This window comes from Anomaloglossus baeobatrachus, chromosome 1 (genome assembly GCF_048569485.1).
Source record: "Anomaloglossus baeobatrachus isolate aAnoBae1 chromosome 1, aAnoBae1.hap1, whole genome shotgun sequence".
Taxonomy (NCBI): Eukaryota; Metazoa; Chordata; class Amphibia; order Anura; family Aromobatidae; genus Anomaloglossus; species Anomaloglossus baeobatrachus.
In genome coordinates, this window is record NC_134353.1 from 604,997,340 (window position 1) to 605,285,697 (window position 288,358).

The 288,358-nt window shown below is 46.3% G+C and overlaps 1 protein-coding gene across 1 annotated transcript; it reads right to left on the reverse strand.

The window, feature by feature from the left end:
* Positions 1-112,682: 112,682 nt before the first annotated feature.
* On the reverse strand, positions 112,683-241,661 carry RASEF (RAS and EF-hand domain containing). Its single transcript, XM_075340344.1, has 17 exons — positions 241,067-241,661; positions 199,058-199,204; positions 196,792-196,882; positions 180,397-180,492; positions 167,377-167,454; positions 166,931-167,046; positions 166,779-166,847; positions 162,358-162,442; positions 156,592-156,671; positions 147,902-148,136; positions 141,638-141,784; positions 138,471-138,621; positions 136,324-136,405; positions 132,697-132,811; positions 127,711-127,830; positions 114,517-114,593; positions 112,683-114,221 (listed from the first exon to the last, which is right to left on the reverse strand). The coding sequence occupies exons 1-17, from the start codon at positions 241,432-241,434 to the stop codon at positions 114,113-114,115; spliced, it is 2,166 nt and encodes a 721-aa protein (XP_075196459.1). The 5' UTR covers positions 241,435-241,661; the 3' UTR covers positions 112,683-114,112.
* Positions 241,662-288,358: the final 46,697 nt, after the last annotated feature.

The following is a 288,358-nucleotide window of genomic DNA, read 5'->3' on the forward strand; positions in this document are numbered from 1 at the left end:
ATCGAACCTCAGGTTCACTTATCTCTAGTGATAATTACTTGCTAACAAAACAGTGATTTGTTTTTTTTCAAAGCTACAGCAAGCAGCCCAGTAAGTGACACACCACTGGAATTAGGGTCCATGTGTGGCGCCCCTGAGCCTTCAGTCGCCACAGAGGTACTGTACCTCATCCAGAGGTGTGGTATTCCATCCTGGTATGGAGGAGGTCATCCACCAATTCACACAAAGCACAACACTCTCAAGGATACTTTACATGCTGCGACATCGCTAGCGATCTGGTTAGCGATGTGAAATTCTAGATCGCAAGTGCGATCTTTTGAGATCGCACATGCGTATAATAACCTATGTGCGATCTCAAAAGATCGCACTTGCGATCTAGAATTTCACATCGCTAACCAGATTGCTAGCGATGTCGCAGCATGTAAAGTACCCTTCACTCAGCAATACCTCATCAGACATGGCAAGGACGTGTTATACCCAAAGCCAGGCCGGGGGGGTGGAGTCTTATGATTGGGGAGACAGACAGTAGTGGAGTGTGGAGGGAGAGAAAGGAGGAAGGAGCAGTGGAGGAGTGAAGACCTGTGGCCTGGAGCTGGTACCGCTCGGCACAAGACAGAAAGGGTCCTAGAGACCACGGGAAGTGCAAAAAACTCCCGTGGCCTTGTTCCACATATAATCTACTAGTTGAAGGACTTGGCCCTAGGCTAGAGGAGAAGAACCTATGTACTCTACTAGTAAAACCAGCGGCTGAGGTGATTGCAAGCACCGAAGTCACAACCGCACACAAATTCACTGGAAGGTGACACCAAAGAGCCAAGGGATAGTGTGACGCCGTGGCCTATCAGGTCGTGACAGGGTATTGTGCAATCTGCCCTCCTGTACAATATCCATCTCCTCCTTGGTTACAGGTCCCTGACCTTTGGTGTTGCCAAGAACAAGCTAATCAAAATCCTAGGAACACTCTGCACCACACCCACGAGACACACCAATGGCTGACCTGAAGGGAATAGGGTTACCGACTTGGGGGGTTGGTTAAGGGGAGGTCAAGAGTGTCAGGAGAATGTTAGTTAAGCTGTGACTCTCAAGAGGAGAGGTCAGGAGCTGGGCTCCTTGAGACTAATAGGTGGCAGACGTTGGTCTGGGCCTGGTAGGAGCTGGACCCCGGTTGCAGGGGATCGTGAAAAGGGGCATGGACTGTTGAGGAGGACAGCCGGCGGCCTTGTGCCATCCCCGGGCTGGGGCCAGGGCACAATGAAGTACGTGGACCCTTTGTCAGGAAGGAGCTTCAGGCGTCCTGGCAATTTACCCAACGAGGACGGAGCCTTCAAGATCCGTTCTCCAACCGCTCCAAAATCAGAGTACTAGCACAACGAGGGGGATAGGACTTTCCCAATACATAGTCCAGAAAATACCAAGCGTGAACCCTGAGAGCAAGCTCATCCAGTTAGCCACATTGGTGAGCAGGACCCGATTAGTTCTATGCTAAAGGTACCAAATAGAAGAAAGGTGCCATGGAAAAGGCCACAGGCTAACAGGCAACACCAACCGGCACAGGATCCATGCATGCTCCCTCCCTGCGATATCAAGAACTTTGGTTTACCACGGTTGTCGGTGTCAGCGTTATTGGACTGAGTGAGTACTTAAGTGATCCCTTACCGTCCCAACGGCACCTCCTTGTCACCTACACCGAGTCCCGGGGCATCCCCCCTACCCATGGAGGGGTTAAACATCTGCCCACACCATCACCACCGTATAATCCCCATTGCAGTGGTGGTACCCCATCTTACCACGCACCACGGGTGGCATCACAAACTGTCCATATCATCCCCTGTAAATAACCCCCTTTTATTCTTAGTGGCCGCGCGACCCCGACCCCCGGGTCCGGAGACCCCTTGAGCCACCACGGATCCAAATCCAAGCAGCTGCGGCAGGCTGCTGACGCGGGGGTGGCACAATAGAGCTTCACGCCACCTAAATGGGTCCGCGGACACCGACACAGGGTTCTGTGTGTGAGGGCGCAAAGCAGGAGGGAGAAGCAAGCGCAGGAAGATGACCAGGGAAGTTACACATAAGAAAGGTGCACCTGACTCTACCTCCGAACTACCCGGGATCGGCTGGAGCCCATCACAGTGAAACCCCAGCACTCCAAAGGCGGTCACTGGCATGTCTTGTTACCTTGGAACCTGAGTAAAATCCATGAGACTGCATCCCTGTGTCGTTCCTTTATTCACCTGCGCCTCCTTCCCAGCAACCCCGCCATTGAATACTACTACCCCCATCCGCCCTGGGGCTTAGCTCTACCTGTGGAGAGCTACACCAACCAAACTGCATCACCATCTGGCTCAGAGGTCCCCATCCCGCAGTGGCGGCACCTAACTTGCCGCATACCACAGGTGGGTCACGAATAAACTGTCATCATCCCCTTCCTATTTACTAAACGACACCGCCGGGGTCACGGAACCGGAACTGAACCGCGGCCTGGTAACAAGTCATGCCAGGCCCCGGTGCGGGCGTGTTATATGTGTTTACATCTCAGATAAGATGGCAAAAACGTGGTGACAGATTCTCTTTAAACCCTACTGTTTTAATATTAGCGCTTCACAAGATGTTTTCCTATTTTTTCCATATTATCTGATGCATTTGGGCGGATTTTTGATGTGCCATACTGGAGCACATTTTACTTGACCTACTAAACAGAAAACTGTCATTGTAACGTATTCTGAGAGTAAAGTACATCATCATCTGTCTGAGCTACATAGTTAAGTCGCACTACCTTTGTGTCAGACAGTAAACCTGTCTAAGCCATCTGGTGCAGCTTCAACATCTTTCATAGGGAGACAACTGAAATTACTCAGCAAATGGTACAGTACAGGCAGTGACAGAAGACAAAAAATACTTTCAAAGAGAATAGAGTTCCCCTGAAAAATAATAACTAAAGATGTAACAAGCCAGACGTCTGGGAATTCTATGTAGCCCCACTTATTCCCGTCTTCCGGAATCAATATGTAAATGGATATATGTAAGTTTGTCTATGAGATAATAGGAGACTTTGAACAATATGACTGATGGGGACCAAAGATTTGGTATATACTTAAGTGATATGCTTTGGATAGTGGCTACTTTTTAGACTTTGTCATGGACTAAAGGCTACTTTACACACTGCGATATCGGTCCCGATATCACTAGTGTGGGTACCCGCCCCCATCTGTTGCGCGACACGGGCAAATCGCTGCCCGTGCCGCACAACATCGCCCAGACCCGTCAGACATACTTACCTGCCCGGCGACGTCGCTGTGACCGGCGAACCGCCTCCTTTCTAAGGGGGCGGTCCGTGTGGCGTCACAGCGACGTCACTGAGCGGCCGCCCAATAGCAGCGGAGGGGCGGAGATGAGCGGGACGTAACATCCCGCCCACCTCCTTCCTTCCTCATAGCGGCCGGGAGGCAGGTAAGGAGAGCTTCCTCGTTCCTGCGGCGTCACACATAGCGATGTGTGCTGCCGCAGGAGCGACGAACTACATCGTTACTGCTGCAGTAACGATAATCGAGAATGGACCCCCATGTCACCGATGAGCGATTTTGCACGTTTTTGCAACGATGCAAAATCGTTCATCGGTATCACACGCAGCAACATCGCTAATGCGGCCGGATGTGCGTCACAAATTCCGTGACCCCAACAACTCCGCATTAGCGATGTCGCAGCGTGTAAAGCCCCCTTAAGTCCATGTTCACATATCCAGTGGTTTTTTTTCTGTTTTTGGATCCATTTTGATATGACTAAAATGGAAATAAAGTGATCCAGTGCAGAATCTATTCATTTAAAAGGGGATGGAAAAGTGTCAAAAATGTCTCCAATTTGACTGAATCTAGGCACAATCCGTTCTTTTACATGGATCAAAAAAGAGTATTAGCAAATTATTTTTTTGTTGCATTGAAATCTATGAAAAATGGAGCATGACACATAGACATCTGTTATTAATTACATTTTTAAGCCTTGGATACTAAAGTTATTAACCGTCCGACTTTGCGCTTTCCATTTTTTTTTTCGCCATTCTTCTTCAGAGAGACGTAACTTTTTTATTTTTCAGTCAATATGGTCATGTGAGGGCTCGTTTTTTGCGGAACGAGCTGTACTTTTAAATGAACCCATGAGTTTTACTATATTGTGTACTGGAAAACGGAAAAAAAATTCCAAATGCTGGAAACTTGCAAAAAAGTGTGATTGCACTATTGTTTTTGATATAATTTATTCACTGTGTTCCCTATATGGTAAAACTGAGGTGTCACTGTGATGCCTAAGGTCAGTGCAAGTTTGTAGACACTAAACATGTATAGGTTTACTTTTATCTAAGGGGTTAAAAAAAATGAGAAGTTTGTCCAAAAAAAAGTGGCGTTTTGCGCCATTTTCGACGACCCGTAACGTTCTCATTTTTCGTGATCTATTGCTCAGTGATGGCTTATGTTTTGTGCCTTGAGCTGACGTTTTTAACTACACTATTTTTGATCGCCTGTTATTGCATTTTGCAAAAAAAATTTGTGGCGACCAAAAAACGTAATTTTGGTGCTTGGAATTTTTTTGCCGCTACGCCATTTACCGATCAGATTGATTGACTTTACATTTTCATAGATCGGGCATTTCTGAACTCGGCGATACCAAATGTGTGTATCTTTTTTATTTTTTTTAACACTTTAATTTTCAATGGGACAAAACGGTAGTGATTTGAACTTTTAGGGGTTTTTTTATTTTTTGTAAACTTTTTTTTTTATTTTACTAGGTCCCCTAGGGGACTATAACGTTCAGCCGTCTGATCGCTCATTCTTTTCTCCCGATCTGAGCTGCACCGCTCAGACCGGGAGAAATGATCATCTCTTGTAAACAAGCAGCTGTTTCTTACAGGATCTGAGTCATGTGAGCACAGGAGTCATCACATGACCCTGTGCTATCATGACAACCACCGGATCCATTTGATCACGTCATGTGACTTCAAGTATCGGGCGGCAAGTACGGAGCTATCACTAGCAACGTTATTATGGCACTGTCACATCTTGACAGCGCCATTTAAGGGGTTAAAAGGCACAGACGGATAGTGATTCTGCTCATGCCTAGCAGGCACACGTCAGCTGTATAAATCAGCTGAGATGTGCGTGGATCCCCGACTGCAGCCCGCAGCAGCAGATGGGGGTTAGCACTATGATTGCTAGGACGTAACTTTACTTAGGCAACTTTCCATAGGTGTGATTGCTCTCTCTAAAGCTCTTTAGCTACCACCCTCCTCCAGCCTTGCATCCAATGAATTATATAGTAATAGTAAGGGTACGTTCACTTGAGCGTATGAATCGGACGAATGCAATGTGAGAAAATCTCACATTGCACTTGGCCCCATGTTAGACATTGCTGCAGCTCAGATCAGTCATTTTTTTTCTCAGCCCTAAACGGACTGAGGAAAAAATCACAGCATGCTACGATTTTCTGCTATAGCAGTATCACTCGCACCCATTCAAGTGTATGGGTGCGAGAAAAACATCGATTGCACTCGGATGTTATCCCAGTGCAGTGCGATATACGCACAGGCTGACAATGGAGGAGATGGGATTAACCCTTCCCTGTCCTCCGCAGCGCCCGCCCTCAGCTTCGTAGCTGTAACCCGATCACAAGATCCGGTCACAGTCGCATGACACTCGGCTCACGCTCGCAGCAGAGTCTTAATCGGGGGTCATTATCATATTGCATCTGATGCTCTCACATCACATGCCATACACTAGTGTGACTCCAGCCTAAACCTAATTCTCATATATGATATCACCCAAATCAATGTGTATATCTTTTAAGTAAGATCAGTTCTCTAAAAATAGTAAACTAAACTATTTTCGCACCCCAGTAATCACAAATTTTCAGCATATAAAACAGTTTTCCAGAGATATACTGGGCAGCGTCCATATGCTGCTTCTGTCCAGACACACAGTATATTTGGCTAGTTTATATCTGCCTTTTTTTTACACCACTGAAAAGGATAAACTGCCTTACGGTAAAAACAGAATCAATACTCGCGCTCACTTAAAGCACCCTCAATCGTTTTGAATTTTTTTCAGTGCTGAAGTGGTTCTTTTACTCTAAGGTCCCTGCACTTACTCTGAGGGTACGCTCACACGAGCGTGAAAATCGGACGAGTGCAATGCGAGAAATTCTCGCATTGCACTCTGACCAATGTTAGGCAATGAGGTTGAGCTGTTGGTCAGCTTTTCTCGCATCCAGATTCTGGATGCGAGAAAAGCGGCAGCATGCTGCGTTTTGCTGCTACCGCCGTATCTCTCGCACCCATTCAAGTGAATGGATGCGAGAGATACATCGGACTGCACTCGGATGTTATCCCAGTGCAGTGCGATCTACGCACAGGCTGACAGTGGAGGAGATGGGAGGATTAACCCCTCCCTCTCCTCCGCAGCGCCTGCACTCAGCTTCACAGCTGTGACCCGATCGCAAGATCGGGTTACAGTCGCATGACACCCGGCTCACGCTCGCAGCAGAGCCTGAGCCGGGGGACATTAGCATATCGCATCCGAGGCTCTCGCATCGGATGCCATACGCTCGTGTGAGTCCAGCCTAATTCTCACCTTCTGGTGTTTTCTCCTTTTACCAACTCCACTCTGGTCCCACAGCACCATCTTGTGACCTCAACTTCTGACTTGTTGGAAGTCAGTTACTTCTCAAGATCTCAATGCAAATCTATGAGAGCAAAACCAGGCTCTCATAGACTTTCATTGAAGAGTGACCTCCAACTTGCTCCATGAAACACTGTAGCAGCCAGCAGGCCGCAAAGTGCAGAAGACTGATGGGAGCGGCAGTGATACAAGATGAAGACAGTAGCAGGTAGGTATAGCTGTAGGGTCAGGGAACTTAGACTAGAAGCACCACTCCAGATGTGAAGTTAAAATAATTGCTGTAGTGGTGCTTTAACATCTTTGTCAATAACTGGTCACAGCGGAGACCCAATTAGAAGGAGTTTGGCTGAACATACATTTACAGCCATTTCCAGTGCATACAAGATGAGAACAGGAAAACTGCTGAGTGGGATCCAAGTAAAACCTGAAACAGGACATGTTGGGTATGTAAGGCCGGTTTAACATTTGCGTTGTTTTGACGGAAACGGAATCCAGCGCAGATGCAGTACAGTTCATTTATTTACAGTGGAAGCGCGACACCATGTGGACACCATGTGGTGTTGCGCTTCCATGTGAAAACAAACAAATGTGAAACCGGCCTTCGAGAATGAGTTTTCTTTTTTTTAAGCAGTCTGCAATGCTCTCAAATTCTGGTACATCACTTTTAATTCATATATTGTTTTTCAATGAAAGTCAACAGCACATCTATGAAACTGTATTACCATAGCGTTACATTTGTTTATATCCCTTTCTACATGGGTAGACCTAGGCACTAAGCAGACAGTAATACCCAAGGGCCTGGCAGCTGAGGATACCCACAGGTGCCCCAGAGGTGGACCTCCGGCTGCAGCTGTTAATGGAACAGATTACTTTCCACCTCACTGACAGTCTTTATGCTGGGTTTAATTGTTGTTAAGTGATTTACCACTGTATATTGAAGTCAGCGGTCCATCCATGGCGAGCTCACTTCTCCCATCATATAAAGTATACTAACACAGTGTAACGAGAAAGGAAAGAGATTTTAGTCCTGTATGAGAGAAAAGGGTGTAATAGTTTATTAGTTTATATATTTATTGACTGCATGTTAACAAATAAATGATGAATGTTGAAGAAATAGTGCAATTCTTGTATAAATAGGAAGGGCAATGTTCCCATCCGATAAATACAATTAAATAAATAAATAAATAAATAAATTGATTTATTAGAGGAGAGTAACGAGATTTTCATCCATAAAGAAACATATTGAATATTTAAAGCACAGCCCACCCTTTACTGCTTCACTTGTCTACTTTTGTTTACACGCCTTTGCCATTCTTCTTTGTGAATTGAATGCTAAACCCTCTCTGGGGAGACATTACACCGCTCACAGAATGCCTCGGCAGATGGTGCTTTCTCTTACAACAGAAGGCTGTGATTACACCTGAACTCTTTAAGAACCTAAAGTTGAGCAGAGGAAAAAAATGAAGTCTTCAGAACTTCTACCTAATGTTATATTCTTCGTGTCAGGGAGAAAGTAATGCTGTGGGCTGGTGTCACAGAGCGTTGTGCAGAAAGTATGCACTTTTTACAAATTTTCCATGGTGCAATTGAGCATAGTGACCAAAAACACCGATGTTAGTTGTTACAATAAAGTCACTGAAAATGCTTGAAAATAAAAACTAAGTGCATGACAAAGACTTTATAAAAAATAAACAGTGAAAATTCTTTACATAGTGTATAATTTTCAAAGTCTAAAGCAAAATGCACATTCATCACACGTATAGATTAAAAACTAGTGATGAGCGAGTACTAAAAAGCTCGGGTGCTCGAAGCTCGGGCCGAGCCTCCCAAGATACTCGTGTACTCGGGCCGAGCAACGAGCCCAATGTTATCCTATGGGAGACCCGAGTATTTTTGTGAAATGACCCCCCGGCAGCATGGAGAAACCCTAAAAATGGCACAAAAGTCTCAGAAGAGTGCTCAAATGACATGGCAACAGCATGGGGAAGACCCCTTGAAGCATTTATCACTGAAAAGTCACAGCTGTGAACAATTTTGTCCGCGTTTTACGCCATTTTTACGGACTCACCAGAAAACCTTCCAAAATGACCCCAAAATGATTTTTCATGGCGGAAATGTTAAGGGCACATACCCAATAGTGAGATAGAGCTGGTGTATGTTACTTTTTGAGATTAATACATGAAAGATTTTACGTGAAAACATTGTGTGGCACTCCGATGTCCCTGAGAAGAGACGTACATGAAGGCCTCTTGAGTCTAATGTGCCCATTTTGAGGAAGTGAGTCTTTGTAGTATTTTCCTTTGCCAGGGCAGTCCAAAATTGTGAGGTTCACCAATGCCCCTGCATACAGACGTGCATGAGGGCCTCAAAACATTAAGTGTCCATTGTCAGGAAGTGGGTGTATTATAGTATAGCCCTTAGGCAGGGCAGCCAAAAATTGGGAGGCTCCACATTGTCCCTGGATAGAGACGTGCATGAGGGCCTGTAAACCTGAAGTGCCCATTGTAAGGAAGTGGGTGTATTATAGTATAGCCCTTAGGCAGGGCAGCCAAAAATTGGGAGGCTCCACGTTGTCCCTGGATAGAGACGTGCATGATGGCCTGTAAACCTGAAGTGCCCATTGTAAGGAAGTGGGTCTATTGTAGTATAGCCCTTAGGCAGGGCAGCCAAAAATTGGGAGGCTCCACGTTGTCCCTGGATAGAGACGTGCATGATGGCCTGTAAACCTGAAGTGGCCATTGTAAGGAAGTGGGTCTATTGTAGTATAGCCCTTAGGCAGGGCAGCCAAAAATTGGGAGGCTCCACGTTGTCCCTGGATAGAGACGTGCATGAGGGCCTGTAAACCTGAAGTGCCCATTGTAAGGAAGTGGGTCTATTGTAGTATAGCCCTTAGGCAGGGCAGCCAAAAATTGGGAGGCTCCACGTTGTCCCTGGATAGAGACGTGCATGATGGCCTGTAAACCTGAAGTGCCCATTGTAAGGAAGTGGGTCTATTGTAGTATAGCCCTTAGGCAGGGCAGCCAAAAATTGGGAGGCTCCACGTTGTCCCTGGATAGAGACGTGCATGAGGGCCTGTAAACCTGAAGTGCCCATTGTAAGGAAGTGGGTCTATTGTAGTATAGCCCTTAGGCAGGGCAGCCAAAAATTGGGAGGCTCCACGTTGTCCCTGGATAGAGACCTGTTAGGTTCTTAGTGCCTCCGTGCTTGCATTTAAAAACCGCACGTGTGTGCCTGTTGGTGGCAGCTTTCCGCTGCATTTGTGTGAGTTTTGCAAAAACTTTGATATAACGCACAAGTCTAGTGAATACACATCAGCACAGCATTGCAAAATGCGCAAGGGCGTTGTCAACGAACAAGGAAGTGGACGTGATGGTGGTGCAGGCAGAGACCGAGGTTGTGTGCAAGCTCTAATTTCGCCACAACAAAGGGCCACATCTAGTCGCTCGCACGTCCTGTCCCAAATTCTTGGGGACCGCAGCAGTACACCGCTCTTGAACCAAGACCAGTGTCAACAGGTTGTTAGTTGGATAGCGGATAATGCTTCCAGTCAGATTGGCACCACCACAAACACTCTGTCTTCCACACGGTCAAGTGTCAGTAGCCGTGATACTGCACCGCACATTTCAGAACCTGATCCTCCTTCCTACCACCAGGCCGAGTACACGTCCACGGACATTACTGATCCCACACTTGGACACTCGGAAGAGCTGTTCGTTCACGTTTCCATTCACAAATTCTGGCCTCTCGCCAGCTCCTGTTGAAGTGGGCCATGACGAGATTGTATGTACAGATGCCCAAATATTTGAGCAGCCACGTTCTCACGAAGTTGGCAACGTGTCTCAACAAGGGGTGGACGATGATGAGACACAATTGTCAGGAAGTCAGGAGGAGGAGCAGGGTGCGGAAGAGGAAGACGACGTGGTGGATGATCCAGTAAATGACCCAACCTGGCAGGAGGATATGCAGAGCGAGGACAGCAGTGCACAGGGGGAGGGAGGCGTAGCATCACAACAGGCAGTAAGAAGCAGAGTGATGGCCCCAGGCAGACGTCAGGCAACTGTTCCCCGGAACAACACGACACAAGGTGCCTGTACAAATGTTAGGTCTTCCCGAGTCTGGCTGTAATACTATTGTATGTATTGAGGATTTCGATTGCGTTAGGGCAATGACAACCAGAGACGTGTTCTTGGTGCAAGACGTTTATAATATGCAACCAGCAAATATGTACATAAACGGAACAAAAACACAGTAGAACATAAATACAGGAAATACCTTCCAGGGACGGAGCGAAAGGGAATTCCCGGGACCGCGCACCGGACTCCCCCAGGGAGACCACCAAGAGCGAACCCCTATACAGGGACTGTCTGGCAATCACCCCAGAAGCCCTAAATGCGCAGCAGCCGGGACACAAAAGGGCAATAGGTAAGTCCAAAAATGTCCGTACGTGATGTGAGTCCAGAGTGGTATTAAACGGAAGGAACCGGGCAGAAGTGCCGACCAAAGACGGCAAACGGAGTCCGGGCACAGCTAGATGATACCAGATGAAGTCCAGAGTCGGTGTCGGTTGTTTTCCAAGAGGATCCGAATAACAATCAGGAACCAAAAGCAGCAGGGCAGGAGCACACAGGAAGCAGTATACTCAGGCACTGGACTAAGCTTTAGGGGCGGCTTTTAAACAGATGGACAGGAAGTAGGGCAACAGAACAGAAAACTCCATGTTAACAAAGGGCAAGCTCTTTCAAAAGAAAACTGGAAAACCCGGAACTCTGACACTGGCAGTTTTTTAAGTTGGCTCCAGATGATTCTAAAAAGGCCATTTGCAACACCTGCCATGCCAGCATCAGCAGGGGTACCAAAACTAGCAGCCTGACCACCACCAGCATGATCAGGCACATGTCAGCCAAGCACCCGACTTTGTGGGAAGTACAACAGAGTCGAGGAGCAGTGCTTGCTGATGTCACTGCTACGTCTTCGCTGGTTGTGCATGCGAGCCAATCCCCTGTCCATGCTGCCTGCGAACAAGCCTCCTCCACTCCTGCACCTGCAGTTGCCTACGCAGAAAGAACACCATCATCAAGCACGTCCTTGTCCCAGCGCAACGTTCAGTTATCCATTCAGCAAACCTTTGAACGCAGGCGCAAATACACTGCCAACACCCCACATGCCACAGTTCTAAATGCTAACATTTCGCGACTGCTTGCGCTGGAAATGTTGCCTTTTAGGCTAGTTGAGACAGAAGCATTCCGCGACCTGATGGTGGCAGCTGTCCCACGTTACTCGGTCCACAGCCGCCACTATTTCTCCCGGTGTGCCGTCCCCGCATTGCATAACCACGTGTCACAAAACATCACACGTGCCCTGAACAACGCTGTTTCAGCCAAAGTCCACCTAACCACAGACACGTGGACAAGTGCATGTGGGCAAGGTCGCTACATCTCGTTGACGTCACACTGGGTTAATATTGTGCAAGCTGGGACCCAGTCTGAGCGAGGGACGGAACACGTCCTTCACACACCAAGTTTTGCAGGCCCTACCTCAGTCAGGGTTTCACACACACTCTACAGCTCCGGAATGTCATGCTCCTCAGCCTCCTCCTCCTCCTGCGCATCCTGATCCACTTTACCCTCCACACCAGTCCCAAGCTGGAAGTGTCGCGGGCGGAGGAGGGGACGGTGCGCTCTCCCACTGCTCGGGTCCGGCTGACGCTGCTCTACGGCTGCTGCTGCTCGTTGGCTCGAGCGATGGCCGGATCCCGGGGACTCGAGTGGCGCTACTCGCCCGTGAGTGAAAAGGGGTGGTTTGGGTTTTGCGGATATTGTCCGTGACGCCACCCACGGTTGTGGTGATTGTGTGGACACCACCGCTGCTCTGGACGGGGATCCCGGGAGCCTGTGACAGGGAGCAGCTTTGTTGTTATTTCTCCCCTCCGTGGGTAGGGGGGTTGGTTGTCCCGGGGCCTGGTGATGGGGTAGACATGGATGACAGGCGGGTTGCGGGGCCTGATGAGGTGCAGGGTCGCAGGGGCAGCGCTGTGCCGCATGGCACGGAGGTACTCACCCAGCCCAATGATGATGACACAGTTCACGGTTAAACAAGTGGCTGGATGGACGGGTCACTCGGACGGCTGCGGTTGTTCCTCCCTGCAGGTTAGTGATGACTGTCTCTCCCTGCACCTAAGTTAAGTTTTGGTAGTGATGGTTTCCCAACGGTAACCCGCTCCCCGACCTGGATATGGGCCGGAGGAGCCCCTTTTGCCCACAGGCGCTGGCCCTGGGAGACGGTTGCCCTTGGCGGTGGCTGTGTCTCCCCTTCACGGTTGTACGGTTGCCTTCTATCTGGACTTGGCTGTTTGGAAACCCTGAGGTTCCCTTCACTAACGGATTTGGCAAATTCACGGCGACACCAAGCCTTGCCGGGATCCGAAAGTCCTCTGCCAATGGTGCTGGCTTCTCTTTGTATACCGGTCCGGTACGGCCGGGTCACCACCCGTCCACGGTCCTTACGGCAGACTCCAATCGGCCTCCACTGCAGACGGTCACCACATCCTGCCAACCTTGCTGTCCTGTCCGGGCCACACACCCGGACCAACTTCAGGCTCTTTGCTGTCACTTTTCTCCTCTCTACTACTTTCCTCCTTCCACTTCCTTAGCTTAACTCTCACTGCCTGTGTTTTCCCTCCTCCTCGGTGGGTGGAGACCAACCGCCTGGCTCCACACCCTGGTGTGGACAACAGCCCCTGGGGAAGGCAACAAGGATTTTGTGTTTTGACTATGATATGCCTGCAGGGAGTGTGGGGTGTTTAAGTGTTGTGCTCTGTGGCCCCTGGCTTGTCCAGGGCGACACAGAAGCACTGCAGCACTGCCTCGGCGAAGCGGCAACAGGCAGTGCTGAAGCTAATCTGCATAGGTGACAAACCCCACAATGCAGAAGAGGTGTGGACAGCTCTGAAACAGCAGGCAGATCACTGGCTCACAACTCTGAACCTAAAGCCAGGAAAGGTCGTGTGTGACAATGGCCGGAACCTGGTGGCGGCTTTGAGGCGAGGCCAGCTGACACATGTTCCATGCGTGGCCCATGTGCTCAACCTCGTGGTTCAGCGGTTTCTAAAGTCATACTCAGAGCTGTCTGATCTGCTGGTAAAAGTTCGCCGCCTGTCTGCACATTTTCGAAAGTCACCTACTGCTTCAGCCGGCCTTGCCGGCTTTCAGCGCCGTTTGCATCTTCCGGCACACAGACTGGTGTGTGATGTCCCCACGCGTTGGAATTCAACTCTGCACAAGTTGGTCAGGATATGTGAGCAGAAGAGGGCAGTTGTTGAGTACCTGCATCACCTAAGCCGTCGGGAAATGGGTCAAACTCCACACATAACACCTGAGGAGTGGAGATGGATGTCCGACCTATGCACTATCCGCCAAAACTTTGAGGACTCCACCAAGATGGTGAGCGGCGATGACGACATTATTAGCGTCACCATACCGCTTCTCTGCCTTCTAAAATGGTCTCTGCTCAAAAAACAACCATGATGCATTGCAGGCGGAGCGCGATGAGTTTGAGCAAGAAACAGTAGTGGGTGTGGGTGATGATAACACACAGCCCAGCCTCGTCTCATCACAACGTGCAGTGGAGGACTATGACGAGGAGGAGGATGAAGACATGGAGCAACTCTCTGGCCAAATTGAGGATATGACATGCAGTCATATCCTCGGTTCAGCGTGGCTGGCCAGAGGACAGGGTAGATGATGAGGAGGAGGAGGAGGAGGACAGCATGTTCAGTCATCGTGTTGGTCAGGATACTGAAGTGATGGCTGTTAAGAGTCTGGCACACATGGCTGACTTTATGGTAAGCTGCCTGTCTCGTGACCCTCGCGTTAAGAACATCTTGGCCGACAATCATTACTGGTTGGTAACACTGTTAGACCCACGCTAAAAGGAGAACTTTATGTCTCTTATTCCCGAGGCGGAGAGGTCAGGCAAAATGCAGCAGTTCCAGAAGGCCATAGTCACGGAAGTAGGCAAAGCATTCCCCTCACAAAACGCTAGCGGCATAGGTCATGAATCAGTGGACAACCGAGGCGTACAGCCGAGAGAGGCACAAGTCCAATCCGCCAGAGGTAGGGGAACAGTCTTTAAGATGTGGGACAGTTTTCTCAGCCCCTCACGTACCACAGCCCCTGAGGTGCGGGGTAGTGCCACAAGAAATCCTAAGTTTGCCCAGATGCTGAAGGAGTACCTTGCAGATCGAACAACTGTACTCCGACATTCCTCTGTGCCTTACAATTATTGGGTATCCAAGCTGGACACGTGACATGAATTGGCTCTCTACGCCTTGGAAGTCCTGGCCTGCCCTGCTGCTAGCGTTTTGTCAGAGCGTGTTTTTAGTGCCGCAGGTGGAATCATTACAGATAAACGCACCCGCCTGTCAACTGAAAATGCTGACAGGCTGACTCTGATCAAGATGAACAAGGGTTGGATTGGGCCAGACTTCACCACACCACCAGCAAATGAGAGCGGAATTTAAAGTTTGCCATGTACCTCCACTCACCCATGGGTACACACTTCTGGACTTTGGATAATCGCTGGACTGCTCCTCCTTCTCCTCAGGCGCCACCATGATGATGACCGTTACAAATTGCAATACTTAGGCCTTTGTTTCAGGTATACCCCCAGTGGTAAATTTTTTCGCCCATTCTTTGCAGAATGGACATTACAACGACAGGAGACCCGCTCCTTTGCAATGGGAACAATGTTTTGAGGCCCTCATGCACGTCTCTACCCAGGGACAACGTGGAGCCTCCCAATTTTTGGCTGCCCTGCCTAAGGGCTATACTACAATAGACCCACTTCCTTCCAATGGGCACTTCAGGTTTACAGGCCCTCATGCACGTCTCTACCCAGGGACAACGTGGAGCCTCCCAATTTTTGGCTGCCCTGCCTAAGGGCTATACTACAATAGACCCACTTCCTTCCAATGGGCACTTCAGGTTTACAGGCCCTCATGCACGTCTCTATCCAGGGACAACGTGGAGCCTCCCAATTTTTGGCTGCTCTGCCTAAGGCCCCCTTCACACGTCCGTGAAAAACACGCACGTGTGTTACGGGCCGTTTTTCGGGTCCGTGTCCCGTTTTTGTGTCCATTTTTATGGTCCGTGTGGCACCTGTGTGAATTGCGTATGTTAGCCGTGTTTGTGTGCAGAACGTCCGTGTGTGCGTGTGGAATTAACGTGTATGTGTACGTGTAATGTCCGTGTGTAATGTCCGTGTGTGTGATGCACAATGTCGTTTATAAATGTCGGCTGACAGCAGACAGAGTTGCGCGATGAGAATGAACTCGGGTGAACTTCACCCGACTTCATCCTCATACCGCGGCTCTGTCTGTGTCGAGTACTGATTAGCGGTCACCTGTGAAGGATTCACCGGTGACCGCTAATCCCCCGAGTGACTGAAGTGTCCCCCCCTCTCTCATACTCACCGATCCCGGATCACCGGCGCTGCACGGCATTCACACTGCTGCGGCGGCTTTTACTATTTTGAAAAAGCCGGCCGCTCATTAAACAATCTCCTATTCCCTGCTTTCCCCGCCCACCGGTGCCTATGATTGGTTACAGTGAGAAACGCCCCCACGCTGAGTGACAGGTGTCACACTGCACCCAATCACAGCAGCTGGTGGGCGTGTCTATACTGTGCAGTAAAATAAATAAATAAATAATTAAAAAAAAACGGCGTGCGGTTCCCCCCAATTTTAATGCCAGCCAGATAAAGCCATACGGCTGAAGGCTGGTATTCTCAGGATGGGGAGCTCCACGTTATGGGGAGCCCCCCACCCTAACAATATCAGTCAGCAGCCGCCCAGAATTGCCGCATACATTATATGCGACAGTTCTGGGGCTGTACCCGGCTCTTCCCGATTTGCCCTGGTGCTTTGGCAAATCGGGGTAATAAGGAGTTATTGGCAGCCCATAGCTGCCAATAAGTCCTAGATTAATCATGTCAGGCGTCTATGAGACACCCTCCATGATTAATCTGTAAGTTACAGTAAATAAACACACACACACCAGAAAAAATCCTTTATTAGAAATAAAAACACACACACATATACCCTGGTTCACCACTTTAATCATCCCCGAAAAAGCCCTCCATGTCCGACGTCATCCAGGATGCTCCAGCGTCGCATCCAGCGCTGCTGCATGGAGGTGACCGGAGCTGCAGCACACACAGCCGCTCCGGTCACCTCCATGCAGCAAATGAAGACAGCCGTGCGATCAGCTGATCTGTCACTGAGGTTACCCGCTGTCACTGGATCCAGTGACAGCGGGTAACCTCTGTGACAGCTCAGCTGATCGCACGGCTGTCTTCATTTGCTGCATGGAGGTGACAGGAGCGGCGGTGTCTTCTGCAGCTCCTGTCACCTCCATGCAGCAGCGCTGGATGCGACGCTGGAGCATCCTGGATGACGCCGGACATGGAGGGCTTTTTTGGGCTGATTAAAGTGGTGAACCAGGGTATATGTGTGTGTTTTTATTTCTAATAAAGGATTTTTTCTGGTGTGTGTGTGTTTATTTACTGTAACTTACAGATTAATCATGGAAGGTGTCTCATAGACGCCTGACATGATTAATCTAGGACTTATTGGCAGCTATGGGCTGCCAATAACTCCTTATTACCCCGATTTGCCAAAGCACCAGGGCAAATCGGGAAGAGCCGGGTACAGCCCCAGAACTGTCGCATATAATGTATGCGGCAATTCTTGGCGGCTGCTGACTGATATTGTTAGGGTGGGGGGCTCCCCATAACGTGGAGCTCCCCATCCTGAGAATACCAGCCTTCAGCCGTATGGCTTTATCTGGCTGGCATTAAAATTGGGGGGAACCGCACGCCGTTTTTTTTTAATTATTTATTTATTTTACTGCACAGTATAGACACGCCCACCGGCTGCTGTGATTGGGTGCAGTGTGACACCTGTCACTCAGCGTGGGGGCGTGTCTCACTGTAACCAATCATAGGCGCCAGTGGGCGGGGAAAGCAGGGAATAGGAGATTGTTTAATGGGCGGCCGGCTTTTTCAAAATAGTAAAAGCCGCCGCAGCAGTGTGAATGCCGTGCAGCGCTGCGCCGGAGATCGGGGAACGGTAAGTATGAGAGAGGGGGGGGAAACTGACCGACAGACTGTGAGAGAGGGACAGACAGACAGAGAGACCGACAGAGAGACTGACCGACGGACTCAGGGAGATTGACGGACATACACAGAAATAGAAAGAATAGCCGACATCACTAGAAATAAAAACACCAAACGGACACGGACTATAGGTAGATGCATACGTGTTTACTAACGTGTGTGCACATACCCATAGACTTTCATTGTGTCCACGTGTGCGTGCTCCGTGCAGATAACGGACATGCATCCATGCCAAACGCAAACACATACGGATCACGGACACGCACACACGGACATAATGAAATAACGGACGTGTGACCACAATCATAGATTAACATTGGTGCACGTTTGGCCGTGTCTCCGGTATATACGGAAACGGACCAAACACGCACGTGTATCACGGACGTGTGAAGGGGGCCTAAGGGCTATACTACAATAGACCCACTTCCTTACAATGGGCACTTCATGTTTACAGGCCATCATGCACGTCTCTATCCAGGGACAATATGGAGCCTGACGCTGCCACCGACTGCCACACACATGCTGTTTTTAAATGCAAGCACGGACGCAATAAGAACCTAACTGGTTTTTAGGAGCGACAATTACTGAGAAGTCTGACACTATCAGACACTGCTGACTGACGTGTATTATACACTAGACTTGTGCGTTATATAATAGTTTGTGCAAAACGCGCACCTGTACGCTGCCACCGACTGCCACACACGTGCTGTTTTTAAATGCAAGCACGGACGCACTAAGAACCTAACTGGTTTTTAGGAGCGACAATTACTGAGAAGTCTGACACTATCAGACACTGCTGACTGATGTGTATTATACACTAGACTTGTGCGTTAGATAATAGTTTGTGCAAAACGCGCACCTGTCCCCTGCCACCGACTGCCACACACGTGCTGTTTTTAAATGCAACCACGGACGCAATAAGAACCTAACTGGTTTTTAGGAGCGACAATTACTGAGAAGTCTGACACTATCAGACACTGCTGACTGACGTGTATTATACACTAGACTTGTGCGTTAGATAATAGTTTGTGCAAAACGCGCACCTGTCCCCTGCCACCGACTGCCACACACGTGCTGTTTTTAAATGCAACCACGGACGCAATAAGAACCTAACTGGTTTTTAGGAGTGACAATTACTGAGAAGTCTGACACTATCTGGACTGTTTTACACTGTGTACACCAGCCCCAGATATGATAAAGGCTGGTATACGGTCACCACTACCCTGCCTGCCTGCCTGTATACTGCTACAATAGTCCTGACAAGGACTCTTCTGGTCACTAGCCTGTATTCCGACCTGGCTATACCCTGCCTGTATATAGCAACAATAGTCCTGAGAAGGACTCTGCTACTGTACTCCGACCTGGCTATACCCTGCCTGCCTGTATACAACTAGAATAGTCCTGAGAAGGACTTCTGGTCACACTGTTTGCAGCCCTGCTCCGGAACTAACTATAAAGGGCCGCAAAGCTTTCCCTGAATCAGCGACACTCTCCCTGCACTGACTGTCTGGATAGTTGTGAGCAGAGCACAGCGCGCCGGCCGATATAAAGGCTCGGTCACGCTGTGCAGGCCGGCCAATCACTGCAATTCCACAACTAGCAGGGCTGTGGCATTGCAGTGGTCTGCCAGCCAATCCCTGCATGAGGGCTGGCTCTCAAAAGAGCGCCAACATGCAGAAATGAAGACCACGAGTACAGCACGAGTATCGCGAGATTACTCGGTCCCCGCCGAGCAGCCCGAGTACAGCGATACTCGTGCGAGTACCGAGTAGTGACAAGCATGCTCGCTCATCACTATTAAAAACTGCAAATGTGCCGCCCCGGTGTTAGTCGGGCTGCTCGGATCCGGGATTGTCGTGGCTCAAGGGGTCCAGACCCGGCTTGACGGACACTTTGATCCTTAAAGGGAGGATATTTACAGTTCGTGACGCCACCTGCGGGTTGCGGTAATGGGAGTAACGCCGCTGCTGGAACGAGGAGCGGGGCAGATAGTGTGAAGCAGCAAGGTGTCAGTCCCTCCGCAGGTAGGGAAGGCCCCGGGCACAGGGGTACATTTGGGAGGACAGGGTGCAGGGACCAGCATACTCACTGCGGGTAGTCCTGGTGCTGGATGAGGTTTAGAATGGAAACACACACACACTGTAGGTAAACCAAAGTCTCTGTGTACAGCTACCGCTGCCAGGAGCCCGTCCAGATACCCGGTCCTACCGGCGTCACTTAGTGATTCAGAGCTTGCCTCCATGCACAATTTGTTGTCTGTTGATGGTCCCCTTGGCTTAAAGCTGCTGAGGGCCCTGCTCACTATGTGTAGTGTAGCCGTGCTCTTAAGGGCTGGCACTTGGCACCTCAGTGGGTTGCTGTGTCTGGAAAAACCCTGTCCCCCTCGTTGTGCTGATACCCTCAATCTCTGAGCATTTAGGGAAGTCCTTGAAGAACCTCCCCCTTTCAGATGAATTGTCAGGACGTTGAATCGGCTCCTAACCTAGGGTCCTGTACCCTGTTGGGCTCAGTACCGGTCAGTTCTGTTGGGCCCTTCTGGTGCCGACAGTCCCTCCAAGACTACGTCCGTCACACCCCTGTGCAACGTCCCTGTCACTGAGCCCCGACTCATCTGGACCCAGATCACTGTTTGTGACACAACCAGTTTTCCTTAGCTCCCCAGGAGCTCACTATCCCAGCTCCTCACTCTCTGGAGCTTACTTCTCTCTCTCTGTCTCCCTCTTACAGTCTGCTTAGTCCCTCATAGGCTGGCCCATTTTCCACCTAGTCCAACCCCCCTGGTGTGTCTAGCAGTGACTGCTGTGAGGTGATTGGGTTTTGGTGCAGATGGGAGTGACATCGGTTTCTTAGGTACCTGGAACCATGGGGTAAGGATGCAGTCCCCTGTGGCACCCTGATGTATTCAGGGGTTCCACACAAATACTTTAAATATAGAATAAATAACTTGAGATTTTCAGCATGTTGGCTCAGTGGTTAGCATTAGCTTCAAATCCGACCAAGGACAATATCTACAAGGAATTTGTATGTTCTCCCCATGCTTGTGTAGATTTCCTCCAACAGACATACTGATTAGTAATTTAGGTGGTGATTATGACTTAGGACAATGATGATTTTTGTAAAATGCCGTGGAATTAATGATGGTATATAAGTATGTTGCGGACAGGGGCCGGGCCGCTGCAGGGGCTGCTCGGATCCGAGTTGTTACTGCGGCTCGAGTGGTGGCTGGACCCGGGCACATACGGCCATCTGTCCTCACAACCGTAGAAAGGGAATATTTACAGGGGATTGAGTTGTGGGTGACGCCACCCGTGGTTTGCGGTGAGGGATGGAGACACCGCCGCTGCCTGGTGATGGGACGCCCGGGGCTGATGGAGCAAGGCAGCAGGATGGAATCCATTCAACGGGTAGAGGAGGTGTAGTCCCGGGGCTCAGGTGTACGGGAGCAATGCCTGTTGAAGGTGACATGCAGGGTTGGATCGGGGGTAAATGGTCTACTCACAGTTCACAAGAATTACACGCAGAGTCCAGTGGTAAACCAAATTGCTAGTGACCGGTCGCCTCTGGCTGGTGTATTCACGTCCCACACCCAGGTGTAGCAAACAGGGGTCCCTTCCTCCTGCACTCAATGTTTGTGTCTTCACTGGGACAACTCCGCTTGGAACGGGGAAGTCCACTCCCGGTACTGTGTATGTTGGGAGCTGTGGCCCACGAAATATAACCCTTGGGATCTCTGTGGGTTCTGATCAATTAACAAGGGGGCTTGCAACCTTCCTCGTCTTAGGGTCCAGGCACCCCAACTGTGCACGGCCTCTGGACCGGCTTCCTGCTGTCGGCACCGGCGGGCTACAACCCTGCCCCTGTCCACTTAAGGTCTCCCGCGACCGGATCTCCATCGCCTGTGGTCCTGCTTGCCGTCTTCCACCAAGTCCGGTAGTCCAGGGGCTACCCCTGACTCCACTGCACTGCCACACTCCTCCACTGTTAACTGTCAACTTCAACTTCCACTTCAAATTCAACTACTGTGTTCCTGCCCCTGACACCTCAGGACCCCTAGGTGGGCACACCTGTCCACCTGGTCCCGCCCACTGGTGTGTCCCTATTGTCATGAGGGGGTGACTAGGCTTTACTGGAGGTGTGTTGTACATGGGTATAGGTTTTGTGTTTGTATCCAAGGAGGGTAGAGTATAATACAACCTCTGTGGCTACCTGGTTTTGCCAGGGCGTCACACTCCCCCTTGGTTGAATACAGCCCGTCCTCAGGCTGTCCGGCCACTGACGTTTATTGTTCCGCTCCTAAAATTAGAAAAGGAAGGAACATATAAAAACATTTAAAACATTTCAACACTTTTCATCCCATTAGGGAGGCACATCTCTTAAACGTTGCAAAACATTATCTCCTTCTTCCCTTTCACCCTCCACCCAAAACACCTGAACCCACCCTCGGTGCCACCACTAGCACAGGTGTCACACCGCCCCAAGTTCCTGTGGGTGTCCATAGTGTCCGGGTAAAAGTTCCTTACCCACCAGTCCACCCCAAGAGTTCCACGGTCCGGAACCCTTGGCCTGGAGGTTAGACACTGGGCCTCGGCCAACTCTACCGCAGGCCCTTCTTCCAACAAATCTCTCCAGAGGCGTTACAGACCTGGTGGTGGGGCAACAAGAAGGTGGATAGGGGTTATGTACAAGGCCCAAGAAAGTTTTTGGGTGGCCTCTTCCAGTCCAGAGGCCATGGTCCATATAACGTTAAACAGGGGAAGCAGGTTAACTGGGAAAAGGGTAGCTGGAATCGGCTACTTTACTCCATTCTCCACCAAGGGTCTCCAGTACCACCTCCACGTGGCACACTGCTCCGGACCCTGATGGCCTCTTCACCTTCAACAGGCGAGATGAAGAAGTTCAACAAGAATGGGAGTCTTTACTGGGACAACTCCGCTTGGAACGAGGAAGTCCACTCCCGGTACTGTGTATGTTCTTACAGTTTCCTTCTCTTTCTCTGTGTCTCAAGATTCCTTTTTCTGTCTTCACACCTTTGCTGTCAACTCTCTCTTTCTTACTACTGCTCACTTCAGACTGCTCTCAACAACAACAACCTTTTCCCTTCTCTCTCCTCTTTTTCACTCCCCCAGGCCACTCACTCCTCCCCAAGGTCTGATCTCTCCCTCCCCAGTTGGCTGCCTGTTAGCTCACAGTGCCCAGCCCTGTCACCTGGTTCTATGGGAGTCTCCCACCCTGGTTTTTGGAGTGAATGTGTCCTGGTGTGCTGATGTGTGTAAGGCTGGCACAGTTATGCAGGACCCGAGCTGTTGCGGTGGTGTTACCTTGTTTTGTGACACCTGGTTACCGCAGGGGCATCACAAGAGCTAAGTACTAGAGATGAGCGAGCCTCTCGATGCTCGAGTTCGGTTCGGTTCGTCGAACGGAGGCCGCGTTCGAGTTCGGTTCGGCGAACGGCTCGACGAACCTCTCGAGCCCCATTGAAACCAATGGCAGGCAAACACAAACAAATAAAAACACATTATAAATTTACACATACAGTTAAATAAACATTGCCATAACACTTACCTGTCAGTGAGCATCTTTCTCCCATGCAGTGCAGCCTGATGTAGCAGAGCTGCATGGGTTGAAGGAGAAAGAAGACAGAAGACCATGGATCGTGGTGGGATAAGAGGGAGTAATAAACATGGAGTCTCTAAGTCTGTCTGTGTATTTATTTCTATTAAAGTATATTTTCTCTGTGTGGTGTCTTTTTTTTAACCCTTTATTGGAGATTCTTAATGGCCGGATGAAACTTGCCTGACATTAAGAATCTCTGGCTTTATACTAGCTAGTAAAACAAAGCTAGTATTAACTCATTATTACCCAAAGAGCCACCGTCACCAGGGCAGCTGGAAGAGTTGGATACAGCACCAGATGATGGCGCTTCTATGAAAGCGCCATTTTCTGGGGTGGCTGCGGACTGCAATTCACTGCAGGGTTGCCCAGAAAGCTCAGGCTAACCTGTGCTGCGGATTCCAATCCCCAGCTACCTAGTTGTACCTGGCTGGACACAAAAATGGGGCGAAGCTCATGTCGAATTATTTCATGAAATTTACGAAAAAAATAAAAAAAGAGCTTCCCTATTTTTTTTGTTCCCAGCCGGGTACAAATAGGCAGCTGGGGGTTGGGGACAGCCGTACCTGCCTGCTGTAGCTTGCTAGCATACAAAAATATGGCGAAGCCCACGTCATTTGTTTTTTAATTATTTCATGAAATTCGTGAAATAATTAAAAAAAACAGACTTCCCTATATTTTTGGTTCCCAGCCAGGTACAAATAGGCAGCTGGGGGTTGGGGACAGCTGTACCTGCCTGCTGTACCTGGCTAGTATACAAAAATATGGCGAAGCCCATGTCATTTTTTGGGTGGGCAAATAACTCCTGCATACAATCCTGGATGGAGTATGCTGAGCCTTGTAGTTCTGCAGCTGCTGTCTGCTCTCCTCCATACTGACAGACAGCAGCTGCAGAACTACAAGTCTCAGCATACTCCATCCAGGACTGTATGCAGGAGTATTTTGCCCCCCAAAAAAATTACGTGGGCTTCGCCCAATTTTTGTGTCCAGCCAGGTACAACTAGGCAGCTGGGGTTTGGAATCCGCAGCTCAGGGTGCCCAAGCTTTCTGGGAACTCCTGCTGCGAATTGCAGTCCGCAGCCGCCCCAGAAAATGGCGCTTTCATAGAAGCGCCATCTTCTGGCGCTGTATCCAACTCTTCCAGCTGCCCTGGTGACGGGTGGCTCGCTGGGTAATAATGGAGTTAGGGCTAGTTGTATATTATCAACTGGCCCTAAGCCCGAAATTCATGGTGTCATGCCAATATTAGACATGGCCACCATGAATTTCTAGTACAGATAAATAAAAAGACAACACACAGAAAAATATTTTTATTACAAATAAAACACAACTCAATTAGTGACTCCATCTTTATTGAAATAAAGAACCCACCTCCGCAGTAATCCTGGGTGAAGGGTCCCGCGCCGTCCAATCCGGATCCAATATCATCTGATTGGTTTGCTGGATGGCAAAGCGATCAGATGATGTGTCAGGTTCAAAAGCCTGAATCACATGACACAGCAGCTGATTGTATAAACGGCTTTTATACAATCAGCTGATGCATCAGTGCAAAAAAAACCCCAACAAACTACACACTTCAGTGCAGACTCCTGTCCTACAGCAGCAGCTAATAGTTTGACTTATAGTGTCAGTTGATTCCGTCAGGTGACTGCATCAGCTGATCATCGCCAGGTCTGAGAGAGAAAAGAGAGAGAGAAAAAAGAGAGAGAGAAAAGAGAGAGAGAGAAAAGAGAGAGAGAGAATAGAGAGAGAGAGAATAGAGAGAGAAGAGAGAGAGAGGAGAGAGAGAGAGGAGGGAGGTAAGAGAGAGAGAAGAGAGGGAGAAGAGAGAGAAGAGAGGGAGAAGAGAGAGAAGAAAAAAAAAGAAAAAGAGAGAGAGAAAAAGAGAGAGAAAAAAAAGAGAGAGAAAAAAAGAAAGAGAAAGAGAAAAAAGAGAGAGAGAAAAGAGAGAGAGGAGAGAAAGAGAGAGGAGAGAAGAGAGAGAGAGAGAAGAGAGAGAGAGGAGAGAGAAGAGGAGAGAAGAGATAGAGACAGGAGAGAGAGAGAAGAGAAAGAGGAGAGAGAGGAGAGAGGAGAGAGAGAGAAAGAGAGAGAGAGAGGGAAAAAGAGAAAAAGAGAGACTGAGACAAAGAGAGAGAGAAAAAGAGAGAAAAAGAGAGAGGAGAGAGAGGAGAGAGAAAGAGAGAGAGAAAGAGAGAGAGAGAGGGAGAGAGAGAAGAGAGAAGAGAGAGAGGAGAGAGAGAGAAGAGAGAGAGAGAGAGAAGAGAGAGAGGAGAGAGCAATGCAGCCTCATTCCGTGAACTGCTCCGATTTTAGAGGTGTGTCCCGAGGCTCACAGCTGATGTCCGGCTCCTCCCCTCAGTGCATAATTAAATAAAATTATAATTTAAATATCTAATAACTATAATTTAAAATTAAAAATTAAACAAAAAAAAAAATGAAATTCTTTACTGGGGTCAGGATTAGAACTCGCGACCTAATGCTTCTAAGGCGAGTGCTCTATCTACTGAGCTACTGACTCCATTGGTAAAGGTAGGCACATTTGGTCATCTTGAAGTCTGCATTGCTGAAGTCGCTGCTGACCGCGCGATTCACTTCATTGCTACGTGGAGCTGATACAGAGCACTCGTGTTCTGTAGCAGAGCTGACAGTGTCATGTGGATTACGTCGGACCTGGAGGGGTATTTGGGGATTAATAAAGGGGTGAAACAGGGTGTTTTTTTATCTTTTATTCCAAATAAAGGATTTTTCGCTGTGTGTGTTTATTTACTTTCACTTTCAGTTTAATCATGGACATACCGGGGAGATGCCTGGCATGATTAACTCATTATTACCTCGATTGCCAACGCACCAGGGCAATTCGGGATGAGCTGGGTAGAGTCCCCGGGACTGTCACATCTAATGGATGCGGCAATTCCGGGCTGGCTGCTGGGTGATATTGTTAGGGTGGTGGGCTATCGAAAACGTGGTGCTCCCCATCCTGACAATACCAGCCCCCAGCCATGTGGCTTTATCCTGGTTGGTATCAAATATGGGGGGAACCGCATTTTATTTTATTTTTTTATTATTTATTTATTTATTTTACTGCAGGATATAGACCCACCCGCCGGCGGCTGTGATTGGTTGCAGTGAGACAGCTGTCACTGAGCTTGGGGACGTGTCTGACTGTAATCATGGGTGCCGGTGGGCAGGCAAAGCACGGAATAACTAATTGACTAATGAAGCGGCAGCCATTTTCTAAAGAGGAAAAGACACCGCAGATCTGTGACAGACGTGGAGCGAGGCGCCCGTGATCGGTGAGTAGGAAAGAGAGAGGAATTGTGCTGGGGACGCAGGACACATGCAGATAGCAACATGTGCACATAGCCTTACTGTGAAAAGCCACGTTTATGGTGATCGAACCATTCTCGAACGTAACTCGAACTGTCGAGCTTTTAGCAAAGAGCTCAAGTTCAAGTTCGATCTCGAGCACCCCCCAAAATCACTCGAACATGAAATTGGCGAACCTCGAACCACAAACATCGCTCAACTCTACTTAGTACATAAAAGTTCTCTGAGTCAGGTCCAGATTATGCAGTGTGACATTGGTTGTACAGTTACAGGAGGAACCCTGAGATTGCCCAGTGCCATATCACTGCATCACAGCTTATGTTAGAGACAATATAATTGGTGGAATTGCATCCGAAAGTTGATTTGCACCAGCTTTAGTGCTCTGCCAAAGAATGACAGTGCCACAGACTGGAGCTAGTGTCTTGTGACCGGTGGAAATGTCTGCCTTTGTCAACGATATATTCTGATTACACTCAAACTCTAAATATTCTTTACTATCCTTGAATGCCAAAGGTGTTGTGTTGCTTGCAAGATGTTCAAGTGAGAGTCCACTATGCTGCTGTATCCTTACCTGTATACTTACGCATTTGGTGGTGATGTACCGTCTACTTTGAGAAATGCCATAATCATCATGTAGCACCCCTGAACCCATCAGGGCACTACTAGATACTGCATCCTGTCAAAGATGCAGGGCCTACCCCCAGGGACCTGGAAGACCAGTGCCGGTAACATAAAAACACATAAACATTCCCAGTTTCCCTCTCCCAATCATGGGTGACTGACTAGTCCGGGACCCAATGGATGGCCGTCTAGGGGTGGAGCCAGTCAAGTCCACTAGACGACAAGCAGGTGGGAGGGGACAGACAGAAAGACACGAGAGTCCGGTAGCGACAGTTGAAGGGGACGAACGTGTCTCCAGACGAGGTCATAGAGCAGTGACCTAGGTGGCGTAGGAGAGTGGTTGCCACAGAGAGTACAGCCAGGTACCCCTGGAACCAGTGCACCGACAGGGCACAGGGCCCTAGGTCAGGTGTACGCTTCAGGCTACCTGACAAATACCTGCACAGTGAGGGGACCATCACAGACCTCACTGACCCAAGAATCCGGGGGCACTAGCAGTAAAGATAGAGCCAGGGATTGGAACAGAACACTGACCCTACATCATTCACACTGCCCGCCGTACGGACCAGAGACTGCCGACAGACAGTATGGGACCCCACAGACACTCCAAGCCACAGGGTTCCACCAACCAGTGTGAGCTGCCGAGGAGAGAAGCCACCAGGTTACCACTGCGGCACTGGAACAAAAGGGACCAGGGGTTGAAACCAGCCATCCTCAGTGCATCTGCCTCCACATCGCTGTGAGTAAACAAGAGTTGCACTGCATCCCCATTGTGTGGTCTCCCTTCTTTCTGCGGCGGATTCCCTCATCCACTCCCTAGGGCTACTGGCGGAGGGCCTACCACCCAGGCTGCCATCACCATCAGCCCCAGTGGTAAAAGACTGTGCAGCAGCGGTTCCATTACCATAAACCGCAACCCGCAAGTGGCATCACGATATAAACTCTTTAATCTCCACTGTATATAACCCCTTTAAAAAGCGACCCCCACCCCCCAGGGTCACGCAACCTGACATCAGGCATTACACAACCGTGACTCAGCATCCTCGTACATATACGGCCCGGGACCGAGTACCCCATAGTCCTGGGGTGTCACAATCACAACAGTTGAGAAGTAAACAAAACATTGAGGCAAAAAGTGTTAATTTGTTTTGTGCTATTTTGGTTATTAGGACGAGTGGACCTGACCCCATGTTAGGTTGCCATTTCATAGCACCTTATAGTCTGATAAAAGTTCCATTTTAATGGATCCTAAAGGGATAACTATAGTCTTTTAAAGAATTTAGTAGCAACACTGAAAACCTGAGGGTTCTATATTTAATACATATCTTATAGATTGACAAACATGGGAACACACATTATGTAAAGTGACCAATTTATCAAAATTGGTGATAGATAGCAAAGTGCAGTAATACAAAGAAAGAATCTCATTATATCGAAACATGTGATTTATCACTTGTGGCAACACAGACTGATGAGACAGCCACTGTCCTAACCTATTGACTCATTAAATATATAGTATGTGGTTACTCATTTTGTGATCACATTTTTCTGTAAATAGCTTTTTAAAACTGGAAGCATGCTAAGAGTCAGTGATGAATAATTGGCATACTGCATCCCATTTATCTCTGTATCTCAGCGGGGTCACACTGTGCTCATTATTTTTATTTACTGATTTTTTTTACATTCTCTATACACATAGAAGGCTACAATGCCCATGGTAATCGCATGTGTACTTAAAACCAGTATTGGCAATAAATATTCGGGATGGCAGAAATGTGAGCTCCGCTGTATTGAGTGAAACAATCATTATATTCAGCATAATGCATTATTTAAACAGTGTTTCTGATGGGGTCAGCTATAAAATGGCTATAATGTTATAAAGAAGTAAAGAGAATCTTAAACTCATACACTGCTGTTTTACAAATGTTCTGTACAATACATATATAACAGAGAAAGACAGATAGATAGATAGATAGATAGATAGATAGTTAATAAAAAAAATTCTGTGATTAAACATTACACCCATAAATTTTATCTTCTTACTCTAAAGCAGTCCGAAATCCAATTCCTAGAAAATTATGGAACTGAGCTGCATTTTGACTGATGTAAAAAAATAAATAAATAAGAACACCAGTAAGTGTACGTTCATTTTTATTTTACTTAACATAAAACAGAACCGTCCCTGTATACGCTAGCATAGATAAAGAGATCTTTAGAAAAAGTATTTCTAAAGATCCTTTATGATATGCTAATGAGCGAGGGCATTAGTCCCGTGGGCGTTAGTTCCCTGAGCAGGCGCCGCTATTAGCATCTTAGTACGCCCCTGTGGGCGTGCTAACATGCTAATGAAAGTGCAGCGTCAGAGGATGATCTCACTCACCTCTCCGCTGCCATCACGACCAACGCTGGATTTCGGCTCAGTGTGCATGACCCCGAAGGTTTGGTTATGTGCACTACTTCAGTTTGATGCCAGGACGTATAAACCCGGCTTCATACTGCGCATGACCCAAACTCCAGGGTCATGCACACTGAGCCAAAATCCAGCGGTAGATGTGTAGCGCCCCTGAGACTGGTCGCTACAGGGTATCTCATTATATCCTTCCCTGAAAGGTCAAGATGTTAATCTAGTAAGTTCTACACACACCTTACACCAGCATACATCTGGGAGAAGCAGTCACTAGGAAAGAGTTAACAATGTTTCTACAGACACAGGAAGTGACTCAGCCAGTTCTTAGCAGACCCAGGTTGGCATAGCAACTTGCAAAAGTGGTGGGGGCATGAGCAGTTAGGAGTAGAAAACAGTTTCACTTTACCTCAGAATAAACTTGGACACGAGACAGAGCAGATGCACAGTGGTGTAGTCCCTGAAGGGGAGGCTGTCAGGCCTTCAGGGAGGTAGAACAGAGCTGTCTAGATGTAACACCAAACAGACAGCTCCACCAAGCTGGGGCGAGTAACATCTAGAGAGACGGGACCCGATATCTGTAATCGTGGACCAGAAGGGAGTAGTCACCAGAGAATTGGACTGAGCACAAGAGAGAGGTACAGAGCCCTAGTCAAGGTGGCCGCAGCGCGACAGCAGAGAGGGAGCCTTGGGAAAGGGATAGGAGTCCGACCCACGAGAGGCTCAGGCTGCCGGCCGTTCGTACCAGGACGGGGGGAGAGTACAGAGTTGTGCATGGAGGAGAAAGGTCACAGATTATCAAACCGGATCCAGCCTCTGACCTGCCCGGGAAGCGAGCGGAGTCTCTGATGGACCAGCACCCGGGGTATAATACCACCTGAGCCAGCAAATTAAGTGACTGGAACCTGCACCTGGTGACTCTGTGAGTAACTGCCGCTGCCCTGCGCTCCGGCGCTCCCGTGGACTGCCGCCCCCATTCTAACCAACCTCCTGGGGAACCCTGCTCTGCCCGTGGGGAGCGATACCATCCCGGCTGCACATAACACCTGCCCCGGAGAGAGACTGTGCAGCGGGGCTGGCCACATACCGTGGGTGGCGCTGCGAAGCATCCCCATTCCCCATCCAGTACTGCCCCTGGGAAAGGACTAGTCACAGGAAGGGTCAGCAGCATCCCCATTCCCCATCCAATACTGCCCCTGGGAAAGGACTAGTCGCAGGAAGGGTCAGCAGAGGAGGCCGAGACCCCAGTCACCGTTGCACCCGGTGACACACTTCCCAGGAGCCCGTCACCCTCCTTCCATCCCCATCTGTATGGGACACATGTCCGTTTGCTGTTCATATTTAAAATGTAGCCAACAAGGTAACAAAACCAGGTCAGGTCAGTCACAGCTACCCCAAGGAACCACTGGCCCATTGACGAGTACCCTAAGGCCCCATGGACACTACAGATGCGATGACGATGGAGAGGTGAGTGAGATCATCCTCTGATGCTGCACATTCATTAGCATGTTAGCACACCCATAGGGGCGTACTAACTTGCTAATGATGCCGACCAGCAAGTGAACTAATGCTCAGGGGACTAGTCCCCTTGCTCATTAGCATACAATAAAATATCTTTAGAAATACTTTTTCTAAAGATCTCTTTATCTATCCTAGTGTATACAGGGATGGTTAGGCAGGGATTAGCAATATGCACCCATAACTGCCTGTGGTTCTGGGTGCATATTGCACCTGACAGGTTCCCTTTAAAAAGAAATGACTTTGTAAAAATACCAGCCAACATGTACAGGCTAAGCCATCACAACAAGTCTAAAGGCCGCTTTACACGCTCCGATCTCACTAGCGAGATCACTAGTGTGCGTACCCGCCCCCATCGGTTGTGCGTCACGGGTAAATCGCTGCCCATGGCGCACAACATCGCTCTGACCCGTCACACTACTTACCTGCCTACCAACGTCGCTGTGACCGGCGAACCGCCTCCTTTCTAAAGGGGCGGTTTGTTCGACGTCACTAAGCGGCCGCCCAATAGAAACGGAGGGGCGGAGATGAGCGGGACGTAACATCCCGCCCACCTCCTTCCTTCCTCATTGCCGGCGGCCGCAGGTAAGGTGAGGTTCCTCGTTCCTGCGGTGTCACACATAGTGATGTGTGCTGCCACAGGAACGACGAACAACATCGTACCTGCAGCAGCAACGATATTTGGGAACTGGACAACGTGTTAATGAGCAACGATAAGGTATTTTTGCTCGTTAGCGGTCGCTCCTACGTGTCACCTGTAATGACGTCGCTAACGAGGCCGAATGTGCGTCACGAATTCCGTTAGTGATGTCGTTGCGTGTAAAGCGGCCTTTAGATGAAAGCAGTATGTAACATGCTGAATGAAGTCTATAAAAATGTCATTTGTAACAAGAGATCATCCAGCAAAAATATCCTTGAGTCCAGGAATCTTTAAAATATTACGCGTTTCGTCCTGTATCTTTACTGTTAATGCCACTGCCAATATCTATGTGGAATTTTATGGAAAAATACAAGTTATATTTTAAAGATTTCTGGACCCTAGGATATTTTTGCTGGATGATCCTCTTGTTACAAATCTTTAAAGGTAAGGTGTCGTGTTTTTTAAATTTTGTATTAATGATAGTGATTATGGAATCAATTATTCTTAATACAAAATTAAATTGGTTATTTAGTTTTTATTTAATTCTATTTTTACTGAAACACTGGGAGCTGCCATCTTGGAGTAACGACAGTTACTCACCTCACATCTGGCAGCTACCAGTGGCAGCTAACACTGAGAGCTCCCTGCTGTGAGCTGGACACGCACACGCCCCCTGGACTGTTCAGATCACAGAAGAGGAAGAAGATCGCCGCCATCTTTGTGGGGCCCACAGCATATGCTGCATGCTGGACTTTCCCCCTGTCATCCTCTCAGAATTGGGTGAGTACCGGACCCGGGCAGTGGTGATTGCACCCTAACTGATCGTAGTGTCCTGCTCCCCCCCACTCTGCCGCTCACCCTTCCTCCCCCACGTGTGCTCACCTTGGGCCTCCGCTTCTAGCAGCTCCTCACTGCTCTGTGCTGTGATCACTGATGGGAGCAACAGACACCAGGCTGACAGGACAGGCTGCTGGGGGCACAGGTCTCAGGTGAGTGTGTATCGCACCAGTAGCGGTTGAACCGCTCAGATCCGGGTGTCGCTACTCATGGCTCTAGGGTCTCCGGACACGGGGGCTCAGGGTCACTCTAAAATGTAATGGGGGATTATTTACAGGGGATTAGTTTGTGATGCCACCCGTGGTGTGCAGTAACGGGGAGTACCGCCGCTGCCAGTGGGAGTATCCGGGGTGATAGAATGGGGCAGCCAGATGTAGGGAAGTCCCCGGGACTCTGGATTATGGGGGGATTGCGGGGGAGCGTAGGCTCGCTGGGAGTTTTCAGTTATTAATATGGGGGAGTGCAGAACCCTATGTGATGGGGGAGTGCAGAGCCCTATGTGGTGGGGGTGCAGAGCCCTATGTGGTGGGGGTGCAGAGCCCTATGTGGTGGGGGTGCAGAGCCCTATGTGGTGGGGGTGCAGAGCCCTATGTGGTGGGGGTGCAGAGCCCTATGTGGTGGGGGTGCAGAGCCCTATGTGGTGGGGGTGCAGAGCCCTATGTGGTGGAGTCTGCAGAGCCCTGTGTGGTGGAGTCTGCAGAGCGCTGTGTGGTGGAGTCTGCAGAGCGCTGTGTGGTGGAGTCTGCAGAGCGCTGTGTGGTGGAGTCTGCAGAGCGCTGTGTGGTGGAGTCTGCAGAGCGCTGTGTGGTGGAGTCTGCAGAGCGCTGTGGGGTGGAGTCTGCAGAGCGCTGTGGGGTGGAGTCTGCAGAGCGCTGTGCGGTGGAGTCTGCAGAGCGCTGTGCGGTGGAGTCTGCAGAGCGCTGTGCGGTGGAGTCTGCAGAGCGCTGTGCGGTGGAGTCTGCAGAGCGCTGTGCGGTGGGGTCTGCAGAGCCCTGTGCGGTGGGGTCTGCAGAGCCCTGTGCGGTGGGGTCTGCAGAGCCCTGTGCGGTGGGGTCTGCAGAGCCCTGTGCGGTGGGGTCTGCAGAGCCCTGTGCGGTGGGGTCTGCAGAGCCCTGTGCGGTGGGGTCTGCAGAGCCCTGTGCGGTGGGGTCTGCAGAGCCCTGTGAGGTGGGGTCTGCAGAGCCCTGTGCGGTAGGGTCTGCAGAGCCCTGTGCGGTGGGGTCTGCAGAGCCCTGTGTGGTGGGGCCTGCAGAGTACTATGTGAGGCTATTATTTCCAATGTTGGAGTGATGAGAGGTCAGTGCTGGGGTAGCATACTGACAGTTAATGAGTGTCTGGACAGTGAGGCCGGGCGGTGCCAGTGTGGCGCCCCTGACCTGGTCAGGCACCACTGAGTACTGCACCCATGCTGGGGGCAGTACAACACAGGTAATCCAAAAGGCTGACCGGGGTGTGGACACACAGGCACATAGTAACCAGGTCTCCCACATTGACCTTTGAAGGGACCCCTGGGGAATCCAGGAGGGGGCGTGGCCTCCATCTCCACTCAAGGGGTGGGGTAGAGAGTCTGGTTGCTAAGTTGCGGAAGCAGGCACAGAGGGGAGGAAATAGTGAGCCAGTCAGTTAGTGAAGCTCAGGGAGAGAGAGCAGTCGCAAAGAGGAAACCTGGAGGCTGTCACTAGTCAGACACCGCAGGTGCAGTGGTTGCTGGCAGAGGAAAAAGGGCTACCTGGTAGTGCCACCCGAAAAACACCTGAGGCTGGAGTGCAGAGAGGTGGCTGAGTAGAGCAGGGCCCCATTCAGTTGGCTGCTCAACCTGCACGTGAGGGCACTTCATGCCCTTCACCAAACCACCACAGAGTCCGCAGCCACATAGCAACGAGAGGGCCCATAGGAACAAGAGGCAAGCCACCGAAGTTACCTGGTCCAGGCTACAATCAAACGGGCCGAAAAGGGGAGAACAGGCGGAGGCAACTTCCCTGGGTGACCCCGTAGGACTACAAGTCTGGGTCACCACAAAAACAAGAGGGCTAGGAAGGCGAGTCAGTAGCCACCCCCTAAGTCAGCCTTAAGGAGCCTGGATCCCTACTTGGAGCATCACAGCATCACCCGGGCTACTCACCCCTGCCACCTGAAGTGAGTAAAAACCCTGAAAGACATTCCTACTGTGCGTGTGAGTTCTTCTGCGACCTGTGGTACTACACACCTACACCGGGCCCTGGGGCCAGCCTCACTCTCGGGAGGCCACCACATCTAACTGCACTCAACATCAGCCCCAGGCGTCCCCTAATCTGCAGTGGCGGTCACCCTGACCGCAATACCGAGAGTGGTGTCATGAATCCTATAGAAGTCAACCTACCTGTGACCAGAAGGACCCAGGACGCGCCGTCCCTGAAGACCCTGAGATGACCTGAAGGTAATGGGGCAACGGGGCCGCACACCAGCTTTGACTGTAAGGTTTAGCCTAGGAAGATGTCATGTTTGGTTGAGCTGCAGGTAAACAAAGAGTGTGCAGAGAATAAAGAGATAATTCAAGAGGAATAAAATTTAGAAAATAAAAAAAAATGTAGGGGTGTTTTATATGACAATACATCACAGATTAGCTTACAATAATTTTTGAGTTTATTTCGGACAACTCCTTTTAATGTTTCTTTTAGACAACCACAATCATCCACGCACAGGTCCGGATCAGGTACATGTCTACAGTCAGCTGTACATTTATACTTAGAACCCATGTCACGCAATGCTGCTGAACCCTGTTCCATGTACACGATAACGCTGAGACCTTCCAGCCGGGGCAGTTTCTGCACTGCCCCTGGCTGGTTAATCCCCTAAATGTTACGATCAATAGCTATCACAGCATTTAGGAGGCTGGAGAAGGACTAAATTGCATATGTTCAAACATTTTAGAGTTTATTTAGTGCTTTTTCAGGTGGGTTACAGAGCAAACCCACCTGAAACTGACATTGTCTGCCCATACCCTAAGGCTATGTGCGCACGTTGCGTAATTACATGCAGTTCCGCTGCGCTTTGTAGCGCAGCGTAACTGCATGCGTCCTGCGTCCCCTGCATAATCTATGGAGATTGTGCAGGGGCCGTGCGCACGTGGCGTCTTAGAGCGCAGCGCTTCGGCTGCTGCCCGAAGCGCGCGTTCTAAGAAGTGACATGTCACTTCTTCCGTGCGCTTTGCCGGCAGCCCCTGCTCTGTCTATGGCAGGAGCTGCATGCAGAGCGCACGTTCTCTGCCGGCACCATGCGCTTCAGAACGGAGCTTTTCAGCTGCGCTCTGAAGCGCACCTTTTAGGTGCAGTGCAGAGCGCACACGTGCGCACATAGCCTAATTGTGGATGTAAAGTATATATTAAGTAATGGCCTTAAAATGATAACGACATTTGCAGTTCTAGAGAAAAGTAAATATGTGCTTTGCTGAGTATGCACAGTAATATATTAATGAAACAAAATCAGATTACAGTTACACAGACAAAATAAGATTCTATTTTACGGTTCTTATTATTTTCTGAACACCTGGATCTACTGACCATAGCAACCCAAAAATGGCTTTGACAATCAGTTTATTACTTGATAGGTTCCAATCATATCTTATTGTTTAGAAGGATGCACATATGAAGCTACTTTTTTTCCAGTTTAGAAATAACAGGAAAAATGTTAATGATGAAATGTGAACTTCACACGTGTGGTAGACTTCATTTAGACAATACAACCCAGCGGTCTATCTTTTTCTAAGCTCCAAAAAAGTGTTTTTCAGAGGCTTAAAGCAGAGTGATAAATGGCTTACATAGGGTGAATTCAGACAACCTTATACAAGCACCAGTTCACATCCTCTATGCATGGTTTTGAATACTTATGAAGTATTAGCAGCTGAGAGAGAAGCGGAGGTTGAAAGTGTCAAACTGAATTTTTAAGTAATATTTATTCTAGGGGCACCAGGAATGTTACGGGCATAGAAAATGTAGTAGAAAAAGAAAAAAAGCCGTCAAATACATAGGAAAAAAAAGGTGTAAGTGTACCGCCCCGTGCCAGCAGCCGGGCTGCTCAGATCCGGATCCGCGGTGGCTCGAGGGGGTCTCCAGATTCGGGGGTCGTGCGGCAACTCAATGACAGGGGGACTATGTACAGGGGATGTGTAGTTTCGTGACGCCACCCTCGGTGCGTGGTAAGGTGGTGTACCACTGCTGCTGTTGGTGGGGGAGCCCGGTGGCGATGGTATGGCAGCAAAGTGTTTAACCCCTCCGTGGATAGGGGGTTTGTGCTCCGGGGCCCAGTGATGGTGGTGAAGGGGAGCCGTCGGCTATAAGCCTGGGAGAAAGGGAGCAGAGAAACTTACAGTGGTTGTCGTGGCGATGGATGAGGCTGTGCTGATTCGTCAGGTAAATGAATACACAGGCTGTGATTTAACCAAACGTCCTGCAGTACCGCTGCCGCTGAGGGGGAGCTCGTCCAGGTGACCGCTCCCAGTGATGTTACTAGTGTGCTTTAGTCTAGTTCGACCCTCTGGGAGCCTCCACTTCCACAGCCCCTAACTCTCTGAGGATGCTCTCTCACGCTGTCTGGGAGCGCCAACTCCCCAGCCTGCTCTCCCACTGAGAGCTACTTGAGAGCCCACTGCTCTCCTTGCTCCTCTGCCAACGACTGCCCAGTTCACTTCCCACCCAGTCTGCCTGACTCTAAGGTGGGTGGCCCCTTCTCTCTTGGACCTCCCCACTGGTGTGTGTCTGACTGAGATTTGCATGCTGGTCTTAGCACATCACTGGGTGACACCTGAAACCAAGGGAGAGATGGATGCTGCACGGAAAACAAATTGTGCAACACCCTGTGACAACCTGATAGGCCAGGGCGTCACATTCCCCCTTGGTTAAACGTAGCTCGTCCCCGAGCTACAGGACACATCAGAGTTTATTTAAAACTGCTCCTGTAAGGAGAAAAAAAGGGATAACATGGTATAAACAGTTTCCATCCCTCACAGGGGAGGCACACTTCCCAACACTTCAAGAATACTCAGAGTCCACACTCCCAATGTCCCAGATCCCATTTACCCACCACCGAAACAACCTGATCCTCTGCATACCTGTGGTGTGTCCGTGACCAGGTTAAGATCCCGGGTGCTGTAACAGACGACTCCAATAACTATCCTGAGCAACCTGGTAGCCGTTGCCCCTTTGTGCCAACCCCCACCGAGGCCTCCTGGTGCCGTCTACCAGCACAGCACCGTCCAAGGCCCTGGCAGTCTTTCTCCTGTAACAATGGGTTGAAAAAGGTTCAACAAGGAGGATGCAGTCTACTTGTAAAAGAACTTCTCTGTCACCTTCCATTAGGAACCCTTTAGCCGGTCCCTGACAGACTCCTCCATTTTAACACTGGAGAATGTTCAACAAAAGTGACAGTCCATATACAACTTTTAAAACTTTTTATGAACTTGCAGGTAGATGTACCCACTGCTCCGCAGCTGGGGTTGCAGAATCCGGGTGCTCCGCCTCTGAGGAAGGGCCCAGTGAGGAGGCCGGTTCTGGTCTGGCCGGTGTCTGGATGACCGCTGCCTTGACTGGAATGAGGGTCGTGAACTGGATCTCTGCAGCTGGAGCTTCTTATAGATGCACTGAAGGTTCCGCTGCCGGAGTTAGAGTGGGCAGCTCGGCGTCCGCCAAGGACAGGGTAGTTGATGGTGGCGCGCTCATCTCGAGCGGGGACGGTCCGGATCCCTCAGCCGCTGTGGCCGGATTTGGGCAATTAGTAGGGACTGGGTAACCGCTTACCCTGTCTTCACGTGGGATTTCAATCTCACAGGCTCACAACCCCACCACCAGGCTCCTCATCTCTTTCCTCCAGTGATTCAGAATAAACAGGAACTGCATCCGCATTCTCCTGCACAGCTGCTCTGTTTCCTCCTCTATCCATGTCGCGGTCCCAGGTACAGCACGTTCTGGGGACCAGTCTCGCTCCGCCATCTTGCCACTGCATCAGAACACATTCTGGCTCGCCCCCTCGGTCTTTTCGCAGCACTCTCTCGCTGACCGTGGCCGTTTGGGAATTTCCGGTTCCGGCCTCACAAGGAAGACGAAGGGCGGGGCTTAGGCTTTGCGCGCTTTGTTGATGAAGATAGCATTTTGACGCGAAAAGATGGCGGACAATGGCAGAATTGGTGGGAAAAGGACTCTGGACCTGCAGTCTTCGGCTTTCAAGGCGCACGTCACCAAGGTAAGTGGGTCCTGCTCATATCCTGTTTGTGACGCCAGAAATTGAGGTGTGCCGCCCCCATGCCAGCAACCGGGCTGCTCGGATCCAGATCCACGGTGGCTCGAGGGGTCTCCGGACCCGGGGGCCATGCAGCCACTCAATGAAAGGGGGACTATGTACAAGGGATGTGTAAGTTCGTGACAACACCCACAGTGCGTGGTAAGATGGTGTACCACTGCTGCTGTTGGTGGGGGAGCCCGGTGGCGATGGCATGGCAGCAAGGTGTTTAACCCCTCCGTGGGTAGGGGGTTTGTGCCCCCGGTGATGGTGGTGTAGGGGATCCGTGGGCTGTAGGCCTGAGAGACAGGGAACAGAAAAACTTACAGTGGTTGTCGTGGTGTTGGATGAGGCTGTGCTGATTTGTGAGGTCAATGAACACACAGGCTGTGATTCAACCAAACGTCCTGGAGTACCGCTGCTGCTGCAGGGAAGCACGTCCAGGTGACCATTCCCAGTGATGTTACTATTGTGCTTTGGTCTAGTCCGACCCTCCAGGTGCCTCCCCTTCCACAGCCCCTCACTCTCTGAGGCTGCTCTCTCACGCTGTCTGGGAGCTCCAACTCCCCAGCCTGCTCTCCCACTGAGAGCTACTTGAGAGCCCACTGCTCTCCTTGCTCCTATGCCGACGAATGCCCAGTTCACTTCCCACCCAGTCTGCCTGACTCTAACTGACTGGTGTGTGTGTGACTGAGATTTGCATGCTTGCCTTAGCACATCACTGGGTGACACCTGGAACCAAGGGAGAGATGGATGGTGCACGGAAAGGAAAAATTGTGCAACACCCTGTGATGACCTGATAGGCCAGGGTGTCACATAAGGCCTTATTCTTTATTTTTAGTTAATATTAAAGGGACCTGTCAGGTTTCCTCTCCCCTTTAACCCAGCAGCATTGACACCTGTATGCCCAAATTCCCTGTAGTGACGCCGACTCGTGGAAATCATGTTATCACACCCACAGGGGTGTCATAACAAGTAAAAAGGGCCGACTAGTCTGGGAACTATCGCCACTTCAACTAGTCAAGACTCAAGACCCTAATTAGTATAGGAAAAGCAAGGTTTACTGTAAAAGTGTTTTTTAAAAAACATTCAGAAAAGGGAGTAGCATTATACAGGGCTGGTTAGGCAGGGAATTTAGGAACATGGGTAACAAATCAATGCTGCTGGGTTGGAGGGCATAGGGGACCTGGCAGGTTCCCATTAAGTATCTGCTTAAAGGGAATCTGTCACCAGGTTTTTGATCCCCCATCTGAGAACAGCATAATGTAGGGCCAGAGATCCTAATTCCAGCGATGTGTCACTTACTGAACTGTTTGCTGTAATTTTGATAGAATCAATGTTTTCTCTGCTGCAGATCTAGCAGTTATACAGAGCTCATGAATATGTTGGTGACTACCTGGCAGCAGAGGAAGTAGTCCTCTAATTATAATCTACTGCTGATAAAAGTGATTTTATCAACACTACACTAAGCAGTCCAGTAAGTGACGCATTGCTGGAATCAGGATCTCTGCCCCTACGTTATGTTGCTCTCACATTTGGTGGTAAAAACCTGGTGACAGATTCCCTTTAATGCTGATATTCTTTTACACTATATCATAAAGTTAAAGAATATGGACACCTTCAGGGGTATTTGTTTCCTCCTTAAATGCATCTATTTGTTTGTTAAAAATGTATATTTTTTTAATAGGGTTGTTTTGAACCCTTAGGCTATGTGCCCAAGGGCGCTCGTACCTGCGGATGTATCCGCAGGTACGAGCGCATGTTTCCCGCAGCTGCCCGCCGGCGTCCGCAGCTATTTTTAGCTGCGAGATTACAGCGGAATAGCTGCGGGAAACATGCGGACATTCATGCGGCCTTACCTGCGGACGTCCCGGCCTCTATCTCCATAGCGGAGGGCCGGGACATCCGCAGGTAATTCCGCAGGAATAATTGACATGCAATTATACCTGCGGATGCGGACATCCGCAGCATGTTCGGCAGCTGCACTTTCTGCAGCGTGGACACAGCACTCCCCATGTCCCTTAGGATAACATGGGGAGTGACTGTACATGCTAAAACCTGCGGATTTATCTGGAAAATCCAGAAAAATCCGCAGGTTTTCCACGGCAAAATCCGCGCAATCAAATAGAATAAATTAACAGTCAAATTCATCAGGCAGAGTGTCTTCATAGCATAACCATTATCGCTCCAGTCATGATTTAGCTTCTAAGATGAATTATGACAGTCTTAAGGCCACTTTACATGCAACAACATCAATAATGAGATATCGTTGGGGGTCACGGAATTCGTAACGCACATCCGGCCTCGTTAGCGATGTCGTTGCGTGTGACACCTACGAGCGACCACTAACGATCCGAAAAAACGGCAAAAATCGGTGATTGTTGACACGTCGTTCCTTTCCCAAATATCGTTGCTCGTTCTGGACGCAGGTTGTTTGTTGTTCCTGAGTCAGCACACATCGCTACGTGTGACACCCTGGGAACGACGAACAATACCGTACCTGCGTCCTCTGGCAACGAGGTGGGAGTGACGTTAATGCGGCTGCTCTCCACCCCTCCGCTTCTATTGCTGGCCCACTGTGTGACGTCGCTGTGAGGCCGCACGAACCGCCCCCTTAAAAAAGAATTTGTTAGCTGGCCACAGCGACGTCGTTAGGAAGGTAAGTATGTGTGACGTGTACTAGTGATATTGTTCGCCACAAGCAGCGATTTGCCCGTGACGCACAAACGACGGGGGCAGATGCGATCGCTAGCGATGTCATAGCGTGTAAAGCGGCCTTTAGGGTAAATTCACAGTGCAAGGTTATAATGAATGAGCTTTCTGAGAAACGTTTGTTTCGCTATAAGCTTGTAGTCTAAACAGGCTGCCGATCACTAGATGAAGAGATCTTTTGTTTTTTACAAATAATGATCGTCCTTGGTAGAGCATTGTACTGTGTAAAGAGGACTGCTGAACACAATAGCAGGCTACGCTTACTGAAAAATCTATTACGGATTCTAGGTAAATATTTACTGATTGGCGGTCTTTTAACACTGCCAAATCAGGTATCATAAAGCCACTTTAAGGCCGTTTGCATACTGTGCGTTTTTGCGACATCTTTTGTCGTGTTTTTTCTTGCAGATGTTCAGAAATCTGCATGTAAAATCATTGCAAAAACGCACTTTTTTTCCTCAGTTTTTTTTCCAGCCAGAACCTGCAGATTTGGGTGCAGATTGCCTGAAACCAAATTTGCAACTTGTGCACATACAGCCTTACAGTTAGTAAATCATACAGCTATACAAGTAAATAATATACCAGCACATTTGATCTGAAGAAAACCCCCAATATAATAAACAATGCAACTAATAAAATCCTTCTATAGAAGGAACAAATAATATCACCTCACTATGACCGTATTTTATGACCACAGAGCAATACCACCATATTGATAATTAATAAAAAACAACTCTACAAATAGTGCCATCATATAGTAACTGTTTAGTGGTAAATTGAGATGAGCGGTTCCATGGAGGTCCGGCAGCAAATGAGCCGAGCTTTCACTGCATCGAGCTTGACCCGAACACTACAGCAAGCCACTGCCATAAGCATATCACTTCCGAGGGAGAGTGGGCGGCTTTTTAAAAAATGTTTGGGGTTGCACGCTACATCTAATCATGCTGATGTTACCCCCAGTGCGAGCCGTGTACAGCGGCTCGCACAGGGTTGAGCACCAAGCGTACCTGAGCACCGCGTTGCTCACGCGAGTGAAGTTCACATGTAAGGCTCTGTGCGCACTATACCGTTTTACCCGCGGATTTACCCACGGATTTGCCGCGGAAATTTCTTGAGAAATGTCTGGAATCTTTGTGCAGACATTTCCCAGCAAATTCTATGAGAAAAAAAAATAGCTGTGCGCACTGGTGCGGATTTTTCTCAAGAAATGTCCTTGAGAAGAATTTCTCGAGAAAATTTCTTGAGAAAATGAGCATGTCAATTCTTTTCCGCAGGTACCCTGCGGATTTCGGCAGTACAGCCTGCAAAATCCGCAGGGAACCACCCTCTGGAAAATCGCGGCAAATTCGCGGCTATTCCGCGGCTAATCCGTGGCAAATCCGCATGCGGATTTGGTGCGGATTTTTTCCAGAGGTCCGGAAATCTTTCACTCCCAGAAGTTTCTCAAGAAATTTTCTTGAGAAACTTCACATTTCTAGTGCGCACATAGCCTAAAGCATCTGAACCTTGATCTTTTAAGTTAGTGTTCGGTTCGAAAACTGAACCTCAGGTTCACTCATCTCTAGTGGTAGATACCAGTTGTACACAGGTGCTGTTTACTACCTATATGTAAACACTGTAAAAATATCACAAAGTTCGGAACTTGGAATGTATGAACCATGAACCAAGACAAACCCGACATCATCAAAGCTGAAATGGACAAAACAGGTTTCGAGTTACTCAGAATTAGTGAATTAAGTTGCACATAATATAGATATTTCCAGTCAAACAAACATAGAGTCTGCTATTATGGCAATGATAACCAAAAATTGGCTTGCACTCCACTGAAATACAATGTAGTCAGTGATAGTCATCTCGATATGAATACAAGGAGCACCAATACTGTCAATACAATAATGTCACAGTTATTCAAGTCTACGCACCAACAATAGATGCTGAAGAAGAGGATGTTGAACTATTCTACGATTAAGTTCAAGAAGAAATTGAAAAGACTCTAAAACAAGACTTACTCATTATTATGGGAGACTTGAATGCCAAAGAGGACCATGGCAAACATGGAATAGTTGTTGGCAACTTTGGACTTTGTGAACGAGATAAGGTTGGAGGAAGATTAATTGACAAGCTGTGCAAAAAGACTAGACAACAGGTTGTATCCAACTTTGATTTGACCAACATACCTGCGGTATTTTGAAAAGGTCTGCACCACAGATTTATATCTCTGGACGTGGATAAAACAAAGCCTACGGAATTATGGACACAAATAAAAGCTATTATTACGGTTGAAGCTAGAAACCCAATTATCAAGAGGCAGAAGAGACCCTGTCGCGGGCGGGGAGGAGGGTGTCAGCACCGCGCTCACCCCTCTGCTCGGGTCCGGCTGCGGCTGCTCAGTGGTGGCTCGAGCGGTGGGCCGGATCCCGGGGGTTCTCGAGCGGCGCTCCTCGCCCGTGAGTGAAAGGGGATTGGGTTTTGGGATAAAGTCTATTGTCCGTGACGCCACCCACGGTTGTGGTGATTTGTTAGCACCACCGCTGCTCGGTGTGGGGATCCCGGGAGTGATGGTGTGAAGCAGCAAGTTGTTGTGTTGCCCCTCCGTGGGTAGGGGTTGGTGATCCCGGGGCCCAGTGATGAGGTGGGAGATGCAGGGCTTGGTGGGTGCAGGGACGCGGGGGCAGCGCTGTGCCTTGCGGCACTGTGGTACTCACTCAGCCTGAGACGATGACACAGTTCTCGGTAAAACACACGGCTGGAAAGACGGTTCCCACGGACGGCTGCACTTGCTTTCCCCAGTAGGTGACGGTGATGTCCCTTTGTCCTGCACCTATGTTGTTGATGGTTGCGATGGGTTCCCACCGGTAACCCGCTCCCCGGCTTCAAGCTGGACCGGAGGAGCTCTACTCTTTGCCCGCAGGCGCTGGCCCTCAGAAACTGGTGCCCTGGCGGTGGCGGTGTCTCCGCTTTAATGGTTGGGCTGTTGCCTTCAATCGGGACTTGGTTGTTGGGAGACAGCCGTCCCCTTCACTGACGGATTTGGCAAATTGTGGCGACTCCTAGCCTTGCCGGGGTCCGAGAGGCCCCTGCCCTGGTGCTGACTGTTCTTTGTACACTGCTCCAGACCGCCGGGTCACCACCCGTCCGCGGTCCTTCCAGGAACCTCCGAGCAGTCACCCCTGCGGACAATCACCGCCGTCTGCTGACCTTGCTGTCTCGGTCCGGGCACACAGCCGGACCAACTTCAGGCTTTTCAAACTCTTTCTTTTCTGTCACCACTCTTACTGTCCTCCTTTACCACTTTACTTCCTTCACTTCACTACTTGTTTACTCCTTCACGTCCCTAGCTGGACTCAAGCTCTTCCCTGAGCTGACTGCCTGGTTCCTCCCGCCTCCAGGGCTGTGAACTCCTCGGTGGGCGGAGCCAACCGCCTGGCCCACCCCCTGGTGTGAACACCAGCTCCTGGAGGAAGGCAACAAGGATTTTGGTAGCTTTGGTGTGCCTAGCTGGGGTGTAGGGTGTGGTGGTATGATGACCTTTGACCCCTGGCTTGCCCAGGGCATCACAACCCCAACAGCCATGGTTAATAGAAGAAACCCAGAAGATCATTGATGAAAGACGAATGACAGAAGTAAAAAGTAACAAGCAGGATACAAACAACATCAGTGTTACATTCGTGCAGCAACTCATAAAGGGAAATGGTAACACATTATAAAACTGCAACTAACCCTGCTGATTCCTGTACAGACTAGACATCCCAACACTACAGTCTCTAGTGGTTCCTGCAAGAGTAGGAATAGCCCTGACCACAGACTAAACTATGACAACTCAGGCCTTTGCTGCCTGATCAGCCATCGAGCACTTCACATTCTTTATAAAGAACTGAAGGGCAGCAGAAAGTGCAAATTACCTACAGAAGGGAAGGTGTGCTGAAGTAGACATTGATCCCACTGATTTATAATAAGTAAAATACTAAAGAGAGCCATTCAAGTGGAAAAAAGAACTTTCTTGCGAAAAGATATGTACAGAGATAGAAAATGAACTTCTGAAGGGCAAAACCAGGAAGGCATACCAAAAGTTCAAAGAGCTATAATGAAAGTTTCAACCAAGAGGGGAAAGTTAGTTTGATCCCATTGGCATCTTTTAACTGAGCAAGAACAAGATTAAGGAAAGATAGAATGAATACATACAATACCTCTACTAGAATGTCTCATTGATACGGGAATAAACGGAGACTGGAAATCATAGCAAACTGAACACCTCAAAAGACAAAGTCGTTGCTGCAATTAAGGTTCTGTCAAAAAATAAAGCCCCTGGATGTGACAATATTCTAACAGAAATAATAAAATCTGCTGAAACAGCAGTTGATGTCATCACACACCTGTGTCAACAGATATAGACAACTGGTAAATGGCCCAACACCTGGACAAGATTGGTGTTTATTCCTATTGAGAAGAAGGGAGATGCTATCAACTTTGGAAACTATTGGACTATTGCGCTCATACCACATGCCAGCAAAATACTACTGAAGATCCTACAAAGATGGATACAGCCTTACTTTGACAATGAAAGAGCTGCTACAGGAACAAGTAGAATTCAGAAAAGGCAAAGAAACAAGGGATGTAATTGCTAACATTAGATGGATAATGGAAAAGGACCAAAAATATTACAAGGAGCTCTAATTTTGCTCATCAACCACAGCAAAGCCTTTCACTGTGTCGACCACCAGAAACTTTGGAATACCATGAAGGATATGGATGTGCCAAACCATCTGATCAGCCTCATCAGCAACCTTACATCGACTAAGAGGCAACAAGTATAACAGAACACAGTGATATGGCATGATTCAAATTAGAAAAAGGCATCAGAAAAGACTGCATCCTGTCTTGATTTTTTTTTCAATTTATATGCAGAAGCTATTTTCAGGAAGGCTGGACTTGCTGCAAAAAAAAGGAATCAAAATTTCCTGACAAATCATCAACAATCTTCGCAGACGATACAGCATTGAGAGCAGGAATCATAGATGGAATGAAGGACTTATTACAGAGTGTCAAAATGGGAAGCTCAAACATGGGACTTCTACTTAATACAAAGAAGACAAAGATATTGACTACTGCCAGGTACCACTGGTACACATTTGAGATGAATGGCGACAAACTGGTAGTTGTCAAGTTGCAGTGATGACATCTAAAGATAAAAGTAAAAAAGCTATGGGCAAATCAACAATGAAGTCACTGGACAAGGTTCTCTAATCCAGGAACATTTCACTTGTGACAAAGACATGTCTTTCAAATAGTCTGGTCTTTTCCGTAGTAACACATGGATGTGAAACCCGGACCTTAAATAAACAACTCAGAAGAAGAATCAGCAGCTTCGAAATGTGGTGCTGGAGAAGGATGTTATCAATACCAAAGAAGAACAAACAAATCAATTTTGGAACAAATCAAGCCAGACATATCACTCAAAGCAAGGATCACCAAGCTACGATTTGTATACTTTGGACACATCACACAAAGAGAGCAATCACTGGAGAAGGACATCATGGTCAGAAGAAAAGTGGGAATAAGGCAAAGAGGAAGACTAGCAACCTGATGGCTTGATACAATGGCAGAGAAGAACCTGGTGGACCTATCTAGGTTTCCATAAGATCGATCTTCCTAAAGAGCATTCATCCATCAAGTCGCCATGCCTCAAGTTCAAGCTGAAGGCCATTACAAAATAAAGTATGATCTACAGATAAATCCAGTAATTAACTGCTAATGTTCTCTGTTATTGAAGTAATTAATTCCCCTAGTTCGTCTCCATCCAGCCCAGAACACCATCACAACTTCTTCTATCATTATTTTGTTTCTGTAGATCGTAACACACAGAATTTTTTGGTTCATTATGTTCCTTTCAAAATAAACAAATTACACAGTAATAATTCTATCACCATTGACATACCCCAGTTTTGTGCCCCAACAACTGTCACTATACTCTCTCTACCTCAACACAGTTCTAGTGCCATCTTTGTGTCTCCATGCAGGAGTCATGTCTGCTTTGCAATGTCCCTCTCCATGCCTCATAAAATTATATCCCCTTTTGTAGCCCCACACAATAAATATTTTTCCCTTAGCGGATCCATACAAAAATAATGTCCCTTTTTGCACAAAATAGAATAAATAGGTTCTCCTTTGTGACCCTATACAACAATAATAATTGACCATTTACCCCCATCAAACTATAGATGTTCAAGTTTCTACACCCTAATTTTCAATAATAAAAAAATCTAAATCACCAAATTCCCACAATGAACAAGATCCTTATTCTTCTTTTCCTTGCAGAGAGCGACCACTGACACAGACGGTGAGATGCTGTGATGTCTTTGCACTGCCTGACCTGTGCACTCGCAAGCTCTGGTGGGCTCCAGGCATCCTGTGACTTACCAAAGCTACTGACAGAGAATGCAACCAAAGCCTCTCTCCTCCACCACAGTTGTATTAACATGAAGAAAATGTGTATATAGTTAAAAGCAGTGTCTACCCAGACAGGCCCCCTTTGCCTCCAGGATCAGTCGCAGTCACAACTGCTGAAACCATGATCATTATTGCAGAGAATAAAAAAAAGCACAGAGTTTTTATAAAGATGCTTCAGAATGTTTTTTTCATTCAGATGTAAGGCCCTTTTTAAAACCGCTTGGTTTTCTTCAGATTGTGTGAATACAAATTGGCCTCAAGAAAGCATCATATAAGAGATGCAAAATTAGATGTCACCTACTTAGCACATATATTATCTCTTTCTAGTTTCTATTTTACTTTTTTAACCGAATTAAAAAATAGATTATGCCCTGAACAGAGGCTTATCTAGGGGAAGTCTGGTGGGGCATCTACCCTGGGCGAAACTGTCATGAGAGCGCTGTTGGGCCGTCTGATGCGGCGCTGAGAAAGTCTCCCCGGGAGCTGCATTTGTCGCCCCTGTAGTGGGAGTCGGCTATTCTGAGGCCAGTTGTCAAGCTGACATTCGTGACTAAGAAACTGCAGCACGTGGCTCCCACTGATCAATTGTCCTTATATCTTTCAGACACAAGGACAATTGAAGTGGTGACCACCGGCACTGACTTCCGGGTCAGAGCGATGTCTGTAGTGTGATCAGGTTAGCTGATCACACTGCTGACCCGGAAGTCAGGGCCGCAGAAAAGAGGCGGCAGAGAGCACTGATGATAAGTGCTCCAGTGGAGCTGATGACAGTGACACCTAAGAGGAACAGTATGGGGTGAGGGGGGAGGTGTGGCGCCCCTGAGGCTACTATCGCCACCGAGGTACTGCACCTCAGTCAGAGGTGGGGCACCCCATCCTGGGTAAGAAAGAGGCCATCTGCTAGTTCACGTACCAAAAACCTGCAGACACCCAATTGTTAGCTCACACACTAGATAAGGGCCGGGGCAGGTCCCATTAATGCTCGTCGACCAGTAGTCTGGTTATGGCACTTAAGCTCCATACACTGTCTCTGGAACCAGCCTGGGGTGGAGCTTGGTCAATAAGGTGTCTGAGGTGAGTAGGCGGAGCTAAGTTTGACAGTTGACAGGGTCAGTTGAGAGCTGGGAGGAGACCGACTGGGGGTGAAGACCCTAGGGGTCTTGCTCGACCCTGGTGATGCTGAAGGGAGAATCCCAGAGACAGGGGAAGTGTGCCAGACTCCCCTATAGTCTTGTTCCACAAGCAACATCTCAAGGTGGAAGGATTTGGTCGCAAACGGGGTCCCGGTCCCTAGATTAGGAAAAGATTTCAGGACTTTCTAGTAACTCCAGAGGCCAGGGTGGCTGTACGCACCTTTGGTGGGCCACAAGCAGCACACGAATCCGCTGGAAGGGGGTGTAAGCGTTTGCCTGCCCACGTGATGGGGGACATTCACTTGGCTGCGTTTTTGAGATAACACAGGAACACAAAGTCTTAAAAAGTCCAAACGGTTTAGTAAATTAAAAAATCCAGCATAAACCGCTTCTTCAAACAAAATCACAAGCAATACACAGTTAACCCTGATACCAGTCTAACTCCAGAGAGGTTTCTGTGCCTTTTTCTCTGAGTCCAACAGCCCCTTTACCTCTTGCCGGCTGTTTCCCCAGGAACACAGATTTCTGGTCCGCCTTTGTCGCGGACCGCCCGCTCAGGTTTGGACTCTACCAGTGTCAGAGTGGAGCTCCCTCAGCCTCCACTCACTCAGTTCCAGATGGTTGAAGGAAATCCACGCTTCCTTAGGTGAGTTCCTTCCAGAGGCCAGCCTCTCTGAGAATAGCAGACTCTTTACCTGCCAGAGGCTGCTCCTCATGTAGTGCTGTTCCACACACTGCTTCACACTCCCTGACTCCATGTGCCAAACAAGCTAATTAAGACCTGTGTCAGACACACCCATAGACAGTGGATGGCCAGTCCCACCCATCGCTTAGCCATCCGTAATCCTGGCCCATTCAATACTAGAGGAAAAAGTGGTACTACATGTACCAGAAAGAACTCCCAGGATCACACTACTTCCGTGGTACATACCTGTCCTTCACAATATAATCGGTCACCTTTTCACAGGTGGCTCAGGGCACTTTGTGTGGAGGCACAGTACCGGCGGGTGATAGTCAGCGCAGTCGAGACTACCAGGAAAGGTAAATGAGGGGTGTACCGGTACTGGCCTCGGACTTACTAGGGATTGGCCGATGCCCATCACTGGGGATCCCAACATACCATGGTGGACTAAGCTGGTACAGTGAGTAAAAGACTGTTGTTGTAAAGCCCCAGTGTCGTCTCCATTCCTCCTGCGTCACAACCTGCCATCAAAGACTTTTCATATTTTCAATGGTTGTCTCGGGGTCCTGCTCCACCTGTGGAGAGCAAGAATACCTCAGCTGCGCCATCACCACCTGCCCCGGGAACATGCAGTGCAGTGGCTGCCCACATAGCCGCAAAACCGCAGGTAGCATCACAAACTTTATTTCATTGTAAATACAACTCCCATCATCATCCCCTTTATTAGAAAAGACACTGCCAGGGTCATGGAGCCGGACCCCAGCACCGCTGACATCCCTGGACTAGTCCGGTCTGGTTCTGAGTACCCCCGGCCTTGGAGCTGGGCGTGTAAGAGGCATCTATGGACACAGAATGGTTGGACAGAGGGTGGGGTGGGGGCAGTATCTATAGATACAGAATGGGGGAGAGCGGGTGGGGAGAGGGAACTTATCTGTGGACACAGTATTGTGGGAAGAGAGGATGGGGAAAAACCTTTGGACACAGTATGGGGAGAGAGAAGATGAGGCATGATGTATGGGGAGAAAGAGGATGAGGGGTGATGTATGGGGAGAGAGAAGATGAGGGGTGATGTACGGGGAGAAAGAGGATGAGGGGTGATGTATACAGACATAGTATAGGGAGCGAGGGTCATGGCATGTGGAGAGACTGGGGGAATGTATACGGACATAGTATGGGGAGCAAACAGGACACAAATTTGAGGACACAGAATATGAGGAGCAAGTGGGTAGGATGGGGAGTGAGGGGGAAAAGTATATGGACACACAGGATGTAGTGAGGAGACAGTAAGGGATGAGGAAAAATGTGAAGGGGCACAGAATAGAAACTGGGTAGTGGAGGGGGGGTGGTATGGAGAGGGGGCAGTATGGGAGGACAGTGTGAGGCCATAGCAAGGAGGGGGGAGAGAGATGAGAGGGCACAGTATAAAGACTGGGCAGTATAAGTGGACTCAGTGTAAATGACAGTGCGAAGGGTAGGTTCAGTATGGAAAGGAGAGGGAGTGTGGGGGGCATGTACCATAAGAGGGACAGTGTGTGGGTCATATTTTGTGCAAAGAACACAATGAAGGGCCATTATTTATTCTGGGGCACAGTGTAGGGCAGACATTTTTAAATATAAGTATTATAATTATTATGCTATTTTTAGGGGCATTGTGCCGGGATGTGTGCAGAAGACCGGAGAAGATGGAAATCTGTAAAGACGAGATGTGAATGTGAAAAATCATCAAGGTGTCAGGACAAGAAGAAGAATACAAAGAAAGGACTCAGAGACAACATCGTCTACAAGGTACCTGAATGTAAATGTTTGTTTGTGATACTGACTAACGTCGATCAATGTGGAGGCCCTCTACAGCAGTATTGTATATGCTAAGGGCCTTAGGGTTGTTGAGTGTTATCTAGCAGGGAGGGCCACACATTTTTATCGACACAGTGAGTTTGTCATTGATCTACTGTCATTTATCCTGCACCACAACTATTTTTTGTTCAACGGTAAGTACTTCCACCAGCTCAGGGGGACCGCTATGGGCTGTTCTTGTGCACCAAGTTATGCAAATCTCCTCCTGGGCTGGTGGGAGGAAACCGTTGTCTTCTCGGATGAGAGGAAGTGGTGGCAGGATAAAATAGGAGTAGGGTATAGGTATATCGATGATATCCTAGTTATTTGTACGGGCACTAAGGCAAAATGATGGATGAGTTAAGTATTAATGACTTTAACTGAAAATTTACATCAGAGATTGATCAGCGTAGTATCCCATTTCTGGACTTAGAGATATGCATTGGGGAGGGGTGCACCATATTGATGAGCGTTTACAGAAAACCCACGGCGGCAAACAGCCTCCTTCGGTGGGAGAGTCATCACCCATTGCCCCTTCGGAGAGGTATTCCGAAGGGGCAATATTTGAGAATGAGCCGAAATTGCTCAGATACTCATTCCTTCCGGGTAGAAGCTCCAAAATTACGACACAGATTTAGAGAAAGAGAATATCCTGATGATGCACTCCAGGGGGCATTTCATAATGCTCTATGAAGTGAGAGAAATACGTTGCTCATCCCCAGACATAGAGAGGATGCCTTTGGAGAAATGAGAATCATAGGAACCTATATAGAACAAACTGACCAAATCTTTGGGGTCCTTAAAAGGTTCTGGGGCATACTTAGGGCAGACGAAACTTTTGCTGAATTTATTCCGCCAAGCCCTTTGGTTAACTTTAGGAAAGGTTGATCCATCTCGGATCGTTTGGTGCATAGCCATTATAAGAAACCAACACCGGATGGATCTTGGCTAAATAGAAGAATGTGTGGGACCTTTAAGTGTGGGAGGTGTTCCTTTTGTAGTTGGGTAACCCAATCCAGGTCATGTGGTAGTGCTTCTTCCGGAAAGAATTTTTTTGCGAGGGAATTTGCAAACTGCGTGACCAGAGGTGTGGTATATTTGGCCAAATGTACGTGCCCCCTTAACTACGTCGGGAAAACCCGAAGAGAACTCAGACAGTGTATTGGCGACCATTTGGGAGATATATGTCATGGAGAGATACGTCCATCTCCCGTCACGTAAGGGAGGTGCATGAAGGTAGAGAAAATGCGGTCTCTTTCTATGTACTGGAGGTTGTTAAACAAAATGATAGGGGTGGCGATTGGAATAAGAGAATCCTTCGCAAAGAGGCCGAATGGATCTTTCGTATAGACTCTGTAAGCCCTAAAGACCTAAATGAGGTATTATCCTTTGGATGTTTTCTGGACTAATAGAATAATTTGGGGTTGTTGTAGGGACCTATCCTGAGTGGGAGGTATTTATTTCTGTTTCACTGTCAGAGGTGTATTTGGCCGTCTTATATATTTTTCCTAGCCTGCGTAGACCCTATTAGATGGTTCATGCTTTTTAGGTGACCCGTCTTTGTATTGAGGGTCATATCTTGAAATATATATTGTGTCTGGTAAATTTGTTTCGGGGTAAAATAAAGGGGTTAACTTTTTATGTTTATAGGTTTTTGTATTCCCCTTTTTTTTGGGATTTAGAACTTGTAGGTTTTTCATTGTGGTTGGTATTTAAAATGGAGTAACTATCCCCTGTCCCTCCATCATTGTTGGATGGATATATTGCTGCTGGCCTGTTTATAAGCTACAGAATTCTTGCCTGTGTGGGGTTTGTCTTTTAAACAGGAGTTGTGGATTCTTGTAATGTCCACTTTATTGAAATAATTCCTGCCCTGCATTTTGGCCGTCTGTGGTTCCAGCTGAATGTGTTGATGAGTCTAATCAGCACTGAAATTACTGTGGACCTCCTCTGGGGCCAGCAGAGAGCTGAGAACTCTTTCCATGCTCCTGTTTGAGATCGGGCTTGTGTATCTCCTTCTCTTAATAGCGCGGTTTGCGCAAAGTATGAAAAATGACACATGCGCAGAGAACAGATGGGCGGTCACAATGATACCGGATGCAGGGTGGATTTTATCATTTAAAAAGATGGCGGCAAGCATACAAACCAGGTACGTGGTCGTGATATTGCTCCTTCTGCATGATGAGGGCCAGCTGTCCTGTGCAGAGAGGGAGACGGGGGGACTGTGCCGAGGGGCCGCTAAACCGTTTTTGAGCAGGGAAGGGGGACGTTTTCATGTATATTCTGGTGAGTTACTCTCTGGCCTTGCATCCTATACCACAAAGGTGTATTCTATTGGTGTGTCTAAACACTGTGTGTGGATTAGGTGCAATTTTTGATTGCTTGGCACCTTTTTTGGAAACATGAATTGTTTGTATAGGCAATCGTGGGACCTATTTCTTCTATCTCTTTTTCCCCAGACTCATCTGGTGTATGCTGATGTATAGGATGATAAAAAGCCTCCTGATGAACCCCTTTACTGAGAGTGGGGGAAACGCGTCGAGGTGGATAAATCTCAGGATTATATGAAGTGGAAGAATTGATATTCTCCCTATACATTATCTCTATCTGGTGACCAGCCTATATCACAGTACATTTTGCAGCATGGACTAACAAGTACTAATCATAGCTATGGCGGAGGATCCTTCTAGCACTGCAAACTGCATATGTGCCGCCCCTGTGCCAGCAGCCGCCGCTGCTCGGATCCGGACCCGCTGTGAGTGTCTGTGGCTCGAGGGATCCTCCGGACCCGGGGTCACGCGGACACGCCGAATAAAAGTGGAGACGTATTTGTACGGGCTTAGCCGTATTAAGTTCGTGACACCACCCACGGTGTGTTGTGAAGTGGAACACCACCACTGCTGTTGTGTGGCACCTGGGGGGATGTAGTGGCAGCTGGATGTTAACCCCTCCGTGGTTAGGGATGGTTGCCCCAGGACCCAGTGTCTCTGTGCAGGGTAAAGCGATGGCAAGGGCTGGTGCGCCCGGACGTGTGAGGGGATGTTTGGTTACTCACAGCAAATGAATCACACAAGTCTTTTGGTAAACCTAGGTGCTGGTGGCCGGCTGCCGCGGCCCGTTGCATTCAGGTCCCCCACCCGGGCTGCTGGTCGCTGTCCTTGTCCCTCTGCACTTGTTTGTGTATGGTGGACTGCTTGGTCTGGAACTCAGGAGTCCGCTCCCGGCTGGCTGTGGCCTAAGAAGTAGAGATGAGCCACCCCCCCCTAGTGTTCGAGTTCGGTTCGGTCCGTCGAACGGAGGCTCTGTTCAACGAACGTTCAACGAATGTTCGATGAACTCCTTCGAACCCCATTGAAAACAATGGCAGGCAAACACAAACACATAAAAACACATTATATATGTACACATATAGTTAATAAACATTGCCATTATACTTCCAGGTCCCCGCGACGCGTCCTGCACTCTGTCTCCCGTCGCTATTCCTTCCGATAATCGCTGCGTCCTCCCGGTAACCAGCACTGATGATAGGACCTTCCGTGACATCAAAATAGCATGTGACAAGTCACGTGTATATTATCTCATTGGCTACAGATTGGTCACATGGCTAGACGTCATGCTAGGTCCTGTCAGTGCATTTCTCCGGTACGCGGTGCTCATTTGTGCATCTCCGTGTACCGGCGAGATGCTCTGGCACATGGTCGGCTTCCCCGTTAATGCATGTGGGCGCTCTTTACACAGTCAGCCCACATGCAAGGACTGGCTGCCACAGCCAATGAATTGCGGCACCGGGAATCACGTGATCGGAGCACCGTTGCTATAGTAACCCGCCTGTCAGATTACTTTAGCAACGGTGGCAGCGGTGATGTCACCGCTTGTAGCCCGCAGCCTCTGCTCACTCTCACTGAGTGATTAGACTGCACGGGGAGCAGCAGCGTCTTCGTCCCATGCAGTGCTGTCTGATGTAGCAGAGCTGCATGGGTTGAAGGAGAAAGAAGACAGAAGACCAGGATCGTGGAGGGTTGAGAGAGGGAGTAATAAACATGGAGTCTCTAAGTGTGTCTGTGTATTGATTTCTATTAAAGTATTTTTTCTCTGTGTGGTGTCTTTTTTTTTAACCCTTTATTGGAGATTCTTAATGGCCGGGTCAAACTTGCCTGACATTAAGAATCTCTGGCTTAATGCTAGCTAGTAAAACAAAGCTAGTATTAACTCATTATTACCCAGCAAGCCACCCAGCTTCAGGGCTGCTGGAAGAGTTGGATACAGCGCCAGATGATGGCGCTTCTATGAAAGTGCCATTTTCTGGGGCGGCTGCAGACTGCAATTTGCAGCAGAGGGGCCCAGAAAGCTCAGGCCAACCTGTGCTGAAGATTCCAATCCCCAGCTGCCTAGTTGTACTTGGCTGGATACAAAAATGGGGTGAAGCCCATGTCGATTTTTTTTTTTTAATTATTTCATGAAATTCATGAAATAATTAAAAAAAGGGCTTCCCTATTTTTTTAGTTCCCAGCCGGGTATAAATAACCAGCTGGGGGTTGGGGGCAGCCCGTAGCTGCCTGCTGTACCTGGCTAGCATACAAAAATATGGCAAATGAAATTTAGCAGAAAACGGCACTCACCAGATTGTTGCTGTGCAAAGGATCGGTTTATTCAGGTGTGGAGGTTACATGTGTGGGAGCCGGCGGGGAGGGAGTACACGCCGGACACGTGTAACCTCCACACCTGAATAAACCGATCCTTTGCACAGCAACAACCTGGTGAGTGCCGTTTTCTGCTAAATTTCATATGGAATATTGTCTCCCCTGTGAGCATGCACCCCAGAGAAGCACCGATTCTTACCTGTGCGTGATGAACTTCACAACCAGCTGTGCCAAGTAGTGCCCTGCATCCCTCTTTTACCTTGGAAAAATATGGCAAAGACCACATCATTTTTTTGGGGGGGGCAAAAAACTCCTGCATACAGTCCTGGATGGAGTATGCTGAGCCTTGTAGTTCTGCAGCTGCTGTCTGCTCTCCTGCATACACTAGTGAATGGAGCATGCTGAGCCTTGTAGTTCTGCAGCTGCTGTCTGCTCTCCTGCATACACTAGTGAATGGAGCATGCTGAGCCTTGTAGTTCTGCAGCTGCTGTTTGCTCTCCTGCATATACTAGTGAATTGAGCATGCTGAGCCTTGTAGTTCTGCAGCTGCTGTCTGCTCTCCTGCATACACTAGTGAATTGAGCATGCTGAGCCTTGTATGGTATGATCCAGAACCATGGAAGACCACCATAAATCATTGGTAAAAGGTGACAAGAGCATTGGCAACTAATCTGGCCGCCATCCCCTTACTCACCATCAACACTAGAAGTAGCCGAGGGGTGAACTAACATCCTGTGCACCGCGAACCCAGCCGGACAACTAGCTATCCTAAAGGAAGGAAAGATGAATAACTCTCTGTCTCAGAAAATAGATGAAGAATAGCAAGCCCCCCACATTCAAAGACTGCGGTGATATAGGAAAACACAATACACATATAGATGATAGGATTAGCAAAAGGTGAGGCCCTACTGACTACATAGGACAGGATAGGAAAGGGACTGATGGTGGCCAGAGAAAAACCCTGCAAAAATCCAAATACCTGATAGTACAAAAAGCCCTCAGATTGCTAGATCAAAACTCCGTCCTATACCAGGCGCTCTTGTCATACCAACGAACAGAAAGCAGGAATCATTACACATTCAAGAAGCAACAAACACATGGACTAATAGGAGCAATACTCCAAACATAGCTGAAGGGAGCTTCCCAGCTAAGGGGTGCTTCACACATAGCGAGATCGCTACCGAAATCGCTGCTACGGCACGGTTTTGGTGACGCAACAGTGACCTCATTAGCGATATCGCTGTGTGTGACACTGAGCAGCGATCTGGCCCCTGCTGCGAGATCGCTGCTCGTTACACACAGCCCTGGTTCGTTTTCTTCAAAGGCGCTCTCCCGCTGTGACACACAGATCGCTGTGTGTGACAGCGAGAGAGCGACGAAATGAAGCGAGCAGGGAGCAGGAGCTGGCATCTGGCAGCTGCGGTAAGCTGTAACCAGGGTAAACATCAGGTAACCAAGGTGGTTACCCGATATTTACCTTAGTTACCAGCCTCCGCAGCTCTCACGCTGCCTGTGCTGCCGGCTCCGGCTCTCTGCACATGTAGCTGCTGTACACATCGGGTTAATTAACCCGATGTGTACTGTAGCTAGGAGAGCAAGGAGCCAGCGCTAAGCAGTGTGCGCGGCTCCCTGCTCTCTGCACATGTAGCTGCAGTACACATCGGGTTAATTACCCCGATGTGTACTGTAGCTAGGAGAGCAAGGAGCCAGCGCTAAGCAGTGTGCACATGTAGCGATGTTATGATCGCTGCTGCGTCGCTGTGTTTGACAGCTAAGCAGCGATCATAACAGTGACTTACCAGGTCGCTGTTACGTCACAGAAAATGGTGACGTAACAGCGACGTCATTGTCGCTGTCGCTATGTGTGAAGCACCCCTAAGCAACTGAGAGGGAAGATCCCTGCATGCAAATAAACTGAAAACAACCACAGCAAATGACAAACTCAGCTAAGAGCAAAAAGAACAAAACAACAAATAAAGAGCCAAGAACTTATCTGGGGTAGATGTGGTCTGGAGCAGGATGAAGCAGGCTGGTGAACAAAGAACAACTGACATCCGGCATAGCCTGCTAGCAGACCAGGGTTTAAATAGACAGAGAGTTAGCAATGGAGACGCCCATTGCTCAACACACCTGGTCTCTGTCCAAACCATTCCTGGCCACAAGAGGGAGCCTCACAGCAGCAAAAGCATAACTGACATTCACAACACTTGTAGTTCTGCAGCTACTGTCTGCTCTCCTCCATACAGACAGACAGCAGACAGCAGCTGCAGAACTACAAGGCTCAGCATACTCCATCCAGGACAGTTTTTCACCTGTTTCACCTATGCAGGCTACACACTCTGTGCAAGCCCCTACTCTCATTCATGCACCTCCTGCCACGGATGCACTTATCCAAGTCCTTGAATCTGTATGCCAAGCCTTAAAGGAGCTAAAAGGCCAACCCCCTGCATCATGTGAATCATCTGTAAACCTGACATTGTCCCCAGAGCCACGTTCTAGTAGGCCAATAGGTGATAGGCCCCGTTCTGGAAGGCCTCCATCTGGTGATTGTGTGTACTTTTACTTATTGTGAGCGTCTTGGACACTACAAGCATCAATGTTATAAGTTAAACGGGCCACCCTCGAGGCCAAGGGCCGCCCCTCGGGAGGTGAATCCAAGGGCCCAAAGGGAAAATCACAATGGTTTTCCCGGTTCATCTCCAAATGCCCGTATATAACCATATGGATCGATGGTGTACCTCTAGAAGCTTTAGTGGACACTGGTTCACAAGTCACCACAATTGACCGACAAGCCTTTGAAAAGAATTGGGACTTTGATCTCCTGAATCCAGTGGCTAAAGCAAAGTTAGACTTAATTGCAAGTAATGGTCAACCTATTTCCCAGCTAGGCTACTGGGAACCCACAATCCAAATTGGTGATCACAAGTTACCAGGTCAAGGTGTAATTGTTACTGAGGCTGAGGGAGATACAACAGCAGTAGTGTTAGGCATGAATGTCATTCGCCATGTGTTTACTGAATTGCTCGCTGCCTTGCATGCTTCTTTCCCTTTTGCTTCTTCCCCTTACAGGCAAGCTGTTCAGCGGACTATCAAAGTGCTCTGCGCCCAACAGAAGTTTGCCAACAGTAAAGGTGAGATCTGCCGTGTGCGTATCACCGACACACGACCAGTTGCCCTGTCAGCCAACAGCAAGGACTATGTAGCTCTTCTTGATTCCATCCAGATAGAAGGACAGCCCTTGGTAAAAGCTGCCAGAAGTATTGTCACTGTCTCAAACGGTAGAGTACCAGTACGGCTAATCAACCTTAGTGCTATCGAGCTATACAAGTTTAATTCAGTTGCTCAACTGTATAGCCTTGATCTAGAAGACATCCTAGATGAAGAGACTCTTGCTCATCAAAAGTCGTTAAAAGCCACTCCCAAAGGCTCTAATACACCCACTACCTTCTGGTGGAATGAACTTAATGTTGGAGATGCTAACACTCCTATTGAATACATCAATGGCTTAACTAAACTTGCTAAGTGACACAGCCAAGCTTTCAGCAAGCACCCTCTTGACTTCGGCAAGACTACTCTGATCCAGCACAAGATCTACACCGGTGATCACCCTCCTATCAAAGAAAGACACCATCTAGTACCTCCTGCTAACTATCAACAAGTAAAGAAGCTGTTAAAGGAGATGAAAGATTCTGAAGTCATCCAAGAAAGTCAAAGCTCGTGAGATGCACCCATCGTTCTGGTGAAGAAGAAGGATGGTAACATCAGATTTTGTGTCGACTACCGAAAGTCAAATAACGTTACACACAAAGATGCCTATCCTCTTCCACGGATTGAAGAATCCATCACCGCTCTTGGCTCAGCTGCATACTTCTCCACTCTCGACTTAACCAGCAGTTACTGGCAAGTACTCGTGTCTCCTGATGATAGAGAGAAGACAGCTTTCACCACCCCTATGGGACTCTTTAAGGTTAACAGTATGACGTTTGGGTTATGCAACACCCCTGCTACATTTCAGCGTCTCATGGAAAGATGTCTTGGTCACCTCAACTTCCAGGGCGTTCTGTTATATCTTGATGATGTTGTCGTATACTCTCGCACTTATGAAGACCACCTATGCCACCTTGCAGAAGTATTCCAGGTACTCATTGAACATGGCCTGAAACTAAAACCGTCAAAATGCCATCTGCTCAAGCCGAAGGTCAACTACCTTGGTCATGTTGTAAGTGCCGAAGGTATCCAGCCTGATCCTGAAAAGATCTCAGCTGTGAACAAGTGGGACACCCCAAGAACTGTCAAAGAAGTCAGAAGTTTTCTAGGTTTTGCGGGCTACTACCGCCGCTTCATACCTCATTTTGCGCAAATAGCAGAACCCCTTACAGAGCTGCTACGGGGTTGCCCTAGAGTAAAGTACGACAGAAGACTTCCAATTAATTGGTCTGAGCGACAAGAAACTGCCTTTCAGATGTTGAAAAGTCTATTGACTTCACCTCCAATTCTGGCGTACCCTGACTACTTCCATTCTTTCCATCTCTACACGGATGCTAGCTCCCAAGGCCTCGGAGCGGTACTATCACAAGTCCAGGATGACAAAGAGAGAGTCATTGCATATGCCAGCCGAAGCTTGAGAGGTGCAGAGAAAAACGATAGCAATTACAGTTCGTTCAAGTTAGAGCTGCTAGCTCTTGTGTGGGCAGTCACCGAGAAGTTCAAAGATTACTTCGCTGCTACACCCTTCACAGTTTACACGGACAATAATCCTCTCGCTCATCTTAATACTGCACGGCTAGGTGCTCTTGAACAGAGATGGGCTTCAAGACTGGCGAACTTCTGCTTTGATATTAAGTATCGCAGTGGCAAGATCAACATCAATGCCGTTGTGTTATCCCGTTTGCCCGAAGGAAAAGAGCCTCCTGAGGAAGATCTGTGGGAAGATGTTGAGATGCCTCCCTTCTATCAAAGGTTTGCTACACAGAATGCTGTTGCTGCTACACAAACTGATGAAGTTCCTCAACAGAAACCTGTCCTATTCCAAGATCTATCGAGATGGCAAACTCTTCAAAATGAGTCTCGTGTCCTAGGTGAGATCTATGATTACCTGACTACTGGGAGAATACCTGTCAGACGACGCAGAAGATGTCCTGATGTTGAGCTTAATCGTCTCTGGAGACAGCGCAAAAGACTCTTCATTCAAAAGGGCTTGATCCTGCGCAATACCCTAGACCCGGTTTCAGGTGAAAGGCTACATCAGATTCTAATCCCACGGCGAGATGCCAGAATTGTTCTTGATGCCTACCACGATCAGTCTGGGCACTTTGGCGTGCACAAAACTGAAGCCACCATACGCCAACGCTTCTATGGAATTGGGATTAAGTCAGACATAGAAAATTGGTGTAGTGAATGTCCAGCATGCAACCTCACCAAAGTCGGTAAGAAAGATGCCAGAGCTCCTCTTCATCCAATCCATTCTCAGAAACCAAACAAGCTAGTCACTCTTGATCATGTGAAGCTAGCACCAACTCGTTCAGGCTATGTCTTAACCATAGTGGATCACTATACTAAGTGGGTTGCTGTTGTGCCAGTAAAAGACCTTACAGCTCGGACTACAGCTATCACCTTCTACCGTGAATATGTGAGACATTACGGTTGCCCTGAAGCAGTCCTCACAGATCGTGGATCTGCCTTTGAGTCACAATTATTTCAAGAACTCTGCCAATTCCATAAGTGCAAAAAGCTGAGAACAACCGCCTATCATTCCCAAGGGAATGGCCTCTGTGAGAAAGTCAACCAGACCTTCATCAATATTCTGCAAACAGCATCTGTTACCAAACAGGCTGAATGGCCTCAATTGCTTGACGAGTTAGTGGAAATCTACAACAATACTTTCCACTGTTCTACAGGCTACTCGCCATATTATCTGATGTTTGGAAAACAAGGTCAGCTCCCAAAAGATCGTTCTCTTGGAATCCAAGTCCCTGACGTGATCAATCCCCTGCCAAAAACTGATTGGGTCTCAGAGCATCAGCGAAGAATACACGAAGCCCAACAGATTGTTGATTACCGCATGGGTGAAGCTCACCGTCAACAAGAAGAGAGCTACAATCAAAGAGCTAATGCTTCCCCACTTCAAGGTGGAGACAAGGTATGGCTAAAGATGTACCACCGTACAGGAAAACTCGATTTACTCTGGGAAACAGAGCCATACACAGCTACAGCCATCCCATATCCTGAGTCAGATGTCTATGAAGTGAAGAAACCCGGAATGTCCTCTCAGACAGTGCACATGAACCGCATGAAGTTATGCACCAAAGAGGATCTACTGGTGATGTCATCACCTTCTCCACAAATCATACTGGTCTACACACCAATTCCTGGAATGGAAACACCAGCTAGACAACCTACTGTGTGAAGAGTCCCTCTATGAGACTCCATTTATCCTTCCATGCTATCAATATATCCCCGTCTCGGTTCCTGCTCCAGTTGCTGCTCCTCTGCCAACTTCACCTGAGCCAGCAAAAAATATCATTCCTGCTCAAGAGGAAGATAAAGTGTTGAGGCGTTCAGAGCGAAGCACAAAAAGGAAAACTTCCAGCCCGCTAAAGAGACTAAAAGGTCTTATCCTTTTTCATGAGTATATAATCTTGTGTTTATTTATTTAGCTGGATAGTCAGTTTAGTAATGTTTAAGCCTCTGCACCTGGGTAATACCAAGCACCTTGTTTATTATTTGCACAATTTTATGTATACAGCCATGGACTTATGGACTATTTGTTGCCACTAAAGTGCCTTTCCAGAGCCTTTCATATGGATGATAGTATATTGCGGAAAGAGACTCTAACTCAAATTGGCACTACCACATTCATGTTTTGCACAGACAATCAGAATAATACCTAGACCCCACATTTTTAGGCATGGTCTGAAAACATATCATTTTAGACAGGCCCATCACTTATTAACTCACTAATTTAACTTGTTTACCTTTCTAATTTTTCCTCAGAAACCGTTCCCTCCAAGTAATTTGTCTACACATCCTCTATGCATCTATTAGCACTTGGTAACTATACTTAGCCACATTTTAGCTGATGACTAGCTCATGCAGCTTTAACACTAGAAGTCCCAGAAATTTCGAGCTCCCCCCTGAAGTCCCGAAATAGGGTTAAATGACAATACTATAAACTGAATAGAACTAACTAGAAACTAAATGGCTAAACTCAATGGAAAACAACAACCTCCTGTGGTGCGACAGTAATGGCCTTAATTACAGAACAAAAGACGGTGATTATAGGATGTTAGCTAAAATCCTTCAGGCCATTCGACCCGTCTCTGGGTTCCAAAGGTAGAAATGTTAAATGACCCCTCTCTGGGATTTCTAGTGTTAAAAGGCCACCCCTATTTATTATACTGATGGCTGTGTGAGAGGATGTCTAATGCCCTGCTGCCCTCGAAGAATGTTATGTATGATAAGTATGTGATGATAAATTGATGTGTTTTAGGGAAATGTGATAGTAAGTAATGCATTGTATGTGATGTGTATTCCCCTGTGTTATGTAGCCAGCCACCACCAGGTGTCACTGGGTCACTGGTCCCTCAGCGTAAGGGAGTGTAGAGGGAGTGACAGGATGGCAGGGGGAGCATAGTCCCCAGCACAGAGGAGATATAGGGATGAAGCTTCCTGGTACAAGGCAGTTAGAGAGACACAGGGAGTAGTGACAAAAAGAAGAGAAAGGACCTGCAGGGTAATATGTAGCCGAGTGGAGTTGGGTGGTAGTGTGGAGAAGACAGGCACATAAAGAAGGCAAAAGAAAGGAGTAAAGGAGACTGAAGTGGAGTGTGAGCCCCTCAGCTATTGTGCGTAATTCCAGTAAGAAGGAATAAAGGAGGAGGATGTCCCTTTCCTAGGCTGGCAGCTGTAAGTACCTGTGGGAACATTAGTCTTTCCATTGTAAAAGAGCCGAGCCGTCAGACCAGCAATCATGCTCAGTGTTTGGGTCAGGAAGGAAAGGATATATCGCCCCATGGTGGCCGTAGCTGAGCTGGGTACTGCAATGAAAGAAATGCCTTTAAAAGATCTGGATGTAAAAACTGCCTTTAAGAAATGGAAGCTGTGTGCCAAATGAATGTTCAGTAAAGTTGTTACAGTTTTAATCGGTGGTGTACTTGTTACTGAGAGGGCGGAGTGCGATGCCGATGGAAGTGAACGGGGTCTTGAGAAGCTGGATGGAGACCCAGAAGCACAGCTGCAGGCATGTACCACCTCCACACCCATCCCTCACACCACTCTCTCCCTGTGTCTGTATTGTGCCAGGGTGGGTCGAGGACCACAACCCTCGCCCATGACTGCCCCTCTCTGACACTTTACAGGTGGAACATATGTGGCATCCCTGAGGCTTCAGTTGCCAGAGGTTACTGTATCTCGCTTAAGGTGCAGTGCTTAACCCGGATCCAAAGGAGGTCGGTACCGGTTTCACCACTTACACAAATCATATACACAACCAGGTTGCCCTCCCAATGGGAACCAGGCTAAGGTCGGGTCTTACGGCAGTCACCAAACATGGGGGGCAGCTACCCATTAGTGACAGAGAACTGGGAAAGGAGCAGCCACCAGGGGGAGTTAGGAGCCATTGTGTCGCCCAGGGCTATGGGGTACTCGGTCTCGGGCGGTGTATTGCTGGGGAGATGTAACTGGGTGGCCGTTGCCCGGTTCCGTGACCCTGGGGACGCTTTTTAAAAGGGGTATATTTACAGAGGAGATTATTTAAAAGTTTATATCGTGACGCCACTTGCGAGTTGCGGCTATTTAGTGGAGCCGCCGCTGCACAGTTCTCACTACTGGGGTTGGTGTTAGTGGCAGCCTGGATGTTGAGCCCTCCGCAAGTAGGGCCAGGCCCCAGAGGATAGATGATGTTGATGGGTGCAGAAAGAAGGTAGGCCACACAATGGGTTGCAGTGTAACTGGTTCCTTTACTCACAGTAAGATGGAAACTGGTAACCCAAGGAAGGCTGGTCTTGTCTGCTGGTCCCATTAGTTCCAGTGCAAATGTAGTGACCTGGTTGCTTTTTTCCCCTCCACCTGTCTTTGGTTGGTGGGTCCCCGTGGCTTGGAGCATCTGGGGTTCCTCTCTCAACTTTAGTCCGTATAACGGTAGCGTGAACCCTGTGGGGTCGGTTTATCTGGTCCGGTTCCCCGGTTCTCCCGTTGCTACGGTGTCCCGAACTTCAAGGTCAGTGAGGTCCTGGATGATCCACTCACTGTGCAGCTTTTATCAGGTCTGCCTGGAGCATTTGCGTGACCTAGGATTCTGTACCCCGTCAGTGCAATGGTTCCGGGAGTACTCCACCGTACTCCACCACCAACCATACGCCTGGGTCCTCAGGTCACGTTACACTCCTGACTCTCCACACTCTCTCGCTGTCACTGGTCGACTAGTGGACTGGATCAGCTCCACCCCTAGGTGGCCATCCATTGGGTCCAATCCTAGTCCGTCACCAGTCTTTGGGGAAATAGGGGAAAACAGGGATTAACTGGAATGTTTTGTTGTTATCAGCACTGGTCTTCTGGGTCCCTGGGGTAGGCCCTGCATCCTGGTGGGGATGCAGTACCTTGTAGCTCCCTGATGGCTTCAGGGGTCGCTACACCAACACAACAGTTAGTGAGTTCTCCAGCAGGAGAGGAAGGAAGCAGACGGTCTCACCAGTGGCTCTGGTGGGACACAGGAGTTCATATGGTCGCCGAGGTGAGAGCTTGATTGCTCCCTCGGGACCAGCGCAGTACAGGATGCAGAACCCTAGGGGAGATCATACTTCAAGTTGGTCTTCCAGAATCTGCCGGACAGGGGGATTGCACGTCCCTCTGGCCAACACAGTGCCCGGAGCACAGTGCCACATAGGATCTGGGACCTAGATCGGAGTCAGGCCCCATTGCGGAACCGTGGCACCTGAAAATGGGACAGGCATTTCACTCAACACGGACTGGGGTCCCCAAGTAGCTTTAAGCCAAGGGATCTACCTTACACGGCGCTGAAAGGAAGGGTCCACCGACCACCGCACAGGACTGATGTCCAAAGGGATCTGGGTCCGATGAGGCCCGTCACAGTGGGTGACTGGTACTTCCTGGGTGAGTGGCATAACAGTGAGTAAAGCTACCTGGAACCGCAGAGACTGTGTGAGCTTGTTATTGCCGGCGCTGCCGCCCCACGCTTCGGCGCCAACGGCCAAATACTACTACACTTATCATCCTCCCCAGGGCCCGCTCCACCTGTGGGGAGCAGAACTCATCTTTGCTGCTATTACCATCAGCCCCGGAGGACAGCGACAGCAGCGGCGGCAAATCCCTGGCCGCGTACCGCAGGTGGCATCACAAAATCATCCTCATCTCTATTCCCCCTTTCCGTGGACACCTCGGGGTCACGAAACAGGGCAGGCCACCCGTGACATACTCCTGACCCTTCTCCGGCCCGGCGACGAGTATCCCCCCAGGCCCCGTGGGGTGCTCCACATACATGAAAATCACTTTCTACATACTATGGCCCCCCATTTCCTTATAGTTTGTAAGCCTGCGAGCAGGCCTTTCAATTCTCCTGTAACTGTTGAACTATGTATTACTCTGTAATGTCTTTATTGTCTGTTCATGCCCCTGCTCAATTGGAGAATATGATGGTGCTATATAAAGAAAACTAATATTATTATTCCTGCATACCATTATTAAGACTGACATCTAAAACATTAGTCTCAATAATTCGGGGTGCTAAGATTCTTGACAAAACTGTGGACAGCTAGTTTAAGAAACTCTGCTTCAGAAGTTTACTCTTCCTACCTCATTAGACACTTTCAGCAAGTACTGTCACCTTGTACTACATTCAATTCTTAACCTCTTGAAACTTGGCCTCTTTACAGCTAAAATTCAGCTATGTGTAAGTCAATTACCCTGTCTGCATGAGGTCTACTGCTCCCAAAGATGCTGTACCTGAATGGCACAATTTGGACATCCACTGTTAAGTTTTATCAGCCTCTTCCCTTTCTTACTGACTACATTCAGCAATAAAGCAGATCTCTTGGCAGAACCAGGCTAGGAGCTGAGAAAAGTTCTTAATGTTAGCAGGTTCAGACAATAGAGTGCGGAATCAGGCTTTCATTTCTTACTTTCTAGAGAAGAACCACTCGTAAGTAATCTTGGACCTATAATGGCAGCTTTACACCTGCAGTTTGCAACCAGTTAATCTGTAAAAGACACAAAGAAAATCCATCACTTACATGAATAGAGCCTTATAAACAAGAAGTGATATGAGGCAGGTATGATGGCCACAATGGCTGTAAGTAATAGTCCCGTCCCTGACACCAACTATTAGGAGGACACGTGAGGCTGGATTTGGCCTTCATAATTGTTTCCTCTGGATTATTTTCTTTCTGCTTTGTGTACTTCAATCCAACCTGAACCAAAATGGATTTCTCCCAGGATTTAGCTGTTTCAGAACCATACACCCATCTCCTGACCTGCAGGCAAATTAAGCCATCCAAATATTTGCTTATCATGTCATCTGTTCTCATCAGACCTTGCAATTCCTGTCATGCCCCACATGTCAGTTTAAGGCATAACGTCATTAATACCTCCAGTACTCTAATGGATGCTTCACACATGAATGCATTAATGAAATGTGTTATTGTTTCCCTTCACAGGACATTAACAATCTCACTCACGCTGAGCCCCTGAAACCCTGCAGTGCAGCTAGAAACCGCTAGCTATCAAATGAACCCTCAGTTCCGCCTCAGTAAATTTAAGTTCAAGTTTATCACTGAATTGTCATTCATGTGAGGAGAAGATACAAGCCTCAGAGGCCTTTTGGGCCCAGCTTCAATTACCATAAAGAGTAACGAGAGGCAATCGCTGCAGGGAAAAAAAACACCACGCTATAAACGAATTCCTGTCAAGATAAAATAAGAGAGGTCTCGGCGTCATTGTAATGATTTGTTTTCTGCTTCTTTCCTTGTTGCCTACTGACTTACAGCTTGAATTCTGAAGTCTCTATCGGTTTTTGCTCGGTTCGCCAGCATGGGTGGCCTAATTTCCTGACGGTGGACTCGTAGGTTAAATGGGGCTTACATATTGCCACAGGGTCTATGATTATATCAGTTCTGTGAAATCAAAGGTAAATAGTCTCCGCGCATTTTCTAAATTGTTTTTAACCAAATAGTAGTGAATAGCGGGCGGCCTACGACTGAATTCAGGGATGTTAGTTTTGCTTACAGATCTTGTTAAACACATTGATTTAATACAGCAGTTTCCTACCTAATTAATATATTCGGTGATTTAGAAATTATTAACTTTAGATATACCAGTCACAATGTGCAGGATTGATTATCTATATACCGTATTTTTAGTTTTATAAGATGCACTGGTTTATAAGACGCACCCCAAATTAAGAGAAAAAAAGGTAAAAAAAAATATGGGATCTGTCTTATAATCCGTTGGTGTCTCGGGGGCAGTGGTGGATTGGGTGATGCTGCAGGCAGTGCAGAGGGTGTCCCGGATGCTCGCTGCGGGCGCTGTAACGCAGGAACATTCAGAAACTCTCGGCGGTGCAGGCTTAAAAAAAATAACGCCCGGATTCTGCGCATGCACAGAATGAGCTATCGGCTCAATGACAAGCCAAGATCTAATCTGCCCACGCGCCACCTCCGGGTGCCATTTTCCTTAAGTTTGCTGTTGGGAGATCAATGGTCCAGAGGCCGTGAGTGTGCAGATGAGCTCTTTAGCTAAGAGCTCAATCTGCACATTAACCAACTCCGGGTGCCATGATTTGAAGCCTGTGACTTGCCCAAGGGCTATGGCATACTCGGCCCCGTGCCTGGTTACGTTGGGACAGTTCACTGGTTGGCCGTTACATGGTTCCATGACTGGGAGTCGCTTTAAAAAGGGGGTTATTTATATGGGTATTGTAATAAAAGTTTTTGTCGTGACACCACTTGCGAGTTGCGGCTATTTTAGTGGAGCCGCCGCTACATAGTTCTCACTACTGGGGCTGGTGTTAGTAGCAGCCTGGATGTTGGGCCCTCCGCAAGTAGAGCCAGGCCCTAGGGGATAGATGATGTTGTTGGGCGCGGAAAGAATGTAGGCCACACAAGGAATTGCAGTGTAACTGGTTCCTTTGACTTACAGTGTTGTTAAGGCTGGCAACCCGTTGAAGGCTGGTCCTCACCAGTGCCGGTGTGATGACCTGGTGGCTGTCTTCCCCTGCACCTGTCTCTGGTTGATGGGTACCCGTGGCTTGGAGCATCTGGGTGTCCCCTCCCGGTAGTCTCTCAGTCTTAGTCCGTTTAACAGGTAGCTTGAACCCAGTGGGGTCAGTTTCTCTGGTTCTGTTTCCCGGTTCTCCCGTAGCTACTGTATCCCGAACTTTAAGGTCAAGGAGGTCCTGGATGGTCTCCTCGCTGTGCAGATTTTATCAGGTCTGTCTGGAGCATTTGCCTGACCTAGGACTCTATACCCCGTCGGTGCTATGGATCCGGGAGTACTCCACCGTACTCCACCGGCAACCACACGCCTGGGCCCTCAGGTTCACTGTTACACTCTCCTGTCAGTACGGTGCATCTCCTCTCACTTTCACTTATCGACTGTCTGACTTCTCCCCCCTGGTTATCTTCTAGTGGACTGAATCGGCTCCACCCCTAGGTGGCCATCCATTGGTTCCAAGCCTAGTCTGTTACCAGTCGTTGGGATGGTGAAAAACAGGGATTAGACTGAATGTTTTGGTGTTACCGGCACTGGTCTTCTGGGTCCTTGGTGTAGGCCCTGCATCCTGGCTAGGATGCAGTTCCCAGTAGCTCCTGATGGCTTCAGGGGCGCTACACCTGCACCACCTACATTTTCAGGGTGGCCCCTGCCTCACCTTCTGCAGCAAGTAACAGCACCATCCACAGCACTAGCACTGTCCACAGCATTGCCTCTGCCTCCTGTGACCATTCTCCACCACCCTCCGGTAAGCTATATAAGGCTTATAAGACACACCCCTCATTTTTCTCTCAAATATTTGGGATGAAAAGTGCATCTTATAGTCCAAAAAATACAGTACATACAGCAGAAAATCTGTGTTGTAGCCCATGGCATACAAAACCACAGTTTTCACCCAATTTCAGTGAAATATTTCACGGTCCGGCTTTAACATTACACTAAAAATACTGCTTATAAAATTTGGCTCCCCAAATTTAGGCTCTATAGAAATAAAGAAAATGAGTGTCTGTTTGTTGAATTCAAAACCACAGTTTTTTGCCCAAAGGTTCATAAAGAATTAAAGTGACTGTACCCAAAGGGTCATTTTTAAAGGGGCAACAACCATATACTTGGTGAGTTAACCTGAAAACTCGCTCTAAAGTCTGTAACTATAGCAATGGCTGTCAACAACCAGTGCACATGTAACTGGGGCTTTTTTTATGAGAATTGCCTCAGAGTAAGATCATTCTGGTTGCCTATAGCCACTGCAGAAGTAATTAGAGCCTCATTTATGAAGATTGTCTTACAGTAAGATCATTCTGGTTTCTATAGACACTGCAGAAGTAACTGCGGCCTCATTTATGAGAATTGTCTCACAGTAGGATCACAGTAAGATCATTCGGGTTGCCTAGAGCCAGTGTAGCAGTAACTGGTGCCTCATTAATGAAGGTTGCCTCACAGTAAGGCCTGCGCCACACATCCGTGCCTCCGGCACGTGTTTGTCATTTTTTACACGTACCGGCGGCACGGAGACACTTTAACCAATGCTACCCTATTGTAGCAGGCACACACACGTAAAACCACACGGAACGTGTGTCCGTGTGCGTTTGTACGTGTGTGCGTTTTTGAAAGCGCTGACATGTCCGTTTTTTCACCGGCAGCACGGGTGTCACACGGCCCGCACCCGCACCACACGGGTGTAGTGTGGATGCGGTCCCGTGTGACACGCGCCGGAGAAAACACACATGTCATTGAAAAAAAACAAAACATTAACTCACCTTCTCCAGCCCTCCTGTCTCCGCCGCTGCTGCCTCTTGCTGCCGACCGCCGCTCATTATTCTCATTGAATATTCACTTCACTGCCTGGCAGCAGCAGCAGCGGGGAGACGGGAGGGCTGGAAACCGAAGATCAGCACCACGGACAGCAGCGCGGACAGCAGGAAGCACCAGGTGAGTATAATAATTACCGATTCTACGTGTGCTATCGCGGATAGCACACGTAGAACACACGTGTCACGCACGTACCAGAGACACGTACTTACCTGCACGCAACACGCAGGGAAAATACGTGTCTCTCGGCACGTGCGTGAATTTCACGTGAGTGTGGCAGAGGCCTAAGATTGTTCTGGTTGCCTATAGCAACTAGAGTGCAGCTCTCAGCATTGAAGCTGCTGACACAGTTTTTCCCTAAAGGGTGTTAAAGAATTAAAGCCATGTCGCCCAAACCTCTTAACCCCTTCATGACCTTCAGCATACTTATATATCATGGGAGGGAAGTTGTTTCCATATAGGTACTTTGTGGCGATCACAGTGGCACAGGAAGCTGTACCCCCACAATCGCTGCCAGGGACTTTGCTTTCTCGAAAGCCAAGACCTGGCTCTCACAGCCAGAGACAGTCCCTGCACCCTCCCTGGCTGATTAACCCCCTAAATGCTGCATTCAATATCAATCGAGGCACTTAGGGTTTTGGGTGAGGGATTGCGCTCCCCATTCCCTAAAATCATAGTCCCCGTGATGTGATCGCGAGGGCCCAATCACCGTCATGATGACCCGAGGTCACCATGATGACCTCTGATTCACCAGACTTTGAGAAGCCTCAGGAATCATGCCTGCAGCATGATCACTGCAGTTTCGGACTGCAGCTCTTACAGCTACACTGTACTGCAATTATCGATCATTGCAGTACAGTGCAGCTGAGATCAGAGCAGCAATAGATAATGTCCCAAGTGGAGTAAGTAAAAAAGTTTTTAAAATAAGTTAAAATATTTTAGAAAATTAAGAACAAAAGAAAAAAATATTACAATAAATAGCTATTTTTATATAAAAAAAAAGTATGCATATTTGGTATTGCCACATCCATAACAACGTGATCTATAAAACTGTAACACTAATTAACCCCTTCAGTGAACACCATCAACAAGAAAAACAGCAAATAATATATCTTTCTACCATAAAGCTGAAAAGGTGGAATAAAACATGATCAAAAAGACATAAAGTACAAACCTAAAGTTTGGACACACCTTCTCATTCAAAGAGTTTTCTTTATTTTCAGGACTCTGAAAATTGTAGATTCACATTGAAGGCATCAAAACTATGAATTAAAACATGTGGAATGAAATACTTAAAAAAGTGTGAAACAACTGAAAATATGTCTTATATTCTAGGTTCTTCAAAGTAGCCACCTTTTGCTTTTCATTACTACTTTGCACACTCTTGACATTCTCTTGATGAGCTTCAAGAGGTAGTCGCCGGAAATGGTTTTCCAACAGTCTTGAAGGAGTTCCCAGAGATGCTTAGCACTTGTTGGCCCTTTTGCCTTCATCTGCGGTTCAGCTCACCCCAAACAATCTCGATTGGGTTCAGGTTTGGTGACTGTGGAGGCCAGGTCATCTGGCGTAGCACCCCTTCACTCTCCTTCTTAGTCAAATAGCCCTTACACAGCCTGGAGGTGTGTTTGGGGTCATTGTCCTGTTGAAAAATAAATGATGGTCCAACTAAACGCAAACCAGATGGAATAGCACACCGCTGCAAGATGCCTTCAATTTTGAATAAATCCCCAACAGTGTCACCAACAAAGCACCCCCACACCATGACACCTCCTCCTCCATGCTTCACGGTGGGAACCAGGCATGTAGAGTCCATCCGTTCACCTTTTCTACAAAGACAAAGACATGGTTGGATCCAAAGATCTCAAATTTGGACTCATCAGACCAAAGCACAGATTTCCACTGGTCTAATGTCCATTCCCTGTGTTCTTTAGCCCAAACAAGTCTCTTCTACTTGTTGCCTGTCCTAGCAGCTATTTTACCATGAAGGCCTGCTGCACAAAGTCTCCTCTTAACAGTTGTTCTATAGATGAGAAGGTGTGTCCAAACTTTTGGTCAGTACTGTATATACTGTAAATAAAAATGGTACTACTGAAAACGTCATCTTGTCCCACAAAAACAAAAAAAACAAGCTCCATGAGTAAAAACATAAAGAATCTACAGCTCTCAGAATACAGCAATGCAAAATATATTTTTTTTTCAATGAAATAGTTTTTATGGTGTAAAAGAGTCAAAACATAAAAAAGCCTTTATAAATGTGGTATCACTGTAATCGTACAGATTTGAATATTAAAGTTGTTTCATCATTTTTATAGCAAGGTGAATGACGTAAAAAAAAAATCCTGAATTGCTGTTTCTTCTTGATTCTGTCTCACAAAAAGCAAAATAGAAACCAATCAAAAAATATTAGGTGGCCCAAAGGATACCAATAAAACCTCCAACTCATCTCACAAAAAAAACAAGCCCTCAGATGACTCTGTCAGCAGAAAAATAAAAAATCTATAGCCTTCAAAATTCAGTGATGCGAAAAAACTTTTATTTTGTTAATAATGCATGATAGTAGCCAAACCTAAAAGAAAAATATAAACCTGGTATTGCTGTAATTGTACTGACCGGAGGAATAATCACCTATACCACATGATGTACAGCGTAAAAAATATATGAATAAAGCCACTGCTGTTCATTTGTTCATTCTGCCTTCCAAAGATTGCACTATGGTGGTTCAAATTTATTACGTGTAGGGATGGGCGAACCCGAACTGTAAAGTTCGGGGTCTGTACCGAACACATGGTGTTCGTGCACACGACCCCGATCACGAGCTTTCCTGGGAAGCTTGTGTTACAGTTTGGGTCCAGGGGGCTGTAAGAAAAAGCACGTTATTAAAAAACATTATGATCATACTTACAGGTCCCGCAACGCATCCTGCAGACTCTATCTCCCAGCGCTTTTGCTTCCGCGTCCATTCAATCATGATAGATGCTAGAGTGTACGGACTGCTGACAGAAATGATGTAACTTGTCATGTGATGGGGCATGTTCAAAATGCAGCTTGATTTTGCCAGTCCGACTTTTCCAGACAGAAAAACAATGTTTATTCTAAGTCCACGTGGGCATAGAGTTGATTATAATAGAAGCAAGGGCATGAGGGTAAGACCCCCAGATGGGGGGTGCAGGGGCCTTGCATGATTATAGTGGACAATAAAAAAAATCGCCACACCCCCAACCCAACCAGTCACGCCCATCAAGCATGCCGGTCACGTCCATGACCTGACTGCAGTGTTTATATTCTAGACTCAACCGTCCGATCATTGCTGTGCCACCCGGTAAGCACCTCTGGCTAAAAGGACCTTCTGTGACGTCATACCCATGTGACTAGTCACGTGTGAATGTTGTATTACCTCATTGGCTACAGACTGGTCATGTGAGTATGACGTCATTAAAGATCCTGGTGCGCCATGATGCGAGTGTCGCATTGCATCACGGTTGAGCCTAGAATGTACGTCAGGTCATGGGCGTGACCGGCTTGGCTGGTGGTCTTGGCAGGCTTGCATTGTATCACGGCGCACAATCTCTTTAAAGCAGCAGGTCAGCTGGGTTTATTTCCATGGCAACTGTGGCGCTGCTGTAAGGATAGTTTGTTGATTCAATGCGAGACGTAAGTGCAAACATCCCCTTCCTGTCAGCCTGCTTCATGGCTCTGTGCAGAGTGATGTAGCAGAGCTGATATGGGTTTCTTTGCTTCTCACTCTGTATAGACACTGTCTGTGCACAGTGATGAAGCAGAGTTGACATTGCTGTCCCAGTGGATTACGTCGAACTAAGTATTTTTTTCTAATAAAAATGGAGTCTCTAAATGTTTTTTTATTTTATTTCTAATAAAAAAAATTCTCTGTGTTGTGTTTTTTACTGTTTACTAGAAATTCATGGTGGTCATGTCTTGATGTGACACAATGAATTTCGGGCTTAGTGCCATCTGAGAATACAAAGCTGGTATTAACCCCTTTATTACCCAGTGTGCCACTGCCATCAGGGCCGCTGGACGAGTCGGGTAACATGCCTGGAAATGGCGCTAAGAAACAATGTGCCATTTCTAGGGGTGGCTTCAGGCTACCGAGATTCCCAGCCCCCAGCTGCTTGGCTTTACCTGACTGGTGATCAAAATACGGCGGGGAGCCCACGCATTTTTTTTTTAAATTATTTTTTTTAAATAAATAAAAATGAATGGGCTTCCCTGTATTTTGATCGCCAGTCAAGGTAAAGCCAGGCAGATGGAGGTGGAGATGGCAGCCCATAGCCGTCCACTTTATCTGTGCTGAGAATAAAAAATACCGCGGAATGCTATGTCATTTTTTTAATGATTTATTTATGTTTACAGTACTGTGATGTCAGGCAATCACAAACCCAACAGAGAGAATGCGTGGGCTCCCACTGCATTTTCTATTGCTAGCTAAGAGTAATCCAAGCAGCTACTGGCTGCTAACCCCCCACTGCTTGGTGTTACTTTCACTGGTAATGGAAAATCCAGGAAAGCCCTTTTTTTAAGTTTTTTGCCAAAAAACAGAAAAAAAATTACGTGGGCTTCGCCATATTTTTGTATGCTAGCCAGGTACAGCAGACAGGTATGGGCTGCCCCCAAACCCCAGCTGCCTATTTGTACCCAGCTGGGAACCAAAAATATAGGGAAGCCCTTTTTTAATTATTTCATGAATTTCATAAAATAATTAAAAAAAAAAAACACATGGGCTTCGCCCAATTTTTGTGTCCAGCCAGGTACAAGTAGGCAGCTGGGGATTGGAATCTGCTGTGCAGGTTGGCCCAAGCTTTCTGGGCCCCCTCCCCACTGCGAATTGTAGTCCGCAGCCGCCTTATAAAATGGTGCTTTCATAGAAGCGCCATTTTCTGGCGCTGTATCCAACTCTTCCCGCAGCCCTGGAGCTGGGTGGCATGCTGGGTAATAAGGGGTTAATACCAGCTTTGTTTTACCAGCTAGTATTAAGTCAGAGATTTTTAATTCCAGGCCAAGTTTGACCCAGCCATTAAGAATCTCCAATAAAGGGTTAAAAAATGACACCACACAGAGAAAAAATACTTTATTAGAAATAAATACATAGACACACTAAAGGACTCCATCTTTATTACTCACTCTCACCCCTCCACGATCCTGGACTAAAATGGTATTTCTTCCTTTCTGATCCCTGCCATGCACCCAAACAGTAGATTTCCATAACATATGGAGTATCAGCATACTCAGGAGAAATTGCACAACAATTTGTCTTTAGCATTTTCTTCTGTTACCCTTGTAAAAATAAAAGATTTGGAATTAAAGCAACATTTTTGTGGTAAACATTTTTTTTTTTTAAACGGCTTAGTGTTATAAAACTCTGTGGACCGCTTGGGGGGTCAAGGTGCTCATCAAACATCTAGATAAATTCCTTGAGAGGTCTAGTTAGCAAAATGGGGTCACTTGTGGTGGATCTCCACTGTTTAAGCATATCATTGGCTCGCCATATGCAACATGCCTTCACTAACGATTGCAGACAATTTTGCATTAAAAAGTCAAATGGCGCTCCTTCCCTTCTGAGCCCTGCCATGTGCATTAATGGTAGATTTCCACCACATATGGGATTTAAGGTGCTCAGCAAACATCTTGATAAATTCCTTGACAGTTCTACTTTCCAAAATGGGGTCACTTGTTGGGGAGCTTCACTGTTTAGGTACATCAGGGGTTCTCCAAACATGACATGGCATCTACTATCTCTTCCAGACAATTTCGCACTCAAAAGTCAAATAGCGCTCCTTTCCTTCTGTATCCTGCTGTGCTGCAAAACAGTAGATTACCACCTATTATGGGATATCAGCATACTCAGGGAAATTGCACTACAAATTCTACAGTGCATTTTTGCCTGTTACCCTTGTGAAAATGAAACATTTGGGGTTAAAGTAATATTTTTTGTGGGAAAAAGGAAACCTTTTATTTTTTCCTTCCACATTGCTTTTGTTCCTGTGAAACATCTAAAGGGTTAATAAACTTCTTGGATGTGGTTTTGAGCACTTTGAGCTGTGCAGTTTTTGGAATGGTGTCACTTTTGGGTATTGTTTGTCACATAGGCCTCTCAAAATCACGTTAAATGTGATGTCGCTAAAATATGGTTTTGTAAATTTAGTTGGAAAAATGAGAAATTGCTGATAAACTTTGAACTCTTCTAAAGTACCTAAAAATAAAAAAAAAAAGTTTCAATTGTGCTGATGTAAAGTAGACATATGGTAAATGTTATTTATTAACTATTTTGTGTGAAATAACTGTCTGGTTTTGTAACACCCCGGGTCGAGGAGTTTTCACCCGACACGTTGCCGGGCCGGGGAGCAGATCCTCTGCGTTGTCACGGGCTGGCCTGGCCCAGTTTCGTGGCCCTGAGATGTACAGAAGGGAGGAAAGGCGGTGGATGGGAGGAAGAATGGAGGATGGAGGTGGTAGTGACGGTGAGGACAGTATTTTAAGATCGTGACACCACCTGTGGTCTGTGACCAGGGATGGGCTGCCGCTGTGGTTGTTGCTCTCCGGGGCTCATGGTGAAGGTTGCAGCCGGGATAGTGTCACTCCCCACAGGCAGAGCGGGGTTACCCCGAGAAGTTTGATGGAGGACGGATATAGGGGGTTTTGGTAGTCCCCGTTAGCACCGCAGCGCTGGGCGATGGCGACGGCAAATGAGAGGCAGAGGCAGGGGCTGTGGTTCCAGGTCCTTTACTCCAAGGTAGTTCAGGCGCTGCCCTGGAGTACCGATCTCTGCCACAATAGCTCCAGTCGATCCCGGATAGTCGGTGGTCACCGTCGGTGCCTGTGAAAGTCTTTCTAGTGAAGTGTTTCTCAGAAAAGTATTTTAACCCCAAATTTATAAAACACGACCTTTATTATAACAAAGCTAAAATTGACTCACAGACATAAATACATTCAATGTCTCACTGGGTTCAATCCATTAGGGGATAAATATATAGGAATGCACAATATTTGCTTTTCCTTTTGACAATCCAACAAACACAGCAAAAATGTATCCTCCTCCAAAAATTATGAAGTAAATGTCTCAGAAGGATAAGAAGGAAAAATGCAGATATTATATCCATCAAGCGGTTTGTGTATAACTCATACTGATACTCATAGTATTAACCCTCCAAACCCCTACTATATTCACTGCCAATTTTTGGTAGAAGAGCTGACCATGGAAACAAAAAATTATTTCGTCTCCATGTCCAGTTTCAAACCCCTACCCAGGTATTGACCAATAGTTATGACCCCTAATAGCCAGATATCACCCCCAATACCATGGAGTGCAAGAAAGGGGTCACTCCCTACAGAACAGTGACTTAGTATCAGCAAAAAACATCATCTGAACTGTTACTTTAGAAACATTTCCATAGCAAAACAATCCAACACATATATGTCATAAATGATATAAATGATATAAGGTAAGGAGTCCAATAACTATAACTTATTCCTTAATAGGAATTCTTGATAGATGAATTAGTTATCACATATCCACTGGAGATTATCCTGAAGAGAAGTACTTTATAAATGTCCTTCTTCACAAAGGCAGTTGCTTTCAAAAGTGTGATATGTCCAAGGTTCCTTTTGGTAATGGTTAGACACACTGTGCTTGATTGATAGCTTCACAATAAAGTGTTTCTCAGTTGCTATCCGGAACCTGGGTCAAGCCTCCAGCTCCAAGCCACGGGCCCACAAAGACAGAGGAACGCTAATCTCCTGTTGTCTGTGCTAGATGTTATCCCAAGCTGTGCCTGGGAAAGTCTGCTCTAGTGTGATGTTTGCACCTACTTCTTACCCCAAGTGGTACCCGCCCCAGTGGTTGTCCTAGCGACTGGGGAAGTGCCATCCTTCGTGATGGCTCACCACCCTGCCTGCCCTAATCCACCCCCCTGTGCGAAAGCACCTTACTGTTGTATGTGTGTGTTTTGTGAATGTACCGGCAATTAACCCCCTCCTAACCCAAGATGAATATTACCGCTTAAAGTGGTGTAATACCCTGTGGCCCCTGAAGCCCATGGGCACAACATTCCCAGTGGCAAATGGGAGTCCTCAAAGGCTGCAACATTTTACAGGAATCACCATATTTTGTCATTCATTTAACCAAACAACATTTCTTCCCTTTTTGGGAGACACAGCAAATAAAGCATTTCAAACATTTCAACTTTTTCAAATAGGTCAACAGGTCATATCAATTTTTCAAAGTGCAGCATAGTAAATCAACATTAACTTTAACTTTTATACGAAAAAACATTTACTAACACTCTTTCTTTACTGCTGCTTCTGGAGATGGCTGTATCAGGGAACCAATCCCGGCTCCCTGGTTCTGGGCACTTAGGGGAAAGCCTCTTGCAAAATGTCCTTACCACAACGGCGACAGATGGGCTGCCCGTCGGCAGTATACCGATCAGGAACTTGGGACAACGGATCCTTGCCATGTCATCGCCAGGGAAGGTGATCAGCACTGGAAGCCAGTTCAATGGATACCAGTTGCTGTTTCACCTGCTTGGACTGTACTGCATGGGATAAGGCAGACACACTCTTGATCAGTTCCTTGTTGTGAATCCGTTTTCCAGTTTGGGGCTCCCTCTTGTGGTCAGTGCTGGCGGTGCAGTTGATGTGTGGAATGAAAGCCACACACCTGTGGAGGATTGGCAATCAGGGTCAGATTGGGCTATTTAACTGAGTAGTTTTCTCTTGTTACTTGGCGGTGGTCAATGTCTCCTGTGTGTTAAGGACATTCTGTAACCAGCTCTGCTCACTACCAGAACTCCTCTCAGATAAGTGGTCTTTGTACCTCTGCTGTGTGTTTTCCACTTTCTTGTTGTTTTTTTCTGCTTTAATACTAAGGCTTGATACCTATTTTGTCTGTGTGGAGTTCTTGGTGGAATGGGATCATTCCCTGCTGGGAGTGTCTGTATACTTAGCTCCATGATTCTGCAAGGTATTGGGTTTGTCATTCTTGGTATTATTATTCAGTCCCTCATCTGTATTAGTGTTTTTGGATCCCAGTAACATCAGAGTGCTGATACAGTGGAGGAGAGGTTGTGTGACCTCAGGATTTTTCCATATCAGAAGTGCTGGTATATATTAGGGTTTTTACGGCTGCAGACAGTTGCTCTTTCCTATCCTTTCCTATAAAGATAGTTTGGGCCTCACCTTTGCTAATATCTGTCTTTTCTGGCTTTGTAGTGTGTTTTTCTATATCACTGTAGCCTTTACATGTGGGGGGGCTATCTATCTATCTTTGGGGACTGCTCCGAGGCAGATTAGCTTTCTTAAATTTCTATCTGTGAGATTATTTAGTTCTCAGGCTTTGTTGAGGCGTCCAGGTCATTGTAGGCACGCCCCACGGCTACTTCTAGTTGTGTGTCAGGATTAGGTCTGCAGTCCGTTAAGTTTCCAGCCACTCTGTTACCTTTTTGGGATTCCACATTTTTTTGATCCTCCTCGGTCCCTGAATCATAACAGTTCCTAAATCTGGAGTCGCCAATCATCGGGGAGATCCTTTTCCATGGCTTGTTCTTTAGCATCCAACTTTAGCTTGGTAGTTGACACAGGATTGGGCCAAGACGGTTCACGCAGCACTCGGATTGCCCGGTCTTTGAATTCGGCAAAGCTGATGTCTGGGTGTTGCATGGCCATAATGCGCAGCTGGGTCCAGTGGGCATCAGACAGCAGCCCCTCCAGAAACTGGCAATTTTCATCCCCCACCTCTGCTGGTTCCACATTCTTGACTGCTCTCATTGCCTCCTGCAGATTTAAGGCATAATCTCGTATGCTCTCCTGAGCCTTCTGCTTGCATCCATAAAACTGCATTTTTATCTCAGACGGTGTACAGATATCAACGATTACATTCAACTTAGCTAAAATCTCCTTTGCCACCCTTTTGTCAGCCTTTGGCTAGGACTTGACCTCTTGCCTGGCTGCTTAACAGAGCAATGAGGACGTTGGCTTTCTGGCTCTCTGTTAAAGTGTAGATACAGAGCAAGCCATTTAGTCGCTTCTTGAAGTCAGACAAGGTGTAGGCTTCTCCTGAATACTGTGGCAGCCATTTCGCTCCTGGAAGCTAGGGCATGGTAAATGGGATTACCGGAGTGGTGGCTACTGCAACAGGGACAGCCTCTGCTTCCTCCTCAGCAGACATATTACTTGTGCTATTTGCTCTCTGACTGGTTCTGCAGCGGGACTCCTCTTGGCGCCCTTTTTGGTGGGCACCGCCCACGACGGCACGCCCCCTCTGTTCCCGCTCTTTGCATTTAATGGCGTCTGCTGATTTTGTTAATACGCCACACACAGTTCATAAACAGAAAGTTCAATAGGCGCACAGTACCCGGTTGTCGCGGGCACAAATATCCTGTTTGTGACATCAAATGTAACACCCCGGGTCGAGGGGTTTTCATCCAACACATCACCGGGCCGGGGGTGCAGATCCTCTGCATCATCACAGGCCTGGCCCGGTTTCGTGACTCCGAGACGTACAGGAGGGAGGAAAGGCGGTAGACGGGAGGAAGGATGGAGGATGGGGGTGGAAGTGATGGTGAGGAAAGTCTTTTTAAATTGTGACGCCACCAATGGTCTGCATCCAGAGATGGGCCGCTGCTGCGGGTGCTGCTCTCCGGGGCTGATGGTGAAGGTTGCAGCCGGGATGGTGTCGCTCCCCACAGGCGGAGCAGGGTTACGCCGGGGATGATGATGAAGGATAGATGGAGGTGGTGGTAGTCCCCGTTGGCGCCGCAGCGCTGGACGACAGCGACGGAAAATGAGAGGCAGAGGCAGGGGCTGCGGTTCCAGGTCTTTTACTCACAGGTAGTTCAGGCGCTGCCCCAGAGTACCGATCTCTGCCACGATGGGCTCCAGCCGATCCCGGATAGTCGGCGGTCACCACCGGTGCCCGTGAAAGTCTTTCCAGTGAAGTGTCCCTCGGTTGCTATCTGGAACTCCTGTTGTCTGTGCCAGATGTTATCCCAAGCTGTGCCTGGGAAACTCTGCTCTAGTGTGATGGTTATGCCTACTTTATACCCCATGTGGTGCCTGCCCCCAGTGGTTGTCCTAGCGACTGAGGAAGTCCCATGCTTCGTGATGGCTCACCACCCTGTCTGTCCTAGTCCACCCCTCTGTGCGAAAGCACCTTACTGTTGTATGTGTGTTTTGTGAAGGTACCCTCAGTTAATCCCCTCCTAACCCGAGATGGATATTTCCCCTTAAAAGTGGTGTAATACCCTGTGGTGCCTGAAGCCCAGAGGCATCACAGTTTAATTTTATAAAAATTAAAAGTTTGAAAATTGCAAAATTTCCCATAGTTTAAAAAATAAATGCAACAATTATTGTCCTAAATTTACAACTACAATGAAGTACAATATGTTACAAAAAAACAGTCTCAGAATCACTGGGATCCATTGAACATTCTAAAGATATCCCCAAATAGTAATGTGTAGCAGGCTTAATGAAAAAGGAAAATCTCAGACCCAAGAAAAAATCATTAATTAGCCAAAGAGTAATAAAATCTCAATTTATTGAATATATTAAAAAATAAAAAATAACAATGATCACATAGGAAGAAAAGCACCTCAGACCAGTGGAAAGGGGGACATAAATATAACAGATCACTTAGTAAGTTGGTGGTCCATATAGCTATATTTTGAATAGTATTACCATGAGATCAAGAAGATATATACAAGTGTGCAACAAAGAACCAACCTGTCTGCATTTTCCCCAGCCACTGGAATGGCGCTAGGGACCCGACACGCGCATTTTGGAGTGGAAACCTTCATCAGGGGTGAAGATTATATGGCCCTGATAGCATCCTCCCTACCCCACAATTCATTTAGACTCTGATAACATCAGCTCCTGCCTCCCAATTAATTACGAAGCTAGCAGGAATGAATTGTAGGGAGAGGACACAGGACTGGAACTAAAGGCCGCTTTACACACTTCGATTTATCTGACGATACGTCGTTGGAGTCATGGTTTTTGTCACGCACTTCCATCATCGTTAGCGACGTCGTTGCGTGTGACACCTACATGTGACTCTGAACGATCGCAAATAGGGTGAAAATCGTTGATCGTTGACACGTCGTTCAGTTTCAAAATATTGTTCGTCGTTTGGAACGCAGCAGACATATTGCTACGTTTGACACCCTGCCAACGACAAACAACATGCACACGACCGCCTTGGTCAAACAATATATTGCTGAATGATGTAGCGTCATTTGTGAGATGTGTACGTGTGACCACTACAAAACGACCTATGAGCGATCTCGGCAAATCGTACCAACAATCTGGGTGTGTCACATCGCTAACGAGATCGCTAGCGATATCGTTGTGTGTAAAGCAGCCTTAAGGCTCTGTGCACATGTTCAGGATTTGCAGCAGAAAATTCTGCTGCAAATCTTGATGTGTTCGCAGGAAGAATACTGCATAAAAAATGCGTTTTTGCATATTCATTTGTTGCATATTTTTCCCCAGTCATTAGTATAAGTGAAATACGCTGCAAAAATCTTGCAAGAATTAACATGCTGCTTATCTAAATCTGCTGTAAATCTGCAAGGAAAATTATAAGCAACATGCGCATGAGATTTGCTTGTAGTGTAAAATGCTGTGTATTTTCCGTGCCAATAATTGAACGTGTGCACATAGCCTTAATAAATTGAGGGAGAGTCACAGAGATTGATTACTTTATATTTATTGGGCGGTATAGATTATTGTTAGGCTGTGTGTGCACGTGTCCGTGTTGCATTCTTTTACGCTGCATTAAGAACTGCAGCGTAACTGCATGTGTCCTGCGTCCTCAGCACAATCTATGAAGATTGTGCATAATCCAACCTCATGTTGCATTTGAGAGCGCAGCGTTTCGGATGCTGAAATTTTGATCCAAAGCGCTGGGTTCTAAAAAGCAACGTCACTTCTTTTGTGCGTTCCGGATGCTTTTCCTACTCTGTCTATGGCAGAGTAAGCATCCAGAACGCATGAATTCTGCATCCATTCTGCATTCAACAATGCATCCAGAACGCAGCTTTTCGGCTGTGTTCTGAAACGCATGAACGCTGTGGAAGATTTGGCACGGCAGAACGCAGACGTGCGCACATACCCTTAATGAGGGGAACAGTGTCGGCTTATTTATCACTTCATATTGTGAATGGTGCATTGCTAATTGTATAATAATGCAGGGGTACATATTTCTAGTCAGGGACCCAGGGTGGGGGATTTTTTTATTCAGGAGGCAAATGTATGTATACAATATAAGTGACTTTGTTATTTTCAGGGCTGTGATGATCAGTGTGATAAAATGAGTCGTGGCTGGAAGATGTCGGCATGAAGGCTCGACCAGATAGAGAAATAGTAACAGAAAACGTATCAGATAAGACATCAGCAGTAAGTAACTTTATGAAAATATTTATTCTGTACTGTATGACTTGAAGTAATGTTGTTATTTCTTAAATCCCTTAGGCCACATTCTCACATTCGTGTGATATGTCCATGTGCTGCAAGATTTTTTTATCGGACGTCACACAGACTCATAAAGTTTCATAGATCCATTCAAATAGCCGTGATCCGAGAATGAGATCTGCGAGACTCAGAGCATGTGCTGTTCTGATCCATTTATGAGAAATAGGGCATGCAAAATAGGTCTGTGAGTTGTCCGAGAAAAAAAATCAGGCAGCACACTGGCAATTCACAAGGTTGCAGGAATGTAGCCTTATTGTATATAGCACTGTCGATTAGCATATAGCATACTCACTATGTAAAGCGTAATCCTTAATTTCATAGTTTCCTCTTTTAATATGTATAACATGGTCCCTTATTAGCATCCTCTCTAGTTATGTATGGCACTGTCCCTTATGTATAGCACCGTCTCTTACAAAGCGTATGCTTGTTATTTTTGTTATTCACAGCACCCTCTCTTTATTATGTAGTCCTCTCTTGTTAGATATAAAATGACTGCTGATGGAGCAGAATCTGACCAGAAGACCAGTCCATCAGTACTTCCATCATAAAAGAAGCTTTACCATGTTCCAACAGCAGTCATGTCATTTTATATCTAACAAGAGAAGACACTATGAAATAAAGATAGGATGCTATAAATAATGAAAACAACAAAAGAATCTGATATTTAAGGGATGGTGCTGTACATACCAAGCAAGGGCCCTATGTAATTACATATATATGTATATACATACTGTATATACCTATATTTGTAGCTTAGTCACCATAAGAGGAGGGGGGCCCAGGCAAGATGTCTTGCTCAGGGGCCCCAAGCTGTCAGTGTCTGCCCCTGAAATACTTTATATGTTAAAATAATTATTTCTAGTGAGAAGTTTATTGACTACTTCATTTATAAATATTTCATACTTAGAATAGACCGTAATATTTTGACTGTATCGTATCAGGAAATCAGTGAAGCGTGAGGGCTGTATAATCAGTGAAGCAGAAGGCCATGCTATTACATGGATAAATGCTCTGGAGTTACTGAAGCAACACAAAACAATCATATGAACATGACTTTCTAAAGCAGACTTTAAAAAACTAATTCTTTCAGAAGGACCATAAAGCAGACAAAAACATTAAGGACACAGCGCTTTTCTTATCGAATCCGAACATACATGCTGCACATATATCACGCATGGAAGCTCATTTCATAATGTGGTGAAAATTACCTAAATGTGCTGTCTCCTAGCAACCAACAAGGTAGCGAATATAGGTTTTATGCAAATTAGGCGACTGAATGTAAATATCTGATTGGCTGTCGGGAGTTGGCGTGCATCGTCTTTTACAGTAAAATGTGGCCATTATAAACTAATAACCAAAAAGATAGATTATGGTCATATAATACAGGAGCAGGGAGCACACATGGACATGCAGTGGAGGGGATTACAGTCTTGTCATTAACAAGGAGATCCATTTAGAAGCGCATATAAGAAAATCATTCCCAAAGGAAAGTGTCAATTACGGAAGAAGATGCATATAATTACCATCCGCTGTGTAATCATTTATTTACAATTAGGATCATAGCTCACAATCTCTTGTCAGTGATAAACAAGAATCAACTGCATCAGCAAATTCAGTAAAAAAAAATAATAATGACAATGTCTGTCATTGTTTTACCATCTAGGTCCAGAAATATTTGGACAGTGACACAAGTTTTGTTATTTTAGCTGTTTGCCATACATATCCAACATACAATTATATAATCAATAGGTGGGCGGCACGGTGGCTCAGTGGTTAGCAGTGCAGTCTTGCAGCACTGGGGTCCTGGGTTCAAATCCCACCAAGGACAACATCTGCAAGAAGTTTGTAAGTTCTCCCCATGTCTGCGTGGGTTTTCATCGGTTTCCTCCCACACTCCAAAGACATACTGATAGGGATCTTAGATTGTGACCCCCCCCCCCCCAATGGGCACAGTGTTGCCAATGTATGTAAAGTGCTGTGGAATTAATAGCACTATAGAAATTAATAAATATTATTATTATTATAATTATTAGCTTAAAGTGCAGACTCTCAGGTTTAATATGAGGGCATTAACATCCTAATTGGAGTAAGGGTTTAGAAATTACAGCTGTCTCTTTTTCAAGGGACCTAAGGTAAGAGAACAATTATCTCAAAAGCTGTTTAATGGGCTGAATAGGCTAAGCCCTCATTAATCCATCATCAACTAAGCAGGTAAAAGGTCTGAAGCTGATTTCAGGTGTGGCATTTGCCTTTGGAAGCTGTGGCTGTGAACCCACAGCAAGCGGTCAAAGTACTTCTCAATAGAAGAAAAATAGGCCATCATTAGGCTGGAAAAAAAAGAGATCCAACAGATAGACAACAGAAATGTTAGGAGTGGCCAAATCAACATTTTGGAACATTTTGGAACATTCTGGGGGAAAAAAAGAGTGCAGTGGTGAGCTTGGGAACACAAAAAGGCCTGGACATCCATGGAAGACAACAGTGGTGGATGATCACAGAATCCTTTCCATGGTGAAGAAAATCCCCTTCACAACATCCACCCAAGTGCAGAACACTCTTCAGGATATAGGTGTTTCAACATCAAAGTCTACAAAAAAGAAAAGACTTCATGAGCACAAATACTGAGGGTTCACCACAAGGTGCAAATCATTTCTCTGCCTTAAAAATAGAGAAAACAGATTCAACTTTGCCAAAAGCATCTAAAGAAACCAGCCCAGTTCTGGAAAAGCATTCTTTGGACAGAGGTAACTAAGGTCAACCTGCAGTGGAATAATATGAAGAAGAAAGTATGGGGAAGGCTTTGAACAGCTTATGATCTAAAGCACACCACATCCTCTGAAAAACATGGTGGAGGCAGTGTGATGGCTGGGCACGCATGACTTTCAATGGCACTGGGTCACTTGTGTTTATTGATGATATGACTGAAGACAGAAGCAGGCGGATGCATTCTGAAGTGTACAGGGCTATACTTTCTGCTCAGATTCAGCCAAAAGTATCAAGTTTGGTTGGACGGTGCTTCACAGCATAGATGGACAATGACTAAAACATACTGTGAAAGCAAAAAAGTTAAATATTTTTTAATGGCTGAGTCAATCACCAGATTTTAACCCCATTGAGCATGCTTAAGACAAAACGTAAGGCAGAAAGGCCCACAAACAAGCAACAACTGAAGTCAGTTGTAGTAAAGGCCTGGCAAAGCTTCACAAAGGAGGAAACTAGTGATGAGCGAGCATGCTTGTCACTACTCGGTACTCGCACGAGTATCACTGTACTCGGGCTGCTCGGCGGGGACCGAGTAATCTCGCGATACTCGTGCTTTACTCGTGGTCTTCATTTCTGCATGTTGGCGCTCTTTTGAGAGCCAGCCCTCATGCAGGGATTGGCTGGCAGACCACTGCAATGCCACAGCCCTGTTAGTTGTGGAATTGCAGTGATTGGCCGGCCTGCACAGCGTCACCGAGCCTTTATATCGGCCGGCGCGCTGTGCTCTGCTCACAGCTATTCTGACAGTGAGTGTAGGGAGAGTGTCGCTGATTCAGGGAAAGCTTTGCGGCCCTTTATAGCTTTTTCAGTTGCAGGGCTGCAAACAGTGTGACCAAAAGTCCTTCTCAGGACTATTCTAGTTGTATACAGGCAGGCAGGGTATAGCCAGGTCGGAGTACAGTAGCAGAGTCCTTCTCAGGACTATTGTTGCTATATACAGGCAGGGTATAGCCAGGTCTGAATACAGGCTAGTGACCAAAAGAGTCCTTGTCAGGACTATTGTAGCAGTATACAGGCAGGCAGGCAGGCAGGGTAGTGGTGACCGTATACCAGCCTTCATATCTGGGGCTGGTGTACACAGTGTAAAACAGTCCAGATAGTGTCTGACTTGTCTGTACTGTAATTGTCGCTCCCCAAAAAAACCTGTTAGTAGGTTATTATTGCGTCCGTGCTTGGTTTTTAAAACCGCACGTGTGTGCCTGTTGGTGGCAGCGTACAGGTGCACTGGTGTGCGTTTACCAAACTATTATATAACGCACAAGTGTAGTGTATAATACACGTCAGTCAGCAGTGGCTGATAGTGTCAGAGTTCTTAATTTTTGCTCCTAAAACCTGTGTTAGGTTATTATTGCGTCCGTGCTTGGTTTTTAAAACCGCACGTGTGTGCCTGTTGGTGGCAGCGTACAGGTGCACTGGTGTGCGTTTACCAAACTATTATATAACGCACAAGTGTAGTGTATAATACACGTCAGTCAGCAGTGGCTGATAGTGTCAGAGTTCTTAATTTTTGCTCCTAAAACCTGTGTTAGGTTATTATTGCGTCCGTGCTTGGTTTTTAAAACCGCACGTGTGTGCCTGTTGGTGGCAGCGTACAGGTGCACTGGTGTGCGTTTACCAAACTATTATATAACGCACAAGTGTAGTGTATAATACACGTCAGTCAGCAGTGGCTGATAGTGTCAGAGTTCTTAATTTTTGCTCCTAAAACCTGTGTTAGGTTATTATTGCGTCCGTGCTTGGTTTTTAAAACCGCACGTGTGTGCCTGTTGGTGGCAGCGTACAGGTGCACTGGTGTGCGTTTACCAAACTATTATATAACGCACAAGTGTAGTGTATAATACACGTCAGTCAGCAGTGGCTGATAGTGTCAGAGTTCTTAATTTTTGCTCCTAAAACCTGTGTTAGGTTATTATTGCGTCCGTGCTTGGTTTTTAAAACCGCACGTGTGTGCCTGTTGGTGGCAGCGTACAGGTGCACTGGTGTGCGTTTACCAAACTATTATATAACGCACAAGTGTAGTGTATAATACACGTCAGTCAGCAGTGGCTGATAGTGTCAGAGTTCTTAATTTTTGCTCCTAAAACCTGTGTTAGGTTATTATTGCGTCCGTGCTTGGTTTTTAAAACCGCACGTGTGTGCCTGTTGGTGGCAGCGTACAGGTGCACTGGTGTGCGTTTACCAAACTATTATATAACGCACAAGTGTAGTGTATAATACACGTCAGTCAGCAGTGGCTGATAGTGTCAGAGTTCTTAATTTTTGCTCCTAAAACCTGTGTTAGGTTATTATTGCGTCCGTGCTTGGTTTTTAAAACCGCACGTGTGTGCCTGTTGGTGGCAGCGTACAGGTGCACTGGTGTGCGTTTACCAAACTATTATATAACGCACAAGTGTAGTGTATAATACACGTCAGTCAGCAGTGGCTGATAGTGTCAGAGTTCTTAATTTTTGCTCCTAAAACCTGTGTTAGGTTATTATTGCGTCCGTGCTTGGTTTTTAAAACCGCACGTGTGTGCCTGTTGGTGGCAGCGTACAGGTGCACTGGTGTGCGTTTACCAAACTATTATATAACGCACAAGTGTAGTGTATAATACACGTCAGTCAGCAGTGGCTGATAGTGTCAGAGTTCTTAATTTTTGCTCCTAAAACCTGTGTTAGGTTATTATTGCGTCCGTGCTTGGTTTTTAAAACCGCACGTGTGTGCCTGTTGGTGGCAGCGTACAGGTGCACTGGTGTGCGTTTACCAAACTATTATATAACGCACAAGTGTAGTGTATAATACACGTCAGTCAGCAGTGGCTGATAGTGTCAGAGTTCTTAATTTTTGCTCCTAAAACCTGTGTTAGGTTATTATTGCGTCCGTGCTTGGTTTTTAAAACCGCACGTGTGTGCCTGTTGGTGGCAGCGTACAGGTGCACTGGTGTGCGTTTACCAAACTATTATATAACGCACAAGTGTAGTGTATAATACACGTCAGTCAGCAGTGGCTGATAGTGTCAGAGTTCTTAATTTTTGCTCCTAAAACCTGTGTTAGGTTATTATTGCGTCCGTGCTTGGTTTTTAAAACCGCACGTGTGTGCCTGTTGGTGGCAGCGTACAGGTGCACTGGTGTGCGTTTACCAAACTATTATATAACGCACAAGTGTAGTGTATAATACACGTCAGTCAGCAGTGGCTGATAGTGTCAGAGTTCTTAATTTTTGCTCCTAAAACCTGTGTTAGGTTATTATTGCGTCCGTGCTTGGTTTTTAAAACCGCACGTGTGTGCCTGTTGGTGGCAGCGTACAGGTGCACTGGTGTGCGTTTACCAAACTATTATATAACGCACAAGTGTAGTGTATAATACACGTCAGTCAGCAGTGGCTGATAGTGTCAGAGTTCTTAATTTTTGCTCCTAAAACCTGTGTTAGGTTATTATTGCGTCCGTGCTTGGTTTTTAAAACCGCACGTGTGTGCCTGTTGGTGGCAGCGTACAGGTGCACTGGTGTGCAATTTCCAGAAACTTTGATATAACGCACAAGTAGTGAATATACACGTCAGCAGTGCACAGCATTGCAAAATGCGCAAGGGCATTGGCAAGGAACAAGGAAGTGGACGTGATGGTGGTGCAGGCAGAGGCCGAGGTCGTGGGCAAGCTCTAATTTCGCCACAACAAAGGGCCACATCTAGTCGCTCGCACGTCCTGTCCCAAATTCTTGGGGACCGCAGCAGTACACCGCTCTTGAACCAAGACCAGTGTCAACAGGTTGTTAGTTGGATAGCGGATAATGCTTCCAGTCAGATTGGCACCACCACAAACACTCTGTCTTCCACACGGTCAAGTGTCAGTAGCCGTGATACTGCACCGCACATTTCTGAACCTGATCCTCCTTCCTACCACCAGGCTGAGTACACGTCCTCCTCGGACATTAATGATCCCACACTTGGACACTCGGAAGAGCTGTTCACGTTTCCATTCACACATTCTGGCCTCTCGCCAGCTCATATTGAAGTGGGTCATGAGGAGATCGTCTGTACAGATAGCCAAATATTTGAGCAGCCACGTTCTCACGAAGTTGGCAACGTGTCTCAACAAGTGGTGGACGATGATGAGACACAATTGTCAGCAAGTCAGGAGGAGGAGCAGGGTGCGGAAGAGGAAGACGACGTGGTGGATGATCCAGTAACTGACCCAACCTGGCAGGAGGATATGCAGAGCGAGGACAGCAGTGCACAGGGGGAGGGAGGCGTAGCATCACAACAGGCAGTAAGAAGCAGGGTGGTGGTCCCAGGCAGAAGTCAGGCAACCGTTCCCCGTAACAACACGACGACACAAGGTGCCTGTACAAATGTTAGGTCTTCACGAGTCTGGCAGTTTTTTAAGTTGGATCCAGATGATTCAAAAAAGGCCATTTGCAACACCTGCCGTGCCAGCATCAGCAGGGGTACCAAAACTAGCAGCCTGACCACCACCAGCATGATCAGGCACATGTCAGCCAAGCACCCGACTTTGTGGGAAGTACAACAGAGTCGAGGAGCAGTGCTTGCTGATGTCACTGCTACGTCTTCGCTGGTTGTGCATGCGAGCCAATCCTCTGTCCATGCTGCCTGCGAACAAGCCTCCTCCACTCCTGCACCTGCAGTTGCCTACGCAGAAAGAACACCATCATCAAGCACGTCCTTGTCCCAGCGCAGCGTTCAGTTATCCATTCAGCAAACCTTTGAACGCAGGCGCAAATACACTGCCAACACCCCACATGCCACAGTTCTAAATGCTAACATTTCGCGACTGCTTGCGCTGGAAATGTTGCCTTTTAGGCTGGTGGAGACAGAAGCATTCCGTGACCTGATGGCGGCAGCTGTCCCACGTTACTCGGTCCCCAGCCGCCACTATTTCTCCCGGTGTGCCGTCCCCGCGTTGCATAACCACGTGTCACAAAACATCACACGTGCCCTGAACAACGCTGTTTCACCCAAAGTCCACCTAACCACAGACACGTGGACAAGTGCTTGTGGGCAAGGCCGCTACATCTCGTTGACGGCACACTGGGTTAATATTGTGGAAGCTGGGACCCAGTCTGAGCGAGGGACGGAACACGTCCTTCCCACACCAAGGTTTGCAGGCCCTACCTCAGTCAGTGTTTCACCCACACTCTACAGCTCCGGAATGTCATGCTCTTCAGCCTCCTCCTCCTCCTGCGCATCCTCATCCACTGTGCCCTCCACACCAGTCACAAGCTGGAAGCACTGCAGCACTGCCTCGGCGAAGCGGCAACAGGCTGTGCTGAAGCTAATCTGCATAGGTGACAAACCCCACAATGCAGAAGAGCTGTGGACAGCTCTGAAACAGCAGGCAGATCACTGGCTCACACCTCTGAACCTAAAGCCAGGAAAGGTCGTTTGTGACAATGGCCGGAACCTGGTGGCGGCTTTGAGGCGAGGCCAGCTGACACATGTTCCATGCGTGGCCCATGTGCTCAACCTCGTGGTTCAGCGGTTTATAAAGTCATACCCAGAGCTGTCTGATCTGCTGGTAAAAGTTCGCCGCCTGTCTGCACATTTTCGAAAGTCACCTACTGCTTCAGCCGGCCTTGCCGGCTTTCAGCGCCGTTTGCATCTTCCGGCTCACAGACTGGTGTGTGATGTCCCCACGCGTTGGAATTCAACTCTGCACATGTTGGTCAGGATATGTGAGCAGAAGAGGGCAGTTGTTGAGTACCTGCATCACCTAAGCCGTCGGGAAATGGGTCAAACTCCACACATAACACCTGAGGAGTGGAGATGGATGTCAGACCTATGTACCATCCTCCAAAACTTTGAGGACTCCACCAAGATGGTGAGTGGTGATGACGCCATTATTAGCGTCACCATACCGCTACTCTGCCTTCTAAAACGGTCCCTTTTGAAAAACAAACATGATGCATTGCAGGCGGAGCGCGATGAGTTGCAGCAAGAAACAGTAGTGGGTGTGGGTGATAACACACAGCCCAGCCTCGTCTCATCACAACGTGCAGTGGAGGACTATGACGAGGAGGAGGATGAAGACATGGAGCAACTCTCCGGCCAAATTGAGGATATGACATGCACACCAGTCATATCCTCGATTCAGCGTGGCTGGCCAGAGGACAGGGTAGATGAGGAGGAGGAGGAGGAGGAGGAGGAGGAGGACAGCATGTTCAGTCATCTTGTTGGTCAGGCTACTGAAGTCCTGGCTGTTAAGAGTCTGGCGCACATGGCTGACTTTATGGTAAGCTGCCTGTCTCGTGACCCTCGCGTTAAGAACATCTTGGCCGACAATCATTACTGGTTGGTAACACTGTTAGACCCACGCTACAAGGAGAACTTTTTGTCTCTTATTCCCGTGGATGAGAGGTCAACCAAAATGCAGCAGTTTCGGAAGGCCATACTCACGGAAGTAGGCAAAGCATTCCCCTCACAAAACGCTAGCGGCATAGGTCAGGAATCAGTGGACAACCGAGGCGTACAGCCGAGAGAGGCACAAGTCCAATCCGCCAGAGGTAGGGGAACAGTCTTTAAGATGTGGGACAGTTTTCTCAGCCCCTCACGTACCACAGCCCCTGAGGTGCGGGGTAGTGCCACAAGAAATCCTAAGTTTGCCCAGATGCTGAAGGAGTACCTTGCAGATCGAACAACTGTACTCCGACATTCCTCTGTGCCTTACAATTATTGGGTATCCAAGCTGGACACGTGGCATGAATTGGCTCTCTACGCCTTGGAAGTCCTGGCCTGCCCTGCTGCTAGCGTTTTGTCAGAGCGTGTTTTTAGTGCCGCAGGTGGAATCATTACAGATAAACGCACCCGCCTGTCAACTGAAAATGCTGACAGGCTGACTCTGATAAAGATGAACAAGGGTTGGATTGGGCCAGACTTCACCACACCACCAGCAAATGAGAGCGGAATTTAAAGTTTGCCATGTACCTCCACTCACCCATGGGTACACTTCTCGACTTTGGATAATCGCTGGACTGCTCCTCCTTCTCCTCATGCGCCATCATGATGACCGTTACAATAGTTAGGTCTTTGTTTCAGGTATACCCCCAGTGGTAAATTTTTTCGCCCATTCTTTGCAGAATGGACATTACAACGACAGGAGACCCGCTCCTTTGCAATGGGAACAATGTTTTGAGGCCCTCATGCACGTCTCTACCCAGGGACAACGTGTAGCCTCCCAATTTTTGGCTGCCCTGCCTAAGGGCTATACTGAAATACACCCACTTCCTTAAAATGGACACTTAATGTTTTGAGGCCCTCATGCACGTCTCTACCCAGGGACAATGTGGAGCCTCCCAATTTTTGGCTGCCCTGCCTAAGGGCTATACTGAAATACACCCACTTCCTTAAAATGGACACTTAATGTTTTGAGGCCCTCATGCACGTCTCTACCCAGGGACAATGTGGAGCCTCCCAATTTTTGGCTGCCCTGGCAAAGGGCTATACTGAAATAGACCCACTTCCTTACAATGGGCACTTCAGGTTTAAAGGCCATCATGCACGTCTCTACCCAGGGACAATGTGGAGCCTCCCAATTTTTGGCTGCCCTGCCTAAGGGCTATACTATAATACACCCACTTCCTGACAATGGACACTTAATGTTTTGAGGCCCTCATGCACGTCTCTACCCAGGGACAATGTGGAGCCTCCCAATTTTTGGCTGCCCTGGCAAAGGGCTATACTGAAATAGACCCACTTCCTTACAATGGGCACTTCAGGTTTAAAGGCCATCATGCACGTCTCTACCCAGGGACAATGTGGAGCCTCCCAATTTTTGGCTGCCCTGCCTAAGGGCTATACTATAATACACCCACTTCCTGACAATGGACACTTAATGTTTTGAGGCCATCATGCACGTCTCTACCCAGGGACAATGTGGAGCCTCCCAATTTTTGGCTGCCCTGCCTAAGGGCTATACTATAATACACCCACTTCCTGACAATGGACACTTAATGTTTTGAGGCCCTCATGCACGTCTCTACCCAGGGACAATGTGGAGCCTCCCAATTTTTGGCTGCCCTGGCAAAGGGCTATACTGAAATAGACCCACTTCCTTACAATGGGCACTTCAGGTTTAAAGGCCATCATGCACGTCTCTACCCAGGGACAATGTGGAGCCTCCCAATTTTTGGCTGCCCTGCCTAAGGGCTATACTATAATACACCCACTTCCTGACAATGGACACTTAATGTTTTGAGGCCCTCATGCACGTCTCTACCCAGGGACAATGTGGAGCCTCCCAATTTTTGGCTGCCCTGGCAAAGGGCTATACTGAAATAGACCCACTTCCTTACAATGGGCACTTCAGGTTTAAAGGCCATCATGCACGTCTCTACCCAGGGACAATGTGGAGCCTCCCAATTTTTGGCTGCCCTGCCTAAGGGCTATACTATAATACACCCACTTCCTGACAATGGACACTTAATGTTTTGAGGCCATCATGCACGTCTCTACCCAGGGACAATGTGGAGCCTCCCAATTTTTGGCTGCCCTGCCTAAGGGCTATACTATAATACACCCACTTCCTGACAATGGACACTTAATGTTTTGAGGCCCTCATGCACGTCTCTACCCAGGGACAATGTGGAGCCTCCCAATTTTTGGCTGCCCTGGCAAAGGGCTATACTGAAATAGACCCACTTCCTTACAATGGGCACTTCAGGTTTAAAGGCCATCATGCACGTCTCTACCCAGGGACAATGTGGAGCCTCCCAATTTTTGGCTGCCCTGCCTAAGGGCTATACTATAATACACCCACTTCCTGACAATGGACACTTAATGTTTTGAGGCACTCATGCACGTCTCTACCCAGGGACAATGTGGAGCCTCCCAATTTTTGGCTGCCCTGGCAAAGGGCTATACTGAAATAGACCCACTTCCTTACAATGGGCACTTCAGGTTTAAAGGCCATCATGCACGTCTCTACCCAGGGACAATGTGGAGCCTCCCAATTTTTGGCTGCCCTGCCTAAGGGCTATACTATAATACACCCACTTCCTGACAATGGACACTTAATGTTTTGAGGCCCTCATGCACGTCTCTACCCAGGGACAATGTGGAGCCTCCCAATTTTTGGCTGCCCTGCCTAAGGGCTATACTATAATACACCCACTTCCTGACAATGGACACTTAATGTTTTGAGGCCCTCATGCACGTCTCTACCCAGGGACAATGTGGAGCCTCCCAATTTTTGGCTGCCCTGGCAAAGGGCTATACTGAAATAGACCCACTTCCTTACAATGGGCACTTCAGGTTTAAAGGCCATCATGCACGTCTCTACCCAGGGACAATGTGGAGCCTCCCAATTTTTGGCTGCCCTGCCTAAGGGCTATACTATAATACACCCACTTCCTGACAATGGACACTTAATGTTTTGAGGCCCTCATGCACGTCTCTACCCAGGGACAATGTGGAGCCTCCCAATTTTTGGCTGCCCTGGCAAAGGGCTATACTGAAATAGACCCACTTCCTTACAATGGGCACTTCAGGTTTAAAGGCCATCATGCACGTCTCTACCCAGGGACAATGTGGAGCCTCCCAATTTTTGGCTGCCCTGCCTAAGGGCTATACTATAATACACCCACTTCCTGACAATGGACACTTAATGTTTTGAGGCCCTCATGCACGTCTCTACCCAGGGACAATGTGGAGCCTCCCAATTTTTGGCTGCCCTGGCAAAGGGCTATACTGAAATAGACCCACTTCCTTACAATGGGCACTTCAGGTTTAAAGGCCATCATGCACGTCTCTACCCAGGGACAATGTGGAGCCTCCCAATTTTTGGCTGCCCTGCCTAAGGGCTATACTGAAATACACCCACTTCCTTAAAATGGACACTTAATGTTTTGAGGCCCTCATGCACGTCTCTACCCAGGGACAATGTGGAGCCTCCCAATTTTTGGCTGCCCTGCCTAAGGGCTATACTATAATACACCCACTTCCTGACAATGGACACTTAATGTTTTGAGGCCCTCATGCACGTCTGTATGCAGGGGCATTGGTGAACCTCACAATTTAGGACTGCCCTGGCAAAGGAAAATACTACAAAGACTCACTTCCTCAAAATGGGCACATTAGACTCAAGAGGCCTTCATGTACGTCTCTTCTCAGGGACATCGGAGTGCCACACAATGTTTTCACGTAAAATCTTTCATGTATTGATCTCAAAAAGTAACATACACCAGCTCTATCTCACTATTGGGTATGTGCCCTTAACATTTCCGCCATGAAAAATCATTTTGGGGTCATTTTGGAAGGTTTTCTGGTGAGTCCGTAAAAATGGCGTAAAACGCGGACAAAATTGTTCACAGCTGTGACTTTTGAGTGATAAATGCTTCAAGGGGTCTTCCCCATGCTGTTGCCATGTCATTTGAGCACTCTTCTGAGACTTTTGTGACATTTTTAGGGTTTCTCCATGCTGCCGGGAGGTCATTTCACAAAAATACTCGGGTCTCCCATAGGATAACATTGGGCTCGTTGCTCGGGCCGAGTACACGAGTATCTTGGGAGGCTCGGCCCGAGCTTCGAGCACCCGAGCTTTTTAGTACTCGCTCATCACTAGAGGAAACCCAATATTTGGTGATGTCCATGTCTTCAGGTAATCATTACCTTCAAAGTATTCTCTACAATGTATTAAAAATGAACATTTTACTTATTGTAAAGTAAATATGCCGAATTACTTTTGAGCTCCTGAAATGAGGAGGCTTTGTAGAAAAATGGTTGTAATTCCTAAAGGTTTCACAGGATATTTTTGTTCATCCCCATTAATTAAACCTGAAAGAAAAGAAACAATCTGTATAAACACTAAAATTGCAGAACCTGATCAAGTATCCAGAAGTTAGGAGAGGTTCTAATAAGTCTAATAGTTCTAATAAGTGTTTGCCAGGGAGAAACTACAATATGTGCAGGAGTCGCAAGCTCACCGAGCTCTGGAGCCTAAGGGGCTCCAACAGAACCTTTTGACTTATAAGAAAAGACCAATACTATTAAAGATTTGCAATAATTGTGGGCCTCGTTGTAGCTTTCTCATTAGGGTCCATGTGCTTCAATTTATGCCCCTGCTGTCTGCATAAACAAGAGGAATCACCAGTACTCTGTACAGCATGTACTGTGTATATTTGACTGCGCACTTCCCCATTAACCTAAAACTGTGTTCACACACAGTGTTTTGCAGGGCTGTTTATTTATTTTTAAAACACTGCAAAAAAAAAAACAGTGAGAGTTTTTAAAGTGTACTTTAGCCAAAGCACAAGTAATTCGCACAAAAAAGGCAACAAAAAAATATGAAAATACTAAAAAACGGATGATGTAATTATAGCTTAAGGATGTTTATAATCAGATTCACTGATTGCATACATCTCAGTGTATACAGAGTGCTGCTGTATTTTTTTGATGATATATTGTCTGCAGCTTTTTAGAACTTTACATGAAAATCAAACTATTTTTTTCTGAAAACCAATTTAATATACAGTATATACTGTATATCAGTCAATAAACAATATTTGATTAAACATATATATAAAAAAATGGCTGGCATTGCGACCTGCCCTGGACAGGTAATGGGAGCTCACAGGCCAGTTGTATGTATTCTGTTCTACAACTCCGTTTAGGAAATATGAGTTATATCTAAATATTTTAGTCTATGTTGCATTTTGAATGGAGAAAAAGCAAACTAATTGTAAACTAAGGTTAATGAAGTAATATATTTAAAGTATCTGGTTCCCGTCATATTGGCTTGATAGTTTGGGAAAACAGTGCAAAAAATGCCAAGCGACTATATTGTATATTAGGAATTTCGAGTAAAAAGACCGGAGCTTTGTTATATTGCTATAATGAGGGATGATAAATGTTTGCAAGTACAGTATGAATAATTCCTGCAAAGTCATGAGATCAAAGTGGATCATCTACCACTACTATAAGGCTGGTTTCACATTGCGTCCAAATCCCTCGCAAAACCGGTTTCGGACACATGCGCCAACGGAGCCATTAACTATAATGGAGCAGATGGAGTCAGCGTATGCCCTGTCTTGCACCATTTTTGGGCGTATACGCTTTCTGCAGGACGTACACCCAGACGTAGTGTCCGCCGATTTATAGACTAGAATAGTGCACGTAAATACCAGGCAGCTCCTGCAAATGTCTGTTGTGTGGACAAGAACACGTTGCTGCACACAGAGCCAGTCATGTTCGCAATTTGGCTTGTCCAAGAATTCACCGCCCATGTGCGCTTAGCCATAAATATTAAAAAATAGTTTACTTGACATATTTCTACTTTAAAACATTTTTGAAATGTTACAAAGTTATAAAGATAGGATTTTATTTACTGCCTATGATGTCTTTCAGATCTTATCCAGAGTATATTTAATCAACTTATGTTCCCTGATTGATTTGACAATCCACCCTACACTTTATATAGTCAAAGCAGTCATATTATGGCATAAGAGGATATAGCAGGAAGACAGAAATGGTAAGAAGTCAGTTTATTTAGACAATGCTGCCCTCTGGTGGTTGTATGTGGTCTCACAGAATATTGACTATTCTAAATAGTATCAAGAAGTTCACGCTGACCAATTAGACAAAAAATATATTACAAAGTTGCTGCTGTTGTCATGTCGGGTACTTAAGATCTGAAAAAAAAGAGCTGTACAGGTAATTAGGCAAGGTATTTTCCATTCCCTTGAAAGATTAATAAATTCCGCACCACATCATGCTTCTGTGCCTCTTTTCATTAAGTGCTCAAGGTCAGATTTGATTTGCAGCTTGAATGACAATGACACAAAATCATTTCCAATTGATTGGTACACAAGACGAACTTTGCACAGGATGTGACCTATGCTTAGGGAAAGAAAAAAAAAATGTTGCCGGTAATATGATAGATGTGGAAATGTAAAAAAAAAAAAAATTAAAAACAATGTGGGAAAACTAATGATGAGAACTGCAAAAATAATTATACAGCAAGGAGACTGAAAGGTTGAAAAAAAAAGTGAGAGACGGATTTAATAGAGTTACCATTTAAAATGCATTACCCTCGCAGGCGAGTGTCCTTAGCTGCCACACTGGGTGTTTGATTATTTCTGGTTCCATTGTGTTATTAATGGCCAGGAGTACACTCATAAATAACAATCTGAAGCCACCTGTGCTGCGCCGTTCTCATCAGCCGCAGTAAATGTGCAAACACAACCTTGTTAAAACTCAGATGGGAAAGTGAGGCACAGGATTGCAAGCAAATAGCCCTTAACCGACCATGATAAAGTGATGTTATCAGACTATGCAATTTGAAAAATAACATGAAAAATGAGGGCCAATCCAAACTTGCTTGTTAAGGACTCCATATTCTGCAGGCAGCCTGAATAAACTATTTACTCTTGTATAAAAAAACAAGCTATGCAATTTATGGCCTGAATTTACTTACTTATCTTGTTTTTGCTGAACTCGATTATTTTTTTATTTACAGGATATACCTATACCTTTCCAAATTTCTTGCCCCTTGTTTTCCAATTAAGGAGTAGATAAAATAGAGGAAAACAGAAAAAAAGGCAAATGCAAAAGTGTCATTTATGCAGGACAGTGAAGGGCACACCGCTTGCTAATATTGCACAGATATTGGGACAATCGATCAACTCTGTCATTATTTGATTTGATGGACATATAGCGGACTGCGACGTAGTGATCATTTATTTCTGCGGGATGATATATAGCATATCCTTGGTGATAAAGGTGATCCTATGCTATCCATATTTTATGCAGCTGCTGCATAGGCCTTCAATCTAATACAGAAATAAATGATGTCTGCTGTGATTTCTGGTTCCATTCTGTAAAAGATCTGCGTGACTGGACTCTCATTCACCAGAGTGAGGAGTATTTGAAGGGTTGGGACCTTGGAAACTTCTCATAGCTAGCAACAAACATATCTTATTGCGGGAGATTTTATGAAATTTTGATTAGGGGTATTGTTTAATACCTTTTGCATATTGTTTTTACATTTATTGTATATTAAAGGGGGAAGTGAGAAAGTACGAGAAGAATGTCAATAAAAATAAAATCACATTATTTTTGTCAGGTGAGATAAGAGCTGTATTTCGTTAAAATTACCACCAATGACTTTTTCTAGTTAATAGGACACCATCCCTTCATGTTTAGGAAGAGATACTCTCAGTGAATATTTTGATGTAATAAAAGATATTCTAGGAATGCTAACAGAAAAGAAGCTACTCACACTGCTGTCCATACTGTCTTTCTGATCTAATATTGGAGATACCAGGGTTGATGTGGTAACACGATGCAGCTCACACTGCTGTCCACACTGTTTTTCTAATCTAGTATTGACGAAACCAGTGGTGCAGAGGTAAGAAGAGGCTAGGAAGATCCATGGTTATTGGGCCCTCCCCAGCCTAAAAATAGCAGCCCACAGCCACCCCAAAATTGGTACAACCATTAGATGTGCCAACTGTGATTCTTTACCCGGCTCAGCCCAATTTCCCTGATGTGCTGGACCTGCGAGGGTGTTATGGGGGTTAATAAATTGGTGAAAGAGGATGAGTTTTTCTATTATTTAAAATAATAGATTTTTGTGTTTGTGTTTTTTTTTCTTTTTACTTACAGGGTTGGTAATGGGGAGCGTCTCATAGACACCTCTCCTGGCCAGTTAGGATGAGCTGGGTAAATCGCCACAATTGGAGCATCTACTGGATTTGAATGAAAATTGTTGGGTGGCTGCAGGCTGCTAGTTTTAGGCTGGGGATGGCCCAATAACCATGGACCTTCCTCGCCTGAGAATACCAGTCTCCAGCTGTCTGCTTTATCTGTGCTGGTTATGAAAAATGGGCTGGAGGCCACCATTTTTTTTATAGGTTATTTAATTTTTATATATATATATATAATATATATATATATATATATAATCATATGAAAAAGTTTGGGCACCCCTATTAATGTTAACCTTTTTTCTTTATAACTATTTGGGTTTTTGCAACAGCTATTTCAGTTTCATATATCTAATAACTGATGGACTGAGTAATATTTTGGGATTGAAATGAGGTTTATTGTACTAACAGAAAATGTGCAATCTGCATTTAAACAAAATTTGACCGGTGCAAAAGTATGGGCACCTCAACATAAAAGTGACATTAATATTTTGTAGAGCCTCCTTTAGCAAAAATAACAGCCTCTTGTTGCTTCCTATAGCTTTTAATGAGTTCCTGGATCCTGGATGAAGGTATATTTGACCATTCCTGTTTACAAAACAATTCCAGTTCATTTAAGTTTGATGGTTGCCCAGCATGGAAAGCACGCTTCAAATCATCCCACAGATTTTCAATGATATTCAGGTCTGGGGACTGGGCCATTCCAGAACATTGTAATTGTTCCTCTGCATGAATGCCTGAGTAGATTTGGAGTGGTGTTTTGGATCATTGTCTTGCTGAAATATCCATCCCCTGCGTAACTTCAACTTCGTCACTGATTCTTGAACATTATTATCAAGAATCTGCTGATACTGAGTTGAATCCATGCGACCCTCAACTGTAACAAGATTCCCGGTGCCGGCATTGGCCACACAGCCCCAAAGCATGATGGAACCTCCACCACATTTTTCTGTGGGTAGCAAGTGCTTTTCTTTGAATGCCGTGTTTTTTTGCCTCCATGCATAACGCCTTTTTGTATGACCAAACAACTCAATCTTTGTTTCATCAGTCCACAGGACCTTCTTCCAAAATGTAACTGGCTTGTCCAAATGTGCTTTTGCATACCTCAGGCGACTCTGTTTGTGGCGTGTTTGCAGAAACGGCTTCTTTCACATCACTCTCCCATACAGCTTCTCCTTGTGCAATGTGCGCTGTATTGTTGACCGATGCACATTGACACCACCTGCAGTAAGATGAAGCTGCAGGTCTTTGGAGGTGGTCTGTGAATTGTCCTTGACTCACCATTCTTCTGCTCTGCCTTTCTGATATTTTTCTTGGCCTGCCACTTCTGGGCTTAACAAGAACTGTACCTGTGTTCTTCCATTTCCTTACTATGTTCCTCACAGTGGAAACTAACAGTTTAAATCTCTGAGACAACTTTTTGTATCCTTCCCCTGAACAACTATGTTGAATAATCTTTGTTTTCAGATCATTTGAGAGTTATTTAGTTTTTTTTTATTTATTTTTTTTAAATCTTGTGGGGAAACTTCTATTTTTGATACCCAGACAAGATAGCGCCCACAGCTGCCTACTTTACCTGCACTGGTTAACACAAACAGGCTGGGGACTGCACATCAAAGTGGTTGTGCAATACTCTGAGAATATTGTTTCCAAAAGCGACCTCTGTCGCATGGGGAAGATGCATCCAGGCATCTTCCCCATAATGTTAGCATTCTATATCAACACTTCTCTATTTCAGCATTTTTACAGCCCCACCAGACATCCTGGGAGGGTCCACTGGAAAATTCTTCAAGTTTCTAATTGACTTGCATTAATTCGTTATTCGTGACGAATACACGAATAGTACCAAATATTTGAGTTGAATAATCCGAACCCGAATATTTCACTATTTGCTGATCTCTAAATAGAATAATTTATTGTTTGTAGACGATTTACACAATATGAGGCAAAAAATAGCAATATTCATCCCTGATGTCCTATATTTTAATTGTCAGGCCCTAGGATAGTCATGAAAACTAATATAGCTATTTGGTTTCAATTAAGGTGTCGGATACCGTAATAGAAACTAAACAGATTTCTATTATAGATAAAGGGATATGTATGATGATTGTTGCACCAGTCATGCAATAAATACAGTTTGCAAAAAACTGATAGTGGTTTTCTTGATGTGTTCGTGTACTGAAGTTGCTTCTGGTAATGTATTCATGTACTGATGGTAGTTCTGGTACCATATTCATGAACTAATGGAGACTCTGGTGACGTTTTCATGTACTTGTAGTTTTAGTGACGTACAATTGAGTGCGGAGCGTTGGCAGAGAGAACTGCAAGCATTCAGATTTTTTTTTTTCAAAGTGCGCACCTCTTGAGTAGGCAAGAGGTAGCAGCAAAAGCGGTTGCCTACCCTGCCTATCTCTTATCTTGAACCTGCTCTGGGGATAGGTAATCAATCTTAAAGTTCCGGACAACCATTTTAATTAATTGAAAGTCAGAGTCTATCCGTGCCTTCACTAAGTTAAAAGAACTTTTTTCATCTGACTCAGTATTCGTTCAGCCCAATTTAGAGAACCTCTTTATTTAAAATTTTCATCTACTGAGAAGAATTTTAACATTGTAGTTGTGAATTGTTGAATTTAAGTGGGCCTTTGACGTGCCGAAATTAATATTATTATTATTATTATTACTTATTATTATTATAGCGCCATTAATTCCATGGCGCTTTACAAGTGAAAAAGGGTATACATAAAAACTAGTACAACAATCATTAACAGTACAAAACAGACTGGTACAGGAGGAGAGAGGACCCTGCCGGCGAGGGCTCACAGTCTACAGGGAATGGGTGAGGGTACAATAGGTGAGGACAGAGCAGTGGTGTACTGGACTGAGGGTTATTGTAGGTTGTAGGCTTGTCGGAAGAGGTGGGTCTTCAGGTTCCTCTTGAAGCTTTATGACAGATCACAAAAATCTGATTTATTTGGAATCAGCTAAAACAACCCACCCTAAGCAAGCTAAATAGAATTGTTCTTTTTTAAATTTTGTTGCGATATTCAGATCTAGAACTAAAAGCTGAGGACTGAGCCAGTTACTATTTTCACTGAAGATATACTTGCGACTTTTGTTTTTTTAGATCTTGTAGAAGAGATCCATAGATCTCAAGATCTAGCTCCTGACACTGCTCATATACAAAAAATTGTATTTCTCCCTAGTTTTGCATACTTAATTTTAGCAACCTCATGATTATGTACTTACAGGTCACTCTGGTCACAATACTATCCAACTGGTAACCATGAATTTTTCGTGGCCACCCAAAATTAGAGATTGAAGAGAATACGTACTTGCATCTGAAACTAATGTCAGTGACAAGACACCCCGAACTCATCCCAACGGTTTTCTCCAGCAACCAGCTGCTGCAAAGAGTCCTTGAACCCAACTCTACCTTCCACCTTCAGAAGTAAAGGCTCATCTTATTGGTGACAGGTTCATTAAACAGTATTATTTTGCCTCTATTTCTGCTTGCCTAGCTCTCAAACCTTCAGTAAGTTATTCATGAAACACATTTTGAGTTTACAATGTATTCCATAAAATATAGTTGCCATCTGGAAGACCCAGTTAATTTTCAATTTTTGAAGAGCATTCTGTAAAAACATCAATATTTTATTTTTCCCCAGCCTATTATCCCAAGACCAAAGGGTCAGAAGAGAGTACTAATCAAACTTTTAAGAAATATGTTCAATGTTATGTATTTGATCATCAGTCTGACTGGGTGGAACATTTACTGTTGACTGAATATGCCATTATCTCAAGAATCCATTAAAACTTCTAAATTTTTTCCCTAATCTCGGTTCAAAACTGTGATGGATACACTGGAGGTCAAAAAAATCTGTGGATAAATTAAAGGTTATTTGGTGTGAAGTTACAGAGCACTTAAGTAAGGCGAATAGGAGTCAGACCTCAACTGCTAAAAAGAAATTCGTGTAGAGTTCCCCCATATTATGATACTCAGCACAGAAAAAGCATACAGCCATAGGCTACATTCCCTGGCCGTGCGCTTATTTTGGCTATGTATCAAAATAAGAGGAACCGCATGTGTTTTTTTTTAATTATTTAAATAATTTAAAATTCGGCATGTGGTTACCCCCAATTTTGATATCCAGCCATGATAAAGCTGATATCTGGTATTCTCAGGCTGGGGAGACCCATGCTCATTGGGTCCCTCAGCCTAAAATAGCAGCCTCCAGCCACCCAGGATTGTTGCATCCATTACATGAAACAATCCCAAAACTTTACCTAGCTCCTCTCGATTGCCTTGGTGCGGTGACAATTGGGGTACTACGGGATTAATAACAACTCACAGGTGCCCTAAGCCTTAGATTAGTAATGGGAGGTGTCTATGTGACCCCCCCATTACTAATCTGTAAGTTAAAATAAATAAACACAAACATCAAAAAAAAATTTAAACGAAATATAAAAAAACCCCACTTTCTTTAACCCCTTTATTAACCCCAAAACACCCAGGTCATACATAATTCACATGAGGTCCCAGGATGATTCCAGCTCTGCTACATCTTAAGTGACAGCACACGGGCACAGAACATATCCACCCAATGTGAGCATCAGGCAGAGAATGATTTAGGTAGAGCGATGAGCGGTGCTGTCACTCAGGTTTATTTGTGGTTACAAGTGTAGGACCTTAGTAACTTCCAGCTGTGATGGCAAATAATCTGAGTGACGTCACCGCTTATTGCTGCAGCTTATTCTCTGCCTGAAGCTTACAGCGAGCGGTCATGTTGTTTGCTGATATAAGAGGCTGCTTACATTGCATTTAACCCTGTCTTTCTGATTTGGTACTGGAAATATCAGGGATTCTGGAGTAAGAAAAGGATGCAAACATTACTGCCCACCTTGTCTTTGTGACCTACTACTAGAGATATCAGTGGTGCTAGGGTAAGAAAATGTGGCTCACAATAATGTTCACTCGTCTTTCTGATCTAATACTGTGGCTAACAGGGTTCTGTAAGTAACAAGGGGCTCCTCACAATGCTGTCAAACCAGTCTTTGAGATCTAAAAATAATGATTCCCAGGATTGCTAATGTAAGAAGAGGCCACTCACCTCAGTCTACCATCCAAAATGTCTTTGTAACCAAATAATGGTGCTAAGATACTACAAGTCTGCTCACGCTAATGTCATCCCTGCATCTCTGATGTATTATTGGACACAACAGGGTTCCTGATACTAAAGGCCCCATTACACGCTACGATATAGCTAACGATATGTCGTCGGGGGTCGTTAGTGATGCACATCCGGCATCGTTTGACATATCGTAGTGTGTGACAGCTCCGAGCGACTGTGAACGAGCAAAAATACTCACCTTATCGTTGCTCGCTGACACGTCGCTCATTTTCAAAAAATCGATCGTCCTTCTGCGCGCCAGTTGTTCATTGTTCCCGAGGCAGCACACATCGCTCCGTGTGACACCCCGGAACGATGAACTGCAGCTTACCTGCGGCCGCCGGCTATGCGGAAGGAAGGAGGTGGGCGGGATGTTACATCACAGCTCATCTCCGCCCCTCCGCTTCTATTGGGCGGCCGCTGTGTGACGTCGCTGTCAAGCCGAACATCCCTCCCCCTTCAGGAAGAGTATGTTCGCCGCCCACAGTGAGGTCATTTGGGAGGTAAGTACGCGTGACGGAGGTTACCGACTTTGTGCGACATGGGCAACAAATTGCCCGTAATGCACAAACGATGGGGGCGGGTGCGATCGCACATACGAACGCACGATAAATTGTCTCATGTAAAGCGGCCTTTAGGCAAGAAAAAGCGGTTTACATTGCTGTCCACCCTGTCTTTCTGATTTAATATTGGTGATATCAGCGGTGCTGAGATAAGAAAAAGGCTGCCCACACTGATATTCACCCTGTGTTTATGCTTAAGGCTTCATGCGCACGCTGCGTTTTTCCTGCGTTTTTGGCTGCAGTTTTGTTGTTAGAACTTTCTGACATTTGACTTCCCAGCAAAGTCTATGAGAAGTCAGATTTGCTATGCGCACATTGCAGTTTATTTGTCAGCGTTTTATTTGTCAAAAGTTTGTGATAAAAAAAATGCAGCATGTTCATTCTTCCTGCGTTTTTGTCAATATTTGTCACAGAAAAACGCAGCAAAAATGCATGTTGTAAAAAACGCACCGAAAACGCACCTACAATTACAAGTATTTTTTGTGACATTTCCAGGCTCTCTCTGACAAGGTGCAGTTTTGGCTGCATTTTGGCTGCAGTTTGTAAACACAAAAAGATGCAGCGTGTGCATGTAGCCTTAAAACTGGAGAAGTCAGTCACGCTAAGGAAAGAAGAGGCCACACACTCCCGTCCACACTGTTTTTCTGATCTAATAGTGGAGATATCAAGGGTGCTAACTTAAAAAAGAGGCTGAATCACACTGCTGGCTGTCCTCAATGTCTTTCTGCTTTAAATCGAGAGAAACCAGGGTGAATTTTTCGGGTTCGAGGTTCCATGGGATTCAATAGGTTTCGTGTGACATTACTCCAATAGATTACATTGGAACTTCGAAGACTTTTTAAATTAATAATTAATAAATTGGGGAATAGAGTGGAGGAGTCTTTATTCAAATAAACAATTTTTTTCCTGTGTGTATTTTTTAACTGTACACTGACCGGGTTTGAAATAGGGGTGTCTGATAGACATCTGCTCTTTACTAACCCGTGGGCATGATGCCAGAAGTCAATTCACACCTGACATCAACTCCAAAAATATTACCCAGATTGCCACGACACCAGGACAATCAGGAAGAGCTGAGGCAAAGCGTCAGAACTGGTGCATTTGTCGCGGGCGGGGAGGAGGGTGTCGGCACCTCGCTCACCCCACTGCTCGGGTCCGGCTGCTGCTGCTCAGTGGTGGCTCGAGCGGTGGGCCAGATCCCGGGGGTTCTCGAGCGGCGCTCCTCGCCCGTGAGTGAAAGGGGTTTGGGGTTTTGGGATATAGTCTATTGTCCGTGACGCCACCCACGGTTGTGGTGATTTGTTAGCACCACCGCTGCTCGATATGGGGATCCCGGGAGTGGTGACGTGGAGCAGCCAGTTGTTGTGTTGCCCCTCCGTGGGTAGGGGTTGGTGATCCCGGGCCCCAGTGAGGAGGTGGGAGATGCAGGGCCTGGTGGGTGCAGGGACGCGGGGGCAGCGCTGTGCCTTCCGGCACTGTGGTACTCACTCAGCCTGAGACGGTGACACAGTTCTCGGTAAAACACACGGCTGGAAAGATGGTTCCAACGGATGGCTGCACTTGCTCTCCCAGTAGGTAACGGTGATGTCCCTTTGACCTGCACCTAATGTTTCTGAATTGGTAGCGATGGGTTCCCACCGCTGGCCCCGAGGAACTGGTGCCCTGGCGGTGGCGGTGTTCCTCCTTAATGGTTGGACTGTTGCCTTCAATCGGGACTTGGTTGTTTGGAGACAGACGTCCCCTTCACTGACGGATTTGGCAAATTATGGTGACTCCTAGCCTTGCCGGGGTCCGAGAGGCCCCTGCCCTGGTGCTGACTGTCCTTCGTATACTGCTCCAGACCGCCGGGCCACTACCCGTCCGCGGTCCTTCCAGCAACCTCCGAGCAGTCCCCCTCCAGACAATCACTGCTGTTGCTGACCTTGCTGACACTGTCCTGCACTTAGCCGGACCAACTTCAGGCTTTTCTACTCTCATTTTTACTCTTTACTTCTTTGCTCCACTACTACTTCACTTTCACTTCACTTAGCTTCTCTTGTTGTTTACTCCTTCACTCCCCTAACTGCACTCTGTTCTGTCTACTCCTCTCACTTCCTCCTCCAAAACTCTTCTGCCTGGTTCTTCCCGCCTCCAGGGCAATGAACTCCTCGGTGGGCGGAGCCAACCGCCTGGCCCACCCCCTGGTGCGAACATTAGCCCCTGGAGGAAGGCAACAAGGATTTCAGTAGCCTTGGTGTTCCTAACTGGGATGTAGGGTGTGGTGGTGTGATGACCTGTGACCCCTGGCTTGCCCAGGGCGTCAGACATTTACCGCATAACCGGAGTGGTTGCACATTGCTATTTTTCGGCTGGGAAGGGCCAGCCAATTAACCATGGGCCTTCCCAGCCTGATAATACTAGCCCCCAGCTGTCTGATTTACCTTGACTGGTTATCAAAAATACACCATTTTTTAAAATTATTTAAATAAATTACTTAAAAAATCCTTGTGGGGTCCCCTCTATTTTTTATAACCAGCCAAGGTAAAGGAGACAGGGCTGCAATCCCCAGCTGTCTGCTTTACCTGCGTTAGTTATTAAAAGTAGGGGGGACACCACATCATTTTTCTCATTTATTTTGTTCACAGCAGCGCACAGGACTTTTACAAAAGCCGAAAAGCTTGTTGGTTGGCTGTGCTGCAGCCTTTCAACAAACTTTCTTCAGCATCCGAACAGCAGCCAAACGCTGAACTCGGACAGATTTCCATAAAAAGTCTGTGTTTGAGTCCGAGCCCCAGACACTAAATGTCCAGTACAGACCCTAAACTTTACCATTCTGGTTTGCTTATCCATACTTTCAACCACTATATCTTTCTAATACTGGAGACATCAAAGGTGCTGAGAAAAGAAAAGGTCGTACACACTGCTGTCCACCCTGTCTTTCTGATTTAATACTGGGGAAACCAGAAGTGCTGAAGTAAGAGGCTGCACATTCTGCAGTCCCTTTGGTATGTCATGTTTTAAATAAAGCTGCTGTGTTTTTAATGCTTCATGGTATTTGGCTTTGCAAAAGTTTATAGATAGTCATGGGTAGATTACATGCATTTTAAGTGCATTTCCACAAGGAATATGAACTAAAAACTCATATGCGTTTTTTACCTGCAGATCATTCTTCACTAATGCTATTCTTTAGTGAAAATCCTCATATAAACCAAAGCCTACCCTCAAGAGAAACTGTTGTATGAACTTCAAAAATGCACCGCAAGTCAGGTAAAACAGCGTAAAAAAAAGCAGAGTGGGTGTGAGATTTCTATAAATCCCATCCACCTTGCTGGAAATGTAAGAGGCTGCATTTGTTGCGCAACGAAAATAAGCCACATAAACTAATTGTAGGAATTAAACCTTACAGATCAGCTTACAAAGAAATAATAAAAGGACAGCACAACCACATTCTTGGCAATTATTTTTTTAATAAAATATGTATAATGAAATTTAGGACAGATACATAGTGCTGAAAGGGAGTCTGTGTGCAGAAACTGGCAGTATAAACTAAGCTCATAGACTTATAGCAGATATAGCACCTAGAAGAATCTCACCTTTGGTGGTCTAATTGCTGCCTTGAGTCTGCAGAAACTGAAGTTGATCAAATATCTTAATTAGGCTGCTTGGTGCACCTTTAGCATGGTCACAAGGCTCAGTGCACTTCTCTGTCTACTGAATCCGCCCATCTCCCTCACTGGTGAATGGAAGTGCTTGCTTGCTTAAGCTTTCTCTGAAGACACTAAAGGTCCAGTCACACTAAGCAACTTACCAGCGATCCCAACAACGATAGGGATCGCTGGTAAGTTGCTAGGAGGTTGCTGGTGAGATGTCACACTGCGACGCTCCAGCGATCCCACCAGCAACCTGACCTGGCAGGGATCGCTGGAGCGTCGCTACACAAGTTGCTGGTGAGCTCACCAGCAACCAGTGACAAGCCCCCAGCGCCACGTGGAAGATGCTGCGCTTGGTAACTAAGGTAAATATCGGGTAACCAACCCGATATTTACCTTGGTTACCACCGCACGCAGCTACACGTGCAGAGAGCAGGGAGCAGCGCACACTGAGCGCTGGCTCCTTGCTCTCCTAGTTACAGCACACATCGGGTTAATTACCCGATGTGTGCTGCAGCTAAATGTGCACAGAGCAGGGAGCAGCGCACACCGCTTAGCGCTGGCTCCTTGCTCTCCTAGTTACAGCACACATCGGGTTAATTAACCCGATGTGTGCTGCAGCTAAATGTGCAGGGAGCAGCGCACAATGCTTAGCGCTGGCTCCTTGCTCTCCTAGTTACAGCACACATCGGGTTAATTAACCCGATGTGTCCTGCAGCTACATGTGCACAGAGCAGGAGCCGGCACTGACAGTGAGAGCGGCGGAGGCTGGTAACAAAGGTAAATATCGGGTAACCAAGGACAGGGCTTCTTGGTTACCCGATGTTTACATTGGTTACCAGCCTCCGCAGAAGCCGGCTCCTGCTGCCTGCACATTTAGTTGTTGCTGTCTCGCTGTCACACACAGCGATCTGTGCTTCACAGCGGGACAGCAACAACTAAAAAATGGCCCAGGACATTCAGCAACAACCAACGACCTCACAGCAGGGGCCAGGTTGTTGCTGGATGTCACACACAGCAACATCGCTAGCAACGTCACAAAAGTTGTTCGTTAGCAGCGATGTTGCTAGCAATGTTGCTTAGTGTGACGGGGCCTTAATGCCAGGCCCAGCCAGTACTGTGAATCACCAGTGAGGGAAGCGGAAGCATGCAAAACCAGTGGGCTGAGTGTTGCACTGAGACTTTTGGCCACAGCAATAGTGCACTGAGCACCGTAATTAGCATATTTGAATACATTTCTGAAGAATGGAGACAGAGATAAGAACACGAGGGCTGGATTCACATGATGGTATGGCATCGATGCGATATGCTGATGATCCTCGGCTCCCGCTGTGCTGCGAGCGTCAGTCAAGTGTCATGTGACTATGACCCAATCCTGCAGCTGCAGAAGAGGGGGAGGGATTAATCTCTCCATCTCCTCCATTGTCAGCTGAAGCGATTATTGCACTGCACTCGGATATCATCCGGGTGCAGTGTGATGTTTCACTCGCATCCATAGACTTGTATGGGTGCGGGTGACACTGCTGTCGCTGACAATCACAGCATGCCGCAACTTTTCTCTCATGCAGAATCTGGATGAGAAAAATGCTGACCAGCTGCTCTCCCACATTGAATAACATTGGCCTGAGTGCAATGCGAGATTTTTTCTCATAGCACTCATCCGATTCATATGCTCGCATGAGCGTACCCTAAAATATTTAATATATATTCATTTATATAGCGCTATTAATTCCACAGCGCTTTATATACATTGGGAACACTGTCCCCATTGTGGCTCACAATCTAAATTCCCTATCAGTATGTTTTTGGAGTGTGGGAGGAAACCAGAGTACCCAGAGGAAACCCACGCAAACTCCTTGCAGATGTTGTCCTTACTGGGACTAGAACCCAGGACCCCAGTGCTGCAAGGCTACAGTTCTAACCACTGAGCCACCGTGCATGTTTTAATATGTATAGCCCCTACAGGGCTATGCGCATCGTTTATATTGTCAGTTTGGGGTGACAGACTCCATTTACAAAGTGGATTTCAGAACCTCTCCAAAAAAGCATAAAAGATACATTTTTAAATAAATGTACAAAAACAGGCTGCTAAACATCTTCAATACATAGACAGAACATGTTTCTTAGTGAGAGGACTCTTCACTTGCAATAATCTTTTATCTCATTTACTCATATTATAATCTGTACATGTACTGATACATAAATAACAACATACCAGTTGCCAGGTGCAATGTGCATTAGAGGAGCAAGCAATGGGGAACAGATAGGCCCCATAATATCACTTATGTACAATCCTTTGTCCAAAACAACTTATAAAAAGTAGCATTGTATGATTGGAAGGAGTCTTGTTAGAAAAGTTTAGACATTACAGCAGTTTTTCATTTGTGTCGGCTTTTTGGTAATGGCTCCCGAAAGGTTGGTTACAGATCCTCTGTCATCTTCATTATCGCTGCGCTTTCTTACTTCCCTAAACAAGAAAAGACAATAGAAAGTAAATCTTACAGCACACACGGCTGCCCTGCTTTGCAAACAATCCCCAATGGTTAGATCACAGCAGTGGCCTCACTCAAGAGTCAGCACATTATTTCAGATAAATATGGAGGGATACAGCATAAAAAATACCAATTACTAATAATGCCCTTCGCCTATCATATGCAATTTTTTTTGCTTTAGTATCATTGCACGCAATGACCCAGTTTACATTGAATGGTTTATTTTAGCTCCTGCTGTAATCCTTACGTCATTGTAAGTAATATACATACCGTGCAAGATGAAGGACGGCCTCCACTATATTTGATCCCTCTTTGGCACTAGTTTCACAGAATAAAGCTCCATATGTCTATAGAGGAAAAAGAATAAAAACTGTTGTAAGAATCCCAAATTAGATTACAATGCAGTTAAGTCTATATCTCTTTTTTTAATTTTTTTAAAGGTCTATTTTATGTAATGCAACAAAAATGTAAAAATTTTTAGCGCTGATAACCTATTCACACATTTACACACACACTCTCAAACACACTGCCACCCATGAGAATCTTGAGACCATCTACTGACCAGGCGCCTAAAGGCTGCTTTACACGCAGCGACATCGCTAGCGATGTCACTGGTGAAAGCACCCGCCCCCGTCGGTTGTGCGTCACGGGCAAATCGCTGCCCGTTGCGTACAACATCGCTCGGACCCGTCACATGTACTTACCTGCCTAGCGACGTTGCTGTGGCCGGCGAATCGCCTCCTTTCTAAGGGGGGCGGTTCGTGCGGTGTCACAGCGACGTCACACGGCAGCCGTCCATTAGAAGCGGAGGGGCGGAGAGCAGCCGAAAGAAAGTGACACCCACCTCGTTGCCGGAGGACGCAGGTACGGTGTTGTTCGTCACTCCTGGGGTGTCACACATAGCGATGTGTGCTGCAACAGCAACGATATTTGGGATTAGAACGACGTGTCAACGATCAACGATTAGGTGAGTATTTTTGATCGTTAGCGATTGTTCGTACGCTTCACACGCAACGACGTCGCTAACAAGGCTGGATGTGCGTCACGAATTCCGTGACCCCAACGACATCTCGTTAGCGATGTCGTTGCGTGTAAAGCCCCCTTAAGGCTTTAAAAGCAGAAGTGTGTAAAGCAGATTATTCTAAAGCTCTGGCAGGGTTTGCAGAACCACTCTAACCAGTTTTTGTCAAATTTTTATGGGCACACACGATTTCCATATAATATCTTATAGCAGGGTACACAATGATGTGTTGAACTAAAGGTGCTAGGTGATTTCCAAGCCATACCCACAATTTTACAAGCGCCAAAGAGTAGAAATCTCAAAAAATCCTATTCTATGTGTTTGAAACATTGGTGTCTAATACACTTAGCAAACAGGTGTCTGGGGATAATACTAGTGGGAGATCAAAATGTGTATTCAGAAACTAAAGAACAGAGCACAAAACCATGGAGGGTCCTATTACAGGACCACAGTGCATGCAGAAATGTGCCTTTTGACTGATACCAACAGTATACAACCTTACTGAATAGACCTTGTTTTTTTAATCTAGTCGGAGGGTAATATATCTGATGGATAAACTTATATTGAACCTGGTTGTCTCAACCACTAACCACTGGAGCTGGTCAAACTCGCAAAAAAACGGGACCAGTGTGTCCCTGCTACATTTAAAAAAAAAAAATGATTCGCTCCGGAATCCGGTATCCATATAAGTCTATGTGGACCAGAATCCGGAGAATAAAAACATTGGTGGAAAGGATAAAGGGTAGGAGTGTGTGCAGTCTACTGACCGAGGCGGTATCATGGCAGCAAGCTGATTCCGGATCACGCTTTCCCTTCCTGGAGCCGACAATTGAATATTCACTGCTTTGCCCACCCACCAGCGCATGTAATTGGATGCAGTTAGACATGCGCCCACCCTGAGTGGCAGCGTGTCAACTGACAGCAACCAATCAGAGGTGCCAGGACGGCCGGTCGGCAGGAAAAGCAGTGCAAGTGTCTGCAGGTCAATATGGTGGTATAAAAAGAAAGGAATAAATAAAACAATCAGCGCAGGGTCCCCTATTTTCTGATGCCAGCACAGATAAAGCCCAAGGCTGCAGCTCCCAGCTTTTGGGCTTTATCTGTGCTGTGTATCAAAATAAGCCCAGAGTCACACACGCGAGGGACTCGCATGACATCACCCGGCAGCTGCACACTCTTGTGACAGGAGCATGCAGGTATATAGAAACACCTGCTGCCGACCCACTCCTGTCAGAAGAGTGCGGCTGTGGTGGGTGATGCGATGCGAGACTTGTGCAAGTCTGGCATGACATCACCCGGCATGGGCTGCCGCTCTCCAAACATGAGCGTGCAGGTACATAGAAAGACAACGGCCGACCCGCTCCTGTTAGTGTGCGGCTGTGTGACTCCAGCCTAAGAGAAACCACATGTGACTTGTTTTTTTATTATTATTTAAATAAATAATTAAAAAAAAAAATGACGTGTGGTCCCCCCAATTTTGATATCCAGCCAAGATAAAACCAGCTGGGGTATTCTTAGCCTGCAGCCGCCCGGTATTGCCGCATCATTAGATGTGACAATCCTGGAGCTTTACCAGCTCTTCTCGATTGCCCTGGTGCAGTGGCAATCAGGGTAATAGCAGGGGTTAATTAGAGTAAATAAGTACAAACACAGAGAAAAAATCCTTTATTTGGAATAAAATACAAAAACACACCCTATTTCATCACTTTATTAACCCTCAACACCCCTCCAGGTCTGGCGTAATCCACACGAGGTCCCACACCACTTCCAGCTCTGCTACATTTCACAGCGAGTGGCCATAGAACACGACCGCCGGCTGTGAGTGCAGACAATGACTGAGCCGTGATGAGCAATGACTGTAGGCAGACACTGTCACAGGCTGGGGGCACGTGTGACTGCAAACAATCACAGACGACAGGACGGCCGGTGGGCGGGGAAAGTATAGAAGGCTGTGTGTATGCAATAAACCTATTGCGCAGCACAGGAAGTAAATGTGTAACCCGGAAGCAGTCTGCCGCCATGACACCGCCATGACAAGTCTCCGTAAGTATGAAACGCTTGCTTAATTATTTTTTTCTTTATTTTCTTTATTTTTCCTTTAATTTCCCCAGTGCCGAATCCAGATCGTACACCTGGAATCCCGAGCCCGAGTCCAGCACCCGGGCATCTTTGAAACCACGCGGATCCGGACTATAACAGTCTGAGTCAGCTCAGCCCTACAAACCACTAATTTGAAAAAATAGTCGGTAACATCTTCCCTGTCATCAGAAAGATCCAGAATGGTATCCTTCCACTTCTAGTGTGTCTTTATAAGCAGAACAGGGCCAACAGACTGGAAAAGAGAGTATATATTGGTGAGGGGTTTAGAGAAATATTAGGTACGAAGCAGAGATTTGAGTGATGAACATTCTAAATGAACCTCTAACAAACTAAATTCTGAATGGATAGCATGCCAAAGAACACGGATTTAGGTATAACTCCTGCATTTCCTGGAAAGAGGGATATCAAGATTGACTAGGAAATAATTGGACAAAATATCTGATCCCAAAAAGTGACACCATTAAAGTTATAAAAGTGTGAAAGGATTGAGTTAAGCCATAGGGGAGTTTGGTGGATGTTAAAACTGACACACCACCAAATTTGAAACTGGCCAATTTCCAAGCCATGCTAACAACTTCATGGGAGCTACGGAGGTGGGGTGTCTTTAGGAGACTTGTGCCGTTAAAGGGCATTGGTCAGGCCTTCATTTAACCCGCATTGGGCACCATACATCGCAGTTGCAGCATTACTAAACTTTATATCAAGCAACCAATGCGTATACTAGCTGCAATGCCAGAAATAATAATGGGGTCAACAAATTCACTCCTATCTTTAGAAGCTTCTACGGTGGAGAGGCTGAATCTAGGGGACGAGACATGCCATAAGAAATGAATCATGATACCATCTAGAGACTTAAATAAAAAAGTGAAATAGGAATAGAGTAATTATTAAAAAAAATAGATATAGGAATTTAGGTAGGGAGAGCTTTAAAAAAAAAAAAATGTCTAAGAGAAAAAGGGATAGCGAAGACCAGGCTTTTAACATTTGTTATACTGTTTGCAGTTTTAAGTTAAGTTACTGATATTGAATAAGATATGTGGTAACCTGAATGCCCAAATAGTTAGTCAGCTATTGAGAATAGTTTGGATTTATAGTACTCCAAATGACTCCTAAACCAGATAATGCACCCAAAGGGGTCAACTAAATCAAGTAAGCAAGCCAGGGAAGGACTGGGTATGGTATATAAACCATAGTGTTTTCTGCATAGAGGGTATTTTTTTGTTCAACAATGAACTGCTGGTGATGCCCCTAATTGTGCAGGAGTGCCTGACAGCAACCGCCAAGGAGTCAATGGCAAGGACAATATATAATGAGGAAAGTACATAGCCTTTTCTAGTGTCACATTGGAGAGGGAATGGTTCTAAGCAGGGGCGTAACAACTGCAGTCGCAGGGATCGCCATTGCGACCGGGCCCGGGAGGTTTGGAGCCCGGCGGCCGCCCCCGGCAGATCTGCAGCCAGCTCCTGTCAGTGAGAGAGGAGCTGCGCTGATCTGTCACAGACCCCGCAGCTGCTATATCACCCGCTGCCGACACCGGGCCCCCCTGCCTGGTGTCAGTCAGTGGCTGCGGCGGCACCCCCATCACTGCACACAGTAATGATGAAGCATAGGTGTCGCGCTATGCATCATCATTCTCCCCCTGTGACTGTGCGGTGACGTCACTCCCGTGCGACTGCTGTGCTGAGTGCACAGAGCGCAGGACGGGAGAACACCGACCAGAGCACCAGGAGAACGAGGAGAGGGGAGGACGGAGCAGTGGTGGTGGAAGAGGAGAGCGGTGAGGACAGCAGTGGTCGAAGAGGAAAGCGGTGAGGACAGAGCAGCGGCGGGGGAATGAGGAAAGCAGTAACGACAGCAGCGGTGGAACGAGGAGACGTGAAGACAGAGCAGCGGTGGAAGGAAGAGAGAGGGTGAGTACTTGTTTTTTTTTTTAATATAAATGAATGAGTACACGATGGCCAGAGGCTTGGGAAGGCTGCATTATACATGGAGGCCTGGGGGGGCTGCATTATACATGGAGGCCTGGGGAGGCTGCATTATACATGGAGGCCTGGGGAGGCTGTATTATACATGGAGGCCTGGGGATGCTGCATTATACATGGAGGCTTGGGAAGGCTGCATTATACATGGAGGCTTGGGAAGGCTGCATTATACATGGAGGCCTGGAGAGGCTGCATTATACATGGAGGCTTGGGAAGACTGCATTATACATGGAGGCTTGGGGAGGCTGCATTATTATACATGGAGGCCTGGAGAAGCTGCATTATTATACATGGAGGCATGGGGAGGCTGCATTATTATACATGGAGGCCTGGAGAGGCTGCATTATACATGGAGGCTTGGGAAGGCTGCATTATACATGGAGGACTGGGGAGGCTGCATGATACATGGAGGCTTGGGAAGCCTGCATTATACATGGAGGCTTGGGAAGGCTGCATTATACATGGAGGCTTGGGAAGGCTGCATTATACATGGAGGCCTGGGGAGGCTGCATTATTATACATGGAGGCCTGGAGAGGCTGAATTATACATGGAGGCCTGAGGAGGCTGCATTATACATGGAGGCCTGGGGAGGCGGGCTGCTATATTAAACATGGAGGCCTGGAGAGGCTGGCTGCTATATTATACATGGAGGCCTGGGGAGGCTGCATTATACATGGAGACCTGGGGAGGCTGGCTGCTATATTATACATGGAGGCCTGGGGAGGCTGGCTGTATTATTATACATGTAGGCCTGGGGAAGCTGGAAGCATTATTATACATGGAGGATGGCGAGGCTGGCTGCATTATTATATATGGAGGTCTGGAGGGGCTGCATAATACAAAATGAAGGACACCTTATACATGGAATATAGGGGTGCATTATGCATGGAGGAGTATGGGGCTGCATAATACAATACAGTGGAACCTTGGTTTAAGAATAACTTGGTTTGAGAGCGTTTTGCAAGACAAGCAAAGATTTTTAAAAATGTGTAACTTGGTTTAAGAGCAATGCTTTGCAAGAAGAGAAAATTCTCACCGTGCACACTTCCAGTTTTTTCCTTTCACCGTGCTCTGACCCACTCTGGAGGTAACTTTCTGTCCATATGTACTGTTTACTATATATAGTATACCATTGCACAGTACAGTATATACTATATAGCATTTCTATCAATTTTGCATTTGTGGATATACTATTGTACTCTCTTTTGGCTAACCAGTATAGCACATTGCTTGTACTGTATCTCTCACTCACTAACATTTTTTTTGAAAGCTAATGTGCAGTTTAATTTGTTTTACATGTTTTTTACTGTACTGTACAGTACAAATTATTACAGTATTAGTGTACTGTAATCATTTTATATGAATACAGTACATTATATTGTATTACTGTAATAAGTTTGTATAAATACTGCAAATATTTTTGGGTTGTGGAACGAATTGTCTGTTTCAATTATTTCCTATGGGAAACTTAGTTTTGATATAAAAGTAACTTGATTTAAGAGCACACACCCGGAACCAATTAAGTTCGTAATCCAAGGTTCCACTGTATAAAGTTTTATGGGGTCGCGTTATAATACATATAGAACTATGGGGGCTACATTATAATATATGGAGGACTATGGAGCCTACCTTATACATGGACTATGGAAGTGCATTACAAAACATGGAGGACTATGTGGTGCAGTATAATATATGGAGTACTATGGGATGAATTATAATATATGGAGAACTATGGGGTGAATTATAATACATGGAGAACTATGGAAATTTCATTATAATAATTGGAGGGCTATGAGGGCTACTTTATATATGGAGGACTATAGGGCTGCATTATAATATATGGAGGACTATGTGGTGCAGTATAATATATGGAGAACTATGGGGTGAATTATAATACATGGAGGACTATGGAAGTGTATTCTAATATATGAAGGGTTATGTGGGACCCTTTATACAATATGGAAGGCAATGTGGGGCCATTATTGTATTTGGAGAACTATATACAAGAGGGGACAAAGATACAATCAGGGGATGGGAATGTTTTGTGCTGAGGGAAAAAGGCTCTTTCCCTCAGCACCTAGCTTTCCCATGCTCTGCTATACATCTTCTCTCAGCACCCAGCTTTCCCATGCTCTGCTATACATCTTCTCTCAGCACCCAGCTTTTACATGCTCTGATATGGGAAAGCTGGGTGCTGAGGGAAAGATGTATAGTAGAGCATGGGGAAGCTGGGTGCCGAGGACAAGATGGATATCAGAACATAGGAAAGATGGGTGCTGATAGAGAGATTTCAGATCATGGAAAATCTGGGTGCTGTGGGTAAGAGCCAAGTGTCAGCATCATTATCCCATACCCCGAGTCTCAGTGTCATTATCCCATACCCCAAGTGTCGGTGTATGTAGAGGAGGGGCCCAGGTCTTAACTTTGCACTGGGGCCCATCAAACTCTAGTTACGCCACTGGTTCTAAGGCTATGTGCGCACGTTGCATAATTTCATGCATTTACGCTGCGTATTGCTCTGCCGGATGTGCATCATGGAATCCGTGACCCCGGCAATATATCGTTAGATACGTCGTTGCGTGTAACGGGGCCTTTAGGCTATGTGCGCACGTTGCGTAGTGTCCATGCTGAAAAATCTGCAGCGATTTAGCAGTGCATATGCGCTTCAAATCGCTGCAGAAACACTGCGTAATGGATGCAGTGTGTTTGCAGAGTAGATAACGATTTCATGCGCTCTGGATGCAGCCTCTCCGATAGACAGAGTGGGAGCTGCATCCAAAGCGCACAAAATAAGTGACATGTTACTTTTTTGAGGGCAGCGATTTCAGCATGCAAATCGCTGCACTCTCAAACGCAATGTGCGGATGGATTATGCACAATCTTCATAGATTGTGCTGGGGACGCAGGACGCATGCATTTATGTTGCAGTGCAATACGCTGCGTAAACGGAAGAAATTACACAACATGTGCACATAGCCTTAAGCCCGCTTTACACGCTGCAATATATCTTACAATGTGTCGGCGGGGTCACGTCATAAGTGACGCACATCTGGCATTGTAAGGTACATTGCAGGGTGTGACAGGTACGTGCAATTGCGATTGAACGAAAATCCGTTCATCGCATACACATCGTACCTTTCTCTAAAATTGAACAGCAGGTTGTTCAATGTACCCGAGGTAGCACACATCGCTGTGTGTGACACCCCGGGAACGATGAACTGCAGCTTACCTGCGTCCTGCAGCTCCCGGCTGACAATGCGGAAGGAAGGAGTTGGGCGGGATGTTACATCCCGCTCATCTCCGCCCCTCCGCTTCTATTGGCCGGCTGCCGCGTGACGACGATGTGACGCCGAACGTCCCTTCCACTCCAGGAAGTGGACGTTCGCCGCCCACAGCGAGGTCGTATGGACGGGTAAGTACTAGTGTTGAGCGAGTATGCTTGTCACTACTTGGTACTCGCACGAGTATCACTGTACTCGGGCTACTCGGCGGGGACCGAGTAATTTCGCGATACTCGTGCTGTACTCGTGGTCTTCATGTTGGCGCTCTTTTTAGAGCCAGCCCTTATGCAGGGATTGGCTGGCAGACCACTGCAATGCCACAGCCCTGTTACTTGTGGAATTGCAGTGATTGGCCGGCCCTCACAGCATGACCGTGCCTTTAGCCCGACACTTCCCCGCTCGGCTACGGCCCCTCCCGCACTCCACTCCGCGTGTATATATATATGCACGCTTACACACACACGCACGTTTTTTTTTTTAATTTACAGTTTTATGGTTTCTACATGCTGCCGGGGGTCATTTCAGAATAATACTCGGGTCTCCCATAGGATAACATTGGGCTCGGTGCTCGGGCCGAGTACACGAGTATTTTGGGATGCTCGGCCCGAGCCTCGAGCACCCGAGCATTTTAGTACTCGCTCATCACTAGTAAGTACGTGTGACGGGGGTTAATCGTTTGTGCGGCACATTCATCAAATTGAACGTACCGCACATACAATGGGGGGTGTTGCAAATCACATACGATATCGTATGCAAAACTGCAACGTGTAAAGCAGGCTTAACTCTCCTTTAAACCTTTTTGGGATATGAGCATTCAATATAATCAAAAGATTTACATGTATCAAGTAAAAACACATAGGCAGGCATCTTCTGATAAAATTGCACAACAATATTAACAAACAGACAAGCGGGTTTTTCCGCCCATGATTTAATAATCGATTTCATCCAGAGGAATTAATAATAATAAAGTTTATTTTTATATAGAGCCAACATATTCCACAACACTTTATATACATCAGCAATACTGTCCCCATTGGGTCTCACAAACTAAATTCCCTATCTGTATGTCTTTAGTGTGTGAGAGGAAACCCACACAAACATGGGAAGAACATACAAACTCCTTGCAAATGTTGTCCTTGGATTTGAACACAGGACCCCAGTGCTGCAAGACTGAAGTGCTAACCATTGAGCCACTGTACCACCCATTCAAGTGAAATTAAAGATGAATTAAAATGGAAATAATTTTTTTGACCTTATTTGTCAAGATTTTGTCTAAAATTTTACTTTGAATTAAGGATGGAAATAGTGTGGTAAGACTTTGGTAGAGATGAGTCCTTCCCTGGTTTTAAAAAAACTACAATGAGGCCCACCCTCATGGGAAGCGGAAGAAGTTTTGTGTTAAAACTTCCTCATATATTACAGTTCCTCAAAAGTAGTGATGGGTGGACATGCAGATACCCCGGATTGGCGGGTCCAACCGGGTTTTACAAAAAAATCCTGGTTCGGATCCGAAATGGATCTTGGATATCTGGCCGGATGCTGGTCCCCGGGTCTCTGATTGGTTGCAGTAAGGCACACCCCAAACCTGTGTGACAGCGTGTCTAATAGCCTTCAATCAAGAGACACTGTGTGCGCGTCTCTATTGGTGTAAAAATAAATATATAAAAAAATTGGCCTAATCTAGGGCTTAGTGGCAGCTGTGAGCTATTATTAACACCTTATTATCCTGATTTCCACTGCACCAGGGCAATCGGAATGAACCGGGTAAAGTTCCGGGATTGTTGCATCTAATGGATGTGACAATCATGGCTGGCTACAGGATGCTATTTTTACGCTGTGGGGCCCAATAAGCATGGATGTCCCCAGCCTGAGAATAAAAGCTCAGAGCTGTCGACTTTATCATGGCTGGGTATCAAAATTGGGGAGACCACACGCCGTTTTTTAAAAACATCTATTTAAATAATTTTAAAAAAAACGCACGTTGTTCTTCTTATTTTGATAAACAGCCAAGATAAGTGCACAGCTTGGGTCTACAGCCTGTAGCCGTTTGCATTATCTGTGCTGGGTATCATAATTTGGGGGTGCCTACATCAATTTTTTAAATTTATTTATTTATTTGTACACCATAGATACACACACACAGCACCTGTGAATGAAAGCAGTTAGACATGCTGTCACACAGAGTGGGGGCGTGTCTGACTGCAACCAATCAGAGACGCGGGGATTGCCGGTGGAGGGGGAAGCAGTGCATACATATGAAGGATCATGAGCGCCCCTGGAAGTAGTATGAGCGGACCCGGACGCAGTGTATGGCCGCGCCAGAGACTCAGTAAGTATAATGTGACTGCTTTCTCTTTTTTTTTTATTTCTCCTTTATTTTTTTAATTACCTAAGCTGCAAGTTGCTGGACCCAGATCGTTACCTGGAGTTCTCTGAGAACTTAGGGCCCAGGATTAGTGATCAGATACTTCTGAACCCGCACGGATCCCGCCTAAGGGCTCGTGCGCAGGTTGCTTTTTTTTTGTGTTTCCCCAGCAAAGTCTATGAGAATCATGAAAAATCAGTGCGCACGTTGCTTTTTTAAACGCAGCATTTTGAAAGTGAAAAATTTGACAAAATCTCTGCATTTAAAAATGCAGCATGTCAATTCTTTTGAGCGTTTTGGCAGCGTTCTACACCCATTGAAATCAATGAGTTGTAAAAAAACGCTACCAAAATGCTAAGCAGTGCGTGTGCACTGCATTGTTGTTGCGATCCGCATGTTTATTTGACATAACAAACGCAGTTCTTTTGGTCTCTCTCTCTCTGTCGATGTCGGTCTCTCCCTCCCACCCCCTCTCTCATACTTATTGATCCCCGATCACCGGCGCGGCGCTGCACGGCGTTCACACTGTGGCGGCTTCTCCTCTTTTGAAAATACTGGCCGCTCTTTATTCCATCTCGTATTCCCTGCTTCCCCCGCCCACCGGCGCCTATGATTGGTTGCAGTCAGACACGCCCCCACGCTGAGTGACAGCTGTCTCACTGCAACCAATCACAGCCGCCAGTGGGCGTGTCTATATAGTGCAGTAAAATAAATAAATAAATAATTAAAGAAATACAACGTGAGGTCCCCCCAATTTTGATACCAGCCAGGGTAAAGCCACACGGCTGAAGGCTGGTATTCTCAGGATGGGGAGCTCCACGTTATGGGGAGCCCCCCAGCCTAACAATATCTGCCAGCAGCTGCCCGGAATTGCCGCATCCATTATATGCGACAGTCCCGGGACTCTACCCGGCTCATCCCTAATTGCCCTAGTGTGGTGGCAATCGGGGTAATAAGGAGTTAAAGGCAGCAGCCTATCGCTGTTACTAAGTTCTAGGTTAATCATGGCAGGCGTCTCCCCGAGATACCTTCCATGATTAACCTGTAAGTTAAAGAAAATAAACAAACACACACATCCAAAAAATCCTTTATTTGGCATAAAAGACAAAAAAACACCCTCTTTCACCACTTTATTAATCCCCAAATACCCCTCCAGGTCCGACGTAATCCACATGATGTCGCACGACGCTTTCAGCTCTGCTACATGAAGCTGACAGCGAGCGGCCACAGACCACGACCGCTCTCTGTCAGCTCCACGCAGCAACTGAAGTGAGCCGCGCAATCAGCGATGACATCACTCTGGTTACCTGCAGCCACCGCTCTCAGGTGGAGGACTCCAGCTGTGGCCGCGGGTAACCTGAGTGACGGCACCGCTGATTGCGCTGCTCACTTCAGTCACTCAGGGAATTTGCGGTCACCGGTGAATCCTTCACATTCCATTTAAGTCAGACCGATTTCAGTTACTACCATTTTTATGAAGATGTGGAGGTTGTTGTTAGAGCGCATCTTTTCTGTCTATGCCACTAACCAGTAACTCTTACATGCAGGTCATATGTATAAAATAAACCTGTATATCGAAAGTGATGTTTTCACTCAAAATGCTTCTCAGCTTAGGGCTGTTTTCAAGATACCATAACACTTTTACCATCACAAAAAAGAAATTTGATACAGAAAATAATTGACCTTTACTTCTATCTTTAAATATACTGTATATTGTTGCATAAATCGGATCCTATAGTTTCATCAAACATCTTTTAAAGAGGTTGCCAACTACTTTTATATTGATGGCCTATAGGCCGCTTTACATGCTACGACATCGCTAGCAATTGCTAGCGATGTCGAGCGCTAAAGCACCCACCCCCATCGTACATGCAATATCGTGTGATCGCTGCCGTAGCGAACATTATTGGTATGGCAGCGCACACGCACATACCTGCTCTGCGACGTCGCTGTGACTGGCGAACCGCCTCCTTTCTAAGGGGGCGGTTCATTCAGCGTCACAGTGACGTCACGGCAGCGTCACTGAACCGCCACCCAATAGAAGCGGAGGAGCGGAGATGAGTGGGACGTAACATCCCGCCCACCTCCTTCCTTCCGCATTGCGGGCGGCAGTAGGTAAGGTGAGGTTCCTCGTTCTTACGGCGTCACACATAGCGATGTGTGCTGCCGCAGGAGCAACAAACTACTTCGTACACCGAGCAGCAGCGATAATCAAGAATAGGGGGGCATGTCACCGATGAGGGATTTTGACCGTTTTTGCGACGATTCAAAATCGCTCATAGGTGTCACACGCAAAGACATCGCTAAAGCGACCGGATGTGCGTCACAAATTCCGTGACCCCAACGAGATCGCTTGAGCGATGTCGCAGCATGTAAAGCGGCCTTTACTCTATGATCTGCCATATATTTCTGACCAGTGGGGTGGGTGACGCCCTGCAGCCCCTTCAATCAGCTGTCACTGGCGGCAGGAAGTTATCGGATGTTGCGGAAACACAGCAGCTCTGTCACTTCAGTGTAACATGAAAAACGCTATTAACCTAAAGATATGGGGTTGATCTGCAAGTTATTAATGTTTGGAACTTGCCCAGTGCCAACACTTCAAACCCTGCTGCCGGCAAGAAAAGTACTTTAATCCTTGAGAAGCATTCGATTCCCTTTAAGCATCTCATTTCAGTTTTCTTACTGTATTTTCTTGTTTTGCTTTTGACACTCACCATGGATAGCTTCTCTCCATAACTGGTGGGTACGCATTTATGACCTTGTTCTGAGAGTGTTTGTCGGAGATCAGCTTTATTCCCAACCATCATGATAGGTATACTGTCATTTGTGGAATCCTGCAAAGTAACATGACAAATTACAGTAAATGGTATATACACCTGTAGTGGTAATTTAAAAAAATATATACATTTAACACCACACGCTCCAATCATTCAGCATAGACAGGTTAGGTGCACATTATAATTAGGTTGGAACTATCCCTAGAGATACCCAAACGACAGTAAAAGTAACGGAACCAAAATTTGGAAAAAAAAAATAAATGGGTTTATTCAACTCCACACATGAAAAATATTTTGGCAAAAAAGTCATACACGTTGTGGGCAATAAACCCTTTGAACATTCTTGGTCCTCTTGATTATTTGCATTTTTTCTAAAGTCCTTTGGGTTTCATATTCTTTGATGACCAAGTTCTTCAAACTGGTGGATTTGGTTCCTAAAATTTGCACAGAATCAAGAATGCTCTTTTTCTTGTCTTTACCCTTTTTTTGCAACTTTTGAGCACAAAAAGTTGAATTATGAGCTAAAATGTCACAAGATTTGAGCAAAAATCTCAGATGTACATAAAATAAGGGGACAGGATCGTAATGCAGTGGATCAAAGATTTATCAACTTTTTACAAAGTCGCAATTTCATGAATTAAACATCTGGAATCTTTAAACTCCACCCATAATAACATACATGGAAAATAGAATTAAATTAAAGGAAGAAAATGGTGCAAATAAAAAACAGGTGAAAACAAAAACAAAGCAAAAAAGGCACAAATGCAATAATGTCTGTCTCAAGTCTTGATGCATTATATTTTGTCTGGTTTTTTTTTCACGTACTTTAGCTCATATATTTTTATATGCTTTAGGCTAAGACCGCACTTTGCGTCGTGCTACTTGCAGTTCTAAACGCACGTTTTGGGCTTAATTGATTTGACCAAAGTTGCCTTTTTCAGAAATTTAGCGCTGAAAACTCATGCGTATTTACCGCGTTTTAGATGCGTTTTCAGTGCTTTTTACATGCTTTTTCACCTGCGTTTTGACAGATGCGTTTTGAACATCAAGACACTGCTAACTAAAGTTTAATCAGTCAAACACAATGAAAAAAGTGAAAAAAAGGGAACACATAGAATTTTAGAAATAATAAAGAAAATAGAAATATTGAATAAAATTATAGCGGTAATATACTATTTATTGCAAAAATAGCAATAAATTATTATTATTTTTAAATTTATTTGTCGGACTAGTGTGTGTGTAAAGGGACATATGAAATCATTATTTTAATGTCCAAAAAGCATGCGTTTTGGTAGTCTAAAACGCATGTTTCTTGCACATAAAAAGCAGGTAAAACGCAGGAATTTGAAGGAATCTTGGTTTTTGCCATTTCTCATTGACTTCAATGTTAGCAAAACGCAGCCAAAATGGCAAAAACAATTGACATGTTGCTTCTTTGAACGCATGGTTTTTGCCACAAAATATGCAAATTAAACACAGCGTTTAGAAACTCAAAGTGGGGTCTGAAAATCAACATTTACCATTCACTTTGCTGTAAAATCAAAACGCATGACTTTTGGCATGAAAAAGGTGCAGTTCAAAACGGACCTAAAAAGCAGCTGAAACGCAGGTGGAAACGCAAAGTGCGGTCTTAGCCTTAAGCACATTTTTTAAAATGCATACATGGGAAGTTTTTTTTAATTCGTGTATTAGTCAATGCCATAATTGATGTCATGTCATAGTTTCTGGGTGGGTCTAACAAACTACTGTTACTCAGTCTAAAAAGAATTTTAACTTAAAGGGAAACTGTTATTTGATTTATGCTGCCCAAACCACGGGAAGTATGATTTGCAGACTAGCTGCACAATTGCAAACAGGTATATTATTAATATATACCATATTTTTCAGATTATAACATGCACTTTTCCTCCCAAAAATTTGGGAGTAAAATGAGGGGTGCGTCTTAAAATCCGAATGTAGCTTACAAGGTGGTGATTGAGAGCGGTCACAAGAGGCAGGGGCTCTGTGCGGTGGCCGGTGGAGCTGCTGTGGTCGGCAGTGTCCGGCGATTCTGCTGTGGTCAGTGGCGACCGTCGCTTCTGCTGTGGTCGTCAACGGCGGCAGCCAGCAAGGTATAAGCTATTCTGACGATGTCAGTGGTAAGGACTTCAAATAATGGCTCAAGAGCTCCATCCGCGCACGCGCTGCCTCCGGGCGCCATTTGTTTGAAGCACATCTTCAGAATAACCCGTGCCTCACCGCCCCCCCTCACAGAACAGAGCCAGCATGGGGCAGAGCAGAGTCAGCACGGGGCAAGGCAGAGCCAGCTAGGACAGAGCCAGCACGGGGAACAGCAGAGCCAGCATGGAGCAGAGCAGTGCCAGCACGGGCAAGGCAGAGGCAGCATGGGGCAGAGCCAGCACGGGGCACAGAGCAGAGCCAGCACAGAGCAGAGCCAGCACAGAGCAGAGCCAGCACGGAGCAGAGCCAGCACGGAGCAGAGCAGAGCCAGCATGGAGCAGAGTAGAGCCAGCATGGAGCAGAGCAGCACAGAGCAGAGCCAGAACAGAGCAGAGCCAGCATGGAGCGGAGCAGAGCAGAGCCAGCATGGAGCAGAGCCAGAATGGAGCAGAGCAGCTAAGAGCAGAGCCAGCACGGAGCAGAGCCAGCACGGAGCAAAGCAGCATGGAGCAGAGCCAGGACAAAACCGAGCAGCACAGAGCAGAGCCAAGTGAAGCAGAGCCTGAAACCCCAGCACAGCGGTAAGACACTACCGGATTATAAAACAGACCCCATATATTTATTTTTTTTTACCTTTTTTTTCCTCTGAATTTGGGGTGCGTCTTATAAAACGAAAAATATGGTAACTTAACCCCTTACTGACATAACATATACTGGTACATCATATGCCGTCTTCCTGACCTTGATGCAGGCTCGCAATCAGAACCAGTATGTTTCCCAACAGATGATGACTGTGACATTAAGCCATCATCTGCCTTTAACAGTCGTGGCTGGAGCTGTTAACGAATTAAATGCCGCAGTCAATCTCTGACAGAGACATTTACAGCGCAAATGCATGGTGACCTGATCGATGTTTTGCAATGATATAAGAGGGTTTGCTGAAGACCCCCCCCCCCCCATGCCTGTCATGACGTTACTACAGTGGCATTCATAGACTATTATTTTTGCTATATACAGCAGTGTTGTGGCATTTCTGTATATAGCACAAGTGACCGGATGGTTGCAGGTTTAGGTTCCTTAAGGGAACTAAGATAAAAAAGAAATTTAAAAAAAAAGTTCAAATCACCCCACTTTTCCCTCCTTAAAAATTGGGAAATGAAAAACATTCAAAAATACACATATTTCGAATTGCTATGTTCATATAAGTCAAATCTATCAAAGTATAATCTAAATTAACGGACTCGGTAAATGAGTAATTAGGTGACAAAAATCAAAACACTTGACATGCAGTTTTTCGGCCCCCACAACAACAGAAAAAATTAGGCAATCAAAACACTGTTTCTATCCCAAAGTGATATCTATAAAAACATTGTCTCAGGGCACAAAAAATAAGTCCTCAAGCAGCCACATAACCCAAAAAACTGAAAACGTTTGCAGAATTAAAAAAACGGCAAAACAAGCAAACTTCTTTTTTGTTACAAATTGATAAAAAAAAATTCACCACTTAAAGAAAACAAAACCTAAGCCTGATTGGTATCTTCATAATTGTACTGAAGTGGAGAATCATACGACCAGGTCATTTTCATCATAAATGAAACATTGTAGATTTTTAAAAAAAAGTGCAGTATTGCATTTTTTTTTTCTCTATTTTGCCACACTTGGAATGTTTTCTTGCTTTCCAGTACATCACATGATAAAATGGATGGTGTCATAAAAAAAATACAACTCGTCTCACAAAAAACAAACCTTCACACAGCTATGTCGACAGAGAAATAAAAAAAGCTATGCCTCTTCAAATAAGGATAGAAAAGAACAAAACCGCAAAATTAAAAATCCCCCGGCTGAGTATGGGTTAGAGATCTGGCCGGGGACCATAGCTGAGACCAGTCCAGCTCGGTCCCCATCCCTGCTGTCTGTGATTGACAGGTCTCTCCCTATGTAGATGGAGATACCTCTCAATCACCAGTAGCAGCTGGGAAGAGTCAGTAACCTCTTCTTTAGCTATGATCTATGGCTAGATCTCTAACTCCTTCCCAATTGGTTTAGGCCTCTGTCACACGTTCGTGCCTCCGATACGTGTTTGAAAGTTTTCTCACGTACCGGAGATACGTACACACGTGGACTTATGTATTCCTAATGGTTTGGACACACGTAAGTACATGTGTCTGTTCCGTACTTACGTGTGTCTGTGTGTTTCTCACACTGACATGTCTGTTTTTCTCCGGCATCACGGGTGTCACACGGCCCGCACCCGTAACACAAGGATGTAGTGTGGATGCGGTCCCGTGTGACACGCGCCGGAGAAAACTCACGTGTCAGAGAAAAAAATAACAAATCTTTACTCACCTTCTCCAGCCCTCCTGTCTCTGCTGTCACTTGCTTCCGACCGCCGCTCATTATGCTCATTTAATATTCACTTCACTGCGGCCGGAAGCAGCAGCGGGGAGTCGGCAGGACCGTAGACCGAAGATGCTGGACAGCAGCAAGGACCACGTGAGTATGCAAATTACCGGTTTTCCGTGTGTTATCGCGGATAGCACACGTAGAACACATGTGGCCCGCACGTACCGGAGACACGTACTTACAAACGCAACACGCAGGGAAAATACGTGTCTCGCGGCACGTGCGTGATTTTCACGTATGTGTGACAGAGGCCTTAGGCAGCATGAATCAGATGACATGTTACATTTACCTTTAGATTTAGCTATATACCTGTATGCAAGATTGTACATGCCTGTATATATTGAGCTACTATGATATTACCTCAATCATATCTATCCATTCCCTCACATTCAAGAAGCTCTTCTCACAAGTCACATCATAGAGAAGCAAAACTCCGTCTGCTCTTCTAAAGTAAGACTTTGCAATGCTCCTAAATCTGAAACAACAAAGTTAGTGATTTTGTTAATACTTGTAAATCTACCTTTTTTTTTACCAAAGTTCTATAATAAAATGTAATTTCTCAATCAGTCTTCAAGATAACTGTACTTTTTGGACTATAGGGGGCACCTTTCTATAAGATGTACCCGTAGATTTATACAACAAAAAATAGGAAAAACATATCTTCTACTAATTAAAACTTGTGTGGTTATGTAATGAAGTAGAGGGGTCAACATCATTTTTGTGGGAGTTAAAAGTTAACCGTCAGCTCCATTAGTGTTTCTCTGAAGCAAGTACATTATATACACACACAGCACACACATAATACACAGCTATACATATAAACAGAGCCCTTTCCCCATAATGTACACCTCCAGTATCTCCTAAATTCCACATCCCCCCACTAGAAGCAGCCCTTTTGTGCATGCATCCTGTTTTCCAGTACAGGTTTTGTCTAGCCCCCGTAAACCCATTCCTTCCTTCAGCAGACATTTATGTTCCGCCCCCGCGGCAGCAGCCGGGCTGCTCGGATCTGGATCCGCGGTGGCTCGAGGGGCGTCCGGACCCGGGGGTCGTGCAGCCACTCAAATAAAGGGGGTATTTACAGGGGATGATGTATCTAAAGTTTGTGACACCACCCGTGGTGTGTAGTAAGGTGGAGTACCACCGCTGCAGCTGGGAGTACCCAGTGGCGATGGAGTGGGCAGTCAGGTGTTTAACCCCTCCATGGGTATGGGGAATGCCACGGGACTCTTTGATGGTGGCGGGACGTGCCATTGGGGAGGTAAGGGTCACTTTCATACTCAGTCTATAAAGCTGACACCGACAACTTAGTAAACCAAAGTTCTGGACACCGCTGCCTCTGAGGGGGAGCACGCCTGGGTCCCGTTTTTGCTGGTGTTGCCTGATGATCTGTGACCTTTCCCTTGGCACCTTGTTCTCTTCTAGTTGGCCCCTATAGCTTGAAACTAGTCGGGTCCTGCTTCCCAGTGGGGCTAACTGAGGGAGCTTGCTCTCAGGGTTCATGCTTGAGATTTCCTGGACCGTTTTAGTGGAAAGTCCTATCCCCCTCGTTGCGCTAGTGCCCCGATTTTGGAGCAGGTGGTGAGCGGATCTTGAAAGCTCCGTTCTCATCGGGTGAATTGTCAGGTTGCCTGAAGCTACTTTCTGACCTAGGGTTCACGTACCCAGTCGTGACCTGATCCCAGCCCAGTGATGGTACAAGGCCGCCAGCTGTCTTCCACGACAATACCGTGCCCCTTGTCACGATCTCTTGCAACCGGGGGTCCAGCTCCTACCAGGCCCAGACCACCGTCTGCTACCTAGTACTTCGAAGGAGCCCAGCTCCTGACATCCTCTCTCCTAACGTCCAACACTACACTGGCCTTCTCCTGACACTTCTGACCTCCCCTTACCAACCCCCCAAGTGGGCGACCCTACTCCACTCAGGCCGTCCACTGGTGTGTCTGGTGGGTGTGGTGCAGAGTGTTCCTAGGATTTTGGTTAGCTGGTTTTGGCAGCACCACTGGTTAGCGACCCATAACCAAGGAGGAGGTGGATATTGCACAGAAGGGCAGATTGCACAATACCCTGTGACAACCTGATAGGCCAGGGCGTCACATTTACTACCCCCCCCGTGACAATATACAATGGCGGTAGTTATAGATGAAGCTGACATTCACTGAGTCCTGTGATGTGTTCTGATATACGGTAACTCACTGCTTCGTCACCTGGTACTGACATGCTAATCACAGCCGGTGTCATTCGGAGGGACACATGCATGACTAAAAATTATGTAGCAGCTGATCTGTCGAAAACTAAACTATAAGGCCAAGTGCACATACTGAGGTAAAAAACTCACCAAATACTAAACATGTGCATGAGGTCTAAGAGAAAAACTGTGTTAAGATCTGTGATCCTTATGCGGGCATCACACGGTACGATAAATCTGGCGATATGTCGTCGGGGTAACGTCGTTAGTGACGCACATCCGGCATCGTCAGAGATATCGTACCGTGTGACACCTCCGAACGACTGTGAACGAGCAAAAAAAACTCACCTTATCGTTGCTCGTTGACACGTCGTTCATTTTCATAATCTCGTTCCTCCTTCTGCGCGCCGGTTGTTCGTCGCTCCCGTGGCAGCAAATATCGCTCCGTGTGACACTCCGGGAGCGACGAACACAGCTTACCTGCGTCCCGCCGGCAATGCGGACGAAAGGAGGTGGGCGGGATGTTTACGTCCCGCTCATCTCCGCCCCTCCGCTTCTATTGGCCAGCCGCTGTGTGACGTCGCTGTGACGCCGAACGTCCCTCCCCCTTCAGGAAGAGGATGTTCGCCGCCCACAGCGACGTCGCCCGGGAGGTAAGTACGTGTGAAAGGGGGTTACCGACTGTGTGCCACGGGCAACTAATTGCCTGTGACGCACAAACAACGGGGGCGGGTGCGATCGCTTATGCGATCGCACGATTTATCGTCCCGTGTGACGCCCGCATTAGGCCTCGTGCACACATTGAGTACTTGGTGAGTTTTTTACCTTAGTATTTGTTGGCAAAACCAGGAGTGGGACAATCAGAGGAAAATTATAATAGACACATGGCACCAACTCTATTTATCACCCACTCCTGGTTTTGACTACAAATACTGAGGTAAAAAACTCACTAAATACTCAAAGTGTGCACATGGCCTGAGAATTACAGTCAAAATCAAGATTTCTCTCTTAGACCTCATGCACATGTTGAGTATTTGGGGAGTTTTTTACCTCAGAATTTGTAGCCAAAACCAGGAGAGGGTGATAAATACAGAATTGGTGCCCGTGTGTCTATTATACTCTTCCTCTGATTGTCCCACTACTGGTTTTGACTTACAAATACTGAGGTAAAAAAAATCATCAAATAACGCGAGCAAGTGGTCTAAGAATCACAGATTTTAACAAGATTTTTCTCTTAGACGTCATGCACATGTTGAGTATTTGGTGAGATTTTTCCCTCAGTATTTGTAAGTCAAAACTAGGTTTGGGACATTCAGAGGAAGAGTATAATAGACACACGGGCTCCACTTCTGTATTTATTACCCACTCCTGGTTTTGTCTCACAAATACTGAGGTAAAAAACTTACCAAGCACTCAATGTGTGCATGGGGCCTAAGGATCACAGTTTTAAACAAGATTTTTCTCTTAGGTCACATTCACACATTGAGTAATTGGTGATTTTTACCTCAGTATTTGTAGCCAAAACCAGGAGTGGAGCAATCGGAAGACAAGTATAATAGAAACACGGGCACCATTTCTGTATTTATCACCCACTACTGGTTTTGGCTACAAATACTGAGGTAAAAATCTCACCAAATACTCAATGTGTGCACGGAGCCTAAGAATCTAAGAAGGTTTTATAGTCCAAAAAATATAGCACTTCATGAATTAATGGCAACAAAAGAGTAAAGGGAGTATTAGGGACCAGATAGTATATGACATAAATATGAGATATAACTATAAAATTTTGGATGCTTCACCTTTCTTGACCCGCTGTATCCCACAATTGTAATATTGCTGGTTCCCCATCCACCACCAAGGTCTTCATTTGAAAATCAACACCTAATTATAAAAAGGAAATTGAAAAAAATGGAAGTTATTTCATTCAATATAGACTAAAGGCCGCTTTACACGCTGCGAAATTGCTCAAGCGATCTCGTTGGGGTCACGGAATTTGTGACGCACATCCGGTTGCTTTAGCGATGTATTTGCGTGTGACACCTATGAGCGATTTTGAATCGTTGCAAAAACGGTCAAAATCACTCATCGGTGACATGCCCCCCCTATTCTCGAATATCGCTGCTGCTCGGTGTACGAAGTAGTTCGTCGCTCCTGCGGCAGCACACATCGCTATGTGTGACACCGCAGGAACGAGGAACCTCACCTTACCTGCAGGCCACCCGCAATGAGGAAGGAAGGAGGTGGGCGGGATGTTACATCCCGCTCATCTCCGCTTCTATTGGGCGGCGGTTCGGTGACGCTGCTGTGACGTCGCTGTGACGCTGAACGAACCGCCCCCTTAGAAAGAAGGTGGTTCGCCGGTCACAGCGATGTCGCTAAGCAGGTAAGTAGTGTGACGGGTCCGCGCGATGTTGTGCGCCACGGGCAGCGATTTGCCCGTGTCGCACAACCGATGGGGGCGGGTACGCACGCTAGCGATATCGCTCACGATATCGCAGCGTGTAAAGCGGCCTTTAGTCTACTGCTGAGATAAAATATGAGCTATTCTGTCCAGATTGTAGCTGCATCCATGATCCATCAGCTAAAATCCAACGGCCCAAACTAGTGCAGTGAATGGCTTAGGCCACATAGGGTAACATGAGTGAGACACAAGCAACATGCAGCAAATGACACCTAGAATACAGCAGCACTAGAATGCAACAGATGGAATATTGTAACCATCATTTTAATTTTTATTTCCTAAATCAATAGTATACATGAAAATAAGCAACTTTATAATAAATTTTATGAGACAAATCTGCTTCTTTCTCTTCCTGGATGGATCTATCACTCCCAATTCATGGGTAAAAATTAGTTTTCAGTGAAGAAATACTTTCTTATTACTGAAATAGGAGTTGACAGCTGGTGCTTATAAAATTCTATGGAGAGGTGAGGATAGAGGAACTAGAGGCAGACACAGACATTCTGCTGCAAGTTCTCCTGAAACAACACTTACATAGTTATTGCATTGAACGTTATGAGCACCAAATATCATCTATCTCAGTAATGGGAACGTCTGCATTCAGAGAACCATTGAATTGAATTTTTTGAGAACAAATCAGTTCAGGAGGATAAAGAAGCAGATCTTTTTTATAAGATATAGTACAAAGTTTCTCATTTTCATGTGTACCTTTGATTAATGGGAAAAAATAATTAAATGACGGCTACACTGTAAAATTCTTAATTACTATTTTATTTGTTTGAACAACTAAAGTAAGAAGTGTAAAACTCCATCAATCTTTGGATGATCACTGCTTTTCTGATATCATGCAGATACCAGGGACAGGCAGCATGGGGGAACTTGGAATAGCTTCTAGTATAATGATGGATTACACTACTGGTGACAATTACAGTATCAGAGAGAAAGGGTAACTGAAAATGATTAGCTTCAGACAGACTGATATGGTTCAGGAGCCTGGGACAGGTGAAAAAAAGTGCTTTCATCCCTGATGTAGATCATTAGGCACTACACCAATATTCTCATCACTCCCCTAGACCACCAGGATCATACCATTAATGACACCATCATTTATGCATTCTCCAAGAGTCATACCTGATCATTAATTGGCAGTTTGATGTGATGGGCTATTAGAATAACTTGATATTTTATTAATTATATGGTAGTGCTATATATCTTAGCATTACTTGGATTTGGCAGCATTATTTAGGCATAACATGGTGGTATTTTAGGGCACTAAACTGTTGTGTTGTGTGGGCTTTGCATGGTTACGTTATTTGGTATTGTATGTCAGTCTGAACATTAAAATTACAAGAACAACTGTTATAAATGATGAGATAGTGGGGCCTACATTTTCTATAAACTGTCCCTGTACATAAGCTTCACTGCAGTCTTATCTACTCCAGCTTAGCTACTGGTATAACATTTCATATGGTTGTAGTAACATACCTAGAGTTGCACTGGTGTTGCCTCGAAACTCATTTTTACAAAGTCTCATGAGAAAACTAGACTTCCCAACAGCAGCATCCCCAGCGAGGACTATCTTGTACGCTTTCTCTGTGCTGGAAAATTTGCTTACACTGTCTTCAGTAGTATCTGCCTGGAAGGAGAAAGAACATTTTAGTACCTCCTATGATATTTATAGATAAATGGATGGATGGATGGATGGATGGATGGATGAATGAAATAAGATCGATAGATAGATAGATAGAGAGATAGAGAGACCATTGCAGATTGACAATTAGGAACATGTGCTGTATCTCTTAGTAATTACATCATTTGATATAAATAATTATGTCACGGTATAATAAAGGGTTTTCAGATAATATTTCCACATTAAACTTTTATCCCATGCAGATTTCTTGATCCTCCGTTCAGTGAGTATGCACTTATGCCTGTGTTTTTATTTCTACATCATAATAAGTCCCAAATGCTGTATATTGTTGACCGGGAAATCTGAGTAAATAAAGTTGGGATGGGAGACCACATTTTTTAGGAATCACTAAAAGGGATTAAAACTTAAAGAGAATCTGTCACCTACTCTCTAACGGGGCGCACCAACAGGGTTCGATCCGATGGGCGTTGCTGCTCTCCGGTCTGGCGCCTCCTCTAACATTGCAATCGCCGTCCCCCTTGCTTCCTGTGATGAGGGCAGAACAAAATACTGTAATGCACAGGCACGGACGTTCTTTGACCTTTACACATGCCTACGCATTACAGTACTTTGTTCTGCCCTCAGTAGGGCAGATAAAACGCCCTTGCACAGGAGGGCACTGTGTGGATGACATGGGATGTGTCATTCACACGAAGCAAGAAGGATGGCAATCGCAAGGATAGAGGAGGCGACAGACCCAAGAGCAGCAACGCCCATCAGACCTTACAGTATCGGACCGCCCAGGTGAGTAGGTGACCAGTTCCCTTTTAAAGGGGTTTTTCCCAAGAACAAAGTTATTTTTAAAGTGAATTTTAATCAACAAATCTTGAAATAATAATAAGTTTCACAATTGGAAAAAAATGTTCCTGTGCTGAGATAATCTTATATATATGCCCCGCTATGTACTGTGTAATGGCTGTGTCTGACCATACAGGGACATGGTCTGATTATACCACATCTCCTGGACAGGGGAGGACACAAAAGAGAATAAAGACATTACAGTGTGGGATTAAAGCTGATTCTTTTTGTCAGGTAAAACATTTCCCTGCCTGTTTTCTTTTTTTTTTTTTTTTTTTAATTTACCTCAAAGAACATAACATAAAGATTCAAATTTGTCTCAGCTAATAAAAATCTATTTGGGGTATAAATTGTTAAATAGAAAAAATATGCACTTTTGCAGCCAAGAAGGTATTTTTTATCTTGTCTTTTACTTCCCTATCCAGTAATGAAGATAGTTTTGTGACCAAAAAGCATCTTACAAAAAAGTGTCCAGCTCGTATATTTATAAAATCCCCGAAGCAGCATGAGAGCCTTTCCAGTGACTGAGTTTGAAGAACATAGTTTAGGATATACGGTAATACATGTTATTGAAGGGTTTGTCCCAATTTTCTAAAATGATTCTGTCATCACCAGGTTTATACTGCCCACCTAAGAGCAGTACGAAGTTAGAGCAGAGACCCTGATTCCAGCTCTGGGTCATTTACTGGTAGCTTTGATAAAAGTCTGCAATTCTGCTAGTCCTCTGTAGCCTGAGCTTATGCTATAAATCCTCAATGTTCATGAGCACCAGCTATCCCTATCCCCAAGCAATGATTGGCAGTTTTCATTGTATACACAGTGTAGGCAGAAAGCCATCAATCAATGACATAGGTGGGGATTCTGAAAATACTAGAAGAGCTGCAGCAGATAAAATAGCATTCTTATTAAAATTATAGCAAGAAGCCCAGGCAGAGTTGCCAACTTTATTTTTTATGTTTTCTGGACAGTTTCTCGTTTCTTAAAAAAATCATGGACAACACATTAGATCACTAGAATAAATCATTAAGATTTTACTTGTCTACAGGCCATAATTCCTATATGAAGACATTCGCTGAATTCACTGTGAACTGTAAGAGAGTGATAAATACAGTCATAGAAATTTGTAGACGTTTTCTAGCTTCAAAAAATCATAGATATGTAAAAAAAAAATTTACGGACATGGGGAAAAGTGCCCTATTTTCTGGCCTGTTCCAGAATTACTGGATGGTTGGCAAGCCTGAGCCCAGGAAGTGACAAAGCCGTGGAATAACAGTCCATGTTCCCACTTTATGTTCAGCACAGATTGGGAAGCAAAAAGTTGTAGACAGATTCCCTTCCAGTCATAGGATATGTGATAACTTGCCGACTGCTGGGTGTTTGACCATTGGGACACCCCCTAATCTTGATAACAGGACCCAGAACCCTGTCTGAATAGAGCGGATGTCTTGCTTTGTCATAGTCTATAGAACTGCCAATTGTAGCCAAACTCTATATTTGACTATATCCATCAGAATAGGTGATAATCCTTTCACTATTTTACTCCACTGTCAATAGACTATGAAGAATCAGTTATGGTAAAAAATGAAATAGTTAACAAAAAACTATGAAAAGATCCATATGTTGTCTATTCTTAAGATTAGCAGTCAATATCTGACAAGGGTTCTGATCTGATTCTTCACTTTACCCACAAAAGGTAATAACTAGGGATGATCGAATATCACAAATATTTGGTAATATTCGGCTTCGCGAATATCCGCCGAATAGGTCGCTGCTATGCGAATATTCGATGCGCAATGTAAGTCTATGGGAAACCCGAATAGTTGCCGAATAGCAACTATTCGGGTTTCACATAGACTTACATTGCGCATCGAATATTCGCAAATAGTCGAATAGCGGCGTCCCATTCGGCAAATATGGGGGTAGCCGAATATTTGAGGTATTCGATCATCCCTAGTAATAACAATCACACCAGTAAGCACGCAGATATGTCCAAGGACAGGCAGATGTGTTTCCTGCGTCAAGAGGTCTGGCTTCAATATTGCAGCCTTTAGATCAGGAATGATTCAACCATCCTCTTCTAGTACTATATCATTAAACATGATTAGATGGGATTACATTAGTGTTAATCTGAAAGTATGCAGACAGTCACAGAAGCTGTGCTTACACTTGTAACGCGTGCAGGCAATGCTGAGATACATTTTCTGGATGATGCACCTGAGCTGCTCCTGCTGACTGGTCGTGATGGTTTCCAATCTAGAAATGAGCCACCAGATTCAGGAGCATAGGATTCTTCATCCCTAATTTCAGGAACCTGTAGAGAGTTTACATAGATTATATGCTACATTAGTATTCATTGCACTGCAAAAAATATCACCCAGATTTCATGCTGAAAATAGGCCAGAAATTAAGTTTACAACACTAGTGGGATGCGTATTTGACTAGTACTAGCCAGGATTGCACAAGACCCGCAAAGCTCTTACCCACACCACACATTTTATGTGAGAAGTCAAGGTGCTAATAATTTAAGTAGAAGCACTCTAATAGCTGTAGTACGATATTGTACAGTCATGGCCAAAAGTTTTGAGAATGACACCAAAATTATATTTTCACATGATCTGTTGCCCTCTGGTTTTTAATTGTGTTTGTCTGATGTTTACATCACAAACAGAAATATAATTGCAATCATATTATGAGTACCAAAAGGTTATATTGACAGTTAGAATGAGTTAATGCAGCAAGTCAATATTTGCAGTGTTGACCCTTCTTCTTCAGGACCTCTGCAATTCTCCCTGGCATGCTCTCAATCAACTTCTGGACCAAATCCTGACTGATAGCTGTCCATTCTTGCATAAGCAATGCTTGCATTTTGCCAGAATTTGTTGGTTTTTGTCCACCCGTCTCTTGATGATTGCCCACAAGTTCTCAATGGGAATAAGATCTGGGGAGTTTCCAGGCCATGGACCCAAAATCTCTATGTTTTGTTTCATGAGCCATTTAGTGATCACCTTTGATTTATTGAAAGGTGCTCCATCATGCTGGAAAAGGCATTGTTGGGCGCCAAACTGCTCTTGGACAGTTGGGAGAAGTTGCTCTTGGAGGACATTCTGGTACCATTCTTTATTCATGGCTGTGTTTTTAGGCAAGACTGTGAGTGAGCCGATTCCCTTGGCTGAGAAGCAACCCCACACATGAATCGTTTCAGGATGCTTAACAGTTGGCATGAGACAAGACTGGTGGTAGCGCTCACCTCTTCTCCTAATAAGCTGTTTTCCAGATGTCCCAAACAATCGAAAAGGGGATTCATCTGAGAAAATGACTTTACCCCAGTCCTCAGCAGTCCACTCCCTGTACCTTTTGCAGAATGTCAGTCAGTCCCTGATGTTTTTTCTGGAGAGAAGTGGCTTCTTTGCTGCCCTCCTTTAAACCAGGCCTTGCTCAAACAGTCTCCGCCGCACAGTGCGTGCAGAAGTATTCACACCAGCCTGCTACCATTGCTGAGCTAGCTCGGCACTGCTGGTAGTCCGATCCCGCAGCTGAAACTGTTTTAAGATACGGTCCTGGTGTTTGCTGGTCCTTCTTGGGCGCACGGGAGCCTTTTTGGCAACAATGGAAGCTCCCTCCTTGAAGTTCTTGATGATGCGATAGATTGTTGACTGAGGTGCAATCTTTGTAGCTGCGATACTCTTCCCTGTTAGGCCATTTTTGTGCAGAGCAATGATGGCTGCACGTGTTTCTTTAGAGATAACCAAGGTTAACTGAAGAGAAATAATGATACCAAGCACCAGCCTCCTTTTAAAGTGTCCAGTGGTGTCATTCTTACTTAATCATGACTGATTGATCGCCAGCCCTGTCCTCATCAACACCCACACCTGTGTTAATTGAACAATCACTAAAACAATGTTAGCTACTCCTTTTAAGGCCGGAATGCAAAGATGTTGAAATGTGTTTTGGGGGTTGAAGTTAATTTAATTAGCCAATATTGACTTTGCAAGTAATTGCTGTTAAGCTGATCACTCTTTATGACATTCTGGAGTATATGCAAATTGCCATTAGAAAAACGTAAGCAGTAGACTTTGTAAAAATTAATATTTGTAGCATTCTCAAAACTTTTGGTCATGGCTGTATGCTTTATGGATCAAAAAGAACCCTGATATATGGTATTGCTGAATACAAGATATGAATCATATGTGACATATATACAAGGATGGGGATATATATATATATCAGGATGAGGAACATGACTAAGGACATATACGTCCGAAACGCGTCCTCCCTTTTTACACCTGCTATGATGCGTTTTTAATGCAACCATGGAACATGGAATTTTAATGAAATTTTGAATAAAATCTGATGTTTTAAATTTCTGGAACTGGATGCTGGATTATCTCCTCCTCCCTGCAATTCGTGGTAGTAAGGTCTAACTACCAAAAGTCCGTGCACCGTTCTTGGCTGATACTCTAATCTCCTGAAAGGGTGAGCTGGTTTTTTTCTTCTCTTTGCTTATCAGGATGAGGAACATGTATATCCCACCAAGAACAGTATCTGCAAGGAGATTGTATGTTCGCCTTGTGTTTGCGTGGGTTTTCTCTGGGTACTCCAGTTTACTCCCCCACTACAAAAACACATTAGTAGGGAATTTCGATTGAGAGCCCCAAAGTGGATAGTGTTGCTGATGTATGTAAAGCGCTGTGAGATTAATGACGTTATATAAGTGAATAAAATCTAATATATAAAGCCGAGTGTATATGTGTGTGTGTGTGTGTATGTATGTCCGCTAAAGGAATCCGCATCATCGCATTTACAATCACGATATTTTGCACAGACGCCCCATGTGACTCAGGAAACGTCATAGACTATGTTTTGACGGGAAAATTTAACCCCGCGCTTTACAGTTACTCTCCAAAAAACCTGCCTCCATTAAAGTCAATGGAGCTGCGTGGTAAAGGTTATTAATAGCAGCAGTGATTAGTTGCTATAGTAACAAAGGACATTCATAGTATAAGAAGCTTATGTGTGAGGTAATAATATGTAAGTGGAGAGACAGAGAGAGACAGAAATAGACAGACAGACATAGGCACAGACAGAGTAAAAGGCAGACAGGGAAAGAGACAGAGAGAGACAGACAAAGACAGAAAGACAGACAGAGACAGACAAAAAAAGAGAAAGAGAGACAGACAGACAATCAAAGAGACAAATCAAAAGGTCCGTGGAGCCTCTGTTAGGATTCTTGACACGGAAAATAGCCAGATATCCCTCCGGGAAGGACCTAGCCAGGGAGTGGCTCTTTTTAGGAGACCACCATAACCATTATATTAAGTGGCCCTTTTAGTCAATATCCAGCTCTTGACGAGTTTAAAGATATGACAAGGGAAATACCAAGGGTAGGTATACATCCACAGACAGCTGTTTCGGGGTATTGCCCCTCATCAGTGTGGAGTAGGATTCTGGCCAGGTGGGAGCAATGCCTAGTAGACCAGCAAGACAAAACAATCACTGATCTCGGGGAGACCAGCCAGAGAAAACACTGCCGGCAGCCAGCAAAGGCGCTCAACACAATGAAATCCTAGGTTTATTTCCCCCCGGGAAGTATGCAAATGAAAAGGTCCGTGGAGCCTCTGTTAGGAGTCTCGACACGGAAAATAGCCAGATATCCCTCCGGGAAGGACCTAGCAAAGGAGTGGCTCTTTTTAGGAGAAATTCTGGCTATTTTCCGTGTCGAGACTCCTAACAGAGGCTCTACGGACCTTTTGATTTGCATACTTCCCTGGGGGCAATACACCTAGGATTTCACTGTGTTGAGCGCCTTTGCTGGCTGCCGGCCGTGTTTTCTCTGGCTGGGCTCCCCGTTTTGTCTTGCTAATCAAAGAGACAGACACAGACAGACAGGCACAGACAGTGAAAGAAACAGACAGGGAAAGAGACATACAGAGACAGACAGGCACAGACAGGGAAAGAGACAGAGAGAGACAGACAGGCACAGACAGGGAAAGAGACAGAGAGAGACAGTCAAAGAGGCAGACAGATACAGACAGGGAAAGAGACAGGCACAGACAGACAGGGAAAAAAACATAGAGCCAGACAGTGAAAGAGACAGAGACAGGGAAAGAGACAGAGGGAAAGAGACAGATGGGGAAAGAGACAGATGGGGAAAGAGACAGACAGACACAGAGATAGAGATAGAGAGTCAGACACACACAGACAGACACAGAAATAGAGAGAGACAGAAAGACAGACACAGAGATAGAGACAGATACAGAGATATACAGAAAGACAGACATAGAGATAGAGAGACAAAAAGACAGACACAGAGATAGAGAGAGACACATACAGATTCTATGTAGATGTTGCCTTGATGGGCAGGCATACAGATTCAATGTAGATGTTGCCTTGGTAGGAAGACATCCAGATACTATGTAGGTGTTGCCTTGATGGGCAGGCATACAGATTCTATGTAGATGTTGCCTTGGTGGGCGAATATACAGATTCTATGTAGATGTTGCCTTGGTAGGCAGGCATATAGATTCTATGTAGATGTTGCCTTGGTAGGCAGACATACAAATTCTATGTAGATGTTGCCTTGATGGGCAGGCATACAGATTCTATGTAGATGTTGCCTTGGTGGGCAGGCATACAGATTCTATGTAGATGTTGCCTTGATGGGCAGGCATACAGATTCTATGTAAATGTTGCCTTGGTGGGCAGACATACATATTCTATGTAGATGTTGCCTTGATGGGCAGGCATACAGATTCTATGTAGATGTTGCCTTGGTGGGCAGGCATACAGATTCTATGTAGATGTTGCCTTCTTGGGCAGATATACATATTCAATGCAGATGTTGCCTTGGTGCGCAGACATACAGATTCTATGTAGATGTTGCCTTGGTGGGCAGGCATACAGATTCTATGTAGATATTGCCTTGGTGGGCAGGCATACAGATTCTATGTAGATGTTGCCTTGGTGGGCAGATATACAGATTCAATGCAGATGTTGCCTTGGTGCGCAGACATACAGATTCTATGTAGATGTTGCCTTGGTGGGGAGGCATACAGATTCTATGTAGATGTTGCCTTGGTGGGGAGGCATACAGATTATATGTAGATGTTGCCTTGGTGGGCAGGCATACAGATTCTATGTAGCTGTTGCCTTGGTGGGCAGGCATACAGATTCTACGTAGATGTTGCCTTGGTGGGCAGGCATACAGATTCTATGTAGATGTTGCCTTGGTGGGCAGATATACAGATTCAATGCAGATGTTGCATTGGTGCGCAGACATACAGATTCTATGTAGATGTTGCCTTGGTGGGGAGGCATACAGATTTTATGTAGATGTTGCCTTGGTAGGCAGGCATACAGATTTTATGTAGATGTTGCCTTGGTGGGCAGGCATACAGATTCTATGTAGATGTTGCCTTGGTGGGGAGGCATACAGATTTTATGTAGATGTTGCCTTGGTAGGCAGGCATACAGATTCTATGTAGATGTTGCCTTGGTGGGGAGGCATACAGATTTTATGTAGATGTTGCCTTGGTGGGGAGGCATACAGATTCTATGTAGATGTTGCCTTGGTAGGCAGACATATAGATTCTATGTAGATTTTGCCTTGGTAGGCAGGCATACAGATTCTATGTAGATGTTGCCTTGGTAGGCAGACATATAGATTTTATGTAGATTTTGCCTTGGTAGGCAGGCATACAGATTCTATTTTGATATTGCCTTGTGTATTGCAGGGCTAGATATTGTATTTGTTAGGTATAATTACCCCATCTTTTGCAGAGAGTAATTAGACTGAGTATAGTAGCATAAGTAATGTCGTCCCTGTCTTTTTGGAGACAGTAGCATAGTGTGAGGTGGAAATGTTCACCTACATGTGGAGGAGGTCTGCATTTTTTCATTATTATTAGTGATGTGCGAGCACTACCGCTTGGGTGCTCGATACTCATAACAAGCAGTTGGACGCTCTTACGGGCTTGACTTGTGTACCGAGTATAATGGAAGTTAATCAATGGAGAACTCAAGATTTTTTTAGAAGACACTGAAGCAGCAAACTTTGTGGAAATCAAAATTTGTGTCTGTGTGAAAACTTTCGATTGTACAGCATTGTTCATGTGAATTGCTACCTGAATTTCCATGATAGTGAACTCCCCTTGACAAAACCCTTCAGTCATGTCTGCATACATGATCAACAAAGATGTCAAATAGTTTTTAAATGCAGCTGGGAGAATAAAATTAAATGTTATAGATATAATTAATCCTTCTTTATGATTCTCCCCTTCATTAGATATCCAGAAATGGATAACAGCTACCTATATAAACCACTATGGCTACTGGGAAATGCTTAATGGAAAACCTCTATAAGCATGTTCTCAACATGGGGAAATTAATAAGACCCCTTTAAAGAATTATGTGTTCTACTGCAAATACTCACATCTGTATCTGAAGCATCACCGCCATAACCTTCATGAGCAAATCTTGACCGCTGAACGCTTCTTGGAGGCCTGTACTCCACCTCTGAATCGTATTCATTGGAGTCTCTCAAAGTGGATAGTCCACTGTCTATACAACTTTCAGGAAGGCTATCAACCTCACAGTTTATTCTCTGCATGGGATCACATACCGCCAAAGTATCATAGTCCTCATCTAAGTAGGATGATCTAGGAGACCTTGTCAAGAAAGTGGTTAACGTTAGGAAGTCAGTGGCACATTGGTTACATATTTCAAAGTATTATAAAGGTAAGGTGAAATGATTATTGTTTTCTAAATGGATCCAAAATATTATTCTAATTGAATTAATTACATTTCTTTGTGTGATTGGAGCTCTTTCTGTACAGATCTTGTAATTCCATACTTTCCTTCCCACAGTTGTGTAGATTACTCTCCTGATATATGTTTTATTCAAGAGAACCTGTAATATGATTGCTGCTAAATGAGCCAATGTTCCACAAGGGTCAAAGACCGGCTCCATTATTGAAGCTGTGCATGTTTTACTTACGGTGTTTCAACAATGATGTGACTAGGAGGGTTAGTCCAAGAGAGAGGGCCCTAGCAGCTTCTCCCCTCCCTGCTTTTCCTTGCTATACCTTGCTTTACAGCACTTACACTGTGTGCAGAATTATTAGGCAAGTTGTATTTTAGAGGACTGTTCTCAATCAACCCAAAAGACTAATAAATATCAAAGCTTAATATTTTTGGAAGTTGGAGTGGGGTTTTTTTTAGATTTGGCTATTTTAAGAGGATATCTGTTTGTGCAGGTAACTATTACTGTACAGAATTATTAGGCAACTTAATAAAAACCAAATATATTCCCAACTCACTTGTTTATTTTCACCAGGTAAACCAATATAACGGCCCAAAATTTAGAAATAAACATTTCTGACATGGAAATACAAAACCAAAAAAAATTACAACCCAATATAGCCACCTTTCTTTATGATGACACTCAACAGCCTACCATTCATACATTGTCAGTTGCTTGATCTGTTTACGATCAACATTGCGTGCAGCAGCCACCACAGCCTCCCAGACACTGTTCCGAGAGGTGTACTGTTTCCCCTCAGTGTAGATCTTACATTTTATGAGGGACCACAGGTTCTCTATGGGGTTCAGATCAGGTGAACAAGGAGGCCATGTCATTATTTTTTCATCTTTTAGACCCTTACTGGCCAGCCATGCTGTGGAGTAGCTGGACGCATGTGATGGAGCATTGTCCTGCATGAAAATCATGTTTTTCTTGAACGATACAGACTTCTTCCTGTACCACTGCTTGAAGAAGTTGTCTTAAAGGAACTAGCAGTAGGTCTGGGAGTTGAGCTTCACTCCATCCTCATCCCGAAAAGGTCCCACAAGTTCATCTTTGATGATACTAGCCCATACTAGTACCCCACCTCCACTTTGCTGGCGTCTGAGTCGGAGTGGAACTCTCTGCCCTTTACTGATCCAGCCTCTGGCCCATCCATCTGGCCCATCAAGAGTCACTCTCATTTCATCAGTCCATAAAACCTTTGAACAATCAGTCTTAAGATATTTCTTGGCCCAGTCTTGACGTTTTATCTTATGTTTCTTGTTCAAAGGTGGTCAGTTTTCAGCCTTCCATACCTTGGCCATGTCCATGATTATGGAACACCTTGTGCTTTTTGATACTCCAGTAATGTTGCAGCTCTGAAATATGGCCAAACTGGTGACAAATGGCATCTTAGCAGCTTCACACTTGATTTTCCTCAATTCATGGGGAGTTATTTTGCGCTTTTTTTGCCCAACACGCTTTTTGCGACCCTGTTGGTATTTGCCATGAAACGCTTGATTGTTCGGTGATCACGCTTCAAAAGTTTGGCAATTTCAAGACTGCTACATCCCTCTGCAAGACATCTCACAATTTTGGACTTTTTAGAGCCCGTCAAATCTCTCTTCTGACCCATTTTGCTAAAGGAAAGGAAGTTGTCTAATAATTAAACACACCTTATATAGGGTGTTGATGTCATTACACCACACTCCTCTTCATTAGGAGTAGGACAACATGTATACAAATTATCATGTGATCAAAATATTCATTTGCCTAATAATTCTGCACAGAATGTATATATGCACATAGAGAGAGACCTATCAGACTAGTGGAGCAGGGCAGGAAGAAGCCACCAGGGACTTGCCTCTGGCTAGTCCAGTTGGTCACATTGTCCTCTGCCAGTGTAATAAAGTACATGGCTACAATAATGATTACTTATATGTGCTTGCATTTCCCTTAGATAACAATTCTGGAGCCTCTTTTCTCATACAGTGCCTTGCGAAAGTATTCGGCCCCTTTGAATTTTTAAACCTTTTCCCACATTTCAGGCTTCAAACATAAAGATAAAAATTTTAATGTTATGGTGAAGAATCAACAACAAGTGGGACACAATTGTGAGGTTGAACGATATTTATTGCTTATTTTAAATTTTTGTAAAAAATAAAAAAATGAAAATTGGGGCGTGCAATATTATTCGTCCCCTTTTGGACGTGTGGAGAAGCTTAAAGCCGGATTTGGTTAAAAAAAGATGTCCAAAACTTTAAACATCTGAAGAAGCTCTGTGCAAGCGATCATATTGAAATGGAAGGAGTATCATACCACTGCAAATCTACCAAGACCTGGCCATCCTTCAAAAATTTCATGTCAAACAAGGAAAAGACTGATCAGAGATACAGCCAAGAGGCCCATGATCACTCTAAATGAACTGCAGAGATCTACAGCTGAGGTGGGAGAGTCTGTTCATAGGACAACAATTAGTCGTACACTGCACAAATCTGGCCTTTATGGAAGAGTGGCAAAAAGAAAGACATTTCTCAAAGCTATCCATAAAAAGTGTTGTTTAAGGTTTGCCACTAGCCACCTGGGAGACACACCAAACATGTGGAAGAAGGTGCTCTGGTCAGATGAAACCAAAATAGAACTTTTTGGGCACAATGCCAAACGATATGTTTGGCGTAAAAGCAACACTGCTCATCACCCTGAACACACCATCCCCACTGCTGTCAAACATGGTTTGGGCCTGCTTTGCTTCAGTAGGGACAGGGAAGATGGTTAAAATTGATAGGAAGATGCATGGAGCCAAATACAGGACCATTCTTGAAGAAAACCTGTTGGAGTCTGCAAAAGACATGACACTGGGACAGAGATTTGTCTTTCAACAAGACAATGATCAAAAACATAAAGCAAAATCTACAATGGAATGGTTTACAAATAAATGTATCCGGGTGTTAGAATGGCCAAGTCAAAGTCCAGACCTGAATCCAATCGAGAATCTGTGGAAAGAGCTGAAAACTGCTGTTCACAAACGCTCTCCATCCAACCTCACTCAGCTCGAGCTATTTGCAAGGGAAGAATGGGCAAGAATTTCAGTCTCTCGATGTGCAAAACTGATAGACACATACCCCAAGCGACTTGCAGCTGTAATCACAGCAAAAGGGGGCGCTACAAAGTATTAACTTAAAGGGGCCGAATAATATTGCACGCCCCAATTTTCAGTTTTTTTATTTTTTACAAAAATTTAAAATAAGCAATAAATATTGTTCACCTTTACAATTATGTCCCACTTGTTGTTGTTTCTTCACCATAAAATTTTAAATTTTTATCTTTATGTTTAAAGCCTGAAATGTGGGAAAAGGTTGAAAAATTCAAGGGGGCCGAATACTTTCGCCAGGCACTGTACCTCTGAGTTATGCCACTCCACTCCTATTCCTTATCAGTATCTATACATAAGATCGCAACTGTGTGTTACAATTTCCCCAATACAGAGTATGACTCTGGCAGCATTCATTAGACAGAGTCACAGTGTGTAGAGCCCCAAATAAATGGTCCTTTTCTAGAAAAAATGACAGAAAACAGCACAACGCAGAGTTCTATGAAAAGATGTTCTGGAATTGGTATTTCATGTAGAATACACAATACTAAGTAAAACTGACACATAAGGAATGGTTCCAGGTTCCTACTAGATAATGTTGGAGTTTATACACCTCCCATTGAGCTTACTTATTTCCCTTTGTTTGAATACATATAAAATTAAGACCAAGCAGGGCCAATTTTATAGAAAATATAGCCATATATAATAAGGACACTTGCACACTAATTCTATTTCTTCTATTCCTGGAAAATTAGAAACTATTCTTGTAGTAACTCAAAAAGTTGTGAATAAAAACTAATAACTCCATGTATTATCCAAACAATACTAACATATAGTGCCATTATATCACTGCCATACACTGCCATGTTACTTGATGTCAATGGCCAAATAATTGTAATACAGTGTCCAGACACTATCACCTTACAATACATACACGAAATTAAAATTTACAGTATATTAATACTTGTATTGCTCCCATAATACCATCGTATACACTGATGAGCAAAAGGGTAACAATGTTTTTAACTTTTGAGTTTCAAGCTCCATATGTCACGATTCACTACATCTTCGAACGCAGGACTACCTTCAATGTAGAGACAATCATCTTGATTATCTCATACATAAATTTGACTTGCAACTATTTAGCATATGATTAGTTATTGTTTTGCTCCTGGTGGTGGAAAAATCCTTTTCTTCCTGTATGCTACAAATTACAACCTGCTCTCATATTCCCTAATAGCTCAGTGTTCTACACTGTGTGCAGAATTATTAGGCAAATGAGTATTTTGATCACATGATACTTTTTATACATGTCATCCTACTCCAAGCTGTATAGGCTTGAGAGCCAACTACCAGTTAAGTAAATCAGATTATGTGCATCTCTGTAATGAGGAGGGGTGTGGTGTAATGACATCAACACCCTATATAAGGTGTGCTTAATTATTAGGCAACTTCCTTTCATTTGGCAAAATGGGTCAGAAGAAAGATTTGACGGGCTCTGAAAAGTTCAAAATTGTGAGTTGTCTTGCAGAGGGATGCAGCAGTCTTGAAATTGCCAAACGTTTGAAGCGTGATCACCGAACAATCAAGCGTTTCTTAGCAAATAGCCAACAGGGTCGCAAGAAGCGTGTTGGGCAAACAAGGCGAAAATAACTGCCCATGAATTGAGGAAAATCAAGCATGAAGTTGCCAAGATGCCATTTGCCACCTGTTTGGCCATATTTCAGAGCTGCAACGTTACTGGAGTATCAAAAAGCTCAAGGTGTGCCATACTCAGGGACATGGCCAAGGTAAGGAAGGCTGAAAAACTGCCACCTTTGAACAAGAAACATAAGATAAAACGTCAAGACTGGGCCAAGAAATATCTTAAGACTGATTTTTCAAAGGTTTTATGGACTGATGAAATGAGAGTGACTCTTGATGGGCCAGATGGATGGGCCAGAGGCTGGATCAGTAAAGGGCAGAGAGCTCCACTCTGACTCAGATGCCTGCAAGGTGGAGGTGGGGTACTGGTATGGGCTGGTATCATCAAAGATGAACTTGTGGGACCTTTTCGGGTTGAGGATGGAGTGAAGCTCAACTCCCAGACCTACTGCCAGTTTCTGGAAGACAACTTCTTCAAGCAGTGTGTTTTGCCAAGTATTTAAAGGGATCGGATACGGCTTTAAAGAAGGCGATTCATTAATATTATAATGATTAAATGATTACAGAAAATAGGAAATAGTGTGATATTGCGTACACTTTTGCATAATATAGATCAGAAAGGTAAAGTACTTACATTACACACTACAGAGAACAAAGAAACTTCACCAGGAGCCTTACATCATCTGCCCGGAAAACATCAGCTGTGAGAAGCAAAACAGTGAAGACAGAGAAACTCCTGGGATCCAAACTGTGGTGTCACGGGCGTCCCCTCCACAGGTAAACAGGCTTCTGACTTTGCTGAAATCTTCACCAGTCTATATCTCACGTGAAAACAAATTGCTTGCGTAACCAAATGTTACACAAACTCTAATAGGCTCCATTTGTCCAATATAGTATCCCTCTTCTGAGTGGCCAACTATTCAGATGCCAACATACACTGGACAAATGCGTCATCGGATGAGACATGCCAAAAAGCTCCTGGTTTCACACGTTTTGCCATACTATAAATACGCACAGATTCTCACTAAATATTGATAAGACAACTATGTGGGACTGAGTGATTCTCGCTAGAACTATAACTCCAGGTGTTTGGGAAAACTACAGAAAAGACATGTTTTTCTCAATAGAATATAACTGGGAAAATCTGGGAAAATTACAGACAAACAAGCTAACATAAACCATAACTGCTATAGCCTAATATCTTAAAGGGTTTCATAAAGACAGACTTCCAATATGGATTCCTGATGGCCACTATTTTTTTAGCACTACACAGTGGAAGAGGAAGAAGTCGGTATCGTTCAAGAAAAACATGATTTTCATGCAGGACAATGCTCCATCACATGCATCCAGCTACTCCACACTGGCTGGCCAGTAAAGCTCTAAAAGATGAAAAAATAATGACATGGCCCCCTTGTTCACCTGATCTGAACCCCATAGAGAACCTGTGGGCCCTCATAAAATGTGAGATCTACAGGGAGGGAAAACAGTACACCTCTCGGAACAGTGTCTGGGAGGCTGTGGTGGCTGCTGCATGCAATGTTTATCGTAAACAGGTCAAGCAACTGACAGAATCTATGGATGGTAAGCTGTTGAGTGTCATCATAAAGAAAGGTGGCTATATTTTTCAAAAAATTTTTGGGGTTTTGTTTTTGCATGTCAGAAATGTTTATTTCTAAATTTTGTGCAGTTATATTGGTTTACCTCGTTAAAATAAACAAGTGAAATGGAAATATATTTGGTTTTTATTAAGTTGCCTAATAATTCTGCACAGTGATAGTTACCTGCGTAAACAGATATCCTTCTAAGATAGCCAAATGTAAAAAAAAAAAACACTCCAACTTCCAAAAATATTAAGCTTTGATATTTATGAGTCTTTTGGGTTGTTTGAGAACATAGTTGTTGATCAATAATAAAAAAAATGCTCTAAAATACAACTTGTATAATAATTCTGCACACTAATAATTCTGCACACTTATAATTCTGCACACTTATAATTCTGCACACTTATAATTCTGCACACTTATAATTCTGCACACTAATAATTCTGCACACGGTGTATTAGGTTGATTACAAGTGAAAGGTCACTGGTTCGAATTGAGGAGCAGCCACAAAGATTTCCCAAGAAAATAGAAACAGCATCATCCAGCTTATCGATAGCAGTCTCTGAGCCAACAAGATTGCCAAACTGCATTATATGAGTGCCATGACAGTTGGAAGAATACAAATTGAAGTTCGTCCATTCATCCAAATGCCAAGAGGTGGACATCCTGGCAAAATATTGGAGTCAACAAGTCAGCTCATCACAAGGTCTATCAGTTCTGACGCAACAAACATAGCAGTGGAGGTGGGTGATATGCTTTATAATAGTGAGATCACTGACGTCCGTGCAATGCAAGTAACAAAAGTCTAGAACGATGGCCCGAAAAAAAGGTGAAGACACAATTTCAATATCGTCATAACATGCGTCAGCTTCACTTGCAAAAAAGTACAAAAAGTGTACAGTATAAGATTGGAAATGGGTGATTTGCAGCAATGAGATTAAAGTCAATAGACTAGGCTCTGATGGGTGCAAATCGGTCGTTAAGAAGCAAGGGAAAAGGGGGCTAATGGATCAAGAAAGTGAAGCAATATTCAAGTTTGGTGGAAGAAACTTGATGATATGGGGTTGTTACACAGCCAAAGGCATTGGATACTTAAACAAGATCGATGGTGAACTCAATGCTGAGCTACATGTGAGTATCCTACATGACGAGTTACTTGTACACTCGAGTACTATCGATAGGAAAAGGACGACATAGTGTTCCAGCAGGACAATGACCCGAAGCATACATCGGGATTGGTGAAAAAAATGATTCAATGACAATGAAGTAGAGGTGCTGGATTGGCCCCCCATTGTCCTTAATCCAAATGAACATTTGTGAGTAGAGTTGAAGAAAAAGCTGTAAACATACCCAAGTGAGTCAAACAATGCACCAAACTTGGGAACATGTAGAAGAGACCTGAGATCAGACTTCAGTCGAACCATGCTTGAATCTGATAGAGAGTATGCCCAGAAGGATTCAGGCAGTGTTGAAAGCCAAATGTGGATTTACAAAATAATAATAATTTAGATTTTTAGCAGCAAAACAGTAACAATGCAGTGACATGACAATAATCTGCATAACTAATCATCTGCTACATAGTTGCAAGTCAAATTTATGTGCGAAAAAGCCAAGATGATTGTGTATAAAATGAAGCTAGTCTCACGCTCAAAGCTGTAGTGTATGGTGAGATATGAAGCCTGAAAGTCAAAAGTTTAAAACAATGTTACCCTTTTGCTCTTCACTGTATATCAGTATAAACAAAAAGACAGAAAGGGCAGCACAAGTCGCATAAACAGATGAAGGACTGCACAGTTCACTATTGTTGGGTGCCCCAGTTTCCAGGCTCTGGAACTCACTTTGAAGTACAATGGATTCCTGTTTCATTTTAAGAATAACCCTGGTAGTCCAGTTCTTGAGGTCTTCTTAGGTAACCACTGACCATTTTTCCACCCCATAAAACCAGACTTGATCTAACCATAACATAGTAGTAATAAAGAGACATCATTAAACGTTATACTGACCGGTCATATGGAGAGTTGCATCTGTTCATCTTAGGACTGTTTCGAGAAATCGTACTTCCTGGTGAAGTGTTTTTTGTGCTCTAAAAAGACAAAATTACAATCTGCTTTACAAGTTTGTCATGAGAACTGAATAGAAAACTTAGTTGCTTCAAGCTGGTGGGTTGTTGGACACAGCGTTATATGTCCTTTTCTATGGTCCAGAGGTTATATTGAAAGTTTACAATGAAATATTTTACCTGAATTAATCTCACAGAAAGTTATTATATTCCTCCCGATACCTCCTATTGTCTAGCCAAACCACGTAAATCATATATATTAGCAGATAAAAGCAGGACTCAATAATTGCAACTAAAGTGCACTGCGTGAACATAGCCAAAAGATGACTCTCTTTTTTATTCCCATATACAGTATTATTGACCACAGCGGGTGACTGCAATCTGATACAAGGTGTCAATCATGGTTCATTGCCTTTATCTGATAGAACAGTTTGCTGCAAAAAAGAGGGGTTTACACTAGTCAATGTTGGCTACATGGTTGCAAGTCAGCGGTCATTTAATGGCCTGTTTAGACAGATCAACTTCCCATGCTCACAGGAGGATTGGTGGTAGACCACTTTGTGCACATAACCTGTCATTTTACTCTGCAGCACGTCCTGTTCCCATAGGATGATGTGCTGCCAAGAACAATGATTTTTAAGCAACCTTAGGCTAGGTTCGCACACTGCGTCTTTTTGACGCTGCGTTTTTCTGCGTTTTTGGCCGCTAAAAACGCACAAAAACGCACCTGCGTCGAAAAAACGCGTAAAAAAAGCATGCGTTTTTACCGCGATTTGGTGCGTTTTTGGCTGCGATTTGCTGCGTTTTTGATCTCTGCGTTTTGCTGCGTTTTTCCAATGCATTGCATGGGCGGAAAACGCAGAAAAACGCAGGAAAGAATTGACATGACCATTTTTTTTTTCAAGCTCAAAAACGCAGCTTAAAAAAACAGTTGTGTGCGGACAGCAAAATTGAAAACTCATAGACTTTGCTGGGGAAGCAAAGTCATGCAGTTTTAAGGCCAAAAACGTACCCGAAAAACGCGCAAAAACGCCGCAAAAAACGCACTGTGCGCACATAGCCTTAAATATAATTTCTCCCAATAAATGAGGGTTTCTTTCGTTTGTCACATGATTTGCGGCCTGTTTATGCTGCCTGATTATCAGGATATGTATGCTCCTAAGAATACTTGTTACCAGCAATCAGTGTAAATGCACCTTTAGCTTTGCTTTCTGATTATATATTTGAAATTTATTTATATTTCTGATTCTGATATTTGAAATTTATTGCTTATTTTAAACTTTTATAACAAATAATAAACTGAAAATTGGGGCGTGCAATATTATTCAGCCCCTTTAAGTTAATACTTTGTAGCGCCACCTTTTGCTGCAATTACAGCTGCAAGTCGCTTGGGGTATGTGTCTATCAGTTTTGCACATCGAGAGACTGAAGTTCTTCCATTTCCATTCTTCCCTTGCAAATAGCTCCAGCTGAGTGAGGTTGGATAGAGAGCGTTTGTGAACAGCAGTTTTCAGCTCTTTCCACAGATTCTCAATTGGATTCAGGTCTTGACTTTGACTTTGCCATTCTAACACCTGGATATGTTTATTTGTGACCCATTCTATTGTAGATTTTGCTTTATGTTTTTGATCATTGTCTTGTTGAAAGACAAATCTCTGTCCCAGTCTCAGGCCTTTTGAAGACACTAATAGGTTTTCTTAAAGAATGGTCCTGTATTTGGCTTTATCCATCTTCCCATCAATTTTAACCATCTTCTCTGTCCCTGCTGAAGCAAAGCAGGCCCAAACCATGATGCTGCCACCACCATGTTTGACAGAGGGGATGGTGTGCTCAGGGTGATGAGTTGTGTTGCTTTTACGCCAAACATATCATTTGGCATTGTGCCCAAAAAGTTCTATTTTGGTTTCATCTGACCAGAGCACCTTCTTCCACATGTTTGATATGTCTCCCAGGTGACTTGTGACAAACTTTAAATGACACTTTTTATGGATATCTTTGAGAAATGTCTTTCTTCTTGCCACTCTTGCATAAAGGCCAGATTTGTGCAGTATACGACTGATTGTTGTCCTATGGACAGACTCTCCGACCTCAGGTGTAGATCTCTGCAGTTCATCCAGAGTGATCATGGGCTTCTTGGCTGCATCTCTGATAAGTCTTTTCCTTGTTTGAGATTACATTTTTGAGGGACGGCCGGGTCTTGGTAGATTTGCAGTGGTATGATTCTCCTTCCATTTCAATATGATCGCTTGCACAGTGCTTCTTGGGATGTTTAAAGTTGTGGAAATTTTTCTGTAACTAAATCCAGCTTTAAGCTTCTCCACAAAAGTATCACGGACCTGCCTGTTGTGTTCCTTGGTCTTCATGATGCTCTCTGTGCTTTAAACAGAACACTGAGACTATCACAGAGCAGGTGCTTTTATACGGAGACTTGATTACACACAGTTGGCTTATATTTATTATCATCAGTCATTTAGGACAAGATTGGATCATTCAGAGATCCTCAATGAACTTCTGGAGTGAGTTTGCTGCACTGAAAGTAAACGAGCCTAATAACATTGCACGCCCCAATTTTCAGTTTATTGTTTTTTACAAAAGATTAAAATAAGCAATAAATTTCATTCAACTTCACAATTGTGTCCCACTTGTTGTTGATTCTTCACCATAACATTAAAATTTTTATCTTTATGTTTGAAGCCTGAAATGTGGGTAAAATACTGAAAAATTCAAGGGGGCTGAATACTTTTGCAAGGCACTGTACCTACAGTTAGAAATCTAATATAGGTCTTCTGATATAGCCATGTCACTTACCTTATGTGCAGGCATTGCAGCTTAGCGATTCATGGTTACGATCACTGACTAACTAGTGATAGTTAGTCAGTTGCTTGTGGTCATAACCTTGGATACTTAAGCTGCAATGCCCTGCACATGAGCTAAGGGTACCTTCACACTTAGCGATGCAGCAGCGATCCGACCAGCGATCTGACCTGGTCAGGATCGCTGCTGCATCGCTACATGGTCGCTGGTGAGCTGTCAAACAGGCAGATCTCACCAGCGACCAGTGACCAGCCCCCAGCCAGCAGCGACGTGCAAGCGACGTTGCGCTTGCACGGAGCCGCCGTCTGGAAACTGCGGAGACTGGTAACTAATAAACATCGGGTATGGTTACCCGATGTTTACATTAGTTACCAGTGTGAGCAGGGAGCAGGGAGCCGCGCACACTAAGCGCTGGCTCCTTGCTCTCCTAGCTACAGTACACATCGGGTTAATTAACCCGATGTGTAATGCAGCTACATGTGCAGAGAGCAGGGAGCCGCGCACACTGAGCGCTGGCTCCTTGCTCTCCTAGCTGCTGTACACATCGGGTTAATTAACCCGATGTGTACAGCAGCTACATGTGCAGAGAGCCGGAGCCGGCAGCACAGGCAGCGTGAGAGCTGCTGGTAACTAAGGTAAATATCGGGTAACCACCTTGGTTACCCGATGTTTATCTTGGATACAGCTTACCTCAGCTGTCAGATGCCGGCTCCTGCTCCCTGCTCGCTTCATTTGTCGCTCTCTTGCTGTCACACACAGCGATCTGTGTGTCACAGCAGGAGAGCGGCTTTGAAGAAAACGAACCAGGGCTGTGTGTAACGAGCAGCGATCTCGCAGCAGGGGCCAGATCGCTGCTCAGTGTCACACACAGCGAGATCGCTAATGAGGTCACTGCTGCGTCACAAAAAGCGTGACTCAGCAGCGATCTCGGCAGCGAGCTCGCTGTGTGTGAAGCACCCCTAAGAGACATAACTATATCAGAAGAACTATACTACATTTCTAATTCGAGGTATTTGCTAATATTCTTCTTATTATTATACCTACTACATATTGTAATAGGATCTTGGAAATGGGAATACCCATTTAACTCCTTGATCTTAAAGTTATGCACTTGCTTTTTATTAAAGCTCATAATACACAATCACAAAGACAAATTTGAGGAAAAAAGTGCACTGATCAAAAGAATAAATCAAGGGGAAAAAAAATTATTGTGCATCATCCACACTAGTCCTGATTCATCATTTGAATTTTTTAAGTCATTTTTCTTTTTTGGCTTGTGATATTTGTCAAAGTTTTTGCAGCACTTTCTTCAAAATGGCACAAAATAAAAAATGGTCTTTATTTTTGTGACTTTTTAATGCAAAAAAGCAGCATGTTTTATAAAATGTAATTTATAAATGTTCCACATTACCACCTGGACATAAATCACTCTGGGGAATGATTGGAGTGCATTTGAGACACATTTTGCATTTTTGCAAAAAGTCACAAATGATGGAACTAACAAAAACATTTGGAACCCTAAACTTCCCCACAATGGCAAACATAAAAGAAAAACAGAGAAAAAACATATAATATAGACTTCAAAAAAGGCAAAATGTAAAGATAAATATAGCATACACAAAAAAAGGGGCAAAACATTAAAAACTCGACAGAAAACAGGTGCAGATGTAATTTACTTGCCAAAGTAAATGGCAAACATAAAAGAAAAACAGACAAAAACATATAAAACAGACTTCAAAAGATGCAAAATGTAAAGATAAATATCACACAAACAAAAAAGGGGCAAAACATTAAAAAATAAGACCAAAAAATGGTGCTGATGCAATAATGAATAAAGTAAATGGCAAACATAATAGAAAAACAGAAAACAAACATAAAATAGATGTCAAAAAAGGCAAAATGTAAAGATAAATATCTAACACACAAAAAAAGGGCAAAACATTAAAAAAATAAGACAAAAAATGGTGCTGATGCAATACTGAATAAAGTAAATGCCAAACAAAAGAAAAACAGACAAAACCATATAAAATAGACTTCAAAAAAGGCAAAATGCAAAGATAATTATCTCACACAAAAAAAAGGGGCAAAACATTAAAAACTCGACAGAAAACAGGTGCTGATGCAATAATGAATAAAGTAAATGGCAAACAAAAGAAAAACAGACAAAACATAAAATAGACTTCAAAAAAGGCAAAATGTAAAGATAAAAATTGCTCAAACAAAAAAGGGGCAAAATATTTAAAACTCAACAAAAAACAGGTGCTGATACAAAACTGATTAAAGTAAATGGCAAACAAAAGAAAAACAAAAAAAATATGTAAAATAGACTTTAAAAAAAATGAAAAAATAAATATTGCACACAAGAAAAGGGGCAAAATATTAAAAACTCAACAAAAACAGGTACTGATGCAATATTGAATAAAGTCCAAAGTGTTTGCATATCGTTATGGAAATTATCTTCTCATTCCATAGTATTGCTTTCTATTTTAACTTTTTTATTTTTCTTTTTCTACTTTTTATTATCCCCTGCATCTAGAAAGTTTGATCATTTCACACCTCCTGATTCCATGAATACTAAATTAAAACTTTTTTCTCTCTTTAGTGAGCTCTTTCTATATTCCAATTTGTAATAGAAATGACAAGCACCAAGTAAAAATTGCGAGTCAGAATTGTGCGGCAGAGGTATAAAATGTCTTTGACTGCAGATAAATTTGTTCTTCGTATAATGATATTTTTTCTTACTGCTGAGAGAAACCAGGAGAAAAGATTAAACTTTGATAAAGACGTGGCTGCCCTAAGCCATGCTCATATTCACAGTGCAGCGCTGTTATCCTAGCGGGGAGCGCATCATTACACACAAGAGTCGCCGTAACCGGTGCCAGGAACATGAACGTACCAGTGATCTGTTGTACTTTATCAGACTGTTCTCCAGCACACTCCGCAGTCCATCATTACTGTCATGCAGCTTTCTATTAGCTGTTCTGTAATCAGAAGGTATAAAATGTCAACTAAAGAAATACCAGAAGATGTTTTCTGCTCCATTTAAGTAGTTTAAAGGCTAATTATAAAATATCATTTCCACCTTATAATTAAATCTATGAATGCAGTGTCTTCTCAATTAGCGCTCTTACACTTACACACAATGAAATGTGCTCGGGTAATATTTTTCCCTTTGTTAAGGGATAATTGTATATTTTCTTATTACAGAATAATTTCACTCAGTGGTATAGTATTAGCCTTAAGAGTTCTACAGGCGCTGCAGTAATGATGCATTTAAAGGGACTCTGTCAGTACAGAATGACTGTTTAAACCAAGTACAGTTGACAGTATATTACGGTCAAACATTTGAAGCACCACATGAGCATTTTTGGTTTTGTTTTCCGTGCTGGAGTGGCGCCCTAAATCTAAGCCCCCTGTCTTATACTCACCTTTTACCGGTGCCATCTTTTGACTGTAACTACTGATTGGCTGGAAGTCAGAAGTTATGTCACAAGCTCCAAATGCATCTCTCTGAGTGCCAAAACAAGACCAGAACAAGGCTCTCATAGACTTGTATTGATTTCTGACCTCCACGATGCTCCATGATAAACTGGAGCAGCCGTCAGGTCACAAATTACAGGAGACCAGCAGAGCGATGCTGGAAAAAGATGAAGGGTGAGTATAAGACAGGGGGGAAGGGACTTAGCTTTAAAGCACTACTCTAGTGGTGCAATAAAAAAAAAACACTGGACTGGTGCTTTAAATGCACCTTGCCACCTGCTTGCTTTCCATCTATCTCAGCCCTTCTCTGGCTTTATGAAGCCAGAGCTGTCAATCAAAAAAGAGGAGGGAGATAGAGCGAAAACAAGCAGTTGGGAAAGTGTATTTAATCATTTGGCTTCGTTTGAACAGTCATTCTGTGTTGACAGAGTCCCTTTAAGGCCTAAGACACACGGCGAGAAAAATGGTGCGAGTGGAGTGCAATAAAACATCGCATTCCACTCGGACCAATCTTAGCCTGTGTGACAGCACACATGAGCAATGATTTTCTCAGTCCTAATCGGACCGAGAAAACAATCGCAGCATGCTGCTATTGTAATGCGGGACTCTTTCACTCGCACCCATTCAAGTCTACGGGGCGTGAGAAAAATCGCACTGCACTCACGATACACCGGTGTACCGCGAGTGCAGGGCGAGAATGGCAATAGCCGGCTACAGGAGAGAGAGGGAGAGAAATCCCTCCCTCCACTCCGCAGAGCCGACCCGCCCCCCGCAGCTGAGGTCCGCTTGCCCAGTCGGACCTCATTCACATGGACACTCGCATGACACTCGGCTCTACTGTGCTGCCAGCGTGAGCCGAGTGTCATGCGAGGATAGCACTAGTGCCCCGTGTGGCCCCGGCCTAAGATGGATTCTAGATAGCTCACTCCGATAGCTGTTATTAAAGATAAATATTGGCTGTATAATGCTCATACACTCACATACAAAATGTACCAACATGAGATTAAAGATGTCATCCTATTGTAATACTAAGGATGAATCAAGCGAATACCTCTACATTCCACACTATGGGTCCAGCACTTATATATTCTTAAAATAGTACTTACACAACTTAATGTAATATAATGTTCAATTATCAAGTTGCCCCTGAAATCTAGTTTTGTGAGAAAACATTCAGTAAACCCTGTATATTATTCATTTAATCGTCTGCTCTTTCTGGGGGTTTTGGCCCAGTGGGTGGGGCTATCAATGACTGACAGCTATCTCCGTGTGCACTATTATACAAAGGAAGCTGTCAGTCACTGATAGTTCCGCCCACTGGACCAAAGATCCCAGAAAGAGCAGATGATTAAATGACTAATACATGGGTTATACTGAATGTTTTTTTCACACAACTATATATATATCAATCTACTCAGTTCCCTCTGCTCTATATGATGCAGGCAGATTAGGCTGCATTTTAATGGTGACAGGTTCCCTTTACTGCGTAATAAGCCTCCCTGTGCTTCCAGGACAGGAGACACTGAAAGGGTTTGAACCAAGTTTGATCATTAACATTTGTCCACAGGATAGGAGTTTGCTGTTGTTGGAGGTTCCAACGGCTGGGACCCCACTCATCCCAACTCTAATGGAAGAGTTCAGTCTGAATGGGGATCGCCATAGTTATCCGAGCACTTTGCTGGACTCTCTTTAGCACTTCAATTAAGAATGAATTGTCTGGACAGGCACATTCTCAACCTTTAAAGGGAAGGTATCGTCAGTGAATGACCTATTGGTCAAACCACTTGTTTGTGTTAAATGTATTTTTTAATGTTTTTGCTAACTGGTGCTCAGTGTTATCATCCTGTCTTCTTTTTGTCTACTAACCTTCTCTATTCCCCATGTTACTTTTTATGGAATAAAGTTATAGCAAGTTTATGTGATCTGATATGCAAATTGCCTCTTCAGACAAGAGGAGTTAAACTCTAGTGCCACCTATTGGAAGTAGCAATCCTAAGAGTCAAAGACGACCCTTTAACGAGCCTTGCCAAATTACAAATGTGTATTAGGCCCCCTTCAGACGTCAGTGAAAAATACATATGTTTTTCACTGACATGATAAAGGTGCGTATGGCCCTCCGTGTGCCGTGATTTTGGGACACGTTTGATCTCCATGTGCTATCCGTGATAATACACGGAGATCAGGCACTTATACTCTCCTGTCCTCGCCGCTGCTGCCCGTGGTGCTGATGTCTGCCGCGATGGTGTCTCACCGCTACTGTTACTTCTGAATCGGTGATGCAGTGAATATGCATGAGTATAATTAGCAGTCCTGGAAGCAGGAGACTGAATCGCTGGAGACAGGTGAGTATAAAAAGCTTTTTATTTTCAATGTACGTTTTTTTCTGGTACGTGTTTAACGGATCACACCATAGTGTGGTCCGTGTGACATCAGTATTGACGGAGAAAAATGGACATGTTTCCGCGCGGAACACATGGACACGCATGTGCGCCGACGGAAACACATCAGTGAGAAATCAGCGATGTGTGCGCAGACCCATTGATTTTAATGGGTCTGCGTATGTCCGTGATTCTGATACACATAAGAAACCGCAAGTAATGGAAAGATGGTCTGCACTTGGACTTATGGTAATGGTGGTGCAAGTGAAAATTAAGTCAAAGACCCTAGTATCAAATTCCAAACGAATTCACTGCACTCGATATTTCTGATGCAAGAAGGTGACAAATTTTATTCAATAAAGAATTGCGACTCAGTAATCAGACGTTTTGACCGGCCTGGGTCTTAGTCAGAAGTCGCTGTGTAGTGCAAGCGCAGCAGCGCTGTTGCTATTGGTATAGTGTATCCTATATACCAATAGCAACAGCGCTGCTGTGCCTGCAAACCCTGTGCATTATCCTCAAGGCACACTTTCCTATGTATTAGTGCTACAGGGCACCTCATCTTTCACTCTCTAGACACCCATTATACAGTGACTTCTGACTAAAGGCTGCTTTACACGCAGCGACATCGCTAGCGATGTCGCACGTGAAAGCACCCGCCCCCGTCGTTTGTGCATCACGGGAAAAATCGCTGGCCGTGACGTACAAAATCGCTAGTACCCGTCACACATACTTACCTTTCTAGCGACGTCACTGTGGCTGGTGAACCGCCTCTTTTCTAAGGGGGTGGTTTGTGCGGCATCACAGCAACGTCACACGGCAGGTGTCCAATAGAAGCGGAGAGGCGGAGAGCAGCCACTTGAAAGTCACGCCCACCTTGTTGCCGGAGGACGCAGGTACGGTGTTTTTCTTCGTTCCTGGGTTGTCACATGCAGCGATGTGTGCTACCTCAGGAATGACAAACAACCTGCGTCCAAAATCAGCAACAACATTTGGGCGACGTGCCAACAATCAACGATTTGGTGAGTATTTTGCATCATTAGCAGTTGTCACATGCAACGACGTCGCTAACGAGGCCGGATGTGCGTCACAAATTCCGTGACCCCAACGACATCTCGTTAGCGATGTCGTTGCGTGTAAAGCCCCCTTAACGTCTGATTGCACAGTCGCAATTCTTTATTGAATAAAATTTGTCACCTTCTTGCATCACAAATATCGAGTGCAGTGAATTCATTTGATATAAAAACCGCAACATACGTACCAGAATCATTGACGTGTGAAGGGGGCTTTATAGTCACACACAAGAGATCACCTTTTCACCATTGTTATTTTAGACTAGCATGTCCCTCTCTGATAGGTGCAAATGTACTAATTCATGAAGTGCACATTATCTGACTGGGCGCATAAACATTTTCAGGAACTGTAAGATTTATGAGAAACCCTAAAAAAATATACATACTGTAGTATTTCAATTTGCCGCGCCAAATTCTCCCGTTCATCAGTATATTCTCTGATAATTTCCATATCTCTGAAAGTGAGAATAAATCAGTATTACACTCCATCAATAAACTTTATTGAGACATTTCTCAAGACATAACACTGGTTCTATACCTTTCAGAGCTCAGGCTTTGATCTGCATAATCACTTTTCAGAGCATCCAGCTCACTCTGGAGGAAAGAGATGCTGGTTTGAGCCTCTAGTAGATCCTTTTTAAGTTTTTGATTTTCCTGGTAGAAAGGTATAGTGACATTTTTAAATCCTAATGAAAAACCTAAAGATTCCACATATCACTTTGTAAAAAACATTTATTTTATAAAATATAATTTATTTATTTATTGTATATTTGTAAAATTGTTACATTTTTAAGATTTATAAAAGTGCTATGATACATTTTGTTAGTAGTCATCAAAGTATTTTGTGTGGCCACCGTACTTGACTACCAAAGAGAATGACATGCCCGATTGAATAGGAGAACAATATTGAACAATATTATAGTTTACTCCTGAAAAGTAGCAACAATGGTCTTTTTTTTTGTGTTCCCAAAAATGACAACTCACCATGGTCAGTTCATGCAGGCGTGTCTTCAGGGCAGCCACATCTTCTTTTAAGGTTATGGTCTTTGACTGTTCTTCCAGCTAGGCAATGACAGTAAATTAACATCATAAGTGATCCAGCCTTACATTAAAGGGAATCTGACAGCAGGTTTTTTCTATGTAATCTACGAGCAGCATGATGTAGATTCCAGTAATGTGTCACCTACTAGGCTGCTTTCTGTAGTTTTTTTTTTTATAAAATTAATGTTTTATCAGCAGGAGGTTATCAATAAAGAACTTGTTGTCTCATTCCATGTAGTCCTCCTGCTCTCAGTAGCTCCGCCCTCACCACTAATTAGCAGCTTTTTGCCAATTTATATTATAGTGCATCCAAAATCTGCCAATAAGTGGGGTGAGCGAAATCATACAGAGCTCAGCATTCAGGGAACTGATTGATCTACAACAGATTAAACAGAGATCTTATTAAAATGACAATACGTAGGACAGTAAGTGACACATCACTGGAATTAGGGTCTCTGCACCTACATCATGCTGCTGTCTGATTACATAGCAAAAAACCTGCTGAAAGATTCCCTTTACATTTTTAACATACATTACAATGTAGTGTAGTACATGTTACAAAATGGACAAATTTATTAAACATTAATGCAAAAAAAGTAGAGCAGATGCCCATACCAATCAGACATTTCCAAGAGAGTCACAATCATTTACCTATTGTATTAAATAAATAGCTGCATACAATATGTCCATTCATTTACGTCCATTGTTGTTATCCACTGTCAGCATTTATTAATTCTTCCACTACTTAGAAAACACTATATATAATATGTGTGACATTGTTAATCACAGAAGAAAATATAGAGTAGTTTAAAAGTAGTGATTAGATAATGGTCACTTCATTTGTGCCATGAAATACTACGGTAGATATCTACATCATACACAGTATCAATTAAGGGACATATAACATTTTACACAACTGCATGCTGCAGATTAAGGAATGTCCTCAAATCTAAGTAGGTTTTATCTAAGGCATGTGTATGGGTTTTTACTAAACCCCTTACCATGCATTGTACTGTGCTCTGGGTAAGGCGTCTTTGCCAAAATCCCACAGCTAATTTGCTGCATGTGAACCTAGTTTTAGGGATGTTCATGAATAATAAGGTCAAATAAAACAGGCAGCTCCAAGTGGCTGCTGCCAAGCAAACAGAATCATGGGATGCAAAGGGGTATTGATGACCATGACAAAAAAAAAAGTGTTCCCTAGTTAGGCCTAAGCCACACGGAGAGAAAACCGGTGCGACTGGAGTGCGATAAAACATTGCAGTCCACACGGACCAATTCTAGCCTGTGTGTCAGCGCACGAGTGATTATTTTCTCAGCCCTAATCGGACCGAGAAAACAATCTCAGCATGCTGCGATTGTAATGCGATCCTGTTTTCTCTCACACTAATTCAAGTGTATGGGGCGAGAGAAAGATCGCACTGTACTCGCGGTACACCGGTGTACCGCGAGTGCAAGGCAAGAATGGCAATAGCCAGCTACGGAGGAGAGAAGGAGATAAATCCCCTCCTCAGTGCAGGCCCGCCCCCCGCAGCTGAGGTCCGCTCGCACGGTCGGACCTCAGATGCAGGGACACTAGCATGACACTCGGCTTCTGCTGTGCTGGCAGCGGGAGCCGAGTGTCATGTGAGCATCGCACTAGTGCCCCGTGTCGCCCTGGCCTTAAAGAAGAAAATGAGGGAGACTACAGCTCACCAGCTTACGGATCAGAGGGAACTGAGTAATCATCCATATCAGGTATACAGAAGCCACTGGACCATGACGTGGTAGAGTTGAGCGAATAGTTAAAAATCGAGAGAGAGGGAGAGAGAGAGAGGGGGAGAGGGAGAGAGGGAGAGAGGGAGAGAGGGAGAGAGGGAGAGATTTTGCCGAATCCGGATCGTGCAGCCGGATTCCCGGGTCCGGATCGGACGTTGAAAACGCGCGGATCCGGATTTTTACAGTTTGGGTCCGCTCAACACTAGTAATGAATCCAAAAAGATCCAGCACATGATGTAATAATGTACAGGGGACCTTGGATTACGAGCATAATTGGTTCTGGGAGTGTGCTCTTAAACCAAGTTACTCTTTTGTCAAAGCGAATTTTCCCATAGGAAATAATTGAAATGGAGACAATTCATTCCACTACCCAAAAATATACACTACATTTATAGAAACTTATTGCAGTAATACAAAATAATGGACTGTATTCATATAAATTACAGTACACTAATACAAAATGCTGTACAGTAAAAAACATAAAGCAAATTAACCTGCACTTTAGCTTACAATAAAATTGTTGGTGTGCGAGATGTACAGTATAAGCAATGTGCTGTACTGGTGAGGAGAAAGAGAGTACAATACTGTATCCACAAATGCAACTTGCTAGATATTCTATATAGTATATACTGTACTGTACAATGGTGTACTGTATACTGTATACAATACATGTGTACAGAAATCTACCTCCAGAGCGGGTCAGAACGCGGTGAAAGGACGGACCGGGAAGTGTGCATGGTGAGTATTTGCTCTTCTTGCAAAGCATTGCTCTTAAACCAAGTTACAAATTTGTAAAAAGCTTTGCTTGTCTTGCAAAACGCTCTCAAACCAAGTTACTCTAAATCCAAGGTTCCACTGTAATTGTTTTATTGGGTCAAACTTAAAAACACATGTAGACATGTGCAAGGGTCATGAATAGAGTTGAGCGTGGTTCGCGGGAACAGTGCATTCAGATCACTGCTGTTTGGATAATGGCGATCGCCATATTTTTTTTTTCCTTGTCTTCCTTCCCTAAGCGTGTGCGTGTAGTGGGGCGGGCCAGCATGTCAGCCAATCCCAGACACACACACAGCTAAGTGGACTTTTAGCCAGAGAAGCAACGGCATGTGTGATAGGATGTCCATGTCACATGTCCCTGCATTATAAAACCGGACATTTTCCTCCAGCACGCCATTATCTGCCTTCTGTGTCTTGGTGTCAGTCACCGCTGGCGCAGCTCCTGTCTCCGATACTGCTGTGTATGCTCTATACACAGCGCTATACAGAATAGGGATAGAAGTTTCTTTCAGCCCTTGTAAGGGCTAATACCAGCAGGGTCAGAGCCATAGGTGACAGTCAGGTCCGTGGAAACAGATTTTAACAGCTACACAAGATGACAGCGTCTTTGTAGCTAAGGTCAGGGATTTCCTCGCTGCATTTCCCCATTAGGAGGGATAGAAAGGGAGGCTTCCTTTCCTCTACCCAGACCCACAACCCTGCCACTGTACCCTCCTGCCCTTTGCACACTCAAACTCATTGTTACTAAGCCATTTTACTAGCAAACACTGAGGAAACTTAGTGGCATCCTAAAAGTGGCTGTTGGACTTCCTTATTGTCCCACTAGTGCAAAGATATTTGCAGCACGTCTGCCTGCATTGCACACTCAAACTCATTGTTACTAAGCCATTATACTAGCAAACACTGAGGAAACTTAGTGGCATCCTAAAAGGGGCTGTTGGACTTCATTAGTGTCCCACTGGTGCCAAGCTATTTCTACCACCTCTGCATGACACCCTCCTGCTCTGTTTTTAATAAGCTATGATAATAGCAAAAAATTCTGCCATTTAGTGGCATACAAGAAAAGGCTGTTGTACTCCATTAGTGTCCCACTGGTGCCAAGCTATTTCTAGCACCTCTGCATGACACCCTCCTGCTCTGTTTTTAATAAGCTATAATAATAGCAAAAAATGCTGCCATTTAGTGGCATACAAGAAGTGACTGTTGGACTTCCATTAGTGTCCCACTGGTGCAAATCTATGTGCAGCACCTCTGCATGACACCCTCATGCACATTTTGCTACGCTAATTTTATAGCAAACTCAGGGAATTCCTTGCTGCATTTGATCATTCGGAGGGATAGAAAGTGAGGCTTCCTTTACTGTCCTGGTACCCACAGAACACGGCCACTGTACCCACCTGTCCACTTTTGCCACGCTATTTAATTTGCCCAAAGAGCTGACTCTTTTTCTGCCTTCCTAAAATTGTCTGTAATACTAAGTTAGTGTTCCTTTGCTGCCAAGTAAGGTACAACACATGTGCATTCTACACTCCTTTCCATTTCTGGAATGCAATTATTAACTGCAGGTAGTCCAGCCAATCTGTTACGAAGGTGCAGGTGTGGATATAATGTAGCCTGCATCCAATGTTGGTTTTCTCGATGTCTGACAGCTCAACAATACCATCTGTTTCCACTTCCAAAACAAGTGATGACCTGCCAATCACACTCCCTGTTGCGTGTAAAGGGTTGGAAGTTCAGTGTGAAAAACCATGTGAGACTGCTGTCCCCACAGTCACAGAGGATGAAGAGCACGCAGATGCACTTGATGGGGCAGGCGGTGGTTGCACAGGCACGCTAGGCCGCATTCTAGCACAGTGAAATTCACATTGCGACTTATGCTTCATTTTAAGTCGTGTACAGGGTGGGCTCCCCAGTATGCAGCAAAACCAGGCAACAGGAAAAGGACTCTACTCAGTTGGGTTGATAAATGATTGTTTAACTTTACCAAAACAAACAATAAGAACCATGCATACAATTTAAATAATTGAACAATCTATTCTGTTGCCTACTACCTGCTAATCCCTCTGTGTAGCAGTAATTGTGTGTTTGTGCGTGTGTGTGTGTGCGAACACGACTTACCAGTGGTGCATCACAAGAGCTTCCCAGTTATCTACGTAAACATAGACAAAACACATTACCCCCCCTGAATACCCTTGTTAGCTGCAGCCTCACAGATAAGGCAGATGATAACAGTGTGAATGCAAACCACACAGCTCTGCAAAACACTCATGGAAATCTTGAAAATCAACAGTCAATGCAAACATGTGTCGCTGTCCCTCTATGATTTAAACTGTACGTGACAATTTGACAGTGCAGAAGCAGCAAGTCTTATTGCCTATAAATAGTCGGCCTACCCAGAACAGATATGTGTTTTGCTAATAAAACAAAGTGTTGTGTACCCGCATTATTGTCTGGGCACAGCCTACCGTACCCGGGTACTGTGATGTCCAGTTGCCAGAAATACAGACTTTACGCTCCTCTCATGGTAAGCAGTATAGACAGCACCGTAAGAATGTTGGTCTGTGGCACAGGATGCTGCTCACTGGCGTTATGGTACTCCTCACCAAACTCCAAAATGACTCCCCTCACAATTGAACAAAGTGTTTCCGCGGTGGCTCCTTGCTGAAACACACACCTTTAGCTTTTCCTTCTGTTCATAGACAGCATCTCCAAGTCCACACCCGAAGAGCAATTTCTCCTCCACATCTAAGTGTGGAGAGGCAGCTAGTGCGCATGCGTGTGCCGATTTACCCCAGCCGCAGCCTAACTACAGTGTTTCGCCTAGTGAGTATGCTCAGCCTGACTGTGCCATTCCTGAGGCTAAGTCTTCATTTCGGGATACAGCGCATGCTCCCACACTTAGTGCGAAAAGCCTCTTTGCACAGGTACTTGCATTCCGTGCCGGGTCTAAGTCCTGTTTTGTGCCTAGACACCATGCTAAAGCTGATAGTCTTTTTTCAGAGACTGTATTTCATGTACTGAGCATGCTCAGGCACTTACTGCATCAGAGACTAGGTCCGGTAATGAACTATTTGGCCCTGCCCCTGATGTGGGGGTCCCATATAGACCACAGGGCATCAGGTGTCCTGACGATGTGGCCAGGCCACTCCCAAATGGCTTGCAGAGGCCCGCCCCTATGACTTGTCACCTCATTATTGATTGTCAGACGGTGACTGGTGAGGTGTTTGTGTCGTGGCAGCCATAAGGTCATTATTGAAGTTGCGGTTCCAAATAGGACGCTAGTTATGCCACTCATGACGTGTCACTCTGCTTTTGTCTCCAGGAGGTGCATTGTGGTCCACCCTGGTTTGGGGCGGACCCAGGTTATAAAACGGGCTGGAGCCAACAAGGAGGTGCGCAGTCTTCTATTATGCTCCGAAAGAGCACACCTCCATGTGTTGAACCCATTGCGGCTTTAGGCCAGAGGTAGGCAGGGATAGGGCGTCGATGCAGGCCGCCACCACAGTTGGTAACGCAGAACGGTTAAGACCAGCTCCTGTCCTACAAGTCCTGCTTGTGCAGCCCAGTGGCATTAACAGGCCTGCTGCTGCTGATGCGCCTGCTGTCCACAGGTGTGGCCCCAATGCACACGGTCAGCGTACTCAATGGCCCCTGTGATGTTAACAGGGAGTTCCTGGGCTGGGTGGGAGTGTGGACCCTGTGACGCTAACAGGGCTCCCAGTCTCCAGATCCGAGTGGCGTCTAACTCGGTTCAGGCAACTATTAGTTTCATAGCTACACAGATCTGTATCCTCCACCTAACCTTCCAGTTGCCAACCTCTCCTTTTCCATCTGGGAGCATGGTGGACATTGACTGCTGATGGGGATATATACCTTTCTCTTTCTTTTCCTATTAATTTTCGTTATATAGCGGTAACCTAGTATATACCACCTTATCCAAATCTGCCAGTCCCACCGTAACAGATGGTGTTTCTTCAGCAAATGTTACTTTTGCTTAACCACCAAACCCACGGACAAAAACTTTTTTCCCCTTTCCAACACATCTGTTCCCCTTTCCACCAGCATCTGTCCTTTTTCAACTCATTTTGTATATGACCAAAAGTGCAACTCTGCAGGGACACCGTACTCAATGCCATCTCAGCACAGCAGCCAGCCCTCGGTCCCTCAGATGTGGACAAGTAAAAGACCATTTCCTCCTATCCATGACAAAGCGTTGAGATTCACTCTGTGCAGCACTGGTGTTTAGTGGAAAAGCAGATCTAAGATTGCGTACCACCTTCTGCAGATACTCCTGTATACGTGCGTCCCTTTCTATGGCAGGAATTATTTCGCCAAATTTTGTCTTGTACCGGGGATCTAACAGTGTGGCAACCCAGTAGTTAGCATTACTTCAAAATCGTACAATCCGAGGGTCATCTTGTAGGTAGTGCAGCAAGAAGGCGCTCATGTGTCTTGTGCATCCAGGAGGACCAAGTCCTTGGTGTGTTGGTGGCAGAGAGGTGAGAATCGTGCCTCCTTCCTCTGCTCTCCCCCCAACCTCGCACAACCGAAATGTGAGCAAGCTCTTACTCATCTGCTGAGTCTTCCATGCCCATCGCCAGTTCATCCTCCATTTCTTCATGGGCTCCTGCACCTTCCTCAACACTTTTTGCTGATACTATGCGCCCTTGTTAATCCCTTTCCCCCACCATGACTGCCGCCTAGGTGCCGCTGACCATCTGGACCTCGTAGATCTTGTTATCCCTTCCGCATATGACTCCTCCTGTACTTCCTCCCCTTCCTCTTGTCCCAACACCTGACTCAGAATAATGCTTACAGTGTGCTCCATCATGTAGATGACCAGAATTGTCACGCTGAGAATGGCATTGCCAGTGCTAAACATCTTCGTCGACATTTGTAAGCTATGTAGAAGGGTGCATAGGTCCTTGATCTGACACCACTCCAGCAGCGTGATCTGCACCACCTCTGGATCAAGTTAGGCCAGGCTACATGTCATAACGTATTGCAGCAGGGTTCGGCGGTGCTGCCACAAACGCTGCAACATGTGCAGATTCAAATTCCTGCGTGTCAGCACATCGCATTTCAGGCGTTTAACCACCAGACCTAAAGACTTCTGGAGCGACGAAAGTTGTTGAGCTGCTGTGTGCGAACGATGGAAGTGAGCACATAGCGAGCGTACCCGCTGCACAAGGCCATGTAGGCCGGGATGGTGTTCTAAAAATTGTTGGAGAATTAGATTCAACACGTGAGCCACACAAGGCACGTGTGTCACATTGTCACAGCGAAGGGCCGCACCCATGTTTGCATCATTGTCACACTCAGCCTTCCCTGGCTGCTGGTTGAGTGGAGACAACCATTGATGAAACTTAGTCTCCAGAGCTAACCGTCCACAACTTCTCAGCGGTGTGACTCACATTTCCCATACATTTAAAAGTAAACAATTGACCGCCTGATGGCATTGAGCTCTGCTGCCAGCATAGTAAGGAGGAGGTGTGTGGTTTTCCTTGTGCGCAGTTACAAGGAAGGGTGCCCTGACCACACAGGGTTTGGGCCGAGGTGAAGGACCCACATGAGGTTGAGGAGGCAGAAGCAGTGTATTAACTTCTACATACAGAGGAAGGATTGATACAACTCATAGGGACAGCAAGACTTGTACAGCAGACCCTTCTCCATCTCTCCCCATAGTAACCCATTGCCCAGTCAGCGACATGTAACGCCCCTGTCCATGCTTACTGGGCCAAGTATCTGTGGTGAAATGCACCCTGTCACACAGTTTCTCAAAGAAGCGGTAATGTTTGGTGCGACATGCTGGTGTAGCGCGTGCACGCCTTTGTTGGAGAAGGAGTGGCGCCTGGGCATCGGCACTTGGGGCACTGCGATGGGCATAAGGTCTCGAAAATCCTCGGTTAAAAAGGTTGGAAAGGAAGCATTTTGGTAGCCAACAGTTTGCAGATGCTGAAAGTCAAGCTCTCAGCCATGTCATGCCCTTCTAAAAGCATGTAAAACAAAGCAAGGGGACTCCAACCACAGTCTCCCCCGTTTCCACTAATTGGGCCACACACACCCCACTTGACTGGCATCAGTTGACCCCCATTTTCAAGATGAAAAAGATGCTTTGCATGAAGCACTCTCAAAAATATGCGTGCCTTTCACCTCCCCTGGCTGAGCCAGGGGAAGAAAAGTCCTCTGAGAGCCATGACTTGTTCATCTTGGTTCTTTTTTCAAAAGCGAGGGGACTCCACCCACAGTCTCCCTCGTTTCCACTAATTGGGCCACACACACCCCACTTGACTGGCATCAGTTGACCCCCATTTTCAAGATGAAAAAGATGCTTTGCATGAAGCACTCTCAAAATACGCGTGCCTTTCACCTCCCCTGGATGACCCGGGGAAGAAAAGTCCTCTGAGAGTCATGACTTGTTCATCTTGGTTCTTTTTTCAAAAGCGAGGGGACTCCAACCACAGTCTCCCTCGTTTCCACTAATTGGGCCACACACACCCCACTTGACTGGCATCAGTTGACCCCCATTTTCAAGATGAAAAAGATGCTTTGCATGAAGCACTCTCAAAGTACGCGTGCCTTTCACCTCTCCTGGATGACCCAGGGGAAGAAAAGTCCTCTGAGAGCCATGACTTGTTCATCTTGGTTCTTTTTTCAAAAGCGAGGAGACTCCAACCACAGTCTCCCTCGTTTCCACTAATTGGGCCACACACACCCCACTTGACTGGCATCAGTTGACCCCCATTTTCAAGATGAAAAAGATGCTTTGCATGAAGCACTCTTCCGAGGACACGTTCCGAGAAAACGCTGGCTGCGGGACACAACAAGATCCCCAAGGCGTACGTGGTGAGCTCAGGCAATTTATCCAGATTGGAAGCCTAAAATGAGCAGGGCTCAAGTTGCACAGTAATGGCATGGACGTTCCCTTGCATATACCCATATCTGTGTCTCCTCCTCTTTTTCCTTGTCCAGCTCCTTTGTTTTCGCATGAGTATATGTCCTTGTCACTTTCCCATGTGTTTGTGTTGTGTTGTGAGTTGTTTGTCACCTTTTGGACACCTTTGACACCTTTGAGGGTGTTTTCTAGCTGTTTTTATGTGTTTGTGATTGCCTGCCATTGTTTCCTAAGCGGTTCGAGTTCGGTTCGTCGAACGTTCACCGAACCGAACTCGAACGGGACCCCCGTTCGACGAACCGAACTCGAGCCGAACCACGGCCGGTTCGCTCATCTCTAGTCATGAATAGACCCTACATGTTTCCGGTGTGTCCATTCTTAATTCTAACTCATGACTAAGAGTGGACACCCCCAAACGCATAGGTTCTGCTCATGATCACAGGAGATGACTACAAGTGTTTTTAACTAGGGCTAAATAAAGGAGTTATATTTCAATCAACTTCTTGGATTCATATTTTTCTGCTGTCAAAACACACATGGGACATTGGGTCCAGTATACCACAAAAAGTACTGAAATATAACAGGCGTTCCAAGAAAGATTGGGAATGGTTAGTCTGGAGAAAGATTTTGTAAGGGCTGACATATTCCTTGTCTGTCATTTGGATTTGTGGATCGTCTTGTTTTTCGGTGTACATCAATCCCATGATTTTTATACATGTTCAGGAGGTTGATGTAGTCTCGATTGTTTGCCAATTTTTTAGCTTACACGTAAAATCACTGATGTCTGATTGAACCCTTAAAACTAGCATCAGTATCCCTTATTGTCAATCGGAGGTCATTGTTTGCAATTTCTTGGCTTATGTAAAGAGAAAGGTAGTTATATTATGTGACTAATGACCCTTAACAGAAAGGCATAACATGGCTGATTGAATCATCTGCAATGGATTTTAAAAGGAGTCCGTCACCCCAAAATACTTTTAAAATTGGCTATACAGTGTTGTACAGGACCTAGCCTCCAAAACAACTCTTTTAGCACTGTAACTGTTACTGGTACAGGGCCTTAGAAAATAACTTTTTATTTGTATGCAAATGAAGAAGCATTGGTGCACCCTTGGTGTGACCAAGAGATTGGTGCACCGTTACATCTCCTCCTTTGCATTTTGGGGGCTTTTCCTGGCTTTCCATTGACAGTACTCACTTCCCAGTATGAGCAGTGTCTGAATGCTGCCAGAGTGTGAATGCATGCACACTCCCTGTGCCCGTCAATGTGCGCACACAGTGGCCGGGTGTGTGCCCCTCTGCCTTCTTTTTGCTGATACCATTTACTACACTAATAGACCCAGAAGTTTACCAAAGTGCCTTCGGAGAACTCCGTGATGCCACTCACTAACCTGATACACTCGGAAGTGTAGCAATCGCCTTCAGAGAATTCCTCTGTGAAGCTGATCACTGCACTTCTGGGGGAATTAGTGTATCAGTGTTGCGAGTGGCATTAGCAGAAAGAAGACAGGGAGGAGACCGCACCTAGCCACTGTGCTCGCATGACTTTGGACAAGTAATGTCAGTAAACATTGGCACACTAGCAGCATTCAGACAACGCTTACTTTGGGATGTGTCATGGGGCTATCACGATAGAAAGTGGCCTCTCCTATTCTTGAAGTCAGAAGGTTGCAGCACAAGGCTACACACACACCTGCTCTGGTTGAAGCTGCTTTGCTTTACTGTTAGCCGTGCAGATTTCCCTTATGCTAGTACTGCAAGAGTTAAACCTGTACTTTTGTCTCCTAAGGATTTTTGTTCTGGCATATCTCAGCTATTCTGTTTTACTCAATCCCTTCTGTTATAAGTACTCACCACTTAGTTTGGGTAATTGCCAGTGATAGCCTACTATACCTTGGTATCGGTGTGGAGGTGTGAGCCGTTGAAAGAAAGGCCACTTTATACTTGTTTCTGGAGATTCCTGCCTGGAAGTTCCTTTTACCCCTGTTTGTCAAATTCCCTTTGTGTCTTTATCAAAGAGCAGGACTAGTGTTCCTGCTGCTTTGTGCACTAGTCAGGGCCGAGCTTATAGTTAGTCAGGAGTAGGAACATGATCCCAATACGCAATGAAAGAACCCATCTAGTGAAATTAGGGAGCTCAGAATTGCTTAGGATAAGGGTCAGGAGTTACCCTTCCTGTTTGTCCCTAGTGGCAGTATACCACTCTCCATCTGTCTTGCCGACCGCCATTTGGCTCCTTAGTGGAGCAGTACAGTAAGCAAGCACTGTGGGAAGGCCCCCAATATGCAAATGAGGAGAGAGTAGCAGTGCACCAAACTCTTGGCCATGCCAAGAAGTGTACCAAATGCTGTCATGCTGGGTGTGGGGAGAGACACCCAGCAAGTGGACTCCTGGGAATAAGGGAGGCTGAAACACACAGAGGGGGGGTAAACCAGGGGCTCCTGCGCTGACCCTGACACTGGGGGGCCTGTGCTTGCCCTCAAACCACAGGTACCTATAAGGGTTAGGAGGTGTGGCCCGCCAACGTGCCCCTGTCTCCTAGTCAAACCCTAGGACTAAATTCCAATACCCACCAAACCACAGAGGGAAAAACAAACACAAAAATAAACAGCAAAAGGGGAAAGAAAGGAAAAACAACAAGTTATCTTAAGAGGGAATCTTCAGAATATACAGTAATAGTAGTCTGAAGTCACATGCTCTCCTGAGCAAGCAACTTCTCCAAGTGAAGAGTATAACCCGCACTGGAGGAGTGAGAGGCCCCACATTATAAAGGCCCTTAATTATCAGCTGGAGGAAAGGCTCCTCCAACGTGGCAAGGAAACAGAAAAAAAAAAATAATTCAAGCCCTTAAAGGGACAGCGTCCATTAACGTCTGGACAATCGCTGGGCGCTTCTGCACCTGGTCCCAGCAGGAGCACCTGAAGGTGCAGAAACATCCGTGACATATGCATTCACATTTGCATACGTATAAAAAGGTTATTTCTTCAGGCACAGTACTGTGCTAATATGGTCTTTATATGGGGAAATTCCCTACAACACTGTATAGGCAATCCAAAATGTATTTTGGCAGTAACAGACTCCCTTTAAAGCTTGTTTCTGATAAGATCCAAAAGTACTGGACTTTCCTTGGTTTATGTCTACTTCTCCAGTTCCTCTGCCCACAACTGGATTTTCTGCCAAGTAAAGATGAGCGCTGACTAGTTTGACAATTAAAACATGCCTTGCATGGATTTTTTATTCTTCCAGACAAAATTGGCATCTGGGTCAAACTAAGATGAACTTTTGTATTTTGCTACAATTACAATGGAGCTTAGGATTGCATTACTGGTCCATTCAGGGAACATGAGTAGAGCAGTTAGCTCTATAAATACCGTCAATAATAATGGTAACAATGATTCCAGTATCTAAACGTTAGGCAGCCAACTGCTTTCCTAAAAGATTAATCATCTACATAACTGTTATGTTCACTTTGTACCCTGCTAGAAATATGTCAGCCTTATCCATGCTGATCTTCTTTGCGGGGCTGAAGTTACCTTTTTTAGCTTTTTAATTGCGACCTGAAGTTCAGCTACTTCGGATTCATGCTGGCGCTTCAAGTCATTGAGGGCTTCCTCTGCCTTTCTCTTCTCCTGGAATAGTAAAAAAATGGAAATGTATGTACAGTATATGAGAAAAGTAAGAAACAATCGCAGACGAGAATTATTTGATGGCAGGAAGGTAACTGTGGTAAATGAATGGGTAAGCGTATACATACCCATTACTGCTGTCCTCTGTGGATGGCCAAGGAAGGGCAAATATTTTGAGTCCCTTAAGCAGTGAACCGTTAGTGGTCCCTGAGTCTATTCCATCAGTCCAATACTGAACCCCTGATTTCCCCAAGCACATTTATTGTCTTTTACAAAAATACTGATGTAATAAAAGTAAGGCTAAGTTCACACTGACGCACATTCCATTGGTCTATTCCATTTAGATTAACAAACATATTCATGTGCAGAAGTATCCATTTATATTACTTATTGACCTGAACCCCAATGGAGGTCACTAGTTGGGCAGTTCGGGTCTCCACCCACATACAGCCAGCCATAAACAGATCACTTCCGGGGGCGGGTGGGTTTTTTTTCTTTCTTTTTTTTTTGGTGCACACTACATCCAATCACGCAGTTGATACCCCCAGTGTGAACCATTCAAACACTGCAAGCGGCTCACACTGGGCTGCGTACCCAGTGTACAAGAGCACACAGATGCTCACTTGTGTACTTTGCATACGAAAAGCACCCAAACACTATTTTGTTTTGTCTTTTTGAGTCTGTTTAGTACGAACACCGATCCTTTGGTTCGCTCATCTCTACATCTCTTCCCCCAACCCAACGCCTACCTGTATTCCTGATTGCATATAGAGCTTAACCCAGTATGCCCTGAGAATAGCAGCTGCTGAACCATTCATTGTCTAGAGTCTTCACTGCACAGCTTATCATACAGCATCTCTGTTGCTGCCTATGCAGAGTACAGCATTCAAGATCACTTTGTCATATTGCTGGATTTTGTATAGGACAGACAGCGCTCAGTATAATGACTTCCTTGCCTAATGCAATGTTATTTCTACTGTTGCACTCTCCTGCAACCTGCATAGGTACTGTACGCAGCAGTGAGGTGGCTGCGTTATTCTGAATGAAGACAGTGCTTGCTCCCGTGTACTACTAATACAATCATTGCCTGCCGGTGGCTCAGTGAAGATTCCCTATGGGCTCTTCTTGCCATTCATTCATCCTCACAGGGGAGGATGGATTCTTAAAATCTGCACCTAAGGCATCCACCCCTACAGAACCCCCACATTACTCCACTTATTAAGAACAGAAAGTGCTTGTTTCATTTCATATACTTATCAATTTTTTGCCAATCACCAGAAACAATGTACCCCGAAGTGTGACAGCACATGTATGTATTCTACTTTCATCACATGTCCGATACCCCGACTCCTACTAACATAAATTATACAAATATTAGAATATAAATGCTCGATAGTACGGAATAGTACGGGCTGAATGATTTATAGTAGGGAAAACCAAATGCCTAACACTAAACAGTCTGGTTGCTGCAGAGCCTCTTGTTTAAAAGGAAGCTAAAGCTTTATGTCAATCACTGGTGGGATAACTGCTGTGTGCACAGTGATCTACAGAGGGTGTGCATTGCCCTGGCAGTCTGGGGCGTTCAGGTATACAGTGCCAACTACCGAGTGGAAATAAAGTGCCTCAAGCCTCCAGGTCACTGCACATCTATACAGCATTCAATTCAGAATGCAGCAATATTTGCTTTTGCGACCTCTGCATAAAGACACAGCTGATACGGCAGCGTGCAGATCCCAGGCATGACACCCAGAATCTATGTGACACCAATCCTGCATAAACTAATGTGTATGAGCCCTTATGTCTGATAGGATAAACAGTAAAGCCTTCAGTCTATGCTACACATACTATTCTCCACTAGGGGGCACCAGAGGTATGCTTTAGCTGTAATCACCTCGTCAGATTAGCAAATTAAAAGTGTACAATGAAGTCACCTTTATGAAAAACTGCTCTGATCTGATGCTGGCAGGTAGGCAATACATTGTCCATATGGTTTATGAATTTGATACATAGTTTTGACAAATAAGATCATACTCCAAACTGGAAACCACTCAGACAAATGTGCAAATTTACATGTCAAGGGTTAAGTGAGTGCACGATATGGATGAGTAAAGGCCGCTTTACACAACTAGGATTTATCTGACGATCTCATTAGCGATGTGACACGCCCAGATCGTTGTTACGATTTGCCGAGATCGATCATAGGTCGTTTTTAGCGGTCACATGTAACAATCTCACAAGCGACGCAAAATCATTCAGCGATATATTGCTTGACCAAGGCGGTCGTGTGGATAATGTTCGTCGTTTGCAGGGTGTCAAACGTACCAATATGTCTGCTGCGTTCCAAACGATGAACAATATTTTGAAACTGAACGACGTGTCAACGATCAACGATTTTCACCCTATCTGTGATCGTTCGGAGTTGCACGTAGGTGTCACACGCAACGACGTCGCTAACGATGTGCGTCACGAAAACCGTAACCCCGACGACATATCGTCAGATAAATTGTAGCGTGTAACGCCGCCTTTACAAGGGTCCCTTCACAATAAGAGGATGACATTGCCTCTCCAGCAATCAGGTGTCATCTGTGAAGAAACCTGGTGGACAGTGTTCAGTTTCCCTGCAGCGCCACCACAGGACCAACTAAGCATTACACAGTGCCTAGTCAAATGAATGGGTTGTTTATATATTGCAGCACGAGTCCAGTCCTCCAGCATGAGAGACGCTAATCGTTCTCTATCCTGATCAGTAAAGGAGGATCTTGACAGTTGACCTCTGTATATTAACACACAAATCTCTACAAAGATATATAAACCAGGATTTTCTAAACAGGACAACTTCAAACAAGGAACGCGGACAAATGTAAATTAATAGTGATTTCAAGAAGAGTCATTTCTTCTCCTAAAGTATAAATCTAGGACAGTTACCCATGTGTTTGCCCATATTGGATACAATAGATAGGCCAAAAGACGAATCTGTCACCAGGTTTTTGTCATTGATCTGAGAGCAGTGTAACGTAGAGACAGAGACCCTGATTCCAGTGATGTGTCACTTACTGGATTTCATGTTGTACTTTTGATAAAGTCACTGCCACTTAGTCCTCCATATTCAGAAGCTCTGTATAACCCTGCCTCCACCGCTGAGTGGCAGCTTTCTGCCTATGCACATTGTATATGGGAAGCTGTCAATCAGTAGTATGGGTGTTTTTATACAGAGCTCAGTATTCAGAGGTAGATCTGCAGTGATTTTATCAAAACTTCATCAAACAGTACTGGAATCCAGGTTTCTGCCCGTATATAATGCTGATCTCACATGAGACAGCTAAAACCTGGTAACAGCTTTTTTTTAATGACTATACGGAGATATTAGGGAGATTCCAAAGATGAAAGTACAAAGTGCAAAACCTTTCTCCCTATACCCCAATTATTTATATCAGACATGCTCCCAAATATAGAGTTATGAATCCCAAATACCCAAAACCTGGCATAAAATGCTAAGTCATATGCAAAGGATTGTTAAAAATCCACTTCGGACTTTTAGGATCGCTACTTCCAATAGGTGGCGCTGCTCTAGAGTTTGTCTCCTTTCCTGGAGAGACAATTTGAATCCCAAATAGTACATATGACTCCATTATTATTACAGATCAGTCCCCTGATGAGAAGATCCAAGATAGAGGGAGTGTGGATGACTGCATGACAGGTAAACTAGCCCGATGCTAGCCAATATGACTGGCCATACTACCTAGCAGATAGCTACTAAAGAGACTGGCTTGGAGCACATACTGCAGAATGTAAAAGAGACACTGCATACAGTTACTGCACAGACGTACAATACCCGAGTAATATTTGCACTGTGGCCTGATATTATAACGAAGGTGACACAGTTCTAGTTCATGTCTCTCCAGGACACACACTTTATATCATGTAAAGACTAAGTGAGAACTGGGGGTGTATGGTATTTCAGAAGAACTATCCTTTGACAAAACCCCATTACTTCCACTCCATTCTTGGTCTACCCCAACACCTTACATAATCAAAACGACAAACAAAATCCAAAATATAGAGGAGGCCTTGGAGCCAAATGATCCTGTGCTCTGGAAACACCTCCTGAAGTGACCAACCTGCGTGCTTCTGTAATCTGCTTACACAGACACGTCACGGCAGGTGACAGCCAGGCATAACTAAACCGGTTCAGAGCTTGTCTACATAACTAATGCAGCTGCTATTTCTATGGAATCAGGACATTTCTTAGGAAAGTAGTATACAGTTATTTCACCTTGGGACAAATGATCATTCCCCACAAAAACTGCTGTCGTATTGGAAATAATGGCTCAGAACCTGATCCAAATAGTTCTATCCTCAAATCATCAAAAAGGAGCAGCAGAATGCCATCAGTGACACAACACCTTTTTACTCCCCCATATTGTACAAAAGTACAGTATACAGTATAACAATCTCAGAGAATCCTATGCATGGCTCATTGAATTTAAGGGGAACCTGTCACCAGATTTGGTGACTATAAGCTTTGTCCACCACCACTGGGTTCTTATATACAGCATTCCAGAATACAGTATATAAGAGCCCAGGCTGCTGTGTAGAACGTAAAAATCACTTTATAATACTTACCTAGATGGTCGGTGCGGTGCAGACTTGTTGGATGGGTGTCTCCATTCTCCGGGTCCGGCGCCTCCTTTTTCGGCCATCTTTGTCCTCCTTCTTCTGAAGCCTGGGTGCATGTCGCGTCCTACGTCATGCACATGCGCCAGCATTGAGGTCCTGCGCAGGCACATTTTGATCTGCCCTGAGCAGGGCAGATCTAAGTATTGTAGTGCGCATGCGCAGGACCTCAATGCCGTCTAGTGTACACTCATCCTCCAGTACCAGTCTGTGTTTTGTATTGTTTATGATTATTGCGCTAGTCCCTATTATGTATACCCTATATCACATGGAATAAATGGCGCTATAATAAAAAATAATAATAATAATAATAATAATAATAATCTGACCAGTCTGCACTGCACAACACCTTAGGTGAGTATTATAAAGTGATTTATATGTTCTACACATTAGAATGCTGTATATAAGAGCCCACTGGTGGTGGCCGCAGCTTATAGTCACCAAATCTAGTGACAGGTTCCCTTTAAGCAATCTAAGACCTGAGATAATGCTGCACATTAAACTCAGGTTTCTATTTTATACCACTTTTTGGCGCACAAGGGTAAAGGGGGCTTTACACGCAGTGACATCGCTAGCAATGTCGCTGGTGAAAGCACCCGCCCCCGTCGTTTGTGTGTCACAGGCAAATCGCTGCCCGTGGTGCTTAATATCGTTAGGAGCCATCACACGGACTTACCTCCCTAGCGACGTCGCTGTTGCCGGCGAACCGACTCCTTTCTAAGGGGGCGGTTTGTGTGGCGTCACAGCGGCATCACTAAGCGGCCGCCCAGTAGAAGCGGAGGGGCGGAGATGAGCAGCCGTAACATCTCGCCCACCTCCTTCCTTCCGTATTGCCGGCGGCCGCAGGTAAGCTATAGTTCGTCGTTCCTGAGGTGTCACACATAGCGATGTGTGCTGCCTTGGGAACGACGAACAACCTGCATCCTCAACAATCAACGATTTTTTGAAAATTAACGACGTGTCAATGATGGACGATATGGTGAGTATTTTCCATTGTTAACGGCCGCTCGTTGGTGTCACACGCAACGACGTCGCTAACGATGCCGGATGTGCGTCACGGAATCCGTGACCCCGGCGATATATTGTTAGATACGTCGCTGCGTGTAACGGGGCCTTAATACTCTGGTCTTAGGACTGTTAAGGCCCCGTTACACGCAGCATTGTATCTAACGATATATCACCGGGGTCACGGATTCCGTGATGCACATTCGGCATCGTTAGCGATGTCGTTGTGTGTGACACCAACAAGCGTCCGTTAACGATGGAAAATACTCACCATATCATCCATCGTTGACACGTCGTTCATTTTAAAAAAATCATTGATTTTTGAGGACGCAGGTTGTTTGTCGTTCCTGCGGCAGCACACATAGCTATGTGTGACACCTCGGGAATGACGAACTACAGCTTACCTGTAGCTGCCGGCAATGAGGAAGGAAGGAGGTGGGCGGGATGTTACGGCCGCTCATCTCCGCCCCTCCTCTGTGACGCAGCATGAACCTCCCCCTTAGAAAGGAGGCGGTTCGCCGGCTACAGTGACGTCGCTAGGCAGGTAATTCCATGTGACGCCTCCTAACGATATTGTGCGCCACGGGCAGCAATTTGCCCGTGACGCACAACCAACGGGGGCGGGTGCTTTCACCAGCGACATCGCTAGCAATGTCGCTGCGTGTAAAGCCCCCTTTAGTTTATTCTCAGACAGTACTTGGACCAAAAATACGGACGTGTGAATGTAGCCTTTGAGAATGGATGACAGTGCGGGAGAAAAGAATAGTCTGATACTGAGGAAAAAATACAATACAAAGTATATGTAATATATGCGGAAAATACTACAAATTAATTAATTAACAGGAGAAGAGGAAATATAAGGCTTGGGCAGTATGGGATATGTTGGCCAGATTTCAGCACATTATTGTCTGTAGGGTGACTGCCAACAGCAGGTGAAGATTGGGCCCTTTCTCTGGCCCTCAATAGCAGTACACCTTGCTTGCCCTGAAGAAGGTCCATTATTGGTGATCCAAATACATCCATACAATAATAGCATTTACCAGACCTCTAATATGAAATAATAATATAGAATTAGTATAATATTGGCCCATATTTCAATCCACAAAATGTGACCAATAATGCTACCTAGAGCCCTGTCATAGTAATTATAGTTATAGGGTGATCATGAACATCAATGATATGTTGTATCCTATGTAGTCTAGCAACAGGTCTTGTGTTTCTGTGTAAGAGAGGAGTTTACTAGGCTCACACAGATGTGCAGCGTACTACCAGCCCACAAAGTAAAGACTAGGCAGGCACACACAATTTGCCTTATAGGTGTATCCGTTTACTCTACGAACTGTATCTAGAAAAAACACCTTTTCCAAGCAAAGCCTCTGATACTGCTGTTCAGGTACTCAGCCTACGTCATAATGATTCAGACAGAATTTCCTCTACTAGGAACTAAAGGTAGGAACCACTAGACATGAGTTGGAAACTGGCCATCGCTGGACTGTCAATAGTTAGACTGCTACGTTCTGATTTCTCCATTTTTCTACAAAAGCCCCACCAGCTACAAAATACATTTTTACAAATTACCTCGCTTTATATTAATATATCTCTTCTAAATTCAAATATATCATTAAAAGAAAAAATAAGTAATTTTTGTTGCCAAATCAAGGATTGGTGAAACCAAAAGGCTCTCCAGCTCTGCCTCAACAATGGAGGGGGAATCTCGGTACCAGTAGATAAGCATTGGGTCACATCATGGAACATGATGGATTTATGTTTCGTAAACAAATATTGCATCACAATTTATCCTGCAGTATCTTAAGATTTAAAAGGGTTGTCCCCTTTCAGAAAATCCTAATTCCTAGATACAGTTTGTTCTTAAAAAAAAAAAAAACATCCAGAGTTCCACTGCAGAGATTCCGCTACTTCTGTCAAAGCCAATCAACAACTCAGCGGCTCTGCGCATGTAGATGGAATACTCCGCAGGGTGCCACTGAGATAAGTGATTGGCTGCAGCGCTATTCACGTGATGTCAGCAAAGTAGCTGCACTAAAAACTGAACGGTGAATCCTGGAACACTGAGTAAAGTGTGTTTTGTTTTTTGATAACAAACTGAACATGGGGATTAGTATTTTGTAAAAGAGGACAAGCCCTTTAAAAGTGGTAGACTAAAGTAAGGAACAAGACACATGCACAATACCTGCTGATCGTTTACATGTCTTACAGATATGAGGGGTTGGAACAACATTTGCACCACTCACCGCCTACATAGGAGTGAGCAGCGCCAAATAATCTGTTTAAGGGTATCTGCAGCTAAAAGGGAACCTGTCACCAGGTTTTTCCCTTATGAGCTGAATTGGCATGAGAAACAAATTGCAGATCTGCACTGCCCCATAGTAAAACATTGGGCCAAGTATTCGATAAAACATCGCATAGCACTCATCCGTGTTATATGCTAATGTGAACGAGCCCTTAGTGGTGTTTTGGCATGGCTATGGTCACTGCGGGCAGCACAGTGAGCGGCGGCTGGAAGCATTTCCTGGCACTGACTGACAGCCGGGTCAGCAATGCATCAGTGTGGTAATTTGCATGTAAATAGCGTTGAAATCATGCTAGGCTAGTTTAATGGAAGAACACCTACAGGTGGAAAATGAAGTTTTATTTTTCTTGCAGCTGCTCACGTCAGTCATTAAGCTGATGTGGGGATCTATAACAGCCACCAGTCACCTCACATTCACTGACATCCCATTCTGCACACTTGCTGTGGAGCAGGCTGTCAGTCACACTGCTGGGTGAGTGATCACAGCCTCGCTTACTGACCGATCAGCCCCCTGCACAACCCAATGACTAGAAGTGAGCATTTTCAAAAAATGGCATTTCATTATCTCCCTGTGATTTGATTCTGAAATCAGTACAGTGCAAGAAAAAAATCTGGCGCCATTCGGACCATCAGTATGGCATCCGATTTATATGGATAAATTACAATTCTGTAAGATGGGAAACAAAATGGTCCTGGAATAGATTGATAGCTGCTGAGTAAAAAAACGGATTGTACACGGATGACAAGTGAGAAAAAAGTGTCCCACTTTTCTGGATGAGGATAAAAACTATCCTAGAGGTTGGATCCGTAATCATAAAATACCACTATATTCTAGTAATATGCCACCGTGTCCCACCACCTGCATTGCATCCTCATCTGCATGGAGTTAATGAGTAACGGATCTCCTCTAGTATTGTATGTTTTTATGACCCATTTACTTGGTCTTATTTTCTACCTTATGCATACCGTCGTCTTTATGTCCCAAGACGCCTTTTTGTTTGATTCAGTTTTTAGCCAAAAATAAATGGACTGAACGTAGTAAAGTACCAAAGACACTGCCCTCAGCACATAGCAACTAGTAAACTGTTTGTGTTCAAAGAGGTAACAAATTTCTTAATGCGCCAAGTGTAGTCAAGCAGGAACTCCCCATCCTGAGATGTTTACCTTCTAGGCAGATATCTGTGAGCGTGTTGTCTTTGGATGCACCGGCAGTTACCCATCTGGGTGAAATAGAAATAACTATCTATACAATGTGTAACGAAAGGCAATAAATACATATAGACTGTCGTGTAAAGATAATGTAAAACACATTGCACATAAAGGAATTTTCCTGGGCTGAACTCCAGTGCTTTTCTATGGCACTGCTGGAGTGGTGCTTTAAATCTAACTCCTCTGACCCCTGTCATATACTCACCATCCAGCAGCTTCACCTACTTTCATCGTTGTTCTGGTCAGTCTCAGAGATTTGTGACCTGCCTACAGCTCCAGTGTTCCATGGAGTGCACTGGAGTTCACAAATCAATGCAGTTCTATGAGAGCCTGGTGAAGACACCAGAAGGTGAGTAGATGACATGGGCCAGGGGGTCTTATATTGAAAACGCCACTCCAGCTGAAAGCCCCCAACATCCCCCCCCCCACTGGAGTGCCAGAAAGTGAGTAGATGACATGGGCCAGGGGACATACATTTAAAACGCCACCCCAAATGAAATCCCCCAAACCCCCCCACCCGCTGGAGTACAGCAGAAGGTGAGATGACATGGGATAGGGGACTTACATTTAAAATACCACCCCAACTGAAACCCCCAAATTCCCGCTCCCCCCCGCTGGAGTGCGTCAGAAGGTGAGTAGATGACATGGGCCGGGGGACTACATTTAAAACACCACCCCAGCCAAAAAAAACCCAAACCCATCCCCCGCCCCCGCTGAAGTGCGCCAGAGGGTGAGTAGATGACATGGGCCAGGGGACTTATATTGAAAACGCCACTCCAGCTGAAAGCCCCCAACCTCTTTCCCCCACTGGAATGCCAGAAAGTGAGTAGATGACATGGGCCAGGGGACTTACATTTAAAACACCACCCCAGCTGAAACCCTCAACCCCTCCCCCCCGCTGGATTGCGTCAGAAGGTGAGTAGATGACATGGCCGGGGGACTTACATTTAAAACACCCCCAGCTGATACCCCCAAACCCCCCCCCCCCGCCCTACTGGAGTGTGCCAGAGGGTGGGTAGATGACATGGGCCAGGGGACTTCTATTTAAAACACCACCCCAGCTAAAACCCCCCAAACCCCCCCCCCCCCCACTGAAGTGCGCCGGAAGGTGAATAGATGACATGGGCCGGGGGACTTATATTTAAAACATCACCCCGGCTGAAACCCCCCCAAACCCTCCCCCCCCCCCGCTGGAGTGCGCCAAAAGGTGAGTAGATGACATGGGCCAGGGGACTTATATTTAAAACACCACCCCAGCTCCCCCCAAGCAGTGTGGCTGAGAATCCAGCACTGGAGTGAGGTGAAACAGTTGTTTCAAGATGCAGTTCTATCTGCTTGTGTTTGTCGGAGCCTGCTTGTCTCTCACTGTGCTGAGTGCTCTTTAGACCTCCTCACCCTCTCATCTCCATAGAGTATAATAGGAGGCATAACCTGTGTTGGCAATCCGCTTGCTTTAAAGCAGTGTTTTAATATTTTTTTTTTAAAGTGGATACTAAGTTTAGGAGTAAAGGAGGAAAAAGTGAAGCATAATATAACATATATTACAAAGTCTCATATATTTGCCGCTACTATTGATGTCTGTGAAGCATGGTGCAGGATGGTAGCCATGGGCCTGGTATGTTACATGAAGGTGAGGGTCCTGGCTAGGTGTGTGGACTTGTACTTATGGGAGCACTACACCCTTAGGCTGCATGATGTTGGTGGCTTCAGCTGTCCAGGAGCACATGTTGACCAGTTCAATGAGAGAGACCACCACTCAAAAATAAACTTTTTACTAAACGGTAACTTGGTGGGAATTATGTACAGTAGATAGTGGGTACACAGCTTAAAGAACATTTCCTTCATGACACAGAGCATCTTCACACACAGTCGCTTCACTTCTTCAAGTTTACTTGTTTCTGCCTCAACTAGTTTTGTTTCCTTCACCACATCACAATACTACAGTCCAGTTAGTGAAAGTCCTATTGTCAACCCACGATTCCGCCTCTTCATCCCTCTTAGAGGAACTAGTTTGTCAATATGGCGGTAATTACGGTAGCTTCTCTTCTTCTGATACTTTGGCACTAACGCCCGAGGCACTCTGTTCGTTTTACGTTCTCTCTTCCGTTCTGCCTCATTATCTCTGAGTTATAAACTTGGGGCCATTATCCACTGTCTCGGTCTCCACTCACGTCAGTGACACCCATTTCATGCGGCCATGCCCACTATAGGTCTGCTTTTACTGCACACTGAGCCCTATCTGATCTCCTGGCAGGAAACTGTCTCTGTCCCTTTCATTTTAGCCCCTCCCGCTCTGGACTAGTCCAAACATTATCCGTAACTCTCCCTACTGTTGGGCAAAATACAATCTATCACTAATAACGCATGTCCCATTACACATCATAACAGTACTCTTGTTTTCAAGGGGGAACGAGGACAGTATGTCCCTCTCCTTACATCTGCACAGTTTGTTGAAATGACAGTGACCATTTAATTTAATTTTTGAAAGACCATTTAAAAGGGATCTAATAAATATACCCACTAATAAATGAAACATACATTTTATTAGAATATATTAAAAAAAAAAAAAAAGGAAAAACAAACATGTCATACCATTCTGATCCTGGAAGGCCACAGTATTGGAAGAGGCTATCATGCTACTCTTTTACTCTCCTGATGAACTCCATCTATCATGGGGATGGAGATAAACGCGTCTAGATAAGAGATGTGAAATTATAGAAGAAAAAGGATGTCACAATACACGTGGGAGTGAGAAATTATAGATATGTAAAAAGTTTTTTCCACTACAGTATATTGTTTTTTTCCCTATATATACATATGGAAGCCCTGTTTACCTGAATTGGGGAATTAGGGAAAAAAAGAGGCAAAGCCGCCGAGGAATGGGGGCATCGTATAAAGTAGGATGTTTTACTCCACTGTCAAGTAGGGGCAATTGATATGAGGGACATTTCAGAATAGATTTGGTTGATACAGTTATTTGTCTCCCAAACTGAATTAATTAGTGCCTCACTGAGGAATGGTGTGGAATACAATATACTTACGAAAATGTTTGTGTGTTGAGAAAATTAATTACTCTGTATTGAGAGATCCTTTTGGATCAGTTGGTATAAACCTTCTTTAGAATTGTGTATTGCCCCAACCCGTTAGGTTCATTATATTGACTGGATTTAGGTAGGGAGGAGAGGGCGAGAAGAGGGAAAGCCGCCGAGGAATGGGGCATTGCTGAAATAAGGGTGTACTTCATTGACAGGAAGGAACAGATCTCACTAGGGACTGTTTATAGTGTCCTATATCTATATGAGTTTATTCCTATATCCTGTTATTTGTACAACCCATATCTATGAAATAATTAATTATTTATGACCTCTTGGTATATTTTTAGGAGGTGTATTAACGGAGTGACAACCCAGTTTTTGTGTCATTGTTTCTTTTTTCTTCTTTTTTTGTTTTTTAATATATTCTGATAAAATGTACGTTTTATTTATTAGTGGGTATATACTGTCACAAAACTAATTCTGTATACCTATAAGTAAAAAATTGTTTCTGAAAGACCTAATAAATATAAACAACTATCTAAACAGTCCATATGGACATCTGCCTGAAAATGTCTTTACAGTCATATGAAAACGTTTGGGCACCACTATTAATGTTAACCTTTTTTCTTTATAACAATTTGGGGTTTTGCAACAGCTATTTCAGTTTCATATATCTAATAACTGATGGACTGAGTAATATTTCTGGATTGAAATGAGGTTTATTATACTAACAGAAAATGTGCAATCCGCATTTAAACAAAATTTGACCAGTGCAAAAGTATGGGCACCCTTATCAATTTCTTGATTTGAACACTCCTAACTACTTTTTACTGACTTACTAAAGCACTAAATTGGTTTTGTAACCTCATTGAGCTTTGAACTTCATAGGCAGGTGTATCCAATCATGAGAAAAGGTATTTAAGGTGGCCACTTGCAAGTTGTTCTCCTATTTGAATCTCCTATGAAGAGTGGCACCATGGGCTCCTCAAAACAACTCTCAAATGATCTGAAAACAAAGATTATTCAACATAGTTGTTCAGGGGAAGGATAGAAAAAGTTGTCTCAGAGATTTAAACTGTTAGTTTCCTCTGTGAGGAACATAGTAAGGAAATGGAAGAACACAGGTACAGTTCTTGTTAAGCCCAGAAGTGGCAGGCCAACAAAAATATCAGAAAGGCAAAGAAGAAGAATGGTGAGAACAGTCAAGGACAATCCACAGACCACCTCCAAAGACCTGCAGCTTCATCTTGCTGCAGATGGTGTCAATGTGCATCGGTCAACAATACAACGCACGTTGCACAAAGAGAAGCTGTATGGGAGAGTGATGCGAAAGAAGCCGTTTCTGCAAGCATGCCACAAACAGAGTCGCCTGAGGTATGCAAAAGCACATTTGGACAAGCCAGTTACATTTTGGAAGAAGGTCTTGTGGACTGATGAAACAAAGATTGAGTTGTTTGGTCATACAAAAAGGCGTTATGCATGGAGGCAAAAAAAACACGGCATTCCAAGAAAAGCACTTGCTACCCACAGTAAAATTTGGTGGAGGTTCCATCATGCTTTGGGGCTGTGTGGCCAATGTCGGCACCGGGAATCTTGTTAAAGTGTATATATATACAGTATGTATACTGCAGGGTCCAGGGGAGGTGGGGGCAGCAGCTCTGGAGCGCAGGGGAACGCTGCGGGCTGCAGCCTTTGATCTCCTGCTCCCGCTCATATAATATGCACAGCCGCTGTCCATCTCCAATGGTGCTGAAATCGCATGCAGTGATGGGCTGGGGGAGCGGTGCATATTATATGAGCCCGCGTGCCCCTGTGATGGTACATGCCCCCCCTGTGTTAGATTTGGCCCCCAGGCTGCTGCTCATTCTAAAATAAAAAAGCTTTACTTACCCCCTCCAGCGTTTCTCCCAGTGTCCCTGCTTCCACTGTGATCAGGCAGGCAGAGATCTCAGTCTGCTGTGCCGATCACATGACCGCACTGAGAACCAGGAAGTAAGGAAGAGAAGCACGGAGGGAGACAGGAGGGAGATAAACGCTGGAGGAGGTAAGGAAAGAGTGTTTTATTTTACTATGGGCAGCAGCCTGGGGGCGATATCTAACACAAGGGGACTTGTGCGATCTATAGGGGCCATGGGCAGCCCTATGGGGGCGATATCTAACACAGGGGGACTTGTGCGATCTATATATGGGCCATGGGCAACACTATGGGGGCGATATCTAACACAGGGGGACTTGTGCGATCTATATAGGGGCCATGGGCAGCACTATGGGGGCGATATCTAACACAGGGGGACTTGTGCAATCTATATAGGGGCCATGGGCAGCACTATGGGGGCGTTATCTAACACAGGGGAACGTGTGCAATCCATAGGGGACCATAGGCAGCACAGGGGAATGTATGCAATCCATAGGGGGCCATAGGCAGCACAGGGGAATGTATGCAATCCATAGGGGGCCATAGGCAGCACAGGGGAACGTGTGCCATCACAAGGGGGCTATATTCAATATAAGGGGGCCATATCCAGATTAAGGGGGCTAATTTTAGGATGGGGGCTATGAGGGATATATACCCTATATGATTTGTTAGAGGGACACTGGCATTATAAGATGGACCCCATTTACCATTAAAAAAAAAATTCTCTTTTCCTTCACCAAATTTGGGGGTGCGTCTTATAATCAGGTGCGTCTTATAAAGCGAAAAATACGGTAAGTCTTTACTTTATTGCTTTGAATAGGGTAGTTTGGAAAAATGTAACATAGAAATGTACTTGATTTTTGTAGACTAGACTTAAAAATATAGTAAAAGCGAAAGTAAGAGAACAACTATGTTTAGCAAGATCTTGCAGGGATTTCTTATAAGGAGCAAGAAATGCCTCAGAAAGTCTCTGAAACCTGTATTCTTAGTATGGCTACAATGTAACCATTATCTCTGCCAGATGCACATTGATATAATATTAGGTATACTTATGTTATTAAAAGACTCAGAATATTTTTTGCTAGATGTCATACAAATACATTATGTATAGTATCCCATAACTTGGATATCATACAGCATGTTAAAGTATATGTACACCTTTACAATTTTTTTTATTAAATATTATATTATGCAATTGTCTAAAGAGTCACTATTGTAAATGTTCTAAGATTTTGCTGCTACAAACTTTTAGTCCTCAGTGTTTTACAAGAAAGTTACAAATTTGGCAGAGGTGTCTGTTCCTCCATAACTTCCATTAATGTTAGAAATAGAGAAGGGAAGATGGTTGTTCACAGAGTTGGGAAGTGATAAAGCATGTACAGTCTCAAGGAGGGCAGAGAAAACACGTTATAGAAAAGGAGAAAAGCACATAAAGAGAAACTAAGTGCAGTAGAGCAGCTGTGCTGATACATGAGCAAATAAACACTGCTATAAATAAATAATCGACCCACGGAAATACACCTTTAACGTCTAGTTCAACAATAACAATTTTACTGAAAGCCAAAAGTAGTAGAAATATATTAGGAAGCCCTTTTGTGAACTTGAATAATTGAGGATTAAAAATTGAAACAGTGTTGTCAAAATAATGATAATTACGGTATAATTCGAAGGGGTATCTTCACAAACCCACCTGGTGTGAGGAAGATGTCCTAAGTAACTGGACATTGACCATTACATCCAGTGTCCCGGTTGTGTTAGCTTGTTTGAAAGTCAATCTACCATAGTTCATGGAATATGCAAACTGGAAATCGCTGGTATGGACCCAATTCCAAAAAGTGTTTTGGTTGAGGTGGATAGCATTATAAAAATATAGAAAGGAAATGCAAGTGCCCAGAGGAGGAAAAAAGCTAAGGTGCCATGAAATACAGGTAAATGCGAGGAGCAACTTGCTCCCCTACAGGGGATAAGACTTATCACCTTTAAGGACAAATAGTCCTACCATCAATGTTGAAGACAATTGCAGCATATGGTACTGTATGTGAGTCCTTACAACAAATCATAAGTGTTCTTCATACCCTTACAGTGAAATATCTGAGTTCAAGGGTCTTACTTTACAATGAATATCTATGGCTTAAAATAAAGGACCTGCCAACCTCTTTCTTTATCCGGCTCTCGGCAGCCTGTATCCGATGATCCATCTCCTCTTCTAGCTCACTCAGCTGCATAGCTGCTTTGTCCTGGGCTCTACAATTGAAAATCAAAACCATCAGCAAACAAAAACTGGAAAATTCTTCCCTTACTTTCATTTATTGACAGAAAGGAGGACTTTCCAACTACACAAAATGCTTTAGCAATGTAACGAGATATTATCTTCTCAATGTAATACTGCACTGCTCAGTGTTAGGATTTAGTAGGCGCCGGCGTGGGTACAAATATCACCAAACACACGGAAATCATAATCGAGTCTATAATACTACCAGCCAGTAAGTGCATATCCATTGATTTGCCTAGGTTATTCCTTTGGCATGTTTAAATTTGGTACTATGGACCTTGCTTTGGACAGTTATCCGTCATAAATTATTTCCTACAGACTCATCAAATGATTTACGTCTTTTTTCAAGTTGTCTTTCGTGGTTTAGTAATTTTTCAGAATTAGGCCCCTTTCACATTGCGTTTATACTTACGTTCAGTGGTCCCGTCGGGGCATCCGTCTGAACCACTCCTCCCCCACCCCGTAAAACGTGTTTCGGACCCATGCGCCGACAGGGCCATTGACTATAATGGAGCAGACTCCGTTAGCGTGTGTTCAGTCTTGCACCATTTTTGCACATATACGTTTTCTGCAGACGGACACCTGAACTACTAAAAAAGGTTGGAGACGACTTATTTAGAACAGTTGTCTACCAATGGACAATCCCTTATTAATGGTCCCAGTAGGTGAAAAAATATTATATTCACCTTCGGGACTGGCACTGCCCCTCCGTAATTAGTACTGTCGCTCCTTTTTCTTTGGTCTGTATGAAATTTGAACAGTGCAGTATTTTAGCATTACGGTATACTATGAGAATATGAAGCCTAGTCTTGTCTTCTACATATAGTACATGCCACTAAATCCTGCTGATTGGCCACAGTTATGTTCACTGTAAATGTGACGTCTCCGCTGCAATCTGTCAAGAAAGACTGGGAGCAGCAGTAGAGGCGAACTTGAGTCATACACCATAAATTGCAGATATACATATACCGTATACATTGAATTTCATCATTGAAACGTTGTAGCAACACATCTTTAGCATGACATTGAGGAGATATAAAAAGTGAATAAGTCACTATGGATCACACACATGAAGGTCACTAAACCCACAATATCAGCTTATTTTCACAGCAATTATTATAGTTGGAAAACACATTTGAAATACATTTTAAAGGGAACCTGTCATCAGAAATTTCGCCCAAAAGCTAAAAGATTCCCCCTCTGCAGTTCCTGGGCTGCATTCTAGGAAGGTCCCTGTTATTATTGTGCCCCATGTGAGACCAAAATAAAGCCTTTATAAAGTTCTACCTTTTTGTATGCAGCTTCTGTAAATCCGTCACGGGGGCGGGCTCTCTGCCGTCCGTTATTCTGCCTCCTGGTCCTGTATGCCGCCCCCATCGCTCCTTTCCATATCTGATGCACCGCCCACTGCTCCAGCCATCCCCGCGCATGCCCAGTGCCAGTCTCACAGGACTGAGCAGTGTGACCGCTGGTGACGTGTGCGCAGGCAAGTGATTATGGACGGGACTGTGACTGTTATCAGCAAGTACCCGGCCATAATCTCTTGAGCGCGCAAACCTCTCCAGCATTCACACTGAGCTCAGTGTAGATGCTAGACTGACGTCCCTTTGTCATGTGATAGGGGCGTGTTCGAAATACTATCACATGACAAAGGGACGTCATCCCTGGAAGCAGCCCATACAGTCTAGCATCTACACTGAGCTCAGTGTGAATGCTGGAGAGGTTTGCGCGCTCAAGAGATTATGGCCGGGTACTTGCTGATAACAGTCACAGTCCCGTCCATAATCACTTGCCTGCGCACACGTCACCAGCGGTCACACTGCTCAGTCCTGTGAGACTGGCACTGGGCATGCGTGGGGATGGCTGGAGCAGTGGGCGGTGCATCAGATATGGAAAGGAGCGATGGGGGCGGCATACAGGACCAGGAGGCAGAATAACGGACGGCAGAGAGCCCGCCCCCGTGACGGATTTACAGAAGCTGCATACAAAAAGGTAGAACTTTATAAAGGCTTTATTTTGGTCTCACATGGGGCACAATAATAACAGGGACCTTCCTAGAATGCAGCCCAGGAGCTGCAGAGGGGGAATCTTTTAGCTTTTGGGCGAAATTTCTGATGACAGGTTCCCTTTAATGAAGCATAAAGTACCTTTTTACAGCAATAGCCAAATTTTCCATTTCTGTGCTTTGAAGTCTGATCTCGCGAACAAAGTTTCTGATGACGTGTTCATATTGCTGGATTAGGAGAGGTTCCACGATAGTGATGTTCTGGTACAGTACATTGGCTTGTTCTTTCCTGCAGAATAAAAAATAAACTATAAATACAGGCAATATACATTATGTTTAGTCAAATCTAGTGATGAGCGAGCTCGGGTGCACAGTACTTGTAATGAGCAGTTGGATATTCAGATGGGCATGACTCAACAATCGAGTATAATGGAACTCAATGGGGAACTCAAGCATTTTTCCGGTAACTCTTCTGGAAAAGTGCTTGAGTTCTCCATTGACTTTTATTGTCCTTGGGTACGCAAGTCGTGCTCATCTGAGCATCAACTGCTCGTTACGAGTTGGAGAGATCATTACATACAGTAAGCTAATTGTATAATCCTGTTAAAGATTTGATGCACTGGATCACCAGGCAACTGCCACATTACACTAAATCCTTGTCTATTGGGAACTCTATGATGGAGCAAAGCATCTTCCGATTGCTGTATAACCATTCAATTTAGTGTGTCACAAGCTTAACAGATGATGGGTCCGCATATAGGCTGCCGCACAGAATGGGCATAATTATTGAATAGTAGCACACATAAGGTCGTTTAAGGGCCATAAGGGGGCAATTACTACCTTATGTAGGCTACTGTTACTTTGAGGTTGAACAAAGGGGCTATTATTACTGGATTAAGGCAAAGAAAAGGAAAAATTACTCATAGATGGGGAGTAATTATTTTGTAAGAAAACTTTAACTTATGGTCAAACGTACTGTGTAAGGAACAAAGCGGTACTGTCACTATGCGAATATTGAGAGGGGCATTGAGCATAGCAGATGATCAGCAGAGAGGATGTGTCCTGTGAGTTATTGGATTAAACAGTTTACAGCTACTATCTTACCATTTTTTCGAGACTGCACTATTTGGAGGTATAACAATTATACCATACAAAAAGCTGAGGCACATTACCTATGTCTGACATCTTATAGAAGTTATTTTATAGAGAAGCCAAACTTTGTTCTGATTTTGACTGTGCAGCCTAGAAGTTACCTCTGATCAGAGAAGTCTGCTTGTGTGCAGTATAAAAGCTATCTGATCAGCTATCTGCTGCCATTAACTCCTTATTACCCCGATTGCCACCACACCAGGTTAATCAGGATGAGCCGAGTAAAGTCCTGGAACTGTCACATCTAATGGATGTGGCAATTCTGGGAGGCTGCTGGCTGATATTTTTAGGCTGGGGGGCTCCCAATAACATGGGTCTCCCCAGCCTCAGAATACCAGCCCTCAGCTGTGAGACTTTATCTTGGCTAAGTTTCAAAACTGGGGGGAAGACACGCCATTTTTTAAATTATTTATTTATTCTACTGTACGATATAGACCCGCCCACCAGAGGCTGTGATTGGTTGCAATCAGACAGTTGTCACTCAGCATGGAGGCGCGTCTGACTGCAACCAATTCGAGGCTAATGAACGGGTCGGGAAGAAGAATGAAAGGCCGTGGGAGCAGTGTGACAGCCGCGTTGTGCCACATCGGTAATTGGTGAGTATATAGCGCTTGGAGAGAGAAACACCGACACCCCAAAATCACTACAGCATTGATTTTGTCATTCTGGAATTAAGTTTGTGAGCTGCATTTTTGTTGACAAAACCCGCGGGTAAAACGTATGCAAAATGCAAAGAATTTGTAACCATGCGTTTTGCCATGCGTTTTTCTTCCCCTCATTGATTGTCAGTGGCTGACAAAAGTTGACAAAAACGCAAGAAGAATGAACATGCTGCTTCTTTTATGTCACAAAATTTTGTCAAAAAAACCTGCTGACAAACAAACTGCAATGTGTGCACAGGAAATCTCATGAATCTTCTTATGAATCTTCTATGAAGACTTCTCATAGACTTTGCTGAGAAGTGAAAAGTGAGAAAGTTCCGACAACAAAACTGCACCACAAAAAATGTGATAAAAAACACAGTGTGCGCATATAACCTTTAAGCTGCCTCTGATCAGAGAAGTCTGCTTCTTTGCAGTCTTGAAGCTGTCTCTGATTCGAGAAGTCTTCTCCGATGCAGCCTATAAGCTGCCTGTGATCAGAGAAGTGTTGTGATGTGACTGTGGGATAGTGAGGGTGTAAAAGCAAGGTCAAGATGCAATGCACAGAGAAGGAAGACACAAAATGTATTAAATATACACAAGCAGATTTGGAAAAGACAGGGGAAGCTTATCACAAGGGAAGAATTACAATTTTTCTTAGCTCTCAACAACATCAATCAATAAAGGTCCAGTCTACCAAACTTCAGGGAAGCAACACTCTTTCTACTAACTCGTGGCCCACGTTAACTACTAGGGAAAGGATATGGACCAGTCAGGGCCTATGTCAATTGTCCTAAGCTACTAACTCACGTCTCTATTGGTTCTAGTCACCGAATTGCACAGTACACTAAGCTCAAACCACTATCATCACAATCCCCACATTAAGTAGCGCACGGCCGGGCAGAAGGCAACAGTCCGACGTATACAGCCAGTATAGCGGGGGTCTCAGGGGTCTTGACCGGTGTAGTGGGGGTCTCGAGGGTCTTGACTGGCATAGCAGGGGTCTTGGGGATCTTGACCGGCGTAACAAGGGTCTTGGCCGGCATAGCAGGGGTCTCGGTGGTCTTGACCAGTGTAGCAGGGGTCTCGGGGGTCTTGCTGGATGGTGCCAAGGTCTTGCTGGATGGTGCAGGGGTCTTGGGCGTTTTGGTGGAAGGTGCGGGGGTCTTGGGGGTCTTGCTGGACAGTGCAGGGGTGTGGGACTTGTGAATTACCTGTTCCAGTATCCTCCGCAGTCATCTCTCTGCCGCTCAAATCTTCTGCAGGGGAGATCTCCTTCTGCCCTTCAGTCTGCATGTCCGCGCGCTGCTTCTCTTTCGCATCAGAAGTGCCTTTCCGATCGGCTCCTGGGCTCTTCTTCTCTTTTCCTCTCTCACTTCCTGGGTAATGTCTAATTCCCTGTGGGTAGAGCAACCTCTGATGATGTCATGCCCATGTGACCAGAAGGGGCAGGGCCTCCACCAACATTGCTGATACCAGGAAGTAACATTATTTTTCTAAGTCCACGTCAGCATAGAGTTGATTATAATAGAAGTGGGGATCTGGGGGTAAGACCCCCAGATGGCGGGATGCAGACACAATAGTAATATCATAACCACCAGTAAGCCTGGATGTGTTCACTTCTTCGGGCCAGAATAGAGTAGCTAAAGCTGGCACTAATGCAAGTGTCCAGCCAGCATATATATGATGTGAGTGAAGCTTGCTCCACTGCAGTCTAGAAGTTGCATCTGATCAAAGAAATCTGCTCTTGTGCAGCCTAGAAGCTGCTGATCAGAGAAGTCTGCTCCTGCGCAGCCTAGAAGCTGCTTCTGATCACAGCAGCCTGCTACTTTGCAGACAATCTGAGCCTCCCACCCCCTAATGATTGTGCAAAGCGCTTCTGAGTTATTCTGACTGATCGCAAAAAGTACAGAGCAGCTGTATCACTATGCCCTCCCTGCACTCGTCATCTATAGGTGTTCTGTTACCTGGTACAGCCTGGATAATATTGGAGTCTAAAAAGTGAGTATTCATTGGATCCCATGTATTTTATTTTAAATTATAAAATTAATTCCTTCACTGGATTAAAACACCAAAGATTATTTCATTAAAGGGGTACACCAGGAAGATGAAAACATTTTGTACTGTCCCTGCCCAAATGCATTGCTTTCAGATCTCAAATAATGAAAAGAAAACAAGTTCATAATCATTTAGAAACAATACTAATGTTTTAACTCAGGAAGAGATCATAAATCAATATTTTGTGGAATAACCATGATTTTTAATCACAGCTTTCATACGTCTGGGCATGCTTTTCACCAGTCTTTCACACTGCTTTTGGGTGACCTTATGCCACTCCTGGTGCAAAAAATTAAGCAGTTCTTTGTTTGATAGCTTGTGACTATCCATCTTCCTCTTGATTACATTCCAGAGGTTTCCAATGGGGTTCAGGTCTGGAGATTGGGTTAGCCATGACAGGGTTTTGATGTGGTGGTCCTTCATCTACACATTGATTGACCTAGCTGTGTGGCATGGCACCTTGTCCTGCTGGAAAAAACAGTCCTCAGAGTTGGGGAACATTGCCTGAGCAGAAGGAAGCAACTGTTTTTCCAGGATAACCTTGTATACAGCATGATTCATATGTCCGTTGCATGAAAGCTGTGATTAAAAATCATGGTTAGTCCACAAAATATTGATTTCTGAATTCTTCCTGAGTTAAAACATTAGTATTATTGTTTCTAAATGATTATAAACTTGTTTTCTTTGCATTATTTGACGTCAGAAAGCAATGCATTTTTTTGCTATTTCGACCATTTCTCATTTTCAGAAAATAAATATAAAATTTTTCGCTTGGAAATTCGAAGCTGTCAGTAGCTTATAGAATAAAAGAACAATTTACGTTTTACTCTAAGATATACCTATAAAGACAAAAATCAGAAAAACTGACAATTTGCAATTGGTCTCTTAATTTTTGCCAGAGCTGTATATTATCTGATCGTACCACATCTACTGGGCAGGGAAGGAAGTAAATACGTATACAGACATTACGACATGGGATCACAAATAATTTTTTTCTTTTCGGTAAAACAGTTTTTTAAAAAAGGCAAGAAAATATTTTACCTCACAAAAAGAATAAACTTTGATCCCCTGCTGTGCTATTTGTATACTATATTTTGCCTCCTCCTCTGTCCAGGACATGTGGTATGGTCAGACACATTTATTACACAGTACCAAGGAAGGACACATACAGTTAGGTCCAGAAATATTTGGACAGTGACACAATTTTCGTGAGTTGGGCTCTGCATGCCACCACATTGGATTTGAAATGAAACCTCTACAACAAAATTCAAGTGCAGATTGTAACGTTTAATTTGAAGGTTTGAACAAAAATATCTGATAGAAATTGTAGGAATTGTACACATTTCTTTACAAACACTCCACATTTTAGGAGGTCAAAAGTAATTGGACAAATAAACCAAACCCAAACAAAATATTTTTAGTTTCAATATTTTGTTGCGAATCCTTTGGAGGCAATCACTGCCTTAAGTCTGGAACCCATGGACATCACCAAACGCTGGGTTTCCTCCTTCTTAATGCTTTGCCAGGCTTTTACAGCCGCAGCCTTCAGGTCTTGCTTGTTTGTGGGTCTTTCCGTCTTAAGTCTGGATTTGAGCAAGTGAAATGCATGCTCAATTGGGTTAAGATCTGGTGATTGACTTGGCCATTGCAGAATGTTCCACTTTTTTGCACTCATTAACTTCTGGGTAGCTTTGGCTGTATGCTTGGGGTCATTGTCCATCTGTACTATGAAGCGCCGTCCGATCAACTTTGTGGCATTTGGCTGAATCTGGGCTGAAAGTATATCCCGGTACACTTCAGAATTCATCCGGCTACTCTTGTCTGCTATTATGTCATCAATAAACACAAGTGACCCAGTGCCATTGAAAGCCATGCATGCCCATGCCATCACGTTGCCTCCACCATGTTTTACAGAGGATGTGGTTTGCCTTGGATCATGTGCCGTTCCCTTTCTTCTCCAAACTTTTTTCTTCCCATCATTCTGGTACAGGTTGATCTTGGTCTCATCTGTCCATAGAATACTTTTCCAGAACTGAGCTGGCTTCATGAGGTGTTTTTCAGCAAATTTAACTCTGGCCTGTCTATTTTTGGAATTGATGAATGGTTTGCATCTAGATGTGAACCCTTTGTATTTACTTTCATGGAGTCTTCTCTTTACTGTTGACTTAGAGACAGATACACCTACTTCACTAAGAGTGTTCTGGACTTCAGTTGATGTTGTGAACGGGTTCTTCTTCACCAAAGAAAGTATGCGGCGATCATCCACCACTGTTGTAATCCGTGGACGCCCAGGCCTTTTTGAGTTCCCAAGCTCACCAGTCAATTCCTTTTTTCTCAGAATGTACCCGACTGTTGATTTTGCTACTCCAAGCATGTCTGCTATCTCTCTGATGGATTTTTTCTTTTTTTCCAGCCTCAGGATGTTCTGCTTCACCTCAATTGAGAGTTCCTTAGACCGCATGTTGCCTGGTCACAGCAACAGCTTCCAAATGCAAAACCACACACCTGTAATCAACCCCAGACCTTTTAACTACTTCATTGATTACAGGTTAACGAGGGAGACGCCTTCAGAGTTAATTGCAGCCCTTAGAGTCCCTTGTCCAATTACTTTTGGTCCCTTGAAAAAGAGGAGGCTATGCATTAGAGCTATGATTCCTAAATCCTTTCTCCGATTTGGATGTGAAAACTCTCATATTGCAGCTGGGAGTGTGCACTTTCAGCCCATATTATATATATAATTGTATTTCTGAACATGTTTTTGTAAACAGCTAAAATAACAAAACTTGTGTCACTGTCCAAATATTTCTGGACCTAACTGTATATAAGATTATCTTATCACAGGATCATTTTTTTAAACACATCCAAATTGTGGAATTTATTATTATTCCAAGATCTATTGATTAAAATGAACTTTAAAATGTAGCTTGGGAAACATGGAAAAACCCCTTGAAAAATGACATTTCTATAATTTAGTAATATACATTAAAGGCAATCTGTCAGCTGATTCATGCCACCTGATCCAAAGGCTCCTACATTCTAGACATCTATGCCGATGTGGTCCTCATCTGTGTTTTCCTCTGAAACGAAACAGCCTTTCTAAGTAAAACATAGATGATTAGCCTACGGGAGCCAATCCCTGATTCATGCAGCCCGTGGTTCAGACAGCATGACTCAGCTCTCGAAAGATCAACTGATGTCCCTATTACAGACCTAATTGTAGGCTCGATGCCTACTATCCCTACCTGACTTTTAAATGGAGGAACATGGCTTCCCCTCTGTCTATGTGGGTGACGGGCACAATTTATTAAATCCACCAGCTCCCTTCACTTCCTTGCATTAGTCATAAAAGATATTTGGGCTGAATTAAGTATTGAAATGAGCCTAAAGGCCCCGTTACACGCAACGACGTATCTAACGATATATCGCCGGGGTCACGGATTCCGTGACGCACATCCGGCCTCGTTAACAACGTCGTTGTGTGTAACAGCTCCGAGCGAGTGTTAACGATCAGAAATACTCACCTTATCGTTGATCGTTGACACGTCGTTCATTTTCATAAAATTGTTGCTGTTGTTCGTCGTTCCTGCGACAGCACACATCGCTATGTGTGACACCGCAGGAACGAGGAACCTCACCTTACCTGCGGCCGCCCACAATGAGGAAGGCAGAAGGTGGGCGGGATGTTACGCCCGCTCATCTCCGCCCCTCCACTTCTATTGGACGGCCGCTTAATGACGCCACTGTGATGCCGCACGAACTGCCCCCTTAGAAAGGATCGCGGTTCGCCGGCCACAGCGACGTCGCTAGGCAAGTAAGTCCTGTGAGACGGGTCCCAACGATGTTGTGCGCCACGGGCAGCGATTTGCCCGTGACGCACAACCGACGGTGGCGGGTGCTTTAACCAGCGACATCACTAGCGATGTCGCTGTGTGTAAAGCCCCCTTAACAACCAGATAGAAGCGCTTTTGTGTGTCCAAGCCATGCATAAAGTGAGGGTGCAGGGACCTCAGACTGAAGCTGCAAGTGGGACATCAATGGAACTTTCATAAGCAAAGTATAACCTAAAGATGTAATAATTTCATTTTTAAACACCTTTGATGGCCAATTTGACAGTGTTGCATCATTAAAACAATAGAGGCAATGAAACCAAAGAAGTCAAGAATATATTATCTCCAAGTACAATCAGATGTCATGTGAGGAAACAGGTTATCGTTGTGATGTAGTATTTTAGCTGAAAAAAATCAGATCTAATGGGAAATACCAGTATGTGACAGTTCCTATAATATAATACTGAATTCTAAGAATAGCCACACAATGGCGAGCATACACTTTACAAAAATGTAAATACAACACTTTTATTTTTTGCTCCAATTTTTTATGAGCTGAACTTAAATATCTAAAGCGGGCTTTACACACTACGATATCGTTAATGAATTATCGTCAGGGTCACGGTGTTTGTGACGCACATCCGGCTTCATTAACGAGATGGCAGTGTGTGACACTTATGAGCGACCTTAAACGATCGCAAAAGCGGTCAAAATCGTTTGCCGCGGAGAGGTCGTCCTTATACAAAAAATCATTTTCTGCTTATTAGCGATGTCAGTAGGGATTAGGGAAAGAGGGATAGCAGCAGTCAGAGCATGGGATGGGATTGGGAAATATGGCTGCTGAGCTGAGAGAAAAAGGCTCTTTTCCTAATCACCTAATCAGCCTTTCTAAGTTTAAATATCCATCTTGTCCTCAGCTTCCAGCTTTCCCACTCTCTGATATCATGGGAAAGTTGGGTGCTGGCCTAAGAAAAAGAGACTCTTTTCCTCATCACCTAGCCTTTCAGTGTTCTGATATCCATCTTGCCCTCAGCACCCAGTTCCCAGCTTTCCTATTCTCTGATATCATGGGAAAGCTGGGTGCTGAGCATAGAGAAGGAGGCTCTTTTCCTAATCACCCAGTCTATGTTCTGATATCCAGCATGTCCTTCGCTCCCCAGCTCCCAGCTTTCCCATTCTCTGATATCATGGGAAAGCTGGGTGCTGAAGACAAGATGGCTATCAGAACATAGAAAAGCTGGGTGGTGAGGAAAAGAACACAGTGTCCAGAGTAATTATCCTGTACCCCAAGTGTCTTATCCTGTACCGAGTATCAAGCGTCAGTATCCTGTACCCCCAGTGTCAGTGTCATTATCCTGTCCCCCCAGTGTCAGTGTCATTATCCTGTCCCCCAGTGTCAGTGTCATTATCCTGTCCCCCCAGTGTCAGTGTCATTATCTTGTACCCCTAGTGTCAGTGTCATTATCCTGTACCCCAGTGTCATTATCCTGTACCCCCAGTGTTATTCTCCTGTACCCCTAATGTCAGTGCCATTATCCTGTCTCCCAGTGTCAGTGCCATTATCCTGTCCCCCACTGTCAGTGTCATTATCCTGTACCTCCAGTGTCAGTGTCATTATCCTGTACCTCCAGTCTCAGTGTTATTAACCTGTACCCCCAGTGTCACAGTGTCAGTGTTATTATCTTAGGCTACATGTAATTACTCTTCAGGAGGCCTCTATATGTGATGATAGTACAGGTGGAGCCTCAGTATAAATACTGTATATGTTAAAAAAAAAACCTAATCTGCCTATAGAGCAGTATTGTCAGAATATACAGGACTAGTATAACTAGTTTGGAAACCATAGTGAAGACACATATTCACTAGAGTCTCCAAATGGAAAAGTGTATTGGGTGGTAATGCTTCACACCATCACATATTGACTCTTAGGCGGGCTTTGCACACTACGACATCGCAGGTGCAATGTCGGTCGGGTCAAATTGAAAATGACGTACTTCCGGCATCGCATGCGACATCGTATTGTGTAAAGGCTCGATGATACGATTAACGAGCCCTAAAGCGTCGTAATCGTATCATCAGTGCAGCGACAGCGTAATCCATGATTACGCTGACGCGACGGTCCGATGTTGTTCCTCGCTCCTGTGGCAGCACACATCGCTGTGTGTGAAGCCGCAGGAGCGAGGAACATCACCTACCGGCGTCACTGCGGCTTCCGTAGGATATGCGGAAGGAAGGAGGTGTAAACATCCCGCTCATCTCCGCCCCTCCGCTCCTATTGGCCGCCTGCCGTGTGACGTCGCTGTGATGCCGCACGACCCGCCCCCTTAATAAGGAGGCGGGTCGCCGGCCAGAGCGACGTCCCAGGACAGGTGAGTCCATGTGAAGCTGCTGTAGCGATAATGTTCGCTACGGCAGTTATCACAAGGATATCACAGCTGCGACGGGGGCGGGGACTATCGCGCTCGGCATCGCAGCATCGGCCTGCGATGTTGCAGCGTGCAAAGTACAAAGTACCCCTTAAGGTATGTGCCCACGGTCAGGACTCACTGTGTCCGTAACGCAGCGGATCCAGACCTGCGGGGCCGTGAGTCTCCTCTGCAAGAGAACGCAGGAGACCGCAGCTGCTTGTACCCATGATCAGAGTTCGGTTTGCTGCGGTCTCTCGCTTGTGTTCTCCCTACAGAGGAGCATGCGATTCTGCATCAAACAATTGACATACTGTGGTCTGGAAAGATGCTCCACAGGTCAGTGTTTGCTGAGGAAAAAAGAATCACATTGGGCACGAGATTTCTAGAAATCCATCCACTGTGCTTGTATTGTACAACGCAGCGTTTTGGATGCAGCTGAACCATGCTACAGCCAACATGCTGCAAACACTGATCGTGGGCACGCAGTCTCATAGGGGATTTACCAGATAGATGGCGGCATCGGTGGATTAATTTTTTTAATCTTTTCCATGTGAAGATGCTGGATAACATTTTGCTTCTCTTTTAATATTGTTTTCCTGATGGACTCAGTGGTTTTCCTAGGACAAGGAATGTCCATGTGTAAGAAAAACTGCGACTGATTGTGAATAATAGATTCCATTATTAACTACAATAAATAAGAGGCTACAAGAAATCCTGTGATATCTGCAGGGCACAATACAGTTCTCTTTTGCACACTGTAGTTTGCTAAAAGGCGCAAGTTATACTGAGAGAAGCCGAAAATGAACAAGTAATAAAAACATTTCTGGTAGCTACAGAGTTAATTTCCCTGGTAGGCCCCTCATACCCCAGTCCGACCCTGATCTTGAAGGTGAAGATGCTGAATGTTGAGGTTCTTGGCTGGCGTGGTTACACATGGTCTGTGATTGTGAGACTGGTTGGAGGTACTGCTAAAATGCCTTTGGTGACGACTAATGGTAGAGAAATGAACATTCAATTCACAGACAACACCTCTGGTGGACATTCCTGCTGACAGCATGTCAACTGCAGGCTGCCTCAAACCTTGCAACATCTGTGGCATTGTGCTGTGTGATAAAACTGCACATTTTAGTGTGGCCTTTTATTGTGGCCAGCCAAAGGCACACCTGTGCAATAATCATACTGCCTAATCAGCATCTTGATAGGCCTGTGAGGTGGATGAATTATCTCAGCAAAGGAGAAAGGCTCACTAACACAGAGTTAGACAAATTTGTGGTCAATATTTGAGAGAAAAAGGCCTTTTATATACATAGAAAACATCTTGGATCATTGCGTTCAGCTCATGAAAAACGGGAGCCTAAAGAAAAGTGTTGTGTCTATATTTTTGTTCAGTGTATATGAGACAGTCCTAAAACTTCCACCAGAATTAAGGTCTGGTACTGATATCTAATTATCTGGATTACTCTGTAGCCTAGTAACGCCTGACACCAACTGAACTATAGGGAATAGATGGATATATTGTCAGCTCATTATGACCTTCACCCTTGTGGCCTCTTTGGACACCTTGAAGCGTTACTTCACTTAACCATGTACTTTCTTCTTGGTTTCTAGATATTACAGATATTGATGCTATCTTTAAGTAATACCTTCTAAGTAAATACATATTTCCTAAGAGAGAGAACAGATTTCATAGCCTTGTCTTTTACAAATAAGGTGGGGAGACAAATGCCAGAGAAGGAAATAAGCTACTTGGTCTGTCTTAGCATACTTACACTCCATCTTTCCTAACACGGCATCCACTAATTTTACTACCATAGTGATTAGCGCTAATTACAGAGCAATCACAAGTAGTCCATAATTACAGGCAATCATCCGTAATCTTCAGCACAACTTCTAAGCTGTCACACATAAGAAAACTATAGTCTTCCTAATCAATAAGAGTAGTGTTGAGCGGACCCGGACTTGAAAAATCCGGATCCGCGCGGTTTCAGCGGTAGATCCGGGTCCGACCCGGACGCGGTATTTCGGGTACACGATCCGGATTCGGTATTTTTTTTTTCTCTCGCTCTCTCTGTCTCCCCCCCCCCCACCCACCCTTCCCCATTCCTGGATTCCGCTCCTCATTGACATATATTGGGCTAGATTCCGGATCGGATCCGGACTTCCTTGTCAACCCGCTACTGATCCGCCAGACCCGGATTATTAGCAATCCGCTCAACTCTAAATAAGAGGGATTGTCCACTATCTGTAAACATACAGTATATAACGCACAAGCCCATATCTTTCCCTGCACATGTCGGCTCATCTTAGTAGCCGACATGTGCAGCTAACATGTTGCTAACAGCCTGTTAACCCGTTAGATCGCACTGTCAAACTCTGACAGTGCACTCTAACACGAGCTAGCTGTGATCGCACCATTCCCGCCGCTGCCTGCAGCTCAGTGATGCAATCACGGGGAGCCGATGAGTTGTCATAACAGCAAGGGGTCAGATGATGACCCCCTATCACTGTCATGACTCACTTCCTGTGCATGTCCGGCAGAGCACGGCTCTGTTCAGCACAACTGATGAGCCAGGGACTAGTAACAGAGATAAAAAGTGAAGAAAAAAAAAGTTTTTAAAAATTAAAGTAAATTTAAAATAAAAGTTCAAATCACCCCACTTTTTCGCCCCATTGAAAATAAAACAATTACAAAAAAAATGAAAATACACACATTTGGTATTGGCACATTCAGAAATGCCAGATCTATCAAAATATAAAATAAATTAATCCAATTGGTAAACTGTGTAACGTAAAAAAAAACATCAAAATTCCTTTTCTTTGGTCACCGAAACATTGCATTAAAATGCACTAACAGGCGATCAAAACATTACATCTATCCAAAATGGTACAAAAACATCAGCTCAAGACGCAAAAATAAGCCGTCAATGAGCCTAATATTTCAGAAACTATATGGGTTTTCTCATGCATCAAGAGAATACAAGAATATCGGCGTCCATAGGCTTGCAGTGTAAATCGCGCCGCATCGCGCCGGATTCAACATGTCCCAAGAAAGCATTCTTCACTTTTCCACCTCCATAAACTTGAATTGTTTACACTTGACAAAAAGCCATAGGCTTTCTGAAGTATGGGAGTTTGGACAGTAGGACCTCATGTTTATTTCTTCATTACAGTTGTTTACAGTGTACTTTCTGTAGAAGAATATACCATGACACGAGGGTTTCATAGTCATGGATTGTTTCCTGGAGCTTGAAAGTGAGGTTTCCTTGCTTCCCTAACATTCACAGTCCCAGATCTTATTTCTAGAGAGCATTCCAGGGACATGGTACAATGGACTGTTCAGGGCACGTCTCCATCTAATTAGTGTCAATTGTGAGAAACCATCTAATCCGCATGGCCAATATTCTTGAAAATCACCCAATCACCACCGGCTTCTCTCTCCCTGCCTTCAGACATATGACATATGCGGCTGGCCTAACTCTTCCCGTTAATTACTTATACATTCAAAGGTCAGGATAAGATAAGTGCGATGTTGTGCGTCACGGGCAAATCGCTGCCCGTAGCGCACAACATCGCTAACACCCGTCACACGTACTTACCTGCCTAGCGACGTCTTTCTAAGAGAGCGGTTCATGTGGCGTCACAGCGGCGTCACTAAGCGGCCGCCCAATAGAAGCGGAGGGGCGGAGATGAGCGGCCGTAATATCCCGCCCACCTCCTTCCTTCCTCACTGCCGGCGGCCGCAGGTACGATGTAGTTCCTCGTTCCTGTGGTGTACGATGTGTGCTACCGCAGGAACGACAAACAACCTGCATCCTGCAACAGCAACAATAATCGGGATTAGAACGACCGGTCAACGATCAACGATTAGGTGAGTCATTTTGATCGTTTAACAGTCGTTCGTGCGTTTCACACACGACAACGTCGCTAACGAGGCCGGATGTGCATCACGAATTCCGCGACCTCCAACGACATCTCGTTAGCGATGTCGTTGCATGTAAATCCCACTTTAACCTCACATGAGTCCCAGGAGAGTGAGTGTAAGCACCACTGCAATGCTGCCAGCATGGGAGGTGAGTATAGGCTTTTTTATTTTAATGGGGGCAAACATGGTGAATAAGAAGGGTTGTCCTAGTAGTGGACAACCCCTTGAATGCAAAACAACACATAAAATAGTAAGGATTGCTGGTTTACTTTCACTGCAATGTCACTATTGTAGTGTTATGTGCTTTGGCTCCTGTGCAAGAATCACACTCCACTTACGTCATGTTGTATTATCAAGTGCTAAACATGATTGTGTGTTATCAGGTTACCGTAATTGCTCTGCAACCATAGGGCTGCTGCTAAAGTGCTTATTGCAATCATCTGGGAAGATGCCTGTGAACATCTAATATTACAGGCCACACTGCCTTAAGCATGACATAACAAAGTTCCTCAATTGACTACAGCTATGTAAGGAATACAGGAGAACAAAATGTAAAGGCCACTTTACACTCAACGACATCGCTAATGAGATGTCATTGATGTCACGGAATTCGTGACGCACATCCGGCCTCGTTAGCGACGTCATTGCGTGTGAAACGCAGGAATTACTGTTAACGATCAAAAATACTCACCATATCGTTGATTGTTGACACGTCATTCTAATATCAAATATCGTTGCTGTTGCAGGACGCGGGTTGTTCGTCGTTCCTGCGGCAGCACACATCGCTATGTGTGACACCACAGGAACGAAGAACAATATCGTACCTGCAGCCGCCGTCAATGAGGAAGGAAGGAGGTGGGCGGGATGTTAAGCCCGCTCATGTCCCCCCTCCGCTTCTATTGGGCGGTCGCTTAGTGACGCCGTATGAACTGCCCCCTTAGAAAGGAGGCGGTTCGCCGGCCACAGCGACGTCACTAGGCAGGTATGTGTGACGGATGTTAGCGATGTTGTGCGCCACGGGCAGCGATTTGCCGCTAGTGATGTCACTGTGTGTAAAGTGGCCTTAAGTCCCTGGTCCAGCAGCCACATTGGTAGTCCATGGCCACAGGACAAGAGATCTGTGGACATCCTCATACCTGTGACATCCATGACACCTCTTCTGATTAGTAGGCTGCCATGACATCATTACCTTGTGGGGCAAGATGCGTACGATATTGTGGTGGCTCATAGATAATAAATATATAACAGGTAGGAGGTTCAAAGTGCTCCAGTCCAGTGGCCTCTGACTACAGATGTGATTGGTGCACCAGGGTCCCGAGTATTAATTTGCTCAACTTTACTAAGGTTTCCGTAAGATGCTAGATATTTGATAAGCTAGCAGCTATCACACTAAAGGGGGCTTTACACGGAGCGACATCCCTAGCGATATCGCTAGCGATGGCACCCGCCCCCGTCGTTTGTGCATCACGGGCAAATCGCTGCCCGTGGTGCACAATCTCGCTTGTCCGTGTCACACGACAGCCCTCCCTAACGACGTTGCTGTGGGCGGTGAACAACCTCCCCTGAAAGGGGGAAGTTCATTCGGCGTCACAGTGACGTCACAGAGGAGGCCACCAATAGAAGCAGAGGGGCGGAGAGCAGCCACATCTCCGTCACTCCCACCTCGGTGCTTGTTGAGGACACAGGTACGCTGTAGTTCGTCATTCCAGAGGTGTCACACATAGCGATGTCTGCTGCCTCGGGAACGACGAACAACCTGCGTCCTCAAGAACCAACGATTTTTTGAAAATGAACGACGTGTCAACGATGGACGTTTTGGTGAGTATTTTCCATCGTTAATGGCCACTCGTTGGCGTCACACGCAACGACATGGCTAACAATACCAGATGTGCGTCACGGAATCCGTGACCCCAGCAATATATCATTAGATACGTTGTTGCATGTAACGGGGCCTTAAGTCTCAAGCTGCCTTATATACACTATATGGTAAAAGTATGTGAATTTCTAATTGTTGAGTTCATCTGTTTCAGCCACACTTCCTGCCAATAGAAGCATAAAATCAAGCACACAACTATGTATTCTCCATACACACACACTGGTAGTACCTTAGTATAGGTTTAACTGCAGGGGGTTAAAGACAACCTGTCAGGTCCAATATGCACCCAGGGCCACAAGCAGTTCTGAGTGTATATTAGTAATCTCTGTTTAACTGTCCCTGTATGCACAAACATAGATAAAGAGATCTTTGGAAAAAGTATTTCTAAAGATCGTGTCTTATATGCTAATGAGGCCGGGGACTAGTCACAAGGGCGTGAGTTTCCTTGGCTAGTCGGCACCCCTAGCATGTTAGCACAAACCTGTGGGCGTACTACCAAGAAATGAATGCGCAGCAACGCCGCACATACTTCTACTACGCCGCTGGCCCTTGGATCTCTAGCCTATGGCGGTGGCTGTATATCCTCACGGTGTGGACTGTTGCCTTCTGTCGCGTCTTGGTTGTTGGGAAACCCCTGGGGTTCCGGTCACACTCTGATTTGACCGTTGTCGGCGGCTCCAAGCCTAGTCGGGGTCCGATGGCCCTGCCTGTGTGCTTAGCTTCACTCCGCTCCCCGGTTCAGTACCGGCGGGCCACCGCCCGACCCCGGTCCCACGGCTCCGCAGAGATCCACTAACTCCTGCAGACGGCCACCACCGTCTGCCAACCTTGCTGTTTGTGTCTGGGCCCCTACCCAGACACCAACAGTTTCTGACCTCTCACTTTCACTGTCTACTCAGATCTGACACTTTTCGCGCCTCCAGGCCTGTGAACTCCTCGGTGGGTGGGGCCAACTGCCTGGCTCCGCCCCACCTGGTGTGGACATCAGACCCTGGAGGGAGGCAACAAGGATTTTTGTCTGACTGGTGTGACTATCCAGGGGAGGGTGTGTGTATGGTGTTATGCCTGTGACTACCTGGCTAGTCCAGGGCGTCACATATACAGGGACAGTTAGGCAGGGATTAGCAATATGCACCCAGAACTGCTTGTGGTACTGGGTGCATATTGCACCTGACAGGTTCACTTTAAAGATGAAGCCTAAATTGTAGGAAAGTCTGCCCGATCTTCACGAGTCAGCTGTCAATAACATTCCTGGGAAGATTGTCAATTGTCCTGTTTTCCACTTGTGAATACTTTTTCTCACTATACAATGATGGACTCCAAATTGTTTGAAAATGGCTTCATAACCCTTCCTTGATTGATGACAACAACAATGGTTTCTCGTAATGATATTTTTCCTCCTTGGCATTGTGTTGACAACACATGACTTCATACTCTAGAATAGTAAACTGCCACTACTGCTTTTTTAACCCCTTCACCCCAGAGCGATTTTCCATTTTTCAGTTTTTTTTCGCTCCCCTTCTTCCGAGAGCTGTAACTTTTATTTTTCTGTCAATCTTGCCATACGAGGGCTTGTTTTTTGCAGGATGAGCTGTGCTTTTAAATGAAACCATGAGTTTTACCATATAGTGTACTGGAAAACAGCAAATAAATTTGAAGTGCGGAAAAACTGCAAAAAAAGTGTGATCGCACAATAATTTTTGGGATATTTTATTCAACGTGTTCACTATATGTTAAAACTGATGTGTCAGTGTGATGTCTCAGGTTGGTACAAGTTTGTTGATACCAAACATGTATATGTTTACTTTTATCTAAGGGGTTTAAAAAAAACTCACAAGTTTGTCCAAAAAAAGTGGCGCACTTTTAGCGCCATTTTCCAAAATCCGTAGCGTTCTCATTTTTCAGGCTCTATAGCTCAGTGACAGCTTATGGTTTGCTGAAGTTTTTAATGGTACCATTTTTGCCCAGATGCTATGTTTTGATCGCCTGTTATTGCATTTTTTGTGGCGACCAAAAAATGTAATTTTGGCGTTTGGAATTTTTTTGCCGCTACACTGTTTACCAATCAGATTAATTGATTATATATTTTGATAGATCGGGCGTTTCTGAATGCAGCGATACCAAATATGTGTATATTTTTTTAACCCTTTAATTTTCAATGGGCCGAATGGGGTGTGATTTGAACTTTTAGGTTTTTGGTTTTTTTTTAAATTTTTTTTAAACTTTTTTTTTTATTTTACTAGGTCTCCTAGGGGGTATAAGGATCAGCAGTCTGATGGCTTTACCATTTATCTCCAGATCACAACTACACAGCTGAGATCTGGAGAAAAGTGGCTTTACTCTCACACACTGCCCTCTGCCAGGAGTGATAGAAAATGACTCATGATAGCTACAGGAGTCATCACATGACCCTGTGCTACGATGGCAACCCCTGGAAGCTACGTGATCATGTCATGTGACTTCCGATGGGGGTGGGTAAGTTATGCTAATGGCGGCACGCTGATACATCTCGCTGTCAGATTTTGGCATCGAGATATAAGGGGTTAATAGGCGCGGGTAAAACGTGATTCCGCTTGCGCCAGGTAGGCACACATGTCAGCTGTTGAAATCAGCTGAGATGTGCACGGATCGCCACGGACTGCCCATGGCAGCCCGCAGGGATTAACCTCACACGATCCATGACATACCCAGTACGTCATGTGTCGTGAAGAGGATAAGGGTGGCCCCTCTTGCAGATGAACACTTAAACATGGATATGTGGCGCCCTGGACAAGCCAGGTCATCACAGAACAACACCAACACACCCCTCACCCCGGTTAGGCACACCAAAGCCAAACACAAAATCCTTGTTGCCTTCCTCCTGGGGCTGATGTCCACACCAAGGGGTGGGCCAGGCGGTTGGTCCCACCCACCGAGGAGTACACAGGCCTGGAGGCGGCAAAAGGAAGGAGAGGAGAGTTTGAAGTGAGAGGAGTGAAGTGGCAAGAGAGCAACTGTCCAACGGCGTCCGGGTGTGTGGCCCGGACGGTACAGCAAGGTTAGCAGACGGTGGTGACCGTCTGCAGGAGAGGCCGATTGGAGCGAACCGAAAGGACCGTGGACGGGCGGTGGCCCGGCGGTATCGGACTGGCGAGCAAAGAGAAGCCAGCACCATCCGGCAGGGCTTATGGACCCCGACAAGGCAAGGAGTCGCCGTCCAATTTGTCAAATCCGTTAGCGAAGGGAACCTCCTGGGTTTCCCAGCAGTCAAATCCCGATAGAAGGCGACAGCTCAAACCGTGAAGGGAAACACAGTCACCGCCAAGGCTAAAGTTCCCAGGGCCAGAGCCTGCGGGCAAAAGGGGCTCCTTCAGCACCCATCCAAGCTGAAGAGCGGGTTACCGGTGGGAACCCATTGGAACCGTACACACTACACAGGTGCAGGGAAAGGGGCAGTCACCATCAACCTACCGGGAGCAGAAACCACCGCAGCCGTCAGTGGGCCCCGTCCATCCAGCCGTGTGTTTTACCAAGGACTGTGTCTTCGTGATTGACTGAGTGAGTACTACCATGCCGTGCGGCACAGCGCTGCCCCCGCGACCCTATACCTCGTCAGGCCCCGTAACCCACCTGCCATCCATCCCTACCTCCTTCACCGGGCCCCGGGACAACCGATCCCCTGCCCACGGAGGGGAGAACCAACATCCAGGCTGCTCCCAGTCATCGCTCCCAGGATCCCCGTCCAGAGCAGCGGTGGTGTCCCAACCTCACCATAACCGTGGGTGGCGTCACGGACAATAAATCCCCAAAACCATTCCCCTTTTCACTCACGGGCGAGGAACGCCGCTCGAGTCCCCGGGATCCGGCCCACCGCATGAGCCACCACCGAGCAGCAGCAGAAGCCGGACCCGAGCAGTGGGTGAGCGCAGCGTCCCCTCCTCCGCCCGCGACAGATACGAATAGTAGCACCTACTACTGTACTTACCATCCTAATTTCTATGGAAGCAGTAAAGGTGTACTTAATTTTTTACACACTGCTTCTACAATTTGGCCTAGTTTTTGTTGAAGTAAATTACACAGGTTTAATATTTTTGTATTGTTGTTCATCTGAGGCTATATTTACCTCACTTGAAAACCTTCCAAGGACCAGATGTTTTTATTATGTCCTGATACATAAAACCATAGAATTCAAACTAATTTAGCTTTTCTCATAACTGTAGTTACAAAAGGGGTCGAATTCAATATTAACAAGGATTGGGAGTGTAATGGTCTCGAGTCCACATCTTTTCGGCCACTTAATGTACCTGTGACCGTGAAACATTAGATTATCTCAGAGAGAGGCAATGGCAATAAAAATTGAACATTGTTTAAACGTAGTTTTCTTTACCAAGTGACTGCAGGCAACTGTCCAAACCCAATAGACATAAAATAGACAATGGATGTTTACAGAATCAAGATCTTCCAGCTAATACTAATGTCTTAAATCCCGAAAGGCTCATTCAGATGTCAGTGATTTTCTCGTGACTTAAAATAAGACGCAGTTTCATTAGTGCATTTTTTTTATCAGCGTTTGGTAGTTTTCACCATCAAAATTTGCTCCAAGTTTCATCAGTTTTTATTCATGTTTTTTTACTTAGAAATCCATGAAAAACAGACAGCATATGGATGGCATCTGAGTGCTGTTCAGTTTTTTCACAGACCCATAGACTTGCATTAAGTCTTAATGAAGTGCTGACTGGAAGTGCCAAATTAATTAGGAGATGTACATCCGTAAAGAGAAGGTCTGGAAAAGGGCGCAGAAATAGTGGAAGACCGGACACTATGGGGTTTGTAAGCACAAGGCACAGATAAGATTAATAGGGAGTTGAGCAATAAGGAGTTAACAGTAGGATCTTTCAATCACGAAGGTTAGGAGAAGGGAATGTTAGGAGTTTTGAGCTGGGAGGTCACATGGTTGAGAACTGTTTTAGGATTGGTTGGAAGTTTGGAGGACGGGGAGTGGAAGTGAGGCTACCTTTTTAAGAAGAGGAGGAACCGTTGGTGGCATCCCTTTTGCCTTGGACTCTGGACTGGAGAGAACGACCCACCCGTCTACCCTTTTATTACGGTTAATATAAAAAAAAATGGGAATCTTTCGGTGTATGTTAAACATGGTGGTGGGTGGAGGTGAAGTGGAATGTTGTATTCATGGTAGTTGAGGTGAGGAGATCAGGGAGGGCCTAGGTTAACGGAGTAAGGGGTCTCAACGGAGGTATGCTAACCATTAAAAATTTGGTACAGTTATGTTACCGCTGGGAAGGTTCCCGGGGAACAGGTTACAAAAGTTGACAGCACAGTGACATTTGTCAGCCCCGAGTCGGAGAGATGCGACTGGGGATGGTATTCTCGTCCTGTTTAGTGGTTAGAGGCCATCCATGATCTCCTCAGAAAGTTCTGGTTTATGGTGATATGTTGATTGTAATCAATAAAGGCTGCTATGGTCATTTATATTTCCAACGTCACTCAGCGTTTTGTTTTTTTGTGCGTGTTGGACTTTACAATCCCCTAGTCATGCATTCAGTGCATCTTCCCTGTGTACACCTTGCCAGAAATGTTACTTTAGTCATGGACTGATGTAGCATTTCTGGTATAAAAACGTGGTCCCTTCTGCTGAATTTGACGTAGGCACACCAGCCCTCCCCATTTTGGCATAAAAGTTTTAACGAATCAAGGCCTTTATATTCTTTTTGGCACTTTATATATATATAGGCACCAATTCATCAAGACTGGTATTTTTGACGATGCGGGTTAATAAATGAATGAATGAATCAATCAATCATTCAATGAATTAGGCACGACAGGAGTAGTGGTGTTTGCCTCCGTGAGTAAGGAATGTCACCGCTCGTCATAAATATGATTGGCGTGCGGGTCACCACTCCATATCATGCCCCATGTCCCATCTCAGCTCTGCCTACTTTTGCCATAGCTGGGCAAAAATAGTGTGAAAACGACAAAAACATCACAACAATTTTGCGCAGCCTTGCTTCGGGCAAAACATTTAACTTTTCAAAGCTTTTTAAGCCAGCTGTTTGGTAGAAAAGCTTTGATTAATTGGGGCTTTAGTTTTCTATAGAATAGGCACCCCAGCAGTCACGTGAAAGGGGTAACCCTTTCTGATTAGATCAGAGGTCGAACATGTGCATCTTTGCCAAGTTTATCGTCAGTGGAAATGCAGGAGAAAGTTAACTACAGTGCATCCGTTCAGGCAGGGCTCTATAAGGCCCCATTCTCTGTATCATTGTGGCTCCCACCAGCCAGACCCCCGAGAAATTTCTTTTATACAATCGATAAACGATAACTTTCAATCTAGGCAAACTTCTTTAATCCCACATCCTCCTTATCCTTCCATTGCAGAGCTTATTTAAAGTTATTATCCATAGTAATATACACTGTGTGCAGACTTATTAGGCAAATGAGTATTTTGATCACATGATACCTTTTCTACACGTTGTCCTACTCCAAGCTGTAGGGGCTTGAGAGCCAACTACCAATTAAGTAAATCAGGTGATGTGCATCTCTGTAATGAGGAGGCTTGTGGTGTAATGACATCAACACCCTATATGAGGTGTGCTTAATTATTAGGCAACTTCCTTTCCTTTGGCAAAATGGGTCAGAAGAGAGATTTGACGGGCTCTGAAAAGTCCAAAATTGTGAGATGTCTTGCAGAGGGATTCAGCAGTCTTGAAATTGTCAAAATTTTGAAGCGTGATGACCAAACAATCAAGCGTTTCATGGCAAATAGCCAACAGGGTCACAAGAAGCGTGTTGGGCTAAATAGGCGCAAAATAGCTGCCCATGAATTGAGGAAAATCAAGCGTGAAGCTGCCAAGATGCCATTCGCCACCAGTTTGGCCATATTTCGGAGCTGCAACGTTACTGGAGTATCAAAAAGCACAGGGTGTGCCATACTAAGGGACATGGCCAAGGTAAGGAAAGCTGAAAAGCCACCACTTTTGAACAAGAAACATAAGATAAAACGTCAAGACTGGGCCAAGAAATATCTTAAGACTGATTTTTCAAAGGTTTTATAGATTGATGAAATGAGAGTGACTCTTGATGGGCCAGATGGATGGGCCAGAGGCTGGATCAGTAAAGGGCAGAGAGCTCCACTCTGACTCAGACGCCAGCAAGGTGAAGGTGGGGTACTGGTATAGGCTGGTATTATCAAAGATGAGCTTGTGGGACCTTTTTGGGTTGAGGATGGAGTGAAGCTCAACTCCCAGACCTACTTCCAGTTTCTGGAAGACAACTTCTTCAAGCAGTGGTACAGGAAGAAGTCAGTATCGTTCAAGAAAAACATGATTTTCATGCAGGACAATGCTCCATCATATGCATCCAACTACTCCACAACGTGGCTGGCCAGTAAAGGTCTAAAAGATGAAAAAATAATGACATAGCCCCCTTGTTCACCTGATCTGAACCCCATAGAGAACATGTGGTCCCTCATAAAATGTAAGATCTACAGGGAAGGAAAACAGTACACCACTCGGAACAATGTCTGGGAGGCTGTGGTGGCTGCTGCACGCAATGTTGATCGTAAACAGATCAAGCAACTGACAGAATCTATGGATGGTAGGCTGTTGAGAGTCATAATAAAGAAAGGTGGCTATATTGGTCACTAATTTTTTGGGGGTTTGTTTTTGCATGTCAGAAATGTTTATTTCTAAATTCTGTGCAGTTATATTGGTTTACCTGGTGAAAATAAACAAGTGAGATGGGAATATGTTTGGTTTTTATTAAGTTGCCTAATAATTCTGCACAGTAATAGTTACCTGCACAAACAGATATCCTCCTAAGATAGCCAAATCTAAAAAAAAAAAACGTTCCAACTTCCAAAAATATTAAGCTTTGATATTTATGAGTCTTTTGGGTTGATTGAGAACATAGTTGTTGATCAATAATAAAAAAAATCTTCTCAAATACAACTTGCCTAATAATTCTGCACACAGTGTAGTACAGCCATTCAGTGGCCAATTAATACTGTTACCTACAATACAATTATCTGACCACACGTGAAGAAAAATCTAAAATGGAACAGAGCCGAAGTGACAAAACATTACCATTTTAACCAAGCACTGATTTTAAAGGGTTGTTAAAATCATCAGTTACGTTTCACTTTTCTGTTTCCAAAGCAGAAGAGAAAAGTGGAGTGGAAAGCAGTAGTGTGAAACAAGCAGTGCTAAGCTATTACACCATAAATATTCTTAGCAATAGTACAGTTAGGGCTTTTGTTGGAGAATGTGAAGATCTTTGAAAGCTCCTTTTCCTTGCAGTAGCTAAAGGAAAATGTAATATTACATGTTATGTCCTATATGCCCAGACCTATAAAGTAGATGGCTGCTCACTCTCCCCAGTCCCGCATGCTCATTGCCTGGAGGCAATTCTCGACTCTGCTATCCCCTTCAAGCCACACATCCAAACCCTCTTCTCCTCCTGCCGACTACAACTCATATATATTTTCTGGATTCATACATTCCTTAACCAAGAAGCACCAAAAACACTAGAGCATGCCCTCATTATCTCCCGCCTGGAGTACTACGACCCGCTGCTCTATGGCTTCCCTTCAAATACTCTCACACCCCTACAATCTATTCTAAACTAACTATGCTGCCTGACTAATCCACCTGTTCCCGGTCATTCCCCAACCTGTTCTTTCTGCCGATCCCTTCACTGGCATCCCATTGCCCAACGACTCCAATACAAGACCTTTACCATTACAAAGCCATCCACAACCTGTCTCCTCCATACATCTGTGACCTAGTCTCCCAGTATTTACCTTAACACAATCACAAGATCTCCTTCTCTACTTCCCTCGCATCTCCTCTTCCCACAATTGCATACAAGATTTCTTCCGTGCAAAATTTTGCCAAACGAGACAAGGTGATTTTCTGGATTTGTTTTCTCATTTGGTCTCTCATAGTTGTGGTCTACCTATGATGTCAACTACAGGCCTCTCTCATCTTTTTAAGTGGGAGAACTTGGACAATTGGTGGCTGACTAAGTACTTTTTTTCCCTATTGTATACCCTTTCATGTATAAATTGTCATTGAATAAATGGTACTATAATAATAAATAGTAATAAAAATGCCCCTCAGGCTCATGATAAGGGATTTATGGAGCTATGAAGAAAGCTCTACTATTGTGTTTGCAACTTGTGTGGTAGTTTTTGACTTTGTAACTCAGAGGTTAAAGTGTACCTGTCAGGTCCAATATGCACCCAGAAGCACGGGCAGTTCTGGGTGTATATTGCTAATCCCTGCCTAACCGTCCCTGTATACACTAGCCTAGATAAAGAGATCTTTAGAAAAAGTATTTCTAAAGATCTTTTATTGTATGCTAATGGGCGAGGGGACTAGCCCCCTGGGCATTAGTTCCCTGGCTAGTCACCCCCATTAGCATGTTAGTACGCCCCTGTGGGCATGCTATCATGCTAATGAATGTGCAATGTCAGAGGATGATCTCACTCACCTCTCCGCCGCCATCGCGTCCGACGCTGGATTTCGGCTCAGTGCGCATGACCCCGGAGATTGGGTCATGTGCACTACTTCAGTTTGAAGCCAGGACATGTACACACAGCTTCATAGTGCGAATCGTCGGACGCGATGGCGGCGGAGAGGTGAGTGAGATCATCCTCTGACACTGCACATTCATTAGCATGATAGCACGCCCACAGGAGCCCACAGAGACCTACTAACATGCTAATGGGGGTGACTGGCCGGGCAACTAACGCCCAGTGGACTACTGCCCTCGCTCATTAGCATACGGTAAAAGATCTTTAGAAATACTTTTTCTAAAGATCCCTTTATCTATGTTAGTGTATACAGGGATAGTTAGGCAGGGATTAGCAATATGCACCCAGAACTGCTCGCGGTTCTGGGTGCATATTGGATCTGACAGGTTCACTTTAAAGGGAACCTGTCATCAGAAATTTGGCTTTCAGCCTAAAAGTTTCCCCCTCTGCAGCTTGTGGGCTGCATTCTAGTAAGGTTTCTATACTTTTTGTGCCCCCTTTTAAACCAAAATAAATACTTTATAAAACTATACCTTTCGGTTTGAAAATCTTGTAAATCGTCCATGGGGGCGGGCCGTGTGGCGTCCGTTGCTGTATCTTACGCCGTCCCCCATGCTCCAAATCATCCCTCATAATGCCGCCCACTGCGCCCGAGGTCCCGTGCACGCCGGGACACCTGGTGACGTGGTCGCACGCACGAGAGTATGGGCGGCGCTGTGATTGCATCGCAAGTGCGCGCCCATACTCTCGTGGGCGCGCTCTCCCCTCTGTACGTCGCTCAGATCCTCCGCTTCTCCTGTAGTGGCCTGCTCCGCTCCTCCCATCTATTTCCTGCTGCAGGGTACGATGGGAAGGAGGTGACGTCGGGCCGGCGCAGAACGCTGGAGGCAATGGGGAAAGGGCGGGCACGAGAGTATGGGCGGGCACTTGCGATGCAATCACAGCGCCGCCCATACTCTCATGCCTGCGACCACGTCACTAGGTGTCCCGGTGTGCACGGGACCTCGGGCGCAGTGGGCGGCGTTATGAGGGATGATTTGGAGCATGGGGGACAGCGTAAGATACAGCAACGAACGCCAGACGGCCCGCCCCCATGGATAATTTGCAAGATTTTCGAACCGAAAGGTACAGTTTTATAAAGTATTTATTTTGGTTTAAAAGGGGGCACAAAAAGTATAGAAATCTTACTAGAATGCAGCCCAGGAGCTGCAGAGGGGGAAACTTTTAGGTTGAAACCCAAATTTCTGATGACAGGTTCCCTTTAACTTCTGCTCTTAAAAACAATGCAGCTCTAGTTTTGTTCTTCCTTCCCACATTATTTAGAGAACGTTGCATCAGCCAACAGAACTCTGCTGTGAGGGAAGGCTTTTATCAGACGGAGATAAGTTAATATTTGTGTGCCTTAAACCTGTGGAAAAACAGACCAAAATACAGATCACCTCTAATGCCCCTGATAAGTTGTCTCCAGCTTTTCATACACCAAGTGATTGTTGCTTAGTATAAACTATGGTAAATGGATGAAAACTACGGTAACCAGGTTACCAGGAATCACTGGCCGCAAAGCTTGAAAGCTGAAGCAAAAGTCTATTCCTGTGCAGACTCTCTGAACACTCCCTTAAAGGGGTTTCAGTTATTAAAAATATATCCCCAAAGCAAGCAATAGTCGTAAAATAAGAGAATGATTCTAACAGCATCACAACTGCTGTACTTCCACCGGTCTTCTGTTCACCGCAGAGATGACATCCCAAATACCTCACCTGACGGCTGCAGTATTCTCATCTGTATGTTCATTTTTTACTTACATATGAGATCCATGTTATACATCAACATTTTAAGATCATATAGTTTCCTCAAATACAGTTTCCTCTCTAAAGAATTACAGTGAATACGTGAGAAACGCATTACATACGGATGGTAACAAGAAGGCTATATAATTTTGTGTACACTTTGACTTAAAATGGGTGAATCTGATACAAAATACAGGTCAAAGTACTGATTGTTGTGATTTTTTACACATGGACATACTTAACAAGGAGGCGGGTCGCCGGCCAGAGCGACGTCTCAGGACAGGTGAGTCAATGTGAAGCTGCCGTAGCGATAATGTTCGCTACGGCAGTTATCACAAGGATATCGCAGCTGCGACGGGGGCGGGGACTATCGCGCTCGGCATCGCAGCATCAGCCTGCGTTGTCGCAGCGTGCAAAGCCCGCCTTAGGATAGGCCATCAATGCCTGATCTGCCATGGTCCGATACCCTGCACCCCCGCTGAACAGCCATGTCTGGTCCTGGTGGCGACAGCTGCAAATGCTCAGTTTTGGAGCTGTGCCGTCTTCTGATGGTGACCACGGCTGGGTACTGCACATCCACCTCCTCTTGATCTGAATGGGAGGCAGATGTGCAGTACTCAGCCGCGACTGCTATCAAAGCACAGGGCAGCTGTGCATGACCGCCGGGTGTACGAGTCCTGGCTTCTAACCCATGTAGTGCGCAGGGTCCAAAGTCCGGGGTCATTTGCACTGAGCCGAAATCCAGGACTCGGATGCAATGGCAGCGGAGAGGAGAGTGAGATCATCCTCTGATGCTGCGTATTCATTAGCATGTTAGCACACCCACATGGGCATCCTAACATGCTAATGGGGGCGACTATCCAGGGAAAATCACGCCCTTGGGACTAGTCCCAGAGCTCATTAGCATATGTGCCGCCCCCGCAACAGCCGAAGGGCTGCTCGGACCCGGATCCACAGTGGCTCGAGGGGGTCTCCGGAACCGAGGCGGGGTCACGCGGCTACCTCAGATATAAAAAGGGGGAGATGTGTTTTGGTTGGTGAATAGAATAATGTTCATGACGCCACCCACGGTGCGTGGTAATGTGAGAGACCACAGCTGCTGTTGGGGAGCCCAGTGACGATGTTGAAGCAGCAGGATGTTTAACCCCTCCGTGGGTAGGGGGTTTGGTGTCCCGGGGCCCGGTGATGGAATGGAGTGGGGAACCCGTTGGGGGTGAAGGGATATCGGGTACTTACACAGTCCAAACTCACTGACGCTGACACCAGGTAAACCAAACTCTTGAATGCTCTGCTTCTCTTGGTTGAGTACGCTGGGTCCGTGCCCCTTTGGTGTTGCTGGTTGGTCTGAAGCCTTGTCCCTTGGCACTGTGTGTAACTTGGTGGATCCCTTTCGCCTAAGACTACTCGGGTCCCGCTCACCTGCGTGGCTAGCAAGATGAGCCTGCTCTCAGGGTTCACGCTTGGGATTTTCTGGATGATTTTGGGAAGTCCTATCCCCCTCGTTGCGCTAGTACACCGATTCTGGAGCGGGTGGGGAACGGTTCCTGAAGACTCCATTCTCGTCGGGTGAATTGCTGGGCTGCGTGAAGCTACTTCCCAGCCTAGGGTCCGCGTACCCCGTCGTGCACTGGCCCCTGCCCAGTTGTAGCACAAGGCAGCCGGTCTGCTCTCTGTAGCAGCACCGTACCCCCTGTCACTACCCCCTGCGACCGGGGTTCCAGCTCCTTCTGGCCAGGCCAACGTCTGGCACCTGGGACGGGTACAGGAGCCCAACTCCACAGCGTGACCTGCACTGTCACCGCTGTCTCTCTGCTCAACTCTACTCAACTCCACTACTGAAATCTCTGCCCTCCCTCTTCCATCCCCCCATCTGGGTGGCCCTATTCCCCTCAGGCTGCCCAATGGGTGATTGGTGGGTGTGGTGCCGAGTGTTCCTCAGGATTTACGTACACCTGTTGGTAGCAACACCAAATTGACAGGACCCGTAACCAAGGAGGAGCGGGTACCATGCAGAAGGGCAGATTGCATGGCACCCATGTGACGACCAGATAGGCCAGGGCGTCACATATACGATAAAAGATCTTTAGAAATAATTTCTCTGACCATCTCTTTATCTATGCTAGTGTATACAGGGACGGTTAGGCAGGGATTAGCAATATGCACCCAGAACTGCTTGTGGTTCTGGGTAAATATTGGACCTGACAGGCTCACTTCAAGACAGCAACAAAAGTTAATTTGTGTTCAAATTCAACAGACAAAAAAAACACAGGATGTGAACACGCATCGACTGTGGAGTAAAATGCTGCTGATTTCACATGCAGAAAATACATTTGGGAAATTTGCACCAAATATGCATCGTATGATGCTGCAAGGTTCACAATCAATATCAATCACCCCTGCTATACTGACAATAATGACACTCACGGTAGAATAAGTATCCTGCAGCTGAGGAAATCCAGGACATGAAAAATGTCCACAGAATCAGAAACACAACTACCATGTGTGATTCGGAAGGCGTGCCACTTGTAAGTGGTGTCTGTCCACAACAGTCCTTCACATGTAACCTAATAGACAGACACTTTTTTGATTATTGCTGGAAAGTACTGGATCACCTTAAAGGGGATGTCCCCTACTTGGACAATCCCTACTTATTCCGTGTGTTCGCCCCCATAAAAATAAATAAGTGGCCGCGGTTCCAGCGATGTCTGAAGCCACATTCCAAGGGCCCACGTGACATTATGACATGCGAGGCTTGCGACCAATCACCAGCCATCATCTGTCTCCCTGCCTTTGGGCAATTGAGCAGGATGTGAGCGCTGCGCTGACTTCCTGCTCAAACGTTTGAAGGTGAGGTGAAGGAGGCCAGAACTGATTGGGTCATAACAATGTCATGTGTGCCCCTGGAACGTGACTTCAGACATTGTAGGAACCACAGCTGCACTGCTGGAGAGTATAGACTTATTTATTTTTACGAGGGTGAACAAAGGGAATGAGAAGGGGTTATCCAAAAAGTGTTACGGGCAATGCTCCATTTGAGAAAAGCATTCAAATTGTCTCTCTTGCATTATCAAGCTACTAATATCCCTGGTCATGCTGTAGGACTCATTAAAGAGTCAGGCCTTGACTTATCAGATAGATCTCCTTGATAGCACTTACGGTACATACTTCCCTTGCCTAGATTATTGCAACCTCCTGCTCTGTGGCCTTCCTTCTAACAGTCAATGTATTCTAAACTACGCTGCCTGGCTAATCCACCTGTCCCCCCGCTACTCGCCGACCTCTCCTCTCTGCCAATCCCTTCACTGGCTTCCCATTGCCCAACGATTCCAGTTCAAAACACTAACCATGACATACAAAGCCATCCACAACCTCTCTCCTCCCTACATCTGTGACCCAGTCTCCCGGTACTTACCTGCACGTAACCTTCGGTCCTCATGAGATCTCCTTCTCTACTCCCTTCTCATCTCCTCTTCCCACCATCGCATCCAAGATTTCTCCCGTGCCTCGCCCATACTCTGGAATGCTCTGCCACAACATATCAGACTCTCGCCTACCTTGACAAGCTTCAAAAGAAACCTGAAGACCCACCTCTTCCGACAAGCCTACAACCTGCCTCTTCTGACAAGCCTACAACCTGCCATAACCCTCAGTCTGATATAACGCCGAACAATCAGCTGTACCCTAACCTACTGTATCCTCACCTATTCCTTGTAGACTGTGAGCCCTCCTGTACCAGTCTGTGCTTTGTATTGTTTATGATTATTGTACTTGTCCCTATTATATATACCCCTTTCACATGTAAAGGCCATGGAATCAATGGCGCTATAATAATAAATTATAATAATAAATAATTATTCTGACTGTGTGCAGCTGCACATATGAGTCTGCCATACTCTTTAACCCCTTCACCCCCGGCCACTAAAACACCCTAATGACCGGGCCATTTTTTGCAATTCTGACCAGTGTGACTTTGACAGGTTATAACTCTGGAACGCTTCAACGGATCCTGGCGATTCTGAGAATGTTTTTTCGTGACATATTGTACTTCATGTCAGTGGTAAATTTAGGCCGATATTTTTTGCGTTTATTTGTGAAAATTTAGGAAATTTGGCGAAAATTTTGAAAATTTCGCAATTTTCAAACTTTGAAAATTTATGCCCATAAATCTGAGAGATATGTCACACAAAATAGTTACTAAATAACATTTCCCACTTGTCAACTTTACATCAGCGCAATTTTCGAAACAAATTTTTTTTCCGTTAGGAAGTTAGAAGGGGTCAAAGGTCATCAGCAAATTCTCATTTTTCCAACAAAATTTACAAAATAATTTTTTTTAGGGACCACATCACATTTGAGGTGACTTTGAGAGGCCTAGGTGACAGAAAATACCCAAAAGTGACCCCATTCTAAAAACTACACCCCTCACACTGCTCAAAACCACATCCAATAAGTTTATTAACCCTTTAGGTGCTTCACAGGAACCAAAGCAATGTGGAAGGAAAAAATGAAAATTTTACTTTTTTAACACAAAAATGTTACTTTAGCCATAAAATTTTCATTTTTACAAGGGAGAAAAGAGAAAGTACACAATATAATTTATTGTGCATGTTCTCCTGAGTACGCTGATACCCCATATGTGGTAAAAATCAATTGTTTGGGCGCACGGCAGAGCTCGGAAGGGAAGGAGCGCCATTTGAATTTTTGAACGCAAAATTAGCTGAACTCATTAGCGGACGCCATGTCGGGTTTGAAGACCCCCTGAGGTGCCTAAACAATAGAGCTCCCCCACAAGTGACCCCATTTTGGAAACTAGAGCCCTCAAATAATTTTTCTAGATGTTTGGTGAGCACTTTGAACCCCTGGGGGCTTCACAGAAGTTTATAGCGTTGAGCCGTGAAAAGAAAAAACATTTTTTTTACCACAAAACGGTTGCTTCAACTAGGTAGCTTTTTTTTCACAAGGGTAACAGGAAAAAATGCACCATAAAATGTATTGTGCATTTTCTCCTGAGTACGCAGATACCTCATATGTGGTGGAAATCAAATGTTTGGACACACAGCAGTGCTCGGAAGGCAAGGAGCGCCATTTGAATTTTTGAGTGCAAAATTAGCTGCACCTGTTAGCGGACGCCATGTCGGGTTTGAAGACCCCCTGAGGTGCCTAAACAATGGAGCTCCCCTACAAGTGACCCCATTTTGGAAACTAGAGCCCTCAAATAATTGTTCTAGATGTTTGGTGAGCACTTTGAACACCTGGGGGCTTCACAGAAGTTTATAGCGTTGAGCCGTGAAAAGAAAAAAAATTTTTTTTTACAACAAAACGGTTGCTTCAACTAGGTAGCTTTTTTTTCACAAGGGTAACAGGAAAAAATGCACCATAAAATGTATTGTGCATTTTCTCCTGAGTACGCAGATACCTCATATGTGGTGGAAATCAAATGTTTGGACACACGGCAGTGCTCGGAAGGCAAGGAGCGCCATTTGAATTTTTGAGTGCAAAATTAGCTGCACTCATTAGCGGACGCCATGTGGGGTATGAAGACCCCCTGAGGTGCCTAAACAATGGAGCTCCCCCACAAGTCACCCCATTTTGGAAACTAGAGCCCTCAAATAATTTTTCTAGATGTTTGGTGAGCACTTTGAACACCTGGGGGCTTCACAGAAGTTTATAGAGTTGAGCCGTGAAAAGAAAAAAATTTTTTTTTACCACAAAACGGTTGCTTCAACTAGGTAGCTTTTTTTTTCACAAGGCTATCAGGAAAAAATGCACCATAAAATGTATTGTGCATTTTCTCCTGAGTACGCAGATACCTCATATGTGGTGGAAAGTAATTGTTTGGGCGCATGGCGGGGCTCAGAAGAGAAGGAGCGCCATTTGACAGTAAAATTGGTTGGAATCATTAGCGGACGCCATGTCACGTTTGGAGACCCCCTATGGTACCTAAACAGTGGAGCTCCCCCACAAGTGACACCATTTTGGAAACTAGAGCCCTCAAATATTTTTTCTAGATGTTTAGTGAGCACTTTGAACACCTGGGGGCTTCACAGAAGTTTATAGCGTTGAGCCGTGAAAAGAAAAAAAAAAATTTTTACCACAAAACGGTTGCTTCAACTAGGTAGCTTTTTTTTTCACAAGGCTATCAGGAAAAAATGCACCATAAAATGTATGGTGCATTTTCTCCTGAGTACGCAGATACCTCATATGTGGTGGAAAGTAATTGTTTGGGCGCATGGCGGGGTTCAGAAGAGAAGGAGCGCCATTTGACAGCAAAATTGGTTGGAATCATTAGCGGACGCCATGTCACGTTTGGAGACCCCCTATGGTGCCTAAACAGTGGAGATCCCCCACAAGTGACACCATTTTGGAAACTAGAGCCCTCAAATACTTTTTCTAGATGTTTAGTGAGCACTTTGAACACCTGGGGGCTTCACAGAAGTTTATAGCGTTGAGCCGTGAAAAGAAAAATTTTTTTTTTTACCACAAAACGGTTGCTTCAACTAGGTAGATTTTTTTTTCACAAGGCTATCAGGAAAAAATGCAACATAAAATGTATTGTGCAATTTCTCCTGAGTACGCAGATACCTCATAAGTGGTGGAAAGTAATTGTTTGAGCGCATGGCGGGGCTCAGAAGAGAACGAACGCCATTTGAATTTTCAAACGCACAGACGCAGTGCACTGATCGGCCGCTGCAGGACGCACGGTCGGATGCGATAAAAAAAAGCGTCGGGGATACGTAAAAAAAAAGAGTCACGCCAAAAATTGACCATGGATGCAGATACGTTATGTGCATCCCTGATCAGCGCTTGGCGGGATGCACGGACGGATGCGATACAAAAAGCGTCGCAAATACGGAAAAAAGTCACGCCAAAAACTGACCACGGATGCAGATCCGTTATCTGCATCCCTAATCAGCGCTCGGCGGGACGCATGGACGGATGTGATACAAAAAGCGTCGTGAATACGGAAAAAAGTCACGCCAAAAACTGACCACGGATGCAGATCCGTTATCTGCATCCCTGATCAGCGCTCGGCGGGACGCACGGACGGATGCGATACAAAAAGCGTCGTGAATACGGAAAAAAGTCACGCCAAAAACTGACCACGGATGCCGATCCGTTATGTGCATCCCTGATCAGCGCTTGGCGGGACGCACGGACGGATGCGATACAAAAAGCGTCGTGAATACGGAAAAAAGTCATGCCAAAAACTGACCACGGATGCAGATCCGTTATGTGCATCCCTGATCAGCGCTTGGCGGGACGCACGGACGGATGCGATACAAAAAGCGTCGGGGATACGGGAAAAAAAAGTCACGCCAAAAATTGAGCAGGGATGCCGATCCGTTATCTGCATCCCTGATCAGCGCTTGGCGGGACGCACGGACGGATGAGGTGTAAAAATGGACAGGGGATACGGAAAAAAAAAAAAAAAAAAGTTATACTCACAGTACCCAGAGGACTAGCAGGAGGATCACTGACCAGAAGAGCTGCAGAGGAACAGATGGCAGAGAGATGGACAGCTTTACAGGAGCAGCAGGCAGATCAGCAGAATGCCCAGGAAGGACCCAGGGATGGACGCAGATGTGATCAGGCCGGTGAAGACAGGTAAGAGGACGTCGGGGGAGAGCAGAGGGGGAGAGGGGGGGGTGAGAGCAGAGGGGGGGTTGAGAGCAGAGGGGGGGGGGGAGAGCAGAGGGGGAGGGGAGAGAGCAGAGGGGGAGACCGGAGAGGGAGCTGCAGAAGCAGAATAGAGATAATGGGGGAGGCAGTCAGATCGCGGGGGGAGCAGATCGGGATGGGGGGGGGGGTTGGGGGGAGCAGATCGCGGGGGGGGGGCACGGCAGGGGCTATCACGGCAGCGCGCAGGGGCACCACGGGAGCGCGCAGGGGCACCACGGGAGCGCGCACGGCTGCAAAGTGAGCACAGTACTCACGTGCAGCAGCGGTGACCCCAGCTACGGCGGCGGCAGCAGCAGCGGTGGCGTGGTACCACAAGTACCAGCCACTGCACGCTGCAGCCATGTTGGGGGAGGGCTCGCAGGCCAGCACAGGCCTGGGGAGGGCGGCCACCAGCAGATCAGACCGCCCCACTGCACACGGATTGGAGCGATTGCGCGTCATAGCATGATCGCTCCAATCAGTGCTGCAGGGGCTGGGGGCGGCATGTTTGAGGTCCACCTATGATATGCTGCGGCATCTCATAGCTGGATCTCACAGGATCGCACTAATTCGGGCATTATTTTTGCCGAAATTAGTGCGATCGATGTGGTTGGCGGTTCAGATTTGAACAGCCAATCACATCGATCGTCGATAGGGGGTGGCGATGCCGCCCCCCCCTGGGGTCAAGCAAAGGTCCCCTGCTGTAAGAAACAGCAGGGGACATCATTTGAAAGCCGTTGCTATGGCCACGGCAATCAAATGAAGTTCAGGCAGTAAAATTACGTCCCTGGTCGTTAAGTCACGTTAAAATAGGACGTAATTTTACTGCCCGCGGTCGTGAAGGGGTTAATACAGCATTAGTAAAGCATCTGAAAAATGCCTAAAACTAAAGAAACATGTCTGACTCCTTTAAGGTATTGTTCAATGCAACTCACAATGCCAGGCTACATGTAGCTTGTGCTATTGTAGAAGTATAAATGGACTTGTCTCCCATCAATCTGGGGCCACATTGGTAGGGAATTACAAAGGGAGCTGCCAGCAGTGGATTTTGAGGATTTGTTTGGCTAATTACATTCAACATGGCAAAACATTCCTCAGACAACCATTAAAGACCTCATTGATAGCATGCTAATGCGTGTAAGTGGGTGCATTTCTGTTTGTGACGCTCATACTCAGTACTGAATAAATTGAAATATTTTGAAAATGTTTCCATTTTTTGTCATATACATTCCATTAACATGTATCTGTCACGCTTCCCGTGTCCCAGCACCACTCCTTACCCACTGATCCAATCCATGTGTCCACCAGTCATGGCTGCCGCTCCCGCTCCTGCTCCCCTGAGTCCTGCTCCTGGTCTCAGGAGTCTGACTTTGAGTATTGGCCTCAGGATTCTTTATAGGACCGGGCCGCGCCCACTCTCCTGGTCTTATAGGCCCAGCACACCTGCAGCAGGAAATGACATGAGGCTGTGCTGGGTATATAAGACTTGCCTTTCCTTAGGGGCGTTGCCTGATCAACGTGACCTTTAGCTTGTCTTTAGAGCTAGATGCTCAGGTCCCCTTGTGCTCTCTCCTGTGACTGTTTGTCCTTTGCTATCGGGTACCTGTGCCTGTTTCCTGCACTATCCCATAGAACTCTGTGATCCTGCTGACCCGGTTATAACCGTCCCGGCCACGCCAGTGCTCCGGCTGCCGTGTACTCTGCCACCTGGTGGCGTACTCGGTCCAGTGGATCCACCTCCTGGGCCCACCAGTCCTCCCGGTCCTGACAGATTGATCAGGCCATGGATCCCGCTGGAGCACAAACATCCGAGCTGGCCGAACTACGCCAGGAACTGGTGCAACAGCGTGACACCTTACACCGCATACTAAAGTTCCTGACGTCTGTGGACCACCGGTTGTACACATTACAGACTGCCGCCTCGTCTCGGTCCACGCAGCAAACGGTGTCCGGATCTGAACCTGCTGTCTCCGCAGCCTCGCAACTTCGCCTCGCTGCTCCGCCTCGCTATGCTGGGGACCCCAAGAACTGCCGGGGGTTTTTGAACCAGTGCTCCCTGCATTTCAAGTTACTTCCTCATTTGTTTGTCTCAGACCAGGCTAAAGTGGCATTCCTGATGTCACACTTGGAAGGCGAAGCTCTAGCCTGGATTAACCCCCTGTGGGAGAATGAGGATCCCATGACCACTAACATCCGGGAATTCTTGCACGCCTTCCGAAGTACATTCGATGAACCCGGACGTACCACCACAGTGACTTCTTCGCTCCTCCGGCTACGCCAAGGGACCCTGACCGTCGGCCAATACGCCATCCAGTTCCGCACGCTCGCCTCTGAGCTGGGCTGGAACAATGAGGCCTTGACGGCGGCCTTTTGGGAAGGACTCTCTGGCCGCGTCAAGGACGAGCTTGCTGGCCGTGACGTTCCACGCACCTTGGACGCCTTAATATCTTTAGCCACCCGGATTGACCTCCGTTTCCAGGAGCGAACCAAAGAGGTATTCCGGGAGAAGCTACCACCCCGTCACGCCTTGTCCCCGCAGAGGCCTACCGCTCCTTTGCCCCTGCCTTCCTGTGACATGTTCCCGGAACCCATGCAAATAGACCGCCTGAGCCAAGCCGAGCAACGCCGCGCAGAGCGACTCGCCCGGGGCCTCTGTTTCTATTGCGGAAGCGGTTCTCATCTGCTCCGCTCTTGCCCGGAGAGACCAGGTAGACCCCAAGTCCAAGGGATGGTGGGAACCGCCACCCTTGGTACCGGAATTCCTTCAGTCCCGGTTACACAGACTGTCCAGGTCACAACCGAGAAGACCCAGTTCACGGTGGAGGCTCACATTGATTCGGGAGCAGCGGCTAATTTCATCCGACAAGCTACCGTGGATCGTTATCAGATACCGGTCATCCCGCTTGCAAAACCCCTCTGGTTCGCCTCCGTGGACGGAAAACAATTATACGAACCTGTCCGGTACGCCACCGAATCCGTGAGACTTTGTATTGGTGCCCAGCATACTGAGACCATTGCGTTCTACGTCATCCCGAGAATGACTCCTGCGCTCCTGCTGGGTCTGCCCTGGCTGCGACTACATGACCCTGACATCAGTTGGCGCTCTGGCGCAATCTCTCGCTGGAGTCCCTCGTGCCATGATACCTGCCTACAGCCTGTTCCTCGGTCCCTGTCACCTGACCCTATCATGGCACAAGAAGAGGAGAATTTGACGCAGTCCAGCCTTGTACCACAGCCCCTGGTACCTGACCCTATCATGGCACAAGAACAGGAGCATATGACGCAGTCCTGCGTTGTACCACAGCTCCTGGCACCTGTGCCTGTGGTGCCACCTGAACCGGAAGTGACGACGATCTCCAGCGTCGTTCCACCGTCCCTGACGATTGAGACTCTGATGCCAACGGCTGCCGGGGATGAGTCCCTGTCCTGTGTCCGGTCCGAGACGCCCGGGCCGGTTGTCTTCTCTGCCAGTCCTGTTTCTGACGGTCCTCCTCTTCCCGTTGCCCCCGTTGCCACTGCTGGGAAATCGGCTAAGCGCCGTGCAGCTAAGAAGGCGGTACGGGGTCAGCGGTCCTTCCCCGCCTTTGCGTTGGGTCCCGGTCCGGTGTCTCGATCCGGGGTGCCCCTGGGGTTCTGTGCTCGGAGGGGGGGGCTTAGAGGGGGGGGTACTGTCACGCTTCCCGTGTCCCAGCACCACTCCTTACCCACTGATCCAATCCATGTGTCCACCAGTCATGGCTGCCGCTCCCGCTCCTGCTCCCCTGAGTCCTGCTCCTGGTCTCAGGAGTCTGACTTTGAGTATTGGCCTCAGGATTCTTTATAGGACCGGGCCGCGCCCACTCTCCTGGTCTTATAGGCCCAGCACACCTGCAGCAGGAAATGACATGAGGCTGTGCTGGGTATATAAGACTTGCCTTTCCTTAGGGGCGTTGCCTGATCAACGTGACCTTTAGCTTGTCTTTAGAGCTAGATGCTCAGGTCCCCTTGTGCTCTCTCCTGTGACTGTTTGTCCTTTGCTATCGGGTACCTGTGCCTGTTTCCTGCACTATCCCATAGAACTCTGTGATCCTGCTGACCCGGTTATAACCGTCCCGGCCACGCCAGTGCTCCGGCTGCCGTGTACTCTGCCACCTGGTGGCGTACTCGGTCCAGTGGATCCACCTCCTGGGCCCACCAGTCCTCCCGGTCCTGACAGTATCAATCTTGTGGTTTCCATAATTCCATGACTTTTCCTTCTTGGTGTCACAATTTCAATGTTGAGGCATGTAGAGCTCTTAAGGCCACTTTACACGCAACGACATCGCTAACGAGATATCGTTGGGGTCACGGAAGTTAGTGACGTCATTGCGTGTGACACCTACGAGCGACCGCTAACGATCCGAAAAACGGCAAAAATCGTTGATTGTTGACACGTCGTTCCTTTCCCAAATATCATTGCTCATTTTGGACGCAGGTTGTTCGTCGTTCCTGAGGCAGTACACATCGCTACGTGTGACACCCCGGGAACGACGAACAACAACGTACCTGCGGCCTCCGGCAACGAGGTGGGAGTGATGTTCATGCGGCTGCTCTCCGCCCCTCCGCTTCTATTGGTGGCCCGCTGTGTGACGTCGCTGTGATGCCGCATGAACCGCCCCCTTAAAAAAGAGGTTGTTCGCCGGCCACAGCGACGTCACTAGGAAGGTAAGTATGTGTGACGCGTCCTAGCGATATTGTGCGCCACGGGCAGCGATTTGCCCATGACGCACAAACGACGGGGGCAGATGCAATCGCTAGTGACATCGCTAGCAATGTCACAGCGTGTAAAGCGGCCTTTAGACTTGATGAGACTGGTGAACGTACTTCTAAAATTAAAGTCAGAATGGTGGCCTAATCCTGATGTCTATTTCAGGCTGGACTCACAAAATACTCATTATATTATCAGATGGTAAATCTTTCACATAGGTCTATAGCGATAATCTGTTGTGGACTTAAAAAGTGCTCTGGCCTGACATATAGTCAGTAGAGTCTGTTGGGTGCCACTGGTTTCCATCACGTTCTAGATCTTGCACTTTTGTTAATTTTGTTGACCAGTTCCTACAATGCTGTAGTTGAACGGCATTGAGAAATGTGGATGAAAGAGAGCCTAATCCACTGAGTAGCCCTTCTGCCTCTTACAAGTCTAAAATGGATGTGGGTAGGCAGATGTCTCATCAACGTTACCTAATAAGAAGGCTATTTCTTGGATTAAGCCAATGCAACCAGAATAGAACATCCACTTAGAAACAGGGAAATCCATTGGCATTAATATGCAGTTAGTCAACTCTTTGCAGTTAGAACATCTTACACTGTTCTTTGAAGGCTTTCTACAAGATTTTTGAGGATGCCTCAGGCAGTTTTTGACCATTTATCCCAGCGATCATTTGTGAGGTCATACACTAGTGTTGGATGAGAGGGCAAGGATCCCAATATCTATTCTAGATCCTTCCAAAGGTGTTTAAGGGGTTGAAGTCAGGTTCTTCCACACCAAACTCACCAACCATGCCTTTGTAGACCTTGCTTTGTGTATTGGGGCACAGACATGCTGGAACAAAAAGGGACCTCCCCAAATTATTCCCAAAACATTACGTGCATAAAAATGACCAAAATGTCTCAGTATGATGAGGCATTAAAATTTCTTACCATTGAAACTAAAGCAAAACAAACCCTCCTCCCCCAAACTTTAGAGTTGGCACAATGGTGTCAGCCAGATAACGTTCTCCTGGCATTCGCAAATCCCAGATTCGGCCATCAGATTACCAGCTAGAGAAGGGTGATTTGTCACTCCACAGAATATATTTCTACTGCTCCAAAGCTCAGTGGCGGTGTCATGTGCATCACTCCATTTGATACTTGGCACTGTGTTGGGCATAAGATGGACATGCAACTGTCCGGCCATGGAAACAGCACAGTATTGGTGGCTTTCATACACTACGATCTTCAGCACTCAGCTACCCTGCTCTGTCACTATGGGACTGTGCTGCCTAAACGCTTCTATATTTCAATACTGGCACTCACAGATGATTGAGGAATATTTTGAAAGGAAGATATTTCATGAACTGACTTACAACGGTGACACCCTACGGGACCACGCTGGTATCGGTGAGCTCATTAGTATGATCCATTCTTTCACAAATGTCTGTAAAGGCTGATAACATGGCAAAGGGCTGGATTTTATACCCGTGGCCATAGGGCTGTATAAGAAACCTGAATTCACTGATAAACATGTGTGATCCCATACGTTTGTCCATATAATGTGCTTGTACTGACAAATGTGTTATATGTCTACATTCCAGGTATATTTGTACCAGGTTGTAATGAAAAATGCTCTAGAAAAAAAGATCTGATTTACCAAAAACTGTTCCATTTATATCCCCATGTTCCCACCTTACTGGCACAGCATAGGCGTGAATGGTGACGTCACCGAACTTTAGCGTGTAGATGACCACTGTGACCATACTGCATTAATGTCAGTGCTCAGTCACGCATGCCCGCACACCGTCTTGTGTTATTCCCCTGGAGCTGGTGACGTGGGTACAATATGTGTCCAAATCCAGGATCTGCAGCGTAGAAACTTTTTGCTCTGGATCAGACGCCTTCAGGGTATTACGTGCCATGAAGAGCTGGAGATCCCCTTGTGCAGTATACTGGCTAATGAAATACAGCACCATGGAATCAATGCAGCTCTATAAATAAATATTAATAGTAATAATAAACCCAACTGCCTGGTTCATATAGTAAGAAGAAGAATGCTGGGCAGTGGGTGCCAAACATAAGGGCCTGACTGAATGGAGCCATGGTCTAGCTTGCCTACCATCACTCCAGCCACTGTATATGGGACTCCTAGTGATAATCAAGGACATATGGGACAAGTCTACGGTTCCTTACAGTTTAGTCATAAGTATAAGTAAAGATCTAAAGGCAAATTGCTCATAGACAAACTAAAACATTCTGAGATGTCTGATGCCAAAGCCAATGATGGCACCTACAAACACTAAACAATTGTAATTATGCCAAATGTATTGTCTAACAGATGGAGCAAATTGCCATGACTGGTCATACTGGTCAAGATGGCAGAAAATCACCAGTAAACTATATGAAGGTCCTTGCCAGTACTCTTCTCATTTGGTTGTCCTTCTGTGACCCATCTTTTCCTGCACCCACAAGAGTAATATAGGTCTATCAAGAGTCTGGGAAAGCTGGGTGAGGAACCCTGTAGGAGAAATGGCTGGCATAGTGGTGCACATGAGACTGGTGCCCGGCAGGCTGGCACTGACCTTGGGATGTAGTTGGACTCTTCCCCCAGCCGGAGTTGGAAGTCCTTCCAGGCTGGGCTGAAGTTCTCCTCTTCCAGGACCTCACTTTCAGATAGTCGGGGGCTTCTTTTGGGCACCACCACATCCTGGCTCCCTTCTGCCACCTGCAGACCCTGAGATCCCCGGAAACCCATAACAAAATCCTCAAAGGTAATGGAGCCGTCCTTGTCCCTGTCCAGGCGCCTGAAGATGTTCTCCACCTCGGATGGAGTTACCCGGAGCTCGGCGCACAAGGACGAGAAGTCCTCCCTGCCCAGGCGCCCGGAGCGCTTGGCGTCATAGGAGAGGAAGAGGGCACGGAGCCGGGACAGGTCTGCCTTCTCTTCCATCCAGAGTTCAGGGCTCCAAGATCAGCAGCCGCGGACTGGCGCTCACTTATACAGGGAAGTCCACAGCTGGTGACTGGGCTGGACCTAGCTCTCCTCCCAGTGCCAGTCTGGCCAGGCGCCCGGCAGCCTGCCTCCTCACCGGCTGGTGGGTCAGGTGCGCACGGCTCCGTGCTGCGTCCCTCCAGTGTCTTCTACTCACAGCCTGTGAATGGCATAGCCTCAGCGGGCAGGACTATGGACATGGCGACACCGCCCTCCTGCCGGCAGACTGCTCCTACCTGCCAGCTGTGAGCACAGGTCTACAGTACCTGAGCTGCCCCATATAGTGTGGAGCCAGCTGTGAGTACAGGTCTACAGTACCTGAGCTGCCCCATATAGTGTGGAGCCAGCTGTGAGTACAGGTCTACAGCACCTGAGCTGCCAGTGTGGAGCCAGCTGTGAGTACAGGTCTACAGTACCTGAGCTGCCCCATACAGTGTGGAGCCAGCTGTGAGTACAGGACTACAGTACCTGAGCTGCCCCATATAGTGTGGAGCCAGCTGTGAGTACAGGACTACAGTACCTGAGCTGCCCCATATAGTGTGGAGCCAGCTGTGAGTACAGGTCTACAGCACCTGAGCTACCAGTGTGGAGCCAGCTGTGAGTACAGGTCTACAGTACCTGAGCTGCCAGTGTGGAGCCAGCTGTGAGTACAGGTCTACAGTACCTGAGCTGCCCCATACAGTGTGGAGCCAGCTGTGAGTACAGGTCTACAGTACCTGAGCTGCCCCATATAGTGTGGAGCCAGCTGTGAGTACAGGACTACAGTACCTGAGCTGCCCCATATAGTGTGGAGCCAGCTGTGAGTACAGGTCTACAGCACCTGAGCTACCAGTGTGGAGCCAGCTGTGAGTACAGGTCTACAGTACCTGAGCTGCCAGTGTGGAGCCAGCTGTGAGTACAGGTCTACAGTACCTGAGCTGCCCCATATAGTGTGGAGCCAGCTGTGAGTACAGGAATACAGTACCTGAGCTGCCCCATATAGTGTGGAGCCAGCTGTGAGTACAGGACTACAGTACCTGAGCTGCCCCATATAGTGTGGAGCCAGCTGTGAGCACAGGTCTACAGTACCTGAGCTGCCTCATGTAGGGTGGAGCCAGCTGTGAGTACAGGTCTACAGTACCTGAGCTGCCCCATATAGTGTGGAGTCAGCTGTGAGTACAGGACTACAGTACCTGAGCTGCCCCATATAGTGTGGAGTCAGCTGTGAGTACAGGTCTACAGTACCTGAGCTGCCCCATATAGTGTGGAGTCAGCTGTGAGTACAGGACTACAGTACATAAGCTGCCCCATATAGTGTGGAGTCAGCTGTGAGTACAGGTCTACAGTACCTGAGCTGCCCCATATAGTGTGGAGTCAGCTGTGAGTACAGGACTACAGTACATGAGCTGCCCCATATAGTGTGGAGTCAGCTGTAAATACAGGTCTACAGTACCTGAGCTGCCCCATATAGTGTGGAGTCAGCTGTGAGTACAGGACTACAGTACCTGAGCTGCCCCATACAGTGTGGAGCCAGCTGTGAGTACAGGACTACAGTACCTGAGCTGCCAGTGTGGAGCCAGCTGTGAGTACAGGTCTACAGTACCTGAGCTGCCCCATACAGTGTGGAGCCAGCTGTGAGTACAGGACTACAGTACCTGAGCTGCCAGTGTGGAGCCAGCTGTGAGTACAGGACTACAGTACCTGAGCTGCCCCATATAGTGTGGAGCCAGCTGTGAGTACAGGACTACAGTACCTGAGCTGCCCCATATAGTGTGGAGTCAGCTGTGAGTACAGGACTACAGTACCTGAGCTGCCCCATATAGTGTGGAGCCAGCTGTGAGTACAGGACTACAGTACCTGAGCTGCCAGTGTGGAGCCAGCTGTGAGTATAGGACTACAGTACCTGAGCTGCCCCATATAGTGTGGAGCCAGCTGTGAGTACAGGAATACAGTACCTGAGCTGCCCCATATAGTGTGGAGCCAGCTGTGAGTACAGGACTACAGTACCCGAGCTGCCCCATATAGTGTGGAGCCAGCTGTGAGTACAGGACTACAGTACCTGAGCTGCCAGTGTGGAGCCAGCTGTGAGTATAGGACTACAGTACCTGAGCTGCCCCATATAGTGTGGAGCCAGCTGTGAGTACAGGAATACAGTACCTGAGCTGCCCCATATAGTGTGGAGCCAGCTGTGAGTACAGGACTACAGTACCCGAGCTGCCCCATATAGTGTGGAGCCAGCTGTGAGTACAGGACTACAGTACCTGAGCTGCCCCATACAGTGTGGAGCCAGCTGTGAGTACAGGAATACAGTACCTGAGCTGCCAGTGTGGAGCCAGCTGTGAGTACAGTACTACAGTACCTGAGCTGCCCCATACAGTGTGGAGCCAGCTGTGAGTACAGGTCTACAGTACCTGAGCTGCCCCATACAGTGTGGAGCCAGCTGTGAGTACAGGTCTACAGTACCTGAGCCGCCCCATATAGTGTGGAGTCAGCTGTGAGTACAGGAATACAGTACCTGAGCTGCCCCATATAATGTGGAGCCAGCTGTGAGTACAGGACTACAGTACCTGAGCTGCCCCATATAATGTGGAGCCAGCTGTGAGTACAGGACTACAGTACCTGAGCTGCCAGTGTGGAGCCAGCTGTGAGTACAGGAATACAGTACCTGAGCTGCCAGTGTGGAGCCAGCTGTGAGTACAGGACTACAGTACCTGAGCTGCCCCATATAGTGTGGAGCCAGCTGTGAGTACAGGTCTACAGTACCTGAGCTGCCCCATACAGTGTGGAGTCAGCTGTGAGTACAGGTCTACAGTACCTGAGCTGCCCCATACAGTGTGGAGCCAGCTGTGAGTACAGGACTACAGTACCTGAGCTGCCAGTGTGGAGCCAGCTGTGAGTACAGGTCTACAGTACCTGAGCTGCCCCATACAGTGTGGAGCCAGCTGTGAGTACAGGACTACAGTACCTGAGCTGCCAGTGTGGAGCCAGCTGTGAGTATAGGACTACAGTACCTGAGCTGCCCCATACAGTGTGGAGCCAGCTGTGAGTACAGGACTACAGTACCTGAGCTGCCAGTGTGGAGCCAGCTGTGAGTACAGGACTACAGTACCTGAGCTGCCCCATATAGTGTGGAGCCAGCTGTGAGTACAGGACTACAGTACCTGAGCTGCCCCATATAGTGTGGAGTCAGCTGTGAGAACAGGACTACAGTACCTGAGCTGCCCCATATAGTGTGGAGCCAGCTGTGAGTACAGGACTACAGTACCTGAGCTGCCAGTGTGGAGCCAGCTGTGAGTATAGGACTACAGTACCTGAGCTGCCCCATATAGTGTGGAGCCAGCTGTGAGTACAGGACTACAGTACCTGAGCTGCCCCATACAGTGTGGAGCCAGCTGTGAGTACAGGACTACAGTACCTGAGCTGCCCCATATAGTGTGGAGTCAGCTGTGAGTACAGGTCTACAGTACCTGAGCTGCCCCATACAGTGTGGAGCCAGCTGTAAGCACAGGTCTGCAGTACCTGAGCTGCCCCATATAGTGTGGAGCCAGCTGTGAGTACAGGACTACAGTACCTGAGCTGCCAGTGTGGAGCCAGCTGTGAGTATAGGACTACAGTACCTGAGCTACCCCATATAGTGTGGAGCCAGCTGTGAGTACAGTAATACAGTACCTGAGCTGCCCCATATAGTGTGGAGCCAGCTGTGAGTACAGGACTACAGTACCCGAGCTGCCCCATATAGTGTGGAGCCAGCTGTGAGTACAGGACTACAGTACCTGAGCTGCCAGTGTGGAGCCAGCTGTGAGTATAGGACTACAGTACCTGAGCTGCCCCATATAGTGTGGAGCCAGCTGTGAGTACAGGAATACAGTACCTGAGCTGCCCCATATAGTGTGGAGCCAGCTGTGAGTACAGGACTACAGTACCCGAGCTGCCCCATATAGTGTGGAGCCAGCTGTGAGTACAGGACTACAGTACCTGAGCTGCCCCATACAGTGTGGAGCCAGCTGTGAGTACAGGAATACAGTACCTGAGCTGCCAGTGTGGAGCCAGCTGTGAGTACAGGACTACAGTACCTGAGCTGCCCCATACAGTGTGGAGCCAGCTGTGAGTACAGGTCTACAGTACCTGAGCTGCCCCATACAGTGTGGAGCCAGCTGTGAGTACAGGTCTACAGTACCTGAGCCGCCCCATATAGTGTGGAGTCAGCTGTGAGTACAGGAATACAGTACCTGAGCTGCCCCATATAGTGTGGAGCCAGCTGTGAGTACAGGACTACAGTACCTGAGCTGCCAGTGTGGAGCCAGCTGTGAGTATAGGACTACAGTACCTGAGCTACCCCATATAGTGTGGAGCCAGCTGTGAGTACAGTAATACAGTACCTGAGCTGCCCCATATAGTGTGGAGCCAGCTGTGAGTACAGGACTACAGTACCCGAGCTGCCCCATATAGTGTGGAGCCAGCTGTGAGTACAGGACTACAGTACCTGAGCTGCCAGTGTGGAGCCAGCTGTGAGTATAGGACTACAGTACCTGAGCTGCCCCATATAGTGTGGAGCCAGCTGTGAGTACAGGAATACAGTACCTGAGCTGCCCCATATAGTGTGGAGCCAGCTGTGAGTACAGGACTACAGTACCCGAGCTGCCCCATATAGTGTGGAGCCAGCTGTGAGTACAGGACTACAGTACCTGAGCTGCCCCATACAGTGTGGAGCCAGCTGTGAGTACAGGAATACAGTACCTGAGCTGCCAGTGTGGAGCCAGCTGTGAGTACAGGACTACAGTACCTGAGCTGCCCCATACAGTGTGGAGCCAGCTGTGAGTACAGGTCTACAGTACCTGAGCTGCCCCATACAGTGTGGAGCCAGCTGTGAGTACAGGTCTACAGTACCTGAGCCGCCCCATATAGTGTGGAGTCAGCTGTGAGTACAGGAATACAGTACCTGAGCTGCCCCATATAGTGTGGAGCCAGCTGTGAGTACAGGACTACAGTACCTGAGCTGCCAGTGTGGAGCCAGCTGTGAGTACAGGAATACAGTACCTGAGCTGCCAGTGTGGAGCCAGCTGTGAGTACAGGACTACAGTACCTGAGCTGCCCCATATAGTGTGGAGCCAGCTGTGAGTACAGGTCTACAGTACCTGAGCTGCCCCATACAGTGTGGAGCCAGCTGTGAGTACAGGTCTACAGTACCTGAGCTGCCTCATGTAGGGTGGAGCCAGCTGTGAGCACAGGTCTACAGTACCTGAGCTGTCAGTGTGGAGCCAGCTGTGAGTACAGGTCTACAGTACCTGAGCTGCCTCATGTAGGGTGGAGCCAGCTGTGAGTACAGGTCTACAGTATCTGAGCTGCCCCATACAGTGTGGAGCCAGCTGTGAGTACAGGACTACAGTACCTGGGCTGCCAGTGTGGAGCCAGCTGTGAGTACAGGTCTACAGTACCTGAGCTGCCCCATACAGTGTGGAGCCAGCTGTGAGTACAGGACTACAGTACCTGAGCTGCCAGTGTGGAGCCAGCTGTGAGTACAGGACTACAGTACCTGAGCTGCCCCATATAGTGTGGAGCCAGCTGTGAGTACAGGACTACAGTACCTGAGCTGCCCCATATAGTGTGGAGTCAGCTGTGAGTACAGGACTACAGTACCTGAGCTGCCCCATATAGTGTGGAGCCAGCTGTGAGTACAGGACTACAGTACCTGAGCTGCCAGTGTGGAGCCAGCTGTGAGTATAGGACTACAGTACCTGAGCTGCCCCATATAGTGTGGAGCCAGCTGTGAGTACAGGACTACAGTACCTGAGCTGCCCCATACAGTGTGGAGCCAGCTGTGAGTACAGGACTACAGTACCTGAGCTGCCCCATATAGTGTGGAGTCAGCTGTGAGTACAGGACTACAGTACCTGAGCTGCCCCATACAGTGTGGAGCCAGCTGTGAGCACAGGTCTGCAGTACCTGAGCTGCCCCATATAGTGTGGAGCCAGCTGTGAGTACAGGACTACAGTACCTGAGCTGCCAGTGTGGAGCCAGCTGTGAGTATAGGACTACAGTACCTGAGCTGCCCCATATAGTGTGGAGCCAGCTGTGAGTACAGGAATACAGTACCTGAGCTGCCCCATATAGTGTGGAGCCAGCTGTGAGTACAGGACTACAGTACCCGAGCTGCCCCATATAGTGTGGAGCCAGCTGTGAGTACAGGACTACAGTACCTGAGCTGCCAGTGTGGAGCCAGCTGTGAGCACAGGTCTACAGTACCTGAGCTGCCCCATATAGTGTGGAGCCAGCTGTGAGTACAGGACTACAGTACCCGAGCTGCCCCATATAGTGTGGAGCCAGCTGTGAGTGTGACGCCCTGGGCAAGCCAGGGGTCACGGGTCATCACACCACCACACCCTACATCCCAGTTAGGAACATCAAAGCTAACCAAAAATCCTTGTTGCCTTCCTCCAGGGGCTGATGTTCACACCAGGGGGTGGGCCAGGCGGTTGGCTCCGCCCACCGAGGAGAACACAGCTCTGGAGGCGGGAAGTCCAGGCAGTCTAGTTAGGGGAGTGAAGGAGTAAACAGCTAAGATGAGCTAAGAAAGTGAAAGGAAGTAAAGTGGAAGTGGTAAAGGAGGAGTAGGAGAAACTGAAAGAAGGAGAAAGGTGACAGAAAGACAGCCTGAAGTAGTCCAGCTGTGTGCAGGACAGGGTCAGCAAGGTCAGCAACGGCGGTGACTGTCTGGAGGGGGACCGTTTGGAAGTTCCTGGAAGGACCGCGGACGGGTAGTGGCCCGGCGGTCTGGAGCAGTGTACCAAAGGACGGTCAGCACCAGGGCAGGGGCCTCTCGGACCCCGGCAAGGCTAGGAGTCGCCATAATTTGCCGAATCCGTCAGTGAAGGGGATGTAGATCCCCCAACAACCAAGTCCCGATTGAAGGCAACAGCCCAACCATTGTAGCAGAAACACCGCCACCGCCAAGGCACCAGTTTCTCAGGGCCAGCGCCTGCGGGCAAAGAGTAGAGCTCCTCCGGTCCAGCTTGAAGCCGGGGAGCGGGGTACCGGTGGGAACTCATCGCTACCAACACAGAAACAAAGGTGCAAGGAAAAGGGACATCACCGTCACCTACTGGGAGAGCAAGTGCAGCCGTCCGTGGGAACCGTCTTTCCAGCCGTGTGGTTTACCGTAAAACTGTGTCAACGTCTCAGGCTGAGTGAGTACCACAGTGCCGCAAGGCACAGCGCTGCCCCCACGTCCCTGCGCCCACCAGGCCCTGCACCTTCCACACCATCACTGGGCCCCGGGATCACCAACCCCTACCCACGGAGGGGCAACACAACACCTGGCTGCTCCGCATCACCATCCCCGGGATCCCCATATTGAGCAGCGGTGGTGAAATCACCACAATCGTGGGTGGCGTCACGGACAATAAACAATCCCCACACCCAACCAACCCCTTTCACTCACGGGCGAGGAGTGCCGCTCGAGAACCCCCGGGATCCGGCCTACAGCTCGAGCCACCACTGAGCAGCGGCCGCCGGACCCGAGCAGAAGGGGGTGAGCGTAGTGTGCTGACACCCTCCTCCCCGCCTGCGACAACTTGGCGTCACGAACAGGATCTTACCGCTCTGCCGTTTGGTAGAGGTGCGCCTTGTTACCACCGGAGGTATCCGGCTGAAAAATTTCAGAAGCCGCCATCTTTGGCGCGAAAAGTTCCCGCTCGAGCGTCTTCTCGAGTAGCAGAGGCGCGAAGGCCAAAACCCTACCCCGAAAGAGGAGTGGCCGGAAAGAGCTAAGGGGGACGCGATGGCGGCTGGCTGCATGTAGCTGCAGCTATAAAAGCAGGGACGCCAGGACTCTGCAGACATACCGTTCCTGGAAGAAGAAGAAGTCACCATGTGGATGCCGTCCCGCGACACCGTAGCCCCCGCGCCTGGAACCGCGGCGTGGGTAGAAATCCAGACCGCGCAGCTCTACCAACGGCTGCAGGTGAAGATGCAGCTCCTCATGGAGGAGTGGGAGGCCGACATGGCGGATGTTATAGCCACCGTGCGGAGACGCGAGGAGGAAGCGGAGAAAGGGAGGGTGAGTGACCCACGCCCCTATGTCCCCGAGGGACCGGTCGCTGCGGCTGAAGGACCCGGTCCAAGCCCTCTCCCCCCGCTGCCTCCCTCGCCACCCGTCCCGGAGGCCGTGACCCCGCCATTAAGCCTGCTACCACCGCAACCGGTAGCAACACCCAGCGTCCCCGCCCAGGCGGGCCAACCTGTAGCCGGAGCCCGTAGTAAACCGGAGGTGTTGCCGTGGAAGATTCCGAAGGTTGAACCGGAGGCATCCCCTGAAAAGTTCCCCGAGCCGGAGCCGATGACCCGCTCCGAGCCGAAGGCCCAGCAGCGGAAAGCCCCTATGCCCATCCCCCACACCTCGGCTGAGGTAGCGCCGGGTTGTTGCTGTAAGGCAGCGCCCAAGGCCAAGACACCGCGGGACACGCCGCCCAGATTCCTGACAGTGGGCAACGTCCAGAATGTCCCGCGGGGCCCGACCCGTGCGCCGGAGCTCGCAGCAGCCCCGTATTGGGATAGGGAGCCGGTACCGCTGGGCCTGGAGATCGCTGAGAGGGAACGGAAGAAGGCCGAGCTGGTGGCCCGAGCTATCCGAGAGAAGGAGAATCTCCGCCAGGCCACGTTCCGTGTCCGGGGTCCGCTGTACGAGGGGCAGGTGAGGCGGTTTGATGTCCGCCGGGGCTACGGGTTTATCTATGAACCGGGCCTGGAGGCCGAAGTGTTTGTGGCCCGGCGGGATGTGAATGCCCACCTGCCTGAGGAGCATCCCGGCCGCAACCTAATGCCGGGAGACATCGTCCAGTATACCCGACACTGCGGAGAGAGGGGGTGGTTTGCCCTGGATGTGAAACTGCGGGGCAGCCAGGAGAGCAGAGTGAGTCCTGCACCCCCTCCCTCGGATGAAGCTGAAGGCCTGGAGTAGGGCAGCGGAGCACCGTTGTCCAGTCCCCGTAGGGACCACCAGAAAGTTGTGTGAGTTTCTGTTTAAAAGTTTGAAAAGTTTGCAGAGAATGATGAAAAATGATAATACCGAGTACTTTACCTGACTGTCTGCTTGATTTGCAACCGGCCGGAGCCGGCACCGTTGTCCCAGTGGGGACCGTTTAAAAGTTTTGCATGGGAACTATCCATGGACAAGCCCGTGAACTTGCAGGGCACCCACAAACGTTAAGTGGCTTGTAAATATGTTGTTTGCCGTTACCGTTTCCGCAATGCCGCCTCCGGAGAGGCAGGTTGGAGGGAGGGCCCTCAGCAGAGCAGGCTGGGGCCCAGCCACCAAAGGAACCGGTGGCTACCCTCTGGAGGGGAAGGACAGATCCCGCTCGGGTACCGTGTGCTGGACTGTGGGTCAAGGGGTGCTGCCTGGGCTTTAGGGGCAGCATCAGGGCCAGGTTGCTTGGGTGGGAGAGAGCGGAAACCGTAACCGTAAACCGTTTGAAACATTTAAGAAATGTGCCTCCCGTTGTGGGAAGATTCATTAAAAATGTATATATGTTACCGTTTACAATTTTATATTTTACAGAAAAATAAAACCGGGGTTGGACGGGCAGCCCGCGGAGGGTCTGCATTTTGCTAAGGGGGAATGTGACGCCCTGGGCAAGCCAGGGGTCACGGGTCATCACACCACCACACCCTACATCCCAGTTAGGAACACCAAAGCTAACCAAAAATCCTTGTTGCCTTCCTCCAGGGGCTGATGTTCACACCAGGGGGTGGGCCAGGCGGTTGGCTCCGCCCACCGAGGAGAACACAGCTCTGGAGGCGGGAAGTCCAGGCAGTCTAGTTAGGGGAGTGAAGGAGTAAACAGCTAAGATGAGCTAAGAAAGTGAAAGGAAGTAAAGTGGAAGTGGTAAAGGAGGAGTAGGAGAAACTGAAAGAAGGAGAAAGGTGACAGAAAGACAGCCTGAAGTAGTCCAGCTGTGTGCAGGACAGGGTCAGCAAGGTCAGCAACGGCAGTGACTGTCTGGAGGGGGACCGTTTGGAAGTTCCTGGAAGGACCGCGGACGGGTAGTGGCCCGGCGGTCTGGAGCAGTGTACCAAAGGACGGTCAGCACCAGGGCAGGGGCCTCTCGGACCCCGGCAAGGCTAGGAGTCGCCATAATTTGCCGAATCCGTCAGTGAAGGGGATGTAGATCCCCCAACAACCAAGTCCCGATTGAAGGCAACAGCCCAACCATTGTAGCAGAAACACCGCCACCGCCAAGGCACCAGTTTCTCAGGGCCAGCGCCTGCGGGCAAAGAGTAGAGCTCCTCCGGTCCAGCTTGAAGCCGGGGAGCGGGGTACCGGTGGGAACTCATCGCTACCAACACAGAAACAAAGGTGCAAGGAAAAGGGACATCACCGTCACCTACTGGGAGAGCAAGTGCAGCCGTCCGTGGGAACCGTCTTTCCAGCCGTGTGGTTTACCGTAAAACTGTGTCAACGTCTCAGGCTGAGTGAGTACCACAGTGCCGCAAGGCACAGCGCTGCCCCCGCGTCCCTGCGCCCACCAGGCCCTGCACCTTCCACACCATCACTGGGCCCCGGGATCACCAACCCCTACCCACGGAGGGGCAACACAACACCTGGCTGCTCCGCATCACCATCCCCGGGATCCCCATATTGAGCAGCGGTAGTGAAATCACCACAATCGTGGGTGGCGTCACGGACAATAAACAATCCCCACACCCAACCAACCCCTTTCACTCACGGGCGAGGAGTGCCGCTCGAGAACCCCCGGGATCCGGCCTACAGCTCGAGCCACCACTGAGCAGCGGCCGCCGGACCCGAGCAGAAGGGGGTGAGCGTAGTGTGCTGACAACCTCCTCCCCGCCCGCGACATGAGTACAGGTCTACAGTACCTGAGCTGCCCCATATAGTGTGGAGCCAACTGTGAGTACAGGTCTACAGTATCTGAGCTGCCCCATATAGTGTGGAGCCAGCTGTGAGTACAGGACTACAGTACCTGAGCTGCCCCATACAGTGTGGAGCCAGCTGTGAGCACAGGTCTGCAGTACCTGAGCTGCCCCATATAGTGTGGAGCCAGCTGTGAGTACAGGACTACAGTACCTGAGCTGCCAGTGTGGAGCCAGCTGTGAGTATAGGACTACAGTACCTGAGCTGCCCCATATAGTGTGGAGCCAGCTGTGAGTACAGGACTACAGTACCTGAGCTGCCCCATACAGTGTGGAGCCAGCTGTGAGTACAGGACTACAGTACCTGAGCTGCCCCATATAGTGTGGAGTCAGCTGTGAGTACAGGACTACAGTACCTGAGCTACCCCATACAGTGTGGAGCCAGCTGTGAGCACAGGTCTGCAGTACCTTAGCTGCCCCATATAGTGTGGAGCCAGCTGTGAGTACAGGACTACAGTACCCGAGCTGCCCCATATTGTGTGGAGCCAGCTGTGAGTACAGGACTACAGTACCTGAGCTGCCCCATACAGTGTGGAGCCAGCTGTGAGTACAGGTCTACAGTACCTGAGCTGCCCCATACAGTGTGGAGCCAGCTGTGAGTACAGGTCTACAGTACCTGAGCTGCCCCATATAGTGTGGAGTCAGCTGTGAGTACAGGAATACAGTACCTGAGCTGCCCCATATAGTGTGGAGCCAGCTGTGAGTACAGGACTACAGTACCTGAGCTGCCCCATACAGTGTGGAGCCAGCTGTGAGTACAGGAATACAGTACCTGAGCTGCCAGTGTGGAGCCAGCTGTGAGTACAGGACTACATTACCTGAGCTGCCCCATACAGTGTGGAGCCAGCTGTGAGTACAGGTCTACAGTACCTGAGCTGCCCCATACAGTGTGGAGCCAGCTGTGAGTACAGGACTACAGTATCTGAGCTGCCAGTGTGCAGCCAGCTGTGAGTACAGGACTACAGTACCTGAGCTGCCCCATACAGTGTGGAGCCAGCTGTGAGTACAGGTCTGCAGTACCTGAGCTGCCCCATATAGTGTGGAGGCAGCTGTGAGTACAGGACTACAGTACCTGAGCTGCCCCATATAGTGTGGAGCCAGCTGTGAGTACAGGTCTACAGTACCTGAGCTGCCAGTGTGGAGCCAGCTGTGAGCATAGGTCTACAGTACCTGAGCTGCCCCATATAGTGTGGAGCCAGCTGTGAGTACAGGACTACAATACCCGAGCTACCCCATACAGTGTGGAGCCAGCTGTGAGTACAGGACTACAGTACCTGAGCTGCCCCATATTGTGTGGAGCCAGCTGTGAGTACAGGTCTACAGTATCTGAGCTGCCCCATATAGTGTGGAGCCAGCTGTGAGTACAGGACTACAGTACCTGAGCTGCCCCATATAGTGTGGAGCCAGCTGTGAGTACAGGTCTACAGTACCTGAGCTGCCCCATATAGTGTGGAGCCAGCTGTGAGTACAGGACTACAGTACCTGAGCTGCCCCATATAGTGTGGAGCCAGCTGTGAGTACAGGTCTACAGTACCTGAGCTGCCAGTGTGGAGCCAGCTGTGAGCACAGGTCTACAGTACCTGAGCTGCCCCATATAGTGTGGAGCCAGCTGTGAGTACAGGACTACAGTACCTGAGCTGCCCCATATAGTGTGGAGCCAGCTGTGAGTACAGGTCTACAGTACCTGAGCTGCCAGTGTGGAGCCAGCTGTGAGTACAGGACTACAGTACCTGAGCTGCCCCATATAGTGTGGAGCCAGCTGTGAGTACAGGTCTACAGTACCTGAGCTGCCCCATACAGTGTGGAGCCAGCTGTGAGTACAGGTCTACAGTACCTGAGCTGCCCCATATAGTGTGGAGCCAGCTGTGAGTACAGGTCTACAGTACCTGAGCTGCCAGTGTGGAGCCAGCTGTGAGCACAGGTCTACAGTACCTGAGCTGCCCCATATAGTGTGGAGCCAGCTGTGAGTACAGGACTACAATACCCGAGCTACCCCATACAGTGTGGAGCCAGCTGTGAGTACAGGACTACAGTACCTGAGCTGCCCCATATAGTGTGGAGCCAGCTGTGAGTACAGGTCTACAGTATCTGAGCTGCCCCATATAGTGTGGAGCCAGCTGTGAGTACAGGACTACAGTACCTGAGCTGCCCCATATAGTGTGGAGCCAGCTGTGAGTACAGGTCTACAGTACCTGAGCTGCCCCATACAGTGTGGAGCCAGCTGTGAGTACAGGTCTACAGTACCTGAGCTGCCCCATATAGTGTGGAGCCAGCTGTGAGTACAGGTCTACAGTACCTGAGCTGCCAGTGTGGAGCCAGCTGTGAGCACAGGTCTACAGTACCTGAGCTGCCCCATATAGTGTGGAGCCAGCTGTGAGTACAGGACTACAGTACCTGAGCTGCCCCATATAGTGTGGAGCCAGCTGTGAGTACAGGTCTACAGTACCTGAGCTGCCAGTGTGGAGCCAGCTGTGAGTACAGGACTACAGTACCTGAGCTGCCCCATATAGTGTGGAGCCAGCTGTGAGTACAGGTCTACAGTACCTGAGCTGCCCCATACAGTGTGGAGCCAGCTGTGAGTACAGGTCTACAGTACCTGAGCTGCCCCATATAGTGTGGAGCCAGCTGTGAGTACAGGACTACAGTACCCGAGCTGCCCCATACAGTGTGGAGCCAGCTGTGAGTACAGGATGAGGGGCACTGCAGCCAGAGACTTGAGATGCTGCCCCCTGACTGCTGGCCCCTATGCATGTTTAAATAGAGGTCTCCCCCTAGAAAGACACTGACCTGCCGCCCCCGCCTCCTGTGGTGTGACTGGCTTAAGCCCCGCCTCCTGGATACATATCACTGTGCTGCCCTGCTTCCGGCCTCTCTGCTGCAGGACCCGGACCTGTTTGGACAGCCGGACACAGGGACCCGCTCCTGGATGCGGTATGAGAGCTATCAGCAGGGAGGTAAGCGTTTCAGCTCACAGCGCTGTTAGCTGTGAGCGGCTCCCTCTCTGCTGAGGCACAAGCGATGTGTGCCGGTGAGCGCGGCGTTCTATGGGAACGACCCGCCCGCTGGTCCGCTTGTGCTCGTCATTCTTTAAACACCCTTAACCCCCTCCCTCCCTCCAGCCTCCCCAAAAATCAGCATGGAGGAAAGCGTCCTGCTCACGGCGCTTTTAGCTGTGAGCGGCTCCCTCCATGCTGAGGCTCAAGCTATGGGCGCCGGCGAGCGGCGTTCTGAGGGAACTACCCGCCCGCCGGTCAGCTTGAGCCGCCATTAAGTTTTTAAAAAAAGAGCGCTTCGCGCTTTTTTGTCTTTGGCCCCGCCTACCTGCCGCCCAGCCACCGCCGCCCAGCCACCGCCGCCAGTACTGAGAAGGAGCAGGGTAGGGCTGTGTGCGCTCTGCACGGCACCTAAAAGGTGTGCCTCAGAGCGCAGCTGAAAAGCTCCGTTCTGAGGCGCATGGTGCCGGCAGAGAACGTGCGCTCAGCCTGCAGCTCCTGCCATAGACAGAGCAGGGGCTGCCGGCGGAGCGCACGGAAGAAGTGACATGTCACTTCTTAGAACACAGGGATTCGGGCAACAGCTGAATCGCTGCGTTCTACTATGCAACGTGCGTACGGCCTCTGCACAGTATCCATAGACTGTGCAGGGGACGCAGGACGCATGAATTACGCACACAGCCTAATTGAAGTGCAGACTCAGGGCAGTCCCTGTCACAGCGCAGGTTGGAGGCACGGTAGGGGGGAATGTAGTATGCAGGCACTAACCTGCAAGAGTTCAAATCACCCCATCCCACTCGCACTGAACTTCCCCTCCCCTCCGTTTGTATGCCCCGGGAATGCCAAGGGGGCTAGCCTGGGAATGAACCAGGGACCATGTGGGTCTCCCAGTGAGCGGGCGGGTTAAGGGATTCTGTTAGGACTTCAATGTTCAAATTGAGGGGGGCTGGTAGTGAACAGGGGCAAGAAGCAACAGTCAGCAGGTGGTGTGTTTTCCCTCCTGCTGATACCCCACCTACACCAAGCCCCCTTCCAGGCCAAAACACACTCCATTTGACATTATGACAATGGTGACTGTTAACAGCCCTCCCCGTTGTCACACAGTGGATTTCAGCATGTTATGGCGGCGGTGGGTGCGGTGCCGACCATCGCGTTGTACGGTCATGTGCAGGGGTCACGGTAGCAAGCTTTGGCATGGGTAGCCACCATGTCCGGAGTCCGTCATCTTAACCCTTGGATAGGTGTGAGCGTCGTCGTAGCAGGTGTTACGTGGGTAGATCTAGATCCAGTCGTCTTGTCATTTCCTGAATCACCAGGTGAGTACCCTGATGGGGAATGCGGGGTGGGATAAGTCCCCCTAGGGAGGATAACGTGATGTCACAGGTAACAGGCTTCCCGCCCAGCTCTACATGTTGTCACTAAGTTATTTATAACAAACAATGTTATTGGTGCTGAGGGAATCGCCCTTCCCCCGTTTCCGTAAAAAGCTGTGATGGTATCTAGCATTCCTACCCCTTGTGACAGCATCCCACAGTCTACCCGCTCTAACTGTAAAGAAGCTTTCCCTATTTCGGAGGATTAAGTTAGGTGGCAGTTTATTTATATTGACCACACGGGTATTTATACAAATTTTTATTATTTATTATGCGCCATATAATTCATGGCGCTTTGCATGTGAAAGGGGTTTTACATAATACGTACCAGTATAATAATCATAAACCATACAAGGCACAGTCTGGTACAGGAGGAGAGAGGACCCTGCCCGCGAGGGCTCACAGTCTACAGGGGATAGGTGAGGAGACAGTAGATGAGGGCAGAGCCGATTGTGCGGCGCTGTATCGGACTGAGGGTTACGGCAGCTTGTAGGCCTGTCGGAAGAGGTACAAATGAGATATCCTCTGAGACGTCTTTCCAAAATTAAACATATCTTAATATTTCAACCTTAGTTTAATACAGGCGGCCTCCATTCCTTGTAATAATCTTGTTGCCATCGGTTAACTGACCCTTCAAGTGATTTATTGATTAGTGACAATATTATGGGATCACGGGATCTAACACCCCTGTTTTACCCCTAATTTCATGCTGTAATTGAAAGAAGGGATCTATATTGGCCACAGATAGTTTTATCGAAATGTGAGAAGTATATTTCTGTACATTTGCATGGTTTGTTTTTCAAAAATTGCTTCTTTTTTGTAGTGAAGTAATTTTCATCCTTTTGTACTAGATTTTCCCTCTTTGGTTAATTACGTATGTTTTAATTGGTTTTCCTTACCGCAGGAACCGAAAATAAACAAGTGAGATGGGAAAACCGGCAAGGTTAGCTATTCGCAGAATAATTAGGCTCGCTAATATTTTCTGGACAATTACTTCCACATAAATATTCTAAAAGGTATAAATTCATTTCTGGTTTTTGTGTGCGTTGCATGGATTGGGGACGCTGCCCCATCGGGGCTTACGGTCTGGATTCCCTATCTGTATGTTTATGGGGGTGTGGGAGGAGGCTAGAGTGCCCGGAGTAGACCCACGCAGTCACGGGGAGAACGTACAGGCTCCTTGCGGATGGTGTCCTTGGCGGGATTTGGGCCCTGGACCCCAGGGCTGCAGCTAGCCATTGAGCCACCGTGCCATGCCATAATAGTTTCAAGAGCAGGAACAGACAGATTTGTAGATGGAGTATTACGGCGTTGCAGGGCCAGCTGTTTGGGATCATTGGCGTTACAAAGTGTTTATATAGTTATATATATAAAAAAAAAAAAAAAAAATGCTCCTTATGCTGGGCCCGGGGGGGCATGGTCCATTAACCTAACTTTGATTGCGCCTTTTCCCCTGTTTCGGTTCCAGCTACACAAAAAGGGGGGTTGACTGGGAAATAGGAGAATGACCAGTGGTCCGACGATGCCGGTGGGTAAAAGCCTTAACCAACTACAGCCCTTTCCTCGAATAAGTAATCAGGCTGATTAGGTTTTTGTGGCTTGGAATGCTTATGGGTCAACGCAGGGTTGTAGGCAAAACAGGCATCTGGGTTCCGGGTTAGTATTGGGCACCTTATTGCAATCCCAATCCCAGGTATTTTGGTAACTCCACCCACCAGCAGGATCAAGGTTTGGAGTTCTGAGCTAGATGGTGGGGTGTCTGGTGAAGTTAGGCCTATGATCCGGGCCTCCATTTTGCATTGACCTGACGGTTCTATGGTACGTTATTCAGCGGGTGTTGCTCTGGTGGTTGAGGTGCGTGACGATTTTACAAGCCACCCTCTAGTAATACACGCCCTGCAGTATTCAGCGAGTGTGCACCATTTTCGGTTGCAAGCAAACTGTTACGAGGTCGGTCTTCCCATTTTTAAATTGCGGAACGGTACTGAAGCAATGAGGGTCTTGTGGGGTGAAAGGTATTGAAGGGTTGGATGATTATGGTAAGCGAGTGGAGCACAGTAGGCCTATTCCTTTTTAGCCGAAGATTGTTTGTTTTGTTTTATAAAAAAAAAAAAAAAAAAAAAAGTGGGGGTTTGGATTGTTCGCCTCATTGCAAATCTATACATTGATATTTTGGATCTTTTTCCCTCACTCGGCGGGTGTCCCGACGTTGTCGTTTATGTCTCTTAGGCGAGCGGGTGTATGGGACCAGTTTTTTACCCATGACGAAGGCCCTTCATTTTAGCGTCACGTAGTTGGTCCTCCAATTTGTGGGCTGGTTTTTGGTTGGTAATGCAACGGTTACTCGTTATTTTGTTTTTTTTTGCCAGCCGTGGTACCCGGCACGTACTCTCCCAGAGTTGGGGTGCTACAAGGCTTCAGGAGCCAGCATACATGAGCACAGTTCCAGTGGATCAGGTGACGACAATGGAAATGCATTATGAGGGACGTCAGGTCGGAGTTGGTTTTTTCTTTTGAAATCGGGTTTTTATTCGACACGTAAGGAGATTCAGAACAGCGTACAGGGCTAATGTAAAATGACATGATTGTGATTTGTTTATCCAAAAAAAAAAAAAAAGTTTTTGTGGTTTTTGTCAGTACCACCTGGGAGAGAAGAGGTGTTTGATGGTTACGAGAATTCCCTGTTCTGACAGTGTTTTGTCTTTCAGATCCAAGTCGGCCCAGTGATTGGGTCCGAGGTTACTTCCATGTATGTTGTCTGCGAGGAGAGCGGATCTTCGCCTCTTCGCCTTGGTGGTCGGTTCTTTGTTCCTGTTACAGTGAAAGTAATTAGAAAGGTTGCCGGAGCTTGGCTCAGCTGTGGGTTTATCTGAGGCGATCAAGATTGCGTGAGCTCTCTTTTCTACAACTGACTTGGGGATACACATAGGCTTCAAGTATCTGGTCCAAGGCCGTCTAGCTAGGCCTCTTACCCTTATCCGGTCAGAGAGGTACAAGTTTCCCTGTTCTAGTGCGGAGTGTTACAACGATCCGGTCGAAGGTTACCCTCTGGCCCAGGGGGCTTGGAGCTATGGAAAAATGTGATAAGGATCTCTCCTGGCTCATGGTCGATCAGGGCCTACCCAAGTTGTGCTGTTAATAAAGTGTTTTTAAAAAAAATAAAAAAAAAGAGGTTGTTGGTCTGACACCGCCAGCTGGAAGGCAATATTTGGCTGTCCTTAAGCTCGGATGGGTACACCCCAAATGATGATGTTATGGATATGGTGGTTTCGGAAATGCCTGGGACGGCTCAGGTATTTCAGTTTTTGGGGGGGGGTCGCAGCTTGCTGGTGCGGTGCTGCTCCTTGGCGGAAGGGGTAGAAAAAGTGGTGGTGAAATACCCGCGCCGGACGGCCGGAAGGCGGTACATTTACCTGAACCCCGTGATGTTGGCAAGTTAATGCCTGGTTTAAAGCTGTGACCAAATTTTAAGCCAAAAGATGAGAGTGGTTTTTTTCTCCATGCCTCTCTCCAAAAATGGAAAATTCAAATAAAAGTATTTTAATTTATAAGAGAACGGTGTCGTGTCTTTCTAGGGGGGAAAAAATGGTGGTTGTTGGGTCCTGGCAGTCTGAGGGGCACTGCAGCCAGAGACTTGAGATGCTGCCCCCTGACTGCTGGCCCCTATGCATGTTTAAATAGAGGTCTCCCCCTAGAAAGACACTGACCTGCCGCCCCCGCCTCCTGTGGTGTGACTGGCTTAAGCCCCGCCTCCTGGATACATATCACTGTGCTGCCCTGCTTCCGGCCTCTCTGCTGCAGGACCCGGACCTGTTTCCCACCCTCCCTCCCTTTTTGTTTTCCAAGTTGATTGAGTTTTTCTGTGTTTAAGTCGCAGCAGCGGAAGGGGTAGAAAAAGTGGTGGTGAAATACCCACGCCGGACGGCCGGAAGGCGGTACATTTACCTGAACCCCGTGATGTTGGCAAGTTAATGCCTGGTTTAAAGCTGTGACCAAATTTTAAGCCAAAAGATGAGAGTGGTTTTTTTCTCCATGCCTCTCTCCAAAAATGGAAAATTCAAATAAAAGTATTTTAATTTATAAGAGAACGGTGTCGTGTCTTTCTAGGGGGGAAAAAATGGTGGTTGTTGGGTCCTAGCAGTCCTACAGTACCTGAGCTGCCCCATATAATGTGGAGCCAGCTGTGAGTACAGGACTACAGTACCCGAGCTGCCCCATACAGTATGGAGCCAGCTGTGAGTACAGGTCTACAGTACCTGAGCTGCCCCATATAGTGTGGAACCAGCTGTGAGTACAGGACTACAGTACCCGAGCTGCCCCATACAGTGTGGAGCCAGCTGTGAGTACAGGACTACAGTACCTGAGCTGCCCCATACAGTGTGGAGCCAGCTGTGAGTACAGGACTACAGTACCTGAGCTGCCCCATATAGTGTGGAGCCAGCTGTGAGTACAGGACTACAGTACCTGAGCTGCCCCATACAGTGTGGAGCCAGCTGTGAGTACAGGTCTACAGTACCCGAGCTGCCCCATACAGTGTGGAGCCAGCTGTGAGTACAGGACTACAGTACCTGAGCTGCCCTATATAGTGTGGAGCCAGCTGTGAGTACAGGAATACAGCACCTGAGCTGCCCCATACAGTGTGGAGCCAGCTGTGAGTACAGGACTACAGTACCTGAGCTGCCCCATATAGTGTGGAGCCAGCTGTGAGTACAGGACTACAGTACCTGAGCTGCCCCATATAGTGTGGAGCCAGCTGTGAGTACAGGACTACAATACCTGAGCTGCCAGTGTGGAGCCAGCTGTGAGTACAGGACTACAGTACCTGAGCTGCCCCATACAGTGTGGAGCCAGCTGTGAGTACAGGTCTACAGTACCTGAGCTGCCCCATATAGTGTGGAGCCAGCTGTGAGTACAGGTCTACAGTACCTGAGCTGCCCCATACAGTGTGGAGCCAGCTGTGAGTACAGGACTACAGTACCTGAGCTGCCCCATATAATGTGGAGCCAGCTGTGAGTACAGGACTACAGTACCCGAGCTGCCCCATACAGTGTGGAGCCAGCTGTGAGTACAGGTCTACAGTACCTGAGCTTCCCCATATAGTGTGGAGCCAGCTGTGAGTACAGGACTACAGTACCCGAGCTGCCCCATACAGTGTGGAGCCAGCTGTGAGTACAGGACTACAGTACCTGAGCTGCCCCATACAGTGTGGAGCCAGCTGTGAGTACAGGTCTACAGTACCTGAGCTGCCCCATATAGTGTGGAGCCAGCTGTGAGTACAGGTCTACAGTACCTGAGCTGCCAGTGTGGAGCCAGCTGTGAGTACAGGTCTACAGTACCTGAGCTGCCCCATATAGTGTGGAGTCAGCTGTGAGTACAGATCTACAGTACCTGAGCTGCCCCATATAGTGTGGAGCCAGCTGTGAGTACAGGTCTACAGTACCTGAGCTGCCCCATATTGTGTGGAGCCAGCTGTGAGTACAGGACTACAGTACCCGAGCTGCCCCATACAGTGTGGAGCCAGCTGTGAGTACAGGACTACAGTACCTGAGCTGCCCCATATAATGTGGAGCCAGCTGTGAGTACAGGACTACAGTACCCGAGCTGCCCCATACAGTATGGAGCCAGCTGTGAGTTCAGGTCTACAGTACCTGAGCTGCCCCATATAGTGTGGAACCAGCTGTGAGTACAGGACTACAGTACCCGAGCTGCCCCATACAGTGTGGAGCCAGCTGTGAGTACAGGACTACAGTACCTGAGCTGCCCCATACAGTGTGAAGCCAGCTGTGAGTACAGGACTACAGTACCTGAGCTACCCCATATAGTGTGGAGCCAGCTGTGAGTACAGGACTACAGTACCTGAGCTGCCCTATACAGTGTGGAGCCAGCTGTGAGTACAGGACTACAGTACCTGAGCTGCCCCATATAGTGTGGAGTCAGCTGTGAGTACAGGTTTACAGTACACAAGCTGCCCCATACAGTGTGGAGCCAGCTGTGAGTACAGGACTACAGTACCTGAGCTGCCCTATATAGTGTGGAGCCAGCTGTGAGTACAGGAATACAGCACCTGAGCTGCCCCATACAGTGTGGAGCCAGCTGTGAGTACAGGACTACAGTACCTGAGCTGCCCCATATAGTGTGGAGCCAGCTGTGAATGCAGGAGCTGCCCCATATAGTGAGCCCATATAGTGTGGATCTCGCTGTGAGTATATTACTATAGCACCTGTGCTGTCCTATGTAGTTTGAAGCCAGCTTTATGAGTCTATAGTACCTGTGCTACTCCACATAGTGTGGCTCCTCCTGTGATTACAGGTATACAGTAAATAAGTTGCCTTAAGCCTTGTGCCCACAGGGCGCTTTTCTAGCGTTTTTTCTAGCGTTTTTCATTGCTTTTTTTAATCAATAAAAGCAAGGAAAAAGCATCCCAGCAAAGTCTATGAGAATCGGGACTTGCGGTGCCCACGTTGCTTCTTTTTCAGTTGCTTTTTTTCTTGCTGAAAAAAGAAGCAACATGTCAATTGTTTTATCGTTTTTCCCTGCTTTTTTCCCCAATTGACTTCAATGGAGTCGGGAAAAAAAGCAGGAAAAAACGCATGTGCAATGCCCACGTTTCTTTATACTTTATGCGTTTGGGCGTTTTTAGGGAGAAAAGAAAGCTATGGCTATGTAGATTCCTTCATAGAAAAAAGCCACATAGCCAGTTTCTGCAGCTATTTCATTATCTCCCATTGTTTACAGGGACACCTCTGCAGGGACCCCCGCTGACGTCACAAGTTCATCCCAGCGGGGGATCTCCAGGAAATCCCACAGTAACCTGGCAGGGATCGCTGGAGCGTCGCTACACGGGTTGCTGGTGAGCTGTCACACAGGCAGATATCACCAGTGACCAGCCCCCAGCGCCGCGTGGAAGCGATGCCGCACTTGGTAACCAAGGTAAATATCGGGTCACCAACCCGATATTTACCTTGGTTACCAGCACACACCTAGCCACAGTACACATCGGGTTAATTACCCGATGTGTACTCTGCTAAGTGTGCAGGCAGCAGGGAGCCGGCTTCTGCGGACGCTGGTAACCACGGTAAACATCGGGTAACCAAGAAGCCCTTCCCTTGGTTACCCGATATTTACCTTCGTTACCAGTGTCCGCCGCTCTCACACTGCCAGTGCCGGCTCCCTGTTCCCTGCACTCCTAGCCACAGTACACATCGGGTTAATTACCCGATGTGTACTCTGCTAGGTGTGCAGGGAGCCGGCACTGACAGCTGAGAGCGGTGAATACAGTTCATGTAGGAGGATCACCGGGGTTTCCTGGAGATCCGCCGCTGGGATGAACTCTTCACCTTACTCACCTCTCTGCAGTCTCCTGTGTCATGTCCGATGGGCTCCAAGACCTGCCGGTAAGCAGCTGATTGTTTACGTCCAGCGGTGAAAAGCCTGCCGGCTTTTTAACAAGCAGATGATGACTCAGCTGATCTTCGCTGGACATAAACGATCGGATGATGCTATCAGGTGACAGCATCAGCTGCTTACCAGCGGGTCCTGGAGCCCATGGGACATTTAAACAATCAGATGATGTGTAATCTGATTCAGGTCCTTGAACCTGTGTCAGGTTCAAAGACCTGAATCCAATATCAACTGATCAGAAGGCAAACCGATCAGATGATGTGTCATCATCTGATCAGTTTGCCTTCTGATTAGATGATATTGGATCCGGATTGGACATCGCGGGACCCTCGACCCAGGACTACGGCGGAGGAGAGTTCTTTAGTTCAATAAAGATGGAGTCACTAATTGTGTTGTGTTTCATCTCTAATAAAATATATTTTTCTGTGTGTTTGTTTTTTATTATCTTTACTAGAAATTCATGGTGGCTATGTCTAATATTGGCGTGACACCATGAATTTCAGGCTTAGGGCCAGCTGATAATACAAAGCTGGCCCTAATCCCATTATTACCCAGCGAGCCACCCGATACCAGGGCCACTGGAAGAGTTGGATACAGCGCCAGAAGATGGCGCTTCCTATGAACGCGCCATTTTCTGGGGTGGCTGCGGACTGCAATTTGCAGCGGGGGGGCCCAGAAAGCTTGGGCCACCCTATGTTGCGTATTCCAGTCCCCAGCTGCCTAGTTGTACCTGGCTGTACACATAAATTGAGTGAAGCCCACGTCGTTTTTTTTTTATTTTATGAAATTCATGAAATAATTAAAAAGAAGGACTTCCCTATATTTTTGGTTCCCAGCTGGGTACAAATAGGCAGCTGGCGGTTGGGAGCAGCCCGTACCTGCCTGCTGTACCTGGCTGGCATACAAAAATATGTCAAAACCCATGTCAATTTTTTGGTTTTATTTTTTTTAAAATTTATTTAAAAAAAATAAAAAAAACAAAACACATAACCCAAAAGTGTTAGGGGTAAAGAAAAAAAATGCGTAGGCTTCCGCTGCATTTTCTATTGCTAGCTAAGGGTAACCCAAACAGCTACTAGCTGCTAACCCTTACTGCTTGGTGTTACCTTCACTGGCAATGGAAAATGCAGGGAAGCCCTTTTTCCTTGAGTTTTTTTGCCAAAAATCTAAAAAAAATAACGTGGGCTTCGCCCAATTTTTGTGTCCAGCCAGTTACAACCAGACAGCTAGGGACTGGAATCTGCAGTGCAGAGTGGCCCAAGCTTTCTGGGGCCCCTGCTGCGTATTGCAGTCTGCAGCTGCCCCAGAAAATGGTGCTTTCATAGAAGTGCCATCTTTTGGCGCTGTGTCCAACTCTTCCAGCGGACCTGGTGTCGGGTGGCACGCTGGGTAATAAGGGGTTAATACAGGCTTTGTTTTACCAGCTGGTATTAAGTCCGAGATTCTTAATGTCAGGGCAAGTTTGACCCGGCCATTTAGAATCTCCAATAAAGGGTTAAAAAAAAGACACCACACAGAAAAAATACTTCATTAGAAATAAATACACAGACACACTTAGGGACTCCATCTTTATTACTCCCTCTCACCCCTCCTCGATCCTGGTCTTCTGTCACCGATCTAGCTCTGCTACATCAGAAAGCACGGGGAAGGAAGAACGCTTCTGCTCCTCGTGCTGTCTAATCACTCAATGAGTGAGCAGAGACTGCGGGTTGGTAAGCGGTAACATCACCGCTGCCACCGTTGCCATAGTAACCTAATGAGCGAGTTACTATAGCAACAGTGATCTCTGAGTACCTGATTCCTGGCGCCGCTATTCACCTGCATGAGCTGGTGAATACCGAAGCCGGTAAACGATCTAATGGATCATCATTTTTCTGTCACTTTTATTCCAAAATGGAGATTGAAGAAAATGGGTTGAAGAAGGAAATTATATCAGAACACCTTTTTTTCATATCCAACTTTAATGAGCTGAAACAAGCATTCAATAGTAACAAAAAAGCATGAAAAGAAGCATGAAAAAAAGCAGGAAAAAAAGCATGAAAGCATGAAAAAAAGCAGGAAAAAAAGCATGAAAAGAAGCATGAAAAGAAGCATGAAAAAAAGCAAGAAAAAAAGCAAGAAAAAAAGCATGAAAGCATGAAAAGAAGCATGAAAAAAGCATGAAAGCATGAAAAGAAGCACAGAAAAAAGCAGCTTTTTTTGTGCTGAAAAAAAAAGCACCGTGGCCCCTTAGCCTTAGGCCTTGTGCGCACTAGGCGTTTTTGCTGCATTTTTAGCGGCGTTTTTTGCCGCGTTTTTGTGCTGAAAACGCAGTGACATTGCTTCCCCAGCAATGTCTATGGGTTTTCAGAAGTGCTGTCCGCACACAGCGTTTTTTTGTAGCTGCGTTTTTGTGGTGACCACAAAAATGCAGCATGTCAATTATTTCTGCGTTTTTCACTGCGTTTTTCACCCATTGAGTTCAATGAGATGTTCAACAACGCAATGAAAAACGCATATAGCTGCGTTTCTATGACTAAAAACGCAGCTATAAACGCAAGGGGTGGGCAGTATAGTGACGTGTACAGGAAGAGGATTCCTTCTGTTGGTAAACACAGAAGCATGAATCCTCCCGGTACTGTCACCGCTGCTTCCACAACCCGCCCGATGCCATGTCAGCTCCGTGCGGCGCCATGTCTGGGCGGGAGGTGGAGGCAGCGGCGAAAACAAGAGTGAACAGTAGAAAAAAAAAAATGTCATATATACTCACCTGTCTGCAGGGTCCCGGTGCCATGACCGCTCCTGTCCCGGTCCCGCTGCTCTGGCTGTGTGCAGTCTCCCCGGGGCACGTACGAAGCTTGCAGGACCTGGCGGTGGATCACCTGATGCAGTCACCTGACGCATCAGCTGATCGTAATTCTCGCGGTGTCGCCGGCTTTTTCGCGCCCGGCCGGCTATCAGCTGATCCTGCCGTCAGGAGACTTCATCAGCTCATTACCGGCAGCTGCTGCAGTGATGGGACAGGATCAGACTCTCATCCGATCGCCCCAGGAGCTGCCGGTAATCAGCACAGACGTGAGTATTTATTTATTTTTTTATTTTTTTTTTGCACCGATGCATCAGCTGATTGTATAATCGGCTTTTATACAATCAGCTGATGTGTGATGTGCTTCAGCCCCTAGAACCTGACACATCATCTGATCACTTTGCCTTCCAGCAAACTGACAGATGATATTGGATCCGGATTGGACGGCGCGGGACCCTGACCCAGGATTACTGCGGAGGGGGGTTCTTTATTTCAATAAAGATGGAGTCACTAATTCTGTTGTGTTTTATTTCTAATAAAAATATTTTTCTGTGTGTTGTGTTTTTTTTTTTATCATTACTAGAAATTCATGGTGGCCATGTCTAATATTGGCGTGACACCATGAATTTCGGGCTTAGGGCCAGCTGATAATATACAGTTAGCCCTAACTCCATTATTACCCAGCGAGCCACCCGGCATCAGGGCAGCTGGAAGAGTTGGATACAGCGCCAGAAGATGGCGCTTCTATGAAAGCGCCATTTTCTGGGGTGGCTCCAGGACTGCAATTCACAGCGGGGGTGCCCAGAAAGCATGGGCACCCTGCACTGTGGATTCCAATCCCCAGCTGCCTAGTTGTACCCGGCTGGACTCAAAAATTGGGCGAAGCCCACGTCATTTTTTTTTAAAATTATTTCATGAAATTCATGAAATATAAAAAAGGGCTTCCCTATATTTTTGATTCCCAGCCGGGTACAAATAGGCAGCTGGGGTTGGGGGCAGCCTGTACCTGCCTGCTGTACCTGGCTAGCATACAAAAATATGGCGAAGCCCACGTCATTTTTTTGGGGGGCAAAAAACTCCTGCATTCAGTCCTGGATGGAGGATGCTGAGCCTTGTAGTTCTGCAGCTGCTGTCTGCTCTCCTGCATACACTAGTTCTGCAGCTGTCTGCTCTCCTGCATACAATGAACATTTTGAAAAAGGAAATGACATCAGACCTTTTTTTTTTTGATCAACAATCTTTAATGGCATTGTGCACTGATTAAAAACGCAGTGAGCAAAAACGCAGGAAAAAACGCACCAAATCGCGGTAAAAACGCATGCGTTTTTATCGCGTTTTTTAGCCACGGGTGCGTTTTTTGAGACAAAAACGCACATAAAAACGCAGCGTGAAAAAAACACCTAGTGCGCACATACCCTAAGTTTGAAGCCAGCTGTGAGTGCAGGACTAGATTACTTCTGCTGCCTCATGCAGTGCCTTGCAAAAGTATTCGACCATCTTGAATTTTTCTACCTTTTCTCACATTTCAGGCTTCAAACATAAAGATAAAAATGTTAATGTTATCGTGAAGAATCAACAACAAGTGGGACACAATTGTGAAGGTGAATGATATTTATTGCTTATTTTAAACTTTTATAAAAAATAAATAACTGAAAAGTGGGGCGTGCAATATTATTTGTCCCCTTTAAGTTAATACTTTGTAGCGCCACCTTTTGCTGCAATTACAGCTGCAAGTCGCTTGGGGTATGTCTCTGTCAGTTTTGCACATCGACAGACTGAAATTCTTGCCCATTCTTCCTTTGCAAATAGCTGGAGCTGAGTGAGGTTGGATGGAGAGCGTTTGTGAACAGCAGTTTTGAGCTCTTTCCACAGATTCTCGATTGGATTCAGGTCTGGACTTTGACTTGGCCATTCTAACACCTGGATACGTTTATTTGTGAACCATTCCATTGTAGATTTTGCTTTATGTTTTGGATCATTGTCTTGTTGAAAGACGAATCTCCATCCCAGTCTCAGGTCTTTTGCAGACTCCAACAGGTTTTCTTCAAGAATGGTCCTGTATTTGGCTCCATCCATCTTCCCATTAATGTTAACCATCTTCCCTGTCCCCGCTGAAGAAAAGCAGGCTCAAACCATGATGCTGCCACCACCATGTATGACAGTGGGGATGGTATGTTCAGGGTGATAAGCTGTGTTGCTTTTACGCCAAACATATCGTTTGGCATTGGGCCCAAAAAGTTCAATTTTTGTTTCATCTGACCAGAGCATCTTCTTCCACATGTTTGGTGTCTCCCAGGTGGCTTGTGGCAAACTTTAAACGACACTTTTTATGAATATCTTTGAGAAATGGCTTTCTTCTTGCCACTCTTCCATAAAGGCCAGATTTGTGCAGTGTATGACTGATTGTTGTCCTATGGACAGACTCGCTCACCTCAGCTGTAGATCTTTGCAGTTCATCCAGAGTGATCATGAGCCTCTTGGCTGCATCTCTGATCAGTCTTCTCCTTGTTTGAGATGAAAGTTTGGATGGATGGCCGGGTCTTGGTAGATTTGCAGTGGTATGATACTACTTCCATTTCAATATGATCGTTTGCACAGTGCTCCTTGGGATGTTTAAAGTTTTGGAAATCTTTTTGTAACCAAATCTGGCTTTAAACCTCTCCACAACAGTATCACAGACCTGTCTGTTGTGTTCCTTGGCCTTCATGATGCTCTCTGTGCTTTAAACAGAACACTGAGACTATCATAGAGCAGGTTCATTTATACGGAGACTTGATTAAACACAGGTGTTTTGTATTTATCATCATCAGTCATTTAGGACAACATTGGATCATTCAGAGATCCTCAATGAACTTCTGGAGTGAGTTTGCTGCACTGAAAGTAAAGGGGCCGAATAATATTGCACACCTTACTCAGTTATTTTTTTAAAAAAAAAAATTTAAAATAAGCAATACATTTCGTTAAACTTCACAATTGTGCCCCACTTGTTGATTCTTCACCATAACATTAAAATTATTATCTTTATGTTTGAAGCCTGAAATGTGGGAAAAGGTTGAAAAATTCAAGGGAGACGAATACTTTCACAAGGCCAGTATATTATGGAGCCAGTTGTTAGGAAAGGACTAAATTACCTGTCCTGCTCTGTACCGTGTGGAACCAGGGGTGTGTACTAAACTATAGAATCACTGCGTTGAGAAACACGTGATGGTGTCTCCGCAGTGGTGGATGTTGATCTCCCTAAGGTCAACCATCCTTGCTCACATGTACTAAACTATAGCACCTGCACTACCCCATATATTGTGAAATTAGCTGTGTGTACAGTACTGCCGTAACTATACTGCCCCATATGGTGTGGAGCCATTCTCTATATCAGAGGTAGTATTTTGGCACTCTGGAGGACTTGGGTCTAAGCCTGCAAAATGTAAAATACCCATTTGTCTGGTATGAGCAAAAGGGTGCGCCAGAGCTTATAGTGGATCAATATAATCCAACTACGACACTGGCGGAGAAATTGAAGATTACTTTGGACAAGCAGGTATGGAACATGGAGTCCAGGGTGGGTGAAAAGAGAACCCCTCTTCATGCTAATAGTAAGACCATGTGGGTAGAATGAAATGTATTTAAAGGGTGTCCATCATTCTCAAAATGCACTTTTAAATTGGCTACACAGTGTTGTAGGGGACATACAAATAGTTCTTATAAAAAACAAACTTGCATTTTACCTGTTCTGGTACTACAAAAACGTTTTGAAATTCAAGTTCACCATTTTTACGCGAATCTCAATAGCTCATAAAATACTCATGGGGGGGGGAGATAGAACCCCGGTTACCATAAGAGCTTACATTTTTACAGGTGCTAAAGAGAGGACCCTACTGACCACAAGAGCTTACACTCTATGAAAGAGAGAGAGAGAGGACCTTGCTGACCATAAGAGCTTACACTCTACAGGAGAAAAAGAGGATCTCACTGACCATAAGAGTTTACACTCTACAGGAGAAAGAGGGTGCCGTAGACCATAAGAGCTTAAACACTACAGAAGAGAAAGACTTACCCAGTGACTCAGAATATGGAAAATAACTCTGCTGTACAAACTGTGGTCCACTGGGAATTGTTGATTTCTGACAACCACTGTAGCCAATTAAAGAAAAGCTGTAACGTTCAGGGTCTGTACCAGACACCTAGTGTACGGTGCTCAAACTCGAACACGGACGTCTCACGCAAGTCCATGGTCGAGTAAGGATGTTGTTCATATGTTGAATACATTTGTTTGAATGACTGCAACGCATGCAATCCATAAGCTTTTCGGCTGTGGGCACTTCCACAGCCATGCCGAGTAGTGAAATGACTCTGATTGGCCAGCCGCAACGTGATGCTCAGCACAGAATGTTCCTCTGGAAGTTGACAAAAGCAAAGTAAGTCCTCCCCTTGTATTTTGTATATTTGCACCCTTTAGAGCCTTTCATGAGGCACTAAATGGTGATTTTAGCCTTGTTTAACTAATAAATAAAATAAAAAAAATTGACTTGGGGTCACCTTCATTTTTGATAACTAGTCAAGGTAAAGCAAACAGTTGTGGGTTGGTGTTATCAGGCAGGGAAGATGCATGTGTAGCACCCCACGGGACCTGCAGGGCATAACTCGTCACCGGGCCAGTGGTTTTGTGGGGTTGCTGTGAATGGCCTTACATGGCTCAGTGGCCCCGTCAGCTACAGGCAAAGAGAGAGTCAAAAAGGGGGGAATTGGGGTTTGCTTTGCAGCGCCACCCGTGGTGCGCGGCCAGGGATTAGCCGCTGCTGCAAGATGTCGCTCTCCTCCGGGGCTGATGTTACCACAGCTCAGATAGTCCAGCTTCCCACAGGTGGAGCAAACCCCCTGGGAGGACGGTGCTTACAGGGGAAGGGCCGTTGGCGCCGAAGCTTGGGGCGGGGGTGCCGGCAAATCAGTTCATACAGGGGCTGTGGTTCCAGGTGTTTTTACTCACAATTTGTGTGCTGCGCCCGCAGAGTTCCAGTCATCGCTGTGATGGGCCCCAGCCGATCCTGGATGAAGTAAAGGTCACCACCGGTGTTGTGAAGCATGTGAGACCTTCTTCCTTGCACCTTCTAGTGTGGGTCCCCGTGGCGTGAAGCTACTTGGGGACCCCAGTGTCCTTGGCTTTAGTTGCCGTCCCATACGCAGGCAGCGTGAAACTTGTTATGGACCCAACCATGGCCGTGGCTCCTGTCTCTATCTGCTGGTGTACCCCGGAACTTTTGGTGCTGGGCAATGGGACGTGAAATACCCTTTCCCTGCAGATTTGTTAGAGTCCATGAAGGTTCCCCTAACCGAGGGCTCTGCACCCTGACTGGCCCCGGGCCCAAAGGGGCTGTTGGGGGCTTCCCCTCTGGCTACCGAACTTCTACTCTATCTCAAAGCTTCACTTGGTTGTCTCCTGCTTCTCCCAGTCCGTCCTGTGCAAACTCAGTGCAGTGTCATGGCCCCTGGTCCTGGGACTATTTCTCCAGCCTTCCGTCCCCAGGACCAGTCTGCTAAACACTGCTCTCCTAAGGCTGTCTGCCTTAAGTTTTTACCTCCAAAACTGTTCTGAGGTAAAAACCCTTCTAAAGTGAAACTAAGTGTTTTCGCTCATATGTAAGTGTATTATGTAAGCTCCAAGCACCAGCAGTTAACCTCCTCTTACCCAGGATAAGCATTACACCTTAAGACAGATGCAAAACTCTGTGGCGACTGAAGCCTCAGGGGCACCACACATGGTTACTGGGCCCTTACACTTCTAAAAATTGCAGCTTGCAGCCACCCCAGAAGTGACGCATCCTTTAGATGCTCCAGTTCTGACACATCACCCCGGCTCTTCCCGATTGCCCTGGTGCAATGCATTCGGGGTAATATTTTTGGGGTTTATGTCAGCTGTGCATTGACAGTTGGCATCAAGCTCAGGGGTTAGAAATGGAGAGGTGTCTACTTAAGTGCAAAGAAAAAAAATCCACACATACGGAAAAATAGTTTATTGAATAAAGACTTCTATGCACCCTCATTCACCAAATTGTTAATTTAAACTAATCCTCAAAGTTCTCCCCTGGTTTGTCCATTCACTTGAGAGTTTTAGAGTTCAGTCATGACATTATAGCTAGCGCATTTGGTTCGTTCTGGCCGCACAACTACAGGCCTTGTCACTGGACTGCACTGAAATTAGACACCAACAACAGCTTGCACATTTGGCCGATACTAGTGATCAAGGTCATCAGTGTATTATGTTGGAACCTATAGTAAAGATGCTGGATTGCCTCAATGGTGATCAAAGTAATGCTCAGTTTTATCTGCTTCAACTGAATTAAACTTCCGTTTACATCTTGGTCCAAGAGTCAGCAAGTAGACATTATTTTGTCTTTGCTTCCTGGTGATCCACAGGCTTGGGTTTTTTCCTGGGTATTCTCTAGAGTTGGCCTCTGTAGAGGCATTTCTCTCAGCTTTCGGTCTCATTTATGACAATCCTGATAAGATCGCTGCTGCTGATTCCAAGACTTGTGGATTGGTTCAGGAAGATCATAGAGTGGAGGACCACTTCTCAGAGTTTAGATGGGCTGTGGAGACCTCTTGGAATGATTCTGCCCTTTGTAGTCAGTTCTGCCAGGAACTGTCTGATTAGATCAAGGACAAGATGACTTACAATTCCAGTCCGCAGTCTTTGGAGGATGCTATGTCTCTTGCTATTCATCTGGACAGACATCTGTTTAAGGGTATTATGGTGGCATCTCTGTTATGATTCAGTGACTGAAGAGGATCAAAAAATGCAGAAACCTAAAAAGTAACCAGAGTGGCTGGAACCTTAACGGACTGCAGACCTAATCCTGACACACAACTAGAAGTAGCCGTGGGACGAGCCTACGATGACCTAGTCATCTCGACACAGCCGGAGAACTAAATATTCTTACAGGTAGAAATATAAGAAAAGCTAATCTGCCTCGGAGCAATCCCCAAAGATATAGATAGCCCCCCACATGTAAAGACTACAGTGATATAGGAAATACAATAGAAAGCTAGAAAACAGATTCAGCAAAGATGAGGCCCAAACTATCTATATAGGAAAGGATAGGAAAGAGCACTGTCTGCAGCCGTAAAAACCCTGATAAATACTTGATATGGAAAGACCCTGAGCCCACACAGGCTCTCCCCAACTATATCAGTACTCTGATGTTACTGGGATCCAAAAACACTAATATAGATGAGGGACTGAATTTAATACCAAGCATGACAAAACACAATACATAGCAGAATCATGGAGCTAAGTATTCAGACATTCCCAGCAGGGAATGATCCAATTCCACTAAGAACTCTACACAGGCAAAATAGGAATCATGCATTAGTATCAAAACAAAAAAAACTACAAGAAAGTGGAAACAATAAGCAGAGGTACAAAGACCAAATTATCTGAGAGAAGTTCTGGTAGAGAGAAGGGCTGGTTTCAGAATGTCCTTAGCACACAGGAGATCCATTGATCACTGGCAAGTAACAGGAGAAAACTACTCAGTTATATAGGCCCAATCTGAAAAGACCTGATTGCCAGTCCTCCACAGGTGTGTGGCTCTCATTCCACAAGTCAACTCCACCACCAGCACTGACCACAAGAGGGAGCCCCAAACTGGAAAATGTATTCACAACACATTTCCTTCATCAAAGCAGACAGGTGAACCTATGTAAATTGGCGCTTGTAGGGATCCCATACAAAGTATGGATCGCAGAGTACCAACTCATGTTTGTTTATATTGTGTTCATTTGGGTCACGTCATAGTTCAATACTTTATGTGCTAGGTGGAGCTGACAAGGAAATAAGGACAATTGGACTTTTTCCAGCATAGAGCACTAGTTACGTTGATCTTATTGTTGTGCTTTGTTAGAGATTTGCTTGCTTATCAGTTTAAGGTCACTTGTCTGTACACAGTTGTAAGGGGGAAGAAGTTGTAACAATGTGTCAGATGAGTTGGTCTCAATGGACTTTAATGTCATCAGGCTTACAGTAGGATTCATTGTCCTGCATCTGGTGGGTGGCTAGCATCTTTGTTCTCTGCAGGTTGCTTCCCTGATACACAATCCTGCAGACTACCATCCTTCATACTTGAAGTTAAGGCCGCTTTACACGCAGTGACATCGCTAAAGCGATGTCGTTGTGGTCACAGAATTCGTGACGCACATCCGGCTGCTTTAGCGATGTCGTTGCGTGTGACACCTATGTGCAATCGAAAATGGTCTCAAAATCGTGCAAAATCGTTTATCGTTGACATGCTCCCCTGTTCCTAAAAATCGTTGCTGCTGCAGGTACGATGTTGTTCGTCGTTCCTGCGGCAGCACACATCGCTATGTGTGACACCGCAGGAACGAGGAAGCTCACCTTACCTGCGGCCGCCGGCAATGAGGAAGGAAAAAGGTGGGCGGGATGTTACGTCCCGCTCATCTCCGCCCCTCCGCTTCGATTGGGTGGCCGCTTAGTGACGTCACTGTGACACCGAATGAACCGCCCCCTTAGACAGCGACGTTGCTAGGCAGGTAAGTAGTGTGACGGGTCCAAGCGATTTTGTGCGCCACGGGCAGCGATTTGCTTGTGATGCACAAATGATAGGGGCGGGTACGCACGCTAGCGAGATCGCAGTGTGTAAAGCGGCCTTTACACTTAACAAATGTTTAAGGGGGTGAGATGTGATCACCTCTCCTCATCCAGGTGGCTGATCCCAAAAGAGGCAGAAAAGCGAGGAGACATGTTTGGAGGGCAATGGTGCTGTGACATGGAGGGGCAAGGATCTTTTGCTGTGGACACATCCTGGTGTATATGAATGGACTATAGAGATTGGAGCTGGATACACATTCTACAGTCTTGATATCCGTCATCTGGATTTGAGGAACTATCATAAGGACTACTATTGCCAGTTGGAGCTGGGTACACACCATACAGTCCTGATATCCATCATCTGGAGGAGCATAAGGACTATTGTTGCGGGCGGGAGCTGGATACACGCTCTACCGTCATGATATCTGTTGTCTGGAGGAATGTAAGAACTATGGTTGCTGTAAGACCGAGTATGGAAGAAATATAAATTGTTGCATCGTTAACCTGCCTAGGTGATTAATGCAACGCATAACCTCAGATCTTAACAGGTATATTAATGAATTCCAAGGAAAAAGAAAAAACCTTAAGTATGTGGATGCTGATTTCAAGACCTTGATATTATCTCTGCTATAAACATCAGGGTTTTTTTTTACAGGTGTTCTTTGAGAATAAAACAGGGTTTATTTTTACTCCTGCGCTTTTGGATTTAGGTTTTACTCTGAATCTTATCGATCATGACTTTCCTATTAGCGATGGTTATAATGTCTCTTTCCTCGTTAATCTCATTCAGTTTTCAGTGATAACTCTTCTTTTCCAAAGTGACGTTACCGCAAAGGTCAAGGATGTATTCATGAATGTAGGGTTATCACACACTCATTTTATTTATGGAGTTTCCTTCTTTACCTGCAAAATTGGTATTGGTTTTGCCTTAAGGCCCCGTCACACTAAGCAACATCGCTAGCAACATCGCTGCTAACGAACAACTTTTGTGACGTTGCTAGCGATGTCGCTGTGTGTGACATCCAGCAACAACCTGGCCCCTGCTGTGAGGTCGTTGGTTGTTGCTGAATGTCCTGGGCCATTTTTTAGTTGTTGCTCTCCCACTGTGAAGCACAGATCGCTGTGTGTGACAGCGACAGAGCAACAACTAAATGTGCAGGCAGCAGGAGCCGGCTTCTGCGGAGGCTGGTAACCACGATAAACATCGGGTAACCAAGAAGCCCTGTCCTTGGTTACCCGATATTTACCTTTGTTACCAGCCTCCGCCGCTCTCACTGTCAGTGCCGGCTCCTGCTCTGTGCACATGTAGCTGCAGGACACATCGGGTTAATTAACCCGATGTGTGCTGTAACTAGGAGAGCAGGGAGCCAGTGCTAAGCATTGTGCGCTGCTCCCTGCTCTGTGCAGATTTAACTGCAGGACACATCGGGTTAATTAACCCGATGTGTGCTGTAACTAGGAGAGCAAGGAGCCAGCGCTAAGCATTGTGCGCTGCTTCCTGCTCTGTGCACATTTAGCTGCAGCACACATCGGGTAATTAACCCGATGTGTGCTGTAACTAGGAGAGCAGGGAGCCAGCGCTAAGCGGTGTGCGCTGCTCCCTGCTCTCTGCACGTGTAGCTGCGTGCGCTGGTAACCAAGGTAAATATCGGGTTGGTTACCCGATATTTACCTTAGTTACCAAGCGCAGCATCTTCCACGCGGCGCTGGGGGCTGGTCACTGCTTGCTGGTGACAGCTCACCAGCAACTCGTGTAGCGACGCTCCAGCGATCCCTGCCAGGTCAGGTTGCTGGTGGGATCGCTGGAGCGTCGCAGTGTGACATCTCACCAGCAACCTCCTAGCAACTTACCAGCGATCCCTATCGTTGTTGGGATCGCTGGTAAGTTGATTAGTGTGACTGGACCTTTAGATAGTTAAGCACAATCCTGCTTTCAAGTTGGAGACTCAGGAAGTTAAGACTTGGGGCAAATATTCTTTTTCAAGTTGATTATCTAGCCCCCTGGCTTCTGTAAGGTCTCACCTTCCAGATGTCATTCAGGATTTTGATGATGTATTTTCTGAGTTTGAGTGTGAAGTCCTCCCACCACATAAGACATATGATTGTGTCGCGGGCAGGGAGGTGACTGACCATGTCAGGGAAGGCTACCCGAGGCGCTCGGATCCGGGATTGTGGCTGGGGCTCGAGTGGCAGCCAGATCTGGGGCTCGTGCAGCGGCCCGTCGCCCACAACAATAAAAAGGGAGTATTTACATGGGAAAACTGAAGAGTTTGTCAGTGACGCCACCCGTGGGTTGCGGTGATGATTGGTGACACCACCGCTGCCTTGGTATTGGGGTGCCCGGGGCTGATGGAGCCAGGCAGCAAGGTGGAATCCCCTCCACGGGTAGGGGAGGTTTAGTCCCAGGGCCCTGAGGATAGTGAGGGAGCGGGGAGCAGTCTCTAGGAAGGAACCAGATGGTACCGGTGTACTCACTGTGGTAATAAAACACACCAAGTCCGTATTGTAAACCAAGGCCGGATGCCGGGAGCCTCTGGAGGGGTGTGCTTGGTCCCGCACACGGGCTGACAGGGCAGGGTCCTTTCTCCTGAACTTGTAGTTTCTTGTGTGGTGACTTAACCGGCATAAAACGGGAGAAATCCGCTCCCTGTGTTTCTGTGTGTTGGGACTGGGAGCACTTGCCCGCGAAAACTGACCCTTGGGATCTATGTGGGCTTTGGCGGATGCCCTATCCCACGCGTTGGGCTTCTGATTCACTCTCTGGGCTACTCGTGGGATAAGATCTGGAACCTTGTCCCCTGCTGGTTAATCGGTTAGGTGCTTGAAGCGGTCCTCGACCTGGGGTCCAGGTACCCCGACTGTGCACGGCCTCCGGACTGGATCCCCGCTGTCGGCACCGGCGGGCTACAACCCTGCCCCAGTCCACTTTAGGTATCCCACGACCGGATCTCCGTCGCCTGTGGCCCTGCTCTGCCATCTGCCACCTAGTCAGCTCAGGTAGTCCGGTAGTCCAGAGGCTCCAATCCCTGACTACCCTGTCACTCTACACTCCTCTCACTTTAACTGTCTAGACTTATCTATTGTGTTCCCTCCCCTGACACCTTAGGACCCCTAGGTGGGCGCCTCCATCCTCCTGGCCCCGCCCACTGGTGTGTCCCTATTGTCCCGGGGGGTGACTAGGCTTTTGTGGCTGATGTTACCTATGTGTGGTGTTGTGTTGGTATGCCAAGGAGGATGGAGGCCTGCACCTGGAAGATTTGTGCAGTCTGTGACAACCTGGTTTTGCCAAGGCGCCACACTCCCCCTTGGTAAAACACAGCCCGTCCTCAGGCTGTCCGGCACCGGTATTTATTTTAATTGCAACTAAAGGAATGTAAAAACAGTAAAAACATAACATATAAAACATTAACATTTCTTCCCTTATAGGGAGGCACATTTTCTTAAACGTTGCAAACAACATCTCCTCCCTTCAACCCTCCACCCAAAAGACCTGAACCCCCAGTGCAACCACTAACACTGGTGTCACACCGCCCTGAGTTCCTGTTGGTGTCCTTGATGACCGGGAAGAAGTTCCTTACTCACCAGTGCACCCCAAAGGGTCCCAAAGTTCCGGAACCCTCTGGCCTGGAGATTAGCCACCAGTTTTGCTGGTGACTGGGCCTCGGCTGACTCTACCGCAGGCCCTTCCTCCAACCAGTCCTCTCCAGCGGGTGTTGCAGTTCTGGTGGTGGGATAACAAAAAGGTAGATGGGAGTATGTCCAATAACCCAAGAGAGTTTTTGTGTGGCCTCTACCAGTCCAGAGGCCTTGGTCCATCAAAAACAACATTTTAACACCGCTGCCTGGGCAGCCTCCTGTTGCAGCTTTTCTTCCACACAACCTGCCACCCAAACAACTTGGATCCCCAGTGCCACCTTCACTCACGATGCTGCACTGTCCTGAAACCTCCTCCGTTTGTCTGCGGTGCGGGTGCAGCTGCCTTCATTCAGCTCTCAACTTTTAACTGGTTGTGCACGTTCCTCCACAAAGGGCTCCTGGTACCACCTCCTCTGGAGCCTGAATCTCATTATTCTTGCTCCTCCGGTTCTGAGTCCTCGGCAACCAGGCTGTCCTAGTCAGAGGCCGCGGGATGGTCACCTTTATCTGAAGTCAAGGGACCCACTGCCGGTACCGCGGGCAGTGTCTCAGCGGCAGCAGCTGTCATGGACGGGGGAGGTGCTATAACTTGCATGGCCGCAGGGTCCACCGCTCTTGCGACCGGAGCGAGACCCGCCGCTTCTCCGTTATCCTGCACTGCTGCGGGAGCCGCGGCTCCTCCATCACCATCGGACGACGACATCTTTCCGGCCTTTCCCCCTTGGTTTTCCAGCAGCAGTCTCTCGAGACCCATGGCCTTTGCAACTTCCTGCTCTGGGGATCACCGGGTTCCACCCGCGTTCTTAGGGGGCGGGGCTTAGGACTTGTGCTCTTTTCAGGGAAGAAGATGGTGAGGTTATTGTTTTTGGCGCCAAAAATGGCAGGCAAGATGACGGCAGTCCAAAAATGTCAGCGTTTAACGGTTTAACAGTTCAGAAAAGGCGCACTTCACCTAGGTTAGTGGATGGAGTAAGTATCCTGTTGGTGACGCAAGACGTTGTTGCAGGCAGGGAGGTGACTAACCACGTCAGGGAAGGCTACCCGAGGTGCTCGGATTTGGGATCGTGGCTGGGGCTCGAGTGGCAGCTGGACCCGGGGCTCGTGCATCAGCCCGTTGCTCACAACAATAAAAAGGGGGGTATTTACAGGGGAAGAGTTTGTCAGTGACGCCACCCGTGGGTTGCGGTGATGATTGGTGACACCGCCGCTGCCTTGATATGGGGGTGCCCGGGGCTGATGGAGAAGGGCAGGAAGGTGGAATCCCCTCCACGGGTAGGGGAGGTGTAGTCCCAGGGCCCTGAGGATAGTGAGGGAGCAGGGAGCAGTCTCTAGGAAGGAACCGGATGGTACCAGTGTACTCACTGTGGTAATAAAACACACCAAGTCCGTATTGTAAACCAAGGCCGAATGCCGGGAGCCTCTGGAGGGGTGTGCTTGGTCCTGCACATGGGCTGACAGGGCAGGAGCCCTTCCTTTCACTTGTAGTTTCTTGTGTGGTGACTTAACCCGCATAAAATGGGAGAAATCCGCTCCGTGTGTTTCTGTGTGTTGGGAGCACTTGCCCACGAAAACTGACCCTTGGGATCTCTGTGGGCTCTGGTGGGCACCTTATCCCCCGCATTGGGCTCCCGTTTTGGTCTCTGGGCTACTCGTGGGATAAGATCTGGAACCTTGCCCCCTGCTGACTAATCGGTGCTTGAAGCGGTACTCGACCTGGGGTCCAGGGACCCCGACTGTGCACGGCCTCCGGACCGGATCCCTGCTGTCGGCACCGGCAGGCTACAACCCTGCACCGGTCCACTTTAGGTCACCCGCGACCGGATCTCCATCGCCTGTGGCCCTGCTCTGCCGTCTGCCACAAGGTCAACTCAGGTAGTCCGGTAGTCCAGAGGCTCCAACCCCTGACTACCCTGTCACTCTACACTCCTCTCACTTCAACTGTCTAGACTTATCTGTTGTGTTCCCTCCCCTGACACCTCAGGACCCCTAGGTGGTCGTCTCCATCCGCCTGGCCCTGCCCACTGGTGTGTCCCTATTGTCCCAGGGGGGTGACTGGGCTTTTGTGGCTGGTGTTACCTATGTGTGGTGTTGTGTTGGTATGCCAAAGAGGATGAAGGCCTGCACCTGGAAGATTTGTGCAGTCTCTGTGACAACCTTGTGCTATAGAATTCTTACCGGGAGCAAAAATGCCTAAGTTTAATTTATTTAATCTCTCTCTTCCTGAGAGAGGATCCTTAAAAGATTAAAATTCAGAAGAGTCTGGCTAAGGGGCATATATAGCTGTCCACCTCTTCTGTCACCATGAGGTTTTTCTATGTTTAAAAAAAGGATGGTGGGTTGCGCCCATGTTTATGTGACGCCCTGGCCTATCAGGTCATCACAGGGTATTGTGCAATCTGCCCTTCTGCACAGTATCCACCCTCCTTGGTTACGGATCCTGGTCCTTTGGTGTTGCTAACAGCTTAGCCAATCAAAATCCTAGGAACACTTCCCACTTTAACCTACCAGACACACCATTGGGGGGCCTGAAGGGAATAAGGCCGCCCACATGGGGGGTTGGTGAGGGGAAAGTAAGGAAAGTGACAGTTGAGCTTGGAGAGTTGAGCAGTGGAGAGTGAAAGGAGAGGAGGTGGAGTGGTGACTCTCGTGAGGAGAGGTCACGGAGGAGAGCTCCTGTGTACTAGGTGGCAGACGTTGGTCTGGGCCTGGTAGGAGCTGGACAGTGTCAAGGGGCACCGACTGCCAAGGAGGGCGGCCGGTGGCCTTGAGCTATCACCGGGCAGGGGCCAGGGCACGACGGGGTACGTAGACCCTAGGCCGGAAAGTAGCTTCACGTGTTCCGGTAATTTACCCGATGGGGTGAAGACTTCAAGTGTCATCCCCAACCCGCTCCAAAATCGAAGAACTAGCGCATCGGTGGGATAGGACTTTCCTAATACAGTCCAAAGAAATCCTATGCGTGAACCCATAGAGCAAGCTCACTCCGTTAGCCATACGGGTGAGCGGGACCCAAAGAGTTTTATACCCACGGGTCCAACAGAGACAGAGGTGCCAAGGACAGGGCTACAGGCTAAAAGCAACACCAAGAGCACGGATCCAAGCGTGCTCCCTATAACCTGCAGTGGTGCTCAGAATTCTGGTTTAGAAACTGTCGGTGTTGTTATTCCTGGACTGAGTGAGTACACTGAAATACCCCTGTTCCTACCTCAGCGGCACCCATTCACCAACCATCTGACGGGCCTCGGGACACAAACCCCGTAACCACACCATCGTCACCGGGCTCCCCAACCGTAGCGGTGGTCCCTAACATTACCACGGACCGTGGGTGGCGTCACAAACTTTCCAAATCTCCCCCCTGTACATAGCCCCCCTTTCATCGAGTGGCCGCGCGACCCCCGGGTCCGGAGACCCCTCGAGCCTCCGCGAATCCGGATCCGATCAGCAGCCCGGCTGCTGGCAGGGGGCCGGCACATTTAGATATTGGAGAGATTAATAAAATCATGATCTGCAAAATTAACCCTGACCCCTGATACCAGACCTGTTTAACCAGTTAGCAGGAGCTAAATGGTTTTCTAAACTTGACTTCAGGGGGGCATATAACCTTATACATGTTTGATAGGGTGACGAATGAAAAACAACTTTTAATTCACCGGAGGGTCATTTTGAAACTCTGGTGATGCAGTTTGGTTTGACCAACACTGGCAGTTTTTCAGAATTTCATAAATGACATATTTTGCTCTCTTGTGGGTATGGGTAGATTCATGGTGATCTATTTTGATGACATTTTGATTTACTCATGTTATCAAGAGGAACACAGGGTACATATTCTGCAGGTCCTCCAGATTCGTCGTAAAAATCATTTATTTACTAAGCTGGAGGAATGTGTTTTTGAAGTGTAGCAGGTCCAATTTTTAGATCATCTGCCTTCTGCTTCAGGGTTTCAAATTGATCCCGTTAAGGTGCAGGCCATCCTTGATTGAGATCAACTGACCTTAAAGCTTTGCAGAGATTTTTAGCATTTGCAAATTATCACCAGAAGTTCATTAACAATTTTTTGGTCCTAGCTAATCTTGTAACTAACATGAACAAGAAAGAGAGTGACTTTTCTTTATGGTCAGGAAAGGCAGAGAATGCCTTTTTGGCCCTTAAACAGCCTTTTCTAATACTACTTCAACCCAATATTGAGCTGCCTTTTCTCATCAAAATAGATACTGTAGGGTTGGTTGTCATTCTTTCACAGAAAAAGAATCCCTGTGCTTTATATTATTAGAAGTTCTCTCATACCAAATCTAACTATAGGGTCTAGTGGCCCGTCATAAAAGGGGGGTACAGTCACGGCTCCACTCTGGAGTTTCAAACAGTGATCTCTGATTTTTGGTCATTTTCCTTCTGTTGGACCACAGCCTGTGTTATGTTGGTCCAACTACTGAAGGATTCTTATCCTTTGCCTTTCTGTTTCACTTCTATTTAGGTGTCTGCACTTTCTCATTTGGTTTGCCAAATCACATTTTGGGAGAGGCTATTTAACATTTTGATAGGAGTCACCATTGTCAGTTCTCAAGCAAATGTGGCTTTCAGTTATTATGCCCCCTGTGGCACTAAAAACATGTTCATACAAAATGATAGTGGCAGGGCAGGTCAGCACCTCCTAGGTGTAGAGGAACAGTTCATGTCACATGTACAGCTTGGATTCCCAATAGTTGTACAGCACAGAGGAATCACAGAGGTTGGTGCTACTGTCGGCAATGTAATCCTTCAGCATCTTCAAACACTTTGCCCTCCTTGTCAGAGTACCAATGCACATCTGGGCATGGGCACCAGTAGGGTCTACTAAAACTGTCCCAAAATTTGATAGTCTTACCCTGCCTTTGTTGGTCCTGCTGTGTGCCTCCCTCCTCTCTATTCCTTGGTTGTCCAAAGAACTATGACCTCTGCTGCCAGCATTGTCAGGCAGGAATCTTTTGACCAATTCTTCAACTACAGCCTTTTGGTGTTGCACCATTTTAGTATCTCAACCGTAAGAATGAAAGATGGAAAGTTCTCCTTGTAGTTTGGTTGAGAAGGGTGCACAACCAGTAATTGGCGTTGCCTAAAATAAATATAAAGTGAGGGTCCCTGGAAAGACAGTGGGACATTAAGTCTGCCATGTGCAAGACTTCCCTGTTCCCACGAGAGAGATGACTACACATCTCCTCCACCTCCTACTTCTGCTTCTCCTCTTCAAGCCATCAATGCTGAACAAACAGGATAAAGTTTATGTGGGTAGTACCCTCTTAAACACAGGCAACAATTCCCATTGTGAAAATGAGATGAGGATGGGCTGTGTGGTATCATCGTGTCTATTTTCCTCTTCCATCTCCACTTGTTTTGTATACAAAACTTTCTCTTTCATTGTGAGCAGTGACCATTTCAGTAGGCACAGAAGCAGGCTGGTTAAGCTGATTATGGCGTCATCTCCACTCACCATTTGGGTTGATACCTTGGGAGAACCGCACAGATGTCAAACTTTTATGACCACTTGTCCGTTCTTGTGTGCGAGGCTAACCAGAATACCAACAGGCATGTTGGAGTTGGTATTCAATTACGGCTCTCTGCTGTTCACATAGCCTTGCCAACATATGTAATGTTGAGTTTTAGCACATTGACAGGTTGCAAATCAATTGATGAGCTCCCACTAGCAAGCACTGCTACAGCACTGCCAAACCGGTGGCAGCTGTAGCTTACTTGTGGAAATGGGTGCACACTTGCTGTACCTTCACAAGTAGCTCAGGAAAATCTGGTAGATTTTCAGAAAGTGCTGAACTACTTAGTTGAGCAAATGGGTCAGGCATGCTACATGTGTCAGCTTCCCAAGCTTTAGAGCCTCCAGCAGCTTATGGCCATGACCATTCCTGGTTGGAGGTTCAGCGGAGAGAGGCCTGTTATACTTTTCAACAACTCTATGGCAGTGTGCTGTATGTCACCTAAAGTTATTTGTTTCAGCTCAGCAGAGCCTGTTGCCACTTCACTGAGGCAATGCTGCAATACTTCCAGCTTGCGACAGATAGGCATGACAATTCAGATATGGATGATGAGGAGGAGGGGGTGCCGGAACTGGTGTAGGAGGTGGAGCAAACTCTGATGGAACTATGGCCTGCAATTCTAGCCATTGGTAGCACATGTGCCATCCCAGGCTCCAACTCGGTTGCCATCTTCACGAGGTTCACAAAATGTGCTGTCAGGGAAATGTAGTGTTTGTGGCCACAAGCATTTGTCCATGTTTCCATGGTTAAGTGAACCTTCCCAGTAACTGCGTTGCTGACGGCATGGTGATGTTATGGAATATGGCACACCTGGAGGAATATTGATGGCTGGGGATCAAGTATCGAGGAACGGCCACCGCCATCAGGTTGCTGAAAGCTTCAGTGTCCACAAGCCTAAAAGGCAATAGTTACATGGCAAGCAGTGGCCATTTAGTGTCTGTGCCTGTGGGTGACTATGTATTTCCGCTTGCATTCGAAGGCCTGTGGTAGAGAAAGCTGCACGTGGCTCTGGGACCAGGAAATGGATGCTGTTGCTGATGGTGTTTGTAAATGTGCAAACACAGGTTCAGGGAGAGAGGCATGTATGCCTGTGTCTTGGACAGAGTGCAAAGTAAAAAGAGAAGGAGCGCTGTGAAGAACCTTACTAACCAGGATTAAAATTAAAGTGTGGCTGAACCGCTCACCTGGAGGGGTTGTACACCCTTGCATGACACCGGTTAAAGTATAAAGATAGGATCTGGATGCTAGCCCATACACTGCTGTGGAATCCTCTGTCCGTGTAACTGTGGGCGTGATCGTCAGGTGGTCATGGGACCGATCACATGGGATTGCATCACCACAGGTCCTGGAGGTGGAAAGCAAACCTGCTCCTGCCGTTGATCCCACAAGGAGAAAGATGGATACAGGCTGAAAAGACAAACGGTCTGGCGGAGCACTAAGGAGGAGAAAGATCTTCAGTCTTTAAAATCTTTATTTTTATATAAACCACAACGCGTTTCAATAGGCAAGCTATCTTCATCCTATCGACCATTTGTCTTTTCAGCCTGTGTCTTGGACAGGGAATTGACCAGCACATAGCACAGGGGAAGAGGTGGTGGGGTTACCCGCCGGCGATGTTTGTGGACCCAGACATTTGGCTCACCTAGTCAGGTGAATAGATGACATGTGCCTGAGCATGCTGATGGTGGTCAGGCTGGTAGTGGTCTGTCTGGCCCCTACTAAGCTTGGTATGGCACAGGTTGCAACTAACCATTTTCTTGTCTTCTGCACTGTCTGTATATAAGGGCCAGACGGGGGAACACCTAACCTTTGTGGGTGCTCTGGGGAACAGTTGTCTGCCTTCTCCGTCTAGCCCACCCTCTGCCTCTTGCTGTCTGTTGCGGTGCTGTGGATCCCTCCCCCTCTAAGCTGCTATCGTCAATCTGCATGCCACCTTGCGGGTTTCGTCAGTGACTTCATCATCCACCACTTCATCTTCCACTTCAGCACTCTGGTTTTCTTCCTGACTTGTAGACTTAATATGATTTGTTGGCAACTGTATCATCATCATCCACCTCTTGAGGCAGTTTCCCATTTGCCATTCCCCATCGTCGCATTATTCTGACCGTGGCTGCTCAAATATTTGGGCATCACCACACACGATTGCCTCATGTGCCTCTTGAAATGTGCACGTTTAGAGGCCAGAAAAAAGCCATAAATGGAAAGGTAAAGAGCTCCTCAGAGTGTCCAAGTGTGGGGCCACTTGTATCCTTAGACTCGCCGTGGTGGGAAGAAAGAGGATCAGAGTAAGGATTATGGGGTCTTGACTCTTGACTAATCAGACTGGACTGTGTGGAAGACAGGCTGGTGCTCGTAAACAGACTGGAAGCATTATCTTCCACCATTCAGCTCACAATCTGCTTGCAGTGATCTGGTTTCAACACTGGTGGCCCGTAGCCCCCTGCAAAGTGAGACAGGATGCTAGGTCTAGATGATAAGTTTGTTTGCTGTGCTCAAGCAGCAGGCCACATTTGCCCTGGCTAAAGCGGGCTTTACATGCTACAATATATCTTACGATGTGTCGGCGGGGTCACGTCGTAAGTGCCGCACATCCGGCATCGTAAGTTATATTGTAGCGTGTGACAGCTACGTGCGATTGCGATTGAACGTTAAAACGTTCATCGCATGCACGTCGTTCAATTGCTAAAAATTGAACGTGAGGTTGTTCAATGTTCCCGAGGTATCACACAAACCGTGTGTGACACACCGGGAACGAACACATCTTACCTGCGTCCCGCGGCTCCCACCGGCAATGCGGAAGGAAGGAGGTGGGCGGGATATTTACGTCCCGCTCATCTTTGCCCCTCCGCTTCTATTGGCCGGTTGCCACATGACGTCGATGTGACGCCGGACGTCCCTCCCACTCCAGGAAGTGGACGTTCGCCGCCCACATCGAGGTCGTATGGAAGGGTAAGTACGTGTGACAGCAAATAATCGTTTGTGCGACACGGTCAACAAACTGAACGTGCCGCACATACGATGGGGGCGGTTACGATCGCATACGATATCGTATGCCTAATCGTAACGTGTAAAGTAGGCTTTATGGCCACAGCATCTGCATGCACGATCATCAGTGGAACGTCCACTTCCATGTTCCTTGCTGTAAGCTTTGCGCATTTTAAATTATGTATGCAGCAAAGAATGGTATTATTAGAGAATAAAATATATGTTTTAGCTAGCAGCAGCACGATGTGTACGGCTAGAATCCCTGCCTATAGGCCTGTAATACACAATCACTACTCCAGAATCTCAACAAACACTAATAGCAAACTAAGAGCGGTTTTATTAGAGAATAGAATAGATTTTTTTTTTAGCTAGCACCAGCTTTCTATGTAAGGCTAGAATCAGTGCATACAGGTCTATAATACCTTACTTCAGCAGCTTGCCCTACACTAAATGCAGCTAATGCGGGCTTTACACATTATGATCTATCGTGCGATTGCACGAGCGCTCGTATCCGCCCCCGTCGTTTGTGCGTCACTGGCAAATTGCTGCCCGTGTCGCACAAAGTCGTTAAACCGCCGTCACACGTACTTACCTGCTGAGCGACCTCACTGTGGGCGGCGAACATCCTCTTCCTGTAGTGGGAGGGACGTTCGGCGTCACAGTGACATCTCACAGCCGCC

Coding starts and splice junctions, on each gene's coding strand:
- RASEF (XM_075340344.1), bottom strand. CDS start 241,434: ATGGAAGAGAAGGCAGACCTGTCCCGGCTCCGTGCCCTCTTCCTCTCC. Junction 156,672..162,357: donor TAAAGTACAACAGATCACTG/GTACGTTCATGT, acceptor TTGTCTTTTTAG/AGCACAAAAAACACTTCACC. Junction 138,622..141,637: donor TGCCTGCACGCGTTACAAGT/GTAAGCACAGCT, acceptor TTCTCCTTCCAG/GCAGATACTACTGAAGACAG.